The sequence below is a fragment of the Schistocerca cancellata genome, chromosome 9, assembly GCF_023864275.1.
Source record: "Schistocerca cancellata isolate TAMUIC-IGC-003103 chromosome 9, iqSchCanc2.1, whole genome shotgun sequence".
Classification (NCBI taxonomy): Eukaryota; Metazoa; Arthropoda; class Insecta; order Orthoptera; family Acrididae; genus Schistocerca; species Schistocerca cancellata.
This window is the reverse complement of record NC_064634.1, coordinates 388,158,960-388,441,165: the sequence shown is the minus strand read 5'-3', so window position 1 is coordinate 388,441,165 and position 282,206 is coordinate 388,158,960. Positions and strand designations below refer to the sequence as shown.

Sequence of the window (282,206 nt, the reverse complement as noted above, 5' to 3'; positions counted from 1 at the left end):
ATGAGTTTCATACTCATCATCTTCATGCAAAGTGAGCTTTTCATACTGTCAACACATCAGGTCAATCAAATTTAGTAAATGATGTGGTCAACATGTAAATGTACTTGATAGCTTGTTTATTTGGAGCAAAAAGTTGACACTGACAGTGAACTAAACTCAAACATTACTGACTCAAAACTAACTTTGATCGGCTGTTGCCACTGTTGCTTATATAGCTTTTAACAATTGAAATATGAAAGCATTCATTGTTTTAAACAGAAATTTTGAAGTTTACAATTAACAATTGATCGGTTCTCTAAAACAAGTTACAGAATTTAGTTTTACAGTTCGTTACAATCTTTCTAAGAAAGTTAACATGTTGAAATATTACTGTTATCATTGCCAAATTACATGAAATACCTTTTTACAATAATGTTTGATTTAGAAATCTTAATAACTTCTTAAATACAGGTTTGATTTTGATGCTAACATGAATCCTGTGTGTTTACACTTAGCTGAGGATTAATTACAATCAGGTTCTATGTACGAATTTTGTAAGTAGAGGTTATAACATTTGTTTATATTTGATGTATAGATTTTTGGACAACAGCTATATTACATCTCATTTTTATCATATTGTGCCAGCTGCTGCGGCTGAGCAGTTCTAGGTGCTTCAGTACGGAACCACGCTGCTGCTATTGTCACAGGTTCGAATCCTGCCTCGGGCATGGATGTGTGTGATGTCTGTAGGTTAGTTAGGTTTAAGTAGTTCTAAGCTAGGGGACTGATGACCTCAGATGTTAAGTCCCATAGTGCTTAGAGCCATTTGAACCATTCATATTACATCGTGCATTCCAGGTAATCTAATTACATCCGTATATTTAATTTATAATGTTACAATGCATACAGGTGTTTGCACCACTTCGTGTAAACTTGTAAGATAGTATCGGGTACTTTGATATTTTCAGAATAACAGCTTTCCTTAAAATGCATCCAATTCTGCAACATTACAACTGGCCGTACATTCTGTTGGTTAGATCCAGGATAACCAGGGTAGTTCCAGCTGGGATAATTTCGAATTACCAGGTGTTTAATTTTGTTAAGAATAGACATTATTTCATGTAATCTGACTGAGTTGCCCAAGCCAATGTTATATGCTTTGCTACATTTACATCAATACTCTGCAAACCACCATGAGGTGCACGGCAGAGGTTACATCTCATCATACTAGTTATTAGGGTTTCTTCCCATTCCAATCACATATGAAGTGCGGGAAGAATGATTGTTTGAATGCCTCTGTGCATGGAATAATTATTCTAATCTTATCTCATCAATCCTTATGTGAGTGATACATAAGAGATGGTAGTGAATCATTTAAAGCTGATTCTTGAAATCTTTTTAATAGGCTTTCTTGGGATAGTTTACGTTTATCTTCAAGAGTCTTCCAGTTCAGTTCTTTCAGTGACAATTTATGCAGCCCGTCTCTGTATATGTTCAGTATCTCCTGTCAGTCCTCCTTAGTATGGGTCCCACACACTGGGGCAATATCCTTGAACAGGTCACACACGTGACTCGTAAGCAATCTCCTTTGTAGACAGATTGCACATCCCCATTATTATACCAATAAACTGAAGTCCACCATGTGCTTTATCCATGACTGAGTGTGTGGTTTCATTTCATTTAATATCCCTACAGAGTATTACACCCAGGTATTTGTATGAGTTGGCTGATTCCAACAGTGACTCATTGATATTATAGTCATAGGATACTACATTTATTCATTCTTTAAAGTGAACAATTTTACATTTCTGAGCATTTAAAGCAAGTTGTCAATCTCTGCATCACTTTGAAATCTTATCAAGACCTGACTGAATATTTATGCAGCTTCTTTCAGATAGTACTTTGTTACAGATAGCTGCACCATCTGCAAAAAGCCTGCTTTTACTCTTAATATTGTCTGCAAGATCATTAATATAGAGCATGAACAGCAAGGGTCCCAACACATTTCCCTGGCGCACACCAAAAGCTACTTCTGCATCTGACTATGACTCTCCATCCAAGAGAACATGTTGCAACCTTCCTGCCAAAAAGTTCTCAGTCCAGTAACAAATTTTACTTCATACCTCATATGATCATACTTTTGACAATAAGCATAGGTGTGGTACTGAGTTAAATCCTTTTCAGAAATCATTTACTCAGCTACCTGCTTACCTTGATCCAAAGCTTTCAATATGTTGTGAGAGAAGTGCGAGTTTGGTTTCACGTGATTGATGCTTTTGGAATCCATGTTATTCGGCATTGAGGTTATTCTGTTCAAGGTACCTCATTATGTTTGAGCTCAGAATATCTTCTAAGATTCTACAACAAATTGACATCAGGGATATTGGACAGTAGATTTGTGAATCACTTCTACTACCATTCTTGTAGACAGATGTGACATGTGCTTTCTTCCAAGAACTGGGCACAGTTTTTTGTTCAAAGGATCTATGGCAGATTATAGTTAGAAGAGAGGCTAACTCAGCCACAAATTCAGTATACAATCTATTACGATTTCACTTGGGCCTGGAGCTTTGCACAGTTTTAATGATTTCAGTTGTTTCTCAGCACCACTGGCCCTGATACTTATTCATTCATCTTTTCAGTGGCACAAGGATTAAATTGTGGCATTTTTCCTGGGTTTTTCTTTGTAAAGGAACATTTGAAAACAGAATTATGAATTTCAGCTTTTGCTTTTCTACCCTCAATTTCAGTTCCTGACTCATTCAGTAGGGAATGGACATTAACTTTTGTCCCACTAACAGGTTTCACATGCAGCCAGAATTTCTTTGGGTTCTGTGAAGGATCACTTGACAATATTCTGCTACAGAAGGCATCACTTATTGCTCTCTTGACAGACTCTTTCCATAAGCATCTCTCTGTCTTTAGTCCTAGGCTTTGTTTTACAACTGTGGTGAGCGTACTGTAAGACCTTCAGTACACACACCATCAGATTATTTGACTTGTCGCTCTAATGAAGTAGGCGAGTGTCAGCAATGTGTCTAGTGGTCTTATCGTGGCACGTTAATCTTCTGCCGTTAGGTCAGACGATAGAACTGCCACTTGCACTCTTAGAGTAGCAGATTGACGGGGACCAAAATTGACAGTCTGAAGTTCCTTTGGTATTGGTACGTTAATCTTATTCTCACATATATCTCTGATACTTGACAAAAGTGTCTATACATTTATCTTCATGGCTATGTACAGGTATATGATAATCTTATTATCTTCATGGCTATGTACAGGTATATGATAATCTTATTAGGCGCAGACTTAAACTTGACTATAGACTGGTACAGGCAAATGTAGAACTCATACAGACTGGTACAGACTAATGCAGACTGACTAATTGGAGGTCTGTACCCTCGTTATAATACCTCGCGCATTCATGTATCACTGCGCGAGTGTGATCCGCGAGGAGAAAAGGTTCTACGTTAGCAGCAATCTCATTGACTGTGTTACATATTAATACGCGGATTGGCGGAAGCAGAATTTGGTCTGTCTCTATGGCAGCGCCATCTTGTAGTGCGGAGATGGATGAGCGCTGCGCCTGCGCTGTTGTGCTTAGTGGGGCACGCTCTAGTGGGAAAGTTGTGTATGCACTGACTATGCAGAACTATGTACACAACAACAACTATTATGCAGTCATCTCTGTTTCTTTAGAGGTTTCTTTACAGTGTCTGTATACCAAGGAGGTTCCTTCCAATTATGAGCTGCTCTACTGGCTACATATCTATCCAGTGCGTGGTCAACTATTCTTTTAAACTTGAGCCAGAGTTTCATTACATGCTCATGCCCTGTGCTAAAAGATTCAGGTTCCTCTTTGAGATATGACACTACTGATTTTTTGTATAGTTTACTGAACATATATTTATTTTTGCTTGTTTTAGTTGCCCTTTGTACTTTGGTAATCACTGTTGCTGCAACTACATAATTGTCACTGATACCAGTTTTGATGTGGACATCCTCAAAGATGTCAGGTCTATTAGTTGTCATTAGATCAATATATTTCTAACGTGGGTGGAGTTCTAACTATCTGTTCGAGGTAGTTTTTAGAGGAGTTATTTAGTAAAGTTCCACAGTATGTCTTATCATGGCCACTACTAAGAAACTGCAGTTTTCCCATTAATTGTTGGATGATTAAAGTATCCACTGGTTATTACTGTACGATTGGGGAACTTGCAAGTGAACTGAGGTTGTCTCTAAAGTTTTTGGTTATATCAGGAGATGAGTCTGGGGGCAACAGAAGGATCTAACTATCATTTTACACCCACCTCTGATATTGTATCTTACCCAAACAATCTCACATGGAGCTTCAACTTCTACCATGGTGGATTTAAGTTTCTTGCCTACTGTGGCAAATATACCATCTCCATTTTCAATTTGCCTATCCTTTTGATGCACACTTAAATTTTCCCCAAAAATCTCACTGCTATTAGTCTCAGGTTTCAACCAGCTTTCTGTACCTAGTATTAAGTGAGCTTCACTGCTTTTCATGAGTGCTTCAAACTCTGCCACTTTGTTGCTAATGCTTTGGAAGTTTACCATTAGGATTCTAATACTCTCACCTGTAAGAGGCATTTCTTTTGATCTGACACTGATACTTGTGGATTTTTTACAATTTTCATTATCTGGATTGGATGCAAAGTCACCTCACCTAAAAAGCCCTTGTGTGCAACCTGCACATAGTCAGCTACCTTAATAGCAGCCTCTGATGTGTAGTACGCATCTTACTCATTTAGGGGGACCCCATAGTCCTCAACCTAGTGGCACAAGTCCAGGAAACCACAGCTTAGCTTCTCATGGAACTTTCAAAGTTTCTGGTTCAGTCCTACCGCTCAACTCAGAAATGAAGGGTCACACTCAATTCTGGGGACAATACTGCAAATTGGGAGCTTTGTTGAAACTCCATGCACAAGGCTGGTCTTCTCAATGTTCCCCACCAGTCACTGAAATGACCCAAGAATGACCTCGGAGCCCAGACAACAGGCATCATTTGTTCCACTGTGCCACAATCTATATAGTTGGTTGCACCTTGTTCCCTCAATGGCTGCTGTAATGGCCTCTTCAGTGTGTTCAATGAGGCCCCTAGGCATACACACTGAATGCACCTGGTGTCCTTTCCTGTCCTTTGCTACCAATTCCCTAAATGGTACCATAATTTGAACTGCCGATGATTAATATTTTGCCTCTTCCCTCGATGCTGGACAAAACAGGTTTTCCAAAACAACTAAAATGAGTACCACTGGCTCAGTTTCAGTGAAAGACAATACTTCAAACTTGTTGATTAGGGGAATTGGTACAACATCCTGAGTCCTCCCTGGTCCCCGTCCACCTTGTACAGGATGCCTATATCTACCATAAACATGCCACTCACTGTCAAGTGGATGACTGACAGGTCCTGTACTTTCTGCAGAGGAGACAGGATCCATGGGAGAGGATAGTATGTGAGGTACCCCTGGTACAAGTATCACAGGTTACACGGCTTGCAGGAGCTCTTCCAACACACTGATTCACAGTAGCTGCCAATCATTTGACAGTAGTCAGGGTGATCTCCAGCTGCTTATGAAATCATCCCATGTTTGAGAACAGCATTCACAGTGGGGCTGCAATTTGGCTTGAGCAATGTGCTATAAGGCAATGAACAAATAACTTTAAATTAAGCCTGCTGATTATCTTTTAATCTCTTGAGCTGAAATGTTGCTAATTTCCTTTAAGAATTGAAACAAATACACAAAACAAGATTTGTATTACTGCAACACAAAAACCTATTGTAAATACTACTAGTTTCCTAAAACGTTTTGAGGTAATTACAACATGAGGTAATTACAACATGGACATTAATTAAGAAGTATGTAAAGTAGATAATTGTTAACATTTGCCCTGTTATGATGTAAGGCTCTTCAACTGGTCGTTAACCAGTTCATGTTAATAAACATACGACAACTACTATGATTCAGAATAGAATCTGATTAATAGGATGAAATTGGACACCTCGGAATGGTGTTTTATTATAGAATGGTAAAATTATTAAGATTCTAGTTGATAAGAATAGTGCAATAACACCTCCTAACTTGTTAGGAATTGATGGTAGAATTGCATATGCAAATAAGAAATATCATTCTGGTTGAATATGGACTGGTGTTGCTAATGGATTAGTGGGTACAAAATTATCTGGGTCTCCTAGAAGGTAAGGATTAATTAAACATTATATAATTAATAACGATGTTATATATCTAAAAAGAAAGATGATGAGACTTACCAAACAAAAGCACTGGCAGGTCGATAGACACACAAACAAACACAAACATACACACAAAATACTAGCTTTCGCAACCAACGGTTGCCTCGTCAGGAAAGAGGGAAGGAGAGGGAAAGACAAAAGGATATGGGTTTTAAGGGAGAGGGTAAGGAGTCATTCCAATCCCGGGAGCGGAAAGACTTAACTTAGGGGGAAAAAAGGACATGTATACACTCGCACACACGCACATATCCATCCGCATATACACAGACACAAGCAGACATTTGTAAAGGCAAAGAGTTTGGGCAGAGATGTCAGTCGGGGCGGAAGTACAGAGGCAAAGATGATGATGAAAGACAGGTGAGGTATGAGCGGCGGCAAATTGAAATCAGAAATTAGCGGAGATTGAGGCCTGGCGAATAGCGAGAAGAGAGGATATGCTGAAGGGCAAGTTCCCATCTCCGGAGTTCCGACAGGTTGGTGTTAGTGGGAAGTATCCAGATAACCCGGCCGGTGTAACACTGTGCCAAGATGTGCTGGCCGTGCAACAAGGCATGTTTAGCCACAGGGTGATCCTCATTACCAACAAACACTGTCTGCTTGTGTCCATTCATGCGAATGGACAGTTTGTTGCAGGTCATTCCCACATAGAACGCTTCACGGTGTAGGCAGGTCAGTTGGTAAATCACGTGGGTGCTTTCACACGTGGCTCTGCCTTTGATCGTGTACACCTTCCGGGTTACAGGACTGGAATAGGTGGTGGTGGGAGGGTGCATGGGACAGGTTTTACACCGGGGGCGGTTACAGGGGTAGGAGCCAGAGGGTAGGGAAGGTGGTTTGGGGATTTCATAGGGATGAACTAAGAGGTTACGAAGGTTAGGTGGACGGTGGAAAGACATTCTTGGTGGAGTGGGGAGGATTTCATGAAGGATGGATCTCATTTCAGGGCAGGATTTGAGGAAGTCGTATCCCTGCTGGAGAGCCACATTCAGAATCTGATCCAGTCCCGGAAAGTATCCTGTCACAAGTGGGGCACTTTTGGGGTTTTTCTGTGGAAGGTTCCGGGTTTGAGGAGATGAGGAAGTGGCTCTGGTTATTTGCTTCTGTACTAGGTCGGGAGGGTAGTTACGTGATGCAAAAGCTGTTTTCAGGTTGTTGGTGTACTGGTTCAAGGATTCCAGACTGGAGCAGCCCTCACTTTCCTTGACGTTGACCTCCACCTGTCCAATGGCCAGCTTCACACATCTGTCCACATCAAACCCACCAACAAGCAACAGTACCTCCATTATGACAGCTGCCACCCATTCCATATCAAACGGTCCCTTCCCTACAGCCTAGGTCTTCGTGGCAAACGAATCTGCTCCAGTCCGGAATCCTTGAACCAGTACACCAACAACCTGAAAACAGCTTTTGCATCACGTAACTACCCTCCCGACCTAGTACAGAAGCAAATAACCAGAGCCACTTCCTCATCTCCTCAAACCCGGAACCTTCCACAGAAGAACCCCAAAAGTGCCCCACTTGTGACAGGATACTTTCCGGGACTGGATCAGATTCTGAATGTGGCTCTCCAGCAGGGATACGACTTCCTCAAATCCTGCCCTGAAATGAGATTCATCCTTCATGAAATCCTCCCCACTCCACCAAGAGTGTCTTTCCGCCGTCCACCTAACCTTCGTAACCTCTTAGTTCATCCCTATGAAATCCCCAAACCACCTTCCCTACCTCTGGCTCCTACCCCTGTAACCGCCCCCGGTGTAAAACCTGTCCCATGCACCCTCCCACCACCACCTATTCCAGTCCTGTAACCCGGAAGGTGTACACGATCAAAGGCAGAGCCACGTGTGAAAGCACCCACGTGATTTACCAACTGACCTGCCTACACTGTGAAGCCTTCTATGTGGGAATGACCAGCAACAAACTGTCCATTCGCATGAATGGACACAGGCAGACAGTGTTTGTTGGTAATGAGGATCACCCTCTGGCTAAACATGCCTTGGTGCATGGCCAGCACATCTTGGCACAGTGTTACACCGTCCGGGTTATCTGGATACTTCCCACTAACACCAGCCTGTCAGAACTCCGGAGATGGGAACTTGCCCTTCAGCATATCCTCTCTTCTCGCTATCCGCCAGGCCTCAATCTCCACTAACTTCTGATTTCAATTTGCCGCCGCTCGTACCTCACCTGTCTTTCAACATCATCTTTGCCTCTGTACTTCCGCCCCGACTGACATCTCTGCCCAAACTCTTTGCCTTTACAAATGTCTGCTTGTGTCTGTGTATATGCGGATGGATATGTGTGTGTGTGTGCGAGTGTATACATGTCCTTTTTTCCCCCTAAGGTAAGTCTTTCCGCTCCCGGGATTGGAATGACTCCTTACCCTCTCCCTTAAAACCCATATCCTTTTGTCTTTCCCTCTCCTTCCCTCTTTCCTGACGAGGCAACCGTTGGTTGCGAAAGCTAGTATTTTGTGTGTATGTTTGTGTTTGTTTGTGTGTCTATCTACCTGCCAGCGCTTTTGTTTGGTAAGTCTCATCATCTTTCTTTTTAGATATATTTTTCCCACGTGTAATGTTTCCCTCTATTATATTCATATCATTAATAACGATGTTATTAATACAAATATGATAGAATCCTTGAAAGTAAAGTATGGGTGAAATGGGATTTTTTCGATATCTCTGTTTAGCCCTAACGGGTTATTAGATCCTGTTTGATGAAGGAAGAATTAATGAATTGCTGCCATAGCTGCAATGATAAATGGTAATACAAAATGAAATGTAAAGAATAGTTGCCATTATTAAAGTTCCAACCATCGTATGTGACACTCAAGAATCTTATACACATGGTCTCACACAAAGGCAAATTCCAAAGTCAACTTTAATTTATAAACAAACCTACACATTACACAGATTTTTCACTTAGCTGACTCTGTGCACACTTATGCACAAGAATGCTGCAGAAGAACACTGCAGCATGAGTTCATCTTGGTCAAAATCACTAAAATAAGCAGCACCAACAAAGCATGTGTTCTGCCTGTTGCAGCTAACAGTGCAAGATACCATCCTCATTACATTTTGTGCTTCTTTGTTATGCTCAGTTTGGCATCAAGGTACTTATATTTTCTGCATGTTTCTTTCCTTGTGTAATGTGACTCTACACAAAGGAAGCCATTTATATGCTCTTGCACTGACTTCTTTATTTCAAGTTTTCCTCTCATATCAAACAATTAAATTCCATCTGCTCCCAGTTTTATCATGGCAGTTCTTACCCACATATCTGTAATAGAGAGTATGCAGAAACATTTTCTGTCACATCTTAACGTTATTCACATCAGCTGTTAACAGAATATAATTTTGAAATTTTTCTCTTGATTCAGTCACATTTCAGATCTGCACCTGCTAAAATTTTTGATATGCCAACAGATGAATTCCGACTGTCTGCTTGTGATCTCCAGTATGGGAAAACTGTTCAGATATATCCTGCCTGTTTTCTTAGGTTAACTTATTATGGCATTTCAGTCAGCATAGGTTGGGATTGCATTCAAGGTTCATTAATCTAGCTTGAATTTCAGCACTCTTACAGCCCTAGTGTGCTCAACCTCAGTTGAGGAATTCCTTTGCTCTATTTACTATATATGAGGATGATTCCTTCTCCTTTTATGGGTCTTCCTTTCATTATTTGAGTACCATTGAGTTCTAACTGTTTCCAGGGAGGAGTATGTTGCATTGCATTCTGCATTTTTAATGTCTGACTTGTGTATGTGATCACTTAAGAACTTACTTACTGCTACAAACTATAAACATAGCAAACTTGGAACCCATTTGCACACCTTTTTATCAATCACTATTCTAGGCAAGATCACTGGTTATACTCATACTGATGATCATGTCTACAATGAGGTCAGCTATTATTGACAACAACCAACCTTCGATGGCACTGCTTCCAAATTAATAGTAAGGAAGCTAAATAGCACACACTTGTAATCAGAAACTTTTCCTGTACAAACATTGTAACTACAATTGTGATTTTAATTGTGCTACCATTTTCCCACGAAGAACGTTGTAACAGAACTTGGAGTTCTATTCATCAGTGAGAGAGTTCCTTAGATGACTTATGACATCCTGAAGATTGGTATTGCTGCTAAAGTTGCAGTGCTAAAGACATGATTTTTATACAGGAGAAAAATACTGAAGTAAAAATTCTGGTGAACATCATAATTCAGTTTGGCCACGATATTTGTACTTGGAGCTGTTGATTTGATTTTGGCTTATTGAAAATGTTGCTGGTCAGAAATTTAGAAAAATATGTAGATACTATGCTTATAGCAAAATATGAATCCCCATGTTTATATGTATGAATGCTGTACTGCAAATTAGCACAAAGTAGTGTGATTCGACAATCTCTGTGTAAATTCTAGAACCACTCATCGTTCTACCATCTCGAAAACATGATATTCTGGATATGAGTGTGGAATTGTAGAATCCTACCACTGCACGTCACATGTTTGTGTGTGCAGATTTAAAATCAGTCGCGGGTAGATAGTAAATGCGGCAGTCGGATGGCTCCGACAAATACCTGTCGTTCAATCCATAGATGTTTTAGTGAGTGTGTAAGGAAGAACCATGGAGTTTATATGCAGCTCTGTGCTTATTGTGAGATTGACTATCGTTATTAAAACAAATACAGTTGAAAAAGTACTCCTGTATACTCTTGACGCAATCTTGTTAGAGGCAAGACTCATTTTATGAGTCGTGTTAAGAAATGTCATGGTATCCAAGTCAACTTTCTTTTAACTGAAACTCAATTTGTTTCTAATGTCCAGCTGTATGAGAGACTTGCAGGAAGTTACATGTGGAAAGTGAAATTTTTATTGTGTATGGAGGTCAAATACATTGTTAGCTGAAGAAAAGTAAAGTTTGTATGCCTACTAATTTCATAAGCAGAAAGTGTCTAAAAATTCCTGTACCTAGCATTATTTGACAGAGAAGAAGTCAAGAGGATTTCCAGCAGCTGGCTATTCACTAAAGAAGAATGGCTGCAAATTCGAAGTAAGTCATCTCGTAAAGAAGTGGAAAGTGGTTTGGGGGAATAAGCCAACATAACCCACATCCACACTCACACTTTAAGTCATCAGAATGTTGGAGTACATGAAATTAATAATCAGTGAGTTAATGAATGAATGTTGCACATCACATTGTACAGAAAAATTAAGGTAATAAAAGTAGGTCAGAGTTGAGAATCTAACAGTGGCTCAGACAATATCTGCAGAGGAAAATGGTGATGGCTCTGAACTACAAGTTTAATTATTTTGGAAGATAGTTTGTTTTAGATAATTTCAAATTCTTTACATGGGAGCCAAAATGATTTACTTTTTATTAGTATGGGCCATTATATGGAATTATGCTCCTTAGCTCACAAAGTTTTTCACATATCAAACTACAGTGTTGACTTCAATTAGCTGTAACTTTTAATTAACATATTCTGTAGCCATACTAATGGTATTCCTGGAGTCAGTACAATCAAAATGAGAGTTTGAATAATAAGTGCAAGTGAAACTGAGCCTAACTAAGAGATTGAGATTTTTAAGTATGTGTTACATGCTAATGCCAACTTTGTGAGGCCAATAAGGGTGCTACTTGATCTAGAAGTATTGGTTCTGGTCCCTAAAACTGACAACAGTCTGCTGACCACATGCCCCTCTATACCCACGTCCAGCAATGCCCATCAGCTGAGGATGACACAGCAGTCAGTTGGAACCACTGGGCCTTGTGAGTCCAGGGTTGGGGGTTGGGTTATTTTGGGGAGGAGACCAGACAGCAAGGTCATTGGTCTCATCGGAATAAGGAAGGATGGAGAAGGGAGATGGCCGTGCCCTTTCAAAGGAACCATCCCGGCATTTGCCTGGAGCGATTTAGGGAAATCTTTGAAAACCTAAATCAGGATGGCTGGATGTGAGTCCTGTTCAGATGGAGTATTGTATTGTATTGTTATGTGCCAAGAGGTCAGTGTGTGGAAAATAAGACAAAAAATAGGAAAAAATGTTAATTATGAGAATAGAAAAACATAACAGATGGGAAGAATCCATCTTGCTATGTCACATTGTGTATAGTATGACCACCACTCTGCCTAATGGTATCACATCACCATTTGGCTCATTATCAAACATGTCATATTGCTGTCCACTGTGAAAATGCATATCAAATGATGTATGGTACAAACATATCTTGTAATCTCAGTCACCTTACCTGATTTGCAGTGATCTTAATGCTCATGCTACATGGTGGGATTGTCGGGCAACAAACTGAAACAGTGTTGCTGTTGTTTTGCTAACAAAAGAGCAAGATCCTGGATTGTTAAACAACCTCTCACCCACTATGGTACCTACATGTTATTGACCAAACTCAGGTGTTGATGTTTGTGTCTGTTTCCATCTCTTGCTGTCTTGACTGCGAGATAACCATGAGATAGGGTCATTACCCCTTTCTGATGACTCTGACTGCAAAGTCACATTGTCCACTTCCAGATTCAGTGTATGTATGATTGAATTAATTAATGACAAATGAAATTGCAATAAAGATGTCTGGAAAGGTTATTTGATTCTGGTAAAACAGGGAATTATCAGTTTCTCTTCTCAGCTCATTGAATGTATGATATATGAGTGATTCATGAACATGATGAAGACAGCAGATTCTTCAAACATTCTGAGGAAAACTGGCCTGCAATCTAGTGAAACCTGGAAAATTCACAACCCATTGGTTTAAATAGAGCAAGAAGTTTCAGACAGCAGTCTACACAGGAAATGTACTTAAAACACAAACATAACAATAGTAGAGTCATGTAATTCTTGAAACAATGCAAAAGAGATGCCTGAAAGCCAAGACTGCATCAAGGATATGATCTGGGATACAAGTGGAGGGCAACTCACATTATTTTCATAAAAAGGAGAGGCTTGGAGAAAAGAATGCCTTCTTTATTACTAAAAAAACATAAAAATATTGAAAAGCTGTGTTGATTGATCACCAAATTTACTATTGTTACCACTTTATAATAGGAACCTACTACCTACAATGGAATCATCCGACAAGAGTTTAGGTTGTTTGAGATTTATACATGTTACTTTGTTGTCATGCAGATAATTTTCAGATATGTGTGAATGCTTTCTGTATATCATTTTAATAGTTTCTGATACTGGTGGTAACATGAGAAAGAAACATTATACAACAATGATATAATGATATCAGAAAGTTTTTAGAACTCAGAGCCACCTGGCATGTTTGGTTGCAAGGAGAATTGCAGAGAACAGTCAAATAGTTTTGAGATTTGCTGAAAAAGGACTATGAGCATACTTGCTATTTGTCAATATCCACTATGTGTCCTGACTTTCTTCAAACTGATAATGTATTGAATTATGTAGGAATACAGGAGATGACTCACCAAAAGGCAGAAGTGTTGCATCAGTAGGTACACAAACGAAAGATACAGAAATTTGCTAGCTTCTGGAATGAAGTTTATTTTTTGAGCTCATGGGAGAAACATGCACAACAAGTTATTTTAGGTTTGGCCATAGAGTCTTTGGCGGCGAAGGATGTGCTGTAAAAATAGCTCCCATCTGCACAGTTCAGAAAAGCTGGCAGTGATGGGGAGGATCCAGATGGGATGGGATGAAGCAGCCATTGAAATCTCACATGTTGTGCTCTGCTGCAAATTGTGCCACTGGGTGGTCCACCTTATTTATGGCAACAGTTTGGTGATGACCATTCACTCTGGTTGACAGCTGGTTGGTTGTCATTCCGGCGTAAACTGCTGTGCGGTTTGTAACATGCAGTAAGCCATTTGGACCATGTATATTCTCAAATATACAATCTTATCCTTTTTTCAATCTTATTTGGAATGTTTTAAGCTCTGGCTGTATAGTAGTGTATGCCATGCTTACACAATTAACCCCTATGATTTAAAAATCAAATTTCATAAAATTACTGCACTATAAAAAGATAAATTTTGTTTATGTGAATATATGTTATCTTAATTGTTCTATTGAGCTGTTGAGGGAATTTCATTTTCTGTAAATTATTTTGGATTTAATGTTCTATATTTTGATCTTAGTATGACTATATCTTTACTGACATACTTTGGAACAATGTTAACTGGGTGCGAGCTGGATTGCATATTGTCTGGTGGGAAGGAAGGAGAGATGTCAAGGAGGTCGTTAAAGTAGTGCCATTGCGACCAGGATAATTGTACATTTGGATTTTTGACAGTGTTTATGTTTCAGGTGATCAAAAAGCATATAATTGTGTTGCAAAGTGGAATGATTTTAAATTAGATATAGTTCGACATAGTACATGTGGAGAAGTTTTGGAATGACACAACACTATGGACATACATGGTTGTAAAAGGTTGAAGCATTATTACCAAAGTTGATGCCACCTATCCAATCCAGGGCAATAATAACCAATTAAAATATTTATTTTTGTATTTTCTCAGTGCAGTGTTGTGTGAACATTTTACCAGTTTTTTCTTGCACTGATAATTTACGAACAACTTTCCAAAAAAAGAATCATGCTCAGAACAGTGAAATAAATATGCTAAACCTACTAGCTTCAACTAGTGACATTAAACAGGACATAGCCAATAAAGACAGGTTTCAGGATGTGTTAGTTAAATGAAATCAGTGCAGACTCGGGATTTTTAGACAGTAGCATATTAGATTCGAGTTCAGACTGTGAGAAACAATAACAGTTGCATGTAAGTGAAACAATGCTGACTGAGAAACCCAGGGCTATGAGCATACCTGCTATTTACAAGACATGTTTACTGCATTAATGTCATCAATGGAAAAAATATTGAAAAATGTGAAAAAAACTGTCATCAATGGAAAAAATTGTGAAAAACTTGAAAAGTCAATAGTCTCATAACATAATCTCATTAGAGCAGAGCTTAATGCACAAATTTCTAATGTTAAAAAGACTTAGTTAGTTCATTTTCTCAAGTGAAAGCTATAGATGAATGTGTGAAAAAATAGAGGGGAGAGTAAAGGCTCCAGAGTCCAAAATACAATCTTTAGAGACAAAAATAGAGGAAGTAGATGAGGATCTCAAATCTGAGATACATTCTGTTGAAGTTAGATGTAAAGATGCTGTTGGAGACACTAGTTAACAAGTTGTAATATTTATGAATAAGCTAAATGAAAAATAGTCAGTGTTGCCCCAAATGTAGATGAAAAAGTTCAGAAGATGGTCGAGATAATGGACTCAAATGAGTCAGACTTACATAGTGATATCACTATTACCAAAACACAAGCACAACAGTTACAAGGTTGGGCTTGTCTAAAAACATTCTGTAATGTAGGACACCCAAGCTATCCTACTATGCTACTAAAGTGTTTCCCTGGTGACAAACATTTTCATCCAATTGATTTTATACAACATTGCCATGATAGTTTTCTCCCTGGTATGAGTGATGAATTAAAAATTAAGTTTACTAAAAGTACATTCAAAGGGGAAGCCTTGTCATGGACCAACCAACTTGACTGTAGCAATTTATCCATAGATGAATTTGAAAACTGTTTCTTGAAAAAGGTTTGGTTTGATACTGAACAGGCAAGGATAAAGAGTGAGTTGTTAAATGGTCCGATGTACAGGGAGTAGAGAGAGAGTGGATATGAAAGAGTTTTGCAAAGACCAGATCATGAAACTTGCACACTTAGACCAACCTTTTGATGAATTAACTCAAATAGATGCACTTAAGATAAGGCTACTAGAAAGAATTCAAATGGGATTAATTTATGGGCCAGATGATTCTGTAGACCAGCTCCTGAGATATGTAGAAAAGTTGGACTGGGCATATAACAGGTTTGGCCAACATAGCACTGATTTGAGGAGGCCAAACTGGAGTAATCACAATCATAATAGAAATACAAATAGTAATGATAATTTTAACCAAGGACATAACAACAACATGCTGGGGAGGAATGACAGGAATCCAAATAATTCTAGAAATTATCAGGGTGGGAAAATTATACTAAAAAGGTAAGGTAATGGAATTTTACAAATTGCACAAGTATATCAAATTATGTTGAACACCCTGTGTAACCAGTAAACATGTAAGTGTAAAAGGATGCATAATTGCAAGGGTAATGAGATTTGTACACAATGTATACACAATTTTTGGTAAATTTTGAGGAACTATATATATAGCTATTAGTAGAAGACAACACCTGAGATATTTAGTGTCATGCACTAATTTTCAAAGTGTTTGTATAATGAAACAAGGGAAAGTACAGTTGCCTAGTGAAGTGTATTTGAAAGTAATGAAATGATTGTAGGGAGTATTACCTTTCTCACCCTTAAGTTGAAGTAATATGATTGTATACAGTAATGAGTTGTGTAAGCAACGCAATGATTACATACAGTAAAGTAATAAAACATGTAAATAGAGTAATGTCTGTTTCTGTTGTTAGAGGAAATGCTATATCAGTTGTGAGGTATGCTGCTGTGCGATTTTATTTTGTGAGGTTGATCTATTGTGTAAGATGAAGCAGGTGATTTTTCTTAGGTGATTATTATTATGGAGTATTTAGTGGAGAAATGAGGTGATATTATGAGGCTATGAGATGGAGTTATTATGTTCATGAACTGAGGAGATATTTGATGTATTTAATGAAGTACTGATGTATTATTGATGTAATGAGGAGAATGATGTTAGGTAGAGACTGGTTAGGGAACCTGTTTTTTCTTACCGTGGAGGAAGTTTATGAAAGACACATATAGTCATCAAGGTTTGTAATGCAAGTTATTTTTGATTTGAAGTAACAGATACAAGTAAATACTCAGTTATATTTATGCAGAAAGGTTGATTCTATGTGAAGTGAGACATTTTTTGTAATTAGGCAACATGCCAGTAATCTGTACACTGAAAAGTGATTAAGCATGTTGTTGGTAATTAATGTGAAGAACATGACACTTGAAAATAGGAAGTAAACTGGAGAATGTTTTAGTGAATCAACAACTGTACCTATACACCACTACATACTTGTACACTGTTGAAAGGTAATGAGAAGTGAAAAAAGTTAATTTCTGAACTTCTGAAATTTTTTTATTCTTACGTTGAATCATATCAGGTAAGCCATAACAACACATCTGAACACTTGATGGTTGATGTATTCAGTACTCAAAAGGCTTTCTAAATTGAACTACTTACTGTATCAGACTATACACTTGAGACATACACTCCTGGAAATTGAAATAAGAACACCGTGAATTCATTGTCCCAGGAAGGGGAAACTTTATTGACACATTCCTGGGGTCAGATACATCACATGATCACACTGACAGAACCACAGGCACATAGACACAGGCAACAGAGCATGCACAATGTCGGCACTAGTACAGTGTATATCCACCTTTCGCAGCAATGCAGGCTGCTATTCTCCCATGGAGATGATCGTAGAGATGCTGGATGTAGTCCTGTGGAATGGCTTGCCATGCCATTTCCACCTGGCGCCTCAGTTGGACCAGTGTTCGTGCTGGACGTGCAGACCGTGTGAGACGACGCTTCATCCAGTCCCAAACATGCTCAATGGGGGACAGATCCGGAGATCTTGCTGGCCAGGGTAGTTGACTTACACCTTCTAGAGCACGTTGGGTGGCACGGGATACATGCGGACGTGCATTGTCCTGTTGGAACAGCAAGTTCCCTTGCCGGTCTAGGAATGGTAGAACGATGGGTTCGATGACGGTTTGGATGTACCGTGCACTATTCAGTGTCCCCTCGACGATCACCAGTGGTGTATGGCCAGTGTAGGAGATCGCTCCCCACACCATGATGCCGGGTGTTGGCCCTGTGTGCCTCGGTCGTATGCAGTCCTGATTGTGGCGCTCACCTGCATGGTGCCAAACACGCATACGGCCATCATTGGCACCAAGGCAGAAGTGACTTTCATCACTGAAGACGACACGTCTCCATTCGTCCCTCCATTCACGCCTGTCGCGACACCACTGGAGGCGGGCTGCACGATGTTGGGGCGTGAGCGGAAGACGGCCTAACGGTGTGCGGGACCGTAGCCCAGCTTCATGGAGATGGTTGCGAATGGTCCTTGCCGATACCCCAGGAGCAACAGTGTTTCTAATTTGCTGGGAAGTGGCGGTGCGGTCCCCTACGGCACTGCGCAGGATCCTACGGTCTTGGCGTGCATCCATGCGTCGCTGCGGTCTGGTCCCAGGTCGACGGGCACGTGCACCTTCCGCCGACCACTGGCGACAACATCGATGTACTGTGGAGACCTCACGCCCCACGTGTTGAGCAATTCGGCGGTATGTCCAACCGGCCTCCCGCATGCCCACTATACGCCCTCGCTCAAAGTCCGTCAACTGCACATACGGTTCACGTCCACGCTGTCGCGGCATGCTACCAGTGTTAAAGACTGCGATGGAGCTCCATATGCCACGTCAAACTGGCTGACACTGACGGCGGCGGTGCACAAATGCTGCGCAGCTAGCGCCATTCGACGGCCAACACCGCGGTTCCTGGTGTGTCCGCTGTGCCGTGCGTGTGATCATTGCTTGTACAGCCCTCGCAGTGTCCGGAGCAAGTATGGTGGGTCTGACACACCGGTGTCAATGTGTTCTTTTTTCCATTTCCAGGAGTGTATAACTGTTCTCTTACTGTTTCTGAAAATATAATGAGAGGTGGGAGTTATATGTTACTTTTCTAAAAACGTGATGAGGAATATACTATGTTTTTGAATCATTTTACCCCAGATGGAAGACTTTATACTGAATTCATCTTATACTTGACATGCACCAAGTGTTACAACCATACAGTGTAATGATCAACATTTTACAGTAATTGTAGTTTTTAAGTGTTTCAACACAACTGTATCCCACACAGTGACTTGTAAATATCTTAGTGTTATTACGTATTTTCTTTGTTGTCTTGTTATTTATGTACCCAAATATGAGTATGGGGGTGATTCCTGAATGATACTAACAGGTACAAAGACTACTTTGGCATTGAATACTATACCCACACCACATAACAAACTGCATAACATTTTATCATTTTTGTAAACACCTTGAAGATACTGTCTGATAACTAGTAATATATGTATACTATTCTTTGTCTTTGAACTACTTGTAAATAATGCAGAAGGCACCATGCAATTTTCGTAGATGTCTATGACACAGAACTCTGAAACAAACAAATACTACTTTCACCTAAGTGTGTAAAAGATATCAGCAGAGTTATTGAAATCTGTGACCACTTGCTTCCCAGAATTTGATACATAATATCATTTGTGTACAGTATATAATTTTTTGTATTGCCTAAGTGGACTTTTTCCAGTTCTATGTAGCCTTAAGTGAATTTTCAACTAAAAATGGTATCTAAATTTTATTTAACCCCATGATCTGGGGAGGACATTTTCGTTTTTTTGCTTTAAGAGTTAGTTACATGACATGTTCTATGGACATTTACCATAGTGCTTATAAATATGTTATTTCATTGATGTTGTATATTATCCTCAACCATGAGTTGAACCAAATTAAGAGTGAACTTGGCTGTGTGTTTAAAAACACTACGAGGTATCCTCAACTGGACTTGAACTTAAATTGTCATAAAGAACTTTCAGTTATGTGATAGATTTTACCGTATGGTATCCCAAATTGAAGTTGTGCCACATTAGCACACCAGACTTATATTTGAACTACTATACACATAATCTAGTATCCTGGAACTGAGTAGTGCTTATGTAGCACACAGAACTTTATCCAGTGCTTTGACATTTTAGTAGTGTGTATGCTGCACACAGTGTTTCATGAACTACTGACAATGTAAAATGGTATTGTAAGCCATGGCAGTGCCAAAAAGGCACAAAGGACTTGCTTATGAGATATGGCATCACATTTATCAGTAGTGAAATTGGTATCATAATCTACAATATTGCAAGTGGTACCATATTTTACAGTTATGATGAAAGTAACAGAAAAGACTATTTTCAAAATAGTATTAACTTTTCCAAAAAAAAATGAGTATCTTTAGGAAGCCAAGTGTATAATAGAACAAATCATTTATATTATTATTTTCTGCATCCAAGTTAAAATTTACTGATTGTTGAGTGTTAGTTTTAGTCTTGCTACCCCCTAATACATAAATATTTGCTTTACGATTTTGTCTTAGTACATTTTTTTTTTTAATATTGCTAATTAGTATTTGTAAAAAATTCAACAGCATAATTACATCTGACAAAATCTGATTTTTATTTTATTTTTATTTTTTTTGGTGAGACGTAACCTTTTCCATTTTTTCTTTTTTCTTTTTTTTTTTTTTTTTTCCAAATTGAGCTAGTATTTGCTTTTGCCTAAGGGTTTGCTGAGTATTCTTTTCACTTAACTTCAAATTAGTTAAGAAGTCATTTTGATATTTCTCTGTTTTTTCTTTTCTGAAATTCAGATTCTGAGAGCCTTGTTTATCTTGCAATTTTCTCATGAAATATTTCATATATGTGATAGGAAACTTTGGTTTCTGAAGCTGATACACTGTGAAATGTTGTAGGAAATACCCTGGGAGTTGTGTCCACTCCTAAAAAATCATCAAGACCATCAGCAGTAGGAAGAGCCATCGGATACCACCAACCGATCCAATGCACACCAGATGCCTCTTTTTACCAGCTTTCAGCTATTTAAGCCACAGAAACCTACAATGATATTTTGTAAACACTTGTTTTACTGCATGTTCTACTTTTCAAATTTGTAAACATTATGCATGCCTGAGAGACCTTCCCTTGCACTGGAATGCAAGCAAAACACTCAAGGGGAGTGTAACATGGAATAAGCCATTTGGACCATGCGTATTCTTAAATTTATGATCTTATCCTTTTTTTGATCTTACTTGAAATGTTTTAAACTCTGACTGTATAATAGTATATGTCTACAAACACAATTAACCCCTGTGATGTAAAAATCAAATTTCATAAAATTACTGCACTACAAAAAGATAAATTTTGTTTATATGAATGTATGTTATCATAACTGTTCTATTGAGCTGTTGAGTGAATTTCATTTTCTGTAAATTATTTTTGATTTCATGTTCTATGTTTTAATCTTAGTATGACTATCTCTTTACTGGTGCACTTTGGAATGATGTTAACTGGGTGTGTGCTGTATTGTATGTTGTCTGGCGGGAAGAAAGGAAGGAAGGAAGGAGAGATGTAAAGTTTTATGGAGTCGCGTATAAATGGAATGAATTTCACTGGGTGAACATTGTAATTGATGGCAGCAACACATCTAGGACTATTAAAAATGAAAATTATATATGAATCCGTTTGTCATCTTTGTTATTACAAGAAACACATCAATGTATACGGTTTCCAGAACTACAAGAGAATCTGGGTTTCAGCCAGAAAGAAATTCAAGCAACAAATTTAAGAAGAACCATAAAAAAATAGAAGATGAGATGAGTATTTTTTCTTTAAAACTACCACTAGACTTGCCAATATTTTTACTCCATGAACATTTATTACAATTAATGTTCACCCAATTGTACATAACAAAGGAGGCTGTTAAAAGTGGTTGCAACAGAAATGGTATATAACATGGCTGCTTTCACAGTTGGCCCAGCATCTGATGGTGTAGGATAAGCCTGTGATGGGACTGGAGTAGGTGGTGTTGGGTGGGTGGATTGGGCATGTCTTGCATCTGGGTCTTCGACAAGGGTATGATTGCTGTGGCACGGGTTGGGTGTGGGAGTGGCATAGGGATGGACTAGGATGTTGTGGAGGTTGGATGGGCAGCAGAACACCACTTTGGGTGGGGATGGAAATATCTTGGGTAGGATGTCCCTCATTTCAAGGCATGATGATAGATAATCAAAGCCCTCACATTCAGCCCTAGTCCCAGGTTTAGATATGTTGGACTTATGAAAGATCTACTCACCTTCTTCCACTCCCTACAACAGAAATACTTCTTTGCCATCAGATCTTCCAACCAAAGCCAATCTAATCCTAACAGCGAACCCTGCCTGTTCCAATTTGCACCACCATCCAACTGTGACCCTCTCACACTCCCACTTATCAATCTCCTGGTCTCATTCCAGGAATTCCTAACTTCCAATCCAGCCTCACCATCCTTCCTTAGATCCCTCCCTAAGAACAACAACCTTTCAGCAGAAGAAAGGTCTGCCCTACAGAACCTAAAAACAGATCCTGACCTGATCATCCTTCCAGCAGGCAAAGGTATCACCACTGTTGAGATGAACCAGAGTGACTACCTGGCAGAGGTCTCCATCAGTTGTCTGACACCTCCACCTAAAAGCTCTGTCAAAGTGACCCCATACCATCCGATCCTTGCTGAAATCCTTAGACCCTTCTGAGAACCTTTCCCCTGAATCCATCTCCCTACTCACCGCAACAACAGCCTATGCTCTCACCTTCTACATGCTCCCAAAAATCCACAAACCTAACAATCCTGTGCACCCTATTGTGGCTGGTTACAGTGCCCCCACCAAAAGGATCTCTGCTCGTCTTGACTGACATCTGCAACCAATTGTCCAAAACCTAGCCTCCCACATTAAAGATACCAACCACTTCCTGCACTGGCTCAACACCGTCCCCACACCCTTACCTCCCTGGTCCCTACTCGTCATTGCAGATGCAACCTGCAGCCTCCTTATACACCAACATCCCTCTTGCTGCAACTGAACACTGCTTTACCCAATGCCCTACAGATTCCAAGCCCTCCACTTCATTCCTCATTCACCAACCACATCCTAATCCATAACTACTTTACCTTTGAAGGGAAGATATACAAACTAATCTGTGGCATAGACATGGGCACTTGCATGGCACCATCCTCTGCCAGGCTCTTCATGGGCCACTTCTAGGAAACATTCCTAGCTTCCCAAAACCCCAAACCACTCTGGTTCAGGATTATTGATGACATATTTATAATCTGGAACCAAGGACAGGACAATTAATCTTCATTCCTCCACAACCTCAATACCTTCTCTTCCATCCACTGTGCCACCATCCTAGACGTCGATCTCCTGCTCTCAGATGGCTCCATTCACACCTCAGTCCACATCTAACCCACCAATCAGCAGTAGTACTTGCACTTTGAAAACTGCTGCCCACCTCTTCCACACCAAAAATTCCTTCCCTTACAGCCTGGCAAACCATGACATATGCATCTGCAGTGTTGAGAATTCCCTCACCCAATGTGCTGAAGGCCTCACAAAAGCTTTTAAAGATGGGCAATAACCTCCAGATGTAATATACAAACATATCTCCTGTGCCATATCCCCACACACATCTGTTCCTCACATCCGTCCCAAGAACCAACCACAAAGGACTGGCCCCCTTGTCACTCAATGCTATCCAGGGTGGAACAACTGATTCATGTCCTTTATCAGGGTTTCAATTATCTATCATTGTGCTCTGAAATGAGGGACATCCTATCCAAGATACTTCCATTCACTCCAAAAGTGGAGTTCCAACACCCACCCAACCTCCACAACATCCTAGCCCATCCCTATGTCACTCCCTACCACAATCATCTGCCACAGGAATCATACCCTTGTGGGAGAGCCAGAAGCAAGACCTGCCCAATCCACCCACCCAGCACCATCTACATCAGTCCCATCACAGGCTTATCCACTCCATCAGAGGCCGGGCCAACTGTGAAAGCAGCTATGTTGTAAATCAGTTTTGCTGCAGCCACTGCATAGCATTTTACATTGGTATGACAACCAATCTGCTGTCAACCAGAATGAATGGCCACTGCCAAACTGTTGCCAAAAACAAGGTGGGTCGCCCATGGACACAACATGCAGTAGAGCACAAGAAGTTGAATTTCAATGGCTGCTTCATCCCATGCCATCTGGATCCTACCCATCACCACCAGCTTTTCTGAGCTGTGGAGATGGGAGCTATCTTTACAATACATTCTTCACTGCCATAGCCTCCAGGGCCTCAACCTAAGGTAACTTGCTGCCCCACCCTCCTCCCACCCAGTATCTGTCCCCTCTACCCGCAGGCCTAGCTAGTCCATGGGTGGCCCCCCACCTCTCCCACAAGCTGCTAGATGCTTCCTCCTAACCCTCTCTGTGCCTCCTGGCTCTCTCCATCCATCACCCCGCCTCACCCTATATCCCCACATCACCCCAGTACACTCACTGTAGGCTAGAAAAGAGCAGTTCTGTATATTATTATCTTTGGTTCTGCGAAAACAACTGGGGGCATTTGGTACATGTTTCTTGTTTCATTTATCAGCTCACATTTCTGCAGCTGTGGGAAGAAATTGTACTGGACATGGACTTTGAATTGAAATTGTCTATCCTGTACAGGAATATACATAACGAATGTACAAGTGCAGGTAGCAGACACATGGTTGACAACATATGGAAGTTTGGATCTGGCTGTGATTCGTGCTTGGATATCCTAATGGTAAGGGGACCACTCACGATGTCGTGAAATCTAGGTTTGAATCCTAGTCTGGCCCAAATTTTCATTGTCATCATTCCATTATACAGCTGATGGTTGTTCATAATTGCAATTGCAAATACAGTTCATGTATTTGATAATGGCTGTAGTTGCAGCAATGCCTGCTCCTTTGGATGTGCATGCATGTCGAAAAGCTTTGTATTTCTGAACAACACAGGCACCGCAACATCGTATTTCTGTGCCAACACCAGATAAGAGATTTTCTATTTAAAATGCCTCCTCTGTACAGGAATATACATAATGAATGTACAACTGCCGATTGTAGGCTCATGGTTGATGACATATGGAATTTTTGGTCTGGCCATGAATCCAGCTCAGATAGCCTAATGGTAAAGCAATCTTCTGTGATAAGTGGGGAATCTGGGTTCAAGTCCTGGTCTGGCACTATACAGCTGATGGTTATCCATATTCACACTGGTGAATACATTCATGTACAATAGTGAAGAATTAGAGTTGCTTTTCAGTGGTGAAAGGTATGGCCAGTTCAGTGCATTCTGTAGGAACAAATGGGTTAGGATACCCAGTTGTTGTGGTTCATTCTTGTATTCTTTCCTCAACTTCATATGTCGTGGGAATCCAAGTAATTTTACAAGCATTAGATGATGAATTCAGTAGACCATGATATAAGGATGTAGACAGGGTGTCATATTGAAGTTTGGGCCAGTCCAGGAAATGAGCACGGATAGCCAAACCAAAGTGGTTATGGTGACTGATAGTGATAAGCAGGAAAAGCAGGTAACCTGGGTTTGAGTCCTTGTCCAAAAAAAATTTTTGTATGCCACAATTGGGCAGCAGGTCTATACATAATACAGCTGCTGCCAAGGAATCCACATTCTGCAAATTAACTTTGAATTACTTCTTGATTACTCTGAAAAAACTACAGCTCCTCCTTATATTGTCACCCAGCTGTTACTACTATCTAATAATTTGAACAAATCATTTTAACTTTACACAGACCACTATTAGCTGCCTACTTTCTGGAAAAATCAGGATCTATCTGATACAAACACCAGAATTATCAATAACAATAATCAATTTTTGAAAATATGATGTAAGTGCATACATAAAAAATCTACTCAGCAGGCAGCAGCAGGGGAACGTCTATCTGAAACCTCAAAGGTTTTCAAATCTTCACTGGAGTAGTTTCCAACAAATTCTTCCCATCTAGTAAGTCTCTCCTGACATGAGGTTTTAGGTGACATTTCTGAACCCTACTCCTTTTCTTAAATCTCACCAGCCATTTTTCTTCAATCATCCTTCTTCCCCTTCAGTCTTCTGCATGAAGAAGGAGCCACTGGCTGCGAAAGCTTGCATATGGAATACCTTTTATATGTGTGTGCCACTGCTGCTGCTTGATGAGTAGATTTTTTACCCATCAAAATACTAGAATTAGGCAGAATTTACATTCCTGAGTCTAAGTATTCAGATATGTTGTACAAGGAGTGACTTATGAGGTATGGTATTCCTCTATTTTTGTGTTTAAATATTTGAGGATTTTCTGTTTCCTACCTGGTGTCCAGTGGCAATCTATTATAGACTTTTGTATCAGAATATAAAAATCCATTCTGGACCCTAGCAAGGAATGTATAGTCTATATGACTATAAGACTTTTTTGCAATCCCTTACTGTCCAATGTCTTTTCTTATTGTTAACAGGAAGCAGCTGTGGTTTTCTTGCTGCTGTGTAACAATGGAGGTTGTTTTCTGCCAGGTGATGTCCCACTGCTGATTCCTGCTATTCTCCCATGGAGACGATCGTAGAGATGCTGGATGTAGTCCTGTGGAACGGCTTGCCATGCCATTTCCACCTGGCGCCTCAGTTGGACCAGCGTTCGCTGGTCACCACCAAATACTTTTCATGGTGTTCTGATATCTTCCTGGGTGCTCCTGAGCAAGGGCGATCATCATAAGAAACTGCATCTTGATGCCCGTGTACGGACTTGACAAATCCACTGATGGAAATCTTCAATTTATTTGGTTTTTGTCAGACACTATTGCCTTCTTGGTCCAAAGTGATTATCTGTATCCATGAACACTAAGGAATATGGTACTTTGGGGCCGCTTTCAATTACTTTTGCTTTGTGTACATACTACCTCATTTTTTAGTGTGTCCTATATTCGCTAAAATGAATTATAGCAATGCAGCTAAAAAGATAGCATGTGTGAAGTGCAAAAGTGAAATTGTTAAATATAATGGACGTATTTAAAGTTTACAATGTGTAATCAACAGCCTCAGAAGAGAAAATGACAGCCTGAAGTGTGAAAATATGCAGCTGAAATTGAAGCAAAACATGGATGATCTACCGAAAAAGAATGCCGACAATTTGGCTGAATGGAAGAAAGTATCCAACAAATGGAATGCATTAGGCTAAAAAATGTCACCGACAGTAAATGATACAAGGTTTGAGAATGTAAACACATTTAATATACTCTGTTCTAAGTAACAGTTTTCCAGTGAGTGACTCAGAACTAAAGCTGAATTTGAATGTTAAAGCGACCTTGGCAAACGTTCCAAAAAGTGTAAATTGTCATAAAAAAGTTATGTTTGATTTGCTAAAGCCTGAACTTCCAGTGTTGAGAAGAGAAATTTCTGCTGTCAATAAAAGAACATAGCATGTTCATATTTTTGCAGACAGTCATGGTAGAGGTATGGCCGAAATGGTAAAAGATGGTTTTATTAGTGCTGATGTTTGTGGAATCATGAAACCTGGTGCAAAAATTCAGGAAGTTGTAGCAGGCTGTCATCCTGAAATAGTAAAAAACGATTATGTGTTTATAATAGGTGGTTTGATCAATTTAGTCTGCAATGAAGGTTTTGAGGTTACACGATCACTCAAGGAGAAGTCAACGGCGCTTCAGCATTCTAAGGTATTTATTGTGAATATTCCAAAGGGACATGACTTAATCCCACAGTCCTGTATTAATGAAGCTGTCTCTCAAACGAACTCTAAATTTGCAAAGACTTGTAAACAGTTTAGCAATACTTGTGTTGTAGATACGAGTAATTTTCAAAGAGAGTTGTTTACCAGACACAGTATGCATCTTAACAGGTCAGCTAAACAAACCTTAGGTACTCTTTTAAATGCAGCAATCATGAAAGAAATCAACAAAATGACTCCAGCAATTCCATCAGACTAATTTTCAAGCTCAGAATTTCCGTGAAACCGTTAACAATGAGCCGGTTGTTTCTGAGCCCATAAATACTTTTTTAGGCGAAAGCAGCCGCTTTCAGCAAATACCAAAGCTATGACAATTTTTCACCATAATGTAGGAGGACTTATAAACAAAGTTAATGAAATTACTGTTGTTTTGGATGACCCACAAGAGATAAAGGAGGCTGATGTTTTTATACTTTAGTAAACACCACATGAGAAATGTTGAAATTTTACAGCTCAGTGGTTATTGTCTAGCCACACATTACTGTAGATCTATCATGCAGAATGGTGGAGTAGTAATTTATTAAAAAAATAAAACATCATATAGCACACTGAATTTAAAGAGTCACTGTATTGAACAAGATACTGAAATATGTGACGTAGAAATTACTGTAAGTGACCATACAGTTGTAGTGTTAACACTATACACAGCTCCCTCAGGTAACATAAAGATGTTCCTGAGCCAGTTAGATTCTGTCTTATCGCAAGTGTACTCAAAATCCGTGGATCTAATAATTACAGGTGATTTCAATGTAGATTTCCTAAATGAAAGCAATGGTAAAGCAGATCTAGAACATCTAGTTGATTCTTATAATTTGACAACAGTAGTAAAATTTCCAACTAGAGTGACCAAGAAAGTGACCAAGAACTGTCAAAGACTGATTGACAACATAGTGTCACAGAAGAAGCTGAGTAGCACTGTGGAGTAGTGGTTATGATACTAAAGTGTTGCATGGAGGGTCATGAGTTCAAAACTCACGTGGACTGTATGATTTTAATTTCTATATTCGGTTCGAGTACATTCTAGAAGTATCCACAAATGTCAAGCATCATTGTACGGGAATGTTCTGTAGCTGTATGTATACTGTATGTGTTCTGGCCAGAGGCAGTTCACTGAATGTGCAAGTGCTGAATAAACTTTTGTTAAGTGAAGTTAGTGTTCATCATTCACCTAATTACAGCTTCTTCTATGTTATATTATTCTGGTGGAGATACTGGGTACTGGATCTTGTAATAGCACATGTTATTGACGACAGAGTGGCTCCCATAAGGCAACAACAGAGCCACCATTTACGTGGCGAGAAACCCGAGTTTGAGCCATATTCAACAGATCGCAATCTACCAGAGACAGAAGAAGAAGAGGATGTTACGATGACAGCAACAGTGTGCCACCACATGAGACATCCTTCCGGGTTCTCTGGTGATGATAGCCAAGATCCAAACCAGTGGCTGAAGGTATATGAGGGTATAGCCAAATTTAACAAATGGGATGACATCATATGTTTGGCTAAAGTATTATTCTGCTAGGAGGGCACTGACAAACAATGGTATGAGAACAACAAGGAGAATTTCACAAGTTGGGAAGTATTCCAGGTGGAACTGCGCAAGTATTTTGGCGACACACAACGACAGAAGTGCAAGGCTGAAGATAAATTAAAGTGCAGGGCACAGTGTCCCGGAGAAACTACAGCATTCTGCATTCAAGACGTCTTGGAGTTGTGTAAAATAGTGGATCCTAGAATGAAGGAGGAAGACTAGGTTGCATATCTCATGAAGGGTGTTGCTGAGGACATGTATCAAGCCCTACTACTGAAGGAAGTTTCAACAGCAGACGACTTCATAAAATGGCGCAAGCATATCGAGACAATGCATCAAAAAAGAGTTACACACAAGAAGTTTGAACGACTTCCAAATGTTGTATCAATGTCTGTGATGGAGGAAGCAACTGATTTCATAAGTATTCTTTGTCAGATAGTGAGAGAGGAAGTTCAAAAGGCACTTGGACTGCACAGCAAGCAAAAAACCAATGTGCTTCAAGAGGACATAAGGGAGGAAGTTGAATAGACATTGAACCCAATCTCTCGTCCTTCATGTCCTTTTAAAACAGTGAAAAAGTCGAGACTCAGGATGGGACCCAAGGAAGACTGACATCTGGAGGACACAGGATAACCAATCAGTGTGTTTCCACTGCAGACGACTGGAACATGTAGTGACATGTAGTGCACTATTGTTGAGAAAGGTGGCAGATATTTGATCCAACTCTGGGACGACTAAGATGAACAAGAAGATGTGGGTGCAGCATGATGTAGGTTACCATCGCCACAAGCTAGCCACTGGAGAGGATGCTCCCCAACATGCCGATCACGGTCTCCATTGCCATTTAAAAGCTCCAGCCAATCACCTAGCTGCCACAATCTGGAAAACTAAAGGGTGCAACCTCAATTGTAGGTGAGGATGCCGAAGAGAAAAATCCTCCACTGTCGATCACTACAAAATGATAGGAAACTACATCAATATCCTCATAGATGGCTGACCAGTCCAAGCTCTTGTGGACTCTGGAGCATCATATTCAGTCATTTCAGAGAAGTACCATTGCCAGTTGCAGAAAACCATGTTTGTCAACAGCTAAACATCTCTGCTGAAGACGGCTAATGGGAAATATGTAAAACCTACAGGAAGATGTACCATTTGTGTGGGTATAAGTGGTCAAACACAGCCCTTAGAATTCATCATTTTACAAGAGTGTAGTCATGACATCATTCTCGGATGGGACTTTTTGAAACCTTCTCAGGCAATTGTAGATTGTAGAAGTTTATGCTGGACGAGATGAGATACTGTGGACAGGAAGATGCGCATCCAAGTGTGTGGAGACTATGTGTGCTGGATGAAGTGATCATTCCTGCAGTCAGCACTAGAAAGGTAACAGTCACGTGTCATGCCATGCATCAACCCATGTATCTTGTAGTGGAATGTAAGAGAAGCATACCACTGAAAAATAACGTGGCCATCACAGCCTCTGTCGTCTTGTTTAAGAACAGATTTGGTGAATAGCAGATAGTTAACTGTCGCTGAGAACCACAGATCTTTCCAAGACGCATGTGCATAGCAAACGCGGAGCTGTTAATTGAAGAACAGCTGAGCATCACAGAAACCTCCCATTCTGAGTCTGTGGGCGAAACTAGTGCTACCACTATGAGACAAGATCTTCTAGCTTGACTATCACCAGCTCTCACTAAGGAACAACAGAAGAAGCTACTTGCCATTTGTTAAGAGTTCTCTGAATGCTTCAGTCCACAGGTGAAGAGCAAGTTAGACAAATTGATGGTGAAGCACTGGATTAGCACTGGAGACCATCAACCAATAAGCCAGATAGCATTCCATGTGTCAGCAACGGAACGTCGAATAATTCGCTGCGAGGTAGAGAAAATGGTGAAGAATGACAACATTCAGCCTTTGCAGAGCCCATGGTCATCACCAGTGGTCCTTGTCAGGAAGAAGGATGGCAGTTAGTACTTTTGTGTTGATTACAGGAAGCTTAATAAGATAACTAAAAGGGAATTTTATCCTTTTCCATGATTGGCAATACACTAGATTGTCTGAAGGGGGCTAAGATATTCTCAACCATGGACATGTACTCGGGATACTGGCAAATTGAAGTAGATGAGGCTGATTGTGAGAAAACTGCATTCATCACCCCTGAGGTCCTATATGAATTTAAGGTAATCCCGTTTGGTTTGTGTAATGCACCAGCAACTTTTGAACGGATGATGGATAATCTTCTATGTCGCCTTAATTGGATGATGTGTCTTTGTTATTTAGATGACATTATAGTGTTCTCAGAGGCATTTGATGAACATATAAAAAGACTGATGGCCTTTCTTAAGTGTCTCCAACAAGGCAGACTGAAACTTAATCTGAGAAAGTGTCTCTTTGGAGCAAAAGAAATCAAAACATTTGGACACCTCGTGTCAAATGAAAGTGCGTGGCAAGACCCAGAAAAGGTGAGATCTATAACAGAATTTCCTATTCCTAAAAGTATTAGAGATGTGAGAAGTTTCCTCAGATTATGTTCTTATTACTGCCATTTTATCAAAGACTTTCGTATGAAAGCCAGGCCACTCAAAGAGTTGTTAAAAGCTGATGCTAAATTTATCTGGGGTGGTTCTCAACAAGATTCTTTCGACGTGCTGTGAAAAGCTCTGATGACTGACCCTATACTTGGTCTGTATGATGAGAGAGCACCTACAGAACTACACACAGATGCTAGTGGGTATGGGATCAGTGCTGTTCTGGTGCAAATTTCAGATGAAAAAGAGAAGGTTATAGCCTACGCTTGTAGGACACTTACAAGAGCCGAGAGAAATTACTCAACTACAGAAAGAGAATGTCTTTCTGTGACTGGGCCATGTGCAAATTTTGATAGTATCTCTATGGAAGGCCATTCACAGTTGTTACAGACCATCATTCACTTTGTTGGCTGACAGGTCTTAAGGATCCAACAGGATGACTTACCAGGTGGGCACTATGTCTTCAAGAGTATGACATTACCATAGTGTACAAAAGTGGAAGAAAACACCAAGATACTGACTGTCTGTCAAGAAACCCTGTGCAAGACCATCAAGACTTTAATGAAGATAGTGACTGTCTCACTGCACTCCAGGATTTCTGTGCTGAGCAGAAGAAGAACGCCAAGATATCTCAAATTATGCTTGCCTTAAATCAGTCAGAGGATGTGAAAGGACAATTTAAGGTAGTTAATGGATTACTTTCTGGAAAAAGTTTGATCCGTTTGGAAAGAAGTGGCTACCAGTGATTCCTAAACACATGCACTTAGATGTTCTACAGAAATTCCATGACACACCTGAGGCGGGACATTTAGGATTTATTGAAACATATGACAGAATCCACAAGAGATTTTTCTGGCCAGGCTTATTTAGGATTGTCCATCACTATGTGTTGCACTGTCGAGAGTGCCAGAGGAGAGAGGCAGTCCCTCAGAAACCGCCTGACTGACTCATACAAATTCCACCAGACAAAACGCCTTTCCAGTGTGTTGGGATTGACCTCCTTGGATGATTTCTAATGTCTGCTAGTGGCAATAGATTGATTATTGTTTGCACTAATCATCTGACACACTATGCCATTACGAAAGCCGTGAAACAGCCAAAGGATCTGAGGTAGCCAAATTCATAATGGAAGACATTGTATTAAAACATGGTGCCCAAAGGTTGTTAATTACAGATCGAAAGAAAGTTTTTCAATAGAATCTTGCGACAGAGATAAACCGTCGATGCAACATTACTCATCACATGACAACTGCCTACCATCTGCAAAATAACGGGCTTAATGAACGCCTTAATGAGACCTTGGCTGACATGCTATCTGTGTTTGTCAATGCTGAGCAGAGCAACTGGTATGAGGTGCTACCTTTCGTGATGTTTGCCTACAACACTGCCAAACAAGACACCACGGGATTTACGCAATTTTTCCTGGTGTATGGGCATGAGGTGAGTTTGACGATGGACACTGTGTTTCCGTTACATCCTGATGACATGGACAATGACTACATTGACCAGGTGTTAACCACAGCTGAGGAAGCTCAGCAGTTGGCTCAACTCTGCATGCTGGAGGCTCAAGAAAACAATCACTGAAGGTATGACGCGAGCCACCGCCCTGTTGTTTACCAGCCTGGTGACCTCATCTGGATCTTTACTCCTTTTCAGAAGATTTGTCTCTCCGAGAAGCTACTCAGGCACCACTTTGGACCTTATAAGGTTGCAACACAGTTGTCAGATGTTACTTATGAAGTTGAAGATTTTGACCCCGACAAGACGATGAAAGATCAGAGATACAGTCCACATCTTTAGAATGAAGCCCTACAAGGATCCTGCAATCCAGGGTAAATTTGAAGCTCCAGCGACAGGCAACAAACAGAAAGGTGATGAAGAGCATAGCATCAAAAGAAATTCTAAGAAGATCACCCCCAGGGTGAGCATCAGTCATCGGGAGTCGGAGTATGCAGGACTAATGACTCATCCCGGACTAGGAGGATATAACACCAAGATGCTGTTCTCTTAAGGAGGGAGCAATGTCACAGAAGAAGATGAGTAGAACTGTGGTGTAGTGGTTATGATACTAAACTGTTGCATGGAGGGTCGTGAGTTTAATGCTCACCTGGACTGTACAATTTTAATTTCTATATTCGGTTTGAGTATATTCTAGAAGTATCCACAAATGTCAACCATCATTGTACTGGAATGTTCTGTAGCTGCATATATACTGTAGGTGTTCTGGCCAGAGCCAGTTCACTGTATGTGCAATGCTGAATAAAACTTCATTAAGTGAAGTTAGTGTTTGTCATTCACCTAATTACACCTTCTTCTACATGACAATATTAATAGATAAGTCAGGAGACAACAATATCAGTGTACCTCCAATTCTTGGCCTTTCTGATCATGGTGGTCAATTGCTTACTCTCACTGACATCAATCTGAGCAACAGTTCTGAAAATTCTTGGAAATCTTCTAGGATAATAAATGAATGAACCCTCCAAAATTTCAACACTAGCCTGGAAGGGGTAGACTGGAGTCCAGTTTTCAACGAAACATATGTGATCAAAATGTATAATACATTTCTGAATGAATTTATGTCTATCTTTGAAGCCACATTTTCGAAAAAAATAATTAGAAACAGTCATGTAAGAAATGTCAATAAGTCATGGACGACTGCAGGAATAAAAACATAATGCAGAACAAAGAGGATGCTATATTATTCCCTCAGAACTTGTAATGATCCAAAAAAACGTCAGCACTACAAACTTTACTGTAGCATCCTAAAGACAGTAATCTCATCTGCAGGTCAGCAAAAGATGAGAGATATTTCTGAAAATAAAGCAGTCACAACAACATTTTTTGGAAACTTATCCATGTTCTGGTGTCACCACCTAGATACCCTGGGGTAGAGTATGTCCATAGATTTCTATATCTCTGCTTCTAGTGCTTGCTCATCAATTTTATTTTTTTTGGAATTTCATAATATGAGTTTTTGCAAGATTAAAGGTCAATTTATTAGTCGTGAACCTGTTGTGAGCCTGTTCCATTATTATTTTGGGTGTGTCTGGTATGGATGGGTTTGGACCTTTTATCAATACACAGGGTGATTATAATTAATGTTCCAGTTTCAGAATGCTGTAAAAAAAAGAAACACAGTCCACAACAACATCAAATTTGAATGGGTTATGATTGAAGAAGGGGGAAACATTATGCAAAGAAAATTATTTAATGAAAATTTTACTTTACAAGTCAGAATATGCAAAATAAAAGATGCTGGGTAAATGGCTGTTCCTCAGTTTGCATCTGAGATGCTCAGTTTTACTGTCTCAATGCAGGATCATGCACTGCTAATAAAGCTCTTTTACTAGAATCGTGGCAGTATGTCAGTAACTCTGCAGAATTTCCTGACATTCAAGGGCATGTAAGAAGGCATTAGTTTGATATCTGCGAGAGGCTTGGAGAAAATCATTATGAAATTGAAAAGGACAGGTGCTTTTGAAGTGCAATGTGGCAGAGAGAGGAAAACATTTGATCTGATACCAGTGGAAGATGTGCCACAGCATTGCAGGAGGGGTTGAATGGTGGTGAATGAACATTTAGAGCATGAGGAATTGCCCAAACCTGTGAGAACAAGGCATAAAATTCTACGACATGTGCTGCATTGCTATCTATACTAAATTACCAATGTTCAGGAGATCCTTCATGCTGGTCTGCCAGTAAGACAAATATTTGCTGTAGAATTTCTTGCTTAGATGGAAGTGGACAATAAATGGCCATGGAATATTCTGTGGACAGACAAAGTCCATTTTCATGTCCAAGGATATCTCAGTACTTAGAAATGCAGAATACAGACAATGGAAAATCAATCTGCACTTCATCACTTCATTCTGCAAAAGTAACTATGTGGTGCAGGTTGACAGAATCATTTGTTGTAGGCCACATTTTTCTGAAGGCATGATTCATGTGGCTCCTGTTACCTGTACCATCACAGGTAAATGCTATGAGTGTCTTTTGTGCACCAATATGATCCCAACCCTTCAGCAGCATGAATGTGCAGGTAGGATTATTTTTATGCAAGATGGTGCTCCTCCACAATTGCACAGTCAGTGAAGCTGCTACTGTTGAGGCAGTTTGGAAATGCTAGAATTATCAGCTGCCTTTTCCTCACAGCCTGGCCATTCAGATCACCTGCTATTAATTTGTGTGACATTGGGCTGTGGAGTTTTCTGAAAGATGCTGTGTTCTATGATCCAGTCACAAACGTAGCTGAACTGAAGGCACATATTGCACAGTCCACTGTCAATGTGTTCCCTGAGACACTGATTTGTTGTGACACAGGCTGTTTCTCAATTTCAATTTGGGGCAGAAAATAGTGGACACCATATTGTACATGTTTTGTGCCAGTCTGAGAATGACTAAAAACTGATTTTATAGTTGCTTTTTTGTAGTTTATGGCCTCAAGCAATAAAAAAACTGATTTCATTGCTGTTTTATGCATTTTTTGCCTCAGGACAATTAAAAACTGGTGTCATTGTTGCTGTTTATGCAGGTTTTGGACTCAGGACCTAACTATCTGTGCCACAACTGAAGAATGTCAGACTTGTGTGGTCATGCACATTGCACAGTGTGATTTGCTTTACGTGCAACTCACACCACTGTGACAGTGTTGTGACTCATCTGCCACTTGTAGCTGGACCCATTTACATTTTGATGCTTACAGTACCACCTAGTGGGAAAATGTCTTTAAAATTTTTTCTTTCCAAAACATTTCCCTATTTTTTTGACAGTATTGTGTTCAGATTTGATGTCATTCTGAGCAACAGTTCTTTTTTTTACAGAATTTTTAAACTGAAACTTTAATTATAATCACTCTGTGCTTGTGTCATCTGCAAACAGTACAGTTTGGGAAGAGTCCTACAAAGTCTACAGCAAATCATTTATGTAGACCAAGAACAGCAGTAGACCAAGCATTGAACCTTGTTGGGCACCATATTTAATGTTTCCTTACTCTGAATTTAATCTTATTCTCATTGTATCATTTACTAATATGACCCTCTGCTTTCTATTATTAAAATATGGCTCCATCCATGGAAGGGGAAGACCTTAATGCCATGCCATTTTAGTTTTCTTGTGCAGAATTTTATGATCTACACAGTCAAATGCCTTTGCAAGATCACAGAAAATACCAGCAAGGTAACTTAATTTCGTTCTACTATAAAAAAGTTTGTGGGATCATATACTGAATTCTCAATAGATAAGCCTTTATGAAAGTGAAATTGAGTTATTGTTGTTCAACATTCTCAAAAAGCTGGTTCAGTATTCAGTGTCCTACTACTTTACCAAATATTTGAGAGAAAGCAGGGAGTGTGCTCAATCTATAAGAAGAGATAATTTTATAATTGTGTTACTACCATATACTTAATCTTTCATAAAACATTCCTTGACTCATTGATTGGTTACAAAGGTAATTTAAGAAAGGTGTTACCAAGTAAGCATAAGATTTAAATTCTTTGGCTGAAACACAATCATAATAAGAAGAGTTATTAATTTTTAGTGTCCTAACGATTTTTGTGATCTCTCTAACAGATGAGCTGGCAAAGCTGATGCCTGGTGATGGAGTACACAGTACCTCCACAAGTAAGTTTATTTCATCTGCTTTCAGTGTATGAATTTTGTTTCATGTCTAAATTACGCTCCAAATTATACTTGCCTTGTTTGTGGAGTTTTGAATTTTTGTATATAGTACATAAATTCTGCCTTTTAACCAGAAACTGGCAAATTTTGCAATACAAATTATAGTGCATTTTTAACTCTTGGTCAGAGATAGTCCTTTGCCTTAAATAAAGAACTCTCTTTCTAGCACAAGAAATTTTGATCCCAAATGTTAGCCACATTTTTACTCAGCCTCTACTGAAAATGTCCCTCACTCAATGTAAAATGAGTGTTGATTCATAATGTTGTAAGAATATTCTTAGGAAAGAAATAAATTCTTCACCTAATGTGTGTCTTTGACAAACTTCTTCCAGTTTTTCACTGTGTAAAGTCTCTCTGAACAGTGTACCTGAGTCAGCATTTACAGTTCTGGGTAGTTTTACTTTCTCTTCTCAGTTAAACTGAGTAATAGAACTGTGTTATTGCTGACCATTGCAGTCAGATAAATCATTTATTATGGGGCTCACATGTATTTAATTTAAGATAGATGTCAACTGTCAGCTGCTGTCACACTATGGTCTTCTGTCCTTGTTGAGAACATAGCTGTGGGGTGCAGCCAAAGAAAAGAAACCACTCAATGACCATTTAGTCTTATGTGAAAATTAGAAAATGGTAACATTGAGATGTAACTGACTCAACAATGAGTTAGTTAACTCTGTGATACCAAAACCAATGGAATTATTCAATACCTGAGTATGTGTGACAAAAAGCATTTATTTTCCTGGAATAAAACTGTGATATTATACTCTTTAGTGTTTATTGTTAGGTAGTTGGTATGTATGGATACATACAATAGTTTTATAGATTTAGTTTGTGATTAAGAGAGAATATTTTTTGCAATACATATATCAAAATAATGTAATACTAATAGTGTAGTTCATTGTTTAATGCTATTTATTTTGGTATATCTTGTGTATAAAATGGTTTTGTTTAACAAAACCAAACAGTGCACAAATAAAAATAATTAAATAATTACTGAATATATGTGGGCAAGTCATTGAGTCTGTTATTAGCTAAGAAAAATAAATGTGAAATCGAAATTTTTATAAATGTGAAAAAGAACATTTGCAGCAGAAATTTATAGAAAAAAAACATTTTTGTAATAATGTGAAATTATGACAAACCACAGCCTTGTTCTTCTCCCACATGTCGTGGTCAAGCAATGGGACAAACAGCCTTTTTATGGTTTTTGCAACATCTTGTCCATAGCCACTTTGGTGCTATACCATGGGCACTATAGCTTGTTCATCTGATGTCAACAAAAAGGCCATGATGGACACACACACACACACACACACACACACACACACACACACACGTGTATATAAACACAAAATTTTCAAACAGTTTTTATGCTTTTTATTTCAACAAACAACTGTAATACAACAATAGTTGGATACAGTTACAGAGAAGTTACATTGTTCATATGCTTTCAGATAGTTTAAAACAATATGCTATAATTCATGTCTGTATTTTGTGCTGAAAGCATAAGCTCAACAAAATACTGATTAACAACTTAAAGAAGTATGTTACAAGTCTTTTGCTGTTGTAAATGAATGATAACAAGGCAAAAGTAATGCATTTTCTTGGTTGGCTTTATGGCTTATCTACTTCTTTTAGAGTACAGTAGTTCTGACTACTAATGGAAATGCAAAATGTAATTGTACCACATTGAGATGGTTTTGTCTGAGAGTATTTTTAGGTAGGACATTGAATAAAAGATGACTACTGTCTGTCACATCATCTTGCATATGGTCTACCGTTACATAGACAGATGTCACTTTAGATTCTTCTTCACCAAATATTAATTGAAAATAGGCTGTTGTTGCATTGTACTTTCTATTTAGAATCTGCTTTGTGTTAACAAATTTCATAAATAAATTCTTAATTTTCTTGATTCAATCACTAAAAAGAAAAAAAAAGGTTTTGATTCTGTACTCTCAGTTATTAAAATGTATCAACTACACAATCATTGGGAACTTATCTCCTCTCCCTGTAAAAGTTGGCTAATTCATGTGGTGACATTAGAAACATTTTGGTTCTAGCCATATAATGTTATCATAATTAGGTTTTTTGTGATTCAGATATTTGTTATGGTTTTCAGGGCTTTGTGTAGCATCAGTGAGGCTCGCTAAGCCTTGACACCAAATGGGTTACAACAGTCCAATATGATAGACAGTACTGTGATTAATCATTTTGCATATGGTTCATATATAAAAAGGTTAGATTTTGCTTGACTTCTCAAACATGAAGTGAATTAATAATCAAGTGATGATTTTGCTGTGCACTATGTTATGAGCTTTTATTTCTATGCAGAAACTTTCATTTCAAGAAAAACTGTCATAGTAAAGTTATTGATCATGTGTAAATGAATAAAAAGTGTTGTTGGTAAATCTACATGTTATTAATGAACAATTGATTGGCTTTCTGTATATTCCCAAACATACTGAAATTTCCTGTATAAATCCATTTCTTGTTTGTATGCACAGATCACAGATATAGCACAAGCTTTGTTTTTCAAAAAAGTAATATGAAACTTATTTTTATGGATAATTTTATCATTTTTGATCACCTGATTACTACAATTTCCTCTTGATGTTTAAAGATTTTTAAAGCAAATAATAATATACTTGTTTATGTTTTAGTCACTGCTGTAAGATGAAACATCTAGAATTACAACACAGAAATGGTGTTACTCAGTTTTAGCAAATCACAAATTCTTATTAACACTATGACACATTACATATGTAACAGTATTTCTGATACTAGAAGCAAGTATGTCAGAACAAATAAAAAATAATCAGGAACAATTTGTTATAAATAATTGATCCTTGGATAATGACATGAGAATGAGTGAGAAATGGATGAGATAAATGGAAATATTTCATTGACAGATATAAAGAATGAATAATTTAAATATTCGTTGTGAAGACAATGAATATGACATATTTAGAGTATGATGGTCATCAAGGTAATGATGATTTAATTGGGTGATAATAACATATGTATTTAGGCAGTTAAAGAGATGCTAGTAGAGTTCAAGGATGAGGGGTAGAAGGTGAAACACAAAAATTTTGATTGTTAGAGCTCCATATCTTCTTTTGGAAGGATATGGAGATACAACTATTTCCTTTGCAATCTGCAGTATTTTTGAAACAAAGGAAGGGCTTTGGTTGTTTTCAGGCAGTACCCAATATTTATTGGTTGGTTTAGTTTGAATATGTAGAAAGACACCAATGAAGAATGGTCATTCATTGTCTTATTAAAAACTCTGTCACTTTCCTGGCTGGTAGAACACAATGTGTAATTATAAATAGATTATCAATGTAGGACCTGCTTCAGAGACACCTGCAGATTTGTGAATGAATCTGTAACTTTTCTTGAATAATTATAATCCCATACCATTTAGTTATGAATGAAGAGCAGAACTGCTTGCATACACAGCACAAAAATAAAAAGTCAGTACATGAGTCAAGTATCTTACCATGCCGTTTCAAAATGATACAACAAGGGGATGTTGTAGTTTGGAAAAATAATGCTAGATTACAATTGACGGGAAGATTTGGAAGTAAATGTATGTTTACAAAAGACCTTGTTTACAAGACAACTGTGCTCCCATCCCTACATTTCTGTATTACATTTCTTCTTAGCCAGAATGAATGAAAGGTCACCTACAACACATTCCTGCACAGTCTGTGATGACTTTGATGTTGGCGGGATGTTAAATCCTAAACTTTCTTCCTTCTTTCACATTCTTACAATCAGTTCTCATGTACTGCTTATTTTGAGTAGGATTTAATATCCAGTTAAAATAAGGAAAGAGACTAAGAAGCTCAAATAAGAGCTACATAATTTCCCGGCATGGTAATAGGTTAGGATGAGATTTTGATTTAGAGTATTTGATTAGAATACAGTCCATATCATTACTTGTTTACTTTGTTTTGATTTGGATTAGTCATCATCTGGCATCTGTTTGTCTTATTATTTCAGCCAACACAACAATGTGTGGCAAATTGGACTGTACTTGACGCAAGGTTTACTGGAGTAATCACTTGCCAGTGGCTCATGATGACCAACCTGAGTTGAAACTGGTAACAGGAAATACTGTAGTGATTATGACCATATAATAATATTATCTATTACTGTTAGTCACTGTTGTTTCCTCTAAACAGTGTATCTACAGTTATTGTTTCACGAATGTGTTGCACAATTCTGATTCTGATTCAGACAAAGTTCAGGTGGTGAAACTACAAGAAAGACAATTAGACAGGCTATCCTTGGAAGTTTGTCACCATCTCATCACTGAATATTCTGAGAACATGATCACTGCCACCCAACCAATGCCCTCACATACAGAGATAAGGCCCTAGGTCACAACAGATATAATTAGGGAAGTGGGGCTATATAAGAGAGGAATACAAGAAAATGGTTTTGCACTGTATCTGCAGATGGGGCAGTGAGAGTGGCAAATTATAGTTGTTTGTGGAATTCTCCACAACCTATTGTATGATGAAAACAACAGTTTAAATGTGAACAGTATCCCCATCTTGAGATTCGGAGGTAGATGAAGAATGTTGTGGGTTGCATCTCAAGCTGTGAAGTCACTATTGCTGCATCTCATTCAGTTCAAGAGCAAATACTTCTGTGTGGTGTAACAATGAACAGTTATACTTTTCTGGGCTCATCAAAACGTTTTCCAGCTAACATGAAGTCTGCAGATGTGATCAGTCATGAACAATCAGCTGAAGGAAATATTCAAATGATAGCCAAGTAGTGTACTTAGTTTTATGGTCACATGTTAGAGGAATATTCGACAAGACTTTTGAGTAGGGAAGGTTGTGCAAGAGCAGTGCATTCATGGAAGTTGAAGTTTTATTTGAATCTTGTTGATATGATTTTCTTATTGTAATTCAATAACAGCTTTTGGCATAGGACATAGTAAACTAATAGTGATCTCTGAATCCATAATTGACAGGGAGAGGAGTAATTACTAATGAAATGAGCAAGCAAGAGAGCTCACAAAGTGTGGGCAAACGTGTGGCATCCACAGATGAAATTCTTGAATGTGTTCAGGACTAAGTGGACATTCACCAATGGTTGAGACTGCAGAACAACTGTGAAAGAGCCAGATGTTTCAAGGTGGCCTCCTTCATGCAGCTGTGGCAGATGCTCCCAGTGGCTGGTCACCATCTAGTGTGGTGTCTCGGGCCCACAATGCCAGCACCAGCAGGTCTGTTACTGGAGACTCGATCTGGACAGAGGCACCATGCCAGTCAGCATTGTAGCGCAGCTTATCTGCGGCCACTGGCAGCAGCTCACCCGTGAGGCTGATGGGCAGATGGAATGTCGTTGAGGCTGTCAGGTTGGCTGCCACGATAGCTCGATGCAGTGTGGCTGTTGCTGCTGACAGTGATGTGTTCCACAAGCCACACATCTCACCACCTGCATCAGTCTCACCCCCACAAGCCATGATTCCACATACCTGCAAACAGAATCACATTTAATGTAGCCTCTGCACAGAAATTCATTCATGTTCTGAGTACGGGGCAAACCCATCCTTCTGTTCTGAGGGCTGGGCTATCTCAGTTTGCTATCACCCACTAACCTGTGCACTTCATCCATTGTGAACAAGACACTATAGGAATGGAGTCACATGAGTGATGACTACCCTGCATTCTTTCTCAAATAATGTTAAATAAACTATTCAGTAAAACAATTTGATTCTTTCACTTTCTGTATCATTATTCGTCAGCTTCATGGTGAACTCCCATCATTCCCTTAATGGTCATAATTAATGTGATACTTTGAACTTAAGTAACCCCTCCCCTCCCACCCCCCACCCCACCCCACCTCCCCAAATTAGAATTTGTTTACAATGAAATACATAAGTTGCTATGAGTTTACTTCTGGTACATATTAGGTCATACATTGCTGCATACAAAATACAACCAACATATTGAAGTTCTCTTTAAACTTGGGAGGAGATCTATATCTATTCCAGTATTGAGAAAATGGTTTGTATGCAATGCACTCACTTCCATTTGTACACACATATAATAGAGTGAACGTGAAATCTTCACAACATCTCTTGTGTCTCATAAATGATTCAAGATATCTAAATGAGCTATTAGCAAATGTTAGCACACAAAAGGGAGACTATTTTGCCATGTGGTTAACATGCAAAACTTTCTTCCATAGTACAGTATATGAGTAACTAAGATAATGTAATTATTTTAAGGGCCATAGATAGCAGGAAAATGAAAATCAGTATGGGTATGCAACAACATAATTGAAGAAATTATACATTTATTGGTGTACTGAATGTGAGCTTTTAATATGCTATTGACCTGACTCGTCCTAGGTTATTTGTTTAATAATAATCTGTTACATTATTCTGTCACAATCGCAACTGCATTAATATGTTAGTGAATTGAAGTGGCGTAAACACTGCAAGATCAGCTAATTTTAACATGGCAGCAAGATAAATGTAGATAGTACTCAAAACCCATTGTTGTAAGGTGATACATGTACATCTACATCTATAGTCTGCAAAGCACCATGGCAGAGGGTATGTCCTGTTGTAGCAGTTGTTAGGGTCTCTTCATGTATGGAGCATCACAGGAATGATTGTGTAAATGTCTCTGTCTGTGTTGTAATAATTGTAATCTTGTCCCCATGATCCTTGTGTGAGTAATATGTAGGAGGTTTTAGTATATTCCTAGAGTCATCATTTACAACCAGTTCTTGAAACGGTTTGTAAGCTTTCTTGAGATAGTTTATGTTTATCTTCAAGATTATGGCAATTCAGTTTCATCAGCATCTCTGTAGCACACTCCCACAAATTAAACAAACCCTTCCAAGGGTCAAACAAACCTGTGACCATTCATGCTGCCCTTCTCTACATACATTCATTATTTCCTGTTAGTTGCATTTGGTACAAGTCTCTCACACTTGAGCAATATTCTACAATGGATTGCATGAGTGGTTTGAAAACAATCTCCTTTGTAGACTGAATGCACTTCCTGTGTATTCTACCAATAAAATAAAGTCTACTACCTGCTTTACCCATGACAGCCTTTGTGATCATTCACTTTCATATTATTACAAAGTGTTACATCACATTTATATCACTAGTACTGCAATTGTTGAGAGAGCTCTCAACAATGAGTGTATATGTACATACAATTACCAGTCAGTTCCGTGCTCTGAATGCATTCTCAGTGAAAAGAGAAATGTAAACTGGATTTAACTGTTCATTAATAAACATTCTTAACATGGTATTAGTTTGTGGTTTTTAAGAAAAAAATACTGTTATTTGGAAAAGTAGTGATCTGTTGTGAACAAAAAGGAAGAATGTCAGTCAAAAAGTGTTCTTTGTGAAACTGGGCATGGCTGACATTAATGTACCAATCTTTGATGGAGGAGACCATGGAAACTGAAAAGTGCCAATGTAAATCTGTCCAAAAATGAAGAAATGCTATACAGTGGTTTCAAGAGCAAAAATGAACATGGAAACTTGAGAAAGAGAAAATCTGGTCACAATGATTTACATATATAAAGAAATTCTGAACAAGCAACTGGAATTTGTGAGTGACAAGGAAACTGCATTTGAGATCATGAAAAAGTTCAATAGATTATACTCGAAGATATTGATAGCTCAGCAAATTGTATGTAGAAAAAACCTGGACAAACTGAGACTAAAAGACTATTTTGACATTCTTCAGTATTTGTGAAAAAACAGCAAATTAAAATTAGTAAGTGCAAAAGCAACAGGAAAGGAAAAGCTGAACTAAATACTGAGAACCTTGCTGGAATCTTTGAATATATTAGGGATTTGAAACAAGAAGATCAAGCAGTCAAATATGTTACAAGCAAATTTCAAACCATGGATTTAAATGAGGAGGAGGGAAGAAAAATTGGAAAATCCAATGCATTTCGTGCTGCAATGGAAACAAATATGAGCTACCAGAAGCAGTTATATTACAGATGTGGAAAAATCAAGACATTTCAAAAGGAACTATCATCAGTCAGGAACAAGAAGGAGTTCATGGACATGTGGCAAACATTTTCAATGCAGCTGTCATGGCAGTTGGCAACATTGGGCAAACCAAACAGCATAGCAGCAGTAACAACAAATTTTCATGTGCTTGAGGTACAAATTATGATGACATATAATAATGTTGAGTCAGATTACAATGTAGAGGTTAACTGGTTATTAGACAGTGGTTGCATAGAGCATGTCGTTAATAATGACGATTATCTTTCTGAGAGCATATATTTAAAAGATGCTGTGAATGTAAAAATTGTGGATGGTAAAGTTCTACAAGCTAGAAAAATAGGAAATATAATTTTTTTTCAGTTTATAATGACATGCTTTCAGTTGAAATGAAAAATGTATTCGATGTCAAAGACAAGCTATGCTGAAGTGACTGAAAAACGTAAAACTGCACCTGTAGGTTATATCTCAATAGTTTTTGATAAGGACAGTAACTTACTTGCAATTGCTTTGAAAGAAGATAGGCTGTGCAAAATGATAAAAAGAATTTATAAAAAAAAGAGATTAATGTAAATAGTATGAATAACAGGAATAGTATGTCAGTAAAGGAGAAATGGGACTGTACACTCGTACATGTAAATTTTAATGATTCAAATATGCTGTGTAAACATGAGTTAGCAGATGGATTACCAAGATTTTAGAATTAGCTTTTATGAAGTGTAAAGTTTGAAGTGAAGATGAAATGCACAATTTACCTTTTGAAAAAAACAGAAGCAAGGCAAAAGAAACATTAGAGATTACCGATACTGATTTGAAGGGGCATCACTTAACTCATGGTTTGCATAGGTTAAAATACTTTCCCACTTTTATTGATGTTTGTAGTAAAGCAGCTAGAGTCTACACTATCAAACAAAAAAATCAAATTTTACTTTGTATTTCCATGGTTTGAATATAAAGAAATCACATTTATTATGTCATTAAAGTCAAGTTTAGCTGCTGTGTCATATCCTGTTAGCTAGATGGCTAAATTGAACAATCTTGCTTTCATCTGCATCGAATCTGATGATGTTTTTTTTATCTTTCTTAATTTGCTGGAACTGCATTCACATAATGCTACAGACGATGCAATTGTCATAAATATCCTCAAAACTTCTGAAATTTTCCCGGCGTATTTCTTCTTCTAATAATTTCCGGGTATGCAGCCGGATCCCATCGACATTCTGCCACGATATTTCGGCCCAGAGACGTCCGGCCATCATCAGGTGAGTACACAACTACTGAAGAGCCCAGGTGCAGTCGCGGTATTTTTGATGATTGGATAAACAATTCTTAGCCCATATGTTGAAAAAAAGTTTCTTATTTGTTTCAGCATTTGTTCACTGACCTTCGATATCCTACAATACCATAACACAGTAACAGAAAGAGCTCCAATGTTAAACATGAGTGAGCTATATATGTGGTAACTGTGTGAAACACCATGACCACCTTCACTGTCTGATCAAAAGTATCTAGACACTTATTAATGGACTTCCATATGGGCTGTGTCCACCCTTCACCATTATGATGGCTTGAACTCTGCTGGAGACACTATCAATGCAGTGTCTGACTGTCTGGGAAGCGATGGCAACTCATTATTCCCCAAGAGCTGAAAATTGAGAAGGTAGTGTTGCTGGACATTGGAGTCTGGATCAATGTCAACATTGCAACTGATTACAAAAATATTTCACTGGGTTTAGGTCAGCTCTCTGCACAGGCCAGTCCATTTCAGGAATGTCATTGTCCACAAACCATTGTCTCACTCCTGACTGTTTCTTAGCTGTATGCAGTATGCAATGCTGTCAAGTATCCTTCCACACTTAATGTTTTCTTAAGTAAAATCAGGAAACTACACACTAACTGTGAGAAAAACCCTCATATTGTAACAATTCCTTCTCAGTACTTCACTGTTGACTCTGCACATTATGACAGGTAACATTCTCCAGACATTTGCCACATCCAAACTCTTTCACCAGACTGCCATAGTGTACAGCTTGATACATTGTTCCAAATCATTCATTTCCAGTCATCCACTGTTCGGTGTAGTCACTCTTTGCACCATCTCAAGATTTGCTTAACACTGACTACAGAAATATGTGGTTTATGTGGAGCTGCTTGACCCTTGTACGCCATTATTTTTACCTCCATACACACAGTCATTATGCTACCTGGACCCATGGAAGCGTATTGAAATTCACTAGTACTTCCTTGTTCCAATTTCATGCAATTTTTGCAACCACTCTCTGCAATGCTCGGAGGATCCTGTACATCAGTACATGAGGTTTGTCTTGTCTTAGTTTAGCTGTGGCTGTTCCTTCATGTTTCTAATTCAAAGCCACACTGTCAACTGTCAACTTGTGCACATTTTGAAGGGTTGAAATATCCCTGATGGATCTGTTACTTGGATGACATCCAAGACTAGTCCACATTCAAAGCCAATGAGCTCTCCTGACTCATCCACTCTGTTGTTGCTGCTTGTGTACTGACAACACAATGTTTCCTGCCTCCTGATGAGTCAGCTCTCCTGACGTCTAATGGTCAATTCTGCATTAAGGAGGGTGCCTACATGCTTTTGATCAGATAGGGTAAATGGTAAGGCCATGTAACTGTGAGAGCTAGAAGTAGTGAGAGTGAGCAGCAACAGTAGTAAATGGCTGTCTTGTGCTATATCAGCATTGTGTCATGTAGAAATAAGCTGTTGTGCTGTTTGAACATTCTCAGATTGTATAAGGGGTGGTCAAAAAGTCTTTGTGTGAAGGCCACACAGTTCAGAATCAGTAAGCCAATCAGGAAAAATTGCCATAAGCACTGAGGCAATCATCTAACCAATGCACCAGGTTGAAGATACCAGTTTGATAAAACATCCTATCCTGCTGTGCAAAGAAATCCATAACTGATTGCTGCACATCACCCTTCAAGGCATTTTTTTATGGGACTAAAGGTCTGATAATTGCAGTGGACTTGAGTGTCTCTCACTTGCATTGGCGTGGCTTCTGAGTTATGGCATTTGCGACAGTGGGACATGTGTTATCGTGAAGCAGCAGCATTCCTTGTTGCACCATTCCATAATGATGATTTTCAACAGACATGCTGCCCCATAAGCATTCTTTATTCTCTGATGGAAGTCTATCAGTGTTCATCCTTCAGCAACCAAGAAAAGAATACCAGCATGTTGGTCCTGTTTGGAGACATTTCGTAATAATGTCACCCTACTTCATACATCCTCATTTACCACACTCATGTCAGAAAGACACGAATGCCACTATAATCCCTCACCTCCTTGTTGGTGCTTATATACCCATATTATTGCTTACACACTGCAGCAGTGCTCTCAGACAGAGAATTTTTGATTATCCCTTGTAACTTAAGTATACAGGAATCATATTATTTTATTATGTTGTGTTTATGTGGATGCAGTGTAACATAATGTACTCCTGTGTAGCATATTTCATTTTGGTTCTGCAAAATGGGTACAGAAATGCAATGAAAATTCAGACATGTCTGAAAGAACTGACACAATGCATTCATATAATTAATTTGCCTAGATGGGCAATGAAATCACCTTCTCCAGTTGGGATGCACAAGTACATCCGATATCCTGCAGGAATCTCAGAATAGAGAGCATGGAGGAAATGGAGAGCGACTGTGGATAGGTGGTGCTCAGTGGGAATGCAGATTGGCTGTGAAGCATGCCGACATAGTCTGTGCAGTTGCGATAACACTGTATCCTGGATTGCGCAGTGGTTAACGCACCTGTGTAGTAAGCAGGAGATCCCGGATTCCAACCCTGGTCTGGTACACATTTTCTCTTATTGCCACTGATTCTGCTTAGTGTCCAAGAGAACAGACACTGCGCATTCATATAACTTTTACAGGATGTTAAGAGACATTAAAGACAAAGTGCACATTTTTCAAGAACATGAAAGGCATGTTCATTAGTGTTATATGAAATTTATGTTAAACTGTGCATTGATTATAAGGTGGTACCATTCCTGGTGCATCTTCTGGTGACACATCAGAAGCTAAATCAGCTCTTGTATTCATGACAGAGTGTTTTATTGCCCAAGAAAGAAGTTGTTCATATTTTGTCTGTGAATACCCTGACAGCTGTGAATATTTTTGAGCTCATTGAAACATATCATAGTAAGATTACATGCAATTGATTTGACAATATTAGCTATAGTTACTGATAACAATACTGTGAATAGTGGAACTGCTAAGCAATGTCTTTCTTTGAAATTCTGCCAGAACTCAATATTGTCATTCTCTATCAAATGAAAGAAACTCTCTTTCACATTGTTGATTCTGTTCATCTGTTTAAGAGTATTAGAAGTTTAAAAAAGGCTATATTTTGTGTATCACAGTTTCAATTAATTAAATCATATTAAAAGTGCTTGTGTCAAAACTTTTTCTTTGAAACTGAAAGCAAAGAACTTGTAAAACATAGCAATGGTTTGTCAGTGAAAGCCCTCTGGTCGATATGTTTCGAAAGAAAGACTGTTCAGTATGTGTGCAAAATATTCAGTGGTCATATAACAAATAGTCCTATTATGTGAACTGACAAACATCATTTAAAATATAGAAAAGAAACAGCTCAAGTTTTGTAAGTTATCATTTCATGGTGGAATGACCTGAATGTGAAAATTCCATCTGAAGGTATTACATTTCACAACAGACTTCAACAACACCTTACAAACAAAACTTCAGATGAACAAAAGCCATTCCTCACTGAATTTTTAGTTTTGTTGGATCAGTGGACAAGTAAAAGTGCTAGATCACAGAAATTATCCTCAGAAACATACACAAGTACTGCTCTCAGGCATACCACTCAAGATATATTTAAGTTTTTAGATTACTCCATTAGTGAACTGAACTGGGATTATTTATTGCCTGGAAAATTTCACAGAGATGTTCTGAAATCTAGATTTGGTCAATAAAGGCAACTTGCAGGGATCATATTTTTCTGCAACAAGTTTTCATAATTGAAAAGAAAATTAGATGAGAGACTTCCTCTGAGCTGTCCATTGATCATACTACAATAATCATTTTTTAAGGATATACCAGATGATATCAGTGTTCTTGACCACTTCAGTGTCCATCTTCACAACACATCACTGAACCATTACACTGTTAGGGTTTGGATTGACCATTCCAGTTCTCTAACCCTCTGCCTACATGTGGTGCCTCTGTCAAGCTGAGCATCTCGGCAGAAGATTGGGTAACCAAACACAGCAGGAAACTGAGTTGATGAACAAACAGTGTAACACTCCTGGTGCTTGTAGATCCTCAGTGACAGTTACTTTTTCTGGAGAATTTAAAGTAGGCAATTCAAAGAGATCTCAAGAATGCTACTCCCAGCATTGTCTTACTGATGTAAACTGAAGTTACTGTTGTTACTCATTGCTTAAAATATTAAAACTGATGGCAAAAATAATTCTTACTTAGGGATTGTGCAATTGAAAAACTAAGTAGGGGTAGTTTGAAATACCAAAGTTAGACATCAGTGCTTTTAGTGGCATATGCTTACACCATTTTAAGGAAAATGTCAATTCATGAAAATAAAAGAGTTCTTCTGAGTTCAAGAAACCATTGACAATACATCATTGAATTTGTTCTTAAAGTTATACTGGTAACAAAAGTGATCTGGGGGAGTCTGCGAACATCTTGAGGCCTTGGCAAGAAAAAATGAGTGATTATAAGGACTCAGCAAGAGAGTTATCTTAGCCTCTGTCACCAAAGTTCTCCAACTCTCTGCATACATGTGGTGCCTCTGTCAAGCTGAGCATCTCGGAAGAAGATTTGGTAACCAAACACAGGAGGAAACTGAGTTGATGAGCAAACAGTGTGACGCTCCTGGTGCTTGTAGTTCCTCAGTGACAGCAATCATTGTGAAAAACTGACTGTAAATATGGGTGGGTACAGCACTATCTATATCCAATGATGTGGTCAACACACACACATTTAGTTTTCACAGGTTTTACTTCTATAAATGTTGGAACACCCCCTCATTGAATTGGCTATGACCAGTTCATGTCTTAAATATATAATTAAGTCTCAATTGCCAAGTACGCAAATACTGCACCTTCTAATTGTACAAAAATAGTCACTGTGAAGTATAACCTTTTGTTTTAAAGTTAAGCAGCAATCAACATTAATTGTCCTAATTCACTGGCCATTTTCACAACACATCACTGAACCATTACATTGTTAGCATTTGGATTGACATGGGCTCCACACTCTGAATCTAGACACTGACTATCTTTCATGTTTAAGTTAATCTGTGTATGTTATTAACAGTTCTAATTCACAGTCCAGTTACATATTAAGTTAAACACATTATTGCACAACTACATTATGGTTGTTTTAACTGATGTGGGTTCCATATTCGACTGACTTAAAATTGCTTCAGGCCCATTGCTTATGTAGTTTTGCAAAAATGGCTACTAAAGTTTCACATTGTTAACTACATAATTTCAATAATTTATCATTAGAATTTTATGTCTCAAATTAATTTAATACTATAGAAAAATTGGTTTTGATCTGAACTTTACGGTAAAATAAGAGTTTTGACTGAAGTAAGCATTCTTGATGACAAAACTGAAAAAAACAGCTAAATAAGCAATACCATATATAAAAGTATTAATAACTGGAAACTAATTAAGTGTTGATGTTCCTCCCACATTTTAGAAATTAGCTACATGAATACTTTAAGTATTTCTATGGGTTATTTTCCAAACTTTATCAGTAATGTAGTAATTACATCTGTTTACATGTCAACAATGTGACAGGAATAGGAAATAATTACTGATAGTTAATTGAACTAGGCTTTAGCAGAAATAATTACTTAAAATGGTTCAAATTAATTATAAAATTATTCTGACTAATGTAATTTAGCAAAGTTGGTCCTTGTCTTAAACTCAGAATTACAGAATGACAGCTTTATCTTACTGCACAGCTCTCACTAAGACTAATGATAATTAAAAGAACAAAAAATAGCGTTTAAGGAGGCAAGTAACAAAAGAAAATGGGAATAGGTCCCAGCTTGCTTTGCTACAACATGGTTTGGAGTTCAGTAGGAGGAAACGGGGAACCACCAAAGAAACGTTTCCCACGAGAATGCCATGGCTCTCCTCAGTTTTAAATTATCCAAAGCATCAAGTTTCTCAGTCAGATCTCAGGGTAGAACAGGACTGAAAGAAGTCATTAGACCAAAACCACAGAGCAAATTATCCCTGTATGTTATAAGCAAGATTGCAACATGGAATGTGCATGGACTACTTCAGATGGGAAAACATGCTATAGTATAAAGAGATATGGCAGTGAATGGCCTGGATATTCTTGAGCTTAGTGAGTCTCCTGGAAGGGAAGTGGAAATTTAATGACCAATGGAAGGAACACTGTGTACTTTCCAGGGCATAGTGTTGCAGTAGTCATTCTTAAAAATTGAACAACTGTGCTATTGGTTATGAACCTTTTAATGACAGAATCATCTCTATGAAATTGAATGCTTCTCCATGTAAACTCATCATTCAGATCTATGCCCCTACTGTAGCAGCATAGGCTGAGAAGATAGAGTCCTCTGAAAACTAGAACATGTTGTTAGTATAAGATCCCTAACAAAGAGCAGTTAATAATTCAAGGAGACTTCAATGCTAAAATTGGAGATACTACCCTAAACACACACTTACAATCTGTGGTTGGATCTTATGGCCTAGGTGAGAGAAATGAATGAGGCTAGTACTTATGAGTTTCTGTGTGAGTAATGACATGACTGTCTGTAACACTATGTTTCAACATCTCCCAAGACGACTGTATACTTGAATATCAAATGGTAACAGATTTAGAAACCGGATGGACTTCATCCTCATGCAAAGATGTTGGAAGGCTTTTCCTGTAACTGACTGTGGAGGTCATCGCAGTCTACTATCCATGAAAATGTGGATTAAGCTCAAATCTAGAAAGAAGAGTGGAGAAAGACAACAAAAGCTCAGAAAAAAGGAAGCTCTTTGGGCGTTTGGTAAGCCTGTAATATCAAAACTCTACAATATCATTACTGATAAGGAAGCACAAGCCCCACAATAATGGGACTGAAAGAAGGAGGTCGTTCCCTCATCACGTTCAACATTTGACTGACTAGAAAATGCAAAATGCATATCACAGGGCACACTACAATTAATTGAAGAGAGAAGCAATCAGAAGAAAAATAGTGCCCACTCTACCGAGGATCAAGACATACCGGGTGATCAAAAAGTCAGTATAAATTTGAAAACTGAATAAATCATGGAATATGTGATGATGATGATGATGATGATGTTCGGTTTGTGGGGCGCTCAACTGCGTGGTTATCAGCGCCCGTACAATTTTCCAACCTTTGCTCAGTCCAATCTCGCCACTTTCCTGGATGATGATGAAATGATGAGGACAACACAAACACCCAGTCATCTCGAGGCAGGTGAAAATCCCTGACCCCGCCGGGAATCGAACCCGGGACCCCGTGCTCGGGAAGCGAGAACGCTACCGCGAGACCACGAGCGGCGGACAAACCATGGAATAATGTAGATAAAGAGGTACAAATTGACACACATGCTTGGAATGACATGGGGTTTTATTAGAACCAAAAAAACACAAAAGTTCAAAAAATGTCGGACAGATGGCGCTTCATCTGATCAAAATAGCAATAATTAGCATAACAAAGTAAGACAAAGCAAAGATGATGTTCTTTACAGGAAATGCTCAATATGTCCACCACCATTCCTCAACAATAGCTGTAGTTGAGGAATAATGTTGTGAACAGCACTGTAAAGCATGTCCAGAGTTATGGTGAGGCATTGGCATCGGATGTTGTCTTTCAGCATCCCTACAGATGTCGGTCGATCACGATACACTTGTGACTTTGGGTAACCCCAAAGCCAATAACTGCATGGACTGAGGTCTGGGGACCTGGGAGGCCAAGCATGATGAAAGTGGTGGCTGAGCACATGATCATAACCAAACGACGTGTGCAAGAAATCTTTCATGCATCTAGCAATACTTTTTTTTTTTCTAATAAAGCCCCATGTCATTCCAAGCTTGTGTGTCAATGTTTACCTCTCTATCTACATTATTCCGTGGTTTATTAAGTTTTTAAATTTATACTGACTTTTTGATCACCCGGTATATAAGAATCTGTGCTGAGAAATACAACGGAACTGTACAAAGGACAGGTCATATTTCATTAGCAGTGTCTGTGAAGAGATAGAGTAACATCATAAACACCATCAAGTATGTGGTGTTCTCTTCAAGAAACTCAACAGCAGTATCAGTGAATTTAATCCTTATACTTTTACATGGTGCTACACAATGAGAATGGCAAACCCATCAGAGACAAGGAAGAGGCTATTGTGGGATGGAAACAGTACTGTGAAGAGTTGTATTCTGGAATTAGGAACAATGCAGACAATCAAGCAGTTTACATCATAACCTACAATCTTATATAGCAAAGTAGAGAGTGTAATTCAACATCTGAACAACTATAAATTCCCTGATCTAGGCAGAACATGGAGTAGAAATGGAGTAGGAAGGGACTGTTGTGTTGTGCTGCATTCTACATCTACATCTATATCCATACTCTGCAAATCGCTATGAAGTGCGTGGCAGAGATATGCCTCATTGTACCACTTATTAGTGTTTCTTCCTGTTCCATTCATGCATGAAGATGGGAAGAATGATTGTTTGAATTTCTCTGTGTGTGCTCTAATTATTCTGATCTTTTCCTCATGATCCCTTTGTGAGTTATATGTTGGGGATGTAGCATATTCCTAGTCATCTTTTAAAGCTGATTCTTGAGACTTTGTTAGCAGACTTTCTGGGGATAGTTTACGTCTATCTTCAAGAGTCTGCCAGTTCAGTTTCTTCAGGACCTCTGAGCACTCTCACACCAGACAAACAAACCAGTGACCATTCTTGCTGCTCTTCTCTGTATACATTCAATATCCCCTGTTAGTCCTATTTCATATGGGTTCCACACAGTTGAGCAGTATTCTAGAATGGGCCACACAAGTGATCTGTAAGCAATTTCCTTTGCAGACTGATTGCACTTCTCCAGTATTCTACCAATAAACCGAAGTCTACCACCCACTTTAGTCACGACCTAGCCTATGTGACAATTCCATTTCATATACCAAAAAAGTGTCACACCCAGGTATTTGTATGAGTTGGCTGATTCCAATAGTGACTCAGTGAGAGTATAGTTTTGTGGAGCACACAAATTTACATTTATGAACATTTAGAGCAAGATACCAATCTTTGCACTACTTTGAAACCGTATCGAGATCTGACTGAATAGTTTTGCAGTTTCTTTCAAATAGTACTTCATTACAGATGACTGTATAACTGCAAAAATTCTGAGGTTGTCATTAAAATTGTCTGCAATGTCATTAACATACAACATGAACAGCTAGGCTCGCAATACACTCTCCTGGGGCACACCGAATGTTACTTCAACATCAGATGATGGCTCTCCATCCAAGGTAATGTGCTGCATCCTCCCTTCCCAAAATCCTCAATCCAGTCACAAAATTCATCATATATATCCCATACCTTTGAACATTTGATAGTAAGTGTAGGTGTGGTACTGCATCAAAACTCTGCATCTACCTGACTACCATGAGCCACTATGTACAAGAACATGGAAAAGCGAGGAGTGGTCAGACGACTAGTCAAAGTCTTTGTTCATCCCCTGCACAAGAAAGGGTCAATCAAGAACTGCTCTGCTCTCATATTCCATGCAAGTAAATTTTTTCTCCACATCTTGAACAAGCATTTGAAGCCATATATTCAGCCCCACATATCCATAGAACAAGTAGGTTTTTTTTAAATCAGCAGGCTGTTATTCATAACATTGGGAATAATGACTGTTTATAGCTGCTATGTATTATTATGCCTCATCCACATAAGGGAGAACCTAGACACCTACAGCAAGAGGCATAACATCCATAAACATAATACCTGCAGCAAAGAAGACATAAATCTACCAACCTGCCAACTGTCCAAAACAAGAGAGTTTTCCAGTGATCACTATAAGCATGTTCAACAAACTACCTGTAGAATTGCACACCCTGCCACTGGACAACTTCAAAAAACAAATTGCTGAAGGCCTAAAACAATGCCCACTATAATCGGTCCAAGAATTCTTTGACTGTGAAGAAAGCAAATGGACACAGTGAACACGACATAGTCTATATACATTACCTGTCTAAAGTTTGGATGTTATTCTGTAATTCATTATATTGTAAATCACTTGATTGTAACTCTGATGCAGTCTGTCCAGCCATGGCTGGAGAGTAACGAAGAACTGGTAACACGTCAAGGAAAGTAGGTAATTGTCCCAGATGGAGATGATTCGTTCATGGGGTCATGAAACTCAGCAGTGAGCATAACTTGTAATTAGGACAAACAACTGCAACGTGTACGCTTCTGTGATTTTGCGGAAACATATTGTTTTGAAATGTTTGAATGTTTTACTAAATAACTACTGTACATTTAAAAATGTTCCAGATATTCTTACTAGTTCATACTCATGACAATTCAGACATGAGCAGATTTGTTTACAGATATGTTTGTCATTTAGTGTATGCTATGAACCAAATAACTGCACAGCAGTTATGCATTCTAAATTGTGTATGTTGTGAACCAAGCAAGAGGTACACAACAAATGCTGTGAGAGGCCACCATCTCACAGGCACAGCCATCTCCATGCTGCAGCCTCCAGATGGTGCTCACAAACACTGACCTCTCCCTGCTTCTGCACCACTTCCTCCAGCATGGACTGTACATATGCCTATATTATGGACAGCCAATAGGTAATGCTGTCAATCACAGACTGCTTCATTTCCACTTCGCACAGGGGACAGGTTCAAAACATGACGTTCTGCACCAGTGATCAGACAGCAGGTTCAGTGCCTGCAGTTAGCTCTGGCGATACTCTATAGACTACCTTCTGATGTAGCAGTCACTATTCATGGAAAACTACCACCAGTAACAGAGTGTCTGTGAACATGACTATCAATGATGCTTATAATATCAAAGGCTGCCAAGAGAGAGCAAAGTTAGTTAGATATGATTTTTTTAGGTTTAGGACATCAAGTACTGTACCAAAGTAAAGTACTGTTTGTAAAATACTCTTAATAAATTTACTTATTGTCTCTCAAAATCTTCGTTAAAGTGGTGCACCATTGGGGAAGTATTTAATAATCACAATATGCAAAATTACTATTAAGAAACTGTATCAAGAAAACATTTTTTCATTGCAATGGATGTTTGACTGGATTAACAGTAGCATTCAGTTACTACATTTAAACATATTTGGTGATGAGGTAAAAAAAAATTAATGACAGTTCTTGCCAAATAATGTATTTGGTGATGAGGGAAAGTTTTAAGAAGTGATAACAAATTTTGCCAATTTGTGCTTTGGCAATGTGGACATATTTTAAAGATTATTCACACTCAACATTTGGCGACTTGCAAAATGGGGAATGGTTGACAATGGGATCAGTCCAAACCCACAGCTTTCTCGCCAACATTAGGCGATGAATAAGAAGAACAATATTTTTGAAAAGAATAACATTACTAAGCAGAACACAACATTAATTTTTGGTAATCTTGGAATGCATGATTGTTTAAATTGATTTTTGTGGCAGCCTGCCTGGCTTTATTCTATTATTGTTTGATTCTAGGATTGCTAATTCAGTTCCTTTCCAGCCAGATTTTGTTAGTATTGTAAATGGTTCTGAGCCTATTTTTAAGACATGGCCCAACTAGAATTCATCCTACAACCAGTCCTAAACTTATTGCAACAGTTGTCAGTAAGTCAGGAGCTCATGAAACCAAGAATGAAAGCCAATGAATGTAACTCCTGCACTTCAAGATGCCACAACCACCCATTCTGGCATTCCATTAGGAAGTGGAGTCCCAGAACAATTACGTCCACTGATTCAAACAGCATTAACTCATGCATCTATCAGGTGATGTGGGACAAAAATAATTTTTATTGTCATATACAGGCCCCACTGTATTTTTCCAAAAATTGTCTCCAATGGGTGAACCAGTGACTCAAATTGTTCAAATGGCTCTGAGCACTATGGGACTTAACTGCTGAGGTCATCAGTCCCCTAGAACTTAGAACTACTTAAACCTAACTAACCTAAGGACATCACACACATCCATGCCCAAGGCAGGGTTCGAACCTGCGACCATAGCGGTTGCGTGGCTCCAGTGATTCATATTCTGATGTTACATAAAGGCTTGCGACATATTTCGTCTCACAAGCTGCCATACATAGATTTTTTCAGTGTTTCAAGAAGTCAAATCAAAGCTATAGAGTGGATTACTCAATCAGAGGGCTTGACTCACGCATGTAAATTTCATTGTGAGAATGACGAATGTAAGAACTCTTATGCAGGCTCACTAACTTGGGAATGCTTATCATGCACTCTTTTAACAATAAATTAAAGAAAGAATGTGCTTAGTCTAGCAAACCTATCTTTACAAGACTGTTTGCCACTGGTTTAGGCATATGAACAAATAAATGCGCCCGCAGAAGCAATACAATGTGAAGATGCTGATGTATTCAACATGTCAACAGCTAGCATGGCCAAGGAAATGGCCATGGTCAGGGTATGCTGGTTACTAGACTGAAACAGTCAGTAAAGAAATACAGAAATTCTGAATTACAATCTTGTGCATGCTGTGGAGTAAAACAAAACCAGTCGATTGTTTCTGTTGTAGGAATCTTGTTCAGAAAGTAAGTTTACTAGATTTTTATATCTTTTTCAGAAAAAGTGTATCTGAAAATACAGGATGTTGTTGACGCATTTGTTGACTATTTTTCCACATAACTGCCATTGCCATCCCATACAATGCATGTGGTGAGTCACGGCACAAGCTTCTTTATGCCCTCATCGAAGAACACTCTCGCCAACTCCTTCCCCCACTTCGGAACCTCTTCCTGTACCTTATCTTTGTTTGAGCTTTTATTCCACTCACGTGTGGCTTCAGGGAGATAAAAAGATAATAATCTGAAGGTGCCAAGTCAGGGGAATACATCAAAACATCCTAACCAAATGAGCCCAACAGCACCTTGGTGGTGGCTTAGGCTGTGTATGGACGGACGTTGCTGTGCAACAAGCACAGCTCTCTCAACAGCATTTCCCTCTCTTTGTTTTGAGATTTTTAGGGCTGCACAATATTGTGCATTGATAGTCTCCCCTGAGGCAGAAATTCAACCAAAATCGCTGAGATCATGATCTTTTTTCCATAAACTTGTGATTTTGTATTTCTTTGGCAGATGGGGAATTGGTGTGACCAAACTGTGACAACTGTTCTTTTTGTCTCAGGCGAGAGCCACCCACGTTTCATCTGCAGCCACAATAGAGCTCAGAAAATCCTCACTTTTCAGTTCAAGTTGCTCAAGCAACTTGCAGGCGCTACTGACTCAGTTTTTTGTATGCTGCTGTCAGCTGTTTTGGGACCCATTTTGTGCACAGTTTCTGGTATCCCAATGTTTCTGTGAGTGCCCCATACAAAAGAATACTGAAGAGTGTGGAGACATTGCACAAATTTCATCCATTGTTTCCTCAATTGTTTGCACCAACTCATCAGTCACTACCCTGTTCATTATGCACATTTATTCTGCCTCCAATAAACTCCCACATCGCCTTAACATACTCATTCTATTCATAACACCTTTACTGTAAATTGTTTTGATTCACGAAAGAAATTCAGTAAGTATTATTGCTTCCATGAGTAGGAAATGGTTCATACTTGATCGGATTTCTTACTGATATATTTCACACAACTGGACATTACAACGTATGTTTACCTCAATCCTTTGATGCTTGTCCTGGTCAGGGGATTCACATTTGACTATGGCAAAATGCCGAAACAACCTTGTCGTGTAACTTGTATCAGTATCAGTAAATAAGTAAATAGTGCAGTAAAAAACTTGTACTTAATAAAATGTACCATTTGTGACCTACTCTTAATAAATATTATTCATCATTTCTTATTATGTCGCCACCTCTTTGTTAGAGAGAACGACTGCTGCTCTCATCTTTTACTTTCCCCTCTTTGGGGAAGTGTGAGGGGGAGTTTGTAGCCTTTCGGCTTTTACTCCCCTGTGTACGTGTGTGTATGATTTTTTTTCTGTACTTTTTTGGTGTCTGTGATATGTGATGACTGTTCTGTATGTGTCTGGTATTTGCCTGCGGTTGGTGAGATGTTTGGTGCAAGGAGCAGGATTTGGGATTTGGTATTGGGATTTTCTCTTCGACTTAATCGTCGAAGATCATCATAGGGCGCTTGTGCTTGTCGTGGGACATGTCATACTGACCTAGGGAGTGGATGAGGGCGTTTCCCGATCTGGAAGAACCCTCATAGAAGGTCCTTGCCAGATCCTGGAAACTCTCTCTCAGGAGTGGGATTTCGGCTGCGGCGTGCAGATCGTCTGTGGGGAATCCAAGAGGTAAATGCAGTGCCCTCCAGAGGGCGCGGTTCTGCAGCCTCTGGAGTTTGTCCAGGTGCTGCTTTGCCACAATCCCCAGACAGGGCACACATATTCCATCACTGGCCGGATCAGGGACTGGTACACATTTACTGCTACCGGGCAGGGAAGGGAGCTGGTTGAGTTCAGGATAGGGTATAGGATGGACATTCTGGCGCAGACCTTCCTGTGGACCTCGTTTAAGTGGGGTTTCCACATAAGACGAGAGTCCGAGGTTACGTCAAGGTACTTGGCGGTTCTGCACCAGGGGAGTTGGGTTCCGTTTAGCTGAAAGTGGAGGGGGGGGGGGGGGACGTTGAGGAGGTTTGCGCCTTCCAAGCCTGCGGGTAATCAACATTGCCTGCGACTTTTCAGAGTTGATGGTGATGCGCCAGTGACGGGCCCAGGTTTCTGTGTCGTCTAAAACCCTTTGTAGCCCACGAATGACCAGGTCCTTGTACGCATTTCTCGTGTAGAATAGAGATGGGGGATCCGCTCTTGAAATAATGCATAGAGTTGCATCTTTCAAAGGAGTGAACAATCAGTGATTCAGAAAAAAAGAACGGTAGCTCCAAACGTTTCCCACGGCAGAGAGAGAGAGAGAGAGAGAGAGAGAGAGAGAGAGAGAGAGAGAGAGAGAGAGAGACGGAGCATATCAGCAGCGCCTCTGCTGGTCAGAGCACAGTGCACGCCACACAACACAGCCAGCGCCGGCCTCTGCCCTGCTTCTACCTTGGCTGCCTGCATTGTGCAGTGCCCCATTGGATTTTGTGTTTCACATATGCCGTGCCGTCTCTGTGCGTCGTCTGCCGCCTGCAGTGTCTGGCGCAGCGTAACTTCGCATCGCACTCTGTCGGCGATCGTTTCAGTCGCACGTCCTGCCCTCTGGGCAGTTGATGCGAGCAACAGGACAGAGAGCCACCTAGCGGATAACATAGGAACTACTTGCAACAACCTGCTCGCAAGGGAACGGACGATTTGTCTCGGAGCGGGTGAGTTCACCGCTCCCCCCCTCCCTCGGAACTCACCCGCTCAACGCTCGCCCCACCGTCTCGACTCTAGCCAGAGCGTTGAGAAAAGCGACTCAGGTGTCACTCTGGTCTCTGCGGTCTCAGCTCACGCAGTAATACAGCTCGCGGCTCGACCTGCTCGACTCAGCGCCTCTGCATCGGAGTTCGTCTCTACTGGATATTGTTCTTCGTAGTAATACCGCTATGTATATTACATTATTATGTTATGTATACATCAATTGTTTTTATTTTATTTTTCTTTGTTTAAACTGATTAGATTAGGTTCCTGACGACTCCTCTTACTATAGGATTTTTATTATGGACACTCGAATTTACGCTTTAATTACGAGCGAACCGATAAACGTATCGCAAAATGTGATACACCAATATTTTCCTTGTTTTATTCTGCGTACGGCTATATGCAGCACTTTCGTTTTACAGTCAAATTTATATTTTTTTTCTTATTCTGGTACGGATTTTGCGATTTTAGGCGTCTTCGGAAGGAAACGTTCACTTTAAAAATATATGGCTTGCGATGTATTTGTATGAGGTTAATGAAATTTTAATACATTATAGCCAAATATATTGTTAATGTAAATCTCAAGTTACAACATTTTCCGATCACCCAAAAAACCACGATAGTGCAAAATAAATCAATAATCCAAAACTTTGTCATATCATGGAAATTTCAATAAACAATACAAAATTCTTACTCATTATCTGTGTTACTTCAAAATAGGATCAAATAAGATCAAAATACAGGTATAGTACTGGAATAAACCAAGTTTAAAGGGCAATGTGCCTTCCATTTATTTTCTATTGTAAATGAGTGGTGAGTCATGAAAAAGAGTTAATTCATTTCAGGGAGTGAACAGTTCTGATCCAATCTCTGAAAAGAACAGTTTTGCCCATCTCTAGTGTAGAAGGCTGTGTCGTCCGCGTACTGCACAGTGTGCACCAGGGGGGCCGTTGGAGTGTCCGCAGTGTACAAACTGTACAAAACGGGCCCCAGGACCGATACCTGTGGCACCCCAGCACGAATACGCCTTTTGGTGGAGGTGGCAATTTCTACTTTGACGGAGAAAGTCCTATTGATGAGATAGCTTTTGATCAGCTGAACTATGCTACCGGGAAACCCTTGTGTGTACAATTTGTAGAGTAGCCCTCTATGCCATACTACAGGGCTTAACAACTGGCCGATTTTGAGCGCGAGTACTCGCGTCTGCTCAGGCACGTGCTCGCGAGCAAGTGCAAGGTCGCCTAGTAGGGAGGGGGGGGGAGGGAGGGGAAATGCGCGCGCACGTTTGAATAGGGCCGCAGCGTGCCTATTCAATTCGCGCCGACTGTGTAACGTTTAAAGTGCTACGATCAGCTCTAACAGTCACTTCACTGGTTAAGAATCATGTCAAGTCGCCGTTGTGTAACCCCAACCATGCTTTCGCAGTTCAACCCCCATTGGGAGGAATTTTATCTGTTTACAGAAAAGGATGGTGTTGCAAAATGTTTAGTATGTCACAAAACGCTGAATTCTTTTACGAAATATAATTTGCAGCGACATTATATGTCGTACCACGCGAAAGACTACGGACGTGGAAAATGTGATGGACCAGATCGTGCACAGGAAGTTATTAAACTTAAAAGGAAGCTATCCGAAGAAGATCTGGACGACGAAGAAAAATCAACTGAGGCAGCTCTCAGAGTGAGTTACAAAATTGCTTTGCTTTTAGCAAAATCCCTGCGCCCCTTCACTGATGGCGATTTAATAAAATAATGTTTGGTAGTTGCAGCGGAACATTTGTGTCCATCTCAAGTTGAACAGTTTCGGATTGTGCCATTATCTAACATGACCATTATGCGTCGCATACAGGACATGGCAGACGACGTCCAGAGCCAGCTTGCAAATATCTGTAAAGATTTTATGGCGTATTCTCTAGCTCTGGACGAAAGTGTTGATATCACTGGAACAGCGCAGCTTGCCATATTTAGTAGAGGTGTTAATAGAGATCTTCAGGTGAGGGAGGAGCTCCTCGATGTAGTAGCCATGAAGAACACTACAACTGGAGGTGATATTTTAAGTAGTGTTGAAGAAAGTGTTGAAAATATATGATTGTCGTGGAATTCTTTAGTTTCAGTGTCTACAGATGGTAGAGGCATACACTAAGCTAATAAAATTATGTGTCATACATTCTCCTTTATTTGTTTCATTTGTCGCAGTAATAATTCTTGAGTGATATCCCTGCAGGTAGCCGCGGATTTACATTGACTGGCGGCAGCTGTTGTGTACCCCACGTGACTCTCCCCACTCTCGCTCTGGTCCGGTAGTGGGGGTAGCGTGCTCACGCTGCTCCGTGCTCGCGCCTTGCTGCTCACAGCTTGCTCCGCGAGCACGTATGTTGTGAAGCCCTGCCATGCTGAATCAAAGGCTTTGGCTACGTCTAGTAGCACTATCCCGCAGTAGCCTCTGTGGTTGAAGCCCTCTGTGGCTGATTCAACTCTCATGACCTGTTGTGGGGCAGAGTGGTTCTGCCGGAACCCGAATTGGAAATCCGGCAGAATTTGCTCTCTGGTAATATGTTCTTGTATGGGTCTTAGCAGGAGGCACTCATAGATCCTGCTGAGAGTTGGCAAGAGGCTAATCGGCCTGTAGTGCTGCGGGAATAGACGGTCTTTCCCTGGTCGCAACAGTAGAAGTGTGAAGGAGCGCGCCAGGTTGCCGGGCAGCGCGCACGCTCACCTTGATGCCGGCGGTCTTGACTCCGCCGAAGTTGCGCACGCCGCTGAAGATGCCGGCCATGTAGCGGTAGGGGAGGAGGGAGCTAGGGGGCGGCGTCGACATGTCGATCTCGGCGTCGACGTCGCAGCAGAAGGTGGCGGCGCCCACCGAGGCGTCGCCCGCGTGGCAGATGCGCACCGCGTGCTTGGCGCCGGGCAGCAGCTCGACCGCGTGGTACGGCGCCAGGTAGTCCTGGTACAGCAGCAGGTCGCCCGCCTCGCTCGTCTTCACGTGGATGTGCGACGCACGCACCGGCAGAGGCGCTGGCGGCGCAGCCGTCGGCCGCGTCTCCAGTGGCGGGGCGCGCTGTAACCGCAACGACTGTCGTCACACATCTACATCTACATCTACATCCATACTCCGCAAGCCACCTGACGGTGTGTGGCGGAGAGTACCTTGGGTACCTCTATCGGTTCTCCCTTCTATTCCAGTCTCGTATTGTTCGTGATGATGATGATGATGATTAGTGTTTTAGGGCGCACAACAGCGAGGTTATCAGCGCCCGTCGTATTGTCCGTGGAAAGAAGGATTGTCGGTATGCCTCTGTGTGGGCTCTAATCTCTCTGATTTTATCCTCATGGTCTCTTCGCGAGATATACGTAGGAGGGAGCAATATACTGCTTGACTCTTCGGTGAATGTATGTTCTCGAAACTTCAACAAAAGCCCGTACGGAGCTACTGAGCGTCTCCCATGCAGAGTCTTCCACTGGAGTTTACCTATCATCTCCGCTACACTCTCGCGATTACTAAATGATCCTGTAACGAAGCGCGCTGCTCTCCGTTGGATCTTCTCTATCTCTTCCATCAACCCTATCTGGTACGGATCCCACACTGCTGAGCAGTATTCAAGCAGCGGGCGAACAAGCGTACTATAACCTACTTCCTTTGTTTTCAGATTGCATTTCCTTAGGATTCTTCCAATGAATCTCAGTCTGGCATCCGCTTCACCGACGATCAATCCCATATGACCATTCCACTTCAAATACCTCCTAATGCGTACTCCCAGATAATTTATGGCATTAACTGCTTCCAGTTGCTGACCTGCTATATTGTAGCTAAATGATAAGGGATCTTTCTTTCTATGTATTCGCAGCACATTACACTTGTCAACATTGAGATTCAATTGTCATTCCCTGCACCATGCGTCAATTCGCTGCAGATCCTCCTGCATTTCAGTACAATTTTCCATTGTTACAACCTCTCGATATACCACAGCATCATCCGCAAAAAGCCTCAGTGAACTTCCGATGTTATCCACATGATCATTTATGAATAGCAACGGTCCTATGACACTCCCCTTCGGCACGCCTGAAATCACTCTTACTTGGGAAGACTTCTCTCCATTGAGAATGACATGCTGCGTTCTGTTATCTAGGAACTCTTCAATCCAATCACACAATTGGTCTGATAGTCCATATGCTCTTACTTTGTTCACTAAACGACTGTGGGGAACTGTATCGAACGCCTTGCGGAAGTCAGGAAACACGGCATCTACCTGTGAACCCCTGTCTATGGCCCTCTGAGTCTCGTGGACGAACAGCGCGAGCTGGGTTTCACACGACCGTCTTTCTCGAAACCCATGCTGATTCCTACAGAGTAGATTTCTAATCTCCAGAAAAGTCATTATACACGAACATAATACGTGTTCCAAAATTCTACAACTGATCGACGTTAGATATATAGGTCTATAGTTCTGCACATCTGTTCGACGTCTCTTCTTGAAAACGGGGATGACCTGTTCCTTTTTCCAATCCTTTGGAACGCTACGCTCTTCTAGAGACCTACGGTACACCGCTGCAAGAAGGGGGGGCAAGTTCCTTCGCGTACTCTGTGTAAAATCGAACTGGTATCCCATCAGGTCCAGCGGACTTTCCTCTTTTGAGCGATTTTAATTGTTTCTCTATCCCTCTGTCGTCTATTTCGATATCTACCATTTTGTCATCTGTGCGACAATCTAGAGAAGGAACTACATTGCAGTCTTCCTCTGTGAAACAGCTTTGGAAAAAGACATTTAGTATTTCGGCCTTTAGTCTGTCATCCTCTGTTTCAGTACCATTTTGGTCACAGATTGTCTGGACATTTTGTTTTGATCCACCTACCGCTTTGCTATAAGACCAAAATTTCTTAGGATTTTCTGCCAAGTCAGTACATACTGCCGGAAACTGAGAGACATCCCTCTAAAGATGTCGCCCTCAGAAACAAACACCTTATTTCCCATGTACAGGCAGTTTTGTACACATGCATAGCCTCACATGCATGTTAATGACCCTCTTAGAACAGTGCACTGGTCATTTCGGAGAGCCATTGACCGTCAATCACTGACCTTAAATACACAACTGGCCATTAAAATTGCTACACCACGAAGATGACGTGCTACAGACGCGAAATTTAACCGAGAGGAAGAAGATGCTGTGATATGGAAATGATTAGCTTTTCGGAGCTACCTACAACGTGCTGACATGAGGAACGTTTCCAACCGATTTCTCATACACAAACAGCAGCTGACCGGCGTTGTCTGGTGAAACGTTGTTGTGATGCCTCGTGTAAGGAGGAGAAAGGCGTACCATCACGTTTCCGACTTTGATAAATCCCATCACGATTGCGGTTTATCGTATCGCGACATTGCTGCTCGCGTTGGTCGAGATCCAATATGGAATCGGTGGGTTCAGGAGGGTAATACGGAACGCCGTGCTGGATCCCGACGGCCTCGTATCACTAGCAGTCGAGATGACAGGCGTCTTATCCGCATGGCTGTAACGGATCGTGCAGCCACGTCTCGATCCCTGAGTCAACACATGGGGACGTTTGCAAGACAACAACCGTCTGCACGAACAGTTCGACGACGTTTGCAACAGCATGGACTATCAGCTCGGAGATCGTGGCTGCGGTTACCCTTGACGCTGCATCATAGACAGGAGCGCCTGCGATGGTGTACTCAACGACGAACCTCGGTGCACGAATGACAAAACGTCATTTTTTCGGATGAATCCAGGTTCTGATTACAGCATCATGACGGTCGCATCCGTGTTTGGCGACATCGCAGTGAACGCATATCGGAAGCGTGTATTCGTCATCGCCATACTGGCGTATCACCCGGCGTGATGGTATGGGGTGCCATTGGTTACACGTCTCGGTCACCTCTTGTTCGCATTGACGGCACTTTGAACAGTGGACGTTACATTTCAGATGTGTTACGACCCGTGGCTGTACCCTTCATTCGATCCCTGCGAAAACCCACATTTCAGCAGGATAATGCACGACCGCATGTTGCAGATCCTGTACGGGCCTTTCTGGATACAGAAAATGTTCGGCTGCTGCCCTGGTAAGCACATTCTCCAGATCTCTCACCAATTGAAAACGTCTGGTCAATGGTGGCCGATCAACTGGCTCGTCACAATACGCCAGTGACTACTCTTGATGAACTGCAGTATTGTGTTGAAGCTGCATGGGCAGCTGCACCTGTACACGCTATGCAAGCTCTGTTTGACTCAATGCCGAGACGTACCAAGACCGTTAATACGGCCAGAGGTGGTTGTTCTGGGTACTGGTTTCTCAGGATCTATGCTCCCAAATCAAATTGCGTGAAAATGTAATCACATGTCAATTCTAGTATAATATATTTGTCCAATGAATACTCGTTTATCATCTGCATTTTTCTTGGTGTAGCAATTTTAATGGCCAGTAGTATACTACTACACGGCAAGAGACAGTGAGCTTGGTATCCCATCGTTGTGCAGCGCATCTCCAAACACACTTCGGTCTGTAAACAACGACTGAAGTAAAAATGTTTTCATTCGTGAGTCCCACTCGGAACTGAGTCGCGATGACCAGCGAGTACGTGTCGTTGCCCTTCATGACAAGCCACCCTGGGCTTACACTTCAGTAGGATAATGCCCGCTCCCACACTGCGAGAGTTTCTGTTGTTGTCTTCGCGCTTGCCACAACCCACCTTGGCCAACAGAGTTGCCGGATCTCTCCCCAGTTGAGAACGTCTGCAGCATTATCTGCAGGGTCCTCCAACCGGCTCGGAATTGTAACGATCTAACGCGCAGTTGGACAGGATTTGGCACGATGCCCCTCAGGAGGACATCCAACAATGCCAAGCCCAGTAGCTGTTTGTATAAGGGCCAGAAGTGCACCGATGCGATATCTACTTTGTCAGTGTGTGTGAAGCTCTTTTTCTTGAATAAATCATCCAGTTTTTTTCTGAAATTGTAATTTTTTGTGTGCCTGTACTGTAAGTATGCAAGGTCGAGAACGAAGTACTCAGCTTTAAAATGGTGTAGGACTGGGATGCTGTTTTCGCCCCTGCTACTAAATCTACTGATCGCTGAAGATATAACGATAATAACAGAAAGGTTCAAGGGTGTGATGAAAATGTGATACGAGAGACATTCTGAAAGTAAGTTTCGTCATTGTTTTTCACAACATGAACTGTTGTGAAATGGTTATTAGCAGTGGGAGTACGGGCACGCACACCTGTAGCCCATGTACCATTCACGCAACACCACTGACGTGCACGGTTCGACTGGTGCCGTTAGAGGATCATTTGCAAGTTGGAATGGCGCCCTGCGGTCTTCAGCGATGAAAGCAGATTATGCCTGCGTGCGAGTGATGGTCGTTCGTGCGTACGATGTAGACCTGGTAAGTACTGTCTCGTAGAGTTGCTTTGTCCAAGACCGACTGGCGCCACCCAGGCCTTATGGTCTGGTATGTGATAAGACAAAACTCTGTCTACTTTTGGTGTTTCTGGAGAGTACGCTAACCAGCGCTCGGTACGTGCATAATGTTGTTAGACCCGTTCTTTTGCTGTTCTTGTAGGAGGAAGGCGATGTGTTGTACCAACACGATAATGCTCGCCCACACACCTCTCGTGAAAACGTGCTCTGCAAGATCTGCAGCAGCACAATATCCAGACTTGTCTCCAATCTAGCATGTGGGATGCGATGGGACGAGAAGTGACTCATGCGACCTGTCGACCAACAGCTCTTACAGAACTACGTGAATGGGTCGAGCAGGAGTGGCGTCACATGTCCCAGGACAGTATTCGCCATTAATATGGTTGATCGGATAGTAGACTGAGGGCCTGCATTGCTATCTGTGGAGGCTACGCCACGTACTAACATGGGTGTTTCAGCTTGGATCTACATCTACATCTATACTCCGCTAGCCACCTACCGGTGTGTGGCGGAGGGCAGTATTCGCGCCAAAGTCATAATTCCCCCCTCCCCCCCCCCCCCCCCCCCCCCGCCTCAGCTCCACTCGCGGATCGTTCGAGGGAAAAACGACTGTCTGAACGCCTCAGTACGAGCTCTAATTCCCTTATCTTTGAATGGTGATAATTGTGCGATTTGAAAGTTGGTGGTAATAATATATGCTCTACATCCTTGGCGAAGATCGGATTTTGGAATTTAGTGAGCAGCCCCTTCCGTTTAGCGCGCCGTCTATCTGCAAGTGTGTCCCACTTCAAACTTTCTATGAGATTTGTAACGCTCTCGCGTTGGCTAAATTGTACCAGTCACGAATCTTGCCGCTCTTCTTTGGACCTTCTCAGTCTCTTGAATCAAACTGGTAAAGGTTCCATACAGACGAACAATAAGACTGGACGAACTAAAGTATTCTAAGCAATTTATTGAAGGACTGCATCGCTTCAGGATTCCACCAGTAAACCGCAATCTGGAGTTCATCTTATCCGTTACTTGTGTAATCTGATCGTTCCATTTGAGATCATTTCGTATAGTCACTCCCAGATACTTGACGGATGTTACCGCTTACAAAGACTGGGCATTTATTTTTTACTCGCACATGAATGGGGATTTTCGTTTTGTCAATACCTGGTACCTCAGAACAACTCGCGGTATTGGTCTGTAAATATAGGCCGCCAGACACAGTGGCCGCGTGTGTATGAATTGTGCTTGTGTGAGCACGTATGTATGTCTTCCCCACTGCCGGAAAAAAATTAGCACTCCCTTTTAAAGATATCCAGTTCATTGTTGCAACAGTGCATGTGGAGTACATGAAATGATTATACAGGGCGAGTCAAAAGTCCTTGGACACGTTCATAAGTTGGAAAATCAAAGGGAAAATTGAAATGTAATGATGGGAATATAGGTATGATGTGGGGTCGCAATTTTTTGAATGACTGTCATTCACGCCAGCCGTCTTGAAATCCGCCGTTTTGGATTCAAGTCATTTTTTAAAAAGGAAAGGGGGTGTGTATGACGCATCAAATAACACTCGCTTGAGCTCTGGAATTTAGTGGTGTAATTTGTTTTTGTCTATCTTGTACAGTTTAGAGGTTATAAATGTTCAAAGCTGGGAAATTACCTTCATACCATTTTAGATCAGCTGGAACAAAGAGAGACATGAGTCAGTATCAAGGTAACTTTGAACATTAATAACTTCTAAACTGTACAAGATAGACAAAATCAAATTACACCATTCAATTACAGAGCTCAAGCGGGTGTTACCTGATGTGTCATACACCTCCATTCCCATTTAAAAAAAGACTTGAATCAAAAATGGCGGGTTTCAAGATGGCGGTCATGAATGACATTCGCTCCGAAAGTTGCGGCCCCACGTCAAACCCATGTTCCCATCATCACATTTCTATTTTGGCTTTAATCTTCCAACTTATGAAGCTGTCCAAGGACTTTTGACTCGCCCTGTATAATCATTTCATGTACTCCACATGCACTGTTGCAACAATGAACTGTAAATCTTTAAAAGGGAGTGCTAATTTTTTTCCGGCAGTGGGGAAGACATACAGGGTTATTACAAATGATTGAAGCGATTTCACAGCTCTACAATAACTTTATTATTTGAGATATTTTCACAATGCTTTGCACACACATACAAAAACTCAAAAACTTTTTTAGGCATTCAGAAATGTTCGATATGTGCCCCTTTAGTGATTCGGCAGACATCAAGCCGATAATCAAGTTCCTCCCACACTCGGCCCAGCATGTCCCCATCAATGAGTTCGAAAGCATCGTTGATGCGAGCTCGCAGTTCAGGCACGTATCTTGGTAGAGGAGGTTTAAACACTGAATCTTTCACATAACCCCACAGAAAGAAATCGCATGGGGTTAAGTCGGGAGAGCGTGGAGGCCATGACATGAATTGCTGATCATGATCTCCACTACGACCGATCCATCGGTTTTCCAATCTCCTGTTTAAGAAATGCCGAACATCATGATGGAAGTGCGGTGGAGCACCATCTTGTTGAAAGATGAAGTCGGCGCTGTCGGTCTCCAGTTGTGACATGAGCCAATTTTCGGTGGGCTACGCGCGAAACTTGCCCGCACGCGTTCAACCGTTTCCTCGCTCACTGCAGGCCGACCCTTTGATTTCCCCTTACAGAGGCATCCAGAAGCTTTAAACTGCGCATACCATCGCCGAATGGAGTTAGCAGTTGGTGGATCTTTGTTGAACTTCGTTCTGAAGTGTCGTTGCACTGTTATGACTGACTGATGTGAGTGCATTTCAAGCACGACATACGCTTTCTCGGCTCCTGTCACCATTTTGACTCACTGCGCTCTCGAGCGCTCTGACGGCAGAAACCTGAAGTGCGGCTTCAGCCGAACAAAACTTTATGAGTTTTTCTACGTATCTGTAGTGTGTCGTGACCATATGTCAATCAATGGAACTACAGTGAATTTATGAAATCGCTTCAATCATTTGTAATAGCCCTGTACATACGTGCTCACACAAGCACAATTCATACAGACGCGGCCACTGTGTCTGGTGGCAGAGGTCAGTGTCGGTACAGAGGAGCGGGCGAGGAGGCGACTCACGGTGATGGGGACGGGCGCGATGAGCAGCTGTCCGGCGCCCACGTTGTCCGCGGTGGGCAGCGCCGCGACGAGGGGCCGCCCGCCCGACTGGTAGACGCCGCTGCCCGCGTTGCCGGCGCGCGGCCGGTGCAGCCCCGCCGCCAGCACGGAGACGCGTCGCGCCGCCGACCACCCGGCCTGCACCGACGTCGCTGCAACAACGGACGCACTACGTCAGCCTAAGCTTGGGAGGGACGCCAGAGGTGTCACAACTGTGAAGATTTCTACAGGGTGTTCGGAAATTCCTATTACAAGCTTCTACGAGTTGGAGAGGGGAGTGGGTATATAATACACTACTGACCATTAAAATTGCTACACCACGATGATGACGTGCTACAGACGCGAAATTTCACCGACAGGAAGAAGATGCTGTGATATGCAAATGATTAGCTTTTCGGAGCATTCACAGAAGGTTGGCGCCGGTGACGACACCTCCAACGTGCTGACACGAGGAAAGTTTCCTACCGATTTCTCATACACAATCAGCAGTTGACCGGCGTTGCCTGGTGAAACATTGTTGTGCTGCCTCGTGTACCATCACATTTCCGACTTTGATAAAGATCGGATTGCAGCCTATCGCGGTTTATCGTATCGCGACATTGCTGCTCGCGTTGGTCGAGATCCAATGACTGTTAGCAGAATATGGAATCGGTAGGATTAGGAGGGTAATACGGAACGCCGTGCTGGATCCCAACGGCCCCGAATCACTAGCAGTCGAGATGACACGCATCTTATCCGCATGGCTGTAACGGATCGTGCAGCCACGTCTCGATCCCTGAGTCAACACATGGGGACGTTTGCAAGACAACAACCATTTGCACGAACAGTTCGACGACGTTTGCAACAGCATGGACTATCAGCTCGGAGACCGTAGCTGCGGTTATCCTTGACGCTGCATCACAGACAGGAGCGCCTGCGATGGTGTACTCAACGACGAACCTGGGTGTACGAATGGCGAAATGTCATTTTTTCGGATGAATCCAGGTTCTGGTTACAGCATCATGATGGTCGCATCCGTGTTTGGCGACATCGTGGTGAAAACACATTGGAAGCGTGTATTCGCTATCGCCATACTGGCGTATCACCCGGCGTGATGGTATGGGGTGCCATTAGTTACACGTGTCGGTCACCTCTTGTTCGCATTGACGGCACTTTCAACAGTGGACGTTACATTTAGGATGTGTTACGACCCGTGGCTCTACCCTTCATTCGATTCCTGCGAAACCCTACATTTCAGCAGCATAATGCACGATCGCATGTTGCAGGTCCTGTACGGGCCTTTCTGGATACAGAAAATGTTCGAGTGCTGCCCTGGCCAGCACATTCTCCAGATCTCTCACCAATTCAATACGTCTGGCCCATGGTGGCCGAGCAACTGGCTCGTCACAATACGCCAGTCACTACTCTTGATGAACTGTGGTATCGTGCTGAAGCTGCATGGGCAGCTGTACCTGGACACGCCATCCAAGCTCTGTTTGACTCAATGCCCAGGCGTATCAAGGCCGTTATTACGGCCAGAGGTGATTGTTCTGGGTACTGATTTCTCAGGATCTATGCACCCAAACTGCGTGAAAATGTAATATATTTGTCCAATGAATACCCGTTTATCATCTGCATTTCTTTTTGTTGTAGCAATTTTAATGGCCAGTAGTGTAGCTTGATCGTCAGCAAAACTTAATGAAAATACCTGTACATCGTTGACAGTGATTCCCACTCCTCTATAACAGTTCTTCCAATTTCGGAGAGCCGCTTGTACATTACGCTAATAATTAACGCGTACGCTCAAAGGTCCAAGCAGTTCCACATTAATGATACTGGAATACAGTTACCCTTCTTGTAGACAGGTGAGATATGCGCTTCTGTAGAACTGTTGGGTCCTTTCTTTCCGAGGTCCTCAGATTAAATGACATAAACAAAATTGGTGAGGTCCAGTGCTGTCTTACCCACGAGGAAGGGCAGCTCGTTGAACCAGGCGACCGGGTATGCGATGTCTGTGACGTGCAGGTCTTCCACGAGTGTTCTGGCCGGCTCCTGGTAGAGGAAGTCCTGGCACGTGAGCAGTCCCACTCGGCCGCCCCAGTCAGTGTCGAAGGTCACCGCCTCAGGCATCTCCGTCACGTTGAAGCCCGGCTCCACGAACAGGTTGTACTTGCGATACCTGGGCCGCAAAGAAAAAGTTGGAAGGTTAGGAATAGCAGGCACTGCAGATTCACGATTTGTTATCTTATGCTCATGGGAATGGCAAGTGTTACATCTTGATTGAACGGTACAAGACTGATAGTCTAGTTTGTCATTCTTATGAGAGCTCATCTGCAGAGTAATTCATTCCTGCAGATGGAGAATGGCGTGAGTACATGATGGCTGTTGCACGAGTCTAACGTTACTGGATGCAAGACTTAAGAAAAATCGAGGCCTATTCGTAGCATTTGTCGACCTGGAAGAAGCGTTTGACAATGTGAAACGGTGCTATATGTTCTAAATTCTTAGAAAACTACAGGTATACGGAAATATGGATAATAGAAGGTGGCACACGGAAGACGGGTGGTTTTGAACGACGTAGTGTATAGCTCCAGCCCTACATAAAATTAAGAGGAGATTTTTAACTTCAGAAATTTTGCACAATTCCTGTAGCAGTTAGAGTTGTTATGAGTTACATATTGACAAAATTGCAAAGACGCCGTTTTCGCAATACAATACCCAACAGTTTGGGAAAGATTGTCGAGTGAGGTAGTTTGGTAATAAACCAAAGAAATAGTATTATAATGAGTTCAGTAACTTTAGAGATATGACGTGATATGTAACTGCATAGGCTTTTCCAGCCTAATAATACTAAGTAGTCTCCTCGGATTGGCTATGGGACACTAAAGTCACCATGACTCGTTATTTCTGCGATTCATTTGTTCGTCCTCTTCAGGAGGGACGCTACTGGAGCTACGTCTCACGGAAGACTGATGCCAATGCTGGAAACCGTCGTACTACATAGGTTTCCGTACTATACACGGCGCATGCGCCACCCATCACAGGTGCTGCCCTGCTCCCCCCCCCCTCCCCATCCCCCTTCCCAATCCCAGGTACTGGGGTTGTGATGCCACCCGTAATAAAGCGTGGGCACCAACGATACGTATCGGCCGATATCTGCATGCAAAGAGTTCCCAGCCAGTGTATGAACACAGTGGTGTTCTTAGGACTCTGGAACACAGAGCACTTCTGAGGAGGACAGTCTAACACAGGAACTTACACAATTTGGTCTTTGTTTAGGGAAAACGGATAATCAGAGAACTGCTTCTCTGATTATCGTCGAGCTATGGAGTTTGGACATCCTTGGAGGTGCATGAAGAAGATCTTATGCTGGGGGACAATATTTAAAATTAGAAGAATTTTGAGGAGATTGACCTTCCCTGATTTGGGGACTACTCGGATCTGTCAAGGATGACATGGTACTTATAGTCAGATTAAAATTACTTGACAGATGGAACTTCACTCGTTGTAGCTGGTTTCCCAGAGTCAGAGCGCTCGGCGTCACGCCCAAATCGTTCGCCGTTGCCTGAGTTGCCACAACAATTAGTTCACTCCCTGTACCTTGTCCGGTTTTCAAGCTTGATGTGTTTGAATCGCGAATCCTGGGTCTGGCACGGGCTTGATAAGTTTGAATCGCGAATCCTGGGTCTGGCACATGTTAACCACACCATAAACAACACACACACAGACACGTACGCACTCACTCACACACACACACACACACACACACACACACACACACACACAAACACATACGCGCGCGCACACACACTCACACACATACACACACACACACACACACACACACACACACACACACACACACACACACACACACACAACGATGCTAAAAACACTATTAGATCCTTTCGCACAAGACGCGATTCAGCGTCATTTATACAGTTATTATAATCACAGAGATCGGCTGTCAATTAATCGTTTCAACTGGGATACCAGAATCATAATAAATACAAGAACCTAGCGTAGTAGATAGCATATTTACCTGAATGGTAGACAAAAGTTTCGAATCTCATCAAATGCAATGAATTCTTTTTTATTTTTCTACCAGCGAGAAATTACAGTTCGCTGTTGGCACTAAAACTGAAATTTTGCTGCGGAAGATGACTATGCAAACAAACATATTATTACATTTTTCTGTCTCGAGTTTGCTCATAGAGGTTAGTCTATAACGTAGTGAAGAAAGCAATCGTTCCTCCGTGTCACATATTGACGGCATTTGTGAAGCGACTCACGATCTTTGTGTGTCGCCTATAACCGGGCAGCAGGCGGCAACGGATTTGCCAACATTGTAGCTGCAAGATGGTTCAAATGGCTCTGAGCGCTATGGGACTCAACATCTGAGGTCAGCCGGCCGGAGTGGTCGAGCGGTTCTAGGCGCTGGAGTCTGGAACCGCGCGACCGCGACGGTCGCAGGTTCGAATCCTGCCTCGGGAACGGATGTGTGTGATGTCCTTAGGTTAGTTAGGTTTAAGTAGTTCTAAGTTCTAGGGGACTGATGACCTCAGAAGTTAAGTCCCATGGTGCTCAGAGCCATCTGAGGTCATCAGTTCCCTAGAACTTAGAACTACTTAAATCTAACTAACCTAAGGACATCACACACATCCATGCCCGAGGCAGGATTCGAACCTGCGACCGTCGCGGTCGTGCTGTTCCAGACTGAAGCGCCTAGAACCTCTCGGCCACCCCGGCCGGCGTAGCTGCAAGAGACGTCAACTATCAAATAATTTTACTCGGACTGTAGGAAGCCTGGCATATACAAAATTCCGTGTCAGTGTGGCAAGGCTTAAATCGGCCATTCGATTCGCACAGTTCAGGACAGATGTGTGGAACATCGCCGTCACACGAGGCTCAACATTCTGAAAAATGGGCAGTAGCGGAACATTGTTTAAACGAAAGGCACGGGATGAAATTTGACGAGCCCTTGATAGCTCAGACAGATATGTCACGTTTCTGGGACAACGTTTATAAGGATGCAACTGAAATTACACTCCTGGAAATTGAAATAAGAACACCGTGAATTCATTGTCCCAGGAAGGGGAAACTTTATTGACACATTCCTGGGGTCAGATACATCACATGATCACACTGACAGAACCACAGGCACATAGACACAGGCAACAGAGCATGCACAATGTCGGCACTAGTACAGTGTATATCCACCTTTCGCAGCAATGCAGGCTGCTATTCTTCCATGGAGACGATCGTAGAGACGCTGGATGTAGTCCTGTGGAATGGCTTGCCATGCCATTTCCACCTGGCGCCTCAGTTGGACCAACGTTCGTGCTGGACGTGCAGACCGCGTGAGACGACGCTTCATCCAGTCCCAAACATGCTCAATGGGGGACAGATCCGGAGATCTTGCTGGCCAGGGTAGTTGACTTACACCTTCTAGAGCACGTTGGGTGGCACGGGATACATGCGGACGTGCATTGTCCTGTTGGAACAGCAAGTTCCCTTGCCGGTCTAGGAATGGTAGAACGATGGGTTCGATGACGGTTTGGATGTACCGTGCACTATTCAGTGTCCCCTCGACGATCACCAGTGGTGTACGGCCAGTGTAGGAGATCGCTCCCCACACCATGATGCCGGGTGTTGGCCCTGTGTGCCTCGGTCGTATGCAGTCCTGATTGTGGCGCTCACCTGCACGGCGCCAAACACGCATACGACCATCATTGGCACCAAGGCAGAAGCGACTCTCATCGCTGAAGACGACACGTCTCCATTCGTCCCTCCATTCACGCCTGTCGCGACACCACTGGAGGCGGGCTGCACGATGTTGGGGCGTGAGCGGAAGACGGCCTAACGGTGTGCGGGACCGTAGCCCAGCTTCATGGAGACGGTTGCGAATGGTCCTCGCCGATACCCCAGGAGCAACAGTGTCCCTAATTTGCTGGGAAGTGGCGGTGCGGTCCCCTACGGCACTGCGTAGGATCCTACGGTCTTGGCGTGCATCCGTGCGTCGCTGCGGTCCGGTCCCAGGTCGACGGGCACGTGCACCTTCCGCCGACCACTGGCGACAACATCGATGTACTGTGGAGACCTCACGCCCCACGTGTTGAGCAATTCGGCGGCACGTCCACCCGGCCTCCCGCATGCCCACTATACGCCCTCGCTCAAAGTCCGTCAACTGCACATACGGTTCACGTCCACGCTGTCGCGGCATGCTACCAGTGTTAAAGACTGCGATGGAGCTCCGTATGCCACGGCAAACTGGCTGACACTGACGGCGGCGGTGCACAAATGCTGCGCAGCTAGCGCCATTCGACGGCCAACACCGCGGGTCCTGGTGTGTCCGCTGTGCCGTGCGTGTGATCATTGCTTGTACAGCCCTCTCGCAGTGTCCGGAGCAAGTATGGTGGGTCTGACACACCGGTGTCAATGTGTTCTTTTTTCCATTTCCAGGAGTGTAGATTGGCTGACAATGAAATCAGACACAACGTCCTTTGGTAGGCTGCCCCGAGCGTTTGAGAGTAGTCTCTGTGCAATACATCGCCGGCGCCGCCGTTCTGCTGCGGACGGCACACGTCCAGTCTTTGGGTCGACACTTACCAGCCTTGGCATTCGTTTTCAGCGGGACTCAACCGGAGCAGCGTCTCTGCTGAAGACGGTGGACAGATAAATTCCAGAAATATCGTAACATGCTGGTTTTAGAATCCGGCAGCAAACTTGAGGAGACTATCGTGAAGTGACAAGTTTGAAGCGGTTTCCCAGAACGCAGAAATGCATCAGTTTCAAAAACGTTAACATACCTCTGGGTCCAGTTAAAATTAAGAACAGATTTTTGACATGATTGGAGGCACTATAGAAATCTGTAAGCCTACAACACGAGAATTTCAAATTTTTTTCGTGAATTTTGTAGGTATTCGACGCTTTAAAGCGATTTTACATCGTCGAAGAGAGCCAATTGGAGCGACGGCTGCCTACAGGCAGTGTCTCGACAAAATCACAGTTTTGGTCCTTAAGGGGCTCCGGAAAGGCTCAAAATCATGAAAAGTTCAATTTTTACTTTTTTGCGTTTACTGAATCTGCAGACTATTACCTTTTAATAGATAGATAATTTATTCAATTCCGAAGACTATAACTATTTTTAAATTTTTTTCGAAATGTGTTCTACATGGGCGTGACCCACTGTGCCACTGTTAAACTGCTGTCAAATGGTGTTATTATTAACGTCCGTGTTCATCAGGTACATTTTAGAGATGTGAGATAAAGTATGTGTTGTGGCTAACCTATTTTCAGAGACTTAGCAGCACCTGAACTGTTGAAAAAGTGTATTCACGGAAAAACTCAAAACCCCAATGAAGGTGTAAATAGTGTTATATGGTCGAGAATCCCCAAGACTGTATTTGTTGGAATAGAAACACTTCACTTTGGTGTGTATGATGCTGTTGCGACTTTCAATGATGGCAACATTGTAAGGTGCAAGGTATTTAGAAATATGGGAATGAAGATGGGTTATAACATGGTACGATCGATGCTTGCTTTAGACAAGGAACGCCTTCGGGCTGCAGACAGGGCTGTAAAGAGTCTAGAAATACAAGCAAGAGTAAACAGGAGGAGGAACAAGAGGAAGCTGGAGGAGGAGTTTGCAGAGGATGAAGATAATCCATCCTATGGACCTGGAATGCACTAAAAAGTTTATCCAATCTTTGTCGCTCGATTCCCAAAACTTTTATTTTCTCATACTAATTACATGTTTTCTAAGGATCTTCCAAACATATTTGTTTCAAACTTTCAGTAAATGTTACACAGTACCTTCTGCATAATTTAACACAGCCTTTTTCCAAAAAACTATATATTTTTGAATATATAAATAAAAAATTGCAAAAAATGTTGTGAATTTTCATTACAATTGAAAAAAATCATATTTAATAACAAAACTAAAATTTTGTAAAATCCCTGTGTTAAGTTGTAGCCCATATTCCAATAAATAATCTGTAAAAAGATCAACTTCCTACCTCAAATACTTTGTGAGGAAAGATGTAATTTATAAGCGTTATTTTAACATTGCAAGTATAGGGCGTTCCGGAGCCCCTTAAGCGACAGATGGCAACTAACTTACGTCAGCCTGCGATGAGGCTCCAGCAGCAGTTGGATTGGATACTCACTTGGCGACGATGGTGCCGTTGCGGTCGAAGGCGACGTCGGTGTTGTAGAAGAGGGCTCCGTCGTCGGGACAGCCGGTTCGGTTTGCGCACTCTTCGATCTCGGCGATGTTGATCACTGTGTACATCCGCGCCTCGCGCGTCGCGCAGGATATGTTGCGCAGTACCTGCGTGTGGCGCAATTTGTTAATGGAGGTCACTGCATTCTCTCTGTGGACCTACTCAGAGGTGGCAAAGACAGATCAATACATCGGGCATATCTTTGAAATGTAGGTATAATATCGATCCTCACACGTCTAGTTACTACTACCAACACACTAGCTCTTCAAAAGTATACGACAATCTTTTAGTGGACTTAATATGGGTTGAGTCCACTCTTCGCCTACGTAATGGCTTGAACTCCGCCAGGGATTCTTGAATGCTATAAAGTGATAAGGCCGTAATGGCATCGCCAAAACATGTAAATATAATCAGCATAGCATCGTGATATAGATCTAAAATAAGGTGTAGAATAGGCTGCATCGTCCACACAGTCATTATTGCAACTGGCTACTGAAGTACAGTAGCTACCAGAAATTTGTTTGCCTACATAATCCCTAGATGTCGCTACTGTCGGCTTAGATGTAGTCGTCATTTACGCAAAAAGCAAAATCTGATTAAAACACATTACGTAAAATACATGTAGCAAACTTATAAAATTGATAACTAACATAGAAACTAAATTGTGATACATTAAAAGACGAATACAGTTACCCATATAAAATTATTAAAAGGAAATATATGAATAGAAAGTGTAATATGGTGTAAAAAAGATACGTTTTACAGTATTTTCTGTACATCTCCCTGGTTGTATGATAGTATATTGTGATACGTGTTGCTGTATTATGTTGAAAGACACACTGCTCACTAGGTGTATATATTTGTGTATTATAGATCTGAGGATTGTCATTACGGGCTGAAACCGGTCATCGTCTAAAGAATTCATATTGTGATCAAAGACTGGAATAAAAAAAAAAATGGTTCAAATGGCTCTGAGCACTATGGGACTCAACTTCTGAGGTCATTAGTCCCCTAGAACTTAGAACCAGTTAAACCTAACTAACCTAAGGCCACCACACACATCCATGCCCGAGGCAGGATTCGAACCTGCGACCGTAGCGGTCTCGCGGTTCCAGACTGCAGCGTCTAGAACCGCACGGCCACTTTGGCCGGCTGGAATAAAAAACATTTGACAGTATTGGATTACTGTTTGTATACGCGACCACGTCGCAGTTGGTGAGAATGTTTAGACTTTGTTGGAAGTCGCTAAGTGCTGTTATTATCAAACACTGGATGAGTACAGAGTGGATAATTTATTTTCTATTTTAAGAAATGTCAGCTTTTCACGCATCTAAATATTTATGAACGTCGTGTCTGTTGAACTATGTACACGACAGTGATACTATTTTGCAGGTACCAGGTGTTTTTAATAGAGGGCAGCTACTCACGGAAATGCTGTGTGGGCTGATCGCATGGAAACGAAACTTGATGGATATGCTAATGCCTTATTATCGACCCGATTCACGCTGGAAAAAATTATTTTCAATTTTAGCCATCAGGTGCAAATCTGGCACTGTACAGAATCTCGCCGACGTTTCCGGTGCTCATACTGTACAAATTGTGTACGCTTTACTTACGTGGTTGACCTTTTCTGCCCACGTCCCAATACGTTACACATCCAAACATTTCTATGTCTTTCATTTGCATTTACAAAGCCAGATTTGCACCTGGTTGCCAAAATTGAAACTACTTCATCTTCGACATCAGCACATTAGAATATTAACCAAGTTTCGTTAACATGCGGTAAATCACAGCCCACACTGGATCTCCGTGAGTGGCTACACTTTAGTTATAACCACCCAGTACATTCAATAGCATATGTGAATCCTGTCTACAAAACGAGTTGCGAATAGAATAAGGGGTAAAAAAGTGATAAATTATGTCAAGCCTGATGCTACTGTTTTACTGCGTGAACAGCGAAAATGTAGTAAGTGATGAATTTTTTACTCTTCGTTTTGTGGGATGTATCAGGGAGAAAAAATTTCGAAAGCGTTTGATATTGTGTGTAGAGTTCATTGTAAGCGGCTGAGGGATAGCTAAGGTGCATGCTCCAGCATGCAGGCACAGGTCTCTTGCCTGACTGCACACTTCCCACACCCCAATCGCCACGACACGCTATCTGAGCGTAAGTGGGAAAGTGGGGCAAATTACGGACGCGCCGCATTTACATCTACATCTACATCCATACTCCGCAAGCCACCTGACGGTGTGTGGTGGAGGGTACCCTGAGTACCTCTATCGGTTCTCCCTTCTATTCCAGTCTCCAGAAAAAATTCGCAATTCACCAAAAGTTAACGTTTTTTGTGCAATCTCAAGGTTTAAAGTTTACGGCACCTTTTTCTTCTGCGAAAAAAACGTTACAGGACACGTGTATCTGGACATGCTGGAAAATTGGCTCATGCCACAACTGGAGACCGACAGCGCCGACTTCATCTTTCAACAGGATGGTGCTCCACCGCACTCCCATCATGATGTTCGGCATTTCTTAAACAGGAGATTGGAAAACCGATGGATCGGTCGTGGTGGAGATCATGATCAGCAATTCATGTCATGGCCTCCACGCTCTCCCGACTTAACCCCATGCGATTTCTTTCTGTGGGGTTATGTGAACGATTCAGTGTTTAAACCTCCTCTACCAAGAAACGTGCCAAAACTGCGAGCTCGCATCAACGATGCTTTCGAACTGATTGATGGGGACCTGCTGCGACGAGTGTGGGAGGAACTTGATTATCGGCTTGATGTCTGCCGAATCACTAAAGGGGCACATATTGAACATTTGTGAATGCCTAAAAAGCTTTTTGAGTTTTTGTATGTGTGTGCAAAGCATTGTGAAAATATCTCAAATAATAAAGTTATTGTAGAGCTGTGAAATCGCTTCAATCATTTGTAATAACCCTGTACAGTGGTCGTCGGCCTTCACTTAACGACTGAGACCAGCGACGTATGCGTAGAATTGTCAGTGCTCACAGACAAGCAACACAGGTGAAATAACCGCAGAAGTCAATGTGGGACGTACAACGAGCGTATCCTTTATGACAGCGCGGCGAAATCTGTCGGTAATGGGCTATCAAGTGTTTATTGTTTTTTATTCCAGTCTTTGATCACAATTTGAATTCTTTAGACGATGACCGGTTTCAGTCCGTAATGACCATCCTCAGATTTTTCTTTTAATGGGCTATGGCAGCAGAACACCGACGCGAGTGCCTTTGCTAACAGCACGACATCGCGTGCAGCACGTGTCCTGGGCTGGTGACCATTTCGATTGGCCCCTAGACGTCTGGAAAACCGTGGCCTGGTCAGATGAGACTAGATTTCATTTGGTAAGAGCTGATGTTGTGCAGACCCCACAAAGGCATGGATCCAAGTTGTCAACAAGACAAGCTATTGGTGGCACCATAGTGGTGTGGGCTGCGTTTACATGGAATGGACTCCATTCTGTGGTTCAGCTGAAAGGATCATTGACTGGAAATTTTTAGGTTCGGCTACTTGGAGACGATTTGTACCGTTCCAAGGGCTTAATGTTACCAAACGACGATGAGATGTTTATGGATGACAGTGCGCCATGCCACCGTTGTTAGCGATTGGTTTAAAACATTCTGGACAATTCGAGCGAATATTTGGCCGCCAGATCGTCCGACACGAATCCCATTGAAATATTCATGGGTTATAATCGAGAGGTCGTTTCGTGCATAAAATCCTCTCGCAATTATGGGCAGCTATAAAGGCAGCAAGGCTCAATATTTCTGCAAGAGTCTTCGAACGATTTGTGGAGTCCACGCTACGTCGAGTTGCTGCACGACAGCGGGCAAAAGCAGGTCCGACACGAAATTAGGTGTCCCACGACTTTTGTCACATAAGTGTAGATCGAATACAAATGAACTTTTCAGTATTATTTAATTGTTTTTGGCGCGCTGAAAGAATGATATTATTTTTATCCGGTACAAGCGGTCGGCATGCGGACAGATGCAGACAATGTTACAGATTACCGCACTCAGTTTGCCATGTAACTGTGACTTATTTAGTTTCATAATCGGAAAAAGTCTGTCATTCATATAAGATTTTCAAAATATTTTATCACGTTTGCAACCTCATTATGCAGACTTGGATACTCTTCCCAAGGAAAACTGTACAGTTGTGACGTAAAGAGCTTGTCTTTCGAATGGGAATTATATTGGACATAAATTAGTTTAATCTGCGCATGCCAAGGACACTTTCAGCTGAAATGGCAAATTTGCCGCTGTACAGAATCTCGCCGACGTTTCCGGTGCTCATACAGTATAAACTGTGTAAGATTGGCAGTGTGGTCAAAACTTTTAGAAAACTATCCTTGTAATTCTTTCAAGGCTTCAATGAATTCTTCAAAACTCTTGTTTACTTTAAAGCCACCGAGTTTTGGGGAAATTGTCGGTGTATTGCGTCTGAATTTGGCCCTTCTGCATTTCGGTTTTCGTTTCAAGTGCATCCAGATCACATCAGACATAAATTGTTTTTGACACTGAAGTGTCTTACTGTGGGCAGTGTGCAGTAAAGTCCACTTAAAATGCGTAATCCATTTCGCATGTTCTCATTTTAGTTTCTGCTTACCTTTTTCCTTCATAAGTTCAACAATAGCAGGCTTTAAATCGAAAAATCGTTCCAGGTACTTTCGTATTGTTAACCAACGTACTTCGTAGTAATATATCGAGTCTCCATACTATCTGTTCAGTTCATCGAAAACTGTTGCAACTGGCAGTGTTGCAGTGCGTGCGACTTCAAAAATCTTACTATTCGTACCCCAAATTCATCACGTGCTGCATGCCTGAAAATTTAGCATAAAGTGCATTTAGATGTGCAGAACGATGAGTCTCGTCTGTCTGTCATAGTAATTTTTTGCTTTTTCATTGGAAAATTCTTTCTACAAGATTTTGTAATGTCGTTCCATGGAAAATTTGCGGCGCCTGTAGATTATGCGATTGCGTGCTAGCTATTGTGATTATCACCCTTGTCTTCTGTGATTGCTATTCATATTAAAGGCTTCTGATGACAGATCGCTAGATTGACTCTTTTTGTGCAAACCACAAACAAATAGCGAAGGGTAAACAGCGCTGACACAAACATTTTGCCCAAATGAAGAATGTCGTACCGACCGAAAAATGTCGCACTGCAAAGCTATGTGAATGTCGCGCTGTACTGAACACTTCCGAGGAGGGCCGAGCAACGGCGACACAGGCCGGGCTTCGACCTCACGCGTGAAACACATCGTGTTCATGTGTGGTTTCGCACGCCATGGCCGAGACTGGGCTAAGCGCTCTTATTCTCAAATACTGGATGAATCTAGTCAGGGTAATTTGCGCTTCGTTATAGAGCTTAAAGACATAAACGGTGTTGGGAAATTCCCGTTACAATGTTCCAGGACTCGTAGAGTGGAATTAATGCATAATATTTTGCACATGGACCTATGTCCGGAAACGTCATGCAACGGCACTACAGGACATCATTGTTATAGGCGCCGGCAGGGTGATTCCGTGATGATGTTACAAAGCTTCAAGGACGATGGAGAATGATTAATGTATCCATTCGAGGCACGGGTCCCTCTACTGGAGACAAACGAGTCGAAAGTTGCGAGCGAAAATCATTCTGATACCTTTGACGGCGGAATATCTTTACCGCTACTGTTGCTGCTATTATTATAGGGTAGGCAGCTTTCAGAGGTGGACCAAAACAAGGAAAAAAGACCAGTAAACATGGTCTCTGAAATGCATACCTGAGGAGCTATGACCACTTTTTCATCTTCACTATTGTGAAACATATCTCCTATACTGAAAGCCCTTGTTTATTGGACATTTGTTCCTTGTTTTGGTTCATGCTAGCACCTTTGGAAGTTGCCTACCTTACAGTCTTAGCAACATGTATTCCACTCTCAGAGCTATAAGAACGATTTTCAGTTATAACTTTCGACTCATTCGTTTCAGGCGCAAGGACCCTTACCTCAAATTGTTACATTTATCCCTCTCCATCAATATGACCACGGAATCATCTACTATATACATAAATTTACTGGTGCCGACGCAAATTGCTTTGACGCTCTTTAGCGTTGCTGGGTGACGTTTCGGACGTGGGTTCCTATCCAAAATACTATGTACTAATTCCCTTCTACATGTCCTAGCAGTTTGTAACGGGAACTTCCGAAAAGCCTGTCTACAGTGTTTCTAACATTGAAACTTGACTTGTTGTGTTAAAAGTTTAAAGTAAGATTATACCGGTTAATCAGTAAATTACGACAGCATTTTATATTTCTACATTTGATCAATAACTGCATGAAATACTGATAATCCAATTTTTGTTGCTCCCTGGAATCCGTTAGACAGGCAACCTGCAAGTAGTACTGGGTTTCAGGACAGCGGTTTAGTAATATAGTGTTAATGAGTCAGGATTGGCCAGCTGTAAAAGATCTCGGACTATCAGACCATCTCTGTCAAATAAAAACAGTAAAGTCAGGCATTGTAAAGATCTGTTCAGAACAATGTGGATTTTAACTGCTCCATGTGAATACATTTACCTGTCAGTTACACACATCAATAATAACATTGGTAATCACTGTACAAACAGCTCTGTCCATGAGCATGCAACAAGAGATAGACTCAACTTAACATTTACCAAGAAAAAGAAACATAAAACTCAAAACAGCATTTTCTACCAAGGAATAAAACAGTACAATAAATTACCAAAAGAGATTAAAGAAATTGTCAAAATACACTTATTTAAAAAGGCAGCTAAAAATACCTGTTATGCAATACATTTTATACATTGAAGGATTACTTAGCTAAAGCAGAGCAGGGGTTTGATAAAAAATGTTATACAAATAAATAATAATAATAATGATTATAAAATATCGAACATTCCACAAAACACCTTCACTTTATTTTTTGCCTTCTTTTTTCCTTTCTAGAAATATTTACCCCCCAAGCTATGCATAGCACAATACTAACATATCTTCCTCTTTCTGAGCTCAACATCTCACTCATTATGGAGGGATGCTGACTCAGTTTTTCAGGATAGCAAATGGGAAGTTGCGGTACACACATACACACACCAGTGTGTGTGTGTGTGTGTGTGTGTGTGTGTGTGTGTGTGTGTGTGTGGTGAGTGAAGTGATATGAATCAATGTGTGTATAGTGTGTGCAGTGACTGATAGTGAGATATGAGTGGACAATGAGGCATTACATTATTTAATAAGGTATTTGTAAAAAAAAGTATTGTATACCAGGACTAAATCTAATGATTGTCTCTAACTAGAAGTCTGTAAATATATGAGTATACGAATTAGCTTGTTTTAAATTGATTTAAATTAGTAAATACTTTGACATGTTCTATATCCTTGTAAAAAGAGATCTACGGATGAATAAAGCTACTACTACTACTACTACTACTACTACTAGGAGGAGGAGAAATCAGTAGGCACCCGCTGAGGTGAAGAATAAAACATAGTTTAAACTGTATGAAGTTTTAATGCTGTAAAAAACAGGGCAGGGCTGGAGAAACCGCCGAGACTGGATGGGCAGCCGCCCAAGAGAGCAGGTGAGGAGGGCGTCTGGTCGGTTTGGAAGCTGCCAGCAGAAGAGAGCGGAGGTGTGTCTGCACCCGGCAGCCGGTCGCAGTTCCACCCCCACTTGACCACCCCCAAGCCTCCCTATTGGTCGGTCAGATCGTAAGACGCGCAGTTCGGTGGCAACACGTGAGTTTAACTGCTGATGGTTCAACACGTGAGTTTCAGGGCGGTTCTATCCGGTTTTGGGCAACGTGACAGATGCTGCAACTTACCACCAGGCAGAAGGCACTGACGAACATCGAGTAAAAAATAAAAATAAAAATTTGTTGTACTAATAAATCCTTTCAGTATCTGCCCCCACTGTACAATAGATTGTATCTGAATTAGTATGCGTAAGTGCTTTTACGTGTTGCTGTCACGAAATAAATCAATGTGCGAAGTGAGGCAACGTCAGGTACAGTACACACTGTAGCCGTGGCTCGTTAGGCAGCTAGCAGACAGCGGAGGCGTCCCAGATCGTGCCAGTTGCCCGCGCAGTGGCCCCGCTAACTCGGTGCGTTACTTGCGGCGGAGTAGCGGCACCGCAGTTAGAGGGCTGGCGGCAGGGGGGAGGGCGCGGGAACTCGGCGCTTTGAGCGGCTGATTAGCGTCTAATTGCGTGCGAGTCGGAGTCAGCCAGTTAGCGGCCAAAACGCCGCGCCGCGCCGCGCCACCGCCCTCGCGCTGCATACCACTGCGGCCGACCGAGGGAGGATGCTAAGTTCACCGGACTTGGACACGATGTGACGTCATTATGACGTATACGCGCTACATCGAAAACGATAGAAACCGTATATCAACTATTCGACTTTTGTGAACTTTCGAGAGGTTGTGACAGGGTAGCGCTGTGCTCTGCGCCATTCGTTTGTGAACAGTAGTCTCCAAAGCTGAACTGAGTATATGATGACCTAACACATTGGTTCTCCGAGTAAGAGACCTTTACTGTTGCCATCTTCTGCAAGCTGCATCCAGCAAAAGTAACGAGACTTCTGCATAGTTTAAGGTATCCGCTCATGTTGTGATGCAATTCGTATTTTGCATAATCTTGTCTTAGCAAATTATACTGCTGACATAAACCACATTGACATGGCCAGGTACATGCTAAAACTATTGTGGTTGTATACATGACATAATAAACAGTACGTCTGGTTTATCATACCACCGTGGAATGCTTTGACACTGCACTCAATCATTTCATACGTCAATCAGTACTAGACACTAACCTTTGGTTAAGATTACATTGAGAAATCCACTTCCCCTCGTATTTCATCTCCGGTCGACGATTTTTCTTCAACAATGCCTCATATTTTTCTTTTTAAGTTCGAAATTCAATCATTCTACACACCAGTAATTACTGCACCAAAAAATGGTTCAAATGGCTCTGAGCACTATGGGACTCAACTGCTGTGGTCATAAGTCCCCTAGAACTTAGAACTACCTAAACCTAACTAACCTAAGGACAGCACACAACACCCAGCCATCACGAGGCAGAGAAAATTCCTGACCCCGCCGGGAATCGAACCCGAGAACCTGGGCGTGGGAAGCGAGAACGCTACCGCACGACCACGAGATGCGGGCATTACTAGACACTAAGGTACCTGTCTCTGCGGTCCGAGTGTAAAATTACTTGGAGTTATGGTTGATAAAAGACTATCTTGGGATGGACATATAAATTACTTAGCTAACAAACGTGCACGAGTTCTCTTTCAGCTATACAAATTAAGAAAAAAAGTCAGCAACAGTGTGCTGCTACAATCTAATATGTACTGACAAGACCAATTGTATGAAACCATACTAAAATGTTGATAATAAATAAATATTATTTTCGGCGTAAGCATTCAATACAATAATCACACAATCTAATCTGGTCGGGACATAAGAAGACTTCACTTTTTTACGAAACGTGTTGTCCGTGGTGTTTTCAAGGCCACGGTCAGGAATATTTCTACTAATATCCAGCTCTTTTACTTTTATTTTGGCGAAATACATATACGCTGCCACACTGAGCTGTTTTCAGAATCGCACATGTCAAAACAAACCACTAGCAGACGACAGTTTAGTATCTCGAACGTTCATAAAAGTCGATAGGTGTGTTAATCGACTAAAGCGTATATACGTCATAATGACGTCACATCATATCCAGGCGAGGCCTACGAGAAAGACAGGCCGCGGCGCGTACGTCACGAAGGTAGTCCTGCGCTCGCTCGCTCACTCGAATCAGCAGACAAACTACGTTTCTACACCTGTTAACTCGTAACTAGACGTGTCCGTACAAGCTAAAACTGAATCTTCTACTGGAATCCGCTATTATGGAATCTTACTGTTATTAGTCCTATAATGATAGGAAGTCCATTGATAGGAAAACAATTTGTTACGATTGTACTGGTGTACAATAAAATAACATCATGCTAAAATGATTATCAGTTGCATAAGGCACCACTACCAGCATGTAATGAGAACTGTTAAGCAGAAGAGACTAAGTGCTATAAACAAGCCTTTATACCATTTATATCGAGTGTTGATCTTAAATTAAATTTTGCTGTTGTACTGTTAATCAGCAAAGCTTCATAATAGCAGATTCCAGTGGAAGATATAATTCTCGTTAGTAGTTACATGCCCAGCTGCGAGTGAACAGGTTTAGAAACGCAATTTGTCTGCTGAGCTGAGCGATCGCGCGAGTTCAGGACTACCTTCGTGACGTACGCGCCGCGGCCTGTCTTTCTCGTGGGCCTCGATATCCAGGTTGGGTGAACTTAGCATCATCCCCGACCGAGGCGCTGGCAGCGACTAATGGCTGCTCCGAGCCGCCCTTCGCTGCTTCACCTCGGCTTCTCTGATCGCAAAAAGCCCAGCTAGAAACCAAGCCACATTTTCGATTTCTTATCATCGACCCTCCCCTTTTCCTACAATAATTCATATACTAGATTTGCAAAACGTGACTTTCGCACGATGCGTCACTGGCAAGTGACACAGTTCGATGAAACTCGGACCGTAGATAGAAAGAACTGCTACAGTATAGCACAGAAAGTAACTGAAAGAAAGGTGCCATGAGACAAACAGAAATGACAAGTAAAGTCACCACGATTTCTGATTATGCCGTGGACATTACAAAACGTGGCACATACACTACTGGCCATAAAATTTGCTACACCACGAAGATGGCGTGCTACAGCGAGGAAGAAGATGCTGTGATATGCTAATGATTAGCTTTTCAGAGCATTCACACAAGGTTGGCGCCGGTGGCGACACCTACAACGTGCTGACATGAGGAAAGTTTCCAACCGATTTCTCATACACAAACAGCAGTTGACCGGCGTTACCTGGAGAAATGTTGTTGTGATGCCTCGTGTAAGGAGAAGAAATGCGTACCATCACGTTTCCGACTTTGATAAAGGTCCGATTGTAGCCTATCGCGATTGCGGTTTATCGTATCGCGACATTGCTGCTCGCGTTGGTCGAGATCCATTGACTGTTAGCAGAATATGGAATCGGTGGGTTCAGGAGGGTAATACGGAACGCCGTGCTGGATCCCAACGGCTCCGTATCACTAGCAGTCGAGATGACACGCATCTTATCCGCATGGCTCTAACGGATCGTGCAGCCACGTCTCGATCCGTGAGTCAACAGATGTGGGCGTTTATAAGACAACAAACATCTGCACGAACAGTTCGACGACGTTTGCAGCAGCATGGGCTATCAGCTCGGAGACCGTCGCTGCGGTTACCCTTGACGCTGCATCACAGACAGGAGCGCCTGCGATGGTGTATTCAACGACGAACCTGGGTGCACGAATGGCAAAACGTAATTTTTTCGGATGAATCCAGGTTCTGTTTATAGCATCATGATGGTCGCATCCGTGTTTGGCGACATCGCGATGCACGAACATTGGAAGCATGTATTCGTCATCGCCATACTGGCGTATCACCCGGCGTGATGGTATGGGGTGCCATTGGTTACACGTCTCGGTCACCTCTTGTTCGCACTGACGGCACTTTGAACAGTGGACGTTACATTTCAGATGTGTTACGACCCGTGGCTCTACCCTTCATTCGACCCCTGCGAAACCCTACATTTCAGCAGGATAATGCACGACCGTATGTTGCAGGTCCTGTACGGGCCTTTCTGGATACAGAAAATGTTCGACTGCTGACTCCAGATCTCTCACCAATTGAAAACGTCTGGCCAATAGTGGCCGATCAACTGGCTCGTCACAATACGCCAGTCACTACTCTTGATGAACTGTGGTATCGTGTTGACGCTGCATTGGCAGCTGTACCTGTACACGCCATCCAAGCTCTGTTTGACTTAATGCCCAGGCGTATAAAGGCCGTTATTACGGCCAGAGGTGGTTGTTCTGGGAACTGATTTCTCAGGATCTATGCACCCAAATTGCGTGAAAAAGTAATCACATGTCAGTTCTAGTGTAATATATTTGTCCAATGAATACCCATTTATCATCTGCATTTCTTCTTGGTGTAGCAATTTAAATGGCCAGTAGTGTAGTTCGTAATACGGTATGTGATCATCATGGGCGGTAATACCTGCCCCGCAAGATACTCCCTCGTTAGCCATAACTTTGGTAGGAGGTTCTTTTCGAAGGCGGTCCTTGGTACACATGGACGTGCTGCAATGTCGCCTGCCCAACGGTTCCCACGCACGCTCGATGGGATTTAAGCTGGGGGAACGGGCAAACCAGTACATTCGCCGAATATTCTCTCGTTCCAAGAGCTCCTTCACATTCACTGTTTGATGTGGTAGCTCACTGTTATCCATAAAAATGAGGTCAGGACCGAGTGCACCACTGAAAAGAAGCACACGGGGAAGGAGAACAGTGTCAGAATAACGTTGACCTGTGAGTCCACCGTGATGTTTTGGAGGTCAGTAGGCCCGTGCATCATTATGCCTCCTCAGACGTGGACTGCCGAAACGGTTCGATAACGCTCGACGAACCCTCATATGCACACGTAATACATCCAGGAACATAGTCGAACATGATCATTTTGTTGATCCAGGTGTCATGGTGTGGAGAGGCACGGGTGTACTAACCTCCAGATCTCCGAAGATGGTGCAATCATCGATCAACGTTGTTATGACACTGTACTTTTTCCCAGTGTGCGTCTTTCCAGTGGTGCGTTCGCCTCTGACTTGACTTTTATGGATGACAGTACGCGACCACATCGAACACGGCAGATGGAGGAGTTCTTCGAACAAAAGGATATTTGGTTAATGGACTGGTCTGCCCCCCTCCCCCCCTCCCCCCCCTTAAATCCCATGGAGCACGTGTGGGGAGCGTCGGGAGTCGTATTGCAGGACGTCCACATGCACCGACGACCATCCAGCCATTGTCAATCATGGTGTTGTAGGAATGGAACGCCCTACCACAAGAAACCCATTGTGCTGGTCACACACCCAATTAAAAGTCACATCCCCCCAACGGGCCATCCTGAATTGCGGTGACTTCCGTATTATTATTGCCTTCGAATAAAAGTGTCATTTCTGTCTCATCGATTATTTCTTTGAGCTACCTTCTATACTGTAGCAGTTCTTTCTATGTACGAGTGGGATCCAAGTTTCATCGAGCTATGTTTTATGTGGCAGTGACTCGTCATACTAAAGTTATTTTCGTCTATCACCTTACTACTTCTGTCTTGGAATCCTTCTAAATCAATACTTTCCCTCTGAAAATACCTCTTTGTGCTGCTACTTCTTCCGCTTCCATGTTCTGTGTTTTTAATCTCTTACCACTTCTCGGATCAAGTTTTTTGTTAATTTCTTTTCCCACAAAAAACCATAAGATATTTCATGCCAGCCTATTGTCATTCATCTGTACAGATGTCCAAAAAGTAACAATCTTCTCTTTTTTTCTTCTTTATTCGTTATGCCCAGTTAAAGGGCAAGTTTGATCTTGTTAGTCTGGTCTAACAGCTTCCTTTTCTTATTCTCTCCCCAAAATCACTTCAGGCGTTCGCAGCATTGTTTCTTGCGTTCTTCTGTCCACTATTTTCGTCTGATATTTTTAGCTTCCTCTGCGAATGTGTGATCCGTAACTAGGATTTAAATGACTTGGTGTCCTCTGATGGTATCTTCTGTGGTGTCATTTCTAGTCCGGCTTATATCCTCGAACCAAATTATTTTGACCTTTTTCGAATTTATCATATTAAATAATTTTTTCATTAACCTAGTGTTGTCCATTCTACGGACGTGACAATTCAACTTCAACAGTTTTCTATCTACCCAATCAGTGAACTTGTCTGTTGCTCTGTATGTGGAGCTTTTCTTTTAAATCAGATGCCGTTTACTCTATGAAACCATAATTTGGTCTAAGAAATTCCTTTCTAATTGCATCAGTTTTTTAGTGGGCTCCTACAGATGTAGTTTGTGAGGCGTACAATATTTCAGGAACAAAGCTGCCTTATAATGTCGAAGTTTTGCACTACGGGTTATCATTCATCACAATTACTCCATGTTATTCTGTGCGCTTTTTTAAGTTTTCTAGCTGTTTGTAAATTGGCGTTACTGTATAGTCCAGATGACTTCTCCGAGATACTTAAAAGAAGACACACATGAATTTATCCCACACTGTAGCGGAGTTTCTATGATACTTTGATCTAAGTTTTCCATCAAATGAGTCTCCTCATACAATATTTTTGATTCTGTCTTGCGTCACTTCTCTATGGCTTACTTGATTTCTTCATTAGTCATATGAAGGTAGATTGTCAGCAAGAGTTTGGCACTCCATTTTGATTCCCTGTCCCGAGGTCGCCATATTTGTACCCCTTCCTTCATCCTCTGATAACTTTGCCTAACACCATGTTAAACAGAGCAGGGAGAAGCCACTTACTCAATGAGCTCCTTCTCTTTCCTTTTGTTTTTGCTATTTTATATAGTTTGTTGGATTTCGTCGTTGATTCTTAATTTTCAGAGCTCTATGTTTCTTATTAGACTTAAATTTTTCCTTAAAATTCTTTTCTATAATGTTTATGATTTGTCCAATTTGTAATTGAGTGCTAGGCATTCACTTGCGTAGAGGCATTCTGATTTCACTACCATGTTGTAATGCATTGCCTTTCAGTTCTTGATATGCCTTTTCCATTGTTAATATTTTTTTGTTGCTGCTTTCACTACCATGCTGAAACGCTTTGATTTTGCACTTCTTGATATGCCTTTTTCATTGTTAATAGTTTTATTGCTGCATATATCCCTCTCATTTTGTGCATCCTTTCAATTTTGGACATGTTGCTAGCCCATTTTCTTGAGTTAAAGGTTGATTCAAATGAAGTGCAATAAGATTCCTAAAAGTTTTACTATCGACTTGCCAGTGGTCACTTCTTGTAACGCGAGGATTACTGTTGCCAGCGCTTAGAAGCCTGCTGTTGCATCACAGCAAAGGAAGCTGTGTAAGAGGAAAGATGGCCACTTCATTATTTAAACAGCAGTCTTTGATACATTTTTGAGTAATGAAGCTGTTAAACCTGTGTACAGACATGACGAAGTTAACTGTCAACCTCTTCGTCTTGTTAATGTCCGTCTTCATCTCACAGGTTTTCGTTTATTCTTCAACTCATCTGCTTTTTACTTTTGGATATAATATTTTAACGTGACGACACACTGTTGTTTATTGACCAGAGCGTCCAAGCAATCTTCGCTGTTAACCAGATCCTCTTTCTTCTTACTTTTTTGGGACTATAAAGTATTATTTATGAATAATTTGATTAATAGCTATTTTGTTGGAAATACTGGCTACCCAGCATTTTACGAAAGGAATAGTCGGGACTGACGCTGGGCTCGGCTGTCGACACATCATTGGTCTGACAGGGAGGTGCAGGATGGGCATGGCGCGTCCAGATGGTGTGTGTCCAGGCGTGAGTCGTCCCATCTCTATGATTGTGGGGGCACTGGGCTTTTCACCTGCTGCACAGTTAAAGGTGAGCAATTAGTACTTGTTTCCGGAAACACCACCACTGTGAGAGTGCCCGACAACGTGTTGCTGAAAAGTCCTATGGATCGTGACAGCGTTGCGATAAATATAAATTCAGCAGAACCCTCGGCAGTTCAGTGATGGACAAATTGGGATCAGCAATACCATGCTGAACAACGTCCTTGCTACGCAGAAATTGGAAATTTGTGGTAAGGTCTTATGGGGCCAACTGCAGAGGTCATCGGTCCCTAAGCTTACACACTACTTAACCTAACTTAAATCAACCTACGCTATGGACAACACACACACCCATGCACGACGGGGGGAGCCGCACGGACCGTGACAAAGCGCGCTATGCAGTGCTGAAACGATCATCCTACCGTGCACTGCCTTTTTCCGCATGTCGCTGTTCACAGAGATTAGTACAGGTATTGGGAAGCTCCAGTCGGGAAGCTCTAAGCGTGGGAAAGACCTCGCGTCATCTGATAGACAGCAGTACACGTTGGTACATGCCGATGACAGCACTACAGCACTTCGAAACTGAAGCTCACCGGCAAATTAATAGTCATCTAGTGTTTACTTTGGAGCTCTGTAGGTGGTGTAGGAGTGGTTCTAGGCTGTCATGTGACCCTCCCCCGCTGACGGATGTCATGCTAGTGAAGTATTGACTATGTGTCAGTGGGATGTATGGAGTAGGGGAAGTAAGATGGATCGACGTGATGACGTCACAGACTGGCAGAAAGGAGTCGTCGTGTTTGTATGTGCGCAGTGAGGAAGTTGTCGGATTTGTTGGCACATATATGCGGATTGTCCGCCGTGTCTCGAACGCCACGTAAAACAGCGTAAAAGCACTGGTTGTAAGGAGCTCTCAACCACAGGGGCCGAAGACGAGTGTCACTCCATATCAGTGAAAGCAATGACCGGGAGAGCGGTGAGATGACCACAAGCCCCGCCATATCCCATCCAATGATGTCATTGGCACAGGGTGACATGACGGTGTGTCGTCTCCGATTGACCCGTCTAGAACCAGAACGAGGAACTTTGCCTCTGGTTTACTGCAGTAGGCCGGCCGAAGTGGCCGTGCGGTTAAAGGCGCTGCAGTCTGGAACCGCAAGACCGCTACGGTCGCAGGTTCGAATCCTGCCTCGGGCATGGATGTTTGTGATGTTCTTAGGTTAGTTAGGTTTAACTAGTTCTAAGTTCTAGGGGACTAATAACCTCGGCAGTTGAGTCCCATAGTGCTGAGAGCCATTTTTTGTTTACTGCAGTAGAACGGAAGATTAAGCTTGTTATCACAATCTCTTTCATATCAGCTTTCAAACTGCTGTTCTTCTATACTACGAGTCATTACGCAGCAACACCAGTACGGTAAAAAGAAAGCAGCAGGAAGTGCAGAATTTTGTGCGTGGGGCACTGCCGGTGACGTCACAGCAGCCTCCGCGGCAGACCGTGGCTAATAGCACTCCCCTCTCGTAGGCGAGTTCCCTAAACACTTTATGGACTACGAGCGTCACACTAACACTATTTCCGGTCCTCCTCCGCCAGTCTGAAGTCAATTACGCCCGCTATTCTTGGCTTATAAAGAGGTTGCCTGGAACGAAAATACGCAGGCAGTCATCCTGCGGCTTCCGTCAGTTTCACGGCACAAAACCAGACCAGAAAACTTCAGTCAGAAGAAATTCAACAGCAGGACACAAACAAGAAGAATTTTACGGACGTGTCCGCTGAATTAAATTGGTAATGTATGCACGCTATTTGATCAAAAGTATCCAGATATGCAATGCGGAACTGACCACTAGATTTCAACGAGAGGCGGTCCCGCCAATGTAAAAGGGGCGGGGAATGTTACGTAACAGCTGAAGAGGTCGGTCAGAAGAGCTCGTTAACGTCGAACATGGGTTCCTCAATATATGCCACCCGAGTAACAAATCTATCAGGGAACCTTCAACCCTTGTAAAGTAGTCCAGGTCATTCGTGGCGATGTGACTGTGAAGTGCAATCGCGAAAGAACAATCAGAGCTAAACGAAGACCAGGTACGCTTTATGTACCGACTGACACGAACCGTCGAGCATTGCGGAAGTGCTTGTAAAAAATAACTTGAACTCCTGAATATTAGACTCCCGCCAGCAGTCCAGCTGGCACAGTAACTGCTCAATGGTCGAGCAGCTACCCACATTCCTGTAAATGTCAAGCGACGCTTGAGGTGGTGAAAAAGACAGACGTCGCTGGACTATGGATGACTGGAAACGAATGATTTGGGGTGATGAATCTCCCTTTGCTATGTGGCAATCCGATGGAAAAGTTTGAGTTTGGCGGATACCCGGAGAACGTTACCTGCCATATGTGTAGCGCCAGCAGTGAGGTAAAGGGGAGATGGTGTTACGGTAAGGAAGTGCACTTCGTGGTTAGCGTGTAGTTGTCTTCTTGGGCTTAAAGAAAATGCAAACGCTAAATGTGGAAGGATATGTTTTGTGTTAGCAGAAGAGCCAACACCGTGTTACGAGTGGAGGCCGAAGTGCACGCGTTTTAGCTCACGCAGGCTAGCGCGAGGAGGGAAGAACTATACTGACGTGAGGTCTGGAACATGACAAGGAATGAGAATTCAGAAAGCGGACATAATTAGTTTGTTACTTAACTTTAATCCATTAATGATGAACGTCGCTCTTGACGGTACACGAGTCACAATATTATCTGTTCAGAAGACATTCTTGAAGATAGTACTTATAGTAACTGAATATGGCGCCCTGCTATAGCTGAAGGCTATGCTAAACTGTCGTCTCTGCAATTGCTAGCAAAGTCGGCTGTACAACTGGGGCGAGTGTTAGGGAGTCTCTCTAGACTAGACCTGCCGTGTGGCGGCGCTCGGTCTGCAATCACTGATAGTGGCGACACGCGGGTCCGACGTATAGCCTACTAACGGACCGCGGCCGATTTAAAGGCTACCACCTAGCAAGTGTGGTGTCTGGCGGTGACACCACAATATGAACACGGCTAAAGATGGAAAGATGTGAACACATTTTGCAGTGTTGTTAACTGTGTACAGTAGAGGTACACTTCGGAGACGATATAACTTCAATAAAGATAACAATACCAGCAGCTGTATTTGAATCCAATGTCGTTTATTTTTTCCAACACTTGCTACCAGTTTCTTCCAAATGGCGTCATCTTCAGGCCCCAAACATAACCTGCCATCTGCAACGGTTTTCAGGTGCAATGAACAGAATGATCAAACCGTGCTGAGCTTGTTATCGCCAGGAAAGGTACGGAATCCACTTAATTTCGTCCTGTTGCATACGATTCTGTAGAATGAGATTTTCACTCTGCAGCGGAGTGTGCGCTGATAAGAAACTTCCTGGCAGATTAAAACTGTGTGCCGGACCGAGACTCGAACTCGGGACCTGTTGCCTTTCGCTGGCAAGTGCTCTACCATCTGAGCTACCCAAGCACCACTGACGCCCCGTCCCCACAGCTTCATTTCTGCCAGTACCTCGTCTCCTATTTTCCAAACTTTACAGAAGCTCTTCTGCGAAAGGCAACAGGTCCCGAGTTCGAGTCTCGGACCGGCACACAGTTTTAATCTGGCGGGAAGTTTCACATCAGCGCGCACACTCCGTTGCAAAGTGAAAATCTCATTTTGGAACCATCTCCCAGGCTGTGGCTAAGCCATGTCTCCACAATGTCCTTTCTTTCAGGAGTGCTAGTTCTGCAAGGCTCGCAAGAGAGCTTCTGTAAAGTTTGGAAAGTAGGAGACGAAGTCCTGGCAGAAGTGAAGCTGTGAGGACGGGGGTGAGTCGTGCTTGGTTAGCTTAGATAGTAGGTTACGATTCTGTACATTGCACATGAAAACAGTTATGGATGGCAGTTTATACTTGCGGCCTGAAGATGAAACCATTTGGCGTCGAAACTGGTAGCAGGTGATAAAAAGTATAAACGACGTTAAAAATTATAAACGACGTTGGATTCAAATACAGCCGCTAGTTTTGTTAACATTATTCAAAAACTTCGTGTCCGGCTGCAGACCCACTTTTCTTGATGGGCTACCAGAGTCAACTGTATCAGTCTGACAAGGTGTCCTTTTCTACAACAGTATTTGTGAGGCGATGATTAGTGGACAATAATATTCCTGAAATGGATTAGTCTGCCCAGAGTGCTGATCTGAACCCAATGGAAGACCTTTCGAATGAGTTAGGACGTGGACCCCAGCGCCCAACTTGACTACCTTCTCTGGTTTAGGTTCTTGAGGAAGAATGTGCTGCTACACCTCTCCAGACATTCAGACACCTCGTTATAAGTGTCCTCAGGAGAACTGAAGCCACCACAAACGCGAAGTGCGGACACACCCCTTATTAATGTCCACTAAACTTTTGCTCAGGTAGCGTATATGTAAGGATATTTATAGGTGTAGCCTTAACTGAAGCTGGGAGGGTGGCTTGGGAGTCGCAAACACCCTTATGCAATGAATGCCAAATAATTGACCCCCAGTGCCACAGATCTGTAGATAGGACACATTTCGAAACATAGAAATGTACCAGAAAAAAATGTGGCGGATACTACCGGCACGAACCCTTCGTTACAAAAGACCTCATCACCGAATGAGGGTGTCACTGGCTCCTCACACCAAGAACCATTAGTGCCACTTCGTTACTTGTACAGCCTGTGTACTACACAATGCAATGCAAATCGGACTCAGACCTAGACTACCGTGTAAATTTTAAGCACAGAATATTTCAAACTAAAACAAAATTCCAAGTACAGAAAATGGGTACAGGACTGCCTCGATACAACAGGCAGACCTTTAAAGTTTTCCGGACTTGTACCAGGTGATCGGAGAAAGGGGAAGATAAAGAGAAACAAGAGCTGCATCGTACCCACCGAATGGCCATGAATCATCAAAGGAATGCATTTAAAGAGGATTTTATCTTTTTTAGCAGGTCAACAGATCACCTCATCTTCTGGTAAAGATCTTTGCTTTGCGAAACAGGAAAAAACGTGAGGTTTCTTTTTGTTAAGTTTTTAAAAAGTGAATTTTGGTTTATTTAGTTTGGAATGGATTTTAGTTTGTTCTCAAGGGATAATTCTGTTTCCAAAATTGTTTTAATTTTGAGAAAGACTTTGTGGGTGCAATGTTTTTACTTCTCTACAAGTTAGATTTGGGTAACACTCTAGGGATTCAAGAAGATTTTAAGAAAAGTTCTAGCAGAATTTAATTTTCAAGATAAATTTTATTCGCTTAAAAAATGTGTTTCGTAGAAGATTCATGTTATCAAATGGTAGTGAAGCTAAACTGGAGAAGGTCAAATTAAAAGAAAATAAATGGATTATTCGCTAAGAGCGTGTGCAAGATTCCGTTCCTGCTGTCGAACACGGCTTTAACGCGTCAGGAAATTTCGAAACGGTCCTCAGTTTGCTGCCAAGTGAAAAATTCAGTCTCGAATATAAAATGAGTTCAGTTAATTGTGTGAGAAATCTCCCATTGGCTGCAACACATCTTCATTGTGAGCAAAATACACTAAAAAGAAAGAAGATACACCAAGAAAGAATTATCAAAGTGGGATGGAAATCGATAGACAAACAAATATTTACAGTTTCAGAAAACTGGATGATTCATTCAAGAGAAAGATATTCACAAGTTGAGCAAGTCAGTAACGTGTTGTCAATCTCTGGCCTGTATGCAAACAATTATTCAGTTTGGCATTGTCAGATGTCCCACTGAGAGACATCGTGCCAAAGTCTGTCTAATTGGTACGTTAGATAGTCAAGATACAGAGCTGGTTGGAAGGCCCTACCCATGAGGCAAAAATCGTTCTCAACTGGGGAGAGATCCGGCGACGTTGCTGGCCAAGCTAGCGTTTGGTAGTCACAAAGACAAGCAGCAGAAACTCTCATCCTGGTTGCGGAGGATGTAAGTTGGAATGTGTTTTAAGGCAAATGAATTATTTTTCGGGTCAGTTATAGTGTGCCCAGCAGTTGCACACTTCATCACCTGCTTGCTGAATGCTCCTTGACAAATATGATGTCTAATTACGTCATTTCCTTTTAACTAATGAATGCGGGTGACATTTTTAAAACATATTATGTTACTTTCAGGTAACATTTGAAGAAAATCGATAATAAAATATTATTTTAGCGTTTTTAGGACTAACAAATTATATTCGTCTTGATTTTCGAACCGTTATATTCTGAGGAAGACAATCAACATTACTCAGTACACTACTCAGTACAGTAAAGTAAAAGTACTCGTCAGGGTTTACTTTTATTAGCTCCATTCGCACCACGTGGAAAGACCGCTGTTTACGAATGAAGCGTGTTTCCGCAGGAAATGCACATAAACGTTTTGGACTTCTACAAAATTAATTCCGTGAATAGAATTAACCTGACCATGTGACCAAAATTTTCTTACTTTTGTTTTCAATAAGTCGTCATAGTAAGGTAGCCACTGTTCCAGATTTTTTTCATCGCCCTAATTACCGGTAAGCAGAGATGACAGTTGCCGGTTGCTGGGAGCGAGTGCTGACTGTCTCGAAATAAATATAAATTATCAGTTTAAAAAGAAAACTGCGTGGTATTGTAAATATATAACATTTGTATCTGGACAGAACAAAATTTTGCTACGTGCGGCTGAGACACAGAGTACAATGTCGAAATATACCGGCTGGGAAAGAGTTATGTACGTTGCCCTCTGAGGCGGTAGCTGTAAAACGTAGCTCTGCAACATTTGATGGAAGATGGTTCAAATGGCTCTAAGCACTATGGGACTTAACATCTGAGGTCATCAGACCCCTAGACACAATTACTTAAACCTAACTAGCCTAAGGACATCACACACATCCATGCCCGAGGCAGGATTCGAACCTGCGACCGTGGCAGCAGCGCGGTTCCGGACTGAAGCGCCTAGAACCGCTCGGCCACAGCGGCCAGATTGATGGAAGAGAAAAAAACCACTGGAGTATGTAAATACTCAAATAGACCGTCAGTGGCGGGATCCTAACAGCGCAGGGTCCGAAAGACTACCACGTGGTACGTGCGCAATGTGGATAAACCGCCTCCGGTGAGACCCGGGTTAGGATACCTCAAAATGACCATATACGCTATCTAATCAAAGGTATCCAGGCAGCTCTGTGTAATGCGAAAGTGACTGCTAAATATCACATGAGGCGGACCCGCCAGTATATAAAAGGAGGCTGGGAGTGTTGCAGTGTCTATGACGCAAACGTGCCATCCATCACCACTGTCATTCAGAACAGAACTCAATCATTTTACGACAAAACAGAAAAGTCACCAGCCCACCTCATTTCATCACTAGATTAATTACGAAAATCCAAGGAACATAACCTCTCGTCATTTCAGAGCACAAAAAACGACACCAAATCTCACACTAAACATAGCACAATAACACATTTGCAAGGACACTTACACATGTTAGTAAACACTTTCACTTCGCATCCCCTATCGTAGACAGAAGGCGTTAGGAAAAATCCACCGTACCTTCAGTAAAACAATAAACTGGTAGCCAAGATCGAAGGAATTCGTTTTATTCCATGATTACCAGTTTTGGCGAAACTAAAGCCGCCAACATCCGATCTTAGGACACATACAAGTTACAACATCAAGGCAAACAATGGTGATATTAATAGTTGCCTATAACACGCAGGCATTACAAAATTGTCGTAAGTAGCACACAGGCGTCCAAGAGAGATGACATTATAAATGTTAAGCGTATCCATCACATATAAGCGCAAGCTAGGTACTGTCCTAAGATCCGATGATGGCGGCTTTAGTTTCACCATAACCGGTAATCATGGAATAAAAATAATTCCTGCGATCTTGGCTACCAGTTTATTGTTTTCCAAGCACCTAGATCACTCCCACATGAGCACAATGTGCTCCCTGGAAAGTACCTTCAGTAAATATGGGCTTCTAAACGCACTCATGCAAGCAGCTGAGCAGTGGCAGTAGAGAAGCAGTAACTGTACAGTGGGTCGGTTAGAAGAACTCAGTGACTTAGAAAGTAGACTAGTTAATGTCATGTAAATAACGAATCAATCCAGGATATTTAAACCCTTCTATAACTGTCCACGCCTACAACTGTTGCTGATGTGATACGGTAAAAGTAGCATCTGTCATCTGTGAGGAATGGTTTGTGGACAACAACATTTCTGAAATGGACTGGCCTTCGCAGAGTCCCAACAAGAACCGAATGGAACATCTTTGGGATGAGTCAGAACGTCAGCTTCGCTTCAGACCCCAGCGTCGAACTTCATTACATTCTCTGGTCATGCCTCCACTGATATTCATATACTTCTTTGAAAATGACCACAGGAAAGTTCAAGCCAGTTGAAGGCGCCATGAAGATGACGTGTGGACACAGTCTACGCTACTGGCCATTAAAATTGCTACACCAAGAAGAAATGCAGATGATAAACGGATATTCATTTGACAAATATTTTATACTAGAACTGACATGTGATTACATTTTCACGCAATTTGATTTGGGAGCATAGATCCTGAGAAATCAGTACCCAGAACAACCAACTCTGGCCGTAATAACGGCCTTGATACGCCTGAGCACTGAGTCAAACAGAGCTTAGATGGCATGTACATGTACAGCTGCCCATGCAGCTTCAACGCGATACCACAGTTCATCAAGAGTAGTGACTGGCGTATTGTGACGAGCCAGTTGCTCGGCCACCATTGACCAGACGTTTTCAATTGGTGAGAGATCTGGAGAATGTGTTGGCCAGGGTTTCTGTATCCAGAAAGGCCCGTACAGGACCTGCAACATGCGGTCGTGCATGTAGGGTTTCGCAATGATCGAATGAAGGGTAGAGCCACGGGTCGTAACACATCTGAAATGTAACGTCCACTGTTCAAAGTGCCGTCAATGCGAACAAGAGGTGGCCGAGACCTGTAACCAATGGCACCCCATACCATCACGCCGGGTGATACGCCAGGTTGGCGATGACGAATACACGCTTCCGATGTGCGTTCACTGCGATGTCACCAAACACGGATGCGACCATCATGATACCGTAAACAGAACCTGGATGCATCCGACAAAATGACGTTTTGCCATTCGTGCACCCAGGTTCGTCGTTGAGTACACCATCGCAGGCGCTCCTGTCTGTGATGCAGCGTCAAGTGTAGCCGCAGGCATGGTCTCCGAGCTAATAGCCCATGCTTCTGCAAACGTCGTCGAACTGTTCGTGCAGATGGTTGTTGTCTTGCAAAAATCCCCATCTGTTGACTCAGGGATCGAGACGTGGCTGAATGATCCGTTACAGCCATGCGGATAAGATGCCTGTCATCTCGACTGCTAGTGATACGAGGCCGTTGGGATCCAGCACGGCGTTCCGTATTACCCTCCTGAACCCACCGATTCCATATTCTGCTAACAGTCATTGGATCTCGAGCAGCAATGTCGCGATACGATAAACTGCAATCGCGATAGGCTACAATCCGACCTTTATCAAAGTCGGAAACGTGATGATGCGCATTTCTCCTCCTTACACGAGGCATCACAACAACGTTTCACCAGGCAACGCCGGTCAACTGCTGTTTGTGTATGAGAAATAGGTTGGAAACTTTCCTCATGCCAGCACGTTGAAGGAGTCGCCACCGGCGCCAACCTTGTGTGAATTCTCTGAAAAACTAATCATTTGCATATCACAGCATCTTCTTCCTGTCGGTTAAATTTCGCGTCTGTAGCACATCATCTTCGTGGTGTAGCAATTTTAATGGCCAGTAGTGTATATTAATGTCCACTAATACGTGTCCGATACTTTTGGTTAGATATATACGTCTGAGGATAACATTTACTTGGACTCTGTTACAAACAAAAAGCGTGGCTTTACCTGGGCAGCGCTGTCATCATCGCATGGGTTGTTCTGCGGCTCTGGGATTGGCGTCAGCACTTTTCGCAGCTGCTCGCGTGTCGGCGGCAGGTTCATCGAAGTCAGCCCGCACTCCGGGAACACGATGATGTCTGCGCTCTGGAACCACAACACCACGTAGGCTGGCCAGTTGATAACTGATAATTTTGAAATATGCTACTGGGCAATACGAATGAGTTTTTGAGATGTGTATGAAAAGTTGCCAAAGTGTCTTCATCGTTATACTGTTACTTTTGTATATCATCCTTACCTGCTTACCAGTTTGTTGAAAAGTAACAGCATATACGGGTCCTGCATCCTCAGAGAACTCAATCTACGAGTATTAATAAGAAATGCGACACGACACGTCAGAATAACTGTTGTGCAGTTTCATTTTTGACTTCGTTTTCTAAAATAGTCGGGAAAGTAATGCACTGATTATTAGTGCCCCACTTAATTAGAAAAAAAGTTACGTGGTTCATTGTTATTTCGGTTCCACTCACATTTAACATTCACTCACTAAATATTTCTATCCTTAAATAGCAAACTGTCGGCAGTTAGTATTTTTTACGATCCACCAAAGGCGTTTGATTGAACGTAGCCATGATACTCTTCTTTCAAAAGCTTGAATTTAATGACATTAATGGTATTACGAACAACTGATTTGAATCGAACCAGAAAAAAAAAACAATGTAAATAGCGGTACAGAATAATTCGAAAGGCTGGAAGAAAAGAAAATTTTGTTAGTGGGAAGGAATCACGAATGGAACTCCACATCGTTCAGTTTTGGTTCTCTCCTACTATGAGGGTGAGTCAAATGAAAACCTTAAATATTTTTTTAAATATTATTTATTGTGCAGAAGTGGTATAAAGCTGTATCACTTTTCAATATAATCTCCCTAACGCTCAATGCAAGTCCTCCAGCGCTTACAAAGTGCGTAAATTCCTTTAGAAAAAAATTCTTTTGGTAGTCCGTGCAACCATTCACGCACTGCATGGCGTACCTCTTCATCAGAAAGGAACTTCTTTCCTCCCATTGCGTCATTCAGTGTCACTCGGCGTTTTTCCTTCACTATGGCTTCAACTGCTGCAATGATCTGTGGAGTCACAACTCGTTGTGCCTGACCTGGACGAGGAGCAACTTCCGGTGAAGTCACACCATTTGCGAATTTCCTACTCCATTCGTAGACTTGCTGTTCTGACAAACATGCATCTCCGTACTGAACCTTCATTCGTCGATGAATTTCAATAGGTATCACTACGCAAAAGCCCAATAACAGAACGCTGTTCTTCTCTGGTGCAAGTGGGGCGGCCATCTTTATACTGATACTGCGACGGTATGTGTGCATCTGCACTATGCTGCCACCTATAGGCCATTCTGCACGCTTTTTGTAGCACGCTTACCAACTTACAGGATAACAGCGCGAAATTTCGATTTGTTATTACAAATTTAAGGTTTACATTTGACTCACCCTCGTATTTATATGTGATGGTTACTTTCCACTTAACAGACACTAAGCAGGTAAATTTATGCAGTTTAAGGAAATACTATAATTATGGCAATTGTAGAAATAACAACAGAATAAATTTTTAACAGTTTTCAAAAAATTAGAAGTGGTTCTCTATGAATGGGCTCTCCCTTAATTTCAGGAAAAGACTGTGAATTCAGTTTTGTACAATAAACAAAATAATATGAATGTGCTACGTGGGAAGTCAACTGGCACCACTCCAGAAAATGTTCAGACAGTGAAGGATCTGTTTCTGCAAGATTGCAGACAGACCATCCAAGACCTCAGCATCATCTTGCGCATAAGTTGTGGTACATGTGAATGTATTCTGCCGGAAGAATTGAACATGAGAAGGGTTGCGGCGAAGTTTATTCTGCGACTGCTTCAAGACGGTCAGAAGCAACATCATTTGGACTTCTGTAGGGAACTTAAACAACTGCTTCGAGACGATCCAAACTCTCTTTCAGAAGTTGCAACCGGTGATGCAAGTCGTGTTTATGGCTATAACCCTGAGACCATCAGCAATCGTCACATTGGAGGAGTTGTTCTTTCCTTCAACCGAAGCAAGCTCATTTCCGTGTCCGGTCAGCATTTCCAAAAAATGGCAGCTGCGATAGCTTTGTCATTCGTAGACATCTTGTTGTTCAGGAGGGGCCATATAAGTAGGTGCCTTGGATCTTCTTCAGCCCCGCAGTCGCAAAAGGTGTCAGCGCTCGCTGGAAGGAATCCCCATCTCTTCAGGTTAGTCTTGCATAGGGGGACGCCCACTCTTAGGCGGTTTAGGGACCTCCATACAGGTTATTGTAGGTTTGCGCCAGGAGCTAGTTCTTCTTTTGGTGAGACGTCTACGGGCAGTGAGCTCTTCCATGTAGCGAGACGGATTGCCTCTGGTGCTCCCTCCAGTGGTGCAGTCCTAGCAAGGAAACTCCTGTGGGATTTAAGACGGGCTCTTGCTGCCTGATGACCATAAAGAGGATGTCGGCGGTCATTCTCCTGCTTTGTTCTCTCATTGTCTGCAGCAGTGGCCCTTCGGATAGAGTAATATTAAATCACTGTTTATCTCTCTATTTTCCTTATACAGGGCATTTGTTTCAACTTGAGGCAACTATTTATCTCGAAAAAGACGCATTGTATGGAAAAAAACGTCCTACGTGAAAAGTTAATACTAGTGATGTAGTCATCTGTCTCTACTACAAATGGCCACCTCTCTCTCTCCTGCGTGGGCGGGGTCAACATGGTTGGGTTGGGTTCTTTGGGGAAGGAGACCAGACAACGAGGTCATCGGTCTCATCGGATTAGGGAAGCAAATCGGCCGTGCCCTTTCAAAGGAACCATCCCGGCATTTGCCTGGAGCGATTTAGGGAAATCACGGAAAACCTAAATCAGGATCGCCGGACGCAGGATTGAACCGTCGTCCTCCCGAATGCGAGTCAACATGGTATTTTCAAACGGGAACACCCCATTTTTATTGAATATTCAGATTCTGCGCCAAAGATACGTACGGTCTACTCAAACCATTGTTTTCCATTCGTCGTAGATGGCCCGGTAATTCACAAATATCAAGGGTGCCCTGTTTTGCAATTAAGAACTGACGGATTTGATTCTACAATTCATTTACGATGTACATGTAAAGCTTTGTGTTCTAACGGTTGATACTGATGTTCAGACGTTACTTGAGTGTTACAAATGTGATTGTACAGTACAAGTAATTTGGCCAGACACTATTTCTGGCCATATGTTACTTGTACGGTAAAGCAGTTTTCTGCTCCCTGCGGGATTGATTGTAGTAAGTCCCCAAATCATTGGAATGCTTGATTCTGGTGGCCGCCCTCAGATCCCGTCTGCAGGACTGACTGATTTCGGTGAGTATTTCTATCCAACTGGCGTAACTCTCGCGTTGGCCACTACGCGCTACCGGCGGAATATAAACCCCTGCCATTGTAATAACGTAAAATACCCATGAATTGATAGTAACAGGCGCACCTGCCATGGATACTCACCGAAATCAAGCATCCCAATGGTGAGAGAAGACTCACCGATATGTAGTATCCCGATAGGAAACTATTACATCCACGTCGTTGTTCCTGGATCAAGCTGAAAGTAGTTTCTAAACAGACATTGAAACAGCTAACCATATTGTACTGTACAATCAAATTTGTTACACTAGAGTAAACTTCGAACGTAAACAGGAACCGTAAGAACACGAAGGTTTACATTTACATCGTAAGTGAAATGTAGAATCAGATGCGTCGGTTCTCAATTGCAAAAACAGACACACTTGACATTTATCAATTACAGTGCCGCCTACCACAAAGGGAAAACAATGGTGTGAGTAAACCGCGGGTATTTTGGTTGGTGTAGAGTCAGACTATGCAAGAAAAATGGAGGTGGGGAGAGGGTTCCCATTTGCAAATACAAAGTTGACCCCACCCACACAGGAAGGGTAGTTAGGAGGTGGCCAGTATATTGACGGGATTCTTCGTAAACAGTTCACCCTCCTTGTCAGACAGTAAGTAAAGACTTTTGTCGCGATGTTCTAAGATGCGTGAGGGAGGATGCAATAGTAAAACGTCCACGAACATCTGAGTTCTCCTCCACGACAGTGCAGACACAATGTCCTCTTAACTAATATTAACTTTTCATGTACAACATTTTTTTCTGAAGAAGCGCCATTTTCGAGATATTTTGCTGTCTCAAGTTAAAACACACATCCTGTATATTGACGGTATTGCTCGTACAGAGTTCACCCTAATGATCAGACAGTAAATAAAGAGTTCTACCGTGATTTTCTTAGACGCATGAGGGAGGATGCGAGGGGAAAACGTCCATGAACGGCTGAGTACTCCGCAACGGCGATGCACAGTCGTACACAGCCTATTCAGGATTTTTCTTACTAAGAACAAGATGGCAGTTGTTTCCCACCCGTTGTGGCCCAGAAGATTTAGTTCCCGTGTGACGGCTTCTTCTCCTCACGATCGAGATAAAGGAGTGAAGGTTCGGTACAGTGGAGGAGATTCGAATGGAATCGGAGGGGGCACCAAACATCTGAACAGGGTGTGAAGAACGTCAGGACCGTTGTGTTCACCCTCCAAGAAGGTGGCCGTACAGAAAAGCTCGGGATATGACGTAATAATTTTAATTAATTCATTTCGAGAATTTTTGATAACCATCTCGTACAGTCGATTCCTCACGCAGGTTCTTGCTTTCTCCGTCCTGGTCTAGCTCTGGATGCTAGGAAGCAGGAAGGTTTGGACTCAATGAAGAGGTCGTTAAGAGGTGGAGCAGTGGCTCGGATTTGCGCGACATGGTGAAGGCAAACGTCCGCGCCTTTCCTTAGACATTTGCCGTGAGCTACGTAGGGAAATATCAGTCCAGCCACGAGCCGAGACTCACCTGGTCGCGGGCCTGACGCATGAAGCGGATGTAGCGCTCGCAGTTGGCGCCAATCACGAGCTGAGGGTCTTCCTTGGTGGGGTCTCCCAGCGCGGGGTACTCCACCACCGCGGCCACGTACTGCTTGCGCCGGTCACCTCCCTGCGACTCCTCGTCTCCCGCTGGGTATGCCTGCAGCAGCGAGAACACTCGTTAACTTCCAGAACAGCAGACAGCGTGCACACAGCAAACTTCCCTTCTCGGGCCTGTGTGAACAGCAAAGTTAATGAATGTGCAACTGCTCGCTCGCCGAAAGATCTGTACCTCAGGACTGGAAAGTTGGACAGGTCACACTAATACACTAATACACCAAGCGAGGCGTCATTTGGTATTTACCGGCGTGATGTGTGGCTTATGAGCAGCCGTTTGACCATGAAATCCAAATTTTCTCACCTCCCGCCTAACTGTCATAGTAGTCGCAGTGGGTCCTGACGCAGTTTGGAATTCCTGTGTGATGGTCTGGATAGATGTCTGCCTATTACACATTACGACCGTCTTCAACTGTCGGCGGTCTCTGTCAGTCAACAACTCACGCTTTTGTGCTGTACGTGTCCCTTCACGTTTCCTCTTCAATATCACATCGGAAACAGTGGACCTAGGGATGTTTAGAAGTGTGAAAATCTCTCGTGCATACGTATGACACAAATGACACCCAATCGCCTGATCACGTTCGAAGTCCGTTGAGTTCCACGGAGCGCTCCATTCTGCTCTCTCACGATGTCTAATGACTACTGAAGTCGCTTATACGGAGTACCTGGCAGTAGGTGCCATCACAATGAACCTAATATGAAACACATTTTTTTTGGGGGGTGCTCGGGTACTTTTGACCACATAGTGTATCATATAAGCAGGAAAGATTCACGACGTTCCTTGGAAGAGAAGGTAAATTTGAGTGACATACCCATAATTTTAATGAAGTGCTATAAACTCGAGGTAATAACTGAGCCATTAATTTTGTTATCACTTCAGGTTGAAAAACTGACAGCGTCCAAAAGTGAGGATGCAGCGAAGCCATCAGCTTCTGACTTTTCGCTCCGCTGTCACCACGCCTGTCTCCTTCGCCTTCGCAATCTTTGCTGTGGCTAGTCGATTTCTGCCGCAGCCTCAGTCCCATATCGATCGTAATCTCCAAGTCCGTCACGTACATTAGAATTTTTCAATCTTTGTTTGAAGTCTACTTTTGTTACAGCAAATAACAGCAATGAAAAACAAGAATGTTGTTTATTTCAGAAACAGGTTATTTTGAGCGGTTTCAACACTCAGGTTAAACTGGAGACGAAAAGAACCGGTGTAACCGAAAACCGATAGCTTCAGTGATAACCATCATCGCTACTTGCCTGTAGACAACGGCTTTGTCAGTGAACAATCTTGTAATGCTGCTGCATCTGACAAATTGTGTGTGTATGTTGAGAACATCGTAGGTCCTATTACGAACCCTTGTGTCATAACTGATGTTACTTTCGTTCCTGCAGAACCTTTTTGGTGAATGTACAAAATTCCTCTTTCTCCACGTCTCAAAGAATCAGCACTGATTCAGGAAAAAATAAAAAATACTCGTGCCAAACACGACTTGCCCTCTTCATACCTGACATCTTGCAGATAATGGATGCGGATGAACAAGTAAATTCTGTCTTCTTAGAGTTCCTGAACGAGTTCGACACTGACTCGGCTACTGACCAAAATGTGTTGAGTACACCGCTCTCCCGGCCGTTGTCAATTTTCGCGAGCGGAGCTGGTACGTCTCAATGAAGTAGCTCCTCAGTTGGTCTGGCTGAGTGCACCCCGCTTGCCAACAGCGCTCGGCAGATCAGGACGCTGACCCATCCCAGTGCTAGCAGAGCCTCACAGCGCTTAACGTCGATGATCTGACAGAAACCGGCGTTACCACCGCGGCATAGGCATTGGCGGGATCATTACACCTGTCGATAAATGAAAAATCAGTACCTATACAATGCCGTCTAAAAGTACACCGGGCTTGCGTCAGGCCTTTCATGTACTATGCCTGCCCTGTTTGGGACACAGCAGCCAAAACACACCTGAGGGAGCTACAATGACAGCAAAATAACGTATTCAGGCGACACTTCGCGTTCCACGGAACGTTCCCGCCCATTACTTAAACAAAGCAGCGAAGGATCAACGACTACTCCAAAGGTGGAGCACGCAAAAAAATTATATGACAAGCCGAGAAACTTCAATAAACTCTTACGAGGGAACCTCCCCATCGCACCCCCCTCAGATTTAGTTATAAGTTGGCACAATGGATAGGCCTTGAAGAACTGAACACAGATCAATCGAGAAAACAGGAAGAAGTTGTGTGGAACTATGAAAAAAATAAGCAAAATATATAAACTGAGTAGTCGATGCGCAACATAAGCAACATCACAGGCACTTCTGAGCGCAGCAGCGCCGTGGTCCCGTGGTTAGAGTGAACGGCCTTGGTTCAATTCTACCCTTGAGTGAAAAGTTTGATTTTCAATTTTCAGACAATTATCAAAGTTCAGGTACTCACACATAATCAACTTCGCTCTCCAAAACTCCAGGACATGTTCAGATTTGCTTGGACATATGCAGGATTTGACGGTCTACGCACGGAAAAATTTGAAAACGTTAAAAACATATGTTTTGGCAGAACACAGGGAAAACAGTGCGACTGTGAAACTGTTGCATTCATTTGTTGCAATTTATGTGACAAACTCTTATGTTTTCATCACTTTTTTGGGAGTGATTATCACATCCACAATAAAATCTAAATTGGGCAAGGTAGAAGAATCTTTTTACTCATTCGCCAAGTGTACAAGTTAGGTGGGTCGACAACATATTCCTGTCATGTGACGCACATACCGTCAACAGTGTCGCATAGAATATATCAGACGTGTTTTCCTGTGGAGGAATCGGTTGACCTATGACCCTGCGATCAAATGTTTTCCCATTGGAGAGGCACGTCCTTTCGTCTACTAATCGCACGGTTTTGCGGTGCGGTCGCAAAACACATACACTAAACTTATTACAGTGAACAGAGACGTCAATGAACGAACGGCAGATCATAACTTTGCGAAAATAAAGAAAGAAAAATTTTCGCTGAAGGGAAGACTTGAACCATGGACCTCTCGTACCGCACTTGCTCACACTATCCACGGGACCACGGCGCTTTTTAGCTCACGCTTTCCTGTGATATTGCATCTCTTGCAGATGGACTACTCAGTTTGTATATTTTGCTTATTTTTTTCATAGTTCCACACAGCTTCTTCCTGTTTTCTCGATTGATCTGTGTTCAGTTTTTCAAGGCCTATCCACTGTGCCAACTTATAACTAAATCTGATGGGGATGCGATGAGGAGGTTCCCTTGTTAGTAGATGGTCTTGAATGGAGAAATGAAAATGTTCAGGCTGAAAGGGGGACATACGTGAAAACGACCAAAATTGTGAAATGTTTTTTTATTGTATCTTCGTTTACTACATAGTATTGAAATTTCAATTCCTGAATATTACGTTCCAATTACACTTCAATGTGTAATAAAAATAATAGTTAACAAAAGCTTGCACAGGGTCGCCCCCTTTATAGTTCTGTATTTCCTCATATTATTTATTCCTGCATTGTTTTCTTCCAGTTTTGTGCCGTCACAATGAGGGAAATATTTCGATGTTTGCCAGATTCATAAATTCTACAGAAGTGTGTGCATGAAAAAATCAAAATCCTAATGAAAGTTACCACTGTGTGACAGGAAAACCATGCCCCAAGACAACTTTTCTTTCCACATCTGCTGAGGAAATTGCAGCGTATGATGCTTGTCTAGTTTTTACATGTGTTGATCTTGGCAGATTTTGGACTCTACAGAGGCTAGGATTTGATCCAGGAGCTTTTACACTGTCGATACTGAAGGAAATCGGCAACAGGAGAATTGATGTAGCTGACATTATTGTTACTCTGTTTGAAAATCAGGTTAACCTAAGAGGACAAGCAAAGAAAAGAGCGCTTGAGGATGAAGAGGAGATAACATATGGTTTGCACCAGATCGCCCAGATGAGGTAAGACCTAATACAAACCCTGTCAAATTTTTTGATTTAGGTTTTCCGCAACTTACTTTACATACCTTTTCCTTAAAAACCACTGAAATCATAGTATTTAAATTTTGTCATTTAAATTTGCCGTGCAGTTAGTCATTACTATAGTGAATCATTCTGTGGAGGAAATTTTCATTTACTATAATACTAAGACATTTATGTAACAGGGAAGTCCTAAGATTTGGTATATTTTTTTCATATAAATTTACAGAGCTGCAAAAATCTAGCAAAAGAAGACATAAATATTCTGTTCCACAGATATTTGTAGTAATTGTAAATTTTGTTTTTTATAGACGCAATCACATATTTATGACACAGTCATAACCGGTTTCGGCCATACAATGACCATCTTCAGGTTCTAAGGGCGGCATACACTGAACACAGGTTCATGCGTTGTCAAACGTTGACAACGCATGAACCTGTGTTCAGTGTATGCCGCCTTTAGAATCTGAAGATGGTCATTGTATGGCCGAAACCGGTTATGACTGTGTCATAAACATGTGATTGCGTCTATAAACAAACAAAAAATTTTTTTCAAAATGATCAATCACGCACTCCATAGAGAAAATGTCGTTTTTCCAAAATTTGTAATAATGGTATTGAGTGGTGCTGTCAGATTAATATTCATATTTTAGGTCACGATCTCCGTGTCACTCAGCACTACATTTGGTATGTATGCTTTATGACTTTTTTACGTGAGCAAATTGTGGGCACAATGTTCATATAACTGCATTTGCAGCCTGTAGGAAACTTATACCCGAAGGGCCATAGTGGAAGCGATGGAGAACAGGGAGAAAGATGTACCTGCAGAAGGACTTTAGGCTGTACCACTCCACTGTTCCCTCTTAGGGTTGGAGCAGGAGGGTGCCAGTTCGCAAAAACATTTTGCCTGGGCCTGGTGACAGACAGTCGCGAAGGCGGCCAGTTGGCGTAAAATGGGTGGCCGAAGCTGTTTAAGAGAGACTGTTGTAATCTGAACTTTTGTGCAAATGGTGGGACGGTCATAAGACTACAAGCGTTCTCATGTTAGGAGCTGGAACGATGTGAACAGAGAGGCTGGTGCATGTGTTTAGTGTAGACACGACTGTAGCTCGCCTTGCACCAGGAAATTGCCAGGTTTTCTTAGCGAGCAGCAAAAACATATATTTCATGTTTATGACTGTATGGGAAGCTTAACAGCCTTCTTTCAAAAATTGGAAATGGTTGACCTGGTAAGATTAGATTTCTCCGTAAATGACGGACTGTGTGGTCCTGTCTAGGTAGACGTTTTTACTGAAACATGTCATGCTTACTGTAATAACGACGCCTCCCTAGTCTAAAATCTTATTTTTTCAGACAAGAGAGATTTGGAGTCGCTGATTGGCTCCTCTTAGGATATGCAAAGTAGAGGCTTGCTCCTCCAATGTGGGAACCCCCATGCTGTGTCTGGATTGGCTACCAGGCCAGCAGAGCAGTCAACAGGGGAGATTCAGTGAGTGGATAGTATGATTGGTTTGTACACTGTGGAGGATTTTTTTTCCTGCTCATTCGGCTGCCGTATCGAGGCTTGGCGGAAAGTGATAGTGATTCTTTGCCTCATTCATCTGGTCCTCCCCTGATGGAGAACTGCCCTAGTGGGTGAGACTTGTGGCCTGCAACTTGTGGTGGACTAAGAGCCAGTGGCATTTTCCAACTGTACCAACAGTGGAACTGTATATCATGTCGGACATATCGTGAGTCAGCTGTCTGACATTTGAAAATTCCAGTATGTGCCGTCATGCATGTGAGTCAAATTGGATGGCCAGACCAGCGAATGGGTGCACATCACACTGAAATTTGCTTGGATTTCAGGACTCTGATAGGGAAGTTTCCCATGTTATAATAATCAAAACGCCAGTGCGTGTAGTCTGCAAGTTTTCGTGGACGCGTCAGAACATTACAGCCGCTGCAGTGCACCGCTCATCGGCCACAGCATGTCGTTTTCTGCCTCCGCCTGAATCAAGGTGATGGTAAAGTATTGCTGCACTGACCTAGGGATGTTAAATGATATTTACAGCTTCCTGTTCTTCATGAACCATAGTTTGTGGTGCTCTTGGTCGTAGTTGATTCCATTTGAATAGAACTGGGCCTCATAGGGGATTGATGTAAACAAAGCCAGATTGCGTTGTAAGAGGAATTAATTTCAGGGGAGAGATTGTACTGCTTCCACCCCAATATATGCCTTGACAATCATACACCATCCCTTTTCTGATTCATGTTTGTAATTTTTTGTTGTTGTAAGATTTAGTTATGAAGAGATGAATAAAAACTTGTTATTATTTATGCATACTCCTCCAAGTATTCACTGTTTTTATTTTATTGTAGTGATACTTGGATACAACAGCAATGCAAAATTCAATCATATTGAATTAGTTTATTCGATTATTTAATTTGAGTTCCGAAAGTGACCGCAGACACAGGCAACATAAGTGCCATGAGTAAATTCACTAATTTCATATACAAAATTTAAGAGTGTAGCTCATGGTTTGAAGATTGTTGAGGAGGTAATACTTTTCTTTGTATAAAGATAACAACATTTAGCATCACTTAGACATATATCTACGATCAAAGCAAGCGACCGCCTGTAGTATATCAGAATGTCTACACAAACTCAATTTCGTTCTAACAGATTTTTCAAAAAAGAAACATTTGTACTCAACTCGTTGAAAAAAATAAATTGTTTATAATTAAAAACATATAACTTCAATAAGCATGAAAATGGATGAGTGTATCCTTACAACATAACTTCGCATATGTCCCCCCCGTAAGTGGCTCATGGTGTTGTTGCATCGTCAGTAGCCCCATCACACGATGACAGCAAAGTAAAATGCCACCGCCACAACAAAAGGACACACATGCACACGCCGAGCAAAATAAACACAAACGTTAAGAACAGAATAACAGTCACTACTGCAAGGCAAAATGCTGCATCACTCATGAACTAGGCTAGTAGGTAAGAGAGAGGTAACCGACAAAGCACGTGGGAAATCATTGTAGAGACTACACGGGCCATGAATGGGGATCCCACTGATATAAGGGACTTCGACCAGGTTGTTATGGCCTGCAGCGTGAGAAGGAGCATTTTGGAAACGGCACAGCAGGTCGATTGTTGGCGTGCAATGACCGTGAGTATCTGATGAAAGTAGTGTCATCATGTTGGACGTGTACGGCTCATCACAGAACGGGCGAGTCAGAGGCATGCTCACTCTGCAAAGCAGGGTCGGCAAGCGATCTGTGGCAGATCTGATGGAATTATCATTTATCATTGCAGTAGGCGCAGGATCATTGAGACTCGACCGTGGCTCGATGGAAACGTGCCATCTGATCGGATGAATCACGTTTCTTGTTACGCCGGGTTGGCGGTCATGTCTGGGTTCACTACGATCCAAACAAGCGGATGCTCGGAACATGCACCTCCCTACGGACGCAAGCCGCTGCGGGAGGTCACTCACTTGGGCTCCCTTGGAACCTGCGGTAGTAATCGCAGGCACCATGACAGCTGTGGGCTATGTGAATGTTAAAGCAGGCCACCTTCATCCCTTCATACCTAGTGGCTTTCCCGATGGCAAAGCATCTACCAGCAAGATACGTGTCCATGTCATGAGACAATAAAAGGTTTGAGGAGTTCGCTAGTGAACCCACGTTGATGTTTTGACTACCAAATTCTTCTGCGCTGTGCCTGATGGAACACATGTGAGACATGTCCAAAAACTACCCACCAGCGTGTAATTTACGGCAGTTAGGTGATCTGAGCGCAGACATCTGGAGCAATATGTCTCCGGAAACCTACCAAGACAACTTGTCGAAGACATGCCACCCAGAACCGCTCCTGTGTATGCTATTAAGTAGATTGTATCGCCCGTGATCTCTCTCTCTCTCTCTCTCTCTCTCTCCCTCCCTCCCTCTCCCTCCCCCCCCCTCTCTCTCTTTCTCTCTCACCAGTGCCCTGACTGACTCATCACTCATCATAAAAAAAAGGTTCAAATGGCTCTGAGAACTGTGGGACTTAACATCTGAGGTCAGCAGTTCCCTAGAACTTAGAACTATCTAAACCTAACTAACCTAAGGACATCACACACATCCATGCCCGAGGCGGGATTCGAACCTGCGATCGTAGCGGTCGCGCGGTTCCATACTGAAGCGCCTAGAACCGCTCGGCCAAACCGGCCGGCCCACTCATCATCGCTCAGCCCAAACCGCTAAGGATAGAAACTTGAAATTGGGAGAGGTTATGATCTTATACTGTAAGCATCGCTTAACAAGGGATTTTTCGAAGTTTTACCCATAAGGTAAATAGGGGATGAAAGGCTTTTTGGAAAATATGCCTATGAATGCAGTTTTGCAACTAGAACTACGAAATTAGGTATCTGATTTCTCGGTCAGAAATAGAGAAATACGTGTTTTAGAATTTTTGAAAATTGAACGCCTAATGAGGTGAAATAGTTGGTGAAAGTTTTTTGAAAACAAATCATTAAAGAACTACAAAAGCATTTTTAAAGCTACTTGTATGAAAATTAGTGTTTGACTCTTCGGTCGGAAATAAAAAAAACACGTGTTCAATGGTTTTGGAAATTCAAACCCTAAGGGGTAAATGCACAGTGGCATGTGAATTTCAGGAAGTCCGTCTACTGACCTGTATGAGTCCGACCTCGTAGACGATGAGCACGACGGCGATGGCCCACAGCACGACGTTGAGCAAGATGGCCATCTTGATGATGTGCCGGGTGGTCCTGCGGACAGAACACTTCATCAGAAAACTCACCAGGAGAGGCACAAAATGAAGACGCGACCTTTGTGAGGCTCTTGACCTTTTCTCGGACGCGTTGTTGGGTACATGTCCCAATATCTCTGGCAAATGGCACAACGCCTATGAGCACTATAGCGAAAAGTGCATGTTTGATGAGTTCGATTGCATAGACTAGATTAGTTGGACGTCAAGTCACTGATTTAAAGAAACAGAATCAGATTATTATATATTTACTACCTGAGTATCTGGATGTGCCTAGGTACATATTTATTCCAGTTCTATTGGTCCATCTCTATTGGTCCATTTGGTAATCCCCCCTCACTCTGTCTCCGTCCTCCACCCCCACTCTCTGTGTCCTCATGCACCTCTCTGTGTCCATCTGCTGCCACCCTCTCTCTCTGTCCATTTTCTCCTACCGTCTCTCTCTCTCTCTCTGTCCATCTCCTCCTCTTCCTTACTCCGTCCATATTTTCCCCTTTCTCTGTCCATTTCCTCCTCCTCTCTCCCTGCTCATATCATTCCCCCCCCCCCCCACCCGCCTATTTGCGCCCCTCTCTCCCTGTCTGTCTATCTCTTCCTCTGCCCTTCTCTCTCCAAATGAAGTCCCCTATCCAAATAGGAAGTTGGTGTTTCTTATCCCCATAGTATTTCATTCCAGGTAGTGTACCGTACAAAGTTTGGTTGCAGTAGATTCTTGGGCCCACGAACGCATATGTCATTTATATCTCAATTTACAGGAGTACAGTAATAAAACCGACAAACTGCAGGGAACGATTCCCGACTACAAATGGAGGAAAAGAGATCTTATCGACATGTGGCTGGAAACAGATGGTGTGCATGCAACGACAACAAATCGACCCGGAACACATTATAGAGCTGCATCTCATCCACGTCACAACAGGTGTTGAGAGTGAGTAGCATAGTAGTGGCTTACACCGTCTTGGTGGGCCACTTGCCTGGAGCTTGTACTCAATATCCTGCAGAACCTGGTCCTCCAAATCTGGTATAGGCACAGTCCACCACCTGCTTGCACGTTCGCCTGTTTTGCAGGACCCATGGTCACAGAAACGTCCAAAAAGGGCTTGAGATGTTGTGTGATATGGTTAGTGCCAGTGAGAGTACTTCATTTGGTATAGCTGTGATGCTTCTCGACCGTTTCCATTTGCTTTACCGGATACAAACACAATCTCGACTTGTTCCCGACATGAATGTCGGAACATTCTGGTGTTTACAGTACGCTGCGTGAGTCACACAGCCTGTAGCACACAAGGATCACACGGCACGTGGTCAGAGGAACTTCCATTCGTCAGCACCATCTACTTTGGCAACGATGCATTTCTAGACAATGTTCATACGACCCTTTCCTTCCATTTCCAGTCAGGAATCCTCCAGTTTGTCGGTTTTCTTATTGTTCACCTTATATTTACTATACTGTATAAATATTTATACACATATTTCACCTGTATCTCTAGCGAATTTCGCCCTGCAATTTCATTTTCCCGCAGCTCAATGTTTATGACGTGATACCTCCGGAACTATATGTCGTACAGCGGTATACTTTTATAGGTACATTCGACGGCGTGTGTGTATACTGTCTACGCAACGTGTTGAGAATAGAATTAGTAGCAAAGAAGTAATAAATTTAGACGTCATGCAGGATGCGGCTGTTTTTCACGTATCTCGGTGTTTATGATGTCACATCTCCTGAACTAAGAGTCGTACATGATATAATTTTAGGTACATTCAGTGATATATGTGCATACATGTAAAATGTGTTGCGAGCAGAATTACTAGCAAAGAAATGATGCCTGATCAGCAGTTATGCTGCATGAACAGCGAAAAAAAAAATGTTCAAATGTGTATGAAATCTTATGGGACTTAACTGCTAAGGTCATCAGTCCCTAAGCTTACACACTACGTAACCTAAATTATCCTAAGGACGAACACACACACCCATGCCCGAGGGAGGACTCGAACCTCCGGCGGGACCAGCCGCACAGTCCATGACTGCAGCGCTCAAGACCGCTCGGCTAATCTCGCGTGGCTGAACAGCGAAAATGTAGTAAGCGACAAACTTTTCCCCTTTCACCATTTAGTGGGGGGTTCTCAGCGAGACAAAGTCTTGTAAAGTTTGAAATTTCGTGTAAGATTCGTTGCAAGTCACTATGTACTCTCATACTCAAATACTGGGTATTTCCGTGTCATGGTCTACACTACTTTTTCGCCCCCACCGACATCCCCTTTGATAGGTGGATGGTTGTTACACAGCGATTATTTCCAGAAGGTAAATACTATTGTGCACCAAGTTTGGTTGAAATCAGACCAATGGTTTAGGAGGAGATGTTGAACATATATTTTTATAATATGTACGGATTTCATAAAGGAAATAAACAAGTATCACAGCTGCTGTGCAAACGAGAGTGACTGGCATGTTGCTAACCTAAATTACAAAGAAAAATCATAGCGCAGAAGACACAGACACATACAGGGTGTTTAAAAAATGACCGGTATATTTGAAACGGCAATAAAAACTAAACGAGCAGCGATAGAAATACACCGTTTGTTGCAATATGCTTGGGACAACAGTACATTTTCAGGCGGACAAACTTTCGAAATTACAGTAGTTACAATTTTCAACAACAGATGGCGCTGCAAGTGATGTGAAAGATATAGAAGACAACGCAGTCTGTGGGTGCGCCATTCTGTACGTCGTCTTTCTGCTGTAAGCGTGTGCTGTTCACAACGTGCAAGTGTGCTGTAGACAACATGGTTTATTCCTTAGAACAGAGGATTTTTCTGGTGTTGGAATTCCACCGCCTAGAACACAGTGTTGTTGCAACAAGACGAAGTTTTCAACGGAGGTTTAATGTAACCAAAGGATCGAAAAGCGATACAATAAAGGATCTGTTTGAAAAATTTCAACGTACTGGGAACGTGACGGATGAACGTGCTGGAAAGGTAGGGCGACCGCGTACGGCAACCACAGAGGGCAACGCACAGCTAGTGCAGCAGGTGATCCGACAGCGGCCTCGGGTTTCCGTTCACCGTGTTGCAGCTGCGTTCCAAATGACGCCAACGTCCACGTATCGTCTCATGCGCCAGAGTTTACACCTCTATCCATACAAAATTCAAATGCGGCAACCCCTCAGCGCCGCTACCATTGCTGCACGAGAGACATTCGCTAACGATATAGTGCGCAGGATTGATGACGGCGATATGCATGTGGGCAGCATTTGGTTTACTGACGAAGCTTATTTTTACCTGGACGGCTTCGTCAATAAACAGAACTGGCGCATATGGGGAACCGAAAAGCCCCATCTTGCAGTCCCATCGTCCCTGCATCCTCAAAAAGTACTGGTCTGGGCCGCCATTTCTTCCAAAGGAATCATTGGCCCATTTTTCAGATCCGAAAAGATTACTGCATCACGCTATCTGGACATTCTTCGTGAATTTGTGGCGGTACAAACTGCCTTAGACGACACTGCGAACACCTCGTGGTTTATGCAAGATGGTGCCCGGCCACATCGCACGGCCGACGTCTTTGATTTCCTGAATGAATATTTCGATGATCGTGTGATTGCTTTGGGCTATCCGAAACATACAGGAGGCGGCGTGGATTGACCTCCCTATTCGCCAGACATGAACCCCTGTGACTTCTTTCTGTGGGGACACTTGAAAGACCAGGTGTACCGCCAGAATCCAGAAACAATTGAACAGCTGAAGCAGTATATCTCATCTGCATGTGAAGCCATTCCGCCAGACACGTTGCCAAACGTTTCGGGTAATTTCATTCAGAGACTACGCCATATTATTGCAACGCATTGTGGATATGTGGAAAATATCGTACTATAGAGTTTCCCAGACCGCAGCGCCATCTGTTGTTGAAAATTGTAACTACTGTAATTTCGAAAGTTTGTCCGACTGAAAATGTACTGTTGTCCCAAGCATATTGCAACAAACGGTGTATTTCTATCGCTGCTCGTTTAGTTTTTATTGCCGTTTCAAATATACCGGTCATTTTTGAAACACCCTGTATATAGTTCATATGAAAGTTTAACAACATCACATATTCTGCCTGATAAGGTTCTATTTAACAACAGCACTATCTATAACATCATATCTAAGTCATATTGCGTTTTGTCCAACTTTATTGTTGGTTGAGTACATGTGAATAAATAGATTATACAGACCAAAAAGAAAAAGCGACGCACAACGAAGGAATTATCCACGCGGGGCGGAAATCGGTCGATATGATGTATATGTGCATAAAAACAAATGATATTCTGCCTGATCAGGTTCTATGCAACAACAGTACTATCTATAAAATCATTTCTAAGTCATATTGCGTTTTGTCCAACTTGATTGTTGCTTGAGTACATGTAAATAAATAGATTATACAGACCAAAAAGAAAAAGCGACGCACCACGAAGGAATTATCCACGCGGGGCGGAAATACGTGGATATGATGTATATGTGCATAAAAACAAATGATTACAATTTTAGAAAAATTGGATGATGTATTCAAGACAAAGAGTTTATAATATTTCTGGCGTTACAGCCACCATATGCGGCTACAAGAAGCTCTTCTTAGAAGAATTGAGAAGGCAGCAGTGGTAAGCTGACGTAACGTGGTGTGAGGTACCGATGACAGATGGTTTGTACGGGGTTTCGTGAGAAAGACCGCCTAAATTGAGGTCCTTCGCGATTGGCTGCTGTTTTCGGAAGCTGCGCGCCAAACTGGTAGTTTTCTGTTATTAATATTAGAAAAGCTACACAGTGAATTTACTTGTATTTTGTGTAAAAACATCTCTCAACAACAGGCTATCATTCCGTTATTTCAAAAGTGTTAATTACCGGCATTATAAAAAAAATAGTTAAACGAAAAGGCGGAGGAAGCACTTCGAAGATCTTCGGATCGCTCCTAACTTGGATGGCGGACGACGTGGCTGGGGTTAAGATCAGGGCTGGTTCGGCAGCCTCGAAGGACAGGCACGTTGTCTGCCGCGGTCGGTGTCAGTTAAGACTTTATAAGCAATCTCTGGTTATTTGGAAATATAGCTGAGAACAGTGTGACAGTAATTACGGAAATACGCAGTTCATTATTTTGTTGAAGAATGAAAATTATTTGTGATTTTAAAGCGGAATGTAATTGCGCAGTTTCTCGTGTTCTGCTAATAAAGAGCGAGTGGCGTCAAATTAATTGCACATTTATAAAATATCAGTTCCTCGCTAAGAGTTTATTACAGCCTGTTTCCTGCGCAAGGGAGAACAACTATAGAACACTGCAGTTTGGTGACCATTAATTAGAACTTATGCGTTCCACTCAGGACGGTGGAAGCAAATATGCACCTCGCGTGCACTGCAATTTTAGTACAAATGAGATTAGTGACACGTCATTTGTGGTAACACAGAGAGGTATGAAGGAGCGAAATTTTTGAGGGAAGGGGTTTATCATATACACGTATATATCGTCTTACTCTCTTTTTCAACTTGCCATAAGCTTCACAAATTGAGCAAGTCAATAACGCGTTGGTCTACTTCTCGTCCATATGCAAGCAGTTATTTGGCTTGGTAATGATTTGTAGAGTTGTTGCATGTCCTTCTGAGGGATGTCTTGCCAAATTATGTCCAAGTGACGCATTAGATCGTCAAAATCGCGAGTTGGTTGGAAGGCCCTGCCCATAATGCTCCAAACATTCGCAATTGTGGAGAGATCCGCCGACCTTGCAGGCCAAGTAAGGGTTTTAAGAAAAGCAGTGGAAACTCTCGCAATGGAGAGGCGGCCATTATGTTGCGGAAATGTAAGCCCTCGATAGATTGCCATGCAGGGCAACTAAACGGGGCGCAGCTCATTGTCGACGTGCCGCTGCGCTGTTAAGGGTGGCGCTGATGGCAACCAGAGGAGTCGCTGTTATGAAATGAACAGCCAGGTCAGTATCCCACATCTGTCTGGGGCGCCTCGCTGCTCGTCGGGGCTCTATTCGAAGCGGGGCTCGCCACTGACGACAGTTCTACTTTAGCCAGTGAGATCCCAGACCGAAGGTTAGGCAACCCCTTCGACACCCCTTGCGTCGGGATTTGCCTACCTTCACGCTCTAGAGCAGCTGCCATGCTGAACTGATACCGAAGCTACTGACAGGTACGTTTCTCACGTCCATAACAAAGTTGAGTGGGTGGCACCGAAGTTGCTGCTGAACGGGGTCTTAGAAGGACCCTTTTTATTCACGCACAAGTTAAATGTTGCACTCCTGCATGATCACAGGAGGGCTCAAAAAGGATAAGTACCCTTTTATGCTTCGAATCACGTTCAAATTTCGTTGAATTGTTTTGAATGATCCGTCATCATTCCAACTTATACACGAGAGCAAAATTTACGGTTCTGCTGCACTTCAAAGATGTGTGACTACGTTCAGTGGCGATGCTGTCCCACAAATTTTCTTAAACGTCCGAGTGCGTCAGCAGTGTCAAAGGTTGTCAAGAACGTCTAACTGTTGCTCGCCGCACTTCGAAATGTCGTTTTCAAATGGGAAATGTGTGGGAAACAACACCGTAGGAAAAGGGGTGGTTTCATTGACACCTTTGATGCCACCCCCTAAGGCCTTTTCACATCGTTTGAGCGATGAAGTGTCTGAAATATTTTCCTCGGCAATCCATTAAAAAACCGCCTGATTTCAACGCTGGGTGTCGCGATTCTGACCTCCATTGCAGAGATGTTGAAAGAATGGGTGAAATGTAGGTAAGTGGGGCAGTGAAGACCTCCTCATCGTGTGACAGGTCCACGGCGGAGCTGCGCAAAATTGTGGTGAAGTCTGGTGCCAATCTGACATCATCATCCCACGTTGCAGTTCACGTGAACTTGTGAATTGTGGCCTTTCTTTCGCACGTGATGGGGGTATAAGTTGCTGTTTGAAGCATCGCCGAGGGAGACGTTTCAGGTCGCCACCCTTTTACATCTCTACAGAGGAAACTTATAGGCACCTCTGAGCAAAATTTCGAACTTAAGCATCACAATGGAAGACAATTACGGGCTATTGAATAAGTGAATCTCTAAATTTCTTCTGCAGCGTATTTCCGTCCCCCGCCTCCATTCCCATTCTTTAATGTACCGATCTCCCATGTTCAAAGCAGCCTCAGATATCTGATTATTTTACAAATGAGTTAATGTGTTGAATATTTTACTTTAAGCATGTAACAGGTTTATGTTTGAGATCTCAGAAACCCTAATTATGCTGGCTTTATTAGTTTCAGATCATTCACTGGTGAGAAAGTTCGTTGAAAGTCGCTGAATGAACTCATTATCAAAAGCAGGGTCAGCATAGTCCGATTTGTTCATGCTCAGTTTCAAGAGAAGCTAGTTGTTCACGCATCTCAGTGTTTATGACGTTATATCTTTTGAAACATGTGTCGTACAACGATATAATTTTGTAGGCGGTGGTATACGTAGATGCTGCGAATAGAGTTAGCAGTACAGAATTAATAAATTAAAGCGGCATGTTTGATGCTGATGATTTACTGCATGAAGAGCGAACCTGTTGCAACTGACACAGTATTTCTTTTCATTATTTTGTGGAAGGGGGAATGGGAGGAGTGTCAGTGAGAAAAGTTTTGGAAAGGTTTTAAAGTATGTGGAAAGTTTGTTGGAAGTCACTAAGCGCTCTCATTGTGAAATACTGGATGAATATACTCTAGGCAATTTGTGCGCTGTGAGAGATATATACACTTTCTAATTCATACGTAACTTGTTGCATTGAAGCCCTAACTAAAGGTTATACCTGTTTATGAGTACATTATGATTGCATTTTAAATTTTGTCAATTATTATATGAAATACTGACAAACTTTTTGTTGCCTCTGTAAGACATTAGATAGGCAACCAGCAACTTGGACAGTGTGGCCGTTTGAGGAATATATTCATTTCGTACTTCATCTGCCAATTTAATTTTTTAAATACTTCGTTAGCTCCAAATTTCAAATTCTACCCCTTTCTTTTTCTCTCGATTTCCGATAGTCCACGTTTCACTAACATAAAATTTTGTGTTATGTGCAAATTTCAATCTTCTCCCTCATTTCCATATCAATATGTTGTATCAGTAGCTACCTCTTTTACTAAGGAAAACTTCCTTCACCTCTGCCAATCTGCTTCTGATATCTTCCTTGCTTCGGCTAACTTGTACAATCGTGCTTTCTAGATGGAAAAACTCTTTTATTTCTCCCACTAGTGTGTGGTTCACTATTTTGACGTGAAACCAGTCACTACCCTACTTTTTACTTCACTTCCTCATCTTCTTCTTTACCTTTTCCGTGTTAAGTATGTTTCATGGCTGTCCACTATCAAATTACATCCGTCTGCGAGTAATAAGTGCCTATGTCCATGGAGTGTCGTCGCAATATGTGTCTTGCTCGAGGAAGATTTCGCTAATAGTAAGTTATGCCGGACGGTGACTGTTGCACAGAAAGGAAAGTAACATCGGGTATGCCCTTATGAAGCGTAATTCACCACTAATGTTTTCAGTATATACAGGACGTTCAAGGAGTAACGGTACATATTCAGGGATATGACAGGAACCATCATTCGAAGCAAAAAAGTGTAGTAAATAAGGGCTCTTAAGTCTCATCTTAAGAGCTATGAGCAGGCCATCTTCGCTCATATGAAAGACGTTTCCTACTGAACAAGTGCTCGTAGCTCTTAAAGACTGCATTGTAGAGAATACATTTACTGGACTTTTTTCCTGTTTTAGTCCGTACTACCTGCTCTCAAAATATGGATGGCATAGAGCTTGCAGTACAAGAGATTTGTTTTATAGTAGCATCAAAGATGATGAAGTGCTCTTAGCTCTAAGGTTTGCATTTTGGAGCCCATGTTTACTGCACTTTTCGCTTCAAACGATCGTTCCTGTCATATTCCGGAGCATCGCCCATGGCTCCTGGGAAATCTGGTATAAGAACGGTAAGAAAACGCACCCCAAAAATTTCAGACCAATATTCTTAACATTTGATTGGTGTACAATTCCTGAACATAACCTGAGAAGGAAAAGTTTCCAGCCATAAATCAGCATGATTTTAGAAAGCACCCTTGTACGAAAATCAGCTTGCCTTTTTCTCACTGATATCCTGCGAACCGTGAATGAAGGGCGACAGGTAGATTCCATACTCCTACATTTTCGGAAAGCGTTTGACCCTGTGCCCTACTACGAGTTAACGAGGATATGGAACAGGTTGTGTGTAATACCGGTGGATGAATGTTTTTTACTGAGATATGGTGTAGTGGAATCCCCAGTTGTACCGGTGAAGTTAACGACTTCGCAGCAATTTCCTTATTTTTGTAGAGTTGTTTCGCAGTTCGTTGCATGATGCTTTCCTTCCAGACAGCACATAGATCGGCTATCCAATGTCTTCGAGCAGAAGGGGACCATGCTTCACAAATATGAAAGAGGTGTACAGAGAACAGTGCCTCGCATTATGCACAGTATTGCGGTGACGTCCGCGTTGTAAGGCGGAATAGGTGACCGAGAAGACCCTTGAGCTCCTACAAAAATTTCGATGGGAGGTTCTGGAACATCCTCCTAACAATCCCAATATCTCCCCAAAAACTGAAGGTCACGGGTTCACTTGTGACAAGGAAGCAGAGGACACTGTGGAAAACCGGATCCGTAATGGCCCAGGAGTTTCTACACTGGAGTCATCCACTCCCTTCCTACGTGCTGGAATCGGTGTATCAATGCCAGTGTCAATCATGTATAATTGTACTGTTCCACATGAACTGTAAGTATATTATTATTAAAATTTCTTTACATACAACTGTAGTCTCCTTTTCATTAGGGAACACCTTATAGCGCTCATGTGTTCATCAGAGCCCGCATCTCGTGGTCGTGCGGTAGCGTTCTCGCTTCCCACGCCCGGGTTCCCGGGTTCGATTCCCCGCGGGGTCAGGGATTTTCTCTGCCTCGTGATGGCTGGGTGTTGTGTGCTGTCCTTAGGTTAGTTAGGTTTAAGTAGTTCTAAGTTCTAGGGGACTGATGACAATAGATGTTAAGTCCCATAGTGCTCAGAGCCATTTGAACCATTTTTTTTTGTTCGTCAGAGACAAGAGTATCACCAGGCAAGCCCCAGAGAAGTGTGACAGGGCCGCTCACATTCTCTACATACATGTATGATCTGACTTACAGCAGCATCTGACTGAACAATAATCTGCAACTGTTTGTTGATAACCCTGTGGTGTGCGGGACAGCGTCGTCGTTGAGTGATTGTAGGAGGATACAAGATGACTTAGGCAAAATTTGTAAGCCGGCCGCCGTGACCGAGCGGTTCTAGGCGCTTCAGTCTGGGACCGCGCGACAGCTACGGTCGCAGATTCGAATCCTGCCTCGGGCATGGATGTGTGTGATGTCCTTAGGTTAGTTAGGTTTAAGTAGGTCTAAGTTCTAGGCGACTGATGACCTTAGATGTTAAGTCCCATAGTGCTCAGAGCCATTTGAACAAAATTTGCAGTTGGTCTGATGAACAGCAACTGGTTCTAAATGTAGGAAAATGTAAGTTAATGCAGAAAAGAGTCAATGCTCCAAAACAGCATTAGTAGCGTGCTGCTTGACACAGTCACATCGATTGTATATCCACGCGTAACGTTGCAAAGCGATATGGAATGCAATGGACACGAAAGGACGGTAGTAGGGATGGGGAATGGTCGAATTTTGTTTATTGGAAGAAATTTAGGGAAGGTTAGCTCTTCAACAAAGGAGACGGCGAACATTACTGCGACCCATTCTTGAGTTTTGTTCGAGTGTTTTGGATCCCCACCAGATCGGATTAAATAAAGGAGCACGTCGAAGCAATTCAGAAGTACGCCGTTAGATTTGTTACTGGTAAGTTCGATCAGTACGAGAGTCTTACGGAGATGGTTCATGAACTCGAACGGAAATCACTGGGGAGAAGATGACGTTCTTTTCGCGAAACATTATTGAGAAAATTTAGGGAGCCATAATCTGAAGCTGACTGTAGAACTATTCAACGCTGCCAACGCACATTTCGCGTAAGAAGCACAAAGATAAGAGAAATTAGGGCTCATACTGGGAGGCAAACAGACAGTCGTTTTCCACTCCGCTCAATTGGCGAGTGGAACGGGAAAGGAAATGTCTGTTGGTGGTACAGGGTACCGTCCGCCATGCACCATGCGGTGGCTGCTGAGTTTGTAAGTATATGTAAATGTAGACAGAGGCATACAGGCTGTCAGTTTTCCCTCATATTGTGCGCGAACGGAATAGGAGACAAAACTGGTAAAGTAGCACAGTATGTCCTGCGGCGTACAGTGGGCTGTGGAGTATTTATGTAGTCGCAGATATATCTGCCTGAAAAAACATGACTACAATGGGTCACGACAGTCAACTGTCGACAGCTGACTGTCAAGATACTGCTATGTGTCGCTGGAAAGAGAACAAACGTTTAATCCGCGAAGACAAAAAGTTCAAGGTGCAACTGTTGCCTTTGGGGATTTGTACCAGTCAACACTAGTCTTTAGAAAGAGCAGCAGTTTTAATTCTAGAGAGGTGACGATATTAACCCTGATAACGGTGGAGAAACTAGGTACTGAAGTTGAGGACAGACCCTGTTACGTGAAAACTGCGCCGTAGCAGCCGCGCGCTAATGTAATACGACCGCTGGAAGAGAGAACTGACGAGAAGGTGTGTTTGCGGTACCCCGCTTGTGCCGCGTTACGTAAATAGAAACGTAAATCAGAGTGACGAGTGTCATGACTGTTTGCATTCGGGTACGGGAGCTCGCAAATACGATGTGACGCAGCGACTGTTGTCTCCGTAATCCCCGCTGAAGCGGGGGTGGATGTCGCGGCGGTGAGGCAAAAGCCGGGCGCCCGGCTGGGCTGTACTGGCTGCACGGCACGAGGAAATAGCCGAGCCGCCAGCTGTGGGACCAGACCACCACTGCCCGCGTCGTGGATGGCTGGCGTAGTTGAGGGTGGCTATAACCTCTCTCTCTATAGCGCAAGGTCACTGTAGTTCTTCGAAGGTCGTCTGGGGCCCCGTAGTACTGATTATCTAAGGGGCTCTTTTCAGCTCTTTTTCCTATATTTTTTATGTTTCATCACTCACTGTTTTAGAAATTATCTGGGGTTCTACGGGAAAAGGTAACATTTATTTAAAAATTGTAATAATTTTAAAATTAATATGTCTTTTTGATGAAGGAAAGATCCTTAATTAGTTGGTAGCGCTTGATGAGATATGATTAACTTTTGTATGAAACCAATTTGCTGGCTTGCATATAGTTTACATTCGAGAAAAGTGTGATTCATCTCTCCTATTGTGATCCCATCACATTCGCCTTTAACGGATTTTCTCAAAAGCGTTACGGTGAAATTGGCTAGAGAATGATCCATGATTAAATCTCATGTAAACTGTTCAACTTCCTGTTTAGCTAGATATACTGATATTTTTTAAAAGTTTTACTTTACTTCCTTATAATATGTGAACGTAACGCCTAATACAATTTTCGCTACGGTCGCAGGTTCGAATCCTGCCTCGGGCATGGATGTGTGTGATGTCCTTAGGTTAGTTACGTTTGAGTAGTTCTAAGTTCTAGGGGACTGATGACCTCAGATGTTAAGTCCCATATTGCTCAGAGCCATCTGAACCATTTTTAATACAATTTTATTTTATTAATTTAAGAACTAATGGACACTAAGCACCTCGATTTTCGAATCATTATCCCACCAACCAGCCAAGACACTACAACTACACATCAGAGTTAATTTTGATCAGAGTGTTCACAGAGCCGGCTAGACTATTACGCTGTGGTCGCAGCTACGTCTTTCAGACTTAAATATATAATACAATCTATTGTAATATACAGTATATACAGCAACAAAGAGGAGATAAGAAAGAGGGCAAAGAAAGAGGTGCTCTGATTAAAAATGGTATAAGACAGCAAAAAAAATTTTCACCCCTACTGTCGAATCTAGACAGCTACGTAGCAATAACAGAAGGAAAAAAATGAACAATGGAGTTAAAATTCAGGGTGAAAGCATGTCAATGATAAGACTGGCTGTTGACGTTTATATCGTCAGTGAAAGTAAAGGAATACTTTCAATTGCACATAATGAACAGTCTAATGAGTATAGAATATGGATTATAGTACACGGAAGATAGACGGGGTAACAAGAATCAGATTACCAATAAACTAACCATCAAAACTAGGGAGCACAAAGCAGAGGAAGTGAAGGAATTCTGCTAACTTGGGAACAACACGTGGCGGACGTAGCAAGGACATACAGGGAGACAATTATTGAACTATATGAAAAAAAAACAACGTAAATTAGTTACAAACTACGGCGTGCACACACTTTATTCAACGTGTAAACGTCACTACAGATATTCGGATTTAGGTTATGACATGTTCAATATGCCTGCCATCCTTGGTGATGATGTGACGCAGACGGATAGTGAAATTCTGTATGTTCTGTAGGAACATTTATGCTGTCAATGACCTCCTGAATGTTTCCAGCTCAGCAGTGGTTTTAGGGTTATTGCTGTACATTTTGATCTTAACATAGCCCCACAAAAAGGAGTCACATGTGTTCAAATCCGGAGAATGTGGCGGCCAATCGAGGCCCATGCCAGTGGCCTGTGGGTACCCCAGAACCAGAATGCGGTCCGCAAATTGCTCCTTTAGAACATCAAACACTATCCTGCTTCGACGGGATCGATCTCCATCTTGCATCAGGGTCACTTTGGATAAAGGGGATGAAATTATTTTCCGAAGCCTTCACGTACCGTTCGGTACGTACCATCAAGCAATATTGCACCGATTATTCCGTGACTGGACATCGCACAGCACACACACACACCCGTTGAGGGCGGAGAGACTTCTCGGTCGCCAAATGCGGATTCTCGTTCAAATGTTCAAATGTGTGTGAAATCTTATGGGACTTAACTGCTAATGTCATCAGTCGCTAAGCTTACACACTACGTAACCTAAATTATCCTAAGGACAAACACACACACCCACACCCACCCACACCCGAACCTCCGCTGGGACCAGCCACACAGTCCATGACTGCAGCGCTTTAGACCGCTCGGCTAATCCCATGCGGCGCGGATTCTCGGTATCCCAAAAGCGCCAATTTTGCTTATTGGTGAACCCAAGCATATGAAAGTGGCTGCGCCCTTAAACCAAACCATAATGCGCATACTAATTCCCATCATGCCCCGCTGCCAACCGTGCAGTTTGAACGTCCCACCGCAAACCGTTCAAAAGTTATGACGGTTTCATTTCATATAATTCAATAATTGTCACTCTGCAAAAAGCGGACTAGCACGACGAAGACAGAATTACTGGCCCGAAGAAGTCTACTGGCATCAAAAATTTGCCCTAATTTGAGGAAGAAATTTCTGAGAATGTACGTCTTGAGCACAGCATTGTTTGGAAATGACTTACTGACTGTGGTAAAACTGCAACAGACGAAAATCTAAGCGTTTGAACTTTGTCGCTATAAAAGGTTGCTGAAGATTGAGGGTGGGGGCTGATAAGATAAGAAATGAGGAGGTTTTCTGCAGAATCGACGAGTAGAGGAATGCATGGAAAATACTGATAAGAAGAAGGGAGAGGATGACAGAACAACTGTAAAGACATCAAAGAATAGCTTCTGCGGTACTACTACAGGGAGCCGTAGAAAGTAAGGACTGTCGGAGAAGACAGATATTGGAATATATACAAAAAATTATTCAAAGCGTTGGGATAAAGTGCTGCTCTGAGATGAAGAGGTTTGCACATGTGGGAAACTCGTGGCGGGCTGTGTCAAACCAGGCAGAATATTGACGGAGGGGAAAATCACCTACATAATTTTATGTCAGCGATTTAAGCCCTGAAGGAGTCTACGCATTTTATTTTGAAGTTATTCTCTCACCGACTAGTCAAGACACCACCGCAGTTAATTGTGATCAGTGTCTGCCGAGTCTGTTACGTACTAACGTGTCAGTTCTGGCAAATTGTGTGGGCGAGTGTGTATTTGACACAGCTACCCTCAGAGAACTGACGGGATGGGTACGTGTTTCCAACTGAGAGCCGCTTTCTACAGGCAGGAAGAGTACGAGAAAACAAATCTACGTTAATATACGTACTAATACGCAGATAGGTTTCACCATTCATCCATTCGTCTGTAGATTTAATCATCAGCCATGTAGTTAGAACGCACAGGAGAAAATTGTCTCATTTCAAATATTGAACTCCGTATTTTACAACGTACAACAGCCTGCTTTTTATCAGACCTCTTTTGTTTACTCGTTTTGGGAGGAGTCCATTATCAGAATATCTGCCTAAAACATCACAACTGACTCGGAAGCACAACTTATAGATGGCATGTTAAGAGGAAACATTTTTAAATTCATGGACGAACAAATTTCTTTACCTGATAAAATAATTTAATACAAGTATCGAGCCAAGTGACGACCTTCTTAACACTGATGCTCTATTGATCGCGTTCCAGGAAAACTAGCTATCGTTACGTACCACCAGCTGGCGTAGTTGTACTGACGTTGTGACCTAGCGTTGGAAGCCGTCTGACAGCTATTAACAAAGTCAATATCAGAAAGCGTATAAAAACATAAAATAGCAACAAGCCATTTAAAAAAAATTAAGAAGACTTAAAAGTGTATACACGATGCGCATAATTCTGAATTCGGTGTGATGTCATCAGGTTTTCAATGTGACGTCATCAGATGCTACTCGCAATGTACACAGATAAACTGCGATATTTTGCTTGCCTTTCTCAAACAGTTTCTGTGTGATATTGTTGCTACAAGTCTTATGATGACTGATTTTAATATAGTTTGGGTCTTCCGAGAAGCAGAAATTACGTGAAATGTATATCTTTGTGTGTGTTTACTTTCGCGTGTTTACTTCTGCCTGTAGACCAATGCAAATTGTCAGTGCGCGAACAGCTCATCGATACGTGAGTACTGTTTCAAGCGTTGCCCTTTCGTCTGAATTTTGCTATTTAGCAGACTAACAAAGAGAAAACAGTTCTTTACTGTACACATACGGCGTCTCTCCTAAAAGCAGTCAGGCGCATTTTCTTCAGTCCTTCAGCAATTATTTGCAGTTTCGTTTGTGTGTGTGAGCCTAAACAAATACTGCTCGTGACGTCTTTCATGCGACGCCGTCTCTCGACGGAAAAGAGTCAGTTTGTTTCCTGTTACAAAGAAAATCATTTTTAAATCGGAATTTTACGTGCCCTTTCGACAGCGTGGTCCCAAATTAGTCTGGTGCGATATTTGTGTTATCGACATATGTTAACAGGAGTAGTAAAACACGAAGAACACACAGTAGTCCAGCATCGCCCCGGGTCGCACTGATTGCCACCCCATGCAGCTGCGCTGCTCAGTCGCTGCTGGAATACAAAGTCATTCTTCGTGTTTCACTGTTCCTATTAATGCATATGGATAAAACGGATGTCGCACTAGACTATAATGGGACCGGCCTGTCGAACTGGCACGTAAAATTTCTACTTAAAAATAATCTTGTTTGTAAGGGGTAACTAATAGACGTTTTTCGCCGAAACTGTGCGTCCTCTGAGAAACATAATGAGCAATGCCGAATTTTATTGTACAGACTCTAGCTACACATCGCAGAAACAAAATTGCAAATATCTGCTGAAACACCAGAGAAAAAGCGCCTCACGGTTCTTGAGAGACATCTGGTATGAAACAGTCTGAAAAGCTCGTAAGGATGTTGCAGGGTAGGTTCTGCTGAGAGATAATTGTTAACAAGAAAATTCGATACGTTGCGAAGTTTCCGAGTTAGTTAGCATCGAAGTTGTTCTTCGTTTGGTTTCATAAAAAGGAACAAGAGAGCGATACTAAAATTGGAGATGGGACGATAGCAAGGATCCAGCCTGAGCCAATCGCTGAGGTATCTCGCTTGATATCTAAGCTATGAGAATAACTGACGCTAATTGTATCGGACGAGCCGTTGAATCTGCACGCTCAACGAAATTAACTCGAAAACGGCCCAATACATCGAATTTTTTACTTAACAACTATTTCTCAGCACAACTTGCCGTACAACATCCTTAAAAGCTTCTCAGTCAGTTTCTGACCATCACCATACATATATAGAATGGCTCTAATATGCAAACCTTAAGAACTATGAGCACTTGTTCATCTTCGATACAATGAAATAGATCTTCTCAACTGCTAAGACTTTGCTTTCCATATTTTGGGTGGAGGTAGTATGGACAAAACCAAGAACAAAGTCCAGTAAGTATGGGGTCTAAAATGTATAGTTTAAGAGTTAATAGCATTTTCTCATCTCTTCTACTGAACAAGTGCTCATAGCTCTTAAGATATGCATTTAAGTCCATATTTATAGAGTTTTTTTGGTGTACAGAGTAAGATACATAATCTTATAGAGCTTTCATGTTTTTAGTAAAGTTAGGTAGATGATTCACTGATGCTTTATAGCGTGGTTTTTGGTATGCGTAATTTCTAGTTATTTGGGTTTTTTATTGAAATATATTGTAAAAATTGATCATGAGTGAAATGTGTGCGCATTGCCGTAGGCTTGCGAGTTGTGGGGTACGGTCTGAATTGTGCACCAACTTGTTTCCCCGCAGTGAATGTAGCAGGGACGCTGGTGGGGAATTTAGTGATTTCCACTCCAGGTGCTTCAGGATATACGAGGTTCAAAAAGTCTCTCCGCAGTGTCGCATGATTGTTAGCCGCGCGTGCCGTATGCTGCAGTGAATATACAGAAATTAATAAAATACAAGTTATTAATTTATTGAATATTCATTTTTACTTACAAATTTTCACGTGCGTGTGTGTGTGTGTGAGAGAGAGAGAGAGAGAGAGAGAGAGAGGGGAAGGAGGAGGGGCAGAGAGAGAGAGAGAGAGAGAGAGAGAGAGAGAGAGAGAGAGAGAGAGAGGGAGGGGCAGAGAGAGAGAGAGAGAGAGAGAGAGAGAGAGAGAGAGAGAGAGAGAGAGGGGGGGGGGGGGTAGGAGCCACCGACAAACTGGGATAGTGGGAGAATATCCAGGTACATCTGTATCTGCTTATCGAGTTGTTAGAAAGACTAACAGAAGTCGGCTGGACCTATTTTAAGACGAGAAAAGTTTAAAGAACGAATTAAGATGGTCGAACGAACGGGCACCAAATTAATAGCTTAACTAAGTTTGCACACTCTATAATTTCACAGTCCCAACTCTAGAAAAATTAAAGTTTAAAGTGCGGAGGCAGAACTGGATTACTCAGCAAACTAGTAAATGACATTAGTTGAGCAGTTTCGTGGACATATTGAGAAAGAGTTAAATGCTAAGATTTCTGTCCCTTCATAGTTTTTTATTTTTTTCTTCATTAAAGGACGAAATTAACACTCCAGGTTGTTAGGGAACTATTTAATTTATATTAGGTTACCAAAAATGTTAATCAAATCTGGGATATGTTCACGTACCGAAGAGCTAAGACATGACTTCTGTGGATTAGGATATTACCCGAGTGCACTACATGACAATATTTTGTTTGTTTTCTAATTACTTTACTAAAAAGCACATTATGTAGTGCGTGGTTACCGAAATCTATCGTTGAAGTATCTTCAACTTTCATACTTACGCCCCTGCCAGCATTATTTACATTGTTGGTCAGTGAAATAACAATAGAAGGAGGGAGGGGGAGGAGGAGTTGGTGATTTACAGTAGTTATTCTGATGACCTGTTCATTGTATTGTATCAAATCTCTCGTGAAAAGCTGGGTTAAAAAAACATTTTACTCTCTCATAATAATCATTCATTGCGAAACTTTGGGAACAAAAGACGGCGGGAAATCCTTTTTCATTCGGAATCTTGAGCCAGAAGTCAGTTTCACTGCCTTTATCACGTGCAAATTATTCTCTTTTGCTGCAACTGCCAGGAAGTACCTACTGCAGTTTATTTCTCTTACACCACCAGTAAGTGATCTCTGGTGGCGTTACACTATTGAGTGCCAATTGTCCAATCACGTAAACGATTTTTAGCTCACAAATTGGCCACTAGAGCCATATCTGATATTGGTGAGGTGTATACCACTGTTATGGAGTCAAAAAATGCACGTGACGTCAAGTTGTACACTCTCCTTACTTTATGCAGAAATGTGGACTAATTCTTATGGACCTTTAACATTCAATTAGATCGTGTGGAAGATAGAAAAAAACTCACTTCTGCACAATTGTTACAAAAGTGCAAACCGAATATATTCGAACATTCTGCAAACAGAAAAAAGAAATAGACACTATTACTTGCAATAACTCAACCCTAACTCATAAAAGTTCCTATGGAACACCCCTGTTTAGCCAAGGGATTTCTGTTTCTGCTATGTTATGCTTTACTAACATGTAACGTTCTGCATTATTTCCTGTAGTGTCTTCACCTTTAAAAACATAAATGGCTAGGTGTGCCATATACTATGAATAAAGGATTTTAAAATTTTGTATTATTATCAACATCATTTTCATCATCTACCATTCCATCTAAGATTCCATCTTGTTCTACTTGGATTCTTCAATCGCTTCTGTGGTCTGTGTAAATTCCAATACAATGAAAATTAGAAAACGTACTGTAAACTTCTTCCGTATACTGTATCCCGTGGCAAATGAGTACTGAGTTGTTGCACTCAGCTACAAGTATTAACACAAATGAATAAAAACTAAAGAATGAAACGGCTCAAAACTCAAGCTGCAAACATTGCACCAAATAAACGCCACTGCAAGAGAATTTTAATCGTACAAAATAGCCACATTTATTGGTGAAGTTTTGTAGACATTTAGGAGAAGTTTGCTATTATACTGTGAGACCAAACTCATGCGGACATTTGTCGAGAGCAGTGCGCGTACGCAGCTATATCACTTGTAGCGTGGGACCTTAGGACAGTACTTGCAATAACTATAATACCGTAGAGAGTGGAATGCGGGAGGCAGAATAAAGCGTGCCGTGGAGCTCCTACGTGATCAAAATGTTCAGGTGATTGGATCCTCAAACATACCTGATATCATTACCGCTGAACGATATCGTGTTTGAGCCACTACCATCAACAAAGGTTGAAAAAGAAAATCAACACACCTATTCATGAAATGACGGTATATAAATACACTACTGGCCATTAACATTGCTACACCAAGAAGAAATGCAGATGATAAACAGGTATTCATTGGACAAATATATTATACTAGAACTGACATGTGATTACATTTTCACGCAATTTAGGTGCATAGATCCTGAGAAATCAGTACCCAGAACAATCACCTCTGGCCATAATAACGGCCTTGATACGCCTGCGCATTGAGTCAAACAGAGCTTGGATGGCGTGTACAGGTACAGCTACCCATGCAGCTTCAACACGATACCACAGTTCATCAAGAGTAGTGACTGGCGTATTGTGACGAGGCAGTTGCTCCGCCACCATTGACCAGACGTTTTCAGTTGGTGAGACATCTGGAGAATGTGCTGGCCAGGGCAGCAGTCGAACATTTTCTGTATACAGAAAGGCCCGTACAGAACCTGCAACATGCCGTCGTGCATTATCCTGCTGAAATGTAGGGTTTCGCAGGGATCGAATGAAGGGTAGAGCCACGGGTCGTAACACATCTGAAATGTAACGTCCACTGTTCAAAGTGCCGTCAATGCGAACAAGAGGTGACCGAGACGTATAACCAATGGCATCCCATACCATCACGCCGGGTGATAAACCAGTACGGAGATGACGAATACACGCTTCCAATGTGTGTTCACCGTGATGTCGCCAAACACGGATGCGACCATCGTGATGCTGTAAACAGAACCTGGATTCATCCGAAAATATGACGTTTTGCCATTCGTGCACCCTGGTTCGTCGTTGAGTACACCATCGCAGGCGGTTCTGTCTGTGATCCAGCGTCAAGGGTAACCGCAGCCACGGTCTACGAGCTGATAGTCCATGCTGCTGCAAACGTCGTCGAACTGTTCGTGCAGATGGTTGTTGTCTTGGAAATGTCCCCATCTGTTGACTCAGCGATCGAGACGTGGCTGCACGATGTGTTACAGCCATGCGGATAAGATGCCTGTCATCTCGACTGCTAGTGATACGAGGCCGTTGGGATCCAGCACGGCGTTCCGTATTACCCTCCTGAACCCACAGATTCCATATTCTGCTAACAGTCATTGGATCTCGACCAACTCGAGCAGCAATGTCACGATACGATAAACTGCAATTGCCATAGGCTACAATCCGACCTTTATCAAAGTCGGAAACGTGATGGTACGCATTTCTCCTCCTTACACGAGGCATCTCAACAACGTTTCACCAGGCAACGTCGGTCAACTACTGTTTGTGTATGAGAAATCATTTTTAAACTTTCCTCATGTCAGCACGTTGTAGGTGTCGCCACCGGCGCCAACCTTGCGTGAATGCTCTGAAAAGCTAATCATTTGCATATCACAGCATCTTCTTCCTGTCGGTTAAATTTCGCGTCTGTAGCACGTCATCTTCGTGGTGTAGCAATTTTAATGGCCACTAGTGTAATATGTAGTTAATGTTAAAAAAGTAAAACTCACTTTTTGAGTGTACTTTATTAAATCAAGAAGTAATGAGTCAATGAGAAGGCTGGTACTACTGATTTTCGACAATCCGTTTAATATTTGATTTGCTGTGTGCCAATGAACATTATAAATCATGCTGAAGGTTCACTTGAAACCTCGTTTTTGTTTTCGTTAGTAGTACAGGCTAAAGAGTACTTTCAACCTGCAAGTTGTGGCTAATAAGTCTTAAGAGATTTTGAGCTAATGATGGATACTAGCCACCGACTTCGTGACAAAATAACGTTGGCTCCGTTTGACCAAAATCTGTTTTTAGTGTGTCGTCTTTGCAGAGCCCAGGAAATAGTGCTTTGGTTCGAATTTAACATCCCCAAATTCTCTCATATTCAATGAAAATTGTCAGGCAGTCGTATGGCGGCTTTCCACGTTAGTTGCTACAAGGGTTTTACTAACGAAGACAACTGATGAGCAGTAGAAAAGGGCGGACAGGAGAAGAATTAAATAGAACCGTAAAAATTAGCTGAAAAGTTTTCAAAACGAAGCGTCCAGGGGGGCTGGAACTGGAAGTGTTACCAGTTTTGACTAATGGTAGTGAATCATCGACTGTAATGGAAACTAAAAACTGAGTGTTGCACAAGGAGCGACGATGAGAATTACTAGGAGAGACTAGAAGGCAATTGCGTGCATTAGGGAGCAGGCTGGAACGAAAGAAATAATTATGACCGCAGTACGAATGAAGTAGGCGCGAGCTAGACTTGAAACTAGGAGAATGGAAGTTCATTGCTAAATTCAAAGGGATAAGAGAAGACCGATATAACGACGCAATGGGCGCTGAGTATACGAGGACGTGCTGAAAACTAATGGCTCCAATTATTATGTTCGTAGTATCGGTTGAGGTATGAGGGCTATTTGGAAAGTAAGATCCAATCGATCACGAAATAGAAATCACAGTGAAAATAAAAAAAATGTTTTATTTGCAACACTTAGCTACTTCTCTACATAGTCGCCGCTCCGACTTGGATATTTGTCGTAGTGTTGTACCAGCTTACCAATACCCTTCTCATTGAAGGCAACCCCCTGTTCTTCCTGCCAATTCTCTAAGCTTGTTTGCAGCTTGTTGTCTGCGGTAAAATGTTGTCTTCATAACCAGCGGTTCATGTAAGCAGAGATGAAAATCAGAGGGACCCAAGTCCGAGCTGTATGGTGGGTGATCAAACACTTCCCATCGAAAACGCTGCAGAAGCGTCATTGCCCTTGCAGTGTGTGGCCGAGAATTGTTATGAAGAAGGAAGCAAATGACAGTTACGCTGTGTGGGCTGCATGCAGCCAGGCGAAATTTCTCGGCTCACACCTATACTTGGTGCGAGACACTAATTTCTAGGCGTCTTTACGTACTCACTGTGCGCTCAGAACTGAAAGGAGCGACATGACGCGATCGACGGACATACTAGAGACATTGAACAACACATCAACTCAAAGCTTCATCATATTTTCACTGTGGTTTTCCATTTCACGATCAGTCGGACCTTACTCTCCGCATAGCCCTGGTACTGAATGTCTTACATATTACTGGATTGGCCCGCGTCGCTCACCCAACTTGCAATCATCTGACACCAGTGGGCTCCGAACTGTAGCGCGCAACGTGGAACTGCGTAAAGTAACAATGTCGGTGCGTGAGAAACAGCGTTCTGTAATCTACTTTTAACCGTCCACACAGAGAGCACCCTCTCTTTCAGGATGACAATGCTAGACGACAGATGAGCGCTGCACCATCTACGACAATCCGACGCCTTGGGTTCCCTATCATCGATCATCCCCCAAACAGTCCGGACTTGCCTCCATCCAATTTTCATCTGCTTCCAAAACTTAAAGAGCACTTCGAACACTTCACTTTGATAGTGATATAGCGGCGCAAGCAGAGCTGAAGTTGTGTCTCCGTCAACGATGTCAAACATTCTAGTGATGAAACTTCGTGGCAGATTAAAACTGTGTGCCGGACCGAGACTGGAACTGGGACCTTTGCCTTTCGCTGCCAAGTGCTCTACCTACTGAGCTAACCAAGCACAACCGACTCCCCCTCCTCACAGCTTTACTTCTGGCAGTACCTCGTCTCCTACCTTCCAAACATCACAGTCAGTCTAATGATACTATCAACAAACTGGTCTCTGGTTTGGAGAAATGTGTCCGTCGCCACGGTGACGATGTTGAGAAATAAATACATAGACATGAATAATAAACATGTATAGTATTAATAATGACTGTTTATTTATAGAGCTTCAAGAATTTTCACATAAAAAATTCGAGGCATTACTTCACAGCACACCCTCGCGTAACGTTAGGAAATAGGCAGGAGAAATACAGATGTGTATCGCCGAAGATCACAGTGCATGGAATAGTCTAAACGAGACGTTTATCAGCAAATAGCTGGTGATGACTCCGTTGTTGTTGTTGCTGCTGTTTTTGCTGTTGATGGTGGTGGTGATCTAATAAATACTAGCGTCTAAGAAAGTACTGATAATAAGGGTTATTTTAAAAAGATAAAGTCATTAATGAACTATAAAGTATCATTTTCGCTTGTGTTCTACAAAAATTCATTTTATGTCCTAGGAGGAAATAAACACCTGTTTGGGAACTACTGACGTAGTATCTTGGTTAGTGAATTTCTATAAATGCCAAATGTAGCGTAATTAAATTTTGTTGTGAAGGTGAGACATGATAGAACGTCCTCCTTACAGGAGAATTTGTTCCGCCCTACATCTGACCACGGAAGATACGGGTGTACGTCTCAGGGGAATTTCCTACGGAGATTGGAGCCAGCAGTGCACCGCAAAGTTTGCGAAGTACGGCGGTTGTGTAGCAGGTGGCTGGGTTAGTCCCACAAGCGGAAATTTAAAAGTCCTGAACAGCAAAGATCCTGCAATACTTGGCTCCGTTAAATTTCATACTGTCTACGACGAACTGCTGTTAATATTAAAATGGTGTTCATTAATTGCTGAACCGAGGGATAATTGGTGGGAAGAGAGGGGCGGACCTTGGAACAGTATTGGCACATATTCGTGAAACAAAACGAGATTTGTGTTTGGTAGAATATTCTGATTACACTAGTAAAAGGGTGGGCAAAGTTACACATTGAGATCACTGCCCACAGCGAGACTGAAAGCCGGGTCTAGAGCACGTGACGCGATAAGAAAAGTAAATAAACGAAGCAGAGAGGAATGGAGAACTACTATGGCGTCGACGGAGACTGCAAATGAGGAAATCCAGTGACATAAACGACTGTCACAAAGGGCACATTGTGGCCTGGACCCTGGAAACGACCATTTCGGAAAGGACGAAGCTGGCAGCCTGTTGGCGTGCCACTATCGTCATCATCTATGGTACGCGTTCGAAGGGCGGCGAAAGCGCTGACAGGCAACAAGTGATTGGACGCCCACGCCACATCATAGAACATGTAGGCACGAGGCTTGACCGTTCTATAAACGTTCCGTAAAACAAAAATGGTTCAAATGGCTCTGAGCACTATCGGACTTGAATATCTGAGGTTATTAGTCCCCTATAACGTAGAATTACTTCAACCTAACTAACCTAAGGATATCACACACATCCATGCCCGAGGCAGGATTCGAACCTGCGACCGTAGCGGTAGCGCGGTTCCAGAATGAAGCGCCCAGAACCGCTCTGCCACAAAAGCCGGCTCTGTAAAGCAGGATAGGCGCCGATCTGTGGTATGTCTGTCGGAAGAGTGCAATGCAGGGGCAGGCGGGAATGTTTCGCAACATACTGTTCAGCGCGACATTGTTTAACATGGGACCCAGCAGTAAACGACTCCTATGTGAGTTAGCTACATCGTGAATTACGATTGCAATGAGCACAGGATTATCGCGTTTGGGATGGGGATCAGTGGAAACGAGTCGCCTGGTCGAATGAATCACGTCTCTTGTTACACCTGATCGATATCGTAGCATCCGGATATGCAGTCATCCAGGGGAAAGGCCTCTCGAAACGGGTTCCGGATCACCGGCGCAGGCGAGTGGGGGTAATATTACGCTTTTGCGGACATTCACCTGGTTTCCCACATTGGACTTGCGGTAGTAATCAATGGTACCATTTCTCAGCCACCAGATTTGCTTGATCTGAACTCGATGGAACACCTTATAGGGCGGCAGCTCCGCGCCCACAAGACACCGTCCCATAATTTATGGGGATTGCATGACCCGTGCATGCACATTTGGTTTCATACACACATCAAAAAGAGTTTTGCATCACCCTGGTTCTCAGAACTCCTGAAGATAGATACTGTATCACAGACACAGTCCCTTTGACTGTTCAGACATATCACTAAATATGCCCAAAGATGTGGACAACCGTCTATTAGACGCAGGGGGTCCGACAGCCTATCAATTCCAGTCATTCCACCAGGAAGGAGCTACATGGCTTGTCTGTAGTTCAACCATACCTAGACGTTCAATACCGCGGTTCGACCGCGTCCGCATTGTTACTTTGTGCCAGGAAGGGCTCTCAACAAGGGAAGTGTCCAGGCGTCTCGGAGTGAACCAAAGCGATGTTGTTCGGACATGGAGGAGATACAGAGAGACGGGAAATGTTGACGACATGCCTCGCTCAGGCCGCCCAAGGGCTGCAGTGGATGACCGCTACCTACGAACTAAGGCTAGGAGGAACCCTGACAGCAGCGCCACCATACTGAATGATGCTTTTCATGCAGCCCCAGGACGTCGTGTTGCGACTCAAACTGTGCGCAATAGGCTGCATGATGAGCAACTTCACTTCCGACGTTCATGGCGAGGTCCATCTTTGCAACCACGACACCATGCAGCGCGGTACAGATGGGCCCAACAACATGCTCAGGATTGGAATCACGTTCTCTTCACCGGTGAGTGTCACATATGCCTTCAACCAACCAATTGCCGGAGACGTGTTTGGAGGCAACCCTGTCAGGGTGAACGCCTTAAACACACTGTCCAGCGAGTGCAGCAGGGTGGAGTTTCCCTGCTGTTTTGGGGTGGCATTATGTGGGGTCGACGTACGCCGCTGGTGGTCAGGTAACGGCTGTACGATACGTGAATGCCATCCTCCGACCGATAGTGTAACCATATCGGTAGCATATTGGCGAGGCATTCGTCTTCATGGACGACAATTGGCGCCCGCATCGTGCACATCTTGTGAATGACTTCCTTCAGGACAAGTACATCGCTCGACTAGAGTGGCCAGCATGTTATCCATACATGAACCCTATCGAACATGCCTGGGATGGATTGAAAATGGCTGTTTATGGACGACGTGACCCACCAACCACTCTGAGGAGTCTACTTCGAATCGCCGTTGAGGAGTGGGACAATCTGGACCAACAGTGCCTTGATGAACTTGTGGATAGTATACCATCACGAATACAGGCATACATCAATGCAAGAGGACGTGCTACTGGGTATTAGAGGTACCGGTGTGTATAGCACCTCTGGTCTCGCTGTTTCATGGTACAACATGCAATGTGTGGTTTTCATGAGCAAGAAAAAGGGCGGAAATGATGTTTATGTTGACCTCCATTCCAATTTTCTGTACAGGTTCCGGAACGCTTGGAACCGAAGTGATGGAAAACTTTTTTTGATATGTGTATATCTTCGGAAACCTACTAAATGTTTGTCAAATACGTGGCACCTAGAATGATTGCTGTATTGGGTTTCACAGGTGGTCACAATGCCTTGGTTTATCAGTGTATGTTATTGTGAATGTAATTACCACTCACGGTTTAGGCCTTAGACCTACCGTGACTGCCCGACTGCTGCCTAGAAAACAGTATGAAGAGCGATCTATGATGGTGGGGTATGTGATCTTTTGTGATCAGCATGTCACCAGTCCCTGGGGCCGTTACTGACAGTACATGAATTATGATGACGCCGCTGCTTCTTTATTCAAGCAGCTCCTCATTTGGCATCAGAAAATATCTGGGCTGGTACTGGGAATCGAACCAGGCTGCTTCCTCACCAAAGACAGAAGTGCTAACGTTTTCTATTTTTAGGGTTTCCGCACCACAGTAAAAACGTATCCATTATAGGATCATTTTGTTGTCCGTCTGTCTGTCTGTCCTAGTGTTTAGGACCCTTTTCTGAGGAACGAGCAGACGTATCAAGTTCAAATTTATGTCACATATAAAGGTCTTCCTTGGCGATGTGTAAAAGTGTAGCTTCTAAGTCAATGCATTCGAAAGATACGGTCATCTATGTCTCATATTTTGACACTCGCAAACTCAGCCATCAAAATCTAAAGGGCACTTTCCGTCGACCCATTGTAATAAAAATTGCCAAAAAGTATGGTTTCACAGTATAGAAAAAGCAAAAAATCACAAAACTGTTAATTTGCAGTTGTATCACACTAAGAATAGTTTTTTGTCATTTGCTATCAGACTGACTGACTGTCCGTCCGACCGTTAAGACCCTTTCTTTCTGAGGAACGTAAACTCATTCATTAAAATATATATCGTACTTCCCTTGACGTAGACTCATGACATTTTGCAGGAAGAAAGGTTGCACACAACAAGTAAAGGAAAACATCAGAAAATTGATAATTTGTAATTTTATCATAAGAAAACAATATTTCTTTTGCCATTTGTAATGCGACCTCAGACTTGAAATTAAAACATTCTGGAAAGGCTTGGAAACCCTGAGACCGATATCGTGCTGGTATCAGTGTCGAATTGGCAAAAATCTCCGAGATCCTCGATTCCCAGAATGGATGAACTACGTACACTGAAGCGCCAAAGAAACTGGTGTAGGAATGTGTATTCAACTACAGAGACTTGTAAACAGGCAGAACATGGCGCTGCGGTCGGCAACGCCTATACAAGACATATCTGGCGCAGTTGTCAGATCGGTTACTGCTGCTACAATGGCAGGTTATCAAGGTTTAAGTGAGTTTGAACGTGGTGTTGTAGATGGCGCACGAGCGACAGGGAACAGCATTCCTACGTAGCGATGAAGGGAGGATTTTCCCGTACAACCATTTTACAAGTATACCGTGAATATCAGGAATGCGGTAAAACATCAAATCTCCGACATCGCTGCGGCCGGAAAAACGTCCTGCAAGAACGGGACCAATGACGACTGAACAGAATCGTTCAACGTGACAGAAGCAAATTGCTGCAGCTTTCAATGCTGGACTATCAACAAATGTCAGCGTGCGAACCTTCAATGAAACATCACCGATATGGGCTTTCGGAAGCGAAGACCCACTCGTGTATCCATTATGGCTGCACGACACAAACTTTAACGCCTCGCAAGGACCCGTCAGCACCGACATTGGACTGTTGATGATTGGAAACATGTAGCTGGCCGGACGAGTCTCGTTTCAAATCGTATCGGGTGGATGGATGTGTACGATTACTGAGACAACCTCATGAATCCATGGACTCTGCTTGTCAACAGGGGACTGTTCAAACTGGCGGAGGCTCTGTAATGGTGTGTGGCGTGTGCAGTTGGAGTGATATGGGACCCCTGATACGTCTAGATATGACTGTGGAAGGTGACACGTACGTAAGTATCCCGTCTGATCAGCCTGCAACCAATCATGTCCATTGTGCATTCCGACGGAAGTGGGCAATTCCAGCAGGACAATACGACATACCACAATTGCTACAGAGTGGCTCCAGGAACACTCTTCTGGGTTTAAACACTTACGCTGGCCAGCAAACGCCCCAGACATGAACATCACTGAGCATAAATGGGACGCCTTGCACTGTGCTTTTCAGAAGAGAACTCCAACTCGTCATACTCTTACGGATTTATGGACAGCCCTGCAGGATTCATGGTGTCAGTTCCCTTCAGCACTACGTCAGACATTAGTCTAGTTCATGTCACAGCCTTCTATGGCACTTGTGCGAGGGCTCCACACGGTATTACGCAGGTGTACCATTTTCTTTGGCTCTTTAGTATGTATACGTGATTAAGGTTACACAGAACTCTGAACGCGCAAGTCTTATTCGCATCTGCCCATTTTTTTTTTTTCGTTCTGTGTATCTGTTCCTTCGACATTTGTCGGAGGGAGATGTCAGGGAGTCGCTAAGAGCAGCTAGGAGAGACCGAGCTAGTAACCTTGTTCCGGCACGTTATCAGTTAACCTCCGCCCTCGGCTGTCGCGACTGGCAACGTTTGCGGGACTCACCGAGCACTGTGAAGGCGCACTTTGCACAGAGTGAGGAAGAGACACGCGTCACCACGAAGGTCCCATTCAGCGCCTTATCTTGTCACAGCTTTACGCGCTGACAGCAAGACACGCTTATTTCGGTGGCTTTTTACGGCAGTGGCTGCAACAAATATATCTCACATCATGAATGTAGAGAATCAGCATTTAAAGATCACTGCCGAACGATTCTACTGCCGTCAACATACATCGCGCGTAAGGACCACGGAGAAATTAGGGCTGATACGGAGGCATATAGGCAGTCGTTTTATCCTCACTCGATTTGCGAGTGCAATAGGAAAGGAAATGACAAGTAGTTTTACACGGTACCCTCCACTACGCACCGTACGGTGGCTTGCGGAGTATCTATGTAGATGTAGATGTGACCTGAACTTTTTTTTTTTTTAAATAGTGACCAACAGGCCAGTTATCCAGCGAAGTCTGTATCCACGTTGCAGAAAGTGGTATCCAAAATTTCCCATCATGTATTAATTAAAAATTTACGTCTTACCGGGATCTAATTCTGCAGCATAGCCTCCAAAGTAGTTTCCCCACAAATGGAACTCACCGATCGAGCGTTTCTGCCACTTCCGAAATTTTGCAGCGTTCTTTCTTTCTTTATTCGTGTCAGAGGTACACTAATATGAACACATGTACAATACATACAAAGAAAACTATAGTTATTCGCCCAGAATTGGGCAACTTTGATAGCATTGGGTGCTGCAGACGTTAAGTCCTTCATGCTACAGCTGGTTGGGCATTTGAAGAGATGCCAGATAAGATAAGATATGAGGAGGTTCTCCGCAGTATTGGCGGGGAAAGAAATATATGGAGAACACTGACAAAAACGAAGGGACTGGATGATTAAACATGCGTAAAGACATCAGGAATAACCTCCATGGTATTGGCTGCTTATAACTTAAATGCACTACTCCTCTCTCTTTTCTTCCTGTGTCATCAGACTTCTGACATACTTGATTTGTCCCGTCACAAATTCCTCACTTGTGTAAATCTTTTCGTCTCAGACTAACATCTGCACCCAATGTCGTCAACTGCTTGCTGGATATATTCCGAATTCTGTCTTCCCGATCAACTTTTGTGTTGTACAACTCCCTCTAGTACTAGAAGGTTATAATTAAAGTGCAACTATTCACAGAGATCCTGTGTGCACTGTAACTATCCTGCGGCAGCAAATGCGTTAATGCGGAATATATTCACGATAGAGGACAACCTAGTTCCAGTTGTGTGCAAATATGGCGTTGTGAATGCAGAAAAGACGTACAGAAATGTTTCCATATGTAATGGATTAGGAAAGGGACATAATGGCAAGCAAGTGAGAAAAGAAAAATGTTGATTTTATGATTAATCGTCTCTTACACAATTTCTTCAATATGAAGCGGCGACGAGATGCTGCATTCTTAAAACGTTGTGATCAACAGTTGCTCGCAGCACTTCCAATCCAGTCTGAGTAACGCGTCTCTATTACTGGTCATCAGATGAGATAGAGACCCAAAGTGTCCCTAATAAACACATTCTTTTAGTTATCCTCAGAGCCAAAAGTCACGTGCATTCACATCAGGTAATCTTCCACGCCATGCATCTAGAAATGCTCAAGGTAACACGTTGATGGAAGGTTGAATTAAGCTGGGCGAGAGACATGAGGTATTGCCCCATATCGTATGAAAACAGTGGTCTATACACGGTTGAGCTCTTCCAAAGCAGGCATCATATGCTGCAAAAGGACGTCTCGATCAAGTGCAGACGAGTGTTGTAGTCTCTTCAAAGAAAACGGGCAAAGAATAAACGTGTTTCCGAATCCACACCAGTCACATACGGCGAGTGCCATGGCTCTTCATGTACAACGCACGGTTTAACGGTACCCCAAATTTGGCAGTTCTATGCATTCATTGAACCCTGTAGTGTAAATTGTGCCTCGTCTCTCCTTATAATATTTTCTGGCCACGTGTCATCAACTTCCATTCGAGCCAGAAACCGAAGAGCAATATCTGGAAGTTGCTGCTGATCATGAGGTTTCAGTTGGTGCACAGTCTGTATCTTGTACGAATACCAGTGTAAAACTGTCCGTACTTTTGCCGGCCAAGGGTGGCCGAGCTGTTCTAGGCGCTACAGTCTGGAACCGCGCGACCGCTACGGTCTCAGGTTCGAATCCTGCCTCGGGCATGGGTGTGTGTGATGTCCTTAGGTTAGTTAGGTTTAAGTAGTTCTAAGTTCTAGGAGACTGATGACCTCAGAAGTTAAGTCCCATAGTGCTCAGACCCATTTTTTTTGTCCGTGCTTTTGACCATGGGAGGGACTTCTCGTGATATCGCAAGAGCACAGCACTACCCGGGGGCTCGTGCTGCATGGTCAGTTACAGCAACAGCAGTCTCATCAATAATTTCCACCGGGATTGGACAATTTGCTCTTTCAGATGACACATCAAGCTTAGCCATGTTTCGAATTTCATTATCATCTTATTTAAACTACACTCCTGGAAATGGAAAAAAGAACACATTGACACCGGTGTGTCAGACCCACCATACTTGCTCCGGACACTGCGAGAGGGCTGTACAAGCAATGATCACACGCACGGCACAGCGGACACACCAGGAACCGCGGTGTTGGCCGTCGAATGGCGCTAGCTGCGCAGCATTTGTGCACCGCCGCCGTCAGTGTCAGCCAGTTTGCCGTGGCATACGGAGCTCCATCGCAGTCTTTAACACTGGTAGCATGCCGCGACAGCGTGGACGTGAACCGTATGTGCAGTTGACGGACTTTGAGCGAGGGCGTATAGTGGGCATGCGGGAGGCCGGGTGGACGTACCGCCGAATTGCTCAACACGTGGGGCGTGAGGTCTCCACAGTACATCGATGTTGTCGCCAGTGGTCGGCGGAAGGTGCACGTGCCCGTCGACCTGGGACCGGACCGCAGCGACGCACGGATGCACGCCAAGACCGTAGGATCCTACGCAGTGCCGTAGGGGACCGCACCGCCACTTCCCAGCAAATTAGGGACACTGTTGCTCCTGGGGTATCGGCGAGGACCATTCGCAACCGTCTCCATGAAGCTGGGCTACGGTCCCGCACACCGTTAGGCCGTCTTCCGCTCACGCCCCAACATCGTGCAGCCCGCCTCCAGTGGTGTCGCGACAGGCGTGAATGGAGGGACGAATGGAGACGTGTCGTCTTCAGCGATGAGAGTCGCTTCTGCCTTGGTGCCAATGATGGTCGTATGCGTGTTTGGCGCCGTGCAGGTGAGCGCCACAATCAGGACTGCATACGACCGAGGCACAAAGGGCCAACACCCGGCATCATGGTGTGGGGAGCGATCTCCTACACTGGCAGTACACCACTGGTGATCGTCGAGGGGACACTGAATAGTGCACGGTACATCCAAACCGTCATCGAACCCATCGTTCTACCATTCCTAGACCGGCAAGGGAACTTGCTGTTCCAACAGGACAATGCACGTCCGCATGTATCCCGTGCCACCCAACGTGCTCTAGAAGGTGTAAGTCAACTACCCTGGCCAGCAAGATCTCCGGATCTGTCCCCCATTGAGCATGTTTGGGACTGGATGAAGCGTCGTCTCACGCGGTCTGCACGTCCAGCACGAACGCTGGTCCAACTGAGGCGCCAGGTGGAAATGGCATGGCAAGCCGTTCCACAGGACTACATCCAGCATCTCTACGATCGTCTCCATGGGAGAATAGCAGCCTGCATTGCTGCGAAGGGTGGATATACACTGTACTAGTGCCGACATTGTGCATGCTCTGTTGCCTGTGTCTATGTGCCTGTGGTTCTGTCAGTGTGATCATGTGATGTATCTGACCCCAGGAATGTGTCAATAAAGTTTCCCCTTCCTGGGACAATGAATTCACGGTGTTCTTATTTCAATTTCCAGGAGTGTATTTATTGACATCGGTCCTCTCTTCAGAACTTTCAGTCAGCGACATTCTCTCAGTCTGGCACTGTAATTGCTGCCGTTCACATAAAACAGTTTCGCTAACAGCGCACTTTTTCTGTTCTCGATAGCCGTGCTGTCCATTCACTTTATAGCTTGTCAGATGACAGTGTGAATGTTCTATCGTCATACAAACAGTGTGCAGCGCCAGATTTGCACCTGGCAGCCAAAACTGGAACTAATTTGTTTCCCAGTGTAAATCGATTTCGCGTTAACTCATTACCATATCCATCAAGTTTCGCTGCCATATTATAATTACAGCCTACACCGGGCATCCGGGAGTAGTGCACTTTAGTTATAAGCAGCCAGTACCATGGAGGTTATTCCTGATGTCTTTACGCATGTTTAATCATCCAGTCCCTTCGTTTTTGTCAGTGTTCTCCATATATTTCTTTCCCCGCCAATACTGCGGAGAACCTCCTCATACCTTATCTTATGAGTCCACCTGATTTTCAACACTCATCTGTAACCCCACATCTCAGTTGATTCGATTTTCTGTACCAGTTTTCCCGATGTCCATTTTTCGTTACCATACGATTCTGTGCTCCAAAAGTGCATTCACCGACATTAATTTTGACCAGTGTTTGATACTAGTAGACTTCTTTTGAACAGGAATCCCGTCTTCACCTGGGCCAGTCTGCTTTTTATGTCCTCCGTGCTACGTCCTCCACGTGTTATTTTGCATTCCAAGGTAGTAGAATTTCTTCACGTCGTCTACTTTGCGGTTCCTAATCTTGATGTTCACAATTTTGAAGTTTATCGCTAGTCTCATATCTGCTACTTCCCATGACTTTCGCCTTTCTTCGGTTTACTCTTTATCTGTAGTGTGCTTATTAGACTGGTCATTCTGTTCAACATATTCTGCAATTATTCTTTGCTTTCACTGAGGATAGCAATGTCATCAGCAATTTTAGTCATCGATGTCCTTTCAGCCTGAATTTTACATTCCCCAATCTTTCTTTATTCCCATAATAGTATGGAACTCCGCTCCAATCTTCAGTCCTTTTTAATCTGAGCACTTCGTTCTTGAACTTCCACATTTATTCTTCTCTCTCGGTTCTTGAATATAATGTATATTAATCGTCTTTGTCTATAGAATACAGCTATTACCCTGAGAATTTAAAATATTTTCCACCACTCTACATTGTGGAATGCTTTTGCTAAGTTGACAAATCCTACGAAGGTGTCTTGAATTTTCTGAAGTCTTGCTTCCATTATCAAGCGCAGCGTCACTACTGCTCCTCTGGAACCTTTCCATAAGCCTGATCGATCGTCGTCTAACAGATCTTCAGTTTACGTTTACTTTTTTCTGTATACCATTATTGTCAGTAACTTTGATGCACAAGTTGTTAAGCTGACTGTGTTAGTTTTCGCACTGCCCTTGCTACCTTCTGGACTGTGCGGATGACATTTGTAAATGGAATAGTCGCTTACATATCCCGATCTACACCATTCATATCGCTTCAAAGCGACGATTGAGCTCCTTTAAGGGGTTGCCATGTGGTGTTATATCGCCGGGTAATACGCACTATGTCAGTGATAGTACGCAGCTGGTAGTAGAGATCGCTGGCGAGTGGCAGAGTAGCGTTAATAGCAAGAGGCCAGACTCTCTTCTCGGTCACGCTTTGTTATGCGTATCAGCACCGCTTTCACACCCGCGCTGCCGAGTGCGAGACTTTATGAGGAGCATTGTCACACGGACCGCTACAGTCTACCGACAGGTCCTCTTGTTCGTGGAATCTGCTTTCTTCCCGCTTCCCAGCTCCCTTTCTTGTGCTGTCCCGTATTCTGCTGCCGCAGCATCCTGCGGGGGACATGCGCATTCAATGTTACGTTGCAGTGTACCTCGGAGGCCCTACAAGCTGACTTCACCAGGAACATTTTCTAAACTGCTCTGCAAAACTTACGAACAAGACAGATAAACTAGCATACACTCATTCATACCTTGAATGACTGGAGATAGGACGTTTATATTCACAGCCGATGTACATTAGTATGTTCTGCAGAAATAATTAGTTATTTCAGTCCCCTCGGTTCAGCACTTGTCCTGTTGTCCAGTGGCCACAGACTCCGCCAAGGGCCCTGGTAACTTGCTACGAGCGTGACGGCATCGACGCGTATAACGATCGAATGGCACCATGTGATATGGCTATCCATGCTGCATTCACTTGGCTACAAAGTTCATCCGTGGCGGTTGGCGCTGGGTCACAATGCTGCACCTGTCGTTTCACCATTTCCAACACAATTTTGACTGAAGACAAATCTGGTGATTTGATGGGCCAGGGTAAAAGGCTGGCACGTTGTGACACCAAAAAGGCCTATGTTCGTGCAGCAACATGTGGTCGTGCATTGTATTGCTGAAAAATACATGTCTGGGGAGTTTGGTGGCCAGTATACATGTTTAAACTCATAAGAGTTTTCCTGGAATCACTCTGTAGAAATTCTGGACGTGCGGGATGTCGCATTGTCCTGCTGGAATTTCCCACTTCCGTCGGAATGAACAATGGACGTGAATGGATGCAGGTGATCAGACAGGATGCTTACGTACGTGTCACCTGTCACATTCGTATCTAGACGTATCAGGAATCCCATATCACTCCAACTGTATTATGAAACGTCCCCTTAGAAAAATTAATGAATTACTCTGCTGGTAAACCCCTACGTTATTTGATTTTCAAACAGCTGAGCAAAACTGAACGTACTCAGACATTTCGCATTTCGCTCTTTACCTATTCTGATCAACACTAAAATGACACACAATATTTTTAGCGCAACGCAATCTGACTTTCAATAATCCCTACAAAAGAATGGCCCTGACTAACATTAAACTATACGTTTCACAAATCACTTACCTCACAAAAATCTTCGTTACTCGAACTACTGCAATACAGCGAGCGCCACTACTGCCAGCTAAATAAAAGATTCAAACTACTCAAGGCACTAACTACTGATAGGCATAGTTAGCAAATGAAAGATTTTGATAGAGAACAAACAATGTATTTACCTTAATAGTGTTCAAAAGTCATAATATATATATCAGTTCATGACATCTAGTCTTACAAATTTACTGTCTCTCTCCAGATCATCCGCTCTCAAAACTCCGCCATCTCTCCCCACATCCACCACTGCTGGCGGCTCACCTCTAACTGCGCAACGCTACGCGCTGTTCACATGCCGCTGCCCAACAGTACAATGGCAGACAACAATGCAAACCAGCCACAGACTGCACACAGCACAGCCAGCGATTTTCATACAGAGCGCTACGTGGCGTTAGCAATACAAAAACCTAAACAGCCTACTTACAGTATTACAGTCTCCACCAGCTTGAACAGTCCCCTGCTGACATGCAAGGTCCATAGATTCATGAGGTTGTCTCTATACTCGTACGAGTCCATCCGCTCGATATAAATTTAAACGAGTCTTGTCCGACTGGGTAACATGTTTCCAGTCATCAACAGCCCAATGTCGGTGTTGACGGGCCCCGGCGAGGCGTAAAGCTTTGTGTCGTGCAATCATCAAGGGTATACGACTGGGGCTTCCGCTCCGAAAGACCATATCGATGATGTTTTATTGAATGGTTCGCATGCTGACTTGTTGATGGCCCAGCATTAAAATCTGTAGCAATTTGCGGAAGTGTTGCACTTTGAAGGATTCTCTTCAGTCATCGTTGGTCCCGTTCCTGCAGGATCTTTCTCTGGCCGCAGGGATGATGCAGATTTTTATTTTTTACCGGATTGCTGATTTCACGGTACACTCGTGAAATGGTCGTACGGGAAAATCCCCACTTCATCGCTACCTCGGAGATGCTGTATTCCATCGCTCGTCGCCGACTATAACACCACGTTCAAACTCACTTAAATCTTGATAACCTGCCATTGTAGCAGCAGTAACCGATCTGAGAAGACCGGCCGAAGTGGCCGAGCGGTTAAAGGCGCTACAGTCTGGAACCGCACGACCGCTACGGTCGCAGGTTCGAATCCTGCCTCGGGCATGGATGTGTGTGATGTCCTTAGGTTAGTTAGGTTTAAGTAGTTCTAAGTTCTAGGGGACTTATGACCACAGCAGTTGAGTCCCATAGTGCTCAGAGCCATTTTTTTTTATCTGAGAAGTGCCCCAGACACTTGTGGACTTATATAGGCGTTGCAGGCCGCAACGCCGTATTCTGCCTGTTTACGTATCTCCGTATTTGAATATGCATGCCTATACCAGTTTCTTTTGTACTTCAGTGTGTTTAGTAGTGCTGAGTTGACTTGTATTGGTATATGTCAGATGAAGAAAGATGTGCTGTAAAGGGCAGCAAGGATGAATATGGTGTATATATCTAAAGGCGAAAGAACTATAAATTTTGAATAATGTTATCATTTCTGAAGAGAAGAAGTTTGACGTAAGACTGCAGAACTACGCACCTAATCTGCAGAAATGATTATTGGTAGCTAGTTAACCTTGTTCACTTGCTTAGAGCAGTCATACATTAACACAATAAGTTATTAAGATGTCTGGATTTTTATAGAAATTCTGTTAAGATTGTACTGTTTTCAAATCAGTAACCCCTCCTCCGCTCCCCCCCCCCCCCCCCCACCGTTCCACACACACACCAGTCCCGAGAGGAGAAAATCCCCGACCCAGTCAGGAAGCGAACCTGGGACACCGCTATCAAGAGTGGGGGACGATAACCAGAAAACCACAACAAGCAGCTCACCACATTTTTGTATGTGCCCTACTGATCTGTTTGTACCTAGCGGGCAAAGTGCGAAACCTCTGTATAGTTATTACCGATGTTTGAATCATTCACGCAATCTATTGGCTTTATCTACGTTTCACCAATAGATGACGAACTCAGGATTTAATAAGCTGTTTCAATCGTATCAATGTTGTTATATATAGTCTTATCGCAGTAGTTTCTAATCTAGGCTATAAATCCCTTATTTCAAAATTTAAACACAACCCTCGTCCTAACTTGACATGGTCGCCAGTGGTGGGTTCTCATTACGTAAAGAAAAAAATGATATTATTTTTACGTTATGCAAAACGTCTACTTACTGTTTTGAATTTATTCGTTTATTTATGTCACCCATTTCGAGAATATACTCATCAGACGAATTCTTTAAGAAAATCGCAGTTATTCATACATCTTCCCTGTGATGACAAAGAAATTGGGTGCTAGTTACCAAGGCCAAAGTTTAGGGAATCGAGTTATAGAATCATCACGGAAATAAACTGAGTAATGACCACGTAGGATCTCAAATGGAAAACTGTATCTAACTAAAAGTCAATTCACTGCGCAGACAGCCGGCCGGTGTGGCCGAGCGGTTCTAGGCGCTTCAGTCTGGAACCGCACGACCGCAACGGTCGCAGGTTCGAATCCTACCTCGGGCATGGATGTGTGTGATGTCCTTAGGTTAGTTAGGTTTAAGTAGTTCTAAGTTCTGGGGGACTGATGACCTCAGAAGTTAAATCGCGTAGTGCTCAGAGCCACTGCGAAGACAGTTAAAAAAAAGCACAAAATTAATGTAGAGAAAAATGAGTGAGGTATAGTTATAACTGACTTGTGTCACTACTAACTGAGGTTAGGGACCATTTGTCCAGGGGACATGTGGTATCTGAGTTCTTCAAATCATCGTTATAACGCGAAATTACATTCAAGAAATCAACTCTCGTAACCGTGACGTAGTATAGCAACTGAAATACAAGGTAAATGGAAACGAAACCAGCAGTTTGTGAAGCAGTGTAGCAGTGTTGCCTATCCTTTAAATGCCGATTTCCGATGAACACTTCTATTCATCCCGCCGCGGCGGCATCAAGAAGAGTGTGTTTGAAGGCTACCGCCCAAAATAGAGCTGTTTACTCTCATTCTTTCTACCGGGACCCTATAATGGCCCCAGTGAATATCAAGCTACGAAAATTTCAGTCAAAAAGCTAGCTAGCTTGCTGTAGGTGATGACGAAAGAATCGGTTATATTGCTGGCCACAGTTCCCCAGAGTTGAAACTGCTTAAACTTAGCGAAAAATTTCAAGGTTCAGTACGTTATTGCAGAACTGAATAGTCAGGGTAATGAAATCTCGCGAAATTTCAGTAAAAAATGAGACGTTCTCTATGGGTGTGACTCAGTATAATAAAGGTAATGGTTGTTTTTCAGGAAACACCACATCCGCAGCAGTTTTAAGGGCTTTTATATTTTGGCTTTCATTTAATTATTGTACTGTTCTAAATAAGGCCTGGTGGAAGGACGTCTTTCTTCAGAATTGCATAAGAAGCTTTAGAAAACTAGTTGTGGAAATTAAGAGTTTACAGCGAGGTCCTGTATTTGAACTGGGAGACACGTTCGTGGAGTTATTAAGAAGTGTCAAGGATGAACCGTTGTCTTCTGTAGAGTAACAAGGTACTGTAGCGTCGTAAGAGCGAACTGTTTGGGATTCTTGAGTTGGTAGACTTTGAATGCCTTAGGGAGACCCTTCTGCTTGCGAAACTATGCGGCGCGCGCAGTTAACTGTGTCCAGAGCTGGGAGGCGGAAGAAGGCGTCCCATTGCACTACACTGCATTACATTGCATTACGTTAGTCGTATTCTATGGATCACGTGGATAGTGGTGTCTGGGATGTGGAAAGAAGTCCTAGACATATATTTAATTTAAACGCAAAGCAGTTCAAGACAGTACACTACCGTGTTTCAATGCCAATTCAAACTATAAATTAACGTGAAATATTAAATTCGAGAGTTTCTCTGAAGATACTGTTCTGTGGAGGAGTAGAAATTGCCCAACAGATAATCCTTGAATTCCGTCTTAAACTGCACAACTTTATATAAATGGCATTTAATGTGATCTGGCAGGTTGTCGGAAACACGTGTAGCCATGTATCTCTCTTTTCTGTTGTGATGTCAACCTCTTGGAGAGTTTGTAAAGGTTGTTTTTGATCCTAATATTTTCATGCTTTTCGTACATCGATAATGACAATGGTCATTAATCGTTATAAGTATTGTGAAGTAGTTGTCAAAACAGCCAGATTTTTGATAACTTCTCTGCAGGATGTTCTAGAATTAACACCAGATATAATTCCTGTAATAAGCTTCTGTATTCTGGAAATTCCTCAGAAATTGATTCCATAACTCATTAGTGAATGGAAATATGCGGGATAAACTACTTTCTCCTTTTTTAAATTGCCCACAGCGGTAAAAATCCGTACTAGAAACATAGTTGATCCAAGGCCCTTCTTTAATTCTAGACAGTGGGTTTTCCAATTGAGATATGGTCTATCCTTAGTCCCCAAAACTTAATTCTGTCTACTTATCATCGTTGTGTGAGGTACCTATTTTTAAGCGTTGTAGCTCTTGTATTTCTTCCGTGGTTGCAATTAAAATTATTGGATATAGGTGGAATCTATATCCAATAACGTATTTACTGAGTATTACCATAATTCAATGATAATACATCTATCTTGGGACATCCATCGATATTTCCCTACCTTTTAGGTAGTTGGACAGGTACTATTTTTATTCTCACACTTACATCGTCCGTAAAAAGTCAGTATTTGCATTTTCTGAAACTGCCAGTGGAAGATCACTTGTGTATATCAGGAGCAACAGAGGAGCCAAAATCGAGCTCTGTGATACACAGTATCCTACTGCTTCAAATTCTGAGTCTTTATCGTTATATGATTGACGAGGAACTGACTCACATTTATTTCTGTCATTTACGTAAGATATAGGCATGTAAACTCAACTCGCTCTATTTTACAGAAACCTATGAACGCTGCGCTGGCTTATCTTACGCCTCGATGTGCATCTGGCCTTAAGCCGTGCGGCTGGTACTGAAAAGCGCTGCATTAGACGTGCCAGTTGTGTGAGGAAATGCGGCGACCCGCATGTCTGCTGATAACGATTCTCGCAAACCTGCCAGTGGGTCACACTCCGCGTGAATAACCGGGCCCGCCAGTTTCCGTTGAGGAAATCCCCGGCGATATACTAGGCAGAAATATCTGCGAAGCGATGGGGACACCGATGTGTACACTAGTGACCTGTGCTTCCCCCCGACATATCGGCTGAAACGTAATCTCCCTCCACTCCTGCCCTACTTTCCGCCTAAAAGCGCTCAATTAGTCAATCTCCCTAAACGGATGTGCCAGAGACTATATTGCAAGCAGCTACTTTCAGCCGGAAATTTCGCAAAGCCTAATTTTTGCGAACGAAATCGCTTGAGGTATCCTAAAAGACTATCGCTCCAAAAGGTGCTTCACCAGATGAACAAGGAATCTGAGTTCCTGTCAAGGAAAATTTAGGCTTCTGCCAGACATCACTATTCGAACAGCGGAGATGGCAACCATCTTACAGGGTATCCGATGTGATTACGTTTGACCCTACTTTATAACTTTACATTCTGGGTCCCTACGCACATTCGGAAAGTTAACTTGTGAAGAAAAATCCAATATAATATGTAAATCTGCGTGTTTTTTTTTCAGATGCAAATTATGTGTTTCTCGAGGCTGCACAGCAGCTAACGGAAGACACAAGCCACATTTGAGAGTTATTTTACTTTAGTCAGATGGTTCAAATGGCTCTGAGCACAATGGGACTTAACTTCTGAGGTCATCAGTCCCCTAGAACTTTACTTAAACCTAACTAACCTAAGGACATCACATACGTCCATGCCCAAGGCAGGATTCGAACCTGCGACCGTAGCGGTCGCGCGGTTCCAGACTGTAGCGCCTAGAACTGCTCGGCCACTCCGATCGGCTATTTTAGTCACGTTTGATTTGAAATCATATTAAAAAGCAGTCACTTAACATGAACATTGAGAACTGTCATATGTGAATATCGACGAGGTAAGACGTGAAGTATCAGGATGTGCCTTGAGGGCTCTAAAGGCATTGTGCTGTAAATGAAAGTCGCGCTAATGACTGAAATCTGATCTTCTTCGCGTTATAAATATTATATATATTTCGTCACTCTACTACACATCGTTAGCAGTATTGTCTGACGTATAATGTCGTTTCTGATTGGTTAGGAGCCAGTGTCGTCGAGTGAATAACTAGGTATAGAAAGCATGCTGTGACATAAATTAACCAATGAATATGCAGTTTTGAGTAACAGTACAGAAAGATGTAAGAAATGGTGGAATATCAGTGACTTAATGTAATAAGTTACACACCAAATTTATCAATTTAATGCTACAATAACTTAACTGGAGGTATAACACTAAAATCACAATTCATGCAATATTCTTAGTTTTGTGCCGAGTAAAACTTTTTCTGAACCATGCAAATTTTGTTTAATGTTCTCCAAGAATCAAAACAGTTTTTGAGATGTGCCTGTTCATCCAAAGAACCAATAAATAAAAACAATAAAAAAATTAAGACTGCTGTTTGTATCCAGTCATCTTTCTGGGTTGAATAGAAACACTAAGTTCTTGTCATTTTATGTTATAAAATAATGATCTAGGTCCCAGACTCGTTATAAGTGTAAAGTCAGGCAAAATACCCATACTCCCACATCATTTTGATTTTAATTTTTCTTTTTAAAATAGTATTTTTTTCTTTTAAAGTGGAAAACTGTTCCTATTAATCTCATTTTATAGTACTTCGCCTTGATACTAGGGACTTTGCCATCTATTTATTGCATTTGCTCATAGAGCGAGGAAAAATATCTGTACGGCTCGGTATGCGCCCCTGTTTCTCTTATCTACGCAACGCAAGATTTACGACGGAGACAGTAAAAATATCGCCTAGTCCTCCCACAAAATAGCAGTTCTCAGTACTTTACCTATGCTTTTCAAGAACCTCGTTTTTATACCAAAGAACTCTATGTATGTTCCCTTAGTAATTCCGTCGCACTCTCCTATTTGCTACACTAATCTGACACGATTGCAAAGATGTCTCTGAAGTCGTTCGAAAGGAACAAGAAAGAAAAATCAGAGTTTATCGTCTTGACGATTGCAGGAAAAGCTAGTAGTCATACATGTTATAGATGCTGAAAAAACTGCCGTTTTCCTCTCAAGGGAACCATCCCAGGTAGAGAGACTATGCTAGACTCAAATCTGATTGGTTGTATAGGGATTAACGCCCAATGCTCTAATCACTGTGCCACCTACTTCCTTAGGTGACTGGTGTCATATGTATTTGATAAGTCAAAACAACCTTCGTAGAAATTAAAAACAACGCTGGTGATATTAAGAGTTCAATTGGAAACGCTGAAGAGTGAGTGGATAGGCAAAAGGAGTATATTGTAGACCTCTATGACTTGTCTGGTGACGTGATAGAAGAAGAAATTGAAGACGATATGGAAGACAGATGAAATACTTCATCGACGAAAGAAGAGAGTATAAAAATGTTCAAAGATAAACAGGAGTACAGAAATATAAATGACTTACGAATGAAATAAATGCGAAGTGCATGGCAGCCAAGGCAAAATGACTCCAGAGAAAATATGAAGGCCGGCCGGAGTGGCCAAGCGGTTCTAGGCGCTACAGTCTGGAACCGCTCGACCTGCCTTGCGCATGGATGTGTGTGATGTCCTTAGGCTAGTTAGGTTTAGAGTAGTTCTAGGGGATTGATGACCTCAGATGTTAAGTCCCATAGTGCTCAGAGCCATTTGAACCATTTGAAAATATGAAGAACTCGAAACAGAAATGATCGTCGGAAGGATTAACTCATCATATAGAAAAGTTAAAACGACCTTAGCTGAAATTAAAAACAATGGCGGCAACATTAAGAGTGCAATGGGAATTCCACTGTTGAACGCAGAGGAGAGAGTGGGTAGGTGGAAAGAGTATACTGGAGAACTCTTATCAACGGAGGGGAATTGGCAGACAGAAGAAGAAATTTATGTCAATACAGAAGGGAAAGTGATCCAGTATTAGAATTTATAAGAGCTCTTAAAGGCTTGACACTAAATAAGGCAGAAAGGATAGATAACATTCAACCCAAGAATGAAGAGAGTGAGACTGAAAGACCAAGAACCAAGTGCTCGGATTAAAAAGGTTGTAAGGTAGGGGTACAATCTTTCGTCCCTGCTGTTTAATCTATACATCGAAGGAACAGTGGCCAAAATAAAAGAAACGTTCAAGAGTGGGATTAAAATTCAGATTGAAGGATATCAACGATAAGATCTAAAATGCGATATAAAAACTGCTACCAACCACTTTTAGTGATTGTAAGCTCTTTTTGTAACGTATTTTATAATACAACCGCGGAATCATCACACTGTCAACAAAATAGCTGTATGATAAGATCTGATGATGACGTAGCCAATCTCAGTAAAAGTGAAGCAGAATCACAGGATCTGTTGAAAGGAATGAACAGTCTAATGAGAACAGAATGTAGATTAAGAGTAACCCGGCAAAAGAGAAATGTAATGAGAAGTATCAGAAATGCGAATAGCGAGAAACTTAACATAAAAATTGGTGATCACAAAGTAGACGAAGTTAAGGAATTTTGCTACATTGGAAGCAAAATAACTCATTACGGACGGAGCAAGAAGAATATAAAAAGCAGACTAGCTTAGGGAAAGCGGGCATTTCTGGGTAGCAGAAATGATATCAATCTTAGGTCTTAATTTGAGGAAGAAATTTCTGAGAATGTACGTTTCCAACACAGCATTGTATAGCAATAAATCATGGACGGTGGAAAAACCGAACCAGAAGTGAATTGAAGCGTTTGAGGCCCGCCGCTACAGAAAAATATAGAAAATTATGTGGATTGGATTGGATTGTTTTGAGGGAGGAGACCAGACAGCCAGGTCATCGGTCTCATCGGATTAGGGCACGACGGGAAAGGAAGCCGGCCGTGCCCTTTCAAAGGAACCATCCTGGCATTTGCCTGGGGCGATTTAGGGAAATCACGGAAAACCTAAATCAGGATGGCCGGACGCGGAATTGAACCGTCGTCCTCCCGAATGCGAGTCCAGTGTGCTAGCCACTGCGCCACCTCGCTCGGTGAAAATTATGTGGATTGATAAGATAAGGAATGAGGAGGTTCCTTACGGAATCTTCGAAGAAAGGAACATATGGAAAACAATGAAAGAAGATGGGACAGTACCTCCATGATGCTAGAGGGAGTTGCAGAGCCGGCCGCTGTGGCCGAGCGGTTCTAGGCGCTGCTGCTACGGTCGTAGGTTCGAATCCTGCCTCGGGCATGGATGTGTGTGATGTCCTTAGGTTAGTTAGGTTTAAGTAGTTCTAAGTATAGGGGACTGATGACCTCAGATGTTAAGTCCCATAGTGCTCAGAGCCATTTTGAACCATTTTGGAGTTGCAGAGGGTAAAAACTGTAGAGAAAGACACAGTGTGGAACGCATTCGACAAATAATTGAGGTTTTAGGCTGCTAGTGATACCCTGAAATGGAAAGTTGGGTACTGGAGAGGAATTCGTGGCGGGCCGCACCAAACCTGTCACAAGGCTGACGGAGAAAAGAGAAGAAAGGATTAATCTGGAAAAGATCGCATTAGACCTTGCAAGCTGACTCCGAAGCGATGCAGTGTACTTAGAACCTCCCTATAAACCTGAGTCTTCCATTCACCTTAACTACTACTTAATTCACGTCTTCGTCCTATTTGAGATTACTTCGTAATAGCCGGCCGGAGTGGCCGTGCGATTCTAGGCGCTACAGTCTGGAACCGAGCGACCGCTACGGTCGCAGGTTCGAATCCTGCCTCAGGCGTGGATGTGTGTGATGTCCTTAGGTTAGTTAGGTTTAATTAGTTCTAAGTTCTAGGCGACTGATGACCTCAGAAGTTAAGTCGCATAGTGCTCAGAGCCAGCCACTTCGTAATATTATCTCCGGACATTTCAACAACATGTCAGAGTCAAGAAATTTTTAAAATCAGATATACCGTGGTCTTTATGTTGATCAAGGCATTTTCTGGTAATTATCCACATTCCAGGTGGTGTTCGGTGTCGAACGTTGAGCCACAGTCTAGTGGACCGCACATACTTATCACTGATTTATGATACATAGAGGGCTTGACCAGAGATGACAATGACAGAAGCGGGCGCTCCAGATAGCCAAGTGTTTCGAAAGAAATAGCGTTTTTGTCACGGGTCGAGGGAAGCATGAGCCATTTATGTTTGCACAGCTTCTAAGTAGCGGCTGACACAGAACAAAGGCTACATAAAGGTAACCTGAGGGTCGCGGGGTCGAGTCCCTAAGCGGAAACTTCTTTAATTTTTACGTTACTTACACTGAAAATAAATCAAAGTAATGCTCAATATATTGCATTTCTTAATATTTTCGTAGAAGGCATGGAAACAGGAATTGGGGAGTGCAAATAAATTTCAGGAAGCGATCGCGTAAGGCGTACACGAGAACTTGGTATATAAATTAGATGCAGTTGATGATTTACACGTGCTGGGGTGATATTCGTGAAAACAGGGGAAGCAGTTATTTTCTTGGGATCTTGCACACGTTGTAAACGCCCCATTTTTACAATTACATGGCGAATTTAAAGTTTCTACAGGAAAACAAACTTGATTTCCTTTTCATAAAAGGTTCTCTCTCATCGCACAGAGTAGCTGCAGACCGCCCGTAACGCATAATTTCACTAAGTATACTCAATGGAATATGTTTTGATGCAGTCTTCTCGATATGTGATTCCTTTTTTCTCTCTCGGTGAGGTAAGAGCGGTTTCAAAGGTGTTTGATCAAACTCTTTAACGATAAAAGAAGACATCACAGTGTTGCACTGGAGAGCGCATTTGAAGGGGAATTAGTTAAACATTGCATGATGGCAATCCTTCTTCATCTCGAAAAATGTCTACGTATAACTGCGGATGTTTTTGTCCTCCCCAAATGTCAGGTAACAGAAGAAAACTTTGTTCTCCTACACGCAAAGCTGCGTCAGATCAGTCAAAAAATCTGCGTATAAGGTCGTTGTATTTTTCCAAATTTTGCTGAAGTAATAAAGCATTCCTATACTTTGCCGCGTACTCATCCACCAAATCTTTCTTTGTCTTCCTTCTCGCCCCTTTTATGAAAATGTTAATGAACATTATATACTGGGATTTATTTCGGCTTGTTTAGAGCGTTAGTAACGTAAAACTTGAAAATAAAGAAAAAAGTTCCCGCAGAGGCACTCGAACTGACGACTGTCGGATTACGGATCTCCACTCCTTCAGCTATGCCAACCGCTGCCTGGAAATTACGCTCACATAAAAGATTGATGTCCCACCCGACCCTTGCAAAAAATATCTTTTCAAGCTCTTGGCCGTCTAGAGATACCACCTCTGCCACTTTTATTAACAGTCAACCCTGCACGTACCATAAATTTGGACGAAATCGGTGATGTCAAGTATGTGCGGTGGCCTTTTAAGTGATTCGACCTTTCTTTAATAACTTGAGTGTGTCGATGCTTCCCAGTACACAGCAGAATCAACAGTCAATAATTTGTGTGTGTTTCTGACCGTGTTTGAGAAATTTCGAATATTCGGTATGAGGGGAAAATTTGAAGATTCGTGTAATTCGTGTACTTTGATGTCAATGTAATGGAACTAGTTAGTGCTTCTGTCACTCTTCAAATGGTTCAAATGGCTCTGAGCACTATGGGACTTAACAGCTGTGGTCATCAGTCCCCTAGAACTTAGAACTACTTAAACCTAACTAACCTAAGGACATCACACACATCTATGCCCGAGGCAGGATTCGAACCTGCGACCGTAGCAGTCGCGCGGTTCCGGACTGCGCGCCTAGAACCGCGAGACCACCACGGCCGGCCAATTGTGTCACTCTCCCCCTTTCTCTTTCTTATCGTAGAATACGATATTGACATCAAATTTATGACATGGTCCAGCGGGAATGATTTTTCATATAGAAACCAAAATTATTTTCATATTTTTTTCATAGATAGAACTTTTATATAATAATAACACAAAATTTGAGAATGAGATTTTCAGTCTGTAGCGGAGTGTGCGCTGATGTGAAACTTCCTGGCAAATTAAAACTGTGTTCCGGACCGAGACTCGAACTCGAGACTTTTGCCTCTCGCGGGCAAGTGCTCTACCATCTTTTTTTCAGTATAGTTCGTTGCGTTTGGTCTGTGCGGACGTCAAATGGCTTCCGTTCAAGTTGATCGTTGATTCCATTTCAGTTTTTTTTTTTTATTACAGAGGACAATCGGCCCTCTGACCGAACACACTGAGCTACCGTGCTGGCGCCATCTGAGCTACCTAAGCACGACTCACGACCCGTCCTCACAGCTTCAATACTGCCAGTACCTCGTCTCCTACCTTCCAAACGTCACAGAAGCTCTTCTGCAGGAGAGCTTCTGTACTGGCAGTATTGAAGCTGTGAGAACAGGTCGTGAGTCGTGCTTGGGTAGCTCAGATGGTAGAGCACTTTCCCGCGAAAGGCAAAGGTCCCGTGTTCGAGTCTCGGTCCGGCACACAATTTTAATGTCCAGGAAGTTTCAACACAAAATTTATTACCACATTTATTTGAAACTGTATTTATAATTTGAAACTATTGTCATCTTCGTATTTGTACGATTTATTCTGAAAACATTTGCCAAGAAATATTTAACTGTGAAATAAACAATTTGGATGTAGAAAATCGAAGTATTCAAATATCTCCGAACAGTGAGACCTTTGTTGTTGATTTCTGTGTATCAGTTAGTTAATGCTGTATCATTGAGAAGTAATATGATGGAAGCAGTTGTTGAGATGACTCAATTTGCGAAAAGAGGTTGAGAGAGTAAAAGTTTATGTTTTCGAAAAGCAAACACCAGCAACTGGCCATTTTATAGTGTGTATCCTAAGAATGAGAACGTTACCTTCAGCATGCGTCGAATCAACCTTAATAGAAGCTGATCAATAACGAAGAAGACATCGAAATTCATAAGGAATAAGAATAAATTAACATTTTTATCGCAAAAGTCATTCAAGATTCAACCTGTCCCCGACACCAAGTGATGGTGAAAGAGTTTATTATGCAAGCAGGAGTAGAGATACAATCTACTACGTCTGCAGTAATTGAACTTTTACGTAGAATTGTAGTTTTTTTGCGAGGAGGTTTGAGTAGGAACGGCAGAGTGCAGACGGGATACACTTAAAGAGAAAAGAGAGCATTTGGGTCCTGTACACCGCCAGCGGCAAATACGAGAGGAAAGTGCAGGGGCACTCACGGTACGGAATCTTCTCCCGCGGCGCCGTGCATGCTGCTGGGTGCTGGCTGTCGGCTGTCTGCGCGCTCACTGCCGTCTCTGCCTCCGCCTCCGCGGCTTCCGCCCCCGCTACCGCCTCCGCGGCGGCCTGCCTAATCCCTGCCGACGTGCGGCACCGTACGGTACGGTACGGCAGGCTACGTGTGTCTGTCTATGCGCACGGGCGGAGTGCGCGGCCGGGTTGGGCTGCCCGCTAGCCCCTAGCCGCCAGCCGCTGCCCGCTGCCCGCTGCCCGCTGCCGCGACACTTTCGCTGGGCACCGCTTTCGCGTCTGTGCGAGGCTCGCTAAAAAGCGTCCAGTGCACGCTACGCTGGGCATTCCTCTCCGCTCGCCTATCCTCTCCTCTCCTCTGCTCTGCCACCCACACAGCCGGCCGGGCTCGCCTTAACCGGACACAGCTGTGCCCATCCTCGGCAGCAACGCTTCGGTGCCGCACCAGCGCGTTTGGCCGTGACTCGGCGGAGCAGGAGTGTGCTCCAGTGCGTCCTCATACACGGTCCACTGCAATGATGCTTCTGCTGCTCTCGGCTAATACGAGGGGCGTTCAATAAGTAATGCAGTACTTTCTTTTCTCGACCAGTTTCTGCCGAAAAAAATGCGGAATTCGTTGTGGGACGTCGTGGAGTATTTCCGCTCAGCGCCTATAGTTTCATGAAATTCCGATAGGTACACTACTGGCCATTAAAACTACTACACCACGAAGATGACGTGCTGCAGACGCGAAATTTAACCGACAGGAAGAAGATGCTCTAATATGCAAATGATTAGCTTTTCAGAGCATTCACACAAGGTTGGCGCCGGTGGCGACACCTACAACGTGCTGACATGAGGAAAGTTTCCAACGCATTTCGCGGACATAAACAGCAGTTGACCGGCGTTACCTGGTGAAACGTTGTTGTCATGCCTCGTGTAAGGAGGAGAAATGCGTACCATCACGTTTCAGACTTTGATAAAGGTCGGATTGTATCCTATCGTGATTGCGGTTTATCGTATCGCGACATTGCTGCTCGCTTTGGTCGAGATCCAAAGACTGTTAGCAGAATATGGAATCGGTGGGTTCAGGAGGGTAATACGGAACGCCGTGCTGGATCCCAACGGCCTCGTATCACTAGCAGTCGAGATGACTGGCATCTTATCCGCATGGCTGTAACGGATCGTGCAGCCACGTCTCGATCGCTGAGTCAACAGATGCGGACGTTTGCAAGACAACAACCATCTGGACGAACAATTCGACGACGTTTGCAGCAGCATGGACTATCAGCTCGGAGACCGTGGCTGTGGTTACCCTTGACGCTGCATCACAGACAGGAGCGCCTGCGATGGTGTACTCAACGACGATCCTGGGTGCACGAATGGCAAAACGTCATTTTTTCGGGTGAATCCAGGTTCTGTTTACAGCATCGTGATGGTCGCATCCGAAGCCCGGATCTCGCAGCTTCCGATTTCCGTCTCTTTGGCTCAATGAAGGATGCACTCCGTGGGAAGGAGTACGTGGATCATTGGGAGATTGTTTGGTCCGACGTCGGCCAGTAGAGTGGTACCATGCGGGCCCACAGGCGTAAGACCGTCGCGTTGAACGGAGATTATGTAGAAAAATAGGGTTTTGTAGCCATTGTGTATTGGTATACTGTCTAAAACCAACCTACTTTCAGAACATAATGTGTTGCATTACTTACATAATCCCCCTCGTAAATAGAGGGTGTTTATAAATGAATATCGGGGTTTTAACACCTTATAATATTTATTATAGTTATGAATGAAATGTCAAATGAAACAGCAACTCAAACTGTTTTACCAAGAACCTTATAAATGTTCAATGTGAGCACCATTTGTCACCCAAGCGCTGGATAGGCCGCAAGGCACCCAAAGACAGGGCTTGCTTTGCATGGCCTCCACGTTCACCTGACCTAACGCCATGCGATTTTTTCCTTTGGGGCTTCATCAAGGATCCTGTGTACGTGCCTGCGTTACCAGCAAGCCTCCCTGAATTAAGAAACCGGATTGAAGCAGCTGTTGCTACAATCACTGAAGACACACTTATCAACGTTTGGAAAGAACTCGGTTACAGGCTTGATGTCTGCCGTGTGACAAATGCTGCTCACATTCAACATTTATAAGGTTCTTGGTAAAACTGTTTGAGTTGCTCTTTCATTTGACATGTCATTTATAACTGCAAGTTTAATATAATAAATACTATAAAGCGTTCAAACCACGATATTCATATATAAGCACCCTGTACACTGCCTGACAGAAAAGCCAAGTACCCAGAAGGGGAGAAGCAAACGATAGGAAACTTCACGCATTGAGAAGAGATTTGATGATATTTCAGTGCTTACAGAATCTGGTAAAATTTAAAAAGACCTTAGCAGTATGAGCCTGCTTATCAGTATGACGTGGCACCCGCTTTGGCTTGGATGCTGTCACTGATGCTGTTGGGAGGATGTGATGGTGGGACCAAACTGCTAAGGTCATCGGTCCCTAGGCTTACACACTACGTAATCTAACTTAAACTAACTTACGCTAAGGACAACACACACACCCATGCCCGAGGAAGGACTCGAACCTCCGACGGGGGAAGCCGCGCGAACCGTGGCAAGGCGCCTGGGAGGGTGTCATGAACCTGTTGTATCTTCTTCTAAGGCAACCTGTCTGTGTTGTAACTGACCCTTAATATTATGGATACTGGCGCTCAGACAGAATTGACATTAGTGTTGCCTCCACATCCGCCGGGGACAGATCCGGGGGTCTTGCTGGCCAAGGGAGTATCTCAGCATTACCCAGACACTAGACAGACGCGTGCTATGTGTTGACGACTACTGTACTGCTGAAAAGTGGTACCACGATACTGTTGTGTGGCAGGGTACATTTGAGTATGTAGGATGTCCGTGACGTATCGTTGTGCTGCCAAAGTTCCCTCAGTCAGTAGCAGGCGTACGTGAAGTCTTAGCCGATGTCTCTCGAAACCACGATGGCACGAGTAACGCCGCTATTCTGCTCCAGAACATGGGAGGATTTGGACCTCTCCCTCTGTCGCTGCCATACTCGCCGATGTTGGCCATCCAGGTGGTACAGGCCGGCGATTTAGCTCTGAATATAATGTGACGCCATTCATCAGAAGTCCATGCTTCCTGGTCACAGCATACTCTAAACGCAGTCGTTTGTGTTGCAGTGCTAACGGAGCTACGAATGGGACGGTAATTCCCCAGCTAGTCTCCGACCAGTGGTGCGGGATGATACAGAATGTTACAGGAAACTCCGACGGGTCGACCATACTTCACGGATATTTTGTGTCCTCTTTTGTTACCTCTCATGTGACAGTAGTGTGGTGCCACTTTGCAAAAGGACAGTACTTGTCCATAATCGGCACGCGCCTCTCCGGACTGTCTGCGTGATGTGGAAATACTCTAGCGACCAGCAGACCTCCCTGCCCCCAATACAACATGTGCGGGACCAGATCGGCGGTCAGCTACATCCCCGTGCTAGTACCAAGGTTATCAGGAAAAAGTTACAACGGTTGTGCGCCAGTCTGCCTCGGGAGAGGATGCAACGGCTTGATGACAAGCCTCCCAACCCAGTCAGTGCATGCATGCGGGTCAGAGGATAAGCAACGTCGTACAGATAACTGCACAGTTCTTTCTAAATTTGATCCAGTACTGTAATCAATGAAACAGCATCACATGCCCTCTCAAACCGTCAAGTTTCCTTCCGTTTCCTCTTCCCCTTCTGTGCGCTTCACTTTTTTATAATGAAGTACTGTCTGAAAAAAATCTTCTCAAATATGCAACCAGATCTTGATAAGATTTAAAGATGGTGTAAAGATTGGCAACTAGCTTTAGATGTTCAGAAATGTAAAATGGTGCACTACACAAACTCGGAAATGTGGTATCCTATCAGTACAATGTCAATGATGTACAGTTAGAATCAGTCGACTAGCACAAATATCTAGGTGTAATAATGTGTACGGATATCAAATGAAATGACCACATAGGCTCAGCCGTAGTAAGGCAGGTGCCATACTTCGATTAATTAGCAACATACTGGGGAAGCGCTGGCAGTCTACAAAGGAGACTGTTTACAAATCCCTTGTGCGTGCCATCTGAGAAAACGGCTCAAGAGGTAGGAACCGTATCATATAGGAGGAAGAAGGGAAACAGAACGTATACAAGTGAAGGAAACATGAATTTTCATGAATTTTCGCACTATCGTTTCACTCACGGAAGAGCGTTACGGAAACGGCGACAAACCTGAGCTGACAGATCCTTGATAAAGATGGACATGCACTAACACCCGAAAACCTTTTTATGAAGTTTCAAGACACAGTATTTAGGGAAGATCCTGGAAACTCTAATCGCGATAAATCAGACTAAGTACAGACCGCACAGACACATTTAAGCAGTCATTCTTCGCACGCACCATACGTTGTTGGAAAACTTTGTCAACCGACGTAAGTGGAAACCCTAAGAGGTTCTGGACGTAGGTAAAATCAGTAAGTGAGTCAAAATCATCTTTTCATTCACTCAGCAGCCATAACTGCACCGAAAAGGAAGATAACAGAGAGAAGTCCGAAATACTGAATTCGACCTTCCGAAACTCGTTTCACCGCGGAAGATCGTAACACAGTCCCTTCCTTAAATCGTCATCCGAACTTCGAAATGGCAGATATTGAGGTAACCGATTGCGAAATAGAAAAATAACCACAGTCGCTTAGTAGTGGAAAGGCGTCAGGACTAGATGAGATATCTACAAGCTTCAATGAAGATTTATGCGAACTGGCTTCCTCTTTAGCAGTAATTTCTCGTAGATCGCTTGAGCAACGAAGGGAATCTAGCGACTGGAAGAAAGCATAGGTCATTCCCGTTTTTAAGAAGACCCGTAGGACAGATCCATACAATTATAGACCTATATCGTCGTAGAATATCTTGTTGGAAAATGAGGTCCTGGGTATCTTCGATAACTTGAGGGAACAGACATTGTTCCAGGTATGTTATCACCATTAAAGTTCTTTCTGCAAAGAAAAATGTTCTATAAACCTTAGTTCAAGATACGACACAGAATTCATTGATCTGCAGTGAGCCTCTCTTGTATTGCAATGGTGAATGTGGATTTTTCAAACACCATATACAAACATTATGTCTGTCTGACTTTTTCACTAAGGTGGGACGTCGCTTCATCAGCAAAAATTACCTGCTGTAGAAATGCGTTATCCTCCATCTTTGATAACACATAACCACAAAATGTGAGGTGCTTCTCTTTGTCATTGGGGTTGAGAGCCTGCACTAGTTGTAATCAGTAGGGCTTGTACAGCACATGCCGTCTCAGAACTTCCTATACTGTTGGTTGGGGTATTCCATGTTCTCAACTGGCTCTATTGGTAGGCTTACTGGGACTGTCCACAAAACTTTCTTGAATTGGTCGGACATCATCTTCTGACATACAAAGTCAACCTGTGCTTTTTCCTTTGCACTCACTCTCAGTCTGTTTAAATTGCTTAAACCAACAACTAAAGCTTTTGCAAGTTGATAGTTGAATACCAGATGTGGCACAAAATGCCCGCTGCACAGCAATTTGTGACTCACTTTTTGTGAACTCAAGAATGCAGAAAACATTGTGCTCTGCAGTTGCCGTCTCACTCGCAACTGACAGTGAAATGGAATGACATCCTTACTGTCACGTGAACTCTATTGGTTGCTTCTTAAACCATCACCGCCTCCCCATCGCCACCCACCAAAAACTTTGAAACTTCCTCTTTTCATTGGTATAAAGCTTATTCATTTAGGATTTGTTCTTGAATAGATATGAATTTTTTAAATGGGTACATCATTTAGAATACGGGTAACCCTGTATTTTGTTTAGAAATCTTGATTGTTTGGTTAACACAATATAAAATGTTTAAGACCAAAAAATTGCAGTTGAATCAGTTAAAAAATTACTATGGTGCAGAGAATGATCTGTGAAAACATTCCTGATAAAGCCAAATGTTGTATCAGATCCGGCCTGAAATTTACTGTTCTGTCATCCAAGCACACTTTCATGACCAATGTCTGTGATGTAGCTAATCCATTCTCCAATGTATTTTGTCTGCTAGGTACTAGTGTAGTAAAGTACGCAGAAGAGTCATTGTTGTGAGATGCTATGGTAAACTAATGTTCTATATCAGGCCATCATGTGTTATTGGATGGTCTGACTGATAAAGTGATGCTGCCAAATGCAGATATTCAAGTTTGAATTCTGATCTGGAACACAGCATTAATCTGTTTCAAAAGTAAATCACAGCACACAATCTACTATGAAGTGGCAGTTTTTTTCTGCAAAGAAAATGATGTGCTTTGGCTGTGTCATTCACCATCATATCTTCTACAATGTGTGTGTAACAGTGATATTTCTAAGAGAGCTTCCATGTGTTTGAGAAAATAGAGATGTACCAGTATTGGAAAACTGCAGCACTGATTTGGGCTGTTTGGCTCTTTCAGATAATCTAGACAATCGAATGTTGTACATGCTTGTTTTATTTTTGTAGCAGTTTAGAAAAGGTTGTATTCAGTATCTGGAATAAATCAAAACCTGTTTTGCAGTGCTGTATCAAGTGAGGTTATGATACATTATTGATCGTGATTTATCCACACAAATGAAGTGCTGAAACAGTATCTCTCTGTGTACTTCTTCACAGGAGTGGGACATGTTCTGGCTGTTTCAATCTCAGTTCTTATACAGAACAACCAAGCATTGCTGGACAGTTGGATGAAGTCACATCACCAATATACTGTTATGTAACACAGAACTTGTACTTTTGAAGTAGAGCTCTAGTATAGCTCTTGTATACATTGCTACAAGTATGGCATAGTTAGTATATGGAAAGTACCTCATATCCATAGATGCCTGCAAGGGGAGACAGAGGTGTGCACTTGCCACCTGGTTCCCCTCCCCTTCTTTCTATTGACTGTACCCTTTTTTACAGTATTCACCCATTGAACAAATTAAGTGCAGTTAGTACTGTAGTTGTAGTTTAAGTTCCTTTTCTGTTACTGTAGAGGGCGTTAAATATGCCATGACTTCATTCTAGTCTATTGGTTTGATGCCAGTCAAAACTTGCATGTTATAAACACTATGTGTTGATGCAATTAGCTTTTCACTTGTCATGGCTAGAATATACCATGTGGAGTCCATTGTAGCTGTCACTGAAAACAAACTCCATTGTCTTTATGTATGTAGCCAGAAGTGATAAACACGACACCTCCTGAACTGCCATAATTAATTTATGATGTTTAGCTCACTTCAAAAGTTTTACTTTGTATGTCTAACATGCCATACATGTGAATCACCCAAAAAAAAAAATTACCTGTGTGCTTCACTATTTGTTGACTTGATAAACTTTCATTGTTCTTTCCATCCCAATTATCAATAGTTCCCTTACTGTATATCACTAATTTTTAAAAAACCTTTCTGATCTTTAGTTTCATGCTTTGATTTAGTCATGACATTCCTGACATGTTATTTTTTTGTGAAGTATAGTGTATGTATGTCTTCTATACATACAAGGATATTCTTCTACTCTACAGCATAGGACACTACACAAAGAAGTATTATGATAAAATTATTACCAATTATCATCACATTTTGATAGTGGATCCATAACAAAATGTGAAGCCATTACCACAGTGGTTTTCCATTCATTTTCCTTTCTCCCTTTCTATACCCATTAAGACAGTCACTGAAGTTCTCAATACAATTTATAACTCTGTTGGAAATGTATGCAAATGTCAGACTATAAATCCAGTTATATGGAATTCAATCCCCAGTTTTTCTAAGATTTTTTTGTGGCATATAGTATGACATTTCTATATTGATGCTTTACATTTCTCACATGTCAGAAAAAAACAGTGGCATTATGGTCCTCAATATGTGGCTGATGAGGCTGCTTTCAGGTCAGGGATAGGCAAGGGCACCTAAAATATGTTAGAAAGTCTATGGTGCAGTGTACTAGCAGTGATGAGGTCATCACAGATAGGGCACAAGGTCAGATAGGACTAGGATGAGAAAGAAAATCAGCTAAATCCACTTCAAAAGATTTGTTCTGGCATTTTGCCTTAATCAGTTTAGGGGGACAAAACCATATTTATGTCAAGATGTCTGCTCATTGGCACCTCCCAAAATCCAGTGACTTGTCCACTATGCCATCCTGCTGAGTTGGGATGCTGCCTGGTAAATCACTGCACTGTTTAAGAATGTCTTCTGTTTTGATGGTAGCTTTGCCTACAAGCATATTCAAAAGATTAATTTGCTGTTAGTTTCACAATTTATTTAAGTGGCATTCCCTGAGATAATTGCACAATTCAAAATGTATTTCAGTTTAAAAGTATAACTCATTTCAGTGTTTCATATTTTACAGTTGTTTGCATGCACCCACAATAAAATATAGCAAAGAGAACCCATATTTTTTTGTTATCATTAAATTGATGTACATATATCTTTCTGATAGTTGGTCATCATAATGAAATTTGCCTCCTATTGAAAACAAAGTAACGTTGGTTTACACTCATAATCTCTTGTGCCACACATCATAGATCCAGCTCTAAATCTGAAAATGTTCTGAATGATACAAACACCTTAGCAAACTGGGAGCTGTAACCCACAAAAGTGGTAACTTATATGCACTTGAAAGCAAGCAACTGTCATAGCTAATCACAAAATTCTTCTATGTTCATATGAATTGGGTTGGGTTGTTTGGGGGAGGAGACCAAACAGCAAGGTCATCAGTCTCATTGGATTAGGGAACAAAGTCGTCCATGCCCTTTCAAAGGAACCACCCCAGCAAGTGCCTGGAGTGATTTATGGAAATCATGAAAATCGAAATCAGGATGGCCGGACACAGGATTGAACTATCATCCTCCTGAATGTGAGTCCAGTGTGCTAACCACTGCTCCACAGCACTCGGTATGTTCATATGCCATATTGATACCACAAATACATGTTTGTGGCTATGTGGAAACAGAGGTTTTGGTATCCATTTGAAAATTGTTTACCTCTGTGCAAAAAAGAAATATGTGTGACTTCATGCAGTGAAATTTATCCCAGGGCTATGTAGTCATTGCTTACAATGTAGGTCCACACATTGTCTAACATTAATTAAGTAATTCATCCCCAAAATACATTAAATGTCTAGAACTGACAGTAAGTTTCAATTATTTGTTTATTTCAGTAAAGTTAAAAAAACTGACATTTGATGCAAGTTGCAGCATATGTCTTCAGTATTTAACTGTACTCAGGTATTAAAATGTTCTTCACGTTACTTCTGTCACTTGTCTAATACTGTTAGTGTTTAATTGCAGTATGTGTGTGAATTTACTTCTGTAGCTACACCTAGAAATAAGTTATTCTGAATAAACTGTAGCAAAAAAGCAGCTACTACTTAATAGAATTTTACTCACAACAGTTAGTTACAACAGCAACAGCATTATAATTAGCAATGTTAATTGTTTTTAAGTTCACTGCCCAAGGCAGTTCAGAAAGTATCATACATCTAGAAAATGCATTCTGATAACCTAGATAACTTAACACATAATTACTGGCCATCATGCTTTTTCACTGAAATGAATGACTTTATCTGTACTCTAATGGCATAGCTTCATGTGTCATAAACATCAATTAGAACTCAAATCTCTACTGCTTAAGGTAGATTTTTCCACAGAAGCCTTGATTGCGAAAAAATTGAGATGCTGAGTTTGTGAGTAATCAGCAAGAAAAATATATGTAGGTGTAATGTTCCATATTACAATAACACAAAAATCAGAATATGAACAATGGGAATTAGAAATGAGGACAAACCACCACTCACCACCAAATAATTGGTAGTGGTTAAGAACACTTAAAATAAAAGAAAATCATAACATGTTTTTAGCTTACACACAAACATAGAAGGCAAAGTGCTCATTTTCCATCTACTTGAACTGTCAGCACACAAGAAACATGACAGTGTAACAAGCGAAAATATCAGTTAAGCACAGATTAATATTCCTGGGGAAGAAGTTTCAGTGAAGAATGGCTTAGTCATGTTTTAAGCATTAGTTATGAATGCTCATTTGGATGCCTTGGTTCAAAGAACATTCTGATGATAGCCAAAAGACTGGGTTTTGAGGCCTGGCCTGTTAAACAGTGTCACTCAGTCAGGAATGTTCATACTGCTCAGTCTATGCTTGAAAAATAATCTTGCACAAAAACGCTCCAAGAATCTGTATGCCACACTGGAAAACAGCAGTAAAAATGTTCCTGGCATGGGATAATCATGTTCGAATATTGCTGATGAAAAAGATTTTCATTGACAATATGTGGTTGATGAAGGGAGAAGAGGTGAGGGCATAAGATTTATGGTCATCTGACCAATTGCCTGGACTGGGTCTGCAAACCTCTGCTGGGTCTCCAGGAGCACAGGTACTGGCTACTATTAATTGTGATCCATCCACTATCTGGGGATGTTAGGATCAATGGTCCCCTTTGTGTTATTCTATGAGAAACAAATTTTGCCCTTTACCCTCAAACTTCTATGATCATCGTAATCACACAAATGGTAAGTACAATGTAAAATTTGGCAAAAATCCAAAACTAGTTCAGATAAAATATGAGTAAATGGTTCCATTGCATTCAAGTAATACTGAAAGTAAAATGTTGATATATTATGTTAATTAAAATGTAAATGGCATCTATTTGGAATTGAATATTTAATAATGTTACTAAGATTTTAGAAAAAGCCTCTTGTAAAACTGTAATTTTTGTTGTAAACAAATCGATCAGTTTCAAGACATGCACTGCCACAAGAACTAAATTTTATGACATAAAAAACTTATATCCCTGAGAACTGATGGTTTTTCACTCACTTCTGGAAGTGCCCCCTCTTGCCCTTCTTCCTTGCTTATGCCTATACATTCAGATATGAAAACAATGATACTTTTTTTGGGTTTCTGTAGGCATGAGAGAGAGAAATAGAGAAAGAGAGAGAGAGAGAGAGAGAGAGAGAGAGAGAGAGAGAGATGAGTGATTCAGTACTGAGTATAGACGATTTCGAATTTCAAGAGGGTGATATACATACATGTCATCAGTCAAATACATCACATATAATGTAGGCTGTTAAACAGTGTATTTAGATGATATGTTGTATAGATGATTGTTAAAACTTGTTTTTGTGAGTGGGCTCATACTGTCTATTTAGTGTTCATCTTTCATAAAGTTTAGGATGACAATGCAAAATTGTGATGTGTGTGTTAGCCAAAGTGACTACCAGTACTAATGCCTAACAGTTTGGAGGTATATTATCACAGAGTTTACTGGTTAGGTAGGCATACTGAGTGCTCCTCCATTGTACTATGTGACAAACAGCATGAATGTGGTACAAAAACCAAATATATTTACTCAATAGTCAGCCTGGGCCATTAATTTGAGACATTCAGCTATACAGAATCTGCTAATTTATGGCATACTTCATTATTTTCATTCACATATAAGAAATAAGTACTTTCCATTTTCTCAAATTGTATCTACCAAGCAAGTCTATGCAATACAAATTGGCAGTGTATTTACATAAAGAATGACCCGACCCTTTTTATTCCACATTCAGCTACACAAAATTACTCAATTCTTCTTTATGATTTTCATTAATGCTCAAAAATACCTGGTCTCAATTCCCTTGATTTGGAAATGCATAGCTCTTCATTTTCATGAAGAATCCTAAAATATACAGGCTGTATAATATTGTAAATGTAGATCTCAGCTAATGCATGATGTGGAGATATTGATTGAAATAAAAAGACCAGCTTCAAAATGAAGCATGAATATTTTTTAACAGTGAACCTAAGATCACACAAACAATGGAATTTAATCAGAAGAAGGAGACGATTAAAAACTAAAGTAGTACTAACAAAAAAGAGGGAAAAGTTGACTACAAACGACTGGATCAAGAGTTTGGCACAAAATCATCTTGAATTCTATGAAAACATGTAAGATACAAATTTAGAAGAAGGTAATCCCAAAAATACAGAGCAGTGAGCAGAACACATTACAAGATGAATATAGCAACTGAAAGTGTGTTCACTGAACTCTTGTGAACAGTACCAGGATTTGTGCTTAACTGGAATTGTAGAATTAATCAACATCAAATACTGCAATATAAAATCTTTATATCATGTTCCACTTCCAACATTACTCTACCAAAATTGATCGTTGTAGGAAAATGAATGTTACAGGACAACTTATAATTACATAAATGAAGAGAGATAGTAAAATGGTTTAAATAATTATGGTTATATATCTACGTACATACTCTGCTTACCATTGTGGAGTGCACAGTAAAGGGTACTTAGTTTTGTACTAAACATTAGGATATCTTCCTCTTTCAATCACATGTGTAGTTTGGGAAGAATAACTGCTTAAATACCTTTCTGTGCACTGTAGTTAATCTCGGCTTGTTTGTGTGATCCCTAGTGAAGCTATACCTAGGACACTGTGGAATATCTCTACATTCTTCATTAACACTAGTCCTTGTAATGTTGTAAGTAGACTCTCATGGGACAGTCGGTGTCCATCTTCAAGTGTCTGTGAATTCAGATTTTTCAGCATTTCCATGACACTCTCCCAGGAGTGAAACAAATCTATGACCATTTGTGCCATTCTTCTTTGATTATATTCACTATACTGTGTTAATCCTATCTGATGTATGCCACACACACTTCAGCAACATTCTAAGATGGGATGCACAAGTGATTTATAATCTGTTTTGTTAATAGACTCACTGCATTTTCCCAGCATGAAACCACTTAACTGAAATCTGTCACCTGCCTTATCTACAACTGAGCCTATGTGATCATACCATTTCATATTACTACAACTTGTTACATCCAGGCTTTGGTTTAATCTGAGTGATTCCAGCAGTGACTCTTTGGTGTCATAGGGTACTAAATTTCTCCATTTTCTGAAGTGTACAGTTTTATGTTTCTGAACATTTAAAAGAAGTTGCCAAAACAACACCTTAATTTTTTGGAGGGAAGAGGTTTGGAGGAACTGAAGCACAATTACTTGTAGAATAAAAATGAAAACTTTTGAAAAGTGTTTTTATGAATCACATGGCATACTAATTCTACTTTGTTATAATACATACTTATCATCTATGATGTACTGCATTGAGGTAGTATATTTCATGTGAAGTTTGTACTTACTATTGCTCTCAGGCTTTAAGCACTCTTATACCAGAAAATACTTACTATATTCACATTTTTGACTATTGAGAACTGTATGTACAATGCCACTGAAATACAGAGCCATCTGTACATTGCATTGCAACAAAAGCAGTAGAAAATGATGAAATGATTTTAATTTTTCGTGACAAATGGATCTTGGTACACTTTCTAGTACCTGGTATCCATTATATGTCTAGGCTTTTTTTCAAACTGATACTGAATTGATATTTCTGCCTGCATGGTGGGCAGGATGCAAGTTCGGTTTCCTAAGATTTTAATTTTGTCTTTCTAGTGAGGAGATATGCCCTTGATGTAATGATGTGAAGATGACAAAAAATATTAATTATGTCCCATAATTCCTTTGCTGTGATACATCTGCCCTGCTCACCTTTGTTGAAGGCAATTTTCTGAAACCTCTGTCGGCAAGTTTCTAAAGATGAATCAGTTTCTCTTCCCAAAGATTTTTTCATTTTCTCAGAACATCTTTAATATAGAAGATCATTATATGAAGTAGGAGTCCAGATGCTCTCCACCCTGTTCAACTGGCAGGCTGAAAGAAACATGAGCAGCAAGCCACGGAAACCCAGACCCATGAACTTGTTGATAATTCAAATGCTGAAGTTCGAGGCTTTCATCATCCTAGAGAGTTGTGGGTAGAGCTTTACAGATGCTAGACTGGCAAAGGTATGCAGAAATACAATGCACTAATGGGGCTTTTCAACTGACAGCACTTGTGACTGTACTGATATTCAGGGAATGAGCCACGTCATAAATATGTGCCATAACAGATGTTTCCCTTGTGATATGAAGGGTCTACATGAAGCATCTGAAGAGGAGGATTGCGAATATGCTCCTTGTAAAAGATTCTAATTCAAAAGTGAGATACCAGCTTCCTCATTCTACCTTCCTCACCACCATTAAAAAGTTTCACTAATGTGTTGTAACGCGAACGCCTTCGCGCACTCTTTAACATGGAACTCACACATCACCCTTTGTTCACACACAATAGTCCATCGCTGTAACTGGGTCATATCCATCCAGTCCCGTGTGCCCGTTCTCACTCACTCATTCAGCCAAACGCATTATCTCTCTGTGTCTCTCTGTCGCTGTCTCCTGTCTCACAGACACAGTCTCCTTCGTTCTGTCCTACTGATACTCTCTCCTCTTACTGCCATTGACACCCTCTTGCTCTCTCTTTACCAACTCATTCATTCCTTCCCACTGCTGCTGTATTTTATCACTGTCGCCATATCCCTCTTCCTCACTGTCATTGTCTAGGCTCCGTCCCTCATTATTACTGACTCTTACCCACTTCCACTTTCTGCTTCTCTTTATTCCTCTCCAACTGGCACTGTCTCTTTCACTCTTTTCCTATCACTATTCTGCCACTGTCAAGTATGTTCCACTGAAACATCTTTCTCTCACACTCTCTTTGTCTCCTTCGCTCTTCTTATACCACAACAACTGTCTACTATCTTTCAGTATTTATTACTTTTTCGTCTCTTTGCCACTGCCACCGTCTCTTTCTTTCTCGGCATAAAAACGCGCGAATATGTTCGCATGCCAAAATTTTTGGGAAAATTTTCAAATGTGTGTGTGTGTGTGTGTGTGTGTGTGTGTGTGTGTGAATTCCTAAGGGACCAAATTGCTGAGACTTACGCACTACGTAAACTAACTTATACCAAGTACAACACACACTCCCATGCCTGAGGGAGGATTCCAACCTCCGGCGGGAGGGGCCGCGCAGTCCGTTACATGGCGCCTCAAACCGCGCGGCCACTACGCGCGGCGAAAACTTTTAAAGGTCTGAGAAAAGTAAAATGGGGCAGCTGGTATCCAAGTTTTCAGTTAGTCTATTAGCACATTCGCCATTTTTGTGCTCCGATAGAACATTTTTCCGCTGATTCCCTTCTTTTCGCTGTTCTCACTCATATGAAAAGAACGTTATGGGTCAGCGTATTTTTGATAGTTTACGTATGTGAAATTGAAATAGTGCAAAACTAATTTTACATCTCAGACCACCGAGCGAGATGGCACAGTGATTAGCACACTGGACTCGCATTCGGGAGGACGACGAATCGAACCCGCGTTCGGCCATCATGACTTAGGTTTTCCGTGATTTCCGTAAATCGCTTCAGGCAAATGCCGAGATGGTTCCTTTGAAAGGGGACGGCCCACTTCTGTTTCCCATCCTTCCCTAATCCGATGGGACCGATGACCTCGCTGTTTCTTCCCCTCTCTCCAAATCAACCAATCTACACCTCAGGCCTGATTTTATGTGGACACAACATTTCGCATGTGCTTCAATACTATAAAATAGGGTTCATCTGATGTTAACGGTGACACTTTGTAGCAATTTCTCCCTGTAACGTCACTTTATAAATTAAATTTTCGCCTCACACGGGACTTAACATGCATATTTTACATGTGAAATGGGGGTAACTTTGAACCTCTGAACGGTTAAAGATATCAAGAAAATTTTCAAGGTTGTTCGAGGATGGGATCTTAGTAATATATCGTAAAAATTAAAGCCATTTGTTGTGCACATCCGTCGTGGAATCTGCAGCTCGATTTTGGTACCCAGAAACCTTGTTTTTAGGGTGTTTCTCGATAACGGAGAACAATTTTTGAAAACGGAAAGATGCGACTTCTAGATAAATGTCTAAAGAATATGCCGTTAAAATTTGTGGTTAGCTACTTAGATATAAGCTGCTGTCAGCGAAAAAGAGTGAAAAACGTTTTTTATAGTTTTCTCAGAAACCACCCACGAAATGGTGCCACCACAAGCCCCTTAAGGCACACCGTAGATCACATATAATGCAAAGAGAATCAGCCGATTTGCTCCATTTGCCTAAGCAGGAGGAAGTATGTAATATTGAAACTTCGAGCCTGAGTTGTAAGATAGAACAAGACAATCCTTCTGTTGGGTATAAAAATGGTCTCTACCTCAAGGGCTATCCAGAACACTTGGCCCTACCTTTCTATCACCAATGTAACTCGAGGTATCAGCACCGGAAAAATCCCCTTTTTATGCGTGACGTTTTAGAATACTCTGCCAGCAAATGCTGTCGCACAGATACTGTTACAGGGCAGACACTAGAGAGATCGACGAGAGCCAGTCACAAAGTGATGCCTCCTCTTGTTTCTCCTTGCCAAGCGTTTGGCAACGAAAAAGTGAAGTATTTAAGTGAGTTCAAAAAGTTTCCAAGATATGTTTTGATAAGTCTAAAGCTGTTCCTCGGTTGAGAAAATTTCACTCGTAAAAAGGAAAATCAAGAAACTCTGACACTAATTAAAATTAGGAGTAGATTTTTGACACTCTTGCAGAAAGTATAGAGTTCTGAACTAGACGTGAATTTCAGATTGTTTTACGTGACTTTTGTAGGAAGTATATCTTTTAACTGATTTTCCATCGAGGAGGAGATAACAGCTCCGCTGCGGCTGCCTACAGACAATACTTCTCGCGACAATGTCCCAGCTTTGGATATTAAACTCCATAAGTCAATTTATTTACATCAGAATATAGACGACTTCCTTCATCGAAACAGCGGCGTCTCTCGTTGGAGGACAGACTTGTGAATGAAAACAAACGTGCAGCAGGAGGCGGCTACATAGTTACTTTCACGCATGCTCCATCTTCCACGTAATCAGCAGTTCACATCCGCACAGCCGCCGTGGGGTACTCATAGCTGACGTCACTGACCTGTTCGCGACATGATTGGAGGCTTAAATTAGATTAGATTAGATTCAGTTTTCTTTCCAAAGACCCAAAAATGTGATGATTCTCGTGGGTGTGGAACATGTCAAAAAGTATAACATAAAACATTTGAATATAATATTTGTTACCCTGATCATTCATCAGGAGGTCATCAGAATAGGTGAATACATTACGATAAACTGGAACCGCTAATATTTACAGAATTAATATACTATTAGAATGAAAGGTAGTTATGCACTTTTAATAAATTTATCATACACAAAATACCTAATCTTGACTATTGTGACCAAGTGCTGTCAAAACTGAAATCTAACAGACATTTTTACTTCAGCTGATCTGAAAGTCCCTGTTCAGATATCTATCGAGCAGAAGGAGTTGCCTATCAAAACGCATTTCAAACTCCATTTATACGGTGCTTTATCTGAACCAAATCTGATTTACATGGTGGCATGTCACGCGCATTCTCAAACAGAAGCGATTGAGACAAGAAAATGCATCGCGATGAATACGCACTTGATACTGGATGGTTACAGAAGTACAGTAGCTGACGAAGAAGGTGAACTATCGGGTATCAGTGTAACTTCGTACATATCGACACAAGTGGCCAGTGTGTAAATGATTAGTGTTGCAGTCCTCTGTGACAGGCAGAACAGCCGCCACTATTGTTACCAGATGTGGTTGAGAATTTAAGGGCGTGAACAATGTCAGGTCCCAGCGACTAATGGGAAGGACACAGCGATACCGCGTACTCCTTTGAGACAGCGTTAACACCTGAAGGAGTTTGAAAGTGACCACATTTCGGGTCTCCATTTGGCCGGATGGTCGAATCGCGAAATATCCAAATTTGTGGTGCGTAATGATGTGACCTGGCCAGTTGGTGGGTTAGTTGGGAGACTTAGGCAACTCGTTATCTGCGTTTCTATCGACCACGTCTGACTTCGAGAGAGGGGGACACTCGCCTTCTGATCTGCGCCTGCCACCCGAGAACAAGAAACGGATTCCCAGCAGCCGGACAAGTAATTACCGTGCAATGCGTAGGCTACCGTTAACACAACACCACACGCGGTTGCATTTGATGTGGTATCGTGACCGCGATGCACAGAGTGTTGATGGGTGGAGTCTTATTGTGTTCAACGATGAAATCGCCGTTCTGCACAATCCCAGACGGTCATCGTCGGCGAGAATGGCGGCGACGTGAGGAGACGTCCCCCATTCTTGCAAGGCTTTGGAGAGGCACAGCGGTATTATTCTTGGCGTCATGGTTCGGGAAGCCACCGGGTATGACTTCAGACCACGGCTGGTAACGAACAAGGGAACTCCCAAGGCGCAACGGAACGTCACTGACATTCTGCATCGTCAACTGTTACTTGCTATGCGACAGAGTCGTGATGCCATTTTACAACAGGACAACGTTCGTCCACATATAGCAGGTGTCTATATGATCTGTCTGCGAGATGCTGAAGTATTACAGTGCAAAAATGTCCCAAGATCTGTTCCTGATAGAACATGGGTGGGACCAGTTCGAACATCAACTCTGCCGCAGTGCTAACGTCCAGGATATTAAGGACCAGTTATGACAGTTGCGGCGTTTGCCACAAGAGAGAAAACGAGGGCTTCAATTCACTCATTCAGGTCAGAGGGGGGAGGAACTTGATACCGGTAAGCGGGCTGATACTGACAAGTTCTTTGTAAATTTGACTCGATTTAGTAATCACAGCGGTAACATCACATTCATCCCAGTTTCATTTCGTTTCCTCGTACCTTTATAGGAGCTTTATAGGCAGTACAGAAGTGACACAAGAATATACTGTCCGCGATGGACCAGAAACTTATTGCAGCATACAACTGGAATACAGCGTTGCGAAATGAAGCTTGCCATTCGCAAACTGATGTTGTAGAACTGTTGTCCTGCAGTACTGTTTCACTGCTTTAGATGGCAGTACGTGGAGATGTAACACTGGCGGCCGTAAATTTTCTGTATTTAATCGATTCAGTACTAGTGAGCTGAGATGACAAAATTGTGATTGCAGCATGCAGAATGTATCCAGTACTTCTAAAAACTACAAAGGACATCAGATTAACAAAGAGTAATATCAAATGTGAGCTTAACAGGTGACAAACATATTGTCTGTATACTCCGACATTTTGACAACTGGACACGCACACACACACACACACACACACACACACACACACACACACACACACACACCAAAGAAGAAATGTCTGATTTACATCCAATGAGAGAATTTAGTTTCGTAACCCTAAAAACTGTTACTTTAAGGTGTTTGTATAAGTTGTCCTATTCCAATTGTGACTCGTTCATATAGCAGTCGTAGCATTGTGCGTTTTTTTCGTTTCGTGAAGTGCACGGAATATTTGTGGGGCGTTTTTCAGACGGTAGCTTACTGTTAATGTTGTCTACAACGTCAATAGTATACAACAGCCGGCCGCTGTGGCCGAGCGCTTCTAGGCGCTTCAGTCTGGAACCGCGCTGCTGCTACAGTCGCAGGTTCGGGTCCTGCCTCGGGCATGGATGTGTGTGCCGTCCTTAGGTAAGTTAGGTTTAAGTAGTTCTAAGTCTAGGGGACTGATGACCTCAGATGTTCAGTCCCATAGCGCTTAGAGCTATTTGAACCATTTAGTATACAACATGAACAACGAAGGTCCGAAAGTACTTTCCTTGATCACAAAAAATGGTTCAAATGGCTCTGAGCACTATGGGATTTAACTTCTGAGGTCATCAGTCCCTTAGATCTTAGAACTACTTAAACCTAACTAACCTAAGGACATCACACACATCCATGCCCGAGGCAGGATCCGAACCTGCGACCGTAGCGGTCGCGCGGCTCCAGACTGTAGCGCCTAGAACCGCTCGGCCACCCCGGCCGGCTCCTTGAACACACCTGACGTTACTTCTACATATATCGATGACTCTCCCAGTAAAGATAAATTGCTGCTTCCTCCTTACCAAGTAAATGTCAGTTCCTCCACAAATTTCGCTTGGTATTGTATACGATCGTGCTTTTGAAAATAAGCGTAGATGTGGTACGGAGGCTAATGCTTTTGGGAAATCGAAATTTACTGTACCTACCTGACTGCTTTGATCGATAGCTTTCAGTACGTCACGTGAAACAAATGTGAGTTAGGTTTCACATGATCGATGTTTCCGGAACCCATGCTTGCTGCCATGGAGAAGATCCTTTTCTCCGATATACCTCATTACAATTGAGCTCAAAATATTTTTTAATATTCTACAACAAATGGATGTCAAGAATATTCGACGGTAGTTTTCTGGATCACTTCTACTACTCTGCTTGTAGAGTGGTGTGACTTGTAATTTTTTCCAACTATTGGCAAGGTTATTCGTTCTAAGTATTTGTGGTAGATTATCGTTAAAAGACCGGTTAACTGAACCATAAATTAGGTACTGAACCTGATAAGGATTCCTTACAGCTCTGGATCTTTGTTACGATTTCAGCTATTTCCCGACACCAATACACTAGTGTCTAGGGTGATCAGAAAAGTTCGTAAGTTTGTTGCGGCGTGGGTTGTGCTGAGGAAATATTCGCCAATCCTGAGTTAATTAGCAGTGAAGTTAGTCAATCAAGCAGTTGCGCGGGCAAGTTCAAGCGACCTGGCAGACGCGGTGTCACCAAACGTTTTCTTCGTTGGTTTTCTAAAACGAAACAAGATAGCGATACAAAAACTAGACATGGGACGGTAGTGAGGATTGAACCCGAACCAAAGGGTGAGCGGTCAAGTGCTCTGTCATCTATGCAATGACAACAACTGTCACCAGTTGTATCTTGAGTTTGCGTGAGCACGACCTGGTTGGAAAACTTCAATGCTAAGTATGTCGGATACAGCGCAACGTATCGAATTTTTTGCAGCATTTATTTCTCACCACAACATACCTGCAGCACCCTTAAAAATTTTTCAGACTGTTTCCGACCATCCTGTATTTCACTCATCATTGCAGTGCTGCGATAATTAAATAGTGGCAACACCCACGGATTTTCCTATGTAAAGGAACACTTGAAAACTGAGCTCAGCATTTATGCATATGACCAAGAATTTTGTTTGGCTTTTGTGAGAAGTCCTTCGATGATATGCTGAATATATAGTCACTGAAGGCTCCACGCATTGCCCTCTTGAAAACCATCTGCGTTTCTTTCAGCGTCTCTCGATCTGTAACCCTAGGATTTGTTTCATGCCTATTACGCAACAGTTTCTCTTTCTTTAGAAGTTTATTTACAGTAACTGTTGTTGTTGTTGTGGTCTTCAGTCCAGAGACTGGTTTGATGCAGCTCTCCATGCTACTCTATCCTGTGCAAGCTTCTTCATCTTCCAGCACATACTGCAACCTACATCCTTCTGAATCTGTTTAGTGTATTCATCGCTTGGTCTTCCTCTACCATTATTACCCTCCACGCTGCCCTCCAGTACTAAATTGGTGATCCCTTGATGCCTCAGAATATGCCCTACCAATCGATCCCTTCTTCTTGTCAAGTTGTGCCACAAATTTCTCTACTCCCCAATTGTATTCAATACCTCCTCATTAGTCATGTGATCTACCTATCTAATCTTCAGCATTCTTCCGTAGCACCACATTTCGAAAGCTTCTATTCTCTTCTTGTCCAAACTATTTATCGTCCATGTTTCACTTCCATACATGGCTACACTCCAGACAAATACTTTTAGAAACGTCTTCCTGACTCTTAAATCTATACTCGATGTTACCAAATTTCTCTTTTTCAGAAACGCTTTCCTTGCCATTGCCAGTCTACATTTTATATCCTCTCTACTTCGACCATCATCAGTTATTTTGCTCCCCAAATAGCGAAACTCATTTACCACTTTAAGCGTCTCATTTACTCATCTAATACCCTCAGCATCACCAGATTTAATTCGACTACATTCCATTATCCTCGTTTTGCTTTTGTTGATGTTCATCTCATATCCTCCTTTCAAGACTGTCCATTTCGTTCAACTGCTCTTCCAGGTGCTTTGCTGTCTCTGACAGAATTACAATGTCATCGGCGAACCTCAAAGTTTTTATGTCTTCTCCATCGATTTTAATACCTACTCCGAATATCTCTTTTGTTTCCTTTACTGCTTACTCAATACACGGATTGAATAACATCGGGGATAGGCTACAACCCTGTCTCACTCCCTTCCCAATCACTGCTTCCCTTTCATTCCCCTCGACTCTTATAACCGCCATCTGGTTTCTGTACAAATTGCACATAACCTCTCACTCCCTGTATTTTACCCCTGCCACCTTCAGAATTTGAAATAGAGCATTCCAGTCAACATTGTCAAAAGCTTTCTCTTTGTCTACAAATGCTAGAAAAGTAGGTTTGCCTTTCCTTAGTCTATTTTCTAAGATAAGTCGTATGGTCAGTGTTGCCTCACGTGTTCCAACTGATCTTCCCCGAGGTCGGCTTCTACCAGTTTTTACATTCGTCTGTAAAGAATTTGTGTTAGTATTTTGCAGCCGTGGCTTATTAAACTGATAGTTCGGTAACTTTCACATCTGTCAACACCTGCTTTCTTTGGGATTGGAATTATTATATTGCTTTTGAAGTCTGAGGGTATTTCGCCTGTCTCATATATCTTGCTCACCAGATGGCAGAGTTTTGTCAGGGCTGACTCTCCCAAGGCTGTCAGTAGTTCTAATGGAATGTTGTCTACTCCCGGGGCCCTGTTTCGACTTAGGTCTTTCATTGCTCTGTCAAACTCTTCACGCAGTATCATATCTCCCATTTCATCTTCATCTACAGCCTCTTCCATTTCCATAATATTGTCCTCAAGAATATCGTCCTTGTATAGACTCTGTATATACTCCTTCCACCTTTCTGCTTTCCCTTCCTTGCTTAGAACTGGGTTTTCATCTGAGCTCTTGATATTCATGCAAATGGTTCTCTTTTTTTCCAAAGATCTCTTTAATTTTCCTGTAGGCATTATCTATCTTACCCCTAGTGATATACACCTCTACATCCTCACATTTGTCGTCTAGCCATCCCTGCTTAGCCATTTTGCACTTCCTGTCGATATTATTTGTGAGACGTTTGTATTCCTTTTTGCCTTCTTCATTTACTGCATTTTTGTAGTTTCTCCTTTCATCAACTAAATTCAGTATCTCTTCTGTTACCCAAGGATTTCTATTAGCCCCCGTCTTTTTACCTACTTTATCCTCTGCTGCCTTCACTATTTCATCTCTCAAAGCTACCCATTCTTCTTCTACTGTATTTCTTTCTCCCATTCTTGTCAATCGTTCCCTAATGCTCTCCCTGAAACTCTCTACAACCTCTGGTTCTGTCAGTTTATACAGGTCCCATCTCCTTAAATTCCCACCTTTTTGCAGTAACTGTATACCACCGTAGACTGCTGAGTTATCAGTATTCTGACTGGTTTGTTGTGAGCCAATCTTTCGTCTCAGAGTAGCACTTGCTACCTAAGTCCTCAATTATTTGCTGGATCTATTCCAATATCTGTCTTGCTCTACAGATTTTACCCTCTATAGCTCCTTCTAGCAATACGGAAGTTATTCCCTGAGGCCTAAACAGATGTCCAATCATCCTGTCAGTGCTTTCCATGTTTCCTCTCCATGGCGATTCTGGGGAGAACCTCCTCATTCCTTATCTTAGCAGTCTACCAAATATTCAGCATTCTTCTGTAGCACCACATTTAAAATGCTTCGATACTCTTCTGTTCCGGTTTTCCCACAGTCCATGTTTCACTACCATACAATGCTCCAAACGTACAGTCTCAGAAACTTTTGACTCAAATTGATACCTATGTTTGACTCTAATAGATTTCTCTTGGCCGGGAATGCCATTTTTGCCATTGTTAGTCTGCTTTTTTTGTCCTCTTTGCTCCGTCCATCGTGGAGTATTTTGCTTCCTAAGTAGCACTTCATCTACTTCGTGATCCCCAATTCTGAAGTTAAGTTTCTCGGTATTCCGATTTTTGTAACTTCTCATTACTGTCGCCATTATTTGATTTATTCTAAATCCATATTCTGCACTCATTCGACCGTTCACTCCATTCGACAGATCCTGTAAAAATGGTTCAAATGGCTCTGAGCACTATGGGACTTAACATCTGAGGTCATCAGTCCCCTAGAACTTAGAACTACTTAAACCTAACTAACCTAAGGACATCACACACATCCATGCCCGAGGCAGGATTCGAACCTGCGACCGTAGCGGTCGCGCGGCTCCAGACTGAAGCGCCTAGAACCGCTCGGCCACACTGGCCGGCGACAGATCCTGTAATTCTTCTTCACTTTCACTGAGTTTAGCAATGTCATCAGTGAAACTTGTCTTTGATATCCTTTCACCTTGGATTTTAATCCCACTTTTGTGCCTTTAATTTTATTTCCATCATTGATTCTTTGATGTAGAAACTGAACAGTAGGGGCGAAAGACTATGCTCTCTTACACCCTTTTTAATCCGATCGTTCTTCATCTTCCACTCTTATTCTTCTCTTTTGTTTCTTGTACATATTGTATATCGCCTGTCTTTCCTTACAGCTCACCCTGTTTTTCTCAGACGTCCTACACCATTTTACACCTTTTCACAGGTCAGTAAGTCCTACGACCGTGTTTTGGTTTTTCTTCAGTTTTGCTACGAATATCAATTGCAGCGTCTGAACTGACTATCTGGCACCTTTAATTTTCCTAAAGCCAAATTGACTGTCATCTAACAGATTCTCCATTTTCTTTCCCATTCTTCTGTATATTATTCTTGGCAGCAATTTGGATGCGTAAGCTGTTAAGCTGGTTGTGCGATAATTCTCACGTTTGTCGGCGCTTACAGTCTTCGGAACTGTGTAAATAATGTTTTTCCGAAAGTTTGATGGTATTTTTTATGTACGAGTATATAGACTGAAACGACGACTGTTAACATGTGCCAAGACCGGGAATTGAACCCGGGTCTCCAGTTTACTAGACAGGTGCGTTAGCCAATAAGCCACCTTACACAGCGATTCACACAACTGCAAGGATTAGCCTGCCAAGCCTCTCTCCTCGATCCAAATCCTCACTGCAGTCCCAGCCTACTTTAAATTCCCCCTTACACACAAACGCACACGAACTGAATTACCGAGGTTCTCCATCTTCTGGAATAGCATCTCAACATCGAGCGTAAATGAGGGACCCAGCGTGGAATACAGGCGAAGGGTCTTCTACAAATGAAATGATTCAACTTTAGAGACGTCACTGCTCTCATACAGCATGAGACCAGTAAAGTCTCTAAAGCTATGTCATTCCATTTGTATAAGTACCTTTGCCTGGGTTTCAGGCTGGATCTCCCATTTACATTTGATGGTGAGCTGCTATTCGAGAACCCCTATTTGCGTTCGAGACTGACATACTATTCCAGAACATGGAGAGCGTCGTCAATTCTGTTCGTGTGTAAGGGGGGAATTTAAAGTTGGCTGAGGCGGCAGTGAAAATTTAGATCGAGGAGAGAGGCGTGCCGGGGTAATCCGCGCTGTTGTATAAACTGCTGTGCCAAGGTGGCTTAGTGGCTAACGCACCAGCCTAGTAAGCGGGAGACCTCGGTTCGATTCCTGGCTTTGCTACAAATTTTCACTCGTGGCTTCTGTTTATATACATAAAATCATATCTGTATGAGACCAATATAGTCTCTGAATATAGTAACTGTTCTCGAAAGAACAGATACCATTGATGACCGTGCAGCTTCTCTGGAATAAATGATAATTAATTGAAACTCTCAGCTGCCGACAGGTGTTGTTGATATACCTCGATGGGGGCAGCTGAAAATGTGTGCCCCGACCGGGACTCGAACTCGGGATCTCCTGCTTACATGGCAGACGCTCTATCCATCTGAGTCACCGAGGACACAGACGAATATCGCTACTGGAGGGACTTGTCGCTTGCACGCTTCCCGTGAGACCCACATTCCCAACTGTCCACAATCTATTAAGGACGTTACGTATGTAGTATATCGCCAGTCTCATACATCCTACATACGAAAGAGAATAACCATTTTATTGCCACTTCTCCCAATGATTTTAGAAATTCCGATGGAATGTTATATATCCCGTTAGCCTTATTTGACCTTAAGTCTTGCAAAGCTCTTAAATTCTGACTCTAATACTGGATCCCCTACCTCTTCGCTATCGACTCCTGTTTCTTCGTCTATCACGTCATCACACAAGACCCCCCTCAAAGAGGCTTTCAGTGTACTCTTTCCACCTACCTATTGTCTCTTCTGCATTTGACAGTAAAATTCCCATTGCAATCTTAATGTTACCGCTCTTGCTTTTAATCTCACCGAAGGTTGTTTTGACTTTCTATATGCTGAGTCAGTCCTTCTGACAATCATTTCTTTTCCGATTTCTTTACACTTTTCATGCAACCAGTTTGCCTTAGCTTCCCAGCACTTCCTACTTACTTCATTTCTATGTGGCTTGCATTTCTATATTCGTGGATTTCCCTGAACGTTTTGTACTTCCTCTTGTCGTCGATCAGTCTAAATATTTCTTCTGTCACCCATAGTTCCCTCGGATTACCATCCTTTTACCTGTGTTTATGTTTCCAGCTTCTCTGATTGTCCTATTTAGAGATATATATTCCTCTTCAACTGAACTCTACTGAGCTATTCACTATTGCAGTATCTACATCCTCAGAGAACTTGAAGTGTATCTCTTTATTCCTTAGAAATTTCGTGTCCCACTTCTTTCCGCATTAATTCTTCCTGACTGGTCTCTCGAATTTCAGCCTACTCTTCATCATTACTAAATTGTGAGCTGCGTCTATATCTGCTCCAGGGTGCGCCTTACAATCCGGTATCGGATTTTGGAATTTCTGCGTGACCATGACGCGACCTAACTGAAATCTTTCCTTACCTTCCGGCCTTTTCGTAGTATACCTCCTCTTGCGATTCTCGAACGAATATTCGCTATTACTAGCTGAAATTTACTGCCAAACTCAATTCGTCTCTATCCTTTCTCATTCCTACTACCACGCACATACTATCCCGTAACCCCTTCTTCTATTTTTTCCCCTGCAACCACGTGCCAATCCCCCATGACTATAAGATTTTCATCTCCCTTTACGTACTGAATTACCCGTTCAGTATCCTCATATATTTTCTAGATGTCTTCATCTTCTCCTTGCGTCGTCGGCATGTATACCTCTACTACTGTTGTCTGTGTTGAGTTGTTGTCGATCTGATGAGGAAAACCCTATCACTGAAGTGTTCAACTCTGCCCTATCTTCCTATTCATAACTAATCCAACTCCTGTTATAAGGTATTCTGTTACTGTTGATATTACTCCGTACTCACTGACCAGAAATCCCTGTCTCCTTTGCAGTTCACTTACTTTTTGTTCCATTTGACACATTCACCCTTCTCCATCATCCCAGAATGTTTGTAACATCATCACGAAGTGACCCCATGAATGTTTTACATCCATACTATGAGTCTATGGAACCAAAAGTATGTCTAATCTAATCTGAAGGCCGCACTGGGTATCCGAGCGGTCTAGGGAGCCTTGTCACGGTCCGTGCGGCTCGCCCGTCGGAGGTTCGAGTCCTCCCTCGGTCCTGAGTGTGTGTGTGTTGTCTTTAGCGTAAGTTAGATTAAGTAGTGTATGAGCTTAGGGACCGATGACCCCAGTAGTTTGGTCCCATAAGACCTCACCACAGCAAAAAAAAAAAAAAAAAAAAAAAAAAAAAAAAAAAAAAAAGGAAAAAAAGAAAGGAAAAAGGGGGATCAACAGTTTTGGAAGGCATTGCTCATTGCTAGTGTTTGTGAGGGGACAGACACAGGACTATGGGAAAGAGGTAACCATACTATAGAATCAATACAAAGATCAATAGAAAGGACGATAGTGCTTGATTTTCATGCGGTGTCATTTGAGGAGATGTGACGGTAATTGTCTGTGCTGAACTGAAACATCATTAGTATTATATGAACATCAGTATTTTGCTAACGTAAAAACATTATTTTTTTAACGTGGAATATCGATGTTGAGGTTACATTTCAACCATTGACAAGAGCAGACGATATTATTATTTTTCCTTAGAATATTTTAGTGGAAAATTTATTTAAGTAATATGTTGTATTGTATAACGTGTAAGTTATGGTGGCAGTAAATCACAACATATCCCTGAAAATCCTGAAACGGTTAAGTAATAATCACAGACTTAGAAAGCGTTCTGAAATCAAGTAGTTACAGAAGTAAGTACAAGATAACTGGTAAATACATCCTGGACGTAGTAGATCGCTGCCACCAGGCAAAGACAACTGGTCAAATTACAGAATTCATATAGATTAAACTCACTGTAGCATTACATACAAGGACAAAGGATATGGACTAGCGTAGATGGAATTAGCAGCAGAAGACATGAAACTCCCATACACAGATTACATGCTGAAAATAAAACAACAAGCAGTTCTCTCGTAACAGGAACAATTTAACGAAAGTCAAAAAACAAGAGATGAAAGCTATGCAAGTATAAAGCCATTCATATCAAGACAGAGATGGTTTTTAAAGTTCTCAAACTCAAGGAATGAGAATACGACTCAGTTCTGGATCTTCTCGCATCCACTTACATAAAATCTTCGTGCTGGAGATACAGTACTGTCAATGCGACGACGAATCAAAAATGGTTCAAATGGCTCAGAGCACTATGGGACTTAACATCTATGGTCATCAGTCCCATAGAACTTAGAACTACTTAAACCTAACTAACCTAATGACATCACACAACACCCAGTCATCACGAGGCAGAGAAAATCCCTGACCCCGCCGGGAATCGAACCCGGGAAACCGGGCGCGCGAAGCTAGAACGCTACCGCACGACCACGAGCTGCGGACGACGACGAACCAGTTAATGGTCTAAATCACATGCTGTTTCAGTGCAGGCGCTATGAGAAAAGCAATGTCGAATTTATAAGGGAGCTTTCGAGATTCGGTCACTGCCTGCCACATTGCGATATCTCAGTACCATGAAATAAAATCAGGAGTGGATATGACACCATAACCAGGTTTATAGCACCATATAACATAAAAAGGAATGGTGGACGTTGAAATTAAATGAAGCATACAATTAAATGTTTTAATACAAACAAGGGTTAACGGTAAACTTGTATCTAGTAGTGTAAGCGAATATACAGGGGATTCAGCTGCCCTTACCAATGGGTTTTATGTAACCCGCAACACCTTCAAATTCCATACTCTTATTCTTATTCTCTCTCTGTCTGCGCACGAACTATTAGTCCTACAGAAAAAGTGCGCAGGACTTTTTTGTAGAAAATGTAATGTAGTAAAATTTTTTAGTGGGATACGTTCTCCCTGGAGGCCACAGTTTTCGAGTTATTCAAGAAAAACACATTTGAAGGTTGGTTTTGTGGGTTTTTCTCGAGCAATTCGAAAGCTGCGGCCTCTAATGAAAACGTACCACAGTACAAAATTTAGTTATATTAAATTTCCTACAAAAAGATGCAGTTCATTTCTTTGCTGTTGGACTATTAGTCTGCATGTAGCGAGGGAGAGAACATAAAAATCTTACTTGTATGCTGCAGAAACCCTATAGGTAGGGGCACCTGAATGACCCTCTAAATAACAATTTCAGTTTGAAGGAAAATTTAAGAATGCGTGCCCTGAATATTACTTCGATATTTCTGTAAATCCTTTTAAATTGTGATGCCGAAAAAGTATGCATGCTAGAAGCCATAAGTAAGTAAAAAAAGTTACATATTATCTCTGAGTCACTGAAATATCCATGCAGTTTGGTTGGGGTATCATCTTTGAAAGCTGTGTATGTTAAATACGTGGGAGCCAATTCACTGAGACGTATACAAAAGATATCAACAGATTTTACAGTTCAACCGTTTCTGGCACGTTGATTCGCAGTAAATATCCTCACATGATAACAGAAAAGCCTGATGAACCTGTGACTTCCAGATGTACAGTGACGCAGTGAAGACGCTATAAGGTAATCGGAATATGTTATGAAGCTTTACGTGTATTCCAGTACGTGTACCATGAAAGTACAGTTGCGAATGGAATTTGTAATGTGGTAAAAAGGCAGTTAAATTATTCGATTATTTCGAACAGTTTGTTGTTTATTTACCTGGACGTGTCACGTTTACATTTTAGCAGCAGAGAGGGAAACCAATAATTACGGACAGAAAGACATAACAGAGCATACCACGGTGCTGTTGTTGGCGAGACGAATAGACTGGCGCAGGAATCAATCGAAAGTACGATTATTTGCTTTATGCGATGGATCTTGAGATACGCGAAAGCAGTTCAGCGCGCCGGTTGAGTTGTAAAACAGAAAGATAGTTAAATCGCAGTTCATACCTGAGAGGGCTGTATAGGCTGGCTGTCGCTTCCGCAGAGGTTCCAGCTGGCTGCAGCGGACTGATGCCTCAACAGGAGGGTCCGGGGTTTATATGGTGGTGGCACGTGTGAGCCCTCCCCACCTCGAGTTCGCGGGACGGCACCGGAGGCGGGGAAGTCCCCCGTCGGCTGGAGCCTGATCACGGTGCTGCGACGCGTCGCTGGGAAGGCAGGGCGGTGACCTTGCAAGCACGGTCGCCCGGCTCTGCCCTCGCGCCGTACTAGGAAACTCTGTAAGTCTGCACACGCAACCCGGCGATTGCACGGGTCCCGTAGCACTGCGGGACCGCTGTTTCGGAATACACTGCGGCAGATATAGTGATCAGTGTGCTCTTAAGCTGCGGCTGCAGTGGCACCGACGTCCGGAAATACCACCGAGGGAGAGTTTCTGCAAAGTTTGGAAGGTAGGAGACGAGGTACTGGCTGAATTAAAGCTGTGAGGACGGGGCGTGAGTCGTGCTTGGGTAGCTCAGTTGGTAGAGGACTTGACCGCGAAAGGTCAAAGGTCCCGAGTTCGAGTCTCGGTCCGGCACACAGTTTTAATCTGCCAGGAATTTCGTATCAGCGCACACTCCGCTGTAGAGTGAAAATTTCATTCTAGAAACATCACCCAGACTGTGGCTAAGCCATGTCTCCGTAATATCCTTTCTTTCGGGAGTGCTAGTTCTGCATGGTTCGCAGGAGAGCTTCTGTAAAGTTTTGAAGGTAGGAGACGAGGTACTGGCAGAAGTAAAGCTGTGAGGACGGGGCGTGAGTCATGCTTCGGTAGCTCAGTTGGTAGAGCACTTGCCCGCGAAAGGTAAAGGTCCCGAGTTCGAGTCTCGGTCCGGCACACAGTTTTAATCTGCCAGGAAATTTCATATCAGCGTACACTCCGCTGTAGAGTGAAAATTTCATTCTAAATGAACACTTTGACTGCGAGATCGCAAGTGCGGTTCTTGATGCGTGTTGCGTTAACAGTTATGGTTTAATAGGTAGCTGTGGTGTAGGGGTAGCGTATACTGTTCGTAATTACGTACGACGATAAGGTCCTGAGTTCTATACCCAGCAATTATTACATTTGACAGTGCCGCCAAACCAGATTTACTAAACACAGCCTGACGAAATGCCTTCACAAAAGAAGACGAAGTAAATATTCCAGAATTCGAATCGAGAGCAGCTGCCAACATGAGTAACATAGAAATAAATATCCTGGGAGTAGTGAAGCAACTCAAATCACTTAATAAAAGCGTCTTCTGGTCCAGACTGTATACCAATTAGGTTCTTTTCGGAGTATGCTGATGCATTAGCTCCATACTTAACAATATATATACTAAGATGGTATCTGTCCTTTCGGACACGTCCGAAAGAACAGATACCATCGGTGAGCATGCAGCTCGTTAGAATGAAATTACAATGAAATGAACACCCTTAGCGGCTTACAGGCGTTGACATACGTCAACGGGGACAGATGAAAATGTGTGCCCCGATCGGGAATCGAACCCGGGATCTCCTGCTTACATGGCAGAAGCCCTATCTATCTGAGCCTGAGAACGAGACACCTGCAATGAACGAGGTAATTCTTCATGCAGTTGACGATAACCCTAATGTCAGCGTCAGAGAAGTTGCTGTTGTACAAGGTAACGTTGACCACGTCACTGTATGGAGAGTGCTACGGGAGAACCAGTTGTTTCCGTACCATGTACAGCGTGTGCAGTCACTATCAGCAGGTGATTGGCCTCCACGGGTACACTTCTGCGAATGGTTCATCCAACAATGTGTCAATCCTCATGTCAGTGCAAATGTTCTCTTTACAAATGAGGCTTCATTCCAACGTGATCAAATTGTAAATTTTCACGATCAACATGTGTGGGCTGACGAGAATCCGCACGCAATTGTGCAGTCACGTCAACAACACAGATTTTCTGTGAACGTTTGGTGATGTCTTGATTGGGCCCCATGTTCTTCCACCTACGCTCAATGGAGCACGTTATCATGATTTCATACAGAATACTCTACCTGTACTGCTAGAATATGTGCCTTTACAAGTACGACACAACATGTGGTTTTTGCACGATGGAGCTCCTGCACATTTCAGTCGAAGTGTTCGTACGCTTCTCAACGACAGATTCGGTGACCGATGGATTGCTAGAGGCGGACCAATTCCATGGCCTCCACACTCTCCCGACCTCAACCCTCTTGACTTTCATTTACGTGGGCATTTGAAAGCTCTCGGTACCAAATGTAGAGACTCTTCGTGCTTGTATTGTGGACGACTGTGATACAATACGCCATTCTCCAGGGATGCAACAGCGCATCAGGGATTCCATGCGACGGAGGGTGGATGCATGTATCCTCGCTAACGGAGGACATTTTGAACATTTCCTGTAACAAAATGTTTGAAGTAACTCTGGTACGTTCTGTTGCTGTGTGTTTCCATTCCATGATTAATGTGATTTGAAGAGAAGTAATAAAATGAGCTCTAACATGGAAAGTAAGCGTTTCCGGACACATGTCCACATAAACATATTTTCTTTCTTTGTGTGTGAGGAATGTTTCCTGATAGTTTGGCCGTACCTTTTTGTAACACCCTGTATAGTTAAGGCTCACCGGCCACTTGACCATCTTCTTCTTCTGTGCGAATGCACAAATAGTGACCGAACTCTTACGGGAATCGGCAACGCGCCGCGAGTAATGAGTATAATGGGCAGGGGCACTACGAACGTAGTGCGGGACAATACGTTGAGAATGTGGGTTTCGCGGGAGGCGTGCCAGAGATAAATCCCTGCAGTCACGCTATCCTCTGTGTCCTCGGTGGCTCAGATGGACAGAGCGTTTGCCATGTAAGCAGGAGATCCCGGATTCGAGTCCCGGTCGGGGCACACATTTTCATCTGTCCCCGTTGACGTATGTCAACCCCTGTAAGCAGCTAAGGGTGTTTATTTCATTGTAATACTTAACAATCGTATACAACCGTTCGCTCGACGAAAGATCCGTACCCAAAGACTGGAAAGTTGCACAGGTCACACCAATATTCAAGAAAGGTGTAACCCACTAAATTACCCTCCCATTTCGTTAACGTAGATATGCAGTAGGACTTTAGAACATATATTGTGTTCGAACATTATGAATTACCTCGAAGGAAACGGTCTATTGATACACAGTCAACATGGGTTTAGAAAACATCGTTCCTGTGAAACAAAACTAGCTTTTTATTCGCATAAAGTGCTGAGTGCTATTGACAAGGGGTTTCAAACTGATTTCGTATTTCTGAATTTCCGGAAGGCTTTTGACACTGTACCATACAAGCGGCTCGTAGTAAAATTGCGTGTTTATGAAATATTATCTCAGTTATGTGACTGGATTTGCGATTTCCTGTCAGAGAGGTCACAGTTCGTAGTAATTGACGGAAAGTCATCAAGTAAAACAGAAGTGATTTCAGGCGTTCCCCAAGATAGTGTTATAGGCCCTTTGCTGTTCCTTATCTATGTAAACGATTTGGGAGACAATCTGAGCAACCGTCTTCGGTTGTTTGCAGATGACGCTGTCGTTTATCGACTAATAAAGTCATCAAGACATCAACACAAACTGCAAAATGATTTAGAAAAAATATCTGAAAAATGCGAAAAGTTTATTGATCGGCGACTCCATGGCGTATTGTGTGCACCACGACCACATAGTGGATGGAATTGGAAGGAAAATCAGCATTGGCCGTATATTGTTGTTTTATTATCAGCAAAATCGATTTTCGGTCACTTAGTGACCATCCTCAGTGCTCTAATATACACTTAAAATTGGTAGGCACCGGTATCAAGCTATAACCACAAGCTTAGAGCGATCACCAATTTTAATTGTATATTACAGCACTGAGGATGGTCACTAAGTGACCAAAAATGGATTTTGCTGACAATAAGACAACAAAATACGGCCAATGCTGATTTTCCTTCCAATGCGAAAAGTGGCAGTTGACCCTAAATAACGAAAAGTGTGAGGTCATCCACATGAGTGCGAAAAGGAACTCGTTAAACTTCGGTTACACGATAAATCAGTCTAATCTAAAAGCCGTAAATTCAACTAAATACCTAGGTATTACAATTACGAACAACTTAAATTGGAAAGAACACATAGAAAATGTTGTGGGGAAGGCTAACCAAAGCCTGCGTTTTATTGGCAGGACATTTAGAAAATGTAATAGACCTACTAAGGAGACTGTCTTCACTACGCTTCTTCGTTCTCTTTTAGAATACTGGTGCGCGGTGTGGGACCCTTACCAGGTAGGCCTGACGGAGTACATTGAAAAAGTTCAAAGAAAGGCAGCACGTTTTGTATTATCGCGAAATATGGGAGTGAGTGTCACAGAAATGATACAGGATTTGGGATGGAAATCATTAAAAGAAAGGCGGTTTTCGTTGCGACGGAATCTTCTCACGAAATTCCAATCACCAACTTTCTCCTCCGAATGCGAAAATATTTTGTTGACACCGACCTACATATGGCGGAACCATCACCACGATAAAATAAGGGAAATCAGAGCTCGTACGGAAAGATATAGGTGTTCATTCTTTCCGCACGCTATACGAGATTGGAATAATAGAGAATTGTGAAGGTGGTTCGATGAACCCTCTGCCAGGCACTTAAATGTGATTTGCAGAGTATCCATGTAGATGTAGATGACAGGAAAAATATTAACTGCTAATGACTCACCAAGCGCAGCCGGTGAGAGGTGCAGAGATCAACCTCCTGTAGTATATATGTATTACACTTCACAAAATGGACATCGTCCACATTCAAGAAATGTTTAAAACAAACCATGAACATCGAATGAAACATGGCGCGTCCCAGTGATCACAAAAGTTTGCACCATCAAGATAGAAGGCGAACACCTTGGGAGCTACAAACAGTGCAGGACGTTCAGCTAGGTATCCACTCTTAAAGAATGCACATATTGGTGTAACAGGATCATGAGATCTGATGGAATGTGATGACATGCAAGCGTATGCGAAACAGACTGTTTTGGAGCATACCGTGAAACTGGCTACCCTTTAAGGCGCAGCTGAAGATGGTCAGATAATAGGTTTTATAGGCATGGGATAAACAAAGTTCCAGAGGCTGAATTTGCGCAGTGGCTCCAAGTGGAATGATCACAATTTCACAAAATTTTAGTGGGGCATTTTCCTATAAGAGAGTATGATTTTTATACGCAGAGCAGGAATCAAGCAAAAGCAAGTTATTCTGACCAGCTGCTGGCCAAAAGCATTGCTCGTACCATGTTTGTAGTTATTTTACTTTCATTTTCCCAATTTCTTGCTCTGATGAAAATATCCCCTACTGCCCTTGCAAGGTCAAGGAAATGAGAAAGAGCACCTCCAACTTCTCGCAGCACAATAAATAACTATGCAGCCAATTTACCATCCAGATTAACAGTCGGCATAATAATACGAATGCGTGAAGGCATCGGTGTTAATTGATCTTGATATAACTCTCTCGGTACCATTAATTTGCTGGGTTCCTTTCATGTGTGTTTCCTCTTCAAATTACGATTGATTGAAGTCGAAAACAAATTCCTTACTGAACGACGAGATAAGTTTTTTTTATCTCATCTGCAAATTTTCTGGTCGCTTCTGCAGTGTGCTGAGCAACAAGTTGACGCTTTGTTTAAAATTTCGTTGTCTTAAGTCTTCCAATTCTGTAACACTGAAGTTGTACAAACAACCACTGCTTCTCTTGAAATCTATGTCGCGTTCAGTTTGATGTGCATAACGTACTAGGTCACTATCATGAAATGGTGTAAATTGTATCGAGCATCCTTGAAAAGCGCAAATTTTTGTAACAAAATGGTTCAAATGGCTCTGAGCACTATGGGACTTAACATCTGAGGTCATTAGTCCCCTAGAACTTAGAACTACTTAAACCTAACTAACCTAAGAACACCACACATATCCATGCCCGAGGCAGGATTCGAACCTGCGACCGTAGCGGTCGCGCGGTTCCGGATTGAAGCGCCTAGAACCGCTCGGTCACAGCGGCCGGCTTTTTGTAACAAGCTCGCTTTGTTCTCCCTTGAACATCCATAGTTTTTCTTATGCAGCACACGGTGAAACTGATGCGGATTTATTCAAAATCTGTTCATTATTGTCTTTTTACTATCCTGCGGATGATCTTCCATCTGCGTAAGTATGTTTAGTGCCCGCTCCATGGACAACGTTTGTGCTTAACTGCGTTTCACTGGAGAAGAGATTAGTTGCTCCCTGTTCGACAAGGGTGATGAACTATATACCTCGACATCTGTTTCAATATCACTTTGACTTATTAAGGACGTATCGCAATAACTGAATTCCTCAACTACATTGTCCGAACAGTCGAGCATATACGACAACAGTAATTCCAGTGGTTCATCTTGCAAAAACGCTGATATTTCATCTGTCACATCTTTCTCACTATGCAAAATTCCTCGATTCCCTACAGACGAAATATCAACTTCGGCAGCGTTGTTGCAGATATAATGCAGTGTTTATCGCTGCCATTGCTCTGCTTGTATCAACGCCATCAGCACGGTAGCATTGTTGTGAGCTACTTGTCGACTAAGAAGTTCAGCTACACTGCTCTATGCTCACCACTGGATACCATTACTCACGCCCCTGCAGCCAATATTGTGGTTACGTGGTAGGGGCGTGGGGCATTGAGTTCCGTTACCATCACTGACCTTTCGCGATTCGCACTCAGTGGGTTCGTTGACAGTGCAACCGATCTCAGCGTTCGAAAATGCATTCAACGGAACTGAAATGAGTTTGTTGTCTTCGGTCCAATCACGCGTAACACGTAGATTGTGACAAACTTCAAATATAGTGCAAGAAAAAAAGGAGTTTGTGGCATCCCGAGGATATCACTGACAGAGATACATATCCTAATCTCTGATCTGAAATTTGCGCAACAGCAATGTTTCTGACATTGACTCCAGCAGAAATTCAGAAACCGTGCTTGCACTATATCAGACTGAAAATTCTGGTTCACACGGTTTAACACATTTCTTTGATTACGCCGAATTAACCTTTTTTTTTTTTACATTGTGCAGTTATCTGCAAAATTCAGTTCGTTACCTTTGTAATTAAATTTTTTTCATTTAACTGTCATTTCAAATATACGATTTTTTTCTTGTTGTTGTGGTCTTCAGTCCAGAGACTGCTTTGATGCAGCTCTCCATGCTACTCCATCCTGTGCAAGCTTTTTCATCTCCCAGTACCTACTGCAACTTACATCCTTCTGAATCTGTTTAGTGTATTCATCTCTTGGTCTTCCTCCACGCTGCCCTCCAATACTAAATTGGTGATCCCTTGATGCCTCAGAATATGCCCTACCAACCGATCCCTTCTTCTGGTCAAGTTGTGCCACAAATTTCTCTTCTCTCCAATTCTATTCAATACCTCCTCATTAGTTATGTGATCTACCCATCTAATCTTCAGCATTCCTCTGTAGCACCGCGTTTCGAAACCTTCTATTCTCTTTTTGTCTAAACTATTTATCGTTCACGTTTCACCGTCCATACATAGCTGCACTCCATACAAATACTTTCAGAAACGACTTCCTGACACTTAAATCTATGCTCGATGTTAACAAATTTCTCTTCTTCAGAAACGTTTCCCTTGCCATTGCCAGTCTACATTTTATATCATCGCTACCTCGACCATCATCAGTTATTTTTCTCCCCAAATAAAAAAAACTCATTTACTACTTTAGGCGTCTCATTTTCTAATCTAATACCCTCAGCATCACCCGATTTAATTCGATTACGTTCCATTATCCTCGTTTTGCTTTTGTTAATATTCACCTTACGTCCTCCTTTCAGGACACTGTCCATTCCGTTCCGCTGCTCTTCCAGGTCATTTGCTGTTTCTGACAGAATTACATTGTCATCGGCGAACCTCAAAGTTTTTATTTCTGCTCCACGGATTTGAATTCCTACTCCGAAATTTTCTTTTGTTTCCTTTACTGCTTTCTCAATATAAAGATTGAATAACATCAGGGATAGGCTACAACCCTGTCTCACTCCTTTCCCAACCACTGCTTCCCTTTCATGCTCCTCGACTCTTATAACTGCCATCTGGTTTCTGTACAAATTGTAAATAGCCTTTCGTTCCCTGTATTTTACCCCTGCTATCTTCAGAATTTTGCAAGAGAATATTCCAGTCAACATTGTCAAAAGCTTTCTCTAAGTCTACAAATGTTAGAAATGTAGGTTTGCCTTTCCTTAATCTATCTTCTAAGATAAGTCGTAGGGCCAGTATTGCCTCACGTGTTCCAACACAACATTTCTACGGAATCCAAACTGACCTTCCCCGAGGTCGGCTTCTATCAGTTTTTCCATTCGTCTGTAAAGAATTCGTGTTAGTATTTTGCAGCCGTGGCTTATTAAACTGATAGTTCGGTAATTTTCACATCTGTCAACACCTGCTTTCTTTGGGATTGGAATTATTATATTCTTCTTGAAGTCTGAGGGTATTTCGCCTGTCTCATACATCTTGCTCACTAGATGGTAGAGTTTTGTTAGGACTGGCTCTCCCAAGGCTGTCAGTAATTCTAATGGAATCTTGTCTACTCCTTGGGCCTTGTTTCGACTTAGGTCTTTCAGTGCTCTGTTAAACTCTTCACGCAGTATCGGATCTCCTATTTCATATCATCTACATTCTCTTCCATTTGAATAATATTGTCCTCAAGAACATCGTCCTTGTATAGACCCTTTTCTGCTTTCGCTTCTTTGCTTAGCACTGGGTTTCCATCTGAGCTCATGATATTCATGCAAGTGGTTCTCTTTTCCCAAAAGGTCTCTTTAATTTTCCTGAAGGCAGTATCTATCTTACCCCTAATGATATGCGCCTCTACATCCTTACATTTGTCCTCTAGCCATCCCTGTTTAGCGATTTTGCACTTCCTGCATCTGGCGTTAGGAACTTGCTTATTAATAATAGTGATGCTGTAACTGTTGGTTGGTAATATTTACTGACAAAATGCAATCTAACGCTAGACTGCGTACTTACGGCTATCCTGTGTGGCCGTTTTTTAGTACGAGTTTAAAAGAGAGAGAGAGATTATTAATTGATCACCGATGCGTCGTTTCTTGGTTGTGTTCATGAGACGTATGGATTGATTGAGTGAATATTTGGACTTTTGACCCGGATTGCCTTCACGCAATCAGAATCTTCGATGAAGATTCCTAAGGGACCTATTTGAATATAAAAATTGAAATGAAAGCCAATTAGTGGAATTTCGTAAGAGAAAGATTAACAGATCGGAAGTTGAACACATTAGCGGTCTCCCAAATACAATCGAGACACCGCGATAAAGAGCGAACCTGTAGCAAAGCTCATATACAATTTGAACATCATTTCTGGTTAGTGAAAGAAAAGAATAAGAAGAAAATCACTGCATGGTAAGACATTAATATATTTTGATCAAATTGGCTTTAAACTTCTACACATTGACAAATACACAATAAATGCACGACTTACATCTGATATTTCTTTTGTAAATGGCGCAGTCCAATAATCGCTGCTTTGTCAATCCGTTCCTTCTTAAAATTAAACGTCCTTGCATGTGCGTAAGTACATTGTATCCACACCCGAGTTACAGAAATGTTTGTTCGTCGTTTCACATAGTTTTTACACAAAATAAAAATACAACTTGTAGCAATGCTATGTAGTACGTCTTAACATGTCGGCCACAAAAAGTACAAGGGATAATGAAGTCTCTAGAATATTTCTTAGCAAAAGATAGGATTGTTCTTTCTTCTGTTTCGCAGCTTGTTGCTATCAAGCGCTGCGGCAATGATTCTAAGTATCTGCGCCCCGCGGTTCAAAGTGTTTATTTAGAGTATTTAAACGCTGGACGCGCGTGTTGGTATACGCGCACATTAAAGAAATATTTCATCTCTTTACTCTCGCGCTGTGATGCTTAGCATCTTTACGAACTACAGCTCGTTGGCTGTCCTTTTCTATGACAAATATCTCACATGCAAAGTAGCTGAAATCCAATAACATTAAATTGCCTCCCGCGTGAGGAGCGATGACTCCGCGTGGATCACGTGAAGTCGTAATATTATTGCTTTCGTGAATCAAGTTAGTATTACTTGGTAAAGTTCTTTACAGTAGATTTCATATATGACATTAGACAAAGTGGTTGACATAAAGAATAACAGGTAAATACAGTATATTCGTACGTCTGAAATTGATGGTATCTTGTTCATAGGGTAATTACATGACAATTGAGCCGTATTGTTGCTAATCCATTGTACAAAGATAACAAAAGGTCATTTCTCGGTAAGACACAATCAAATTAGGATAAAGATACACATACATAGATACATTATACATGGATTAATAAATATTAAAAAATAACGAGGAAATAAATTATTTGACTTCGCAGGAAGTCTGGATGCAGTGTGCACTCTTGGAAAAATATATTACAAAGAATTGACATTCTTGTTTTACAAGGACATATTACAGGAAAAATTTTTGACCTTGGTTTCGACGAAGATTTCTTGTAGTAAACACGTAGCATTTTACCGATTTGTGGCTTTCATAACCTGCAAAAAAAAGTGCACTGGGAGTGGTAGATCTTCGGGTATAAATGGTAGCACTGCACTTGAGTGAGGGAAATTAATTGTACTTTCACAGTGGAGGAAAAGTAGGGCATCACTGTGGAGGTTGAAGTGGTTGTCTGGATGTGATGGTGCGTTGGAAATGCGTCGTGGATCGGGAACTGGAAGATTGGTTCTGCAACGTGTTGAGCCGTTTGGTGACGATCTCTATTTCACTTGACACATGTTCGAGCTTCCATTCATGTTCTCGTACATGAAAAATACAGAGAAAATCTGTATTAGAATGTGCTTACTTACTAATAACTTAGTGTAAAAGAAAAGTGGATTAAGTAAGGATAACAATCGTTTATGTACATACGGTCTCATTTTCTTAGGAGTGCTTAGTTCTCGTATTTATTTATTTTTATGGTTTTATTTGGATCGACACGTTTTCGTCATTACTTGGCCTGGTCTATAAATTCCGAAGCAATTGTCAAAGTCGAGTTTAAGACTTTTCGGATTAGTGTCTTGGTGATTTTATAAGGTACGTAAGTGCTTAACTCATGGTTTTATCAGATTTGATATTGCAAGTATTTCAAACATATTTGGCGCCCGCGCTCGTTGTGCAAAGGGATTGTGCTTGTTGAGTGAGCAGCGTACTCTGTGTTACATCCGTTTGTCATAGTCACGTGATAGTAACTTGACGGCTTCATCACCAGTGTTGCCGTTCTAGCGACAAAGTCGCTAGAACTAGATGATTTTATGAACTTCTAGAGGGCACAATTGTGGCTTTAGCGGAAAATTTTTTTTAGCAACTTCTAGCGACTTTTTAGGCAGTCAAGACTAACAAGGAGACGGCACGAGCGTGGGATCGGGGATTTGTCCGAAATTTTGTGTGGTGAAAGAGGACCCCTAACACCTCACGTGGTTAAAATATTAGGACGCACTACCTGGACTGTGAGGAAATTTTCGCTTTTGACCAACATTGTATCAATAAGTGTGTGCATTTGATTTCTTTGTTATTGTAATTATAATTATGAAAAATTTTTTCAAATCTGTATTGGCCAGTGCCCACAACAATTTGTAAAATTTTTTGTGGGCAGCATGGGGGCTATGTAAGTAGGCTGTTTAGGTTTTCTTATTGGTAACCCCACGTAGCGCTCTGTATGAAAATCACTGGCTGCGCTGTGTGCAGTCTGTGGCTAGTTTGCATTGTTGTCTGCCATTGTAGTGTTGGGCAGCTGCATGTGAACAGCGCGTAGCGTTGCGCAGTTGGAGGTGAGCTGCCAGCAGTGGTGGATGTGGGGAGAGAGATGGCGGAGTTTTGAAATTTGTAAGACTGGATGTCATGAACTGCTATATACATTATGACTTTTGAACACTATTGAGATAAATACATTGTTTGTTCTCTATCAAAATCTTTCATTTGCTAACTATGCCCATCAGTAGTTAGTGCCTTTAGTAGTTTGAATCTTTTATTTAGCTGGCAGTAGTGGCGCTCGCTGTATTGCAGTAGCTTGAGTAACGAAGATTTTTGTGAGATAAGTGATTTGTGAAAGGTATAGGTTAATGTTAGTCAGGGCCATTCTTTTGTGGGGATTATTGAAAGTCAGATTGCGTTGCTCTAAAAAAATATTGTGTGTCAGTGTAGTGTTGATCAGAGTCGGTAAAGTGCGAAATGTCTGAGTGCGTTCAGTTTTGCTCAGCTGTTTGAAAATCAAATAATGCAAGAGGTTTACCAGCACAGCAATTCATGAATTTTTCTAAGGGGACGTTTCAATGTGTATGTAGGTTGTGGTATTTACGCAGAGCCGAAGAGGCTTACACAGGATAGTGCAACTTGGAGAACTGCATCAAACCGCCATTTCTACATGGCATTCCGCGTATTCAAATATAGGAGCAAACGAAACAGATTTCTGCAAGGCAGTACGCGTATATGTCCGATGAATGGGAGAATTACAGAAAAGTTAGTCCACAATTTGATATTTAGCAGATATGAATAATCGTCCAGAAATAATAAGTTTCATTTATTTCATTTCAGGGAGACTGCTGCCATTTGACTGCATTGCTAGGATATTCATAGCTGAAAATGTAACCACATAGCTTTGAAAATATTCAATCCATTTTCGATATATGAGATGTGACTATAAAATAATAAGACTAATGCTATCACAGTGTAAGTACGCATGCGCAAAGATGAACGACCAATAGCTGTGAGGCGAAACGGCTTCTCATTTGAGTGAGGCATCTCTGGTGTCTGTAGACAAATCAGTGTGGCCGTGGCGTTCGTTTGTGTAAGAGCAGTTATGTTGTTTTATCGGAAAAAATAATGGAGCAACGAATTGTTGTTGAGTTTCTCGTGAGATTTCGAAAAACGTCTACTGAAATCGTTCTTTTACTAAAAGACGTGTACGGCGAAGACCGTTTATTCTGTACGCGAGTTTTTGAGTGGTTCAAGCGTTTGCAAGATGGACGAGAAGAAGTTGAAGATTACTCTCCCGCGAAGAGCCCTTCACGGATGAAAATGTCGAAAAGTAGGTAATCTGATTCGATATGACTGTCGATTGAGTATTCGATCGATTGCTGAAAGTATAGGAATTGACAAAGAACGTGTAAGGCAAATTTTACACAACTAATTTAACATGAGGAGACTACGTGCGAAACTCGTGGCGAGGATTCCCACGTTCGAGCAAAAAGAAGTCGTGAAAACATTTATACTGATGCTTTGAATACCGTTGAAAATGTTCCTAATTTCTTAGAAAGGGTGATAACTTATGGCTACTCATTATTTTTTACTTATAATCCTGAAGCTGAGCGCAAATGCATGCATTGGAAGGGACCGACCCCACCGAGAGCGAAAAGAGCTCGAATGAGTAAATCAGGATTCGGAGCTATAATGATTTTTTTCGATATTCATGGAATTGAGTATCGTTACCGCGTTCCTGAAACAGTATTACTACCTTAACGTTCATGCTCAAATCCTTAAGAAAACAGGAAAGAAAACGACCCGAATTGAGGAAGCATAAGTCATGAGTTCTTCATCAAGACAATGCAACAGCTCATACCGCATTGTCTGTTAAGAAATTTCTAGTGAAGTACAGCATCTCAGTGTTCGACCACCCACCTTATTCGCCTGACCTATCACCGTGTGACTTCCCTACATTGAAAGGAACCTCATTTAGTCCACTGAAGCAGCATATATCATCAAGGAGCTCACAGAGGGAGACTTCTAGCACAGTTGCCATGAATGGAAAACTCGTATGGATGGTGACAATAAATAAATATGTACGCTTTTGAGATGAAAGGTTTTACACCAATAGTCCCGTTATTTTATAGCCACACTTTTTATGATTGTGATTTCACTGACTTATTATTAGATTAGGTGACGCCATAACAGTTTTCCTTTACTTAAATTTTTCGTGAGACGTAAATGTCATGGTGCGCTTTTACACTGATGGACAAGTTATGACGACTTGTTTACTGGCGTATTCATCCGCACTTGAAACTCAATACAGTGACGATTCTGCGTGACATGGATCGACAAAGCCTTGCTAGGGTTCCATAGGTGTGTCGCGGCAGACGTCAGCACGCAGGTCACGCAATTGCCGCAAATTACGAGCCGGTGCTTTGATGGTGGGGAGGCGCCGCCAGATAGCGCCCAAGATGCGTTTCATCTAGTTCAGATCGGGCGAATTTGGTGGCCATTACATCAGCGTGAGTTTGCTACCATGGTCGTCGAACCACTACACACGAGTTTGACCTCGTGACATGGCCAGTTATCATGCTGGAAAATGCCACAGATCTGCGTCTGTGACACGGTGCACATTTCTAGAAGCCTTTCGCATGTGCGACGACGTATCCGCGTACGATCATGTTCCTCAGGACCGGCCACTGCTGCCAACGTGACGCGTGCAGCGTGTGTGGGCAAAGGCCAGGTCTGTCGCTCGGCTTTGATCGGGCCTTGCCGGAAGTACACGGAACAGTGCGACGTATCATTTAGCGTTGTGGAGTGACATTTTTCGGTCTGAGTTTGGCAGAATCATGCTGTCAGCGCTGTTTAACCTTCGCGATTTGTTCGTGGTGTGGGTTGGGTTGTTTTGGGGGAGGAGACCAGACAGCGAGGTCATCTGTCTCATCGGATTAGGGAAGGAAGTCGGCCGTGCCCTTTGAAAGGAACCATCCCGGCATTTACCTGGAGTGATTTAGGGAAATCACGGAAAACCTAAATCAGGATGGTCGGGCGCGGGATTGAACCGTCGTCCTCCCGAATGCGAGTTCAGTGTGCTAACCACTGCGCCACCTCACTCGGTTTCGTGGTGTGAAGCACGTTCACAGGTCCAGTAATTGAAACTTCCTGGCAGATTAAAACTGTGTACCGGACCGAGACTCGAACTCGGGACCTTTGCCTTTCGCGGGCAAGTGCTCTACCGACTGAGCTACCCAAGCACGACTCACGCCCCGTCCTCACAGCTTTAATTCCGCCAGTACCTCGCCTCCTCAGTCGGTAGAGCACTTGCCCGCGGAAGGCAAAGGTCCCGAGTTCGAGTCTCGGTCCGGTACACAGTTTTAATCCGCCAGGAAGTTTCATATCAGTGCACACTCCGCTGTAGAGTGAAAATTTCATTCTAGGTCCAGTAATTGTTTGCACAAAAGGGGGCAGTCTACAATCCTTTAAAATACATAGGAATGATAGAAGAGAGGGACGAGAATTCTCAGTTCGCATAAGCGACAGGTATTGCATATTTGCTACGAAACAACATTACAATATCATGCGCAAAGAATTGAAAGATTTGGTTACAACGAAACACCATAAAGTTACAACGAGCGAAAGACACGATACATTGTGCAGTGCATTAAGAAGCGCTTCGCGGTAAATTTGCCTGCCTGGAGCACTTGAAGAAATTTATGGCAGAAATCGCGCGCACATTTCATTGTCAGCTGCAAATAGTTTTCAATGGAACTGAACAAAAAGTTTGGAGACTTCATATATTACTGTAAAATACGTTGGGTAACTCAAGGGGCACACCTCGAACGATTGTTCGATTTAAAACCCGCTATTGTTGAATTTATTAAGGAAAAAGGAGACGAGGATCGAAAATTAGAACATGAGGAATGGACTGCAGACTTTGGATTTTAAGCGGACTTGACTGCACTCTGCCCACACTAACACACTGCAAGGTGAGAAACACTTATTTCTGATTTGATAGGGGTGCATTTAAAAAGAAAATCTCTTTAACAAAAACGCAGTCCAGTTCCCTAAGCTTAATGAAGTTAAAGAAAGGCTGGGTCTGAAGAATTTATTGTGGCCTTGAAAGAACTGCAAGGATAGTCTTATAAACGTTTTGAGGACACTTACACCTGTTTCTGTGCTGTTTTCGAGACCGTTTACCGTTCCGGTTGAAAAGCGCTCCTGCCCAAGTGGAGATGTAACAGATGCAGATGTAACTGACTGATGTGGAAGGTAATTCCAGTTTTAATGACAAATCTTATTTTAAAACTGTACAAGTTGTCCACATTACTTTCCTCAGGTAGAGTTTCTAAGTCTCCATAATGAGGTTGCAAAAGCTCTACAATATTTCGATCGACTACTATTACTACTACTACTACCATCACCACCACGACGTCGATGATCCTGTGCCGACCGCGTTCGTAATGACGGTGTAATTGAAAATTTTATATTGAAAAAGCCCAGAAATTGCATGTTCAAGACATAGTTGTGCAAAAAAAAGAAAGCTTTACTAAAAGTGCAACCTGGCGCTTTTGAAAATGTGCTCCATCTCTCCTGGATTTATCCTAGTACCATATTTTCAAAATTCATATTCTTTTCTTGTCTGAACTGCTCATCGTTCACGTTTCACTTCCATACAGAACAACACTTCGAATATCTTCAGAAAGCACTCCCTAACAAATTTATATTCGCTGTTAACAAATTCCTCTTTTTAAAACATTCTTTCCTTGTTACAGCTAGTCTGCGTTTTTGTTCTCCTTGCCTCTGCCATAGTCAGTTACTTTGCTGCCCTAATATCAAGACTCATCCACTACTTTCAGCATCTCATTTCCTAATGCAATTCCCTCGGTATCATCTGATTTAATTCTACTACATTTCCGTACCTTTCTTTTACTCTTGTTGAGGCTCACTTTATATAGTTTTTTCAGGACACTGTCTATTGCGTTCAACTGCTGTTCCAAGTTCTTTGCTGTTTCTGACAGAATTACAACGTCGTCGGCAAATCTCAAAAGTTTTATTTCTTCTGCCTGAAGAATTTTTTATTGCTGCTTCACTTTCATATCCTTCGAGTATTATAACTGGAGTCTGGTTTCTATACAATTCCTACCATCTTCAGAATGTCAAAGGATGTGTTCCAGTCAACATTGTCAACTACCATCTCTAAGTATACAATTCCTACTATCTTCAGAATGTGAAAGGACGTGTTCCAGTCAACATTGTCAACTACCATCTCTAAGTATACAAATTCCATAAACCTATGTTTGCCTTTGCTTAATCTGTCTTATGAGATAAGTCGCAGTGTCAGTATTGACTCGCATGTTCCTATGTTGTTCCGAGACTCAAACTGCTCCTCGTCAACATCGGCTTCTACAAATTTTTCCATAATTCGTGCCAATATTTTGAAACCATTATTTTACGGATGATTGGGTAGTATTCATCCTTGTCAGCATCTGTTTTCTTTGCACTTGGAATTTTTACGTGTTTCTTGAAGTCTGGGGGTATTTCGCTTCTCTCATACATCTTTCACACCAGGTGGAAGAGTTTTGTCGTGTACGGCTCTCCCAAGGATCTTCTCAGTAATGCTCTACGCGAAGGCCGTTGTTTCCCCTTCGATCGATCAGTGCTCTGTCAAGTTCTTCTCGCTGTATCATATCTACCATCGCACCATCATCTTCTTCTTTTTACGTTTCAATAATCTTGTCTTCGCATTCATTTCTCTTGCACAGCCCCACTATACAGGAATGGTCAATATTCAACGAAACGACATAACGCTCATTTGGAACAGAAAAAAACTTCATGTGGACACACTTTTATTCCCTATTCCAAATGGTTTTCGAGACAGAAGACATTTAATGTAGATGATCGGTAACACGTTTATATGTCCAGTCACTTTAGAAGAGCAACACAATTAAAAGCTCACTTTTTCGAAACTCCGTAATTATCTCCCATTCAAACGTAGAAGTTTGAAATTTGTAGCCTACAACATTCCTCTGTAATTGTGCAAAAGCATGGCGTTCTGCGACGTCAACATCTGGCTCACCGTCGCTTCAGACAGCAAGGTGTCGAACACATGCACAAAAGAGCTCAAAAGTTCATTTCATGTTCAAAAATGGTTCAAATGGCTCTGAACACTATGGGACTTAACTTCTGAGGTCATCAGTCCCCTAGAACTTAGAATTACTTAAACCTAACTAACCTAAAGACATCACACACATCCATGCCCGGGGCAGGATTCGAACCTGCGACCGTAGCGATCGCGCGGTTCCAGACTGTAGCACCTAGAACCACTCGGCCACTCCGGCCGGCCTCATGTCAGGTGCTAGGTGAATTAACGACGTCACATTAGCACCAAATTTCACGATCTACTCAATGGCACCTTGGACATTCGCACAATGGGAAGGACATCACATTCTTGCTTACACACATTGCATCCGATATATCAGAGCTTCTGCAATGGAAATCAGAACTGCGAAGCCTAGTGTTGAAACCGCGCTTTTTCTTATGAGTGGCCGAGGAAAACATCTCAGACACACCGCCGCTCAGTATAGTCACTAGTAGGCCTCAGAGGGTGGCATAAAGGCGTCCGTGAAACCACTCTTCTTTGGAGCGTTGATTACCAAACATTTCGCGGTCGGAAATGACAGTTCACAGTGCGATAAGCAAGAGGAAGACGTTTCCGGCCGAGAGTTTTTCCCATTGCGGTGGAATATGCGCTGCCCTGAAATTTAGTCGCAGATTCAGACTACGCATCGCTCACACTCTTACACCAGAGACCATTGTCCAGGGAGAAATCCTCCTTGTGGTCACAGTAGCAGTTTTCCCACTCTCCCCCTCCCACCAATGAATGGCCAGCATTGAGCTTACCGATATCTTCACACTGAAGTCTCGTAAAAAGAACCGTCGCAATCAGACTGCATTGTTTGGACAAATCACAGTAAGCCAAATCTGGATTGACTGCAACTGTGTTCTCCTTAGCAACGCGAGGTACCTACACACCCAGCGCGGTGCTGTGATAGTAGTCCAGCATCGCCGTGAGATTTGTCACACAGACTCAGTCTCCGTTCACTGTCCGGTAATAAATGGTGAAACATCTCAAACATAAAAAATTTGCACATATGTAATTAATTTTACCGTAGCAGACTTTTTGAGCGGGTTCGTCATCGCAAGACATTCTAACGGGAACGAAGTCTCTCCCACAATGAACGGATGTCTAATAATGTCGACATTCTACGGTCACTGGTATGCTATCGAGAAACGACAGAGATGAGAAACACGAAGCGGATTTTTTGTAAATCATTTCATGTGTACTCCTTTTGTACTCATATGAAACATATGTTGCTTGTAGGGGAATGCAGGCTTTCTCGGGGAATTCCATTGATAAGACTTTGGGAGTTATCATGTGACTCGTCGTTTTGTCGTAACTTATCGAAAAGTTCCCTGCTTGTCATATTCAGGCGAAGACGGCGAGTAGGAAACTCGTAGTAACGTTGCGACTACGCGACGTCACAACTCGGTCGATAACTGGAGAAGAATTCATCAATAAGTCACTAAAGTTGTAAACACACTTTCCGTCATGACTGTAGCTAACAGGTCAAGGATATTTATGCTAATGATACGCCGTGTACTGTTACAAAATTTACTTTCTTCTTCAAGTCTCAGCCGTTTCGGATATACAGCTCTATTTTCAAGGAGTGCATATATGTTTTGGGTGCCACATCTGCTTCAGTTTATTGCCTGTTGCCAAACAAACGACACAGTAATTAATTCTACGAGAAAACAAAGGAATAAAGTATTATTGGTGGTGGTTAGTTTTATTCAGCCAAGAAATGTTCGTTTTCTGCAATGGTAATGAACTTGCACACGAATGGGTTCACAATTAACACGATTTAACATGTTTTTGGCTTTGTTACATTATTCAAATGATAAACTTTAACGCTACAGGATATGAACCCAGGACGTAAATTCCATTGTAGACAAGGTGAATGGCCAAAGTCGGTTCATTGTGAAATTTGTAAGGAAGATACCATTCGGGTCCCTCCACAAATTTCCCGTAGTATTCTTTGTTGAAATATTCTGAGTTGTTGTTCATCATTGCTGGTTAGCATCCATGCTTCACATCCACTGACCTAATCCAAAACTTATATATAGTAATTCTGAGCTGTCGGTTTTCCATCCTACATGTAATTACCTTTTTAAAGGTATGATAACACCTATTACCACTAAAAATGCGGGCTTTTATTTCCGTGACCATGGAACTTAACTTTATTAACATTAGCCTCCAGATATTCAAAATCATCTATATGCTGAAAATTAAAACCTGCTGCTGACAAATTGTCTAGGTTTTTGTTGTCTAGGTTTTTGTCTCCTGTTCTATACTAAATTTTTGATTCGTCAATTTTCAATCCTCTATGCTCTGAGGCTTCTTTCAGTTCCAACATGGTTCTATCGAATGGCGTCCTTCCTCTACTGAAAACTGCAACGTCATTAGCACTTGCAACCAACTGCGTAGTACTTATAGCTATGTTCCCAGATATTTGTAGTTTATGATTATAAGGTGAAACTGAAAAGCATTGTGGACAGAGCATCACCTTGTCGAAATCCTTCATTGATTCTGAAAGATTCAGTTAATTCACCATCCCTCTCACCATCGCCTGGAACCTGTCAAGCTTATCTTAATAACCGAAATATACTCCTATTTGTATGGTGTGCCAAATAGTTTTATACCTTCTAAAATCTCTCCCCTGTTTGAACTATCGAACGACTGCTTAAAGTCCACGAAGAAATTCTTGAGTTCTGCATCATATTCGTACAGTTTTTCCTGTATTTGTCTCAGTGCAAATATCTGTCCCACAGCTGATCTATTAAGCCTAAAGCCACAATGATAATCACCCAATATATCTTCCACATACGGGACTAGTGCACTGTAATGCCGGCCGGAGTGGCCGTGCGGTTCTAGGCGCTACAGTCTGGAACCGAGCGACCGCTACGGTCGCAGGTTCGAATCCTGCCTCGGGCATGGATGTGTGTGATGTCCTTAGGTTAGTTAGGTTTAAATAGTTCTAAGTCCTATGCAACTGATGACCTCAGAAGTTAAGTCGCATAGTGCTCAGAGCCATTTTTTGCACTGTATAGGATTTCGGATAAGACCTTATATGGTACATTCAACAGTGTGATCCGTCAGTAGTTAGAGCAACATGCCTCGTCATCTATGTTATGTATGGGATGGATTACTGTAGCCCATTCTTCTGGAATTCTTTCTTCATTCCAGATTAAACATATAAGTTCACGTATCCGATTGTGTAAAGTAATGCCCCTTCTCTTCAGCAGCTCGGTAATTATTCCATCATTTCTTGAAAATATGAGATTTTTTTTGACAATTCACTACTTTATGTAATTCTACAACAGTAGGCCCTTCTTTTCGGTTCTGCTCTACGGTACCCCCGTTGCTCTTCATCGTTGCGATCACCCTCCAGTATTTCTTTAAAATATTCTCTCTATCTGTTCATCACATTCCCCTTTTCTGCCAGGAGGTTTTCATCTTTATCCTTCCAGTCTATTATTTTAGTTCTATACCCTTTTGCTCCTTCTTTTAACTTCTTATAAAATTTTTCTATTATAATGCTATTTCATTCTTCTATATTTCTTTTTAAGGCTTCTGCTTTCTTTCTTCTTGCATACCCTTGCCACTTCTATCCTGTTTTCACTGTAGAGTGTGTAGCCTCGTTAATTCTAGTATTTCGCAGGAGACTTTTTAGTCTTGCATCTTTTTTTTTTGTTGCACCACCTGTCTACATTCATCATCATACCACTCCTCATTTCTAGGTCTTCCGGATTCTCATATTACTTCCTTTGCCACAGTTATGATACTGTTCTTAATACAGTCTCATTCTTTATCTGTGTCATTACTGTGCTTCACAAGACGTTATTTCTGTTGTAATTTATTCTAGCATTCAAAAGCTATGTCTCTGTCTTCCAGTCCGTCTACATTCCTTTACAGAATTCCTCTAGTTTTCTCCTTATATGCCATAGCAATCCCTTGCCTCATTTTTGCAGCTAGAAGGTAGAGGCCCGAGTCTGAGTCTCTTGCCCAAAACGTGCATAGACTTTCAATGTCACTTTCAGGTCTTTTGAATACCAATATATGGCCAGCTTGATTTGTATTATTCTTTCCTGGAAATTTCCAGGTCTGTTTCTGAATATTTTTTCTTGGGAAACATGCGCTTTCTGCTGTAAGATCACTGGATGCCGCAAACCGGACAACTATCAACCCATTAGCGCTTGCTGTGAACAGCTTAACACAGATAGTGAATTGAAACAAGTAAACAAATAAATAAACATCTTCAAATCGTAGTGGTTGCAGAGCAACCAGTCATTTGCAAGTTTAGTGTACGTCTATGATTCACTGAAGCCACGGACACTTTACGCAGGACCCAGAATTTCCTTGTTGCCCTGCAGCTACTACGATCTGTAGATGTGGTGTACTTGAACGAAACTGATTTTCAGTGTACGGGATGCAACTGAAGACCTTTCAGTAAAGGAAGGGTCATGTTAGGGAACTGTATTTCCAACATGCTGGAGAAATAAATTTCACGTCGGCCGTGTAGGAGGAGTTACGTCTACAAAATGGCCGACTTAAAGAAGAGGAGCGCCCCAGAGGTGGGGTTTGATCTGCCAGTGAGCGGAGGGACGCCATCAACGAGGCGCTGGAGCGGGGGCAGGATGCAGGCCTTACGGCCCCCACTGTTGCAGGAGCTGTGTGCCGCCGCTTAGCCAGTTAAGACCTGTTAGGGAGCGCGTTATAACAGCTGTGGCAAGCCGAGATCTAAGGCGTCATTTAGTTAACTGATAGACCTACCATCTGCATCACTAAACAGCTCCATCGGTGCACGGCCAGTTGCAGGTCGCCTGTCTAACTTCGTCCCTTACATTTCGCCTCACACGATGCACACTGTGTTTCGTAGACAACTGCCTGTACAGATTTACGTATCCTGTTACAAAATTCTAGTTTTCAACTATAGTGGCGGAAAAAAGTCGCAGCACGTCAAATTCACTACTGGCCATTACAATTGATACACCACGAATATGACGTGCTACAGACGCGAAATTTAACCGACAGGAAGAAGATGCTGTGATATGCAAATGATTAGATTTTCAGAGCATTCACACATCGTTGGCGCCGGTGGCGACACCTACAACGTGCTGACATGAGGAAGGTTTCCAACCGATTTCTCGTACACAAACAGCAGTTGACCGGCGTTGCCTGGTGAAACGTTGTTGTGATGTGTAAAGAGGAGAAATGCGTACCATCACGTTTCCGACTTCGATAAACATCAGATTGCGGTTTATCGTATCGTGACATTGCTGCTCGCATTGGTCGAGATCCAATGACTGTTAGCATAATATGGAATCGATGGGTTCATGAGGGTAATTCGGAACACCGTGCTGGATCTCAACTGCATCGTATCAAATGGTTCAAATGGCTCTGAGCACTATGGGACTTAACTTCTAAGGTCATCAGTCCCCTACAACTTAGAACTACTTAAACCTAACTAACCTAAGGACATCACACACATCCATGCCCGAGGCAGGATTCGAACCTGCGACAGTAGCGGTCGCGCGGTTGCAGACTGTAGCGCCTAGAACCGCTCGGCCACCCAGGCCGGCGGCCTCGTATCATTAGCAGCCGAGATCACAGGCATCTTATCCGCATGGCTGTAACGGATCGTGCAGCCACGTCCCGATCCCTGAGTTAACAGATGGGGACGTTTGCAAGACAACAACCATCTACACGAACAGTTCAACGACGTTTACAGCAGCATGAACTATCAGCTCGGAGACCATGAATGTGTTTACCCTTGACGCTGCATCACAGACAGGAGCACCTGCGACGGTGTACTCAACGACGAATCTGGGTGCACGAATGGCAAAACGTCATTTTTTCGGATGAATCCAGGTTCTGTTTACAGCATCATGATGGTCGCATCCGTGTTTGGCGACATCTCGGCGAACGCGCATTGGAAGCGTGTATTCGTCATCGCCATACTGGCGTATCACCCGGCGTGATGCTATGGGGTGCCATTGGTTACACGTCTCAGTCACTTCTTGTTCGCATTGACGCTACTTTGAACAGTGGACGTTACATTTCAGATGTGTTACGACTCGTGGCTCTACCCTTGATTCTGTCCCTGCGAAACACTACATTTCAGCAGGATAATGCACGACCGCATGTTGCTGCGAAACACTACATTTCAGCAGGATAATGCACGACCGCATGTTGCTGCGAAACACTACATTTCAGCAGGATAATGCACGACCGCATGTTGCAGGTCCTGTGCGGGCCTTTCTGGATACAGAATATGTTCGACTGCTGCCCTGGCCAGCACATTCTCCAGATCTCTCACGAACTGAAAACGTCTGGTCAATGGTGGCCGAGCAATTGGCTCGTCACAGAATATGTTCGACTGCTGCCCTGGCCAGCACATTCTCCAGATCTCTCACCAACTGAAAACGTCTGGTCAATGGTGGCCGAGCAATTGGCTCGTCACAGAATATGTTCGACTGCTGCCCTGGCCAGCACATTCTCCAGATCTCTCACCAACTGAAAACGTCTGGTCAATGGTGGCCGAGCAACTGGCTCGTCACAATACGCCAGTCACTACTCTTGATGAACTGTGGTATCGTGTTGAAGCTGCATGGGCAGCTGTACCTGTACACGCCATCCAAGCTCCGTTCTATGCACCCAAATTGCGTGAAAATGTAATCACATGTCAGTTCAAGTATAATATATTTGTCCAATGAATACCCGTTTATCATCTGCATTTCTTCATGGTGTAGCAGTTTTAATGGCCAGTAGTGTAATTAATGTAGAGTAATGAAATTTCGAGAAAACATCTGCCTACGTAACATATTAAGGTGATTAACATTGCTAGATCACTGTCTAATGCAAGCGCGAGATAAGCCATTGCAAATGTGTAACGCTGGTACATTAATAGTAACCGCTGCAGCCGCCAGAATGGTGGATGCAAGCACGCAAACGTGCATACGTTGTGTTGTACAGGAGCTGGATGTCAGTTTGTGGGATGGAGTTCCATGCTTGTTGCACTTCGTTGGTCAATACAGGGACGGTTAATGCTGGTTGTGTATGACGCTGGTGTTATTGTCTGTAAAGGAATTATATAAAAATTTTTTATGAATATGTAGACACTAGTTCCACTACCAGAGATTAATGCGTAAAGCATTTGGTGAACAAAAGAAGCTTTACGCTCTTCGTTTATTAGTTTTACAATAAGTTACCTTTCACTGTTATCCTGTCCTAGTGTTAAGACGTGTTGTGCCATTTCTTACTGATAAAATTGGGTTAAATAATGAAAGGGATTTTGTGGCAGAGCGATTTCGCCTTTTGTGATACCATGGGTCCCAGCTCCTGAAGTTCTGGAAAATTATTACTATTATTTTAATTTTATGCAGAGAATTTAGATGGAGGTGACGATCTTCACGGCGACGCTGCTCAACAATAGAGGTACGTGACTGTGTTCATCTTTTTCCTTTCGTGGCCGCTACCGTCAATTTCAATATATTTGCCGCTACATTCAGAACCTGCAGTCTTTCTTTTCTTTTAATTTGGAAGTCCACACATTCACGTTCTACGATGAATAAATGCATTTAACTGTAATTCTTCTTATCCAGGCTACGGGGGATGATTACACTTAAAATGTACGTTCCTCTATCCCGTTCGTATGTTCGCATACATTTGAGTGTGTACAAGCGTATACTAGACGGTATTAACGCTTTTTTTTGACCTCTCATTCGCGAATGTGCGTGTCCTCTTATATGATATAGTCAGTCGGCCGTATTCTTCAATAACATTATTTGTAATATTCAATGGTTTAGTTTCCACAATTGATCTTTGCCTGCGTCGCAACAGCGCTTCACGCGAAATATTTATTACGTGACATCCACAATAACTTTTATTTTAAAATTTCGACGACCGTCTGAATAAAGATTTTTCAAAATGTGTGTGAAATCTTATGGGACTTAACTGCTAAGGTCATCAGTCCCTAAGCTTACACACTACTTAACCTAAATTATCCTAAGGACAAACACACACACCCATGCCCGAGGGAGGACTCGAACCTCCGCCGGGACCAGCCGCACAGTCTATGACTGCAGCGCCTTAGCCCGCTCGGCTAATCCCACGCGGTAATAAAGATTTTTCTAACAGAAACAATAACAAAGCATAATAATAAAAGAGGACGCATTACACGTCCGATGATGTCCCATATGTGCTCGACTAGAGACAGATATGGCTAGAGTGCTGACACATTATCTGCGTATCCAGTAACGCTGGCAACTGATGGGTTATGCATATCAACCTGTACCGCATCAAAACAGCCTGAAGATGACGCAATGAAGCGTTGAAACAGGTAGCGACAAAATAAAATAAAATCATAAGAACAGATGTAGGTGTTTTTATTTTTTGTCACGATATTAAACGGCCGTCATCCCAGAGACCTCCTGCTAAAAGGATGGACATACAAAAGGGAGACCGATATGGTAATCGAGCAGGTCAAGGCAACACGTTTACTCTCTGTAGAGCATGTTGGGTCACAACAGCGGTATGTGGGTGAGCGTTATCCTGTTGGAAAACACCCCCTAGAATGTTGTTTATGAATTACAGCGCAACAAGTCGAATCAACAGTTTGAAGTACAATTTTGCTGTCAGGATACTTGCGATAACGACGAAACTGCTCCTGCAGAGACATGAAATCGCATCCCAGACCAAAGCTCAAGGTATAGGTCCATAGTATCTAGCATGCAGGGTGCAGGTCCTTAACTGGCCTCCCTCTAACCAACACTTAGTCATCACTGGCACCGAGGCAGCAGCTTTCGTAAGAAAACACAACAGGCCTCCATCTGCCCTCTGATGAGCTCTCGCAATACACCACTGAAATAGCAAATGGCTGTGGTTTGGGGTGAGAGGAAAGCACGATACACGACGTCTGGCTTGGAGTTGTCCTTGAAGTGACCGATTTGTAATATTCCATTGTGTCACTGTGGGGTCAACTGCTGTCAAATTGATGCTGCAGATGCAGTAAGATGCGCCAGAGCCATACACCAAACACGATAGTCTGCCCTCTTGGTAGTTCTATGTGGTCGTCCGGAGCCCTGTCTTCTTGCGAGCATGCATTCTCGTGACCACCGTTATCAGCAATCGTGTACACTGGCAACATTCCTGGCAAGTTTCTCTGCAATACCGCAGAAGGAACATCCAGATTCTCGTAGCCCTATTACACGACTACGTTGAAACTCGGTCAGGTGTTGATTCAAATGGTTCAAATGGCTCTGAGCACTATGGGACTCAACTGCTGTGGTCATCAGTCCGCTAGAACTTAGAACTACTTAAACCTAACTAACCTAAGGACATCACATACACCCATGCCCGAGGCAGGATGCGAACCTGCGACCGTAGCAACAGCGCAGCTCCGGACTGGAGCGCCTAGAACCGCACGGCCACCACGGCCGGCTGGTCAGGTGTTGATAATGGTGTCTTTGTCGCCGTAAGAGGACCATCTGTTACGAACACAGTGTATTTTTGTAAAAAAAAAGTTTTTGCTTAAATATGTTTATTAGTATATGAACTGTTATAATGCGAAAGGATTTTGTGAAATTCGGAAGAGTGATGTAGAGAAAAAAAAAAAATAGTTCATCTGAATGTCTAAGGGAACACAGAAATTGTGTAGGACGAGTCCACCGATGAGAAACCACAACAGGTGAAGTGTCCGAAACTTGAGAATTTTTTGTGTTTCTTTACTCGTGCCCTGCCCAAAGGAAAACTAGGAGAATCACATAAAATTACTATGCCGCTATGAGACCATCTATTGTTGTTAGAATGATACCTGTTTCTTATAGGCTGGCATCTGCCAAAATTCTCTCCAGGTGGACTGCTGGGAAGACTCAAAATGCAAATGAGCGTCTACATCTGATGATAGTGGCTACAGGATGTATTTGTATCCAAAAGAAAAGCAGAAGTAGCTGCGACAGAGGCTGTTTCACAATTCACTCAAGGCTGCTACGTGATAGCAGCAACAAGAACAATAAGGACTATCCCACTGTCAACACTAAAATTTGGAAAAGAGAAGACGACATGCATCCAGATTGATGGCCATACAATCTGAGGAAGCTCAGAAGAGAGCAGAAAGAATAACTTACAGCCCTGGTGGATTTTAAAGCAAAGACCTGTACTGATTATGTTTTGTAGCTTTGAATGCGTTTATCTCTAATTTTTGAAATGAAAAGTTCAAAACAATCTTTTAATAGGAAATATTCCCTAAATTGGATGAAATTTAATTACAGCGCTAACAGTCTTGAGTATAATTTTGAAAAAAAAGAAAATACTGATATTGAATGTTTCGATAATTTCAATAAAAAGACTCAGAACTCCGAAAATTAATTAAGGTCACCGTAAAAGATTTCAGATAAAGCTTACATCAAACTGTTTGGCTATGTTATTTAACACAGTCTTCAATTTTGCATGCATATTAAAGTAAATTTACTAAATAAAAGAATACCTTCTTTAAACATACCTTCGAAATAAAATAATAACTTCTCAAAACCTATTGAATAGGTCGAGTTGTAACTTTGTAGTTATATTTAGCAATATGCAAAAACAGTATGTTCAAAATTTTGAGACCGATTGATTAATTAGAGAAAAAGTTTCATTTTTTACCATACCACCCCCTTGAAGGCACTATACTAACATCAGCTCACAGCGTCCTGTCTCAAAGCGCCACTCGTATGCGACTGGCGCGAAATTGTAACAGACATCATCTTTCAGATGTACAAACACGCCTACCAACTTTCGTTTATGTCGCAAAATTCCTTCTTGGTAGTGCGATTTTTTTTCAGCAGTGTTTATTTCTATTGGCACATTCTTAAAATAATGTGCAAGTAGCTTAAGATGTAAGTCAGAGCCGATACTACAACAAATGTGCACGTTTTTGTTATATAATATTCTAGTTACATCAATGAAATTCGCTATGTCCAGGAAAAAGGATTTTTCAGTCCTCCATTTTCTTAACACATGATTACCCTCGCCGGCCGGAGTGGCCGTGCGGTTCTGGGCGATACAGTCCGGAGCCGAGCAACCGCTACGGTCGCAAGTTCGAATCCTGCCTCGGGCATGGATGTGTGTGATGTCCTTAGGTTAGTTAGGTTTAATTAGTTCTAAGTTCTAGGCGACTGATGACCTCAGAAGTTAAGTCGCATAGTGCTCAGAGCCATTTGAACCATTTTTTTGATTACCCCCCCCCTCCCCCCCCCCCCCCCCCCCCGCAGAGAAACAAGCCCAATATCGTGAGTAAGCATTCGCAAACACTACCAATAATTAAGTTTCACGTTGATTGTTTGTGCCAAGTCAAAACTATTCGCCGTAAAGGTACTCGAAACACAATCCAGCATTTCATAGTAGTGCTCTGCTTATTGCACTCCACAAGTGCGCCTCAAATATTCAAAATACCTCTATTTCCTGTCCATATTATCCAATGTTCATTTTTCATTATATCATTTCAAGTACAGCTGAGTGATATACAAGAATTGTGGACGAAAGCGTAGTGTTTTATGAAATATATTATGTCACTGTCAGATATAAGTTTTGTCCGAAACACAAACGCACGCACGCACACACACACACACACACACACACACACACACTCACACTTTGGCTTTTAGCCCAATTCCGACACACAGTTCCAAATTGCCACACATGGCCACTGGGACGTATGATCCGGTTAAGAATAGAAACAGGTCCATCAGTTTTTCATGTCTCTCGCTCCATCGTGACGTAACTGCTATTTACTGCGGTGGCGTATTTAATCAATTATATATCTTATGAGCTATTACATTGCTTTCACAAAGTAGCGAGCTGTGCTCTAATTGCATCCGCAGCACTGTTGCCTCAATAACGCTCAAGCTAGAAGCTGATGTAAGGGGATGAAGAATGTAGCAAATGTTTGCAACTATTCTTAAGAAAAGGAATTTTAATACTGACTTGGAGAAAAGAAGGAAAGTCGATGTTGTAGTGGTTGTTGCTTTATTAGTATTTTAAGGCGCGTTTACACTGAGCTCAGAACATGTTTTTGTTCGGAAATTGTGTGCAACTTGTTTCCTCAACATGTTGGCAACATTGTTCATTATTCGCATTCCCGTTTACACTAACGACCAACATTTCTACGTATTCGAATAGTCTGCTGCGGTGAACTGATAGGTTACTTTGTGTATTCACATGAAGAGTTGCGCTATGCTAAGTGAAGAGGAAGAATTAATGACATTTGGTGCTGCAATAATAATACTTAACGAAATGAACAGACGAAGAAAACGACGTAGTCGTCGTTGGTGGACCAAAACATACTATAGAAGACGTGGCGGGAATGACATGCTTTTTGAGCTGAATTTGGAAGACGGTTCTGGCTTTCGTAACTTCACTAGGATGTCACCCTCAGATTTTGAAATGTTGTTGAATATTATAGGACCAGATGTATCAAAGAAACATTCAAGGAAATTCGCGACGAATTTGCCAACTACTTTGTGAGCCCACAAAGAGCTGTTCCATGGCAAAATAATTACAGTTAAAATTGTTGTACACGAGAATAAAATTAATCATATGCAAGTATAACCTTGTTTACCTCTTCAATTGTGTCCCGGGTCTCCTTTGGTTCTTGGATATCATCCAGGAAACGTAGATATTTAAATCCAAACCACTTCGTTTCGTAAAGTGTGTCAGTACCACATCCAGATTTTTTACTTTCCTCTATTTTTCTTTTCTCTCGTCGGTCCTGAGACAAGAGAGATTTAATTTTTTTGTCCAGGTCACTGCTGCTGGTGCCAAGCACTGCAGCAACTTTTTGTAATGAATCATGTTTGATTTTAATATTTTTGTAACCTGCGCAACGTACATTCCACAGGCACTCCTCTGCCTCATAGAGCTACATCAATTGGAAAATTTTGTCTCGTGACCACTCCATTTCTCATAAAAATGGACATAAAATAAACGCACCACTACACTACAGCAAAACAAACACCAAAACACTCACTCAGAGCAAACGAACACTAGCGCTGCGTAGCGGAATTTAGTGGTAGCAGGCCACGAAGAATGTTTCTTTGATCCCTACCGACGCAGCCGTGGAACATTGATTTTGTGTTGCGAACATGTTGCCAACATGTTGCGAACGTCGGTAGTCCATTACTAGCCACGAACAATGTTGCGAACAATGTTGTGGACAATGTTGCGAATTCAGTATAAACGCGCCTTTAGACAGTTAGTATATATTTGTTAATGCATTGTTAAACATAATCCATTACGGCTGTCAATAATAAAAATTATTTGCTATTGAAGTATGCCACACTAAGCATGGACTGACTTAGAAAAAATTAGACTTAAAAAAAGTAAACGAAATTTCCAAAACGTGAACTTGGCACGAATCCTTTTAAATATTTTGAAGACGCAAAATTCTCTGATTAGCATTATTAGTGGAGAACATTATCACCATTGCGTCATTCATTGATCTATACAGCATGCCAAGATGACTTAGAAAATAAAAAGTTTTTTACAATGTTCACTGAAATACACCCATTGAAATTCTGCGGTTATCTGGGATAAAATAAGGCAACGAAGGGTGATATATAACTTGCACGGAAGCCAGGGAGAAAAGTTGAACGAAATGGTTTGAAAAGAGATTGAAGGTATGATTATAAAGAATCTGCCTCGATTGCATTTGCAGTCGAGACAGATTCTTTATAATCATTAAATTATTCACGATTGCTGAAGCGCTGCAATGTTAAAAGGTCTCAAGATTGAAGACAGATATCAACAAATAGAAAAAAGGGATGATGGCGTGAACTCGAATTAAATAAGGTGATTGTGAAGAAATTATACTGGAAAATGATACACCAAAAGCAGCAGAAAAATGTTGGTGCTCGTGCCACGAAATAACTGTCGACAGAAGAAGTAAAGAGGATATAAATTGCCGACTGGGAATAGAAAGACAAGATTATCTGAAGAAGAATGCTTTTTTTAACGTCGGATATAAATTTAAGTGTTAGGAAGATACATACGAAAATATTTGTCCGTAATGTAGCTTATGTGTAAGTGAAAGTGGGCTATAAACAAGTCAGAGAGAAGACCTCCAGTAAAATGAACATTAGAACAGCTGATGAAGAGGTGCGGAATCGAATTGGGGAAAGATCTATGGAATTACTTGACTAAATGACGGGATAGGACACATTCTAAGGCGTCTCGGCACAATTAATCCGGGAATGGAGGGAAGTGTGTGCGGTAAAAATTGTGGAGGGTGATCAGGGCTTGAGTACACAAGGCACTTTCAAATGGACGTAGGTTACAGTAGTTGTGGAATAGTTATAACTGCAACAATAAGAAACAACCTGAGCGCCGGTAAAATTATATAGGGTGCACGGGCTACAGATATACAAAAATATTTGTTTCCATTTCAGTACCTATTACAGTTTATCTCTTTATCTGTTCAGAATTGTACACAGAAGCTCAAACATTTTTATGGATGTAAGTACAGTTCAATGTAGGATAGATATCGAAAAAGTACTCCACTTCTCGCCACATGTTCATAAGCATGACAGATGTTATGGCTCTACCGTGGCGTAGATCCGATCTCTCGAATCCACCAGATATCGGAACTCTATTCTGTAAAAAATGTCCGTGATAAATCTACGTGCACTGAAATCCAGCGGAGTCAGGAGCCAGGCGATGGGACTTCCCCTTCTGATCCAACGCTCAGAAAACGTCTCATGACGAAATGTGATAACTTTACCAATGTAGCGGGATGGGGCACCATCCTGTTGGAAACTGATGTCGTGAGGCATCTGTGGAACTGCATGATACACCAACATTTCGAGAGAGGTATATCTTGTCACTATAGACTGCATAAAAAATGGACCAATCGCACCATGTTTATGTAATCCCAATCGCACATTGATTTCTGGTGTTTCCCTTTCATACTCAGTCACTTCTTCTGGAGTCCCTCTAACCCATATTCGACAGTTATATCGGTAAACTTTGTCACAGACGTGTGGGAGGTAGATTCATCACCGAACAGCACTGCATTGAGGTAGTCGTTTTCGTCTACACGATGAAACATTTTTGAAACGCCCTGCTTAAGTCTGCAGGAGAGAACAGGTAGCTGGAATTGTGGAAAGGGTCCAAAAGGGGGCTGTCAGTTACACTCAAACACATAACTTTATTTAGTTGTCCAGACAATACAGCAAAAATTTTTGAACTTAGTTATCGGCTGAATAGGCCACACTATCTTATGCCTTAAGGACATAAACACTTAAATTTAAAAACGGCTGAAAGCCATTAACTTAAAATTTTGACTCAAAACAGAATAGCCGGCCGGAGTGGCCGAGCGGTTCTAGGCGCTTCAGTCTGGAACCGCGCGACCGCTACGGTCGCAGGTTCGAATTCTGCCTCGGGCATGGATGTGTGTGATGTACTTAGGTTAGTTAGGTTTAAGTAGTTCTAAGTTCTAGAGGGCCGATGACCGCAGATGTTAAGTCTCATAGTGCTCAGAGCCATTTGAACCAACCAAAACAGAATATTTAGAAGGCAGAAGGCCTCACGTAAGTAAGTTCTACAACTTGACTGAAGGCCAACAAATCTAACACTTGAAAAGCAAACAAGTTTAATTTAAAGGCAGCTGACGGCCCGTGATTTAAGACTGCAGGTAAAATTAATTTAAAAAAAACCACAAGGCAGAAGGCCTTATCTTCAATTAGGCTGAAGGCCCCCACACAGTCTAATACTTGAAAGACAAGAACTTTAATTTAAAAACGGCTAAAGGCCGATTACTTAAAACTACTAAAATAATTTTTAGTAGGCAGAAGCCCCAAAGCTTTATCTTTAAACAAATTTTACACAGGCTGAAGGCCCAAACAATCTAAGATTTAACAATTAAGGAATTTAAATTTTAGAGCGGATTAAGGCCCATTATTGAAAAACACAACAACAATAAATTTCAAAAGGCAGAAAGCCCAAAGCTGTATTCAAAAAATATTTTAAACGAGGCTGAAGGCCCAAACAATGCAAGACTTGACAAGAAAGGAACTTTCAATGTTAAAGGGGTTAAAGACTCGTAATTTAAACCCAACTAAAACCATACAAATTCAAACCATCGGCTACAAGCCATTAAAATACACAATCAAACACCAATAAGAATAGGCAGTACAGCCAGCGGCGCTCAGAAGTTTCCGGGGGTCGGTCTGCACTTGAAATATAAACGTTCGCATAGGGGAGGCAGGTAGTCGGGCCAACTATATCCGATCCGCCGGCAGCCCAACCAAGAGACGGTCAAGAGACCCACCGACAAGACGACTTGCTTTCCACACGACCAGTGCACAAGGAACTCCAAAGCCAAAACGTAAAAGGCGTAGCCGCCCACAACCAAGTATGCGTAAGCTGTCAAAACTACACACACGTGTTTGACAGCGACAACACGGTGAGGAAAGGACAGTACCTTAATTTCCCGTCAGCGGCCAGGGCAGGTAACCGGAACGCTAACGGCCACAAGGCAGAAAATTCCGCTGGTGCACTTGGACTTCAAATAACCAAAATACAGTTAAACTCCACCGGACGGTGGCCAAACTTTCGCGAACTCGCTGTTGCTCACGGGAATACCCCCAACAGCCAGCCATGAAAACCAGTGGCACAGTGTGAACAGTCTGGCTTCGGTAATTAAATCACCATTCAACTTTGATGTCCTTGGTCGGTATCCACGAACCCCGTAGCAATCGGATCAGCTCCCACACACTCCGCCACTGTGTAGAGACCGCCTGTGGGCCAGGCCCACTGCGCCGCACAGAGATTTTCTGGCTGATCCACACCAACCGACCGACTGCCACACACCGGCTAGCCGGAAACTATAAGCACCAGACCAAAGATAGCACAAGGTGCGAATATCGATACACACCGCTGCTGCCACATGTAGAAAGAGGAAGAACCACCGCATGACCGCAATAACCGCGGGAAACCAAACGCAGAGTAACAGTCAAGGTTTAAACGAACGCATAAGAAGGGGCAAGCACGGCTGAATTTCAATAGCAAAACCACATTGTCTACACGATGAAACATTTAAATAGCAAAACCACAGCGTGTACGATGATCCTCAAGCTTAATGTCATGCAAAATTTGGAATTTGTAAGCACGCAACTAGATGCGTTAGTGCTCAATGTCTTGCACCTCCTAGTGGGTTTACGTGGGTTTCGGGCGAATGCTTCGTGCACACGTTCCATACTCGCTTCAGTCACACACGTTTTAAGATGTTTACCAGCATTTGGAATCAAACATCCCGTTTCTCGAAAAGTTCTTCCCCGTGTGATATAATCCACGTTCCATTTTATTCTTACACGCCACTGAACACGTGTTATAGATTTTAACACTGCATCTTCCGTTGTGGCGCCCACAGGTTGACCATCAGGAGTACGTCTGCCTGCTACACAGTAAACATTCGTAGGCATGTGCATGCACGCGCCATACGACACTGCGCTGTTCATGAAATGGTGAGAGTCACATTTTGGAGAGTGTCTTCGTCGATCGCGTATTTACTCAACAACATAACGTCAAGTTATTTCGTTATAAATAACGAAAAGTGTGAGCTCATCCACATGAGTACTAAAAAGAACTCGTTAAACTTCGGTTACACGATAAGTCAGTGTAGCCTAAAAGCCGTAATTTCAAGTAAATACCTAGGTATTACAATTACGAACAACTTAAATTGGAAAGAACACACGGAAAATGTTGTGGGGAAGGCTAACCAAAGGCTGCGTTTTATTGACAGGACACTTAGAAAATGTAACAGACGTACTAAGGAGACTGCCTACATTACGCTCGTCCGTCCTCTTTTAGAATATTGCTGCGCGGTGTGGGATCCTTACCAAGTAGGACTGACGGAGTACATCGAATAAGTTCAAAGAAAGGCAGCAAGTTTTGTATTATTGCGAAATATGGGAGTGAGTGTCACAGAAATGATACAAGATTTGGGCTGGAAATCATTAAAAGAAAGGCGTTTTTCGTTGCGACGGAATTTTCTCACGAAATTCCAATCACCAACTTTCTCCTCCGAAAGTGAAAATATTTTGTTGACACCGACCTACATAGGGAGGAACGATCACCACAATAAAATAAGGGAAATCGGAGCTCGTACGGAAAGAAATAGTTGTTCATCCTTTCCGCGCGCTATACGAGATTGGAATAATAGAGAATTGTGAAGGTGGTTCGATGAACCCTTTGCCAGGCACTTAAATGTGATTTGCAGAGTATCCATGTAGATGTAAAGGTAGCTGTTTGTGTACGCCTCTAGCCCAGACACCCTGTTAATGAATATGCATAGGTGTGCAAAAATTAAGGACGAAAGCAACTTTCGTATGATGTGTCACTGCCAAATAACATAGCTCGATGAAAGTAGGACCACACATAGAAACTGAAGGTAAAGAAATACGCCGTGAGACGAACAGAAACGGCATTTTTAGTCAAAGAAATTAAATACATTAAGTCAGCGCGATTTATGACAGTCCCCCGGACATTACAAAAGGCGAGACATGGTTCTTAATAGGGTGTGGTATCGCCGCAAACAACACACGTTCTGCAAAGTGCTCCCATGCTGTTCACAAGACTGGTAAGGAATTCTTGTGGTACGGCATTCCGTTCCTCCAGCAATGTGGTTGACATCTGCTGGATGGTCGTTGGCTCATGTAGACCTGTTGAAAAGTCTCCCCACAGCATCCCACATGTGCTCGACGAGATTTAAGTCTGGGGAACGGGCAGGTCAATCAATTATCCGAATACCCTCTTGTTGCAATAACACTGCACTATCCGAAGCGGTTGCGCATTGTCATCCTTAAAAATGAAGTCAGAGCCCAATGCACCTGTGAAAAAACGCATATGAGGAAGCAGTACAATGTTACAGTAACACTGATCGCTGAGTTCGCCGTGCTAGGGATTGGGAGATCGAAACGCCCGGGCAACAATATCCCTCCACACACAATAACAGCTTGATGACCAAACCGATCATATTCGACAGTGCAAGAGGTATAGTCATGAGTCGAAAGGTGGATGCTCAATATGAACCCAAAAACATTTCTGAACATGATCGTTTCGGTTGTCCAGGTGTTCTGGTTATGGAGGGATAATACATAATGTTGCATGGGCCTATTGACTTGGCAATCTTTGATCACGGTATGCTAATCGGTCAGTGTCATTGTGATACTGTATTCTTTACCCATGTGGATATGTTCTCGTGTGCATCCGGTCCTGACTTCCATTTTATGGATGACTGTGGGCGACCACATTTGAACAGTACTGCTGGAGGGTTTTTTCGGAACGTGAGGGTGTTTGGTGATTTGTCTGGCCTGCCCGTTCCGGAAACTTAAATCCCATCGAGGACTTGTGGGATACGTTTGCGAGGGGTATTGCAGGACGTCCACATGCACCAACAACCATTCGGCAGTCAAACCACACTGGTGGAAGAATGGAGCGCCCTATCGCAAGATCTCGTTGCCAACCTTGTGGTCGGCATGTGAGCACATCGCAGACCATGCATTGTATCCTTAGTGATCACACCCCCTATCAAGAACCATGTCCCGCTGTTTCTAATGTCCAGGAGACAATCAGGAATCGTGGCTTCAAATGGCTTTGAGCACTATGGGACTTAACATCTGAGGTCATCAATCCCCTAGAACTTAGAACTACTTAAACCTAACTAACCTAAGGACATTACACACATCCATGCCCGAGGCAGGATTCGAACCTGCGACCGTAGCAGTCACGCGGTTTCGAACTGAAACGCCTAGAACCGCTCGCCCACCGCGGCCGGCATCAGGAATCGTGGTTGGTTGGTTGGTTGGTTTGGGGAAGGAGACCAGACAGCGTGGTCATCGGTCTCATCGGATTAGGGAAGGATGGGGAAGGAAGTCGGCCGTGCCCTTTTAGAGGAACCATCCCGGCATTTGCCTGGAGCGATTTAGGGAAATCACGGAGAACCTAAATCAGGATGGCCGGACGCGGGATTGAACCGTCGTCCTTCCGAATGCGAGTCCAGTGTCTAACCACTGCGCCACAGTAATCGTCGTGACTTCAGTGTAATTAACGTCTTTGAAAAGAGATATCGATTCTGTTCGTCTCATTCCGTGTTTCTTTCGTTTACCTTCTATACTATAAAAAAAAGCACTCCGTATTCAGGCCACGAGTGGCCTACCAGGACCATATGACCACCTTGTCATCCTCCAAGGAGGATGCGGATAGTAGGGGCGTGGGGTCAGCACACCACTCTCCCGGTCGTTATGATGGTATTCTTGACCGATGCCGCTGCTATTCGGTCGAGTAGCTCCTTAATTGGCATCACGAGGCTGAGTGCACCCCTAAAAATGGCAACAGCGCATGGCGGCTGGATGGTCTCCCATCCAAGTGCCGGCTCCACGCCCAACAGCGCTTAACTTCGGTGATCTCATGGGAACTGGTATCCACTGCCGCAAGACCGTTGCCCACCTTCTATGTATCGTCCAAGTTTCATCGAGTTATGTTACTAGGAAGTAACATATCACGCGAAAGTTGCTTTCGTCCTTAATTTTACACACCAGTGTACATAATCAGCGAGCCCCGGTAAATTCACGGTTGAGAGTACTGTGTAGCAGTATGTGATGTGAGAAATTAGCAACGGATACGCGATATGTAAGTAGAAGTACAACTCAGCGCTGGAGTTGCTATTGAATCAATCTGACGGTGTGTAAAGTGTTCTGCGAACATTACTCAGAGGAAATAGAATGTGGCGACTGACTATCAGCTGTCGCGAGGTACGGCTTCCTGTTTATGGTACACACGCAATGTCGTAATGACATGCACGCGAGTTTTCGTGTACGTCACCGAGAGGAGTGCACGGAAGGACCTGCTTGGAAACTTCCGCTCTGAACAAGTTCACAACAGACTGCACTGCCGATACCGCGATGCAAACGTTTGTCGAGTGATGTTTCTCTGAATAATTTTACTTTGCTGTAGTGGTTAGCGAGCAGTGTGGGAGTACGTGTTTGGTATATTTCTTCCTCATTGCTTTTTGTATCACTGAAAACCGCTACGTTCCTGTGCGGTGGAGGTAAAACTGGATATGTATTCTGACTACAGTCTAGTGCAGCGGTTGGACAAAAATACGAAAACACCAAAACAGAATACACTGGCATGCCTAATACAGCGCAGAAAACGCGCTGGCATTAAAAATCTCTGGGTGTATAAATTTAGGTTCTTTCTGCTTTTCAAGGGAATATAGCATTCTTCCTGCAAAATGATGGCAGTTTCAGGTAACGATAATGCAGGTGGATAGTGGTCGCACATCCTTCTATTCAGAGTGGAGATCGGGTGACTATGATGGATAGGGGAGATGTGAGAATTCACCCTTGTGCTCACAAAACCAGTCCTGGACGATGTGGGCTGCGTGATGAGGGACTCTTTCGTCTTGGAACACAGCATCCCTACTGGGGACAAACATTTGGAACAGAGATGGCCTGATCACCCAAAATGGTCACGTAATCCGTTAGTGCTAATCTCACCTTGCATAGTATCCATGGAATACCGCGATGTCGCTGCCCAAATCGTCGTCGAACATAAGGCACTCTCAAGTACACTCTTGGGACGCTAACCCGGCCGAAAGTCGGGAATAGTGTGAAACATCATGAGTCATCCGACCAGATGACTTTCTTCCATTGCTCCATAGTTAAGGTTTTATAGTTTCGGCACGCCGTTTTCCTGTTACGGGCATTTGCATCGCTGATGAGTAGTTCTGCAATTCCAGCTCGCTCTGCAGTTCCCTGCTAATGGAGCTGCCTGCCGTTTTGGTACTGACGGGGTTTACGAATGCGAGTCAGCTCTGCAATAACTTTCGCAGTTGTCGTCCTCTTATTTTTCGTCACAATTCTTTTCAATCACTGGCCGGTGCGATCATTGAACACACACTTCCGTATGCGTTGTGACTTTGCGGATGATGTTTTCGCGCTTCGCCAGTATGCAGTATAAATCTGTGGTATGGTGCCACTGGAAACACCAAACACTTTGCCTCCCTTCATTACGGAACTACCTACCATAAGAGCATCATCAATTTATCCACGTTCGCATTCATTTAGCTGCAACATAAGGCAGTCACAAGCACACGGAACGCCGTCCTGACCACAACTGACACACGCAATGTAGTGAGGAGATTGCACAGATGCCATTCGTGGTCAAATACAAAAATTCAACCTGCAGGCTAGGCTAGCATCTACATTTCTGTTCAAGCTTGCATTTCCCGCAGTGTTCCCATATTTTACTTCAGCCTCTGCAGCAACCGTGAACGGGACAATGCGATTTATGTACGCTATGCAGCATGGCTCGAATGCTCATTTGAACCTTAGACTGTTCGTATAGTGCCACTGACCGGCAAGAATTGGTGTACAACGTAGCGACTGGGATTCTGAGACAATGAATAACCGTCTGGTAGTGGTTGTGCTATACACTCTAAGACAAAGAAATTCGAATGAGACGGAAATCTTTACGTATGATTTACGTGTACAAACAAACAAACCACTACATTATCAGAGAGATTGGTTGACTTATTCAGGAGAAAGAACTTTACAAACTGAGTAAATCATCAAAGTTCTAGTCCACCCCTGGTCCTGATGCAAGCAGTTACTCGGCTTGGGACAGATTGAAGGATATCGTCCCAGGTTCTGTCCAATTGCCGCGTTAGATCGTGAAAATCCCGAGCTGGTTGAAGGGCTCTGCCCATAGTGCTTCAAACATTTTCAGTTGAGGAGGGATCCGGCGACCTTGCTGCCCAAGGTATGGTTTGACAAGCACGAAGAGAAGCAGTAGAAACTCTCGCCGTGAGCGGGCGGCCATTATCTTGCTGAAATGTAAGCCCAGGTTGGCTTACCGTGAAGGGTAACAAAACGCGGCGTTGAATATTGTTGACGTACCGCTATGTTGTAAGGGTGACACGGAAGGCACCCTAGACCATCACTTCTGGCTCTCGAGCCGTATTTTTGGCAACAGATATGTTGGGAACCCACCGTTGTCATGGGGTCTCAGTTGGAATCGTGACTCACCACTGAAGACAATTCTACTCCAGTGAGTGAGGTTCCAGGCCCTCAGTGCCAGTTCTCGGAAGGCTGCAGGGAGAGGGCCAGGGTCAATGGCCCATCGGCCAATGGCTATTACCTTGAAGCACAGTCATATAACTTTCCACAACTCAGTTCCTTTCAACGTTTTCGCATTTTTACAGGGCATTAAAATACTAATTAAGAGTAAAACAATAGTGAAGCTAAGTTAGTTGTTTCCCGGCAATCACTAGTAGAGGTACTTATCATATTCTTCTATGTCACGTAAGTATTCTGTTCAAATGGGATCCCGTTTATGGATCTGCGTAGATTACGAGACATTTTTCAGAAAAATGATCTCATAGTTGATGTGATCAACAACAAGAACTCTTAGGTACCCATAGCGGAATACAACAGGAACTGCAGAAAGAATAATAAATACGAGTAGCTGTCGGGCTCATTGTAAGGAACTATCTAAAAAAGTGAGCATCTTTACTGTATCATGTGAGTACACTTACCAATCTGTTGTGCATGATGGAAAACATTACTGAAGATTTCACTAATAGTTTTATACATAATTATGGACCAAGAGGCAGTTAGGTTTTACACTTGCCAAGAAAAAAACTAGAAACTCAAAACAGCATATACTATCTATCACTAAATACAGTTGCATAATAAGCTGCCAGAGGAGATTGAAAAGATACTGAATACATCTGGTTGAAAAGGCTGTTAAAACATTCTTCTTGAGTAATGCGTACTACAAAATTAAACAGTACTTTGATGAGTCAGAGTAGTGGTTAATAATGACAGAGGATAGCTACAGCTCCCTGTCACTTTACAACAGATGATCAGAATGTAACGCTTTTACAAGAAGATGATGTAACAAAATCTATAGTGTATGATAGTAATCCGTTGCCATTCTCTTGCACTCAGCGTCTCACTCATCACCGGGGAGGGTGTTGGGGGATGCTGACTCAGTTATTCAGGTGGACTGAGGCAATGACATGAAGAAAAGTTGCATATTGCTTGTTTAAAAGCCTACAGTCAGTGAACAGATAAGAGTAAGTGCAAGGACAATAGCAGCGTATTCGTGGTCCAGGAGACATCAGCACATGTCCTTAACGGTTGGTTGATTGGTATGGGGAGTAAAGGGACCAACCTACGAGGTCATCAGTCCTGTACTTTATGTATGCAGCGATGAAGTGTAAAACTAAGTTTTAAGTTATGAGTTATGTGGAAAAACTGTGTACATAAAAGAACATTTTATAATGTGGACCGCCGGCCGCCGTGGCCGAGCGGTTGTAGTCGCTTCAGTCTGGAACCGCGCGACCGCTACGGTCGCAGGTTCGAATCCTGCCTCGGGCATGGATGTGTATGATGTCCTAGGGTTAGTTAGGTTTAAGTAGTTCTAAGTTCTAGGGGACTGATGATCTCAGAAGTTAAGTCCCATAGTGCTCAGAGCCATTTGAACCATTTATAATGTGGAACAACTGACTGAGGCAGCGCTGTTGTTAAGATACTCGTTTTCGCGAGGATGAAGTTACATTTGTCCAGCCATCCTGTTCTACGCTTCCCGTTGTTTTTTAGGTAAATGTCACAATGGTTCCATCATCAAAGCCATGGTCCACCACTTGTCTTGTCCTCAAAAAGCATTCTTTCTATTTGTATGTATTTTATTTCTATAATGATGACAAACCCAATATCACTAACTGAATCCGCACCTGGATGAATGAATAAATAAATAAATTAGAAGTGCGAGGTGCTTCTTCAGAGGTAACTGGGATTGCTGTGCCTAACCTAGACAATACGCAAACGTCTCCACACTGTGAATTTGCTTCTAGGTGTCCATTTTCAACAACAACACAACCCCTTTAGCACCGTGGTGCGCAGAGATGTGGGTAAGGGAACACCAGGAATAGAACTTTGATGAATGGCACCTGTCAGTAGTGTTACACTGATGATCGTCTTAGAACAGCGTGGATGCGGAATTCAATCACACGTGTGCGGAGCAAGGTGCGTCGTTCATGTTTTCGGCCAGTATCATGCACAGACTCACAGTCTAGCCCTAGTGTCTTTGTCTATCAGTCAAATAGTTCTGGGGCTGAACCTCATCACTGGTTAAATTTTTAATAAAAATCATCGTCAATGACGACACAAGACTCCTGGTATAGAGTCATCCCCGTTCTGTCAACGGCCTTCTCAGAGAGGGCGGGGAAGCGAATATTGTCAGGGCTACTCCTTGCCCTTGGAGTGGAACACTGCCTCTAAGAAGGCAACGGAAACCACTAAATTAGAGACGTGTAATACGTATCTACGGGGCACGTGACATTAATTGTGAAAACTGTCACGGTGATTTTTCTATTGCCAAAACTGTCCGCATTAGTCCCCTATTCAGATATCCGGAACGGACTGTCAAACGGGAGGTGTACACGAGAAAAATAATAACCAGTGAACGGGTAACATACTTCTAGTAGAAACGTGCAATATCAGAAGCGTGAACATGGTGGAGGCGGTAGAAAATCAAAAAGGGAAATACAGAGGTTCAGTATAGATATAATGGAGGCCAGTGAGTCAATAAAAACAAGATTTCTGGTCAGACGAAGATAGAGTTATATCAGCTGCAGCAGAAAATGGTATAGTGCGAGCAGGATTCGTTATGAATAAGAAAGCAGGGTAGAATGTGAGTTACTGAAACAGTTCAGTCATAGTGTTGTACTCGTCAGAATAGTCAGCAAACTAACGTCAACGTTAACAGTTCAATGTCGAATACAATATCACAGCTACAAGAGATAGAGAAAGTATGTGAAGATATTGAAAGGGAAAGCAATATGCAAAAGGAGATGATAATTTCATATTCATGGAGGATAGGGACATGGTAGTGGGGAAAGGAACTGAAGAAACTTTAAGGGAGGATATGGGCTTGGAACTTGGAATGAGAGAACGGAATACTGAGTTGCGCAATAATTTCAGCTAGTAACAGCGAATACACTATTAAAAGATCGTAAGAGGAGGAGGTATATTTTGGAAGGGCCTACAGAAACGGGAAGATTCCAGCTGATTACAGGCAGTATCTGAACTTAGATATTGGATTGTAAGGCGTACCCAGGAGTAGGTACAGACCTCGAAGAGTCGTCAGAAAGAATCAGTGTGGAATGGAGTGGGATACTGAAGCACTGAGGGATTATGAGACACATTGGAAATTCTCTGAGGCTATAGATAGTGCGGTTATGAGTTTCAGAGTGGCAGTTCAGTTGAAGGGGAATGGGAATCTCTAAAGAGACAATCACAGCAGTTGGACCAACAAAGGAAATAAAAATCTTGATCGACGAAAGAAGGAAGTAGAAAAATGTCCAGAGAAATTGCCGGCAGCTGTGGCCGAACGGTTCTAGGCGCTTCAGTCTGGAACTACGCTGCTGCTACGGTCGCAGTTTCGAATCCTGCCTCGGGCATGGATGTGTGTGATGTCCTTCGGTTAGTTATGTTTAAGTAGTTCTAAGTCTAGGGGACTGATGACCTCAGATGTTAAGTCCCATAGTGCTTAGAGCCATTTTGAACCAGAGAAAATAGGAATGAAATATATAGGAAGTGCAGGGGAGCAGAGGCGAAATGGCAGCAGAAAATATGTGAAGAAATCGAAAAAGAAAAGGTCGTCGGATGAACAGATTGATCATATAGAAAGAACAGATTGATCATATAGAAAAGTCAAAACAATCTTCGGTGAAGTTATAAGCAAGGGCGTGAACATTAAGAGTGGAATGGGATTTCCGCTGTTAACCGCAGAGGAGAAGTCAGATAGTTGGAGAGACTACATTGAAGGCCTCTACGAGGGAGAGGATCTGCCTGATGTTGTGATTGAAGACATGGGGGGATTCAGTATTAGAGTTTAATATAGCTTTGGAATACTTGCGATCAGATAAGGCAGGAGTTATAGACAACATTCATTCGGAGTTTCTGGAATCATTGGGGAAGAGGCAACCATGTGACTACTCATGTTGTTGAGTAGAATCTATGATTGGAGACATACCACCAGACTTTCCGAATAATAGCGCCACTCATTCCCGTAGATAAGTGCGAGAACTACCACAAAGCTTAAGAGCTCATGAATCGAAAGTTTTGATAGGAATAACAAACAGAAAAATAGAAAAGATAATTAAAGACCCGTTAACTGATGATCAGTTGGTTTTCGGAAGAGTAAACACACCAGAGAGGCAGGTCTGACGTTGCGATTGATAGTGTAAGCAAGACCTTAGAAAAATCAAGATACGTTCACAGAATCTATCGACCTGGAGAAACCGCTCGACGGTGTAAAATGGTGCGATATTTGAAATTGTGAGAAAGATACGAGGAAAATCGAATAATATACAATATCTACAAATACAAAGAGGGAAATGTAAGAAAAGAAGACCAAGAACAAAATCCTCTTATTAAACAGGGCATAACATAAAGAAGTAGTCTTTCGCACCAGTGTTCAATCTATACATTGAAGTGAGCAATCACCGAAATAAAAGAAAGGTTTTAGATTGGGATTTAAATTCGGAGTGAAAGGGTTTCAGTGATAAGATTCGCTGATGACATTGCTATCCTCAGTGAAAGTAAAGAATAATTACAGGAGCTGTTATTGAAATGAGCAGTCTAGTGATTCACAATATGGGATGAGAGCAAACTAAAGAAATTCGAAAATAAAGATGATTGCCAGAAATGAGATTAACGGCAAGCTTAACATCAAGGTTTGACGTTACGAAGTAGATGAAGTTGAGGAGTTCTGCTAGCTTTGGAGTAAAATGAAACATGGCAGACGCAGCAAGGAGAATATACAAATGGTTACTACAGGCAAAGAAAGCGTTCCTAGCCGAGGGAAGTGTGCTAATATATGAAACATCGGCCTTGATCTGAGAAAGAAGTTAGAGAGAATGTTTAGAGCACGACATTGTATGGTGGTAAATCACGGCCAGCGCAAAAAAGAGAAAAGAAGAGAACTGAACCATTTGAGATATGGTGCTATTGAACGATGTTAAAAATTATGTGGACTAGTAATATACGGAATGTGGCGGTCATTTGATCATCGAAGAAAGGAACGGATGAAGAACACTGATAGGAAGAAGAGACAGTATTATAAGAAATGTGTCAAGACGTCAAGGAATAAGTGCCACGGTACTAGAAGGAGTTGTACAGGGTAAAAAAAAATGTAGTGGAAGACAGTACAAAACAACTGAGGACGTAGGGTGCTGTTCTGTGATGAAGAGATTGGCGCAAGACAATTTGAAATAGCCAGTAGCCTTAGATATCTGCTTACGTGAAACAAACTTGCTTGGTAATAAGTGAGCCTTTAAGTGTGTTGTCATAGGAACTCTCCTCGCATATTGTATTTCCTCAAAGGGGCTGTCGCCAAAGGGGGAGAGGGTGGCAACTGTAGCTCAAAGATGCTATGATGCACGCTGGTTCATCCCTATAATCATGAAAGCAGGAAACCAGGAGCTGAGCTGGAAGGTAGTTCCTCAACCCCAATATGCTTCTGAGTGTGTGCCCACAGAATTCCACATTTTCCGTACTCTATCCATCTCAGCGCCCCCAGACGGCTTAATTACACATATGTTTTCTGTATACAGTTCGCGGAATTCACGTATTAAATTAGAAATTGCCCCATGGTTGGTAGACAATGACAAATAAAGCAATTGTTTTCAGATAAAAAGTTTATCACCAGCTAGACATGGCAGGATGTCACTGTCTCAATACAACCAATGAAAAACGTTTATAAATGAGTCCTAGATAGAGAAGTCATAGGCATCTTGTTTCCGGGTAATTAGTACGCTGAAGCGCCCAAGAAACTGATATAGCCATGCGTGTTCAAATACTGAGATATATAAACAGGCTGAATGCGGCTCTGCGGTCGGCAACACCTGTATAAGACAAGTGCCTGGCGCAGTGATTAGATCGGTTACTGCTGCTACAATGGCATGTTATCAAGCTTTAAGTAAGTTTGAACGTGATGTTATAGTCGGCGCACGAGCGATCGGACACAGCATCTCCGAGGTAGCTATGAAGTGGAGATTTTCCCGTACGGCCATTTCAGGAGCGTACCGTGAATATCATGAATCCGGTGAAACTTCAAATATCCGACATCCTTTGAGCCTTGACCGTTTCGCCTTTTCTGTGCATGTTACTGACTGCATTGACCAATAGCCAGTACGCTCGTTACCCCCGTATGTAACTGCTAAGAATCCGCTCAAATTCAAAAGCCCTGTCATACCAGAATAACAAGCTCGTCTCTTTTCATGTTTTATTTATTCATCTGATCAAACGAAACGGAAACGCTAAATGTTATTAAATCAAACCGTGGAAGTCCTAATAATTCACAATTTATTCAAGTGCAGGTACATAGCTATACCTCATTCGTAATACTCTAACCTCGAAACTCACGTTTCACCACACAAGGAAAACATTAAGCTTCAAATAATATAGCCACCAGCCAGTGATGTTTGTGACAAAGGATCACATATAACAAAAGGTTAGTTGTGTGGCTTGATTCTTCACACATTTACATAGAAATAACTGTTCTGATTTTCTACAGGAGGGAGGGAGATGACGTGCTGGAGTAATTACGAATATACTACAGGTAATCAGTTAGATGGCAGTCTTAATCTGTCCCAAGTGTGTGGCCACATAAAACAGACACTACGAAAGTCGAATGAGTTTTAACCATGAATGATCATGAGTGATGTCTCACAATCCCTACATCATTAAGAAAATGATCAAACGAAACGGCTCTGTGCCAACAAGTCACTCGACATGGGAATCTACTTCATACAAATTGCTGAACAAAGAATTCAATAAGACTTAAACTAATTCATGAAAAGCTCTCTAAAAATAACTTAAGACAGGTTTTTAATCAACTTAAACAAGCAGAAAAACCGTGGGGAGCAGGGAGTCTATATGGAATCACAAAGGACTTAAAATAGTATCCAATGCCATGTGCAAGTCATCACAAAGAAAGTACACTTCAATTCAAGAATGTGTGGGCAGAAATCCCTAGATCTGTTAGAAAGAACCATCGAAATACTTTAGGCTGGGAGAGGAACACGGTGGGGTGATTTTAGCTGATCTGATTTACTTACTCCCTGGCTATGTGTATTCATACATCAAAGAAATCTCGGTTCAACTGCAAAACTTCATGTAATGAAATGCCAGAACTGTTGTACAAATGTTAGTTAAATGAATATATAGAGTGTGAAGCGCTCCATTAGCCCTTTTGATAGTACCAGACACAAAAAAAATCCCATCCGATCTCAATCGAAATAAAATTAATAATCGCGAAACATCGTAAATAACGGAGAAACATCGAAAAAGCAAATCTAAAACAGAAGAGACTACGAAGACACTACACCTATTTAACCTCAGATCCTGATATTCTCAACTCTGACGAACGTTAAGAACAGAACAGCAACTTAACTGCTTGGTTCTATCTCCACCAAGTCTGAAGAAAGAGTGCCCCGTTTTTTCGCAATGTCGGTCACGGCCATGCCACAGCATGTGAATTTCTCAACAGTCATCATGAATCACATGAACGCCTACCATGCTCTGTGCTTCAACTAAAAACCCTTGACATTTCTGTCATAGATCTCTGTTTTCCCACAGAACCAAAGATCTCCCATTTTTTCCGAAATTTTAAATGGTTCAAATGGCTCTGAGCACTATGGGACTTAACATCTTAGGTCATCAGTCCCCTAAAACTTAGAACTACTTAAACCTAACTAACCTAAGGACATCACACAACACCCAGCCATCACGAGGCAGAGAAAATCCCCCGAAATTTTAAATTGCAACATTCTGAAGTCTACTGACCGCTTCCCTAAACTAAAAGTACCTCTTAGGGGAAAAAGGCAATGGTATGGAAGTGCTGTATACCAGCACATATAAGTTCTTTCTATTATTTTTCATACTTTTAGTCTCTTTTAGACAAGCTGAAAGTTTTAATCTGTTGAAATATGAAACGAGTCAGCCAGAATCTGTTGACATGTTTCATCACCAGATACTTCCCTAGAAAAAATGAGCGATGGATATCTCTCAAGTCATTACCAATAGTTTTTGACATTTTTGCGCAGTCATTGAAATAGGAAACGATAGTGGTCGGGGAAAAAAGGGGATCGTACATAAGTTTATCAATGTTACATCTGCTATCCCACACTTTGATGTTCACGATCTACCTCTAGACTTGGTATTCATTCATAGTACAATAGTTCTGGTGGAACACAGATTAAGTACAGCAAAATAAGAAAACCACTTTAGACGCAGCATTCATTCGATGTGAACAAGCTACTTGGTAAATACGTACGAACAACAAGGATTCATCCCACAGAAAGTTCTGTTATCACAAAGAATAAGAGAAATATTATATAATTGAAGACATCCTGAAATACGTCATAAAAGAAATTTTTTACAATAATCATAATTTACAAGGCAATAAAATACAAAAAGACAACTCTACTCATAATATTGATAAAATGTCTGAATTTCTATCGTTTCTGGTGTAATATTGGTATTTCTTACCGTTTCATCTGGTGTATATTTGTTAAGGAAGTGAAACATATCTGTTCCAACGTCATATGAAACAAATTTACACGAACAATTACACATAAGAACACAAATCAATTACCGCACCTATCCTCAATCATGAAAACATTAGAACGTAAGAAATAATTTTTAATGACTTTTAGCTGCCACTCGTACAAATAACCATTGACTGTACTATGAAAATGTGAGTTTAGCGAAATATATATTACAATACATGAATAGAAAATGTAATAAAAACGGGGGTAAAACATTTAAAAGACTCTAGAAACACAAATATCTTAATTTTCTAGAAAGCAACATCTGTTTATATGTAACTGAAAGGGAATCAAACAAAATCTTAACTGTAAGGTAGGCAGAGAAGTATATTTGTAAGAAATATAGAAGAAAAAACAGAAAATTTCAGTGAACGTATCACTAGAGGTATCTACAAGAACGAATAATCGATTCGGTCTATTGTCCTTGTCTCATGTTTGTTATATTGTATACAAAAGTCCTACAAAAAGTTCTTCACTCAATGTTTAAAGAATCAAGTCACATGGGATTTGTCTTAGCAGTACACAAGTTATAGTTCGTGGGGGCGAAGTCAAATTTTAAACGAAGTTCAGTATTCAGGTCATGAACACTTTGAATTCGTCATTGCATCAGCAAACATGCGACTTTTCTTGGTCAGTATTTGAGTCAAAACTGGACAATGAAATGTCTCTGCGTCTTGCAGGAACCTAGGAATTCAACGGTTAGGTTTAGGTAGGAGTTGGTCGACTTGATGTGGTGGTGGAGGGATATGAAATAAAATTCACCTCCTCAGGAGGCACCACCTTAATGCAGTAGTGTCCGTGCGGGTGTGGCGGATTGCGTATTCTGAATCCGGAGGGATGTGATGGCCGTAGCTTAACTGCTAGAAGGATTACCCAAGAGGGCTGAAGAGGAGGAGTCATATGAAGTGGATCCCTCAACGGCCTCCTGACTTCTTCCTCCTGTCCCAAGTCTGTCCCAACCACGTCCTTTTCCCGTCATCTGCAATTATAAGCAAAGGGCAACGGGACTCTTCGGTATAAGAAAGCTAGCCTCCCTAGCGGAGTCGCTACGGTCGCAGGTTCGAATCCTGTCTCGGGCATGGATGATTGTGATGTCCTTAGGTTAGTTAGGTTTCAGTAGTTCTAAGTTCTAGGGGACTTGTGCCCTCAGATGTTAAGACCCATAGTGCTCAGAGCCACTTGAACCATTTGAACCTAGCGGAGTAGTCTCTTAAAAGAAAATTGGTCGGTTTGAAAGGCCTCAAAGTAACAGTTATAATTGCGCACTACTCGAATGGTGACCAGGTGAATTTTTCTAATTACTACTAGTACCCAAAACAGATTTGGATCAAGATGAATACTGAACGTGGGATGGGTGACGTAACAGGCATAACAAAAAAGTGGTAATACTTGAAGTGAAGCTGAGAATTTTGATGATGATGCTGTTGCAAAGTGATTCTCTTGTTTCCACAGAAAGCTATGTGAACACCAAGGAATCACCATCAAACTAGTCATCACTACGAAATCATCACCTTCAATGTGATAATGTCTTTAATGCTTCTGATACGTGTAGGGTAATACACTACTGGCCATTAATATTGCTACACTACGTAGATGACGTGCCACAGACGCGAAATTTAACTGACAGGAAGAAGATGCTGTGATATGCAAATGGTTAGCATTTCAGAGCATTCACACGAGGTTGGCGCCGGTGGCGACACCTACAACGTGCTGACATGAGGAAAGTGTCCAACCGATTTCTCATACACAAACAGCAGTTGACCGGCGTTGCCTGGTGAAACGTTGTTGTGATGCCTCGTGTAAGGAGGATAAATGGGTACCATCACGTTTCCGACTTTGATAATGGTCGGATTGTAGCCTATCGCGACTGCGGTTTATCGTATCGCGACACTGCTGCTCGCGTTGGTCGAGATCTAATGACTGTTAGCAGAATATGGTATCGGTGGGTTCAGGAGGGTAATACGGAACGCCGTGCTGGGTCCCAACGGCCTCGTATCACTAGCAGTCGAGATGTTCAAAAAAATGTTCAAATGTGTGTGAAATCTTATGGGACTTAACTGCTAAGGTCATCAGTCCCTAAGCTTACACACTACTTAACCTAAATTATCGTAAGGACAAACACAAATACCCATGCCCAAGGGAGGACTCGAACCTCCACCGGGACCAACCGCACAGTCCATGACTGCAGCGCCCTAAACCGCTCGGCTAATCCCGCGCGGCAACGGTCGAGATGACAGGCATCTTATCCGCATGGCTGTGACGGATCGTGCATCTTCGTCTCGATCCCTGAGTGAACAGATGGGAACGTTTGCAAGACAACAACCATCTATTCGACGACGTTTGCAGCAGCATGAACTATCAACTCGGAAACCATGGCTGCGGTTACCCTTGACGCTGCATCACAGACAGGAGTGCCTGCGATGGTGTACTCAACGACGAACCTGGGTGCACGAATGGCAAAACGTCACTTTTTCGGATGAATCCAGGTTCTGTTTACAGCATCATGATGGTCTCATCCGTGTTTGGCGACATCGCGGTGAACGCACATTGGAAGCGTGTATTCGTCATCGCCATACTGGCGTATCACCCGGCGTGATGGTATGGGGTGCCGTTGGTTAGACGTCTCGGTCACCTCTTGTTCGCATTGACGGCACTTTGAACAGTGGTCGTTACATTTCAGATGTGTTACGACCCGTGGCTCTACCCTTCATTGGATCCCTGCGAAACCCTACATTTCAGCAGGATAATGCACGACCGCATGTTACAAGTCCTGTACGGGCCTTTCTGGATACAGAAAATGTTTGACTGCTGCCCTGGCCAGCACACTCTCCAGGTCTCTCACCAACTGAAAACGTCTGGTTAATGGTGGCCGAGCAACGGGCTCGTCACAATACGCCAGTCACTACTCGTGATGAACTGTGATATCGTGTTGAAGCTGCATGGGTAGCTGTACCTGTACACGCCATCCAAGCTCTGTTTGACTCAATGCCCAGGCGAATCAAGGCCGTTATTACGGTCAGAGGTGGTTGTTCTGGGTGCTGATTTCTCAGGATCTGTGCACCCGAATTGCGTGAAAATGTAATCACATGTCAGTTCTAGTATAATATATTTGTCCAATGAATACCCGTTTATCATATGCATTTCTTCTGGGTGTAGCAATTTTAATGGCCAGTAGTGTACAATAATAACAGTTGTAGTTATAGAACAGTGAATGCCGTCTGTGGTTTGCCCCGCCCGCTGAGTCTGCGTAAACCAATCAGGGCGGACCAGGTGCACCGGCTGGCGCGAATAATTGAACAGCGACGGCGGGTTGCGTCACTAGTCGCTTCGCTGTCCGTGTCAGCTGAATGTTTGATGGCGCCGCTCCAGGAATAGCAGCGGGGCGGAGGCTGCGAGGGGGCGCCCTGTGACAACTGACAGTCGGCAGTGCAAGTCCATAAGTATTCCGAGCTGCCTCTGTTTATGCATGTGCGCCACCTGCAGAATTCCCGAACTGAACACGCTGAAGAGCTATTTTGTCGCGGAGCCACAAGCAGTGGGCTAGTTGCGGCGCACCAGGAGGTTATGGAACAAAAATTTTCGTCGTGAAAAGTCAACTCCAGCCCACTGCGAAACCCAGTTTCACCTCTACATTCGTGAGTACTAGTCTGAGCATATTGTGACAATCCTGAAATTTTTCTTACTGTCTCAGATTAAACACTGACCAGCAGATAATTTATGAATCGTGTTCTAACCACCATACCCTGTAATCGACAAAGGTTTTTCGAATAAAATTACCTTCGGAAACACCACATAGGTGAACCACATATGACTTACCCTCAGCTGTATATATTTTGGGATTAGCCTATTACAAAAGTCAGTGCTGTCACAGACTGACAACAACTGCATGGACGAAAGCTTAAATACATCGACAATTTCGTGAAAAAGCGTCAACGCTGAAATGTAGCTGGCTGTTTCAGGTCATAATTACACACCCGATTTTAGATTTGATGAAGGACTTGATCATCATCATCAGTTATCTGCTATATTAGCAGATCCTTTGCCTCTCCATTTTCTGCTATCCATTGCTTCCTTCTTAATGCTGCTGTATGTTGTACCGTCCATCATGTCATCCAGTATCTGGAATGTCTTGCTTCCTCGCTTCCTTTTCCCTTCAACATAACCTTCTAAAACTGTTTTTATCAGTCCGTCATTCTTTCTTAATATATGCCCAATACAATTTCTTTTTCTTCTCTTTATTACTTTTAGTAACTGTCTTTTCTCTCCCACTCTTCTCGGTACATCTTTTACTCTGTCCATCCAACTTATTCTTTCCATCCTCCGCCATAACCAAATCACAAAGGCTCCAGCCTTTCTCTGTCTTTCTTCCTCATAGTCCATGTTTCAGCGCCATATAGAAGAACACTCCATAAAAGACATTTTATCAGTCTCTTCCTGAGTTCTCTGTCCAGACCACTGCAGAAAATTCTCCTTCTCTTATAAAACGCCTCTTTTGCCATTGCCATCCTTGTTTTAATTTCTGTGGTGCTCTTCCAGTCGATGTCTATCCTGCACTGGTCAATCATATTATCCAAGTAGAGGTTGAAAAGAGTAGGTGATAGACAGCATCCTTGTCTTACTCCTTTTCCTAGTCCGATCCACTTTGTACTTTCTCTTCTCACTTTAATCGAAACTTTTTGATTAAGATATCATGAGTTTTCAAGTCTTCTGGTTTTCCTATCCACTCTCTTTTCTCTCATTATAGTCGCCAGCTTGTCCCAAACCACATTGTCAAATGCCTTTTCTAGATCGATGAAGCACGTATATAGGTCTCTTCCTTTTTCAATAAACCTTTCTACCAAGATTCGTAGGAGCCCTATTGCATCTCTGGTGTCCGAATTCCGTATAAAGCCAAACTGCTCCTCGCCAAGATTCTCCTCCATTATTTTTTCAAGTCTTTTATTAATTGTTCTTAACATCACGTTGGCTGCTTGTGGAATGAGGCTGATTGTCCTGTGCTCGCTGCATTTCTTGGTTCCTTATTTTTACGGTAATGGAATCATTACTGTTGTCAGAAAGTCCTCAGGCCATTCACCACTGTCATATATTTTATATAAGGACCTGTCATATATTTTATATAAGAACCTGATACATGCGTTTATGGAGATTTGTAACATGTCTTTCTGGGTTTTTGACATTGTCATAAGATTTTGAATGAATAGTTAAAATTTTTCGATCTTTTCTCTTTTCCTTCTAATTGTATTTCCTAATAGCCGACGTGAATAATGTGTGCTTAAGACAGACAAGCATTCTTCTAAGCACCATACAGCCACTGTAATTGATATAAAGATAATACTAGTACATTGATGATAAAAGAATCCCCCACGCCATGCAGTTGTGCGATATAAATGAAAGTTGGCAAGCGTGTTTCTATGTCTGAAAATGATATCTATTTAGGTGTCACGCACATGTGTAAGAGTGGCGCTAGTAGCGCCGCTATGAGAACGCAAATCAGGTTTCCTTTAGATTGACTCTGTAACGGTCACTGGCATCAGTTGCTTCTGAGGTTGGACGTGGTGAACTGATGTTAGCGAAGAATGTCTTTAAGTCGACAAAGACGCCATTATCAACACCTGACTGAGTGACTGAGTTTGAGACGTCGTGTAATAGGATTATGACAAGTTGGATGTTCCTTCTGTGATATTGGAGGAAGGTTGGGCTGGAGAGTAGCCACTGTACATGGTTGCTGGCAGCGGTAGTCACGTGAATGTACGGTCGGAAGAAGAGCGGACCCCTGACGACCACGTGACACACAGGGAGGTAAATCCATCGTGTGCGGCGTGTTGTTCTGGAGTATCGCACTGCATTTACAGCAGCAATTTGATCAGTATTTGGCACCACAGTAACAAAACGAATTGTTACAAATCAGTTCCTTCAAGGATAGCTCTGAACCAGACGCCGTGTAGCGTGCATTCCACTGATCCCAATCTCCGCCATATGTAACTTCGGTTCTGCGAAGCGAGAGCTCATTGGAGGGGGCGGTGGAGATGTGTTTTGTGAAGAAAGCTGATTCTGCTTCCATGTCAGTGATGGCTGTGTGTTGTTTAGAAGGAGGTCAGTCGAGGACCTACATCCAACCTGTCTACTAGATACACACACTGGACCTACACCTGGAGTTATTGCGTGGGGTGCGATTTTCAATGACAGCAGGAGCACTCTCGTGGTGACCTCACGCACCCTGACTGCAAATATGTACGTCAATATGGTGATTCGACCTGTTGTGCTACCATTCACGAACAGCATTCCACGGTGTGTTTTCCAGCAGGATAACGCTCGCCCACATACCGCTTTTGCAACCAATATGCTCTACATCGTGTCGGCACGTTAACTTCGCCTGCTCGACCAACAGATTTGTCTCCAATGGAGCACATATGGAACATCGTCGGACGACAACATTGTCATCTACAAAACACCTTAACGTACCCTGCATTGTGGACCAAGATCTACAGGCGTGGAACTCCATCCCACAAACTGACATCCGGCACCTGTAGAACACAATGCATGCACGTTCGGATGCTTGCATTCAACATTGTGGCATTTACACCGGTTATGTCGCACTTCTGTTGACCTGTGATCTTGCAATGTTAATCACTAAAATACGAGGCTTGTCCAGAAAGTAAGTTTCGATCGGTCGCTTTGTGGAAATCGCAGTGAAAATCCGATGAAGTTTTGCACATATGTGTTGGGCAGTGTCTCTAGTATGCCCGTCGATCGCGTTACGTCGTTCTTTTTAGTTCTGAGCACACAGGGAGCACATGAAGATACCTAGAACAATAGTGTCGCCCGCCAAGTACGAGCGCCTGGTGAGAAATTTTCGCCTGAACTATGCATCCAACATTACGTAACTGGTGTGCGTTTTCTTCTTCAAGACAATTCTCAGCCGCATTCTGCAGGGGCAATGCAGGCGGCGGAAAGCACTGGCTGCTGCCTTCTATGACGAGGGTATTGGAAAGTTGGTACAGCGCTACGACAAATGTATAAGTACGAACGGCGATTGTATAGAGAAGTATCTGGAAAATGTAGCTAACTATTGCAATTAAAATGTTTCTCATTTTCACTGTGATTTCCATTTAGCGACCGATCGGAACTTACTTTCTGGACAACCCTCGTATGTTAGCTAGAAAAATGTATCCCTGAAATTTCGTTACTCTACATTAATTATTTTTGGTGCTGCGATTTTTTTCCGGCAGTGGAGTAAGCCTCCAAACGGAGTATAGTTATATTTAATGAATGATCACGGAATCTAAATGGATAACCGACAAAGCTTGGTATTAGAAGGTAATTTTATAAACGAAATGTAATATGTAATTCACTTGGAAAAGATCGTATACTTACATAATAAAGATCAGATTTATAAGAGACAATAATGTTAATAATTTTAGGTGAAAATATTCAGTAATTTACTGCAATAAGTCTCTCATAAAATTGTCTTATTGTTACGACATTAACTGAAACCGAATTTTTAGCAAAGTAAAAATATAGTGATTGTTTAAAGGTTATGTAATTAATCACAGCAGTGCCAGCGTGTCTCAGTATTTCTTATGCCCCAGTTTCACTCCGTGATAATCTCTGTTCCTGGAAATTCCAATGTTTGGGTAGAAATTATCGAATAAACCACAACCGTGAAACGAGAATTGTAACACTATAGTTACCTTAAGTCCATTCAACATAATGTTATTTTCTAAAAAATGGAAACAGAACTCATTTTAGACCTATGTATGTAATAAAACTTCGGAGACAGACCGCAACTCCGGCCAGGAACCAGCAGTGCCGACGCCGCCGAACTGCATCGTGACCGCAGACTAACTGCTTTTACTGGCCGAACACACCGAACTCGTCAGTGAGTTCATAAGTTTTTTAGACTCCTATGAAGAAAAATTAATTAACAGTCTGGTAAAATATTCTGTAATTTATGACACATGACACGAAGAACACAGAAATGTTATAGTGAAAGATAATGTGTGGGAAGATGTAGCACATAAGTCAATAAAAGAAGAAACTATATTAAAGTTGTCATTTATTAACGAATAAATTCATATATGCATTGAAACTTCCTGGCAGATTAAAACTGTGTGCCGGACCGAGATTCGAACTTGGGACCTTTGCCTTTCGCGGGCAAGTGCTCTACCAACTGAGCTACCCAAGCACGACTCATGCCCCGTCCTCACAGCTTTACTTCTGCCAGTACCTCGTCTCCTACCTTCCAAACTTCACAGAAGCTCTCCTGCGAACCTTGCAGAACTAGCACTCCTGGAAGAAAGGATATTGCGGAGACATGGCTTAGCCACAGCCTGGGGGATGTTTCTAGAATGAAATTTTCACTCTACAGCGGAGTGTGCGCTGTTACGAAACTTCCTGGCAGATTAAAACTGTGTGTCGGGCCGAGACTCGAACTCGGGACATTTGCCTTTCGCTGGCAAGTGCTCTACCAACTGGTCCGGCACACAGTTTTAATCTGCCAGGAAGTTTCATATCAGCGCACACTCCGTTGTAGAGTGAAAATTGCATTCTAGAAACATATATGCATTGTTTACGACAATTATTAACACGAATGTGTAAAAAGGCAAGAGTACAAACGTTTTCTCTTACGTAAACAATTATTTACAATTCATTGGTAATGTCTGCCTCTTGCCACGTTACAGAACCATATTCATAGCAGAAAAAAAGTCTTTAAGTTTGTCATTAATTTCAAATCCATTGCTATTTACAACTCCTTCAAAACAAGGGAAGCTAAGCTTGTTGTTTTGGCTGGTTGCTTCATTGACAACATAGCTATTGAATGGTGTACCTTCTTCCTCAACGTAGCCGTCATGTATCAAATTGTGTAAACAACACACCGATAATATCGGATAGTCAGGCGGCACAGAAACAGTATTGTAAAATGCTCTAAACTTTAGGTTTAGTAGCCTAAAGGAGTTTTCTGTCACTCAACGAGCACGGTATAATCTATAGTTGTAGATTGGTTTATCTCGTTGTGATGTAGCAGCTCTTCTTGTACAAGCTTTCATCAAACATACAATATCTAACAGCAGTCGTTTCATCTCAAGTCCGAAAATTGCGTAACATCACAGTCGCACCCGTCAAACACTTTGGTGGAAGGATATTAAACTTTTTGCTACTGTTTTCCCCTCCATAGCCGATTTTTGAAATGTCCAGTCGTCAGATTCTTTCACTACGCAACACCCCAACTAATTTACAATTTGACACCACAACAGCCAACAAAACAACTGAAGAGAAATCTTGGTAATTAAAAAACTGCGCTCCACTCTTCTCTTCCGCTCTTATGCGAATATCCATTATACCGGCAACGCAGTTCTATATATTCCATGTTGGCCAAAATTCTTGTTCAGCACGTCTGAAACATGATTCAGATATCAATATAGGAAGCAGTGTTTTGCTTAAAATCTTTAGTATATGTTTCACAATTCTTGGTCTATAAGATAGTGATATTCGATACACAAATGACAAAGTGGGTCAGCTTTCGACTGTAGCCAAAAATCAGAAACAAATGCAAACATGTAAATAACATAGTTTCCATTTCAAGATGATGACGCTAAGAATAAATTTAATAGACTGTTACCAGAAGACAAACAAATACAACGGGAAATAATAGTGAAATATCTGACTTAACAAAGGGTGAACGTTGTGTGCCAGGTCAGAAAAGAAGACCCAGTAATACTGTTGTTAATGGTAATATGATATGAAAAATGCAGAAAGAAAGGGAGGTAAACAGGCATCGTAAAAATGTATGAAATTTTTTACACTTACCTCAGCGTCAAAAATCATTTTTCTTCTGTACTTCTTCCATTTTTTAGGTATCGTGTTTTTATTTCCTCCGTGATAGAATTGCGTAAGAAATTAAATTGTCTTTTAGTCGCGGCTTCTCGCATGTAGGCACATATAATTTATACTTCACGTCTGTTTAACATATCTCACCCATATTTCTAAACGTATTTCACCTGTATCTCCAGAGGATCTGGCCATGCAATTTCATTTTCACACAGCTCAATGTTTATGACGTTATATCTCCTGAACAATAATATAAATCTGCATATACATTCAGCGGCATATATGATACCGTCTGCAAAAGTAGAATTCGTAGTAATCAAGTAACAAATTAAAACGTCATGTCTGAAGCAACTGTTTTACTGCATAAACAATGGAAGTGTAGTACACGATAAACTTTTCTTTCTATCATCATTTTGTGTTTGTTTGTGTGTGTGTGTGTGTTTGTTTGTGTGTGTGGGGGGGGGGGGGGTGCTGTTGGGAGTGGGGGGGGGGGAGGGGGAGGAGAGGGCGGTGTTAGAAAATGTTTCGCTAAGGTTCGAGAGTTTGGAAGTATGTTTTCAGTTTGTTGCAAGTGACTGAGTGTTCTCATTCTCAAATACTGGTTAAATGAATTCGGAAATTTGTGCGTCATAGGCTACACTTCTTTTTCACCCCCACCCCCCACCTCTCTGATAGTAGGTGGTACATAGCACAACAGTGCTTCTTTCCAGATAGTGAGCGATACATATAGCAAGTTTGGTTCTACTCGATCCAGTAGTTTAGGAGGAGATGCGGGACAAACATAAACATGGTTAACTAAAGCCATGGTCAGCTTTCGTCTTTTACTGGCATTTAACATTAAAACGTTACGTTCATCCTCTTCCATAAACAGCGCAGTGTCCGCGGTGGAGTTACCAGACATCTCGTCTATCATAGTTCTTACATACTCCCGTTACTTTTGTAGTTTCACTTGGGAAGTTTTTCAGAAGGTTTGAAAATTGGTATTTTTATGACTTTCAATCTGATATTTTCGAATTTTTATTTTTCCACCACGTATCTCTGCCGCTCGCGCCGTCGTATTGGAAAAATGACGCACAAAAACAGTTTTTTGACAATATATCTCTTACGATTCATTTTATGATGAAACTAGTTAGGTACTAAATTAAAGTAGAAAAAACCTCTTTCTTGTAAAACAATAGCTTCAGCGCACGAGCGCCGCAAAGTCTACACCAACACGCGGTTTGGGCAAAACACTCATTTCCATACCACTAGTGAGGTAGAGTAAGTGACGTGTTTTTTCGTATGTATATACTATTAATAAATTTAGCGCATTCTCCTTCGATTCCCTGTCCTTGATGGACCGGTTTTGCAAGTTCATCGTCTTCAGAACCGAGCGAAACATCACATATAGAAATTTCTTCCATGTCATCCGCGATAGGATTATTAGTATCGTTGTAATGTTATTGATCGTCGATTTAGTTATAAGTTCGTCCGATAACAGTCTAGTTTTCTTCCTCTCATCGCTGTCTTGTAATGGAACTTGCGAATTATCACAGGTACCACTGCAATTTGTTCAAATACAGGACCACTTTAATCCACCCTTTCTGCATGTACAGTCTTCCTGATATCCCGTTTTGCATTAACAAGCAATAGCTTTTAACAAGATTTCAAGAGCTGGGGCCAAAAGTGGAAGACAAGAGTATCATTTTTCGACAAAGTCTCTCCGTCGCGCAGCACACATCCTCCAGCGCGTGGGAAATGCACGGATTGCTCTGAAGAAACACTGTTTTGGTCGTGTGCACAGCCACTCGTGCACCGCCTGTTCATCTCCTCTTTTTTTTTTTTTTTTTTTTTTGTCGTCAGTCTACTGACTGGTTTGATGCGGCCGGCCACGAATTCCTTTCCTGTGCTAACCTCTTCATCTCAGAGTAGCACTTGCAACCTACGTCCTCAATTATTTGCTTGACGTATTCCAATCTCTGTCTTCCTCTACAGTTTCTGCCCTCTACAGCTCCCTCTAGTACCATGGAAGTCATTCCCTCATGTCTTAGCAGATGTCCTATCATCCTGTCCCTTCTCCTTATCAGTGTTTTCCACATATTCCTTTCCTCTCCGATTCTGCGTAGAACCTCCTCATTCCTTACCTTATCAGTCCACCTAATTTTCAACATTCGTCTATAGCACCACATCTCAAATGCTTCGATTCTCTTCTGTTCCGGTTTTTCCACAGTCCATGTTTCACTACCATACAATGCCGTACTCCAGACGTACATCCTCAGAAATTTCTTCCTCAAATTAAGGCCGGTATTTGATATTAGTAGACTTCTCTTGGCCAGAAATGCCTTTTTTGCCATAGCGAGTCTGCTTTTGATGTCCTCCTTGCTCCGTCCGTCATTGGTTATTTTACTGCCTAGGTAGCAGAATTTCTTAACTTCATTGACTTCGTGACCATCAATCCTGATGTTAAGTTTCTCGCTGTTCTCATTTCTACTACTCCTCATTACCTTCGTCTTTCTCCGATTTACTCTCAAACCATACTGTGTACTCATTAGACTGTTCATTCCGTTCAGCAGATCATTTAATTCTTCTTCACTTTCACTCAGGATAGCAATGTCATCAGCGAATCGTATCATTGATATCCTTTCACCATGTATTTTAATTCCACTCCTGAACCTTTCTTTTATTTCCATCATTGCTTCCTCGATGTACAGATTGAAGAGTAGGGGCGAAAGGCTACAGCCTTGTCTTACACCCTTCTTAATACGAGCACTTCGTTCTTGATCGTCCACTCTTATTATTCCCTCTTGGTTGTTGTACATATTGTATATGACCCGTCTCTCCCTATAGCTTACCCCTACTTTTTTCAGAATCTCGAACAGCTTGCACCATTTTATATTGTCAAACGCTTTTTCCAGGTCGACAAATCCTATGAAAGTGTCTTGATTTTTCTTTAGCCTTGCTTCCATTATTAGCCGTAACGTCAGAATTGCCTCTCTCGTCCCTTTACTTTTCCTAAAGCCAAACTGATCGTCACATAGCGCATTCTCAATTTTGTTTTCCATTCTTTTGTATATTATTCTTGTAAGCAGCTTCGATGCATGAGCTGTTAAGCTGATTGTGCGATAATTCTCGCACTTGTCAGCTCTTGCCGTCTTCGGAATTGTGTGGATGATGCTTTTCCGAAAGTCAGATGGTATATCGCCAGACTCATATATTCTACACACCAGCGTGAATAGTCGTTTTGTTGCCACTTCCCCCAATGATTTTAGAAATTCTGATGGAATGTTATCTATCCCTTCTGCCTTATTTGACCGTATGTCCTCCAAAGCTCTTTTAAATTCCGATTCTAATACTGGATCCCCTATCTCTTCTAAATCGACTCCTGTTTCTTCTTCTATCACATCAGACAAATCTTCACCCTCATAGAGGCTTTCAATGTATTCTTTCCATCTATCTGCTCTCTCCTCTGCATTTAACAGTGGAATTCCCGTTGCACTCTTAATGTTACCACCGTTGCTTTTAATGTCACCAAAGGTTGTTTTGACTTTCCTGTATGCTGAGTCTGTCCTTCCGACAATCATATCTTTTTCGATGTCTTCACATTTTTCCTGCAGCCATTTCGTCTTAGCTTCCCTGCACTTCCTATTTATTTCATTCCTCAGCGACTTGTATTTCTGTATTCCTGATTTTCCCGGAATATGTTTGTACTTCCTCCTTTCATCAATCAACTGAAGTATTTCTTCTGTTACCCATGGTTTCTTCGCAGCTACCTTCTTTGTACCTATGTTTTCCTTCCCAACTTCTGTGATGTCCCTTTTTAGAGATGTCCAGTCAACTGTACTGCCTACTGCGCTATTCCTATTGCTGTATCTATAGCGTTAGAGAACTTCAAACGTATCTCGTCATTCCTTAGTACTTCCGTATCCCACTTCTTTGCGTATTGATTCTTCCTGACTAATGTCTTGAACTTCAGCCTACTGTTCATCACTACTATATTGTGATCTGAGTCTATATCTGCTCCTGGGTACGCCTTACAATCCATTATCTGATTTCGGAATCTCTGTCTGACCATGATGTAATCTAATTGAAATCTTCCCGTATCTGCCGGCCTTTTCCAAGTATACCTCCTCCTCTTGTGATTCTTGGACAGGGTATTCGCTGTTACTAGCTGAAACTTGTTACAGAACTCAATTAGTCTTTCTCCTCTTTCATTCCTTGTCCCAAGCCCATATTCTCCTGTAACCTTTTCTTCTACTCCTTCCCCTACAACTGCATTCCAGTCGCTCATGACTATTAGATTTTCGTCCCCCTTTACATACTGCATTACCCTTTCAATATCCTCATACACTTTCTCTATCTGTTCATCTTCAGCTTGCGACGTCGGCATGTATACCTGAACTATCGTTGTCAGTGTTGGTCTGCTGTCGATTCTGATTAGAACAACCCGGTCACTGAACTGTTCACAGTAACACACCCTCTGCCCTACCTTCCTATTCATAACGAATCCTACACCTGTTATACCATTTTCTGCTGCTGTTGATATTACCCGATACTCATCTGACCAGAAATCCTTGTATTCCTTCCACTTCACTTCACTGACCCCTACTATATCTAAATTGAGCCTTTGTATTTCCCTTTTCAGATTTTCTAGTTTCCCTACTACGTTCAAGCTTCTGACATTCCACGCCCCGACTCGTAGAACGTTATCCTTTCGTTGATTATTCAATCTTTTTCTCATCGGAACGAAATTTCTTTCCCTCAATATCGCCTCTTTGAGTGGTGCAAATATGTGATAATCACTCGGAGCGACGTCTGGTGAGTACGGTGGATGTAGCGATGTATCGAAGTGGAGGCTCCTCTCAGACGTCAACGCGTCGCTCTTTCAGTTCTGGAATGAGTTGCCGTGGCACAACTTTTGCAGACACTTTGCGAAACTTAAGAGCTTAATGAATGGTGTGATTTACTGAGCCATTCTAATGTTCGGATCTGCGGCTATTTTATTCACCGTCACAATGGCTTCAACTGGTAAGTAGACTCTGATCTCATAACGCGGTCTGCCTGACCCGGGCGCTGAGCGTATAGCAGAAAAATCACGCCACTCCCGAACCTTATACTCCACTCATTCACTTGCTGCAGTGACAGACAGGGATCAGGCATACTGGACCTCCATTCGCCGATGGATTTCGATAGCTTTCGTGCCTCCACTGCTCAGAAAACGTACGACAGAATGTTGTACTTCCTTGCTGCAAGTCACAAGTGGGATAGCCATATTAACTGGCACTGTGACCGTGTTTCACTTGTTTGCAGTATGCTGCCACCTGCAGGACATTCCTTACATCATCTGTAACGGTACTGCCAACTTACAGAACAATGGTGTGAAGTGCCGATTTTTAATTCCACTTTTAAGATTTTCTTTTGACTTCCTGTTGTATTGATGATATTCGTCTTAATTTACATATCTGTGAATAATATTTAGATAACTGATAGAGCAGAGAGAAAGAATGGCGTCCTGCTGCTGAAAATTTATGTTATACGTAGATTTGGCTCACTTCCCTGTCTGCAGTGGCTAAGCGCTGGAAGTCCAGCCCGCTTGATACATAATTTGCGTGGGAAATACTGCAAAGCGTGTGGTCTGCTGGTTGAGGTCCCTGAGGGGTATATTCAGCGAATGCTGCAATTGAATACTATTGCCCTTTTTTTATTGTTTATTGCACCGATCTACATTTGAGATTAGCTTACATTCACTAATGTGATAATGAACAAAGGAGCCAGAGCATCGACGAGTCAGTGTAATTGCTAATGCTGATTTAACTTGCATGCGGATTAATTAAAACCAGCAAAGTCTAGTGAATTAATGAGTATTTAAACGAGCGCCAGACACCGCAAAGCTGCTATGCGGTGACCGGGAAGTGGAGAATGCCGTAACTACGCTATCTGACCAAAAGTTTCCGGACACCCCTATGTAATACGGAGTCGGATGTGACAAGAGGCCGATCTGCCAGAATTAAAGGCGACAGATGGTGTTGTGTAGTCAGCAGCGAAGCAGCAACAGCAGATGGTTCAGTCAGTAAAGCGCAGTGACTTGGAACGTGGGCTAGTCGTAGGATGTCACCTTAGTAATAAACCCATCAGGGACATTTAAGCCCATCTAACACTGCTCAAGCCGGCTGTCGATGATGTGATAGCGAAGTCACAACTCCAAGAACCAACTACAGCTAAACCACGGCCAGCAAGACCTCGTTTACTTACCGACAGGATCCGTCGATCATTGCAGGCGGTGGTTGTAAAAAACTGGACGAAATCAACAGTAGGAAACATTGTTGTTGTTGTTGTGGTCTTCAGTCCTGAGACTGCTTCGATGCAGCTCTCCATGCTACTCTATCCTGTGCAAGCTTCTTCATCTCCCAGTACCTACTGCAACCTACATCCTTCTGAATCTTCTTGGTGTATTCATCTTTTGTTGTCCCTCTACGATTTTTATCCTCCACACTGCCCTGAAATACTAAATTGGTGATCTCTTGATGCCTCAGAACATGTCCTATCAACCGGTCCCTTCTTCTGGTCAAGTTGTGCCACAAACTCCTCTTCTTCCCAATTCTGTTCAACACCTCGTCATTAGTTATGTGATCTACACATCTAATCTTCAGCATCCTTCTGTAGCACCACATTTCAAAAGCTTCTATTCTCTTCTTGTCCAAACAATTCCATACATGGCTACACGCCATTGAAATACTTTTAGAAACGACTTCCTGACGCTTAAATCTATACTCGATGTTAACAAATTTCTCTTCTTCAGAAACGCTTTCATTTCCATTGCCAGTCTACATTTAATATCCTCTCTACTTCGACCATCATCAGTTATTTTGCTCCCCAAAGAGCAAAACTCCCTTACAACTTTACGTGTCTCATTTCCTAATCTAATTCCCTCAGCATCACCCGACTTAATTCCACTACATTCCATTATCCTCGTTTTGCTTTTGTTGATGTTCATCTTATATCCTCCTTTCAAGACACTGTCCATTCCATTCAACTGCTCTCCTAAGTCCTTTGCTGTCTCTGACAGAGTTACAATGTCATCGGCGAACCTCAAAGTTTTTATTTCTTCTCCATGGATTTTAATACCTACTCCGAATTTTTCTTTTGCTTCCTTTACTGCTGGCTCAATATACAGATTGAATAACATCGGGGAGAGGCTACAACCCTGTCTCACTCCCTTCCCAACCACTGCTTCCCTTTCATACCCCTCGACTCTTATAACTGCCATCTGGTTTCTGTACAAATTGTAAATAGCCTTTCGCTCCCTGTATTTTACCCCTGCCATCTTCAGAATTTGAAAGAGAGTATTCCAGTCAACATTGTCAAACGCTTGCTCTAAGTCTACAAATGCTAGAAACGTAGGTTTGCCTTTCCTTATTCTATCTTCTAAGATAAGTCGGAGGGTCAGTATTGCCTCACGTGTTCCAATATTTCTACGGAATCCAGACTGATCTTCCCCGAGGTCGGCTTCTACCAGTTTTTCCATTCGTCCGTAAATAATTCGCGTTAGTATTTTGCAGCCGTGGCTTATTAAACTGATAGTTCGGTAATTTTCACATCTGTCAACACCTGCTTTCTTTGGGATTGGGATTATTATATTCTTCTTGAAGTCTGTGGGTACTTCGCCTGTCTCATACATCTTGCTCAGCGGATGGTAGAGTTTTGTCAGGACTGGCTCTCCCAAGGCTGTCAGTAGTTCTAATGGAATGTCGTCTACTCCCGGGGCCTTGTTTCGACTCAGGTCTTTCAGGTAACATTAGGGGGAGCCAAAGTGTTACCTGCAGTCCAGATGGCACAATGTCTGAGCGTAGTAAGTTAAAAAGAATGCGTTAGAGCTGTCGAGCAGTTTCTTATAAATCACTCATTTCCGCAGTGAATGATAAGCGGCGCTTGAAGTGGTGTAATGGGCGACATCTCTAGACAATGGAAGACTGGAAAAGATGATTTGGAATGAGGAAGCACGCTACATCCTGTAGCAGTCCGATGAAATGGTTCGGTTTGGCGGATTGCTGGAGAACGTTACCTGCCACCCTGTGTTTTTCGTGTTTAGTGTGAGGTTCTTTTATTAAGCGTAAGGAAACGCTAAGTCAGGAACGACATGACCACACATTACAGCATTTTGTACTGTTTACAGTAGAGGAACAGTTCGGAGACGAGAAGTGCCTGAGTAGCTTCTTATTTATTTCAAAGAATGTAGCGTGACGTGGAATTAATTGACACATGAGTACACTAGCTCCATGTTCGTTATAAGACTCGCTATTCAGAGCGTCTTGTTCGCGACGTGGATCTCAAGTGGAGCGTAATCCGTGAATTTTGTGTGACTAGAATAAACTGAAGTTACTTTGTGCTCACAATACATACTGACAATTTGTTGACTTATAGTTTTACACTTTCGTGACATGAATATAAATCTACATAATTGAAATTGTATCAATCAATATTGTGACTTAAAGCACACAACTTTTAAAGGCAAGAACGAATAGCAAGAATTAAAATTTTAAATCGACATTAAAATTGCCTTTCAAAAAGTCTAATGAACTTATAAATAAATTTGCAGGCTTGATTATTCGAATAACGCACAACTAAATAGTCAGCCAACAATTACAATTACTATCGAGTTACTACCCACCTTCTACACGCAACACGTCCATATTTCACCACTGACTTCTAGTATCAGCCGCACGCAGTTGACGTCAACAAGTGTATGGGCCTGAAGATGACTTTGTTACAACGTTGAAACTAGTTGCCAAATTAAAATCGACACCTTCAATACAGCTGAAGGAATTTCTTCATTTTTAATATAAATTTATACCAGCTGACGCCCCACTGTCCTCTATTTCAACTATGGATGTACGAAGACAATTACAAGAATTTTGTGTAGTATTACTGGTCTCTGTTTGTTGTACCTTACATAAGCAGGTGCAGAAGTATGAAACCGGAATTTCCTTATACATGGTGTTAGCCGTCAGCGTAGGACCCGTGAGACCACTTTTGCAGCGCCCTCTGCTTCGTGAAACGGCTGACGACGAATGTCAACACACAGTAATCCAAGTTCGCTACAGCGGTACCTGTTTCAAACCCGTAAACACGTCGAGTTTTGTGCCTACGAACTACGACTAGCGGACGGCATTGGTTTTCTGTTATCATGTGAAGAAAATTGCTGGGAATCGCAACGAATGGTTGGGAAAACACAGTGTTTGGAATGGTTCAAAAAATTCAAAAGTGGTGATTTTGACGTAAGAAACGACGAGCGCGCAAAACCACCGAAAAAGTTTGAAGACAACGAGTTGTAGGCCTTATTGGCTGAAGATAATACTCAAACTCAACAGGAACTCGCAGAACAAATGACGCAAAAAGCCGTTTATCTTCGGTTGAAAGCTATGGGAAGCAATCAAATCGAAAGATCATTTGTGAAATGTTGCTCGCCAGATACAAAAGAAAGTCGTTTCTCCATCGAATAGTGATAGGTGATGAAAGATGGATATATTTTGAGAATTCTAAGCGTCGTGAATCATGGCTGAATCCAGGCAAACCATCGACAATCACTGCAAGACCAACTCTCTTTGGAAAGAAGACAATGCTACGGGAAGCAAGCAAATCGAAAGACCATTTGTGAAATGTTGCTCGCCAGATACAAAAGAAAGTCGTTTCTCCATCGAATAGTGATAGGTGAAGAAAAATGGATATATTTTGAGAATTCTAAGCGTCGTGAATCATGGCTGAATCCAGGCAAACCATCGACTATCACTGCAAGAAGTGAAGTCTTTGGAAAGTGTTTGGTGGGATCAGAAGGGTGTAATCTATTATGAGCTGCTAAAACCTGGTGAAACCGTTAAAACTGACCGCTACCAACAGCAAATGGTCGATTTAAACCGAACATTACGTGAAAAACGACCGGAATACGGATAATGGCAGTACAAAGTCATGTTGCTCCATGATAACGCCCATCACACACTGCAAAACGGGTCAGGGAAACGATAGAGCCGGCCGAGGTGGCCGAGCGGTTCTAGGCGCTACAGTCTGGAACCGCGTGACCGCTACGGTCGCAGCTTCTATTCCTGCCTCGGGCATGGATGTATGTGATGTCCTTAGGTTAGTTAGGTTTAAGTAGTTCTAAGTTCTAGGGGACTGATGACCTCAGATGTTAAGTCCCATAGTGCTCAGAGCCATTTTGAAACGATAGAGGCGTTCAGCTGAGAAATACTAGGGCATGCGGCTTATTCTCCAGACTTTGCATCACTGGGAGATGCTCTCGCTGAACAACGCTTCAATTCGTATGAAAATGTAGGAAAATGGTTCGCTGACTGGTTCGCTTCAAAAGAAGAACTGTGTTTTTGGCGTGGCATTCATATCCCGCCGGGGAGGTGGGAGAGAAGTGTATAAATAGCAATGGAGATTATTTTGAATAAAATATTGTTTATTAGTTTCAAAGAACAGACGTGTACTTATTGAAACCAATTTCCGGTTTCATTCTTCTGCACCTGCAGCTTAATATCACAGTAACAACATTGCGGTGAGGGTATTAACTTCAGAATGTGGTTCGTTTTGTTGGTAGCCATATCACCTACTATTAATTTCGGTTAATTTCCTCCTTGAAGCCATAATGAATGAACCGTTAATGATATTTGACAACCTCTAACCAAGTTACTTTCGTGTTAAGGTCCACGCTACATGTTGTAGCCCTTTCTGTTTTTGCCTAAACTGCAAGCAGATGATAGTGGTCATAGTGGGGAAGGACAATTAATCTAGTTAGGAGTTGTTATACATATCTGTCTAGTCTGTCAATTCGTTTGTAGCATGACAAACCACCCCGTGTGTCGGTATGGACTGGAAACAGCTAGATTTACGCAGGTAATTAAATGCAGTAAGATTCCCTAAAACGTCTTCCGCTAGAACACACCTTCGAAAGAGACAACAGAGCACATGCGGAGATGTTCGATTTGTAACTCTGTAATGTGTAGCGAACAGGTCATGTGTTAGCACGCAAATTTCTATAAGTACCGCGAAGGATCTGCCAAGTCCGTCAAATGGCTCTGAGCACTATGCGACTTAACGTGTGAGGTCATCAGTCGCCTAGAACTTGGAACTAATTAAACCTAACTAACCTAAGGACATCACACACATCGATGCCCGAGGCAGGATTCGAACCTGCGACCGTAGCGGTCGCTCAGTTCCAGACTATAGCGCCTAGAATCGCACGGTCCTTCGGCCGGCCAAGTCCGTCAACTTCATCTAACGCTGCAGCTGCTGCAGAAGCGCTTTGTGTTTTCATGCCATCCCTAACTACTTTGTGCCAGTCTTTCCAAGAGCAATAAAATGTAGACAAGATTGAAAATCTTAAATCGCCCGCGGATGTTAATATTGTTCTGACTTCACTATCGTATAGCGGTACATAATAATGAATGCTAACTGGTTTGTCACTTGACTGGTCAAGAAATTAGCCTCACGGCGTTAAATACCATGCAGTAACAGTGTCACAACAAACGTATTTAGGTTTTTGTTCCAAAACGTATTACACTCCGCAAGGGATTGTAGTGAGGGCGATTTTCATCGAAGGCCTGCAAATTTCGTTCAAAATTGACTGCTTGTTAAGGACTGCGACTCATTAGATATTATACAGTGGGGATGCAGCTATCATACAATATTGAAAACGACCTTAATACTTATTTAGCTCAAATGGCTCTGAGCACTGTCGGACTTAACATCTGAGGTCATCAGTCCCCTAGAACTTAGAACTACTTAAACCTAACTAACCTAAGGACATCGCACACATCCATGCCCGAGGCAGGATTCGAACCTGGGATCGTAGCAGTCACGCGGTTCCGGACTGAAGCACCTAGAACCCCCAGGCCAACGCGGCCAGCTTAATACTTACTCAAACGCTAGTAGCTACTAAGTTGTTTGTTCCGAATGTCCTGTTCAATATAGAGGCCAAAGTGGAATTTAACTTCAATGTCTGATTTAAAGAACAGATGACGGCTTTCCGATTCGATAGACCTTACAGATTAGCAATAGCAGCACAAATCGAAGACAAATTGGATAAAATGCAAAACCAAACAAAAACTTAAAAAACCTGCATACATTATAGAAAACCCATAAGATGGGCATATATGAGAAACTTGAGAGTTTCGTAAGCAACTATTAAATGGAAGAAAAACGAATACAACTCAGTGAATTTCGTTAAAAGTTTTCAGATATTTTAATGTGCTAGCAGTAAAGTGTAGAAAATAGATATATAGGCCCGGCCTATCTGCAATTTTCCCGAAATAATGTTTGCAACAAAATTAAGCACACAATGCAATAACATAAATCTGTCAAGGCTACCAAATTTAAATTACCGATTTTCGTCTCGGTTTCATTTTAACAATTAAAATAATAAATTTCAAATTACAGTACTAATATTTACAACTACGTATCCCTATCAGTAATACATTCCCATATCTTTGAAGCATCTCTTGCCATATATTCACAATATTCATGACGGTTAATGTCCTTGAACTGTATGACTTGCTCATGTGGAAATCTACACACCACAAAAGAGTTATTGACTCTTAACATGGCTGCTAGCCTTTGCATAATTAAAGTGTTCCGACAGGTTTATTTCAATCTCATATAGCAGGTTCAAAAAAAGGACAAGCCAGGTGTGCGATTCTATAGTTATTAGCGCCAGTCTTACACCTGGTACTGAATTCTCAAATGTCAAACCGATATTCCTGTACATGGAATCATTTTTAAATGGTTAGTTTGTGATGTAATTACAAATTTTTTTTTATAAATATATATATTAAGTCTACTGAAAAATTAACGTATTAAAGATCCATTTCTTTTTCTATACAATTCTGGCAAAGCCGTTGTGTCGTAGTGATTCTTAAACAGCTTTCTCTGATTAGTTCACAAACTGCTATACCTCCTAAGCTTATCGCGCTAAGGCCACGGAAGCATGATCTTTTCCGAGTGTACTTATGATCGAAAAGCGAGTCTGCTTTCATTATGAAATATTTTCATAAGATTTTTCAACCCCTGTTATCTGTGGGTCTTGAATTTCCAAAAAATGCTGAAACACTTCTTTCTTTAATTTCTGACCTAGAAACCAAATACCAATTTTCGTAGTTCTAACTTCAAAACTGCCTTAACAGCGACGTATTTCAGAAAACTTTTTAGCCCCTTTTGCACCCCGTTAGAGGTGTAATAACGAAAAATTCATTTTTAGACGATGCCCACAGTATAAGATCAATACCCTCTCAATGTTTCAATTTTATACCCTTAGCGGGTAGGACTGGGCAATGAGGAGTCTGTGAATCAGTCAGTCATTTCCTTTTATATATAAAGACTGGAAAGTGACAGCTACAAAATCTTGCAGCTGGCGGCATGCAACAAATACACACATCAAAAAAGGTTTTGCATCACCTCGGTTCCGAGAGTTGCGAAACCTGTACAGAAAATTGGAACAAAGATCAACATAAACATCATTTATGCCCTTTTTATTGCTCATGACAACCACATATTGCATTTTGTACCACCATACAGCGAGACCTTCAGAAGTTGTGGTCCAGACTGCTGTACACACCGGTACCTGTAACACCCAGTAGCATGTCCTCTTGCATTGATGCATGCCTGTATTCGTCGTGACATAATGTGGTGTCACCGCCAGACACCACACTTGCTAGGTGGTAGCCTTTAAATCGGCCGCGGTCCGTTAGTATACGTCGGACCCGCGTGTCGCCACTATCAGTGATTGCAGACCGAGCGCCGCCACACGGCAGGTCTAGAGAGACTTCCTAGCACTCGCCCCAGTTGTACGGACGACTTTGCTAGCGACTACACTGACGAAGCCTTTCTCTCATTTGCCGAGAGATAGTTAGAATAGCCTTCAGCTAAGTCCATGGCTACGACCTAGCAAGGCGCCATTAACCATTTCTAGAGAGAGTCTCACTTGTATCATCAACAACCGACTTTGCTAGCGATGGTTCACTGACAAAATACGCTCTCATTTGCCGAGACGATAGTTAGCATAGCCTTCAGCTACGTCATTTGCTACGACCTAGCAAGGCGCCATGTTCAGTTACTATTGATATTGTAAATAATGTACAGTCAAGAGCGACGTTCACCATTTATGGATTAAAGTTTCCACAAGCTACGTCCGTTTTTCTAAAGTCTAATTTCCTTGTCCTGTTCCAGAGCGCACGCCAGCCTGCGTGAGCTAAAACGCGTGCCTTTCGGCTTCCTCTAATATTACGGTGTTGGCTCTCCTGCCAACCCACAACACATAATATCCACAGGTTCATCAAGGCACTATGGTCCAAATTGTCCCACTCCTCAATGGCGATTCGGCGTACTCCCTCAGAGTGGCTGATGTGTCACGTCGTCCATAAACAGCCCTTTTCAATCTATCCCAGGCATGTTCGATAGGGTTCATATCTGGAGAACATGCTGGCCACGCTAGTCGAGCAATGTCGTTATCCTAAACGAAGTCATTTGCAAGATATGTACAAGGGGGCACGAACTGTCGTCCATGAAGACGAATGCTTTGCCAATATGCTGCTGATATGGTTGCACTATCGGTCGGAGGGTGGCATTCACACATCGTACAGCCGTTACGGCGCATTCCATTACCACCAGCGGCGTACGTCGGTCCCACATAATGCCACACCAAAACAGTAGGGAACCTCCACCTTGCTGCACTATCTGGGCATTGTGTGTAAGGCGTTGAGCCTGACCGGTTGCCTCCAAACATGTCTCCGACGATTGTCTGGTTGAAGGCATATTCGACACTCATCCGTGAATAGAACGTGATGCCAATCCTGCGCGGTGAATTCGGCATGTTATTGGGCCCATCTATACCTCGCGGCATGGTGTCGTGGTTGCGAAGATGGACCTTGCCATGGCCGTCGGGAGTGAAGTTGCGCTTCATGCAGCCTGTTGCACAGAGTTTGAGTCGTAACACGATGTCCTGTAGGTGTACATGGTGGCGTTGATGTCAGTGTTCTCCGAGCCATAATCCGTAGGTAGCAGTCATCCACTGCAGTAGTAGCCCTTGGGCGGCCTAAGCATCTCATCTACAGTTCCTGTCTTCTGTATCTCCCCCATGTCCATACAACATCGCCTTGGTTCACTCCGAAATGCCTGGACACTTCCCTTGTTGAGAGCCCTTCCTGGCACAATGTAACAAAGCGAACGCTATCGAACCGTGGTATTGACCGCCTAGGCATGGTTGAACCACAGACAACGTGAGCCGTATACCTCCTTCCTGGTGGAATTACTGGAACTGATCGGCTGTCGGACCCCCTCCGTCTAATAGGTGCTACTCATGCATGGTTGTTTACATCTTTCGGCGGGCTTAGTGACATCTCTGAGCAGTCAAAGGGACTGTGTCTGTGATACAATATCCACAGTCAACTTCTATCTTCAAGAGTACTGGGAACCGGGGTGGTGCAAAACTTTTTTTGATGTGTGTATATTCGTTCGGATACGCAGTAAGCACGGTTTCCACATACATGTGGAAAAGGGTGTAAGTAGGCTGTTTAGGTTTTCTTATTGGTAACGACACGTAGCGCTCTGTATGAAAATCACTGGCTGTGCTGTGTGCAGTCTGTGGCTAGTTTGCATTGTTGTCTGCCATTGTAGTGCTGGGCAGCTGGACGTGAACAGCGCGTAGCGTTGCGCAGTTGGAGGTGAGACGCCAGCAGTGGTGGATGTGGGGAGAGATATGGCGGAGATTTGAAATTTGTAATACTGGGTGGCATGAACTGCTATATATATTATGATTATTAAGGTAAATACATTGTTTGTTCTCAATTAAAATCTTTCATTTGCTAACTATGCCTATCAGTAGTTAGTGCCTTCCGTAGTTTGAATCTTTTTTTTAGCTGGCAGTAGTGGCGCTCGCTGTATTGCAGTAGTTCGAGTAATGAAGATTTTTGCGAGGTAAGTGATTTGTGAAAGGTATAGGTTAATGTTAGTCAGGGCCATTCTTTTGTAGGGATTTTTGAAAGTCAGATTGCGTTGCGCTAAAAATATTGTGTGTTAGTTTAGGCTCAGACTACAGTGGTCTGCTCTGTGATGATCTACCTACCAATATTCTTCAAAACGTCGAATGACTCTGCTGTGGGTTTGCTCTGTTGTGGCCCATTACCTGTCAGCATGTCAAGAGTCAGCACTGTCTTTCCGTTGGAAGGACAACACTACTTCTACAAGACTGCATGGAAATCCACTACTTCCGTGTGCATTGTCTTTTACTGCTCAGACTTTGAGAAAAGAAACGGCAGTTTTACTGTGATAAACGATCAGGACTGTCTTTATGGACTGTGAGAAAATTTTAGCTTTTGACCAACATTGTATTAATAAGTGTGTGCATTTGATATCTTTGTTATTGTAATTATGAAAAATTTTATCAAATCATTATTGGCCACTGCCCAAAACAATTTGTAAAATTTTTTGTGGGGAGCATGGGGGCTATGTAAGTAGGCTGTTTAGGTTTTCTTATTGGTAACGACACGTAGCGCTCTGTATGAAAATCACTGGCTGTGCTGTGTGCAGTCTGTGGCTAGTTTTCATTGTTGTCTGCCATTGTAGTGTTGGGCAGCTGGACGTGAACAGCGCGTAGCGTTGCGCAGTTGGAGGTGAGCCGCCAGCAGTGGTGGATGTGGAGAGAGAGAGATGGCGGAGTTTTGAAATTTGTAATACTGGGTGGCATGAACTGCTATATATATTATGATTATTAAGGTAAATACATTGTTTGTTCTCTATTAAAATCTTTCATTTGCTAACTATGCCTATCAGTAGTTAGTGCCTTCCGTAGTTTGAATCTTTTTTTTAGCTGGCAGTAGTGGCGCTCGCTGTATTGCAGTAGTTCGAGTAATGAAGATTTTTGTGAGGTAAGTGATTTGTGAAAGGTATAGGTTAATGTTAGTCAGGGCCATTCTTTTGTAGGGATTTTTGAAAGTCAGATTGCGTTGCGCTAAAAATATTGTGTGTTAGTTTAAGCTCAGTCCTGTACAATTTTTCAAAGGGGATGTTTCAAGGGCACAAATCCTTTCGTTATTGTAAATAACGCAAACGTTTCTCTACCGGTGCAAGTCAACACATAATCTACCAAACAGACATAACATTTGTATGTCACGAGTAAATCCAATGGCGTAAAGGTATCTTAATCCGCCTGATGATTACGGCACGCCCATCGAGAGGCGTAGCGGCGTTAAAAATAAAATTAAACGTAATTGAATCAGTGTACCATTAAGTTTTTGTGTACGGTAAGGGGTGATTTAGTGACGATCTCAGACTCGACACGTATCTTAATCTCTGAAGTTTCCATCTCGGTGCGAGTGAGTTCGGTGTTGGGCGTCAGCGTGCAGAATACAGATGGGCCTCACTCTGACGTAGCCCCCGCAGAACAGGGGAGTAGTGGAGGAGGGTGGGTGGCGGTGATTGTCGTCGTCGTCACGATGTTATTGCGACTCGTGCCACGTCCTCGCCCGTCGACGTATTTTCCTCGCAGCGCTGCTGCAACGGACGGCTTCCCGGCTTCCGCGACAATGGTAGAAAAGCCAAACCCGTCCTCACACGAGACGTGGAAGCGACCGCGGACACGGTATTTCGTTACAACTTGGAATTCCCGATCGCGGAAAGCAGAACCGGACGCGTCTGATACTGGCAGTGTGGAGAGGAATGTGACCAATGAGAGACAAAACCGCTCTCTAAGAAGAAAAGCTCAGGTGACGGCCATAGTTGGTGGTTTTATGTTGTAACTTATGTGCTAAGAGAATATGCTAGTTTGAATCACCAGAACATTAGATAACTCTCGAAAGCGCCTCGTTCCTAGTACGGATGTTTACAACAAAATTACAGAATACGTCATGTCGGTCGTTAAAGGATTTTCGTGTTGGGTTCTTTTTGCATTATATCTTGAATGCTTTCAGGGCATTGCACCGTGGAGATTTATCAAAAAGACTATGTTTTTAGTACGATCTGTTATAATTAAATGCCGGATGCTACAAGTCGCCGTTAAATCCAATAGGATAACGAAATGTCAAAGACAGACACTTTCTGTCAACTGTAATGTAGTGTATAGAGACGTGAAGTTTCAACTGAAAGGATGATGATTCGTCTGCTGTTTTTTAAAAATGTTTTTATTTCGTTCACTTCCATGTCTTTTAAAAGATTCTGGAGCTTTCTTGTTAATTGAATATTCGTTGTTGTGTATAAATAATAGTGATCTCCGTTCAAGAGTTAGTTTGCTCGATTTTCTGAACCACTAAATTGGAAAAATCACTCTACATCACTGGCTGATTCCTCTGCAGTTCATTAGAGTGCACAGTGAGGTGCAAAAAGTCATGGGATAACGATGTGCACATATAGAGATGACGATAGTATCGGATATACTAGGTATAAAAGGGCAGTGCATTGGCGAAGCTGTTGTTTGTACTCAGCTGATTCATGTGGAAAGGTGTCCGACGTGATTAAAACCGCACGTAGGAAGTTAAGAGACTGAACGCGGAATGGTAGTTGAGTCTAGACACACGGAACATTCCATTTCGGAAACTGTTTGTGAATTCAGTATTCTGCGATCCACAGTGTCAAGAGTGTGTCAAGAACACCACATTTCAGTCATTACCTCTCACCACGAACAACACAGTGGTCGACAGCGTGCTCTAAATGACAGAGAGCTGTGACATTTGCGTAGAGTTGTCAGTGCTCACAGACAAGCAACAATGCGTGGGATAAACGCAGTAGTCAATGTAGGACGTACGGCGAACGTATCTGTTAGGACAGTGCTGCGGAATTTGGCGTTAATTGGGTATGGCAGCAGACGACCGACGCGAGTGCCTTAATAGCACGACATGGGTTGCAGCTCTTCTGCTGGGCTCGTGAGTATACAGGTTGGACCATAGACGACTGGAAAACCGTGGCCTGGTCAGACTAGCCGCTATTTGAGTTGGTAAGAACTCATGGTAGGTTTGGAGTATGGCGCGGACCATGGACCGAAGTTGTTAACAAGGCACTGTGCAGGCTAGTGGTGGCTGTATTATGGTGTAGGCTGTGTTTGCATGGAATGGACTGGTCCGCTGGTCCAAATGAACCGGTAGTTGACTCGAAATAGTTACGTTCGGCTACTTCGTTATTCATGGACTTATTGTTCCCAAACAATTACGGAATTTTTATGGATGGCAATACTCTATGTCACCGGGCCACAACCGTTGGCGATTGGTTTGAAGAACATTCTGAACAGTTCGAGCGAATGATCTGGCCACCGACATGAATGCCATCGAATATTTATGGGACATAACCGAGAGGTTTGTTTGTGCACAAAACCTTCACTGGCAACACTTTCGCAAGTATGGACTACATTGGGGAAAAATGGCTCAATATTTTTGCAGCCGACTTCCGACTTGTTTGAGTCCACGCGTCGTCGTATTGCAGCACGCTGGGCAAAAGGAGATCTCGCACGATATCCCACGACCTATGTCACCCAAGTGTATACTACAGACAGGGCAACATGGCTAGCGAATGGACTAGATAGCAAATGTACAGTTTAACAGATGCAGTGAGAGAGAAGGTGTTCTTGTATAAAGCTAAAAACAGCGATTACCATAGTAAAAGTTTTCGAGGCGAGGTGCTTTTATGCGTATTTGAAAAACTAAGCTCGAAGTTAATAACTCCAAAGGAATGGCAAAAAACAAAAAAAAAGTTTTAAATACGAACAACATGTTTGAAGACGCAAGCTGCAGTTGACAACAGCAGCGTTGCGATAGCAAACAACGTTGGTCAGGACGTTTCGTATGATGTACGTACCAGCTCATGCAACAGTCGGTTTGGAAACCTCGTGTCCCGTGCTTCACGTTCAGAAACACGTTCCGTGTGAGGGCGGCATAAGACTGTTCCATAGTCAGGCAGTTGGCCATACAGCATGCGATCCGTCCCGTTATAAACTAGCTCACTCATCGATTTCTCCAAAACATCCATGTTACGGTTCTACAAATACAGCAAGCTAGCGCCCACAGACTTGTGCAGTACAAAATCCATAGAAATCGTATCACGACTGTCCACATATGCCCTCAGGTAAGAACTACCCACAAATTTGGGAAAAAAGGCATGTGTGGATTTGTTACACAATCTTATAAATCAGATTACTTTCACCAGTCAATTTCATTCCTTTAAATTTAATTTACGAAATACAGTATTTACAATTCGATGAATAGATTTAACGTTTGTGCAGTGCTTGTAACAGACTTTAAATCTTTAGAATTTACGTGCAGATCGATATTTTACAAAACATGTTTTGACTAGAGTTCTTTTCATGAGAAAGTCTACCAACAACTTTGAGTAATAAGAGTTGCGCATTGTTAGTAAATGTGAAAACAGGACGGTGTAATGTTATCAGTTATTACTATTTGTCCACACATACAGAAGCAAACAACATTTTTCTCCAAAATACGCTAATTACATAGTCACATAAACCCGTCACTGATGCAAAGCTATTTGTTTTGCTAAAAATGCTCACTTTTACGAGGGTTGAGTGTAAAGTAATGCCTCCACCTTCGTTAATTGGGTTTGGATGGGAATATTTTAATAAATCAAACGCAGTAATAATCCTTAGAATGTGATCTTTAATTACCAATATTCACTTTTCCAGATAATCACCAGCCAATTGGAGACATTTCTGCCAACGGTGAACAAGTTTTTTGAAGCCGTCACGGAAGAGGTCGACACTGTTTCCGCTACCACAGTCTCACTGTTCTCTCAACGTCTTCATCAGAAGCATAATGATGTCCCAGCAGATTGTCTTTCGTTGCCGGGAACAATTTCTCTCTGAGTGATGCGACTATCGTCCTGACTCAATCTGTCAACATTTTGCTTGTGAAACTCTGTGGTTGCTGTCTCAGGACGTCCAACTCTTTGTTTTTCACGCAGGTCAGATGTTCTCGCCTCAGCATCTTTAAACTTACTCGCCCAACGACGCACAGTATTTACATCAACACATTCACCACAAACTGCTTTCATTCTCCGATGAATCTCCTTTGGGGTGACACCTTCTGCTGTCAAGAATTCAATGACTGCACGTTGCTTAAATTGCACTGGCCGACCGCCTGCGCTGGGTTCCATACTTTGCACTGTAACAACACAACCGTTTAATGCTAAGGCTTCCCGCCAACTGGAGTTGTGGAGAAGAGGCTACGGAACAAGCTAGTACCTGCTGCATACCAATGCTGCCAACTGTTGAAGAGTTATGAACGTGAAAGCATTACTTTTCAGTCAACCCTCGTATGTACCATTGTGATTGTGCGGGGGATCAAGCGTGCTATTAGGAGAGAGCGTGATTTTATAACAGACTTCTTTTTATTTCTTTTATCGAATGTTTTACGTTTGAATCACATATTTTTCTGCTAATCTTCGCAAGGACACTGACTACCTACTCGCCGAGAGCGTATGATACACAAACCACCACCACTGTCCGACGGTGTGCTCGTGCCAGAGATCTGATCCTTCTCAGAGTCTAAAAGATGGCGATATGGTACGCAGGCACTTCCTCTGGCCAAGCCGTGTAACGATTTCCATTTATAAATTTCCATAATGTTAGAGAGACACAACAGCCATCACGTACTAGCGCTAGTCTCAGTTTATCAAATCATTGTCATAGGTGAAAAAGCAATGGATAAGAGAGAAAGTTCTAACACTGTCTGAGGATAGAAGCCAGGACGTTTGGAATTGTACATCAACTCTGTAATTCACAATTACATGCCTGGCAGAGGGTTCATCAAACCACCTTTAAGCTATTTGTCTTCCGTTTCGCCCTCAAACAGTGAGCGGACGAGACGAACACTGAAATCTTTCTATGCGAGCTCTGCTTTCTCTTAATGTATTATGATGATCATTGCTTCCTGTGTACTTGGGCACCAAAACAAAATATTTTCACCCTCCGAGGAAAAAATGGGTGATTCAAATTTTATCAGAAGGTCCTGCCGCAGATAAAAACGCCTTTGTTTGAAAGCTTCCACCCTAATTTCTGTATCATATCCGTGTCTCTCTCTCCCCTATTTCAAGATAGTACAAAACGAGCTGCCCTTCTACAAACTTTTACGATTCCCGCCATCAATCCTATCTGATGCGAATTGCACACCGCATAGCAGTATTCCAGAAGACAGCGGACAAGCATAGTGTAAGCAGTCTATTTAGAAGACCTGTTACCTCTTCTAAGTGTTCTGTCAATAAACCGCAGTCTTTGGTTTGATTTCCTCACAGAATTATGTGTCTGATCGTTCTAATTTAAATTATTCATAATTGTAATTCCTAAGTATTTTGTTGAGTTTACACCATTAGTTTTGTGTGATTTATCGTGTGAATGAAATTTAGGTGACTCTGTTTGGTGCTCATGTGAATGAATTCACACTTTTCGTGATTTAGACTTAATTGCCACATTTTGCACCATACAGACGCTTCCCCATTTAGTCGCCAAGTCACATAATAGTCATCATTGTTCTATGTACTTAACTGTTTCTTTTAAATAGTAGAATTATATGTCATATTTCATTAATCTCTTGGAGCTGTTACATGTTTCGCAGATAGTGTAGCAGTGTTCTATTAGCATTCTGTGAATCGTGTAAGACTGTATCCTTAGGAGTTAATTCTCCTCCAGTCACCGAATGGCTGATCGAAGAGTTACAGCTGTGCGGGAGTCTGTGTGTCGTGTTAGAATTTGGAAGG

General features: G+C 42.3%; 1 protein-coding gene across 1 annotated transcript; it reads right to left on the bottom strand.

The window, feature by feature from the left end:
- Positions 1–39,358: 39,358 nt before the first annotated feature.
- LOC126101614 (vanin-like protein 3) lies at positions 39,359–200,189 on the bottom strand. Its single transcript, XM_049912296.1, has 9 exons — positions 200,111–200,189; positions 119,869–119,965; positions 111,118–111,288; positions 106,199–106,336; positions 80,766–80,929; positions 74,562–74,776; positions 72,580–72,770; positions 64,745–65,089; positions 39,359–42,933 (listed from the first exon to the last, which is right to left on the bottom strand). Exons 2-9 carry the CDS (start codon positions 119,941–119,943, stop codon positions 42,601–42,603), a joined length of 1,632 nt encoding a protein of 543 aa, XP_049768253.1. The 5' UTR covers positions 119,944–119,965; positions 200,111–200,189; the 3' UTR covers positions 39,359–42,600.
- Between the last annotated feature and the right edge of the window lie 82,017 nt (positions 200,190–282,206).

Bases quoted from the DNA above. Each gene is read 5' to 3' on its own strand.
- LOC126101614 (XM_049912296.1), bottom strand. From the start codon at position 119,943: ATGGCCATCTTGCTCAACGTCGTGCTGTGGGCCATCGCCGTCGTGCTC. The intron at 65,090-72,579 runs GTGAGTCGCCTC...TTGCGGTTACAG, and splicing joins TCGCGCCCGTCCCCATCACC to CGCGCCCCGCCACTGGAGAC. The intron at 42,934-64,744 runs GTGAGCGTGCGC...TTCTGTTTGCAG, and splicing joins TCAAGACCGCCGGCATCAAG to GTATGTGGAATCATGGCTTG.